The following is a 287,972-nucleotide window of genomic DNA, read 5'->3' on the forward strand; positions in this document are numbered from 1 at the left end:
CATGGCTTCATTAAATACATTACATTTATAGAGTAAAGTTTCCATGAGGGGCACAGGGGGAAACTTATTCCAGATTTGACTGATATTGTTAATTACAACCCGTGGTTTGACAGAGTATAATGGAAACGCACTAAAACTACAACTCTGTTCTTCTCTGTAAAGCTAAAATAGTCATTGTTTTCAGCCTGACTGAAGAATACAAACCTTCACATGACCGCAGTCTGTTATTAAATTCCGGCTGTCTCCATCTAGTGTACGAGTAATAGAAAAACAACGTCATCGCTGATTGGCTTAAATTGCGATGTGCTCGTTTCTGATTGGCTAGCAAAATCTTTACCGTCTACAAAAACCTTCCGTATGGGAACGCGGACAGCTTAACGTTTAATCTTCGTCATTATATTTTATTTTATCTCACCAATCAAAGCCTTTGTACCTGTGTGGTTTTATATTTAATGGGTGCAAATTTCAAAGGATGGAGAATGACGCCGAACACTCGTCGGGGTGATTATAAATGTGGCATTTTGTTGTTTCAGTCCGGATGAGAACAGCGGACGGACCAGTTTATGGAGTTTAGAGGAAGAAGCTTGGCGGTGAGAGTTTCTCTCGGTGCTGTTCGGGTAAAATGGGAGGCTGCAGAGCGTTTCGGGGCTCAGCGTTGCTCTTCGTGCTGCTGGAGCTCTCTCTGGTCTGCTGTGACATCACGGACGGAAACGCGGAGCACCTGAAGCGGGAGCACTCGTTAACGAAGCCGTACCAAGGTAGGGGCGTTAGCCCGGGAGCTAGCCCGCAGACTCGGGGACGTCTCCGCGGCTTCTCGGGCCCAGCGGAGGCTCCGAGCCGCCTGCATGTACACTCATCTTACACTGAATGTTTACGGGCTTTTAAAGACCGTGTGGCAGAGTGTCCTCCTGCGGGGTTAAAAGCCCCAAAACATTCGCTGGTGGGGAGCTGGAAGATCGATAGTTCCTGACAGGAAAACACACCAAATATGACTCACTTGTATCAGGAAGCTACACACAGATTATTAAATGATAGGCTGCAGTCAGCATGAACTAGTTTCTTCGCATCGCTAAGGTTAGAGATTTGCGCAAGTGAAGAAAATCAGTCCTACATATTTGTGTAATGGCGCACTGCGAGACATATCCTAGCATGTCTGCTTCATCGCATGGAAATATTAATATTCACAGAAACGGGAATAAATCGAAGATCGTCTCGGTGAATACTAAAATCGTTCTGCATGTCTGAGGCTGCTTTTAATCGAGTAATTCGGACTTCACGGAAGAAAGTCTGCTGATATGCTGATATTTACTGGATCTGAGCATGTTCACGTGTGTACAGTCTCTCTCTCACTCTCTCACACACACACACACACACACACACACACACCAGTCTGTGGTCACTCAGGTTCATGTGCAGATTTATTCTCAGGCAGGATCGATCTTCTAGTGGGCAGGTGTAAGCTGACAGGTGCTTTGAGTGCTCAGAGTAGCAGTGTCCTTTATAAGAAGCAGGAGACACCTAACTGCTTGTCAGAGCTGCTTCATGCTGATCTCCCTCCACATCTGAGTTTTTGCTTCAGCGGCTCTCCTGCAGCCACGCTTCATTTGGCCTGCCAGTATCTGTCAGCTGCCTCAGCAATCTACGTGAGGAACATGGTCCACTCAGACTCGCTGTCCTTCAGAATGCTGTTGAGGTTCTGCTGGCACTGGGAATTGTAGATCCCGAGGACCAGGACCTCTGCCAGATGCTCACAGCACACCCTGACTATGTATATGGGTATGAGCATCCTCCCCCACCACCTGAGCCAACTCAGCACCAGGCAGTGATCAGGTGACAGGTCAGCTCCTTCCTTCAGCCAAGTGTCCAGAACATACGCCCCAGATCTGATGATACGATTACAGAATCAATCACGGACCTGCAACGTAGGGCGCCCTGGTGCCACATGCACTTACGGACATGTTTAAACATGGTGTTCAGCACAGACACACCGTTTTAGCACACAGGTCCAGTGACAGATCGGGCTGTTCCTCCTGATCATACTGCTTCAGCGCACAGCTGCCCTTCAGGTGACCGATTCCAGAGCCCATGAAGTGCTCTAACATGAGTCAGACATGTTACAGCTGACCCCTACAGCGCCTCCTGCAGGCAGCGATGCTGCAACCAATTAAATAAATAATTCTGCATATCATCAGCAAACAGTTGATTTTCCTTTCCAAGTTTATCAGGCGCATGTTAGTTAGTTCTTCTACAAAATCAGCTCCACCCTCCCTGTTGAGCGTGTAAGGATGTCTGATTACAGAGTTCAACCAGGAGTCAAACCATGGGAGTCAAATTCACACATGGTGTAAGTGGCTCACAGAGTTCAAAGAAGCTTTAAAAGTGCCTCGGTGTAAGTCCTCCAGATTAGATTGAACACTCTTTAATGTCATTATGCAAGTTTAACAACATTATGATTACATCTTAATCCAGCAGTGTAGCCACGCTGGTATGTGTAGGGTTGCCACATTATTAGTGAGCTTTAGAAGGTGTGAATGTTTGCTGAGTGTGAAACGGGTGTGACGGTATTGACACAGCAGCGAGTCTGTGTGCTTAACCTGCTCATGTGTGTCTGAGCGTTTGCCTGTTTTTCCCGCAGGTGTCGGCAGCAGCCCATCCAGCCAGTGGGATTTCTCCGGAAGCACTTTGGTGACGAGCTCGTACGTCCGCCTGACTCCAGATGAGAGGAGCAAGCAGGGATCCATCTGGAACACCGTGGTGAGGCGAGGCGTGATCACAGAGAATCATTTAAAGTTAAAAATGTCCCCTCTCTGTGGCTGAAGCCTCCTCGCTGAGACGAGGAGTTGTAGGCTTCGGCTCAGTAGCGTCTAACCCTCGGCTCGTTTCTGTGTTAGCCTTGTTACCTGAAGGACTGGGAGATGCACGTGCAGTTTAAAATCCACGGCTCGGGGAAGAAGAATCTCCACGGTGACGGCATCGCTCTCTGGTACACGAAGGACAGGCTGCACTCAGGTAACACCGGGTCTTCGCTGCGAAGGTCCGGCTGGTGTGAAGGAACTTCATATAGAGTTTGGATTTACCCAGAATTCTCTGCTGCAACCAAACTGAGGCCTAAGAAGGCAAAGTGTAGATACTGAGCAGCCTGACCTCCCTGAAGGTGGAGCTCTTTCTCTTTGTATACGACATAACCCGGCATAGTCGTTCGAGTCGGGCTTTGCGGCGTGTTCACGGTGAGTAAACGTATCCCTACATGCAGCTCTGTGAGGCTGAGGTACTGCGAGCCCCTTCTCGCCAGTTAACCGCTTCATGGTCAGGAGGAAAAAGCATGTAAAGTGTTGCAGCTCAGAAGGACGGCTGTAAATCCAAACCTGTGTGTGTGTGTGTGTGTCACTCCATACGTGTCTGTCATCTCATCACTGCTGACCTCACATAGTGTCTCGCTCACGTCTCGCCTCATCTCTGCCTCCATCCTAGGCCCTGTGTTTGGAAACCAGGATCAGTTTCTTGGCCTGGCTATTTTTTTGGATACCTTCCGCAATGACCTCCATGGGATGGATGTAAGTGTGTGTGTGCGTGCATGTGTGCCGAAGTGACTGACCAGCTTGTTTCTTTGCAGGGCCTGTGTTTTCCAACAGCGCCGTCTTCCACGGGCTTGCCGTCTTTATAGATACTTACTCTAACGATGATGCGACAGATGTGAGTGGCTGCAGGTTTTCCCCGTCAGCATGCTGTCTCAGTGCACAGTCTGTCTCCTCGTTGTGAAACGCTGCAGGCCTGTTGAAGTAGACCTATTCGCCGTCCTTCTTTGATTGGCCGGGGTGGGGTGGGGCTATAATGACATCTCCCCTCTATGACATCACATGGGATTACTTGTGCATACACTGACCTTATCGTTAGGAACTCTGTTCATGTTTAATATTGAAAAGAAGATATGACAGGACATAAGGAGAAGCAGAAAAGGTCCACTTCAGCATCAGTGACAGAATATTTGTTTGTTGATGTGTCACCTTATCGCTGTTCTGTGTCACTCACATAGAAAAGGCCCCGGTTTAAATAGAAACAGTCTCAAACAGTTAACAGCCATAGCGAGTCTGCAAATGTCTGAAATACAGTAAATTACATTTTTAGAACTAAATGTCTTTGATATATCTTAAATTGGACTGGATTACGATGCTAATACTGATGTTTTAGACAGAGTGTGTGTGTGTGTGTGTGTGTGTGTGTGTGTGTGTGTGTGTGTGTGTGTGTGTGTGTGTGTGTGTGTGTGTGTGTGTGTGTGTGTATTGATCAGACCAAATCAATAACAATCTGAGCTTTCCAGCCCGGTCAGTGTTAGAAATCTTTCTCTGATTTTTAAAAAACAGTCACGAAATGCTTCACAGAGGGAGCAATAAAAAAGAAACGGCTTGTGTGGGGTCAAAATGAACGCAGAAGAAGCAGCAAGACGACACAGAACGCAACCCTAAATCTCAACAGCTTTCAGAGCTAATGTTGGGAATGCCCTTAGTGGGCAACTCCAGGCCTCGAGGGCCGGTGTCCCTGCAGGTTTTAGATGTGTCCTTGAACCAACACAGCTGATTCAAATGGCTCAATTAGCTCCTCAACATGTCCAGAGTCCTGGTAATGAACTAATCATGTGATTCAGGTGTGTTGAACCAAGGTGAGATCTAAAACCTGCAGGACACCGGCCCTCGAGGCCTGGAATTGCCCACCCCTGCCTTAGTCACATAGTGTCAGGGTATTATTGACCTGAAACCCCAATGCTCGCTCCAGCGTACGTGCCTCTCTGCAGCCCTTCTAGTGGCCGAGGTGCGGTCATTTTAAGTGCGTCTGAAAATGTCAGAGGATCCTCTCCACTCAAAGCATAAGACAGAGCTCTGTAATCAGAGTACTGTGACTGTATCGCCGTTGTTGGTGAGCAGTACAGAGGCTGGATGTGCTCGGCACCTTGTTCTGTCTCCTAAACAAAGACACTGCTCCCAGAAGAACAGCTGAGGTTTGTGACTTTGACCTGATACAGGCTTCAGTTCAGTTTTCCCTGTTTTCAGTCGGATCAGAGCAAGGAGAGAAAAAGCACTCGAGTGTTTAATGAGACCTTTACCCTCGTCAGAGCTCAAATGCTCAGCAGGAAGTGAACATCACTGTAACCGCAACCAACCGCCATCGCGATTTGTGCCGATTACCTCAAATTTGTCATGTGGACATGTTTTGTTTTTATGTGACGTATTTGTTGGTCCTGTCGAAGTGTGTAACGCCTGTGTAGGACTCGTGTACTGATCATTTCCTGTCCGCCGCCAGCGCTCTTTCCCGTACATTTCAGCCATGGTGAACAACGGCTCTGTGAGTTACGACCACGGGAAAGACGGCCGCTCGTCTGAGCTGGGAGGCTGCTCTGCCGAGATCAGGAACCGTGATCACGACACGTACCTCGCCATCCGCTACTCCAAAGGGCGACTGACGGTAAGTGGCCGCACCTTCGGTTTCTGTTGCGACTGCAGTTTGAGGTGGAGCGTTTGCAGTGTTTTTACCTTTGGTCCTGCCTCCCCTCTGTAACCCGGCAGGTGATGGTAGACGTGGACGACAAGAACGAGTGGAAGGAGTGCATCGACATCGGCGGAGTTCGTCTTCCCACGGGATATTTCTTTGGGGCTTCGGCAGCTACGGGCGACCTGTCAGGTAGGTCTGAGCTGCCGGTGAAGGAGGAATACTGATTGTTAAAATCGCATTCTTAAACCTCGAAGTGCTTTCACTGACTCTTCACAGATAACCATGACATCATCTCCATGAAGCTCTACCAGCTGATGGTGGAACACACGGCTGAAGAGGAGAACTTGGACTGGACGAAGATCGAGCCCAGCGTCAGCCTCCTCAAATCCCCTAAAGGTAGATTCAAATACCCAAAACTTTATTTAGAATAAAGTGCTTCAGAGTGTTACAGCAGGGCTACAAGTGGGAGGGATGTTTCTCAGACTTCTAAAACATTCCAGTTAAAAGCACAGTTAAAACCAGATGGAGTAAACTGATGGTGGATGTTCTTCCTCCTTCTCAGACAACATCGATGATCCCACCGGAAACTTCCGCGGCACGCCTCTCACCGGCTGGAAGGTGTTCCTGCTGCTGCTGTGCGCCCTGCTGGGGATCGTGGTGTGCGCCGTAGTGGGAGCTGTGGTTTTCCAGAGGAGACAGGAGAGGAACAAAAGGTTTTACTGAGGAGGAGGAGGAGGCAGAGGAGGACGAGACTGGTGTTCTTACTGGAGAGGAATAAACTGTTTCCTGATCATGGATTGAGCACTTAATGTGAATTTGTTTTCTACAGATGGTCTGAATGTTTGTATCTGTGAAGCACTGCGGGGGGGAGGTGATGATTGCAGGGTTCGATTTCCTTTCATTGACAAACTTTTGGGGGGGGTTTTCTTAAAGAGAGTTTTACGCCTGCTTTTTGTTGATCAGGTGTGTTCTGCTGCAGAGAACGTGAACGTGGCTTTGATCCATGAAGATGGTTTCTTATTACAGAGGAGAGCTGGTGCTGGTTTAGTGCCGACCTGTGAGGAACAAACTCGTGTAAAGAAGTCATCACAGCCAACGGGAAGGCTTCAGATTATAGTCGGAGCCTCAGGCTGCGGTCCAACAGTTCACAGACATCCCTCATTTGTTTGGTTTTGCTGGACGTTAAACGTGATGAGTCTGACGGCTCCCACTCAGCCGGCTTCACAGCGATGGTGGATGGTGTTAACGTGGGTCTGCCGTGGAGACGAGAGGATAATCTTACACACATCCACATCACGTCCGTTATGTTAGGGTCAGTTTCTCGTGTTATGTTCTGCCGCAGACACGTATCAGCCTTGTCGTCGCCTCCTAGGTCTCCTCTGCCGAAGGAGGTGATAAAGGATGCTTAGAAGCTCCTTTCCTTAGTGCTGGTGGGATTCAGCGGCTCAGGTTGTGTCTGCAGCCTTCAGGAAGTTAGAGACGCATGAGGGAATAGAAAGGACTCTTTGGCCGCGGCCTGATCAATTTGATTCGTCGTTGTTTTATCCATCCAATCAGAATCATTCAGTTCAATCCAGGATTTCCTGAAAGTGTTTTTATTTCAGAGAACAACTTTGTCTGTCTGTCTGTCTGTCTCTGCTCTGCTCTGATCAGTCTCCATCAGCCTGTCGACGCCCCCTGGTTTACTCGATGGCGTCTGTGAAGCTTCGTTCTGATGGTTAGCTGACGGTTTAGTTTAACGTCAGAGGAAACTGATAAGCTTTCCTCAGAATAAAATATTTACTGGACTCTGCTCATCGCTCAAGACATAAACACGTCAGGCTGTACAAACTTTAAGGGGACGGCGAGCAGCTCGGAGGGATAGTGCGGTCACTTCCTGTTTTAACTGAAGTAGACATCGTCCTGGAAACAGACGGTAAAGTTCACAGCGAGTTGAAACATTAAAGCTGTTTGTGTGTTTGTGGAGAGCAGCTATTGTCAGAGTTCACGTAGAGTACGGCCTTCTCTGTCTTCAGTTTATGTGACGGGGTGTTTGAATCATGCTCGGAGAACAAGTGTGAATAATAACTGATCATTTCTCATTTTCTCCTTTTTGTTCGTTTGGGTTTTTGCTTTTCCGTCATCTTTCATTCAAAGCGTTTTTATTGGTTTGGTTTGATTTGGTTTTTCTGCAGAGACAGGAAACTCTCCTCTCGTCACAAATAATATACTGAAATAAAAAAAATTAACCGTGAGACTGTTTGTGATTATTCCACGTCTATGACATCATTACTTTACACTCTGCTGATAGTAAAGCATCCTCCTGCCTGCAGCTCCACCCTCTCTCCTCCGCACATGCTCAGACCCTCTGATCCTGCTCACTAGAGTTGGATGTCTCCAGACCACTTTTACGTGGTCTTGGTCTCGGATCCCTCGGTCTTGTCTGTCTTGCTGTCTCAGATCGACATAGTGGAGATTTGGAGTCAACAGTATCCATGACACACAACGTAACGTTCGATGATGTGTCATGCGCATAAGCATCAGCTCTAAGAGCCGTGCTTAGAGAGTGCTTTGTAGTGAATCAGAAGAGTCGACTCCCATTGAGCGAGAGCCGGCTCCTCACTTGATTTCCTTTCACTGCTCAGCTCTCACACAGTGGCTCAGCTATGCTCCAATCCCTCCATATTGTGGCCAATCACATGCGAGGATATAGGATAATATCATTATGTGGAAAAACAGGGTGAGAGACACGACAGTCAAGTGGAGCGTGCGTTTGTCCTCTCAGTAAGTGAGTGAGACAGTAGACAGCGGTGAGGAGGGCTGTGCGAGTGCATCGCAAAAACATAAATATGCCTGACACCTGTAAACGAAGCAGCATCTGGCTGCAGTTTAAAGACTTTTGTCTTGGTCTCGATACCCTCTGGTCTTGGTTTAGACGGTCTTGACTACAAGTCTACTCCTCACTGAACATCTCAGCCTCCGCCATCTCCAACCCTCACAGCAGGTCTCACCTCCATATTTAACACTTCTCTTTCTGTCATAAATCACACCTGACACTCATCTCCTGCACTTTCTCCGCCTCTCTGTGGATGTGTTGACCCCGGGTATTTAAACTCCACCCACCGTCACTACCTCCACCTGCGCCCCTGCTCTCACAGCGGTTCAGTTTTGGGTTGTTTTGTTTATTCAGATTGAATTTAAAGAAATCAAAAGTTCAAACATTTTTGTCCGTGATTAGATATTTTCAGAATAAAAGCAAGTTCGTTACTAAAAAGTTTTTCATATAAATCCAGAAGCTTTGGTTTCCTGCACAGGAAAACTTTCTTGTGTTTAGACAAACCTCGGGATGGGCTCAGTTTAACCTTCAAAGAAGTTTAAATTAAACTTCTTTTATTTGCAGCACCGGCTTCTCTCCGTGCTTTCTTCAAAGATCGCCAGCTTTGTGCTGGAAATCTGAGGATTCGGGGAAATTGTTTTAGGTCAGCACTTCAGGCTGTGTTCATGATAACCACAGGAGACGTGGCTTAATGTGTTTGCCCCCTCCCTGACATGACGGTGAACGAGGTTGTTCCTCCTGTTAGCTCTGCTCTCCTCGTCCTTTACGTGAATCTTACACGAGGTCATATGAACACCATCAACGGGTCCAATGAAGAGCGCCGCTTTATCTTGTTTACTTTTAATAAATGCTGGAAACCAAAATTGTAACTGAAGTGAAATTGAATTGTTTCTATTATCTGTCTTCATGATGTTGAAGTCAAAAATGCAGTGAAACATCTTTCCAAATTATTTTTATATGAATAAAATCTTTTTGATAAATATGGCGGGGATAGACGCCCCCACAAGTGGAAGACTAAACTGTCGCATTAACAGCAGGTGGCAGCACACGCCAGGGGCGAGCAGGACTTACTGGGAATAAATGAGTAACGAAAGCTGTTCAGTCACGGCCTCAGGATCAGGAAGCACCAGCAGAGGACGTCTTTCCTCTGTTTGGGGCTCTGGGATGTGCTCAGAGCAGCAACGCCTAAAGCTGCGAGGCTCTGTGCTCGTCCATGCAGCCTCCAAACACCGTCTGACCATGAGCCTGGACTCGAACCCACACTGACTTTTGCACAGCTGCACAAAAGTCAGAGCCCCGCGGTGACATCAGCCAAACACAGGACATTTATATCAAAAATACAAACGACCATGAGTTTGTTTTAGTCAGTTTTATGGTCCTTTTCATATTGAAAGTGACCTTAAACTGCATACAGGGCCTCACAGCAGCACAGAGGGCTTTTATTCTGTGTAAATGAGGATTGTTTCCTCTGCAGGACTGAGCTTCATATTCTCTGCTTGTTTAAAACGGGACAAACCTACCTCTCCCCCCTCCCAGCCTTACATCAGCTGCAGTGACTCAAACTTCCAATAAACCTTCGTCTGTTGGATGAAATCGCTGCTGTGCTCACAGCTTTTTTCCCCCTGCGGCTCGGAGGCGGGGCTGGAATCTTTGTGGACGAGGCGAGGCTGTTGTTTCACATACTTGACGCTGGAGTCTGGATGAACGGGTGGAGACGGTAACCGGGTGCACCACCTCTCCCTCTCCGGTCTCCCGGGGGACCACGAGCAGCTTTGCAGACAGTCAGCAGGCACGCAGCTGCACTCCTGTGTTTTAATGAGTGCAGTCTAAAGAGAGGCCTGTAATCGTCTGCATTTTCACAGTGATTTCTCAATTTTAGTCTCATTTTCAGCTTTTATGTCAAATAATTGTTAATAAAGTTGTGGTCCTCATGTGGCTTTGATATGATACCAGCTGTAGGAAAAATACAACACAAACCCTGCAAATGTTAAATCAGAAGGTTTCCATCTGGAGATTCAATATCATTGGATCATTTCAGACGTTCACCTTGTCTAACAATAATATTTACAGCTGAAGAAGTCACACTTTCAAATAGGTTTTGTTTGTTTTTGAGAAAATAAGACAACTTTTGAGTGAAATCACAGTAAAAAGGCCTTCGGTGCACACGTAACCCACAGCTGGATTAAATAGGAGATACTGAATAAATATTGTAAAATCCAGCTGTTTCTGTGGTTCTCCAAAAATATCTACCTGATACTCGGCACCAACCTTTGATGCATGATGAAAGCCACCAGGGAGCGATAGCTGTGGTTTCAGCTTTGTGACCCCTGTAGACTGTTTTGGGTCCCACTGAATAAAAAAATGTAGCCTGTTTTGAAAATCCTAATCAGACTTTATTAGCTGTGACATCAAACCGCTCACTCACGACTTGTCAGTCACAGGTGAGTAGCCAATGAGCACGATGCACGATGTCATCACATCCAGGTCTTTCTGCCGCCAAGATGGAGATGGTGGAGACAGTGGAAACGGCGGTGTGGTCAAAGCGGTAATGCTCCCACTATAGCTGCTATAGCCATCTTTTATATACAGACTTTGCATGTGCCTAATCCTGGACCGTCTGTTCTTCTTCTTCTTCCACTTCACAGCTGGCAGCTCTGATTCTTAGGGCTTCAGGTCATTTGCATGATGCGCTGCAACGTTTTGGCTAAAAGTTGTTCATCGCCAGAGGGACTGGGGTCTGCTCCACTCTACTAATCCTCCACACTACTCATAGTGGTGGTGAAAAAGTTTAAACTATTTACTGCATCGGGGGCAAAGGGAAGACTGTAAAAAAAAAAAAAAAATTTTTAAAAAAGAGGGGGGTGTAATTGGGAATCAGAGTATTTAAAGCTGCTAAAGGCGGAGTTAGGAGACACCACAGAGGACGTCCTTCTCCCAAAAACGTGCCCATAAACAGATGGCTTTAGTAAAAGCTCCAGAGAACGGGAGAAAGAAATGCAGATACGAACGCATGCAGAGATGTTCAGATCTTTTCATAGTCTTTTATTCATGGATAAGAGATCGCTCCGGCTCTCAGCGTCAGTAGAAACATGAGAAAAACTCTCAGCCTGCGAGATTTTCCCCTCGTCATAACAATATATCCTCTTTATTGCTTTCAATGTACTGGTGTAGCAGTAGTCATAAGATCAAAAACCAAAATACATCAAATGACAAAAAAAAAAAAAAAAAAGAGAGTCCACCACCGAAAGAGTGCAAAAACTAAACAGCTCATTTTAGTAGGAAGCAAGCAGAGGGAGCATTTATTTCCAAACTTTATTGTCAATTTACAGCTTTGTCCGCTCACAACACTTCAAAGCCATCTCCAATTAAAGCCCCGAACACATGGCAGCATGAATACAACACTGGCAGCACGTAGATTTACATCAGAGGTCTTTTGTTTTTTACAGGAGCTTTTTGTTCCACACGTGGACGATCCAAAGATCCGTGAACACATCGGGTTAGTACAGGCTGTGCACATTTCTCTCTTCTAATTGATTTTAGTGGTATAGGTAGGAAAGACCGTTATTTGAGAAATAAAAAATAGAAATGCAATTAGCACCGTTACTGTCATTTGTTTGTTTAACTTAGGGATCAGCACCTTTTCCCGTTAGTAGCGACTAAGAGACATCATACTGCTGCTGCGGGTCAGAGCGACTCAGATGATGAGATCTTTGTCCACATCCTCTGCAAACACAAAGACGAAAAACACAGAGAGGACACGGTCAGAACAGTGAGCTCGTCGGGTCACGCCCTACCCACTCAGAGACCAGCACACTCATTCCAGTGGTTTGGAATGTGTGCGGTGGTACTAACCCCCCACCCGAGACTCAGAGACGCTGGAGCTGCATCCACACAGGAGCCGGGACCACAGGAAGTCACTCGGATGCTATGAGTGGTGAGCGAGAGATTCCCTGTGTGGACACAGACTCCTGTGATGGGCACCTTTACTCCAGGTAAACACGCTCGGTGCAGATGTGTTAAACACTCATGCGTTAAAACGCCGAAATGCTGATGAGCTGCTGAATGTCATCTCATAAGCGTTTTCTCTGTTTGTACAAAAACTCTGTCCCACAGTCCGAGGGATCGTATTAGATTTGTCAGGTGTTCGGTACTCACGGTCCTTGAGGCCAAAGCAGGTGGCCCACTCCTCCAGGGCGATGTATTTGTCAGCGTCAGCATCGCACTGCTCAAAGAAGCGGGTGGTGCAATGCTCCATGGGAATGAGAGGCGCGCGCAGAGGGGCGAGCTCTGTGTGGGTCAGATATCTGGAAGCACACAAACAGGACAGCAAGGATAAGTTTGGCCTTTAGTTGGTGAGACACAGCATCATCTCCCCCTCCCCATGACCCCTACATACCCGTCGACGGGGTGCTGGTCAAGCTGGCCGAACTGCCAGTGGACGGGGAAGATGTACATGTTGTAGTTCTTCTCGAAGTCGTGGGCGAGCAGGTCCAGGGAGTGATCACCGGCCTGAAGCCTCTTCTCGTTCTCGTAGATCTTCTTCACCTGAAACGTCGGACGGAGGAGTTCACGTCGGGTCATGTTGGAAGTGGCAGACGTGCAACAATAAAGAACCTAAAAGCTTTTTTCTGTTTTATCATGTTTGTAGGTTTACTACTTATTTCCTCAGGCTGAGGTTAAATCCTCAAACTGTTCGACCGCATTTCAAAGCACTCGAAGCACAAATGTGCTTAAAGACACTTCTTTAAACTTACGTTTCATCATGAAACCTGAAACATTTGTGTCTGTGACTGCCGTCTAAAATGATGACAGTTTATTGTGAACAGAATAAAGGACAGATCAACAAGCCGGTCTGTTCTCACCCTGAGCTTCTGCTTCTCGGTCAGCAGGTTGTTGTCCTCGTCGCGCTCGTACAGCGTCACCAGAACGTTCTTCAGCCAGTCCCTCATACGCAGCGGGAACTCTGTCAGCTCGCTGTCCAGACAGGGCTCGATGACTGCAAGACAAAAGCACCATCAGACACAGACTCACACTGACTGCTGGGCTCTACACCTGCACAAACGTCTGTGATGCTGGAAATCAAAGCATGAGTGTTTCAAACATTGATGATGCAGGGTTAGAAGTGACGGCTACACCCAGGTGTACTTTGGTGTACTGAACAGTGCCGTGATCTCCATTTAAACCCTGGAGCCCAAACACTTCTCCTTGCGCTGAGCTTGTGTATCGTGTTCTATAGCTCGCGTGTTGGGACACGTCTGAACGCCGCCGAGCCACAGCCACAGTCAGACCCACCCATCAATCACTAGCGTGCTCTGACACACCTGAGCTCAGCCTATTGGCACGCCGGGGAGGAGGCAGGGGAACTGACTGGGAACTAAACTTCAGATACGTCTGAACCATCAACACCGAACCAAAAAACAGAAACAGGAAGAAACCAAAACGCACTATGTCAAAATAAAAGATGGGAGCAGCGATACAAGAATATCCAAATTCATGAGCTGGAAATCCAGATGAGATAAAATTCCAGTCGAGTTGTCAGATAAATTTAGGAGAGGTTCTCCCTGAAATCTCAGAAAAGCTGCACTCCTTTTACTGCAGAGCCACTTCAAACTCCTCTTTGTCCTCATGCATCCACAGATATACTTCATATCTCAGTTTCATCTTTGTTTCTGTGCGTTATTGGAGGTTTGCAGCTCATCCTTCAGATCTTCTAGAATTTGTTTAAATGCTGCAAACAGGTTCAAATAATTAAGTGCTTTACACGTGATTAAAGAGGCTTTTTCCCCAAAGCCAATATTAACGTTTGGGTGTGACCAGGGTGGAGGCAGCACGCCCTCCATCCCGTCCTTTACTCAGTGACTCAGACTCACTCGAGACCACCCGAAGGCTCAGCGCTTCAATTCCTGCTGTACCCACTCAGATTAAAGGAGATAGCGTCCTCCTCAATTCAGTTTTATTTATATAGCGCCAAATCACAACAACAGTCGCCTCAAGGTGCTTTATATTGTAAGGTAGACCCTACATTAATACATACGGAGAAAAACCCAACAATCATATGACCCCCTATGAGCAAGCACTTTGGCGACAGTGGGAAGGAAAAACTCCCTTTTAACAGGAAGAAACCTCTGGCACTCCACTTAGCCGCGCTGTGAGCTTACTTAATGCTCACTGATACCATCTAAAATACTTACATGCTGATTCAGGACCATTTAAATCAGAAATGGAAACAAACAGTTTGTTTCCATTTCTGATTTAAAACTTTGTTTAACTGGACAAATCTGTGAAGCCAAGTTCAGACTGTGCTAAAGACCTGCATCCAGAGAACACAACGTGTTAGTCTGTTAATCTGAGTCCTCATGAATGGAGGAAAATCTCTGCATGGTCTGCAGATCATGTGTTTTTATACCCTGCCATAATGGATCATTGCCTGAATGGTTCCATGCAGAGTGTGAGAGCTCACGTTTGCAGGAGCCGATGTAGTCGAGGTGCAGCTTGTGGCCCTTCTTGGTTCCCTCCAGGGTGCACTTGGTGGCAAAGAAGTGGCAGGAGGACTCGTAGGTCTTGTTGTCAGTGCCGCAAATCTGCAGGAGAGAAAGCAGAGCTCGGTCTGCAACGCGGTGACATTGCAGGGACAGACGAGTCCTCACACGTGTGCTTCTGACCAAAAAAGCCCTTTAGTTTGAAAATGAGATTTTCCTGATTTCCTGAAACAAACTGAACTAAAAGCTCGGAATTCTTTTTTTTTTTCTACTCTTTGCTTTGCGTGATGTCACAGACACCAGATAGCCCTAATAGAGAAGCTCCGCCCACCGGTGGCTCCTCTGCTTTGCTTGCAGGCCAATCAGATTACAGTTGGCCTAACGCTAAAATTCTTCTTTCTGCTTGCACAGAGGACAAAAGCTCTTCATGCAGAAACACGCAGAGCTGCACAGCTTCAGCTCCTGCTGCAGATGCCAGTCACACTTCACTCAGGTCAGGAACACTCGGGCTGATTTTAAACTCACATGCTCAAAGTCTCCTTCCACCGGTGGGCAGGTAGAGGGGTCCTGGCACACACACATGGGAGTGTTGCTCTCATCCACCTCACACACTTTGCCCTTCTTGCAGTGGTAGTTCAGACAGGCATCTGTGGAGAAAACAGAAGTGAAACAGCAGGTTTTAGCTTCAAGGGACAAAACGTAGTTTTTATTTAAAGTGGACATAAAGAAGGCAGATCTGCATCATCTTTGCATTTCCATCTTTCCTTCTTTACGTCTCTTCTGTCCTTTTTGGTTTTCAGAATCAGAATCAGAATACTTTATTAAGGGAAATTATGAGAGTTACGGTTGCTCCAGTACAGTAACATTAATAGAAACAAAAACAAAAACAGACTAGACTATTAGCAATACAATATGTTAAGATATAAGGAGCAGCACAATATATACAAATCATCAAATAATCACCAAATTGCTGTCAGCTGTTGCAGTGAGAACACAGCGGCTCGTAGCTGACCTGCTGTGCATTATTAAGTGAGGGTGTGCAGCTCATAGGCTGAGCTGCCTCTTAAAGTGGGTGGAATGTGTAATTACAGAGCGAGGGAGTCTGTCATTACGGCCATTTGAGTTGCCAGTTTGAGGCTTTGCTAAACTCAGACAGCCACAAATGCAGTGAAATCAAATCCTTCATTCTAATGTTTACAGCAGGTTTGCAGGAACATCTGCTTTGACTTCAGCATCTCAACATCTTTCATGTCCACGTTACCACCCATCAGGGGACAGAAGGACATTAACTGTGACATTAAAGTTTTGATCGGGAGTGAGTGTGTTTGTGAACTTACTCTCAGTGACAACATCCTCAACAATGTCGATGGCCTCGTCAAACTCTCCGATCTCAACCTGCACTGGATTGGCCCCCACTTCGGTCTCCTGAAGGACACGAGAGGTCAGAGATCAGATCATAAAGCGCTCAGATTGAGGTCTGAGCTGTGTTCAGGTCTATTTCTGCCTGACGTCCACTTAAACCAAACCGCCTAAATACGTCTGGTTTCCTGAAGACGGGAAAAACAAGCTGAAGCATCACCGCTAAAGAAGGTTCCTCCCTGAAGGCCAAACAGAGTCTGGGAGCAGCCAGACCATAATATTCAACAATAACACACAGCTGGGGCCACATGTGGCAAAGCTATGGAAGGAGTAATGGCTTCCTGAGCAGCTAAAATTAACAGCTGTGGGATCTTTGGTCCCACTGGACCTCTGAAGCAGGAAACCATAAAACGTTCTCATGAAGACTCTATGCTCTGCTGCAGGAAAGTTTCTGGAATATCACGGAGAGAAACCTGAGCGGATGGAACTGAAAGAATAGGCGCTGCCGTGTGTGACATGGCGCTTTCCTGAAAAGGCAAAAGCACGGACGTTTCACGTCTTCAGTCGCTGCGTGTCGGTTTTGGGTGGAATTTGCTTTAAAACCTGAGACGCCTTCAAGGACGAAACAGAAGCTCCCAGGCTTTTTTTGAAAAGCTTTGATGAGGCAAGAAGGTCACGATCCAGAAACAAAAGCAGAAGCACAGATGACTGATTCATTAAGCTGATCTTAGTTATTTTCTGACATGTCTCAAACATGTGTCAGCTCTTTGTAAAAACACTGCGTTGTGTCCTTTGGGCTCATGTTTTTAGAAAGCAACCAAAAAACAACAAGTTTTTGTTGATGATTTTATTGCTGGACTGATTTCTTCACAGAAGCAGTCTCTCCTGCAGTCACAAGTGGAAAAACGCCTCGAACTTCGGCTACGCTGCGGATGAACCCTAAAGCTCCGCTGCAGATCGCATCATCTCCGAGCAGCTGCGTGGCTCAGAAAACACGTCGCAGAGGCCAAATCAGACATACGGGAGAGCAAATGTTTCCCACAGACGTCACGGTCACACAGACACTCGCTGCCAGAGGATTCTTCTGCAGACTTTCACCCAGGGTTTCTCACAGATCCACGAAGGCTACAGAGGAATCCTTATGGAGTGTTTCATGGAAACTGAAGCTTCCTGTTTGTGTGATGGACGATGATCACAGACGGCAAGAACATCAACATCTGGACTCACCTCAACAACTGGCTCCTCAGTCCCAGGCTCTTCCACGATGGGCTCCTCATCAGCCTGACAGACACACACACACACACACACACACACACACACACACACACACACACACACACACACACACACACACACACACACACACATTAAACATTATTATTAAATGCTTGTGGCTGCTCATAGAAGTCATGTGAGTGCGCCCACACAAACACACAGTAGAGAAACACTCACAGGGGAGGAACTGGCCATCAGGAAAACAAACACACACACACACACACACACACACACGTAGAAGGGAAACGCACACACGATAACTCACAGCAAAAGAAAGAAGAAAAGAGGTCACACAAAGAAAGGAAGATGCTATCGAGATGTAAACATCTACACACGCACACACACTCTTACAGGCATGTGTGACTTACAGGAGCAGCCATGGCGTGGCCAGCCAGGCAAAGGAGGAAGACGATCCACACCCTCATCTTCAAAGTCTGTGGAGACAAACAGAGATGATGAGCTGACAAAAAAGCACACAGACACTTGATTAAGTACGCAGCTTTGTGTGAGTGCTCACTCAAAGTAAAGCAGAGTTTTTGTTGCTTCTTCTTTCGCTTGTTAGAATCAGTGTAAACTATGGCGCCTCTGGCAGAGAGCCCTGCAGTTCTTCTCACGACCACAGAAGCCTGTGGGACGATTCTGACGCTGATGGAAGCGCTCCAGATTCCCAAACAGAAGCGTTCACTGTCTGCTTTGTTTCCCGACACGCTGGGTTCAGATGGTCTGTGACGCTCTGAGAACCATCTCTCCCGATGAGAGGCGTTTGCTCTGCTGCAGGAGTCTTACCGAATGCTAACCGGGGTCCCCGTACGAGGCCGGGTCGGCCTGTCATCATGTTCTTCGGGTGGAAACGGCTCCGGTCTTTGTGCGCTCTCTCACAGCAGCCTGAGGCAACGTTTGCACCAGCCAGTGTTTGGATCGACCAGCCTCAATTAAGCTCAGCTAAACACATATTTACACCCTAATGACAGATATGTGATAACAGGGCCCTGATATGTGACTTGGGGTCTTTTAAAGGGTGAGACAGGACTTGGCACCCGCCTGTGAAACACTTGAGAGTGACATGAGGTGACGTGGATGTCAGAGAGGCCTGCAGAAACAGATTCGCTGGAGTTTTAGGAGGACTCATTCAAATATCAGTTGACCAACTTATTTTGAAGGATCGGTGCTGAAACCTAAAGGTGTGTCTGCTGCTCGTGTCCTCACACCCGAGTGACAGAGAGGCTCGATTATGGAGCGACACGCTGGCGTCTGTGCGTTTGCGGTGGCAACGCCTTTGGTAAAGACAAAGTGTGTATTTAGAGGTGGAACCAAACACAACACCAGCTGGGAGCTTTATTAGGTGCTGGTGACGGTGCCACCACCTTCTGCCACCTTCACGAAGAGGGGTCATTGTGCAGTTACCAAAATTCGCTTGATACGCTGGCGTGTTAGGGCTGCACATGCTGCAGTAAGCTCTGTCACCCCGAGTGTGTCAAAAATAACAGACAGTGCATATTTCCTGTGAAAAGAGACTCTCTGTGTCTTCTCTAAGGAACCACTGTTGGAAACTCATCCCGGCTTCTGTCTCCTCTTTGTGTCACGTCTCGAGGACTGAATAAAGCCTCCTTTGTTTGCAACAGAGCGCAGCGCTGCTCAGTCTACTAGTTATCTCATCCTGCACCTCCATCAAGCTTCTCCCAGACATCAGGGGAAGAATCTGTGAGATCAAACATATGAGAAGGAGCAGACCATACAGATCAAAAGTTCCTCCCTCTGTTATTGTGTCTGGATTTTGAAAAGAAATGGAATTCGCCCCAAAACACAAGGCAGTATCTGCAGTTTTGAGCGGACACAGTTTAAAGGCTGCGTGAGATCAGCAAGGATAATAAGACTTAGCAAACAGAGCTGTGCATACTTGGAATTCCTGCGCCTTGGATAAGAGTGCAGCAGCTTGAAACCAACAACAGTTGAATAAAAACGAATGATCCCTCCTTCCTCTGCAGCTTTAATCCTCCCAGCATGTCAAAGATAGCTGCAGCTGAATGGCGTGACTGTGAAAACACTGAAGCTGACACCGTGCCCGGCTGATGAAAAGCACGAGGCCTGTAGACACGAAGAGGCTGAGTCGAGCGACGTTTTGCGACACATGCAGAAAAGAGTAAATCTGTTTGAAGAACCTTCAGGCTAAACACGAGTCCGGGGATTGGCGTTTGTCTGCGATCGGCTCCAAATGCTCACAGCAGTGCTCGTTAGGAAGGACGGACGTTGATTTTTGGTTAAATTTGCAGCTTTAAGGAACCAGATTTCCTTCTACTCCCACCGGTTTCTATCAGCTGATACAGGGTGGTAATGTATCAGCATATAAGTGCACACATTCATGTAAAGTCACAAAGTCCTGCTGCTGCCCCTCTGTAGGCTTCCTGAAGCTGACCAAGAGGGAAATGGACTTTTAGCAGGGCTTTCTTTATTTAGTTTAGTTTTTTATTATTACATGTTGGTCATGCAGAAGAAATATATATAATAAATAAATAAATCACAAAGAAAAAATGGTGCTAATTCTTATCGTTTTGCTTTCTTACTTGTCTGGAATCATAGCAACGACTTTCTTTTGTTCTTTAAACGTTTCCATGTGGTTCAAATTGATGCTGTCCTCTGGATTTATTTAAGGATCTGAGCTTGCTCTGATTATCACTGCTGATGATGGAGGCCTGAAAAACCTTTAAGTTGGTGGGTGAGTTAACAGATATCACTTCCTGTTTCTGTTTCAGAGGATGAAATCGGTTTCCTTTGGCCTGAAGTCTAACGGGGGTTAAGCACTGCATCCCTTAGGGTCAAATCCTGACATGGATTGGGTCGTATTAGGAAAAAGAGAATAATTCTGATGTGTAGAGTTGCTCGTTGCCTTTTGCAGCTGTAAAAGATCGTTTGCTCTAAGCTCAGAGTCCAGGCAGGACCGGCACAGAGGTGTCCTCTGTTTCAGAAGGCTAAGAAGTCATAAGCAGCTCAGATGTGGAAAATTACAGAAGAGCTGGCAGCAGTCGGAGAATGACCTGCACAAAGGCACTTCTCTGCACCTTTTGAAAAGAAAGAAAAAAGATGTTCTGCAGACGGGACATAAGTAAGGGCCTCTGACACATCGTAAGCAGAGTGTCTGGGCTGAGTGTCATCGCAGCAAGAAGAGAAAATAAGCAGGAAAGCGAGTGTTTGATTTGGAGGGACGTGGTGTTCCCATCGCTTTTACTTATTCTCGTTTGGCCAGAGAGCCACTGGGCTTGGCTCGGCGGGAAGGGGGAGGCCGGACATGCTGATGTAACAGCAAAACAAATTATTTTATTTGGAAAGCCGCTCACATAATCAAACACGGTGAGGCTAAAAGGGAAACTTGAGGCTCATAAAGGGGCCTTTCTCCCTCCCCACCAGTGGATTTCAGCTGGGTAAGCGAGCGTAAACAGCCCAAGCTGGATCTTCCAGTGATGCAGACATTTCCCTCTGCAGCTGCTCCTCTCCCAGCAGGCCTTCAAAGAGAGCAGATTCACACAGGTTCTTTCTTCTTCTCCTTGGTGTCATAACGGGCAGGTTGGCGGGCCTGGATAAACAACCTGTCGCAGTGCGTCTGCAGACAAACAGCTGTGCAAAGCAAACACTGAGAATGAACAGCGGTTTCCTCTGTGTGTGATGTGCTCTGCAGACACACACGCTGTTCAGAATGAGGAAGGTCAGCATTCATGATGCACGCAAAACACAGACGCATCCAAACTTTGACTCTCCTGCCTCGGCATGGCCCTCAGATCATCTCGCTTCTAAGGTCTTCGCTCAGTGTGAGCTACAGCGGTTTCCTTCAATCTGCTGGCTTCTCAATAACTTCTTCAACTCTACAAGAAGAACCTCTCTTCCATCGAGACGGACACCTCAAGGAAAGATTCCTCTGTGATGGCTTCCAGCGTTTGCCCTTTGACACCACTGTCTCCCACCCCCGCTCCAAAAGACCCGTCTATCAAACAGGTGGCAGAAATCCGAGTGTGCCGTAAAGCCTTGCTGAGCCGTCTGTGACGAGTGAACAGGATTGACAGGAAGTAAAAGATCAGTGCAGACCCTGAGTCAGGCTGTTAGAGGAAAGCTGGAGGGTCTCCTCTATGGGCTCAGATTTTTTTCTTGTAAATCACACTGATGAGTTACAAATTTTTTTGTTAAAGTTTGTCTACAAAAACCTACACATAAAACTCGAGTTCGCTCGCTGTGTGTGAGTTTCAACTTGCAAGTATGAATTTTCCTTCCTGTCAGCTGATTGATCAATGTCATGTCAATCACAAATGTAACAATCCAATCAGAGAGCAGATGGGTTTAACTGTAGGAGGGGCGCTTCACTGAGCTTCAGGTCCCAGAAGGGTAAAACATTTTGAAGATGGAGGACGACGACGGCGCTTCTGTAGCGCAGTGCGACTTTGTGTTAAAGTAATACTAAAGTAATAATGGTATTTCTGACCATTGGTATACCACAACTATACCCTTTCATATTTTATCGAACATGTGTTCGCTGTCCTCCATCTTCATAAAATTCATTCAACTCTATAAAGTTTTCAGATATTTTGGTTTACAAGGTCACAAAGCTCAGTTCACAACGATGCAGTCTGATTTACAAATACAAAATATTTATGACCACAATCTGAGCCCGTACTCCTCCTTTGTGTTTGGTTCAGAGAAGAAAGATTATGATTCTAACTTTAACGACTTTAAACAATCTGCTTTCTAAGTAGCTGAAATGAAAACAACAACACTACAGATTTAATTGAGGACAGAAGACGTGGCTGATGCTGCAAACCCAACAGAATCTGCAGCACCAGTCACTGAGTCACTGATGGTTTCCAGTTTTCGTCAGTGGAAATGAGCAGAACATGTCCTAGAGGGATATATGAGGTGACGTGGAGAGCATCCACTTTCCTGACCTCTTAAGATCCACCACGTCACCCCTGGCCCATAGCAGATGTTACTTTTCCATTAGGACCTTCAGAATCCCATAAAAAAGCGTTGATTTTTTAATTCATCACACACCTAATGTGAGATGGGCCTTTGGATGGATGAGGTAAGTAGTTTTTCCTGAATATGCATCAAATCTCACTGCAACCTGGACCAGTAGGACTGTTTCCTTACCAGAATCTCTCTAAATTAACCAAATCTTCACTTATTGAATATAAGCTGCTGACATCAACTCTTTGTGGATTGCTTCATTACAGATTCTTGCATTACTTCAGGTTTAATCTTCACAGCCTGCTGCAGCGGTTTCTTTCTTCAGTCCGAGCTCACACCTGATGAATCTGGTTTCCAGGGAGTACAGGGACCTCCCAGCGACCTGCCTGAACAAAGAGCAGTTTTCACAGCGTCCCATTCACCTGCACCGCTGAGCACAAAGAGAAGAATGACGGAGAACTCGAGTGAAAAAAGTCCGGATGTTTGTAACCCGAGTCCCTCGCCACATGACCTGTTTGACTCTATTTCATCCTTCTCTCCTTCCCTTCATAATTTTATCTTTGATATTCTTCTCTTTGATTGCTGTAATTTGAGGTAAAATAATATCACCAATCTTCATATCTACAGATCAGAGGGAGCACGCTGCTCCGTCACTGGGCAGGCCGGCTTTAAGCGCTCTTCGCTTTCATCTCGGCCTCTTTTGTAACACTGAACTACATTTGCTACCGCTTTCACTTCATCCAACGTCCTCGACTTTTTCCACAACTCTTTCTGTCTGCACGCACACAGCAGGAAACCAGGAGATCCTGACTTTATGTGCTCGGTATGGTGGTCACAGACCCTTTACTTCAATATTATTTATATTCCTTTTAAGGTTTTGGAAGATGATAAGAATAAAGCAGATATAATCACACACAAATGTAACTTTTAATAAACTTTTAATGATTTAATGTTCACTCTTACAGCTTTACTCTGATTGGATAAACCACCAGACAACAGAAAGTTGCTCGTAGCTTGACTTGAAGTCAGACATTGAAATACCTGATCCACTCATATCAGTTAGCTTTCTACATTAGCCTTAGATAACCGTGGAAGTAAGCTAACATTAACTCCGGTGAGGTGTCTTTCTGGCTGCCTTACCCTGGCTATAAAGCTAAATCTGAGCTAAAACCTCAGACAGCATAAAAGATGGTGGTAGCGTTCAGGTCTGACACCTGCTGTTTCTCTAATGTCCACCAGAGGGCGACTGCTCTGCTAATAAAAACTATTCCAAGAGATAGGGAGTGTACCGCTCACTGATGGCAGCGTCCCTCAGCCTGTCAGTCAGAGCAGCCCCTCTCAGTGTTGCCAACTTAGCGACTTTGTCGCTAGTTTTCAGACCCCTTAGCGACTTTTTTTCTAAAGAAAGTCGCTAAAAAAAGACGTGAAAGTGCCAATTTCAGGTCACTTTTGCCGGTCCAAGCCCAGGTAAAGGAGCAGGGTTGGAATTGTGACATTAAAAAACAATAATTGCTAAAATAAATTTAATTTGTAGTTCTAAATAAACTCTAAATGCATTTAGGACATTTTTTACTCACTTTATGTCTCTTCCACGATGTTATGTCTCTCTCCAACAGCGTAGGTTACAATTAGATTAGCATGACCAATTATGCAAATTAGGCGATGACATCATCTAGCGACTTTTAGGACAACCAATAGCGACTTTCCTTACTGAGGAGTTGGCAACACTGCCTCTCACACTTCCGGTCTTCCTTCCCTCACCCCAAGGCGGTCACAGCCCCTCCCTGAGCCTGTTTCTGCTAGAGGTTTCTTCCTGTTTAAAGGGAGTTTTTCCTTCCCACGCTCACCAAGCGTTTCCTCATTGGAGGTCGTGTGATTGCCGGGGTTTTCCCTGTATTGTTGTCTGGTCTTTACCTCACCATACTGAGCGCCTTGAGGTGACTGCTGTGGTGATTTAAGTTGTATAAATTCAACTGAGAAGTCAGCACGCCTCGACTGAAATGCTTCTTTAAACCAATGAATCAGTCACACCTCAGACTGAACTCTGAAGAGACTTTTCCCTCTAAGCAGCAGGACTTGTTAGTCTGTTGGTGTGTTCTCATATTTCTTTATTCTTTTACTTTTATGTCTCCTTCTCTGTCTCCTTCCTCACGTCCTTCTTCCTCACATTGAACTCCAGATTTTTCTTCTCCGCGCTGAGCACAGACAGTAGCACAATCCCTCCTTCCTTTCTGGGGATTAGTGTTTTTCTAGAGATTGCCAAGCTGGCTTTTCACAGCATCCTCAGCTCCAGCCCCTCCTCCACCTCCTCCTCCTCCACCTTCCACTCCGGTCCAGACCTGCCACCTCAACAATTAAGCAGCCAGAGACGCTGTGTCTGCACTTCTCTCATACTAATGCTGGCACATTGTGCTTCAGCCTTTCCACAGAAATCTCAGACAAATCTCCAACAGGTGTGACGAACACACAAAACGAGACTGGAGACATTTTACTGAGACACATGTAACCGAGTGTGACACAAGAAGAAAGGACTGAGCACATTTCCTTAGACAGCAGCGAGCACTGAAATAACCCAAGATTTTCTAAAGATATAAAAACTCAACTCAGTTTGAGTCAAAGTTTCATTTAATCTGTGCATATCTGAAAAGTATCGCCCAGTAAAGCTCAGGTGTGACTACACGAAGGTTCCTGTGGTTAAAGAGCTCCTGTAGATCTTCAGTTATTTTTTCAGTTTTCCTCATGCAACAAAAAACAAACTGCTGGGCGCAAAATTACATAAACGTCTCTTCTGTTGACCTTTTTTTTTTTTTTTTTCCCAGGAAATGTTGCCATCCACGAAAAGGGACCAAAGGCAGAGCCATCATCATTATGAGAGCTCACGTGCCACTAATGTTAAACTACTGATTTGTACTTTTACGTAAAATCACAGTATAAGTTTTGGATTCTTGAAGTCACGATGGTCATATGTGCTGTGCAGCTCTCTAGTTTATCCTCAGGCTGCTGGGTGGATCTGGGGTGGGGGTCACGGCTCTATGGGCCCAGTCAGGCTGTTCTAACCAAACTGTGAAAATCTTTATGGAGCTCCGTGACAATCCAGCTGCTGCACCATGGATCAGCACTAACTCAAAGAAACAGCTGGTAACTGATCACCATGGCAACCTGCATTCCTTTACATGAGAGTAATCAGGGAGGGGGTCACAGAGGGGGTCAGGAGGAAACTGTGGAGAAACTAGAATCTGTCACAGCTTCACCTCCTCCTCATCCGATTTTCTTTCTCTCTTTGTATCTCTTTCTTTTTGTATTTTCCCACATTTTTCCACATAATTGTTTTTTACAGAAACAATAATTCACCAAAGAGAGGAAAGCAGAAAATCGAGAATCAGAATAACAAAAGTGTCCAATTAAAAAGGGTCTGAATCCCTCCTCCCCCTCAGCCCCCCTCCTCTTATTGCCGATGTGGCACACAATAGCTTCACAGTCTGAATGCTCTCAGTTCGTTCACCTGCAGGCTGTGATTGAGCAGTAATGGCAGGGGAGCCGTGGCTGCTCTCAGACCACAGTCCTGCCTTTAAAAGCAAAATTCAACAAAGTGGAACAGAAAAAAAGTACCAGCTGTTGAATGTGCTGAAGTTAAAACGGACATCTGTGTTTGTGATAAGTGTGTGAGGAAAAGTGTCAAAGCAGAGTCCTTCTGCGTAAAGCCGTCACTCCAACTGACAGAGCTCTAACAGCAGAAACGTTTCACTGCATCTAAAAGTGTAAATGTGTCTGTACGAGTCGGAGGCAGAGCGCTTACCTTCAGCTTTCAGAGAAGAACACCAGAAGAGAAGTCAGCTGTGTGCGGGACCCCGACGATCTAACTCCAGTACCGCTTTACGCACAGCTCATTTCCAATGGGACGTCCCAGCCTGGATACAGCCCCCCCCCCCCCCTCCTTTGGTCCATCACAGCCTCCCCCACCGCCTGTGGGCGGGTCTGTGATGTTAACCCTTACGCAGTGGCTGGAGGATAAATGAAGACTGGAGAACAGCGATGACACGAGAAGAAGCACGTGACCTGTGTCGCTACTTATTACTGTTAGGAAGATCAAAGACATAAAAAAAACATTTTGGTAACTCTGAAGAAAATCATCAAATACAAAATACTTTAAACATCTGGATTGACGTAGTCCACCTACAGACTGTATATGGAAGATGGGCACACATGGATTAGCTGAGCATTTGCACTTTGTGCAGCAATAAGATCAGGATAACCCTCCCAGTCCCAGCAGCTGATTCATGATGGAGCCTATCCCTGTTACCATAGGGCGAGAGGCAACGTACACAATTTGACCAATCAGGGCTAACACAGAGAGACAGCCATTGGCACAGACAGCCACTGGTACGTGCATTCAGTCCTTTTGGCTGTGGTAGGAAACACAAACATGGAGAGAACATGCATGTGACATAGAACTCAGGCAACAGTGCTAACCATAGCTGTCCAGTATTTGGGTATATGGTATTTATTATTATTATAAGTGCGTGTCTGGTTGGTGATGGTCACTGATGGCTGCTGGCGTACACCTGCACCGGAAGCCTCTCTGTGTCCCGGGTTGTTTAAGCCAAAGCAGAATGGAGCAACAGCATAAAGACGGTCCAGAGGTCCAGTTCAGGGACTCCAGGTAGCTGAGGTGAAGCCTAGCAGGCAGCTAGCAGCTACAGCCACCTGTGTCACTGTTCACCTGTCAGTCAGAGAGGCCACGCCCATTAATAATGCAAACTGAAAACTAGGTGAGTATAAAAAACATTGTTCTAAAGTTTGTCTATGGCGAACCATGTGCATGCCTCATGCACTTCGGCTCGCCCTTCATTTTCTCTGTCTCATTGTTTGATGGACTGCTACTGTCTGTTCCCAGCATGCAGACCAGAGCTGATGTGAAGAACAGCTGGATCAGAGGGAGAGAGGGAAAATCCCTGCAATGCAACGTGGCGTTTTCCATTCTGCGAGGAAGCCACAGTCCAGCTGCAGATGGAGAGAAAAGAGGGGAGGAGGTGTTGTTACTCTTCAGTCTGCCCACCTTTTCTTCTTTTCTTCCCTCCCTTCTCTCTGCAAACGTGGCAGTCGTCTCTCTGTGTCTGATGAAACATGTCATTATTTTTTCCTCTGCTGCTAAATCATCCACGGGCAGCTCTGCAGGTCTGAAGATGTGAGGATTTAAACGCCCCTGTAATGTGGCAGCATTATTAAACAGGATTATGGAAACACACCCATCTGTGTGCCACGTAGTGAAACAAAGAAACACAGAAATATCTGAGGTCTGTGATTGGCTGAAAGCTGTGTTGTTTTTTTTTAATAATCCCTGTGATTTAATATCGGTGATGTTTTGGGGATGGCAGAATGAGCTCTGCTCTTCTGCTGTGCGATGTGTTCATCACACTGCAGGATAATTTATTTTGTCTGAGTAAAGTCTTTGCAGGGACGTAACTGCAAAAGCATACTGGCATTTACACGCGCACACATTTCTCACATTTTATGACAGAGTTACCTGATTGGTGGCCTGTGAGCAGCGTGTCCGCCACATTTGACCTGAAGGTCACACGGTGTGGTGGTCCTGGGGTTTTCTGAGCTCTAGATTCTTGTTGGTAGTTTTTGGTTCTCGTGTTTTTGCTTCCTGTCTTGTTGAGCTGAAGGCTTTTCTTTGTGTTCCTCTTCTGCTTTGTTTTTGGATTTGTGCCTCGTCTTCCTTTGGGTCAAAGTTCTGCTGTCATTCAGGTCCGAGTCCAGGTGGACCAGGACCAGGTGACCCTGAATCCTCCCTTAGTTATGCTGCAATAGACGTAGGCTGCCGGGGGATTCCCATGATGCATTTAGTTTTTCCTTTCCAGTCACCTTTCTCACTCACTATGTGTTAATAGACCTCTCTGCATTGAATCATACCTGCTATTAATCTCTGTCTCTCTTCCACAGCATGTCTTTATCCTGTCTTCCTTCTCTCACCCCAACTGGTCGCAGCAGATGGCCCCGCCCCTCCCTGGGCCTGGTTCTGCTGGAGGTTTCTTCCCTGTTAAAAGGGAGTTTTTTCTTCCCACTGTCACCAAAGTTCTTGCTCATAGGGGGTCATGTGATTGTTGGGTTTTCTCTGAATCTATTATTGTACGATCTACTGTACAACAGAAAGCACCTTGAGGCGACTGTTGTTGTGATTTGGCGCTATATAAATACAATTGAATTGAATCACAGGCTTTTCGGGGGGGGCAACAGCTGTCTGTGTTTAGGGCAACAGCACAGTGACAGTTACAGGTAAGAGATCCTGCTGCATTTGCATTTCCTCTCAAGGAGCAACAGGGAGGAGAATCTCTAAACTGCACAAACTGATTTACCAAAATTTGCAACATGTAGTTTACAGATGCTACATCAATATTAAAGGCTGAAAATTAAAATGAAATGAACAGCACGACTGTTGTAAAAGGCATGTATGGCTTCTTTGGAGATTGTGCTCATATTTAGTACCTTAAGGCATCCAGGAGACATGCTGGGCAGAGGCCAAACTTCATTGTTGGCTACTTTCGAGGAGTCCCTGCCGAATGACTGGGCAGCCCTCGTATCTCTGATGTTGTTCCTCTGGTCTCCGCCAACACCTGCACTCATAGGTGTGGACTGGAACACACCCCAATCAGGAAATCTGCAGCTTTCACGCTCAGCTTTCTCATCACCACAGCAGTGCCAATGTGCCTCTCCTGCTGCCTCTTCTGAGATACTTGATCTCCTCCACCCTTCTCCTGCCGAGAGCACAGCTTGAGACTTTGAAGTGTTCATTTTCATTCCAGCCTCTTCACATTTGACCCAGCAAACGACCTGCAGTGACACCCCGCCCTGTGCAGCTACACTTGGAACAACAGAATCCAACAGCCAGCAAGCCTCGGTCCGACCTACTACAGTCAAAGTGATGCGGCCTCCCACTGTGGTTCTACTGGGACCAGGACAGAGGGCCTGACAGGTTTAGGCTTTTCCACGTCCACAAAACACACACCGTCGAACATCCTCCAGAGGATAAAGCGCCAGTTAAAGGTCCACCACCAGGACAGAAACCACTTTGTTCCTTTTTGGATTTTTCATCAGTAAACCTTGCTCTGTGTTCAGCCTCTTCTGATCTTCTGCTGTAACTGAGGCAGTCTTCAGGTCCGGACTCCACCTGTGAAGTCGTTAGACTGCAGTGTACCTGCTGCAGGCTGCATCTCTTATTGGTTACAGCTTTGTTCAGTGCAAAATGTATGAAATGTATGATATGTATGATTTTTCCTGACTGTAAACACCAGAGCTGCAGCAGGTCCTGGTGTTTCTTCGAGTCTGATGAGGGGTTGGGGGGTCGGGGGTCAGTTTTTAAACTAAAAAAGAAAATTTTAAACCCAGAAACAAACATTAAAGCTTCTTCTTTGACCTCTTCCTGTGAAATCACAGGCTCTTAAAATGATTGCTGCTCTATGCCGGCCTTCAGGAGGCTTCTTCACTTTGATGGAGGTTCAGGCCTCCTCCTCCTCTTGCTGCTGTTCCATACCAACAGAAACATTGAGTGTAAACCCACACTCAGAATAAATTATAGGTCATTTTAGATTTTTTTTATTTTTTTTTTACTCATATGAACAAACTCTGAGGTGTAAATGACACGCTTACTGCTCGCTGCCGCGCCCTGAGCTAAAAAACAGAAACTCAGCTTGAAATAGAAAACGTGACAGCGCCCTGATCAATGGAAGAAATGTGGAGAAACACAATAAAACCCAAATAGATTTTTACAGGCTGCCTGATTCCTGAGACGCTGTTTGATTTTCATAAATGTGCCCTTGAAAGAAAACAACAGTGAGCCGGCTGGATGTTTGCTCCAGACTGAGCATGCTGACGGTCACAGCGGAATCATTAAGATGAAATGATTGTTTACGATGCCCGCTGTGGCAGTGATGCGTCCGCCTCGCTGTCCTGTAAACTCTGAGATGATGAAACTGCATTGCTTTAGGAAGAATAAGACTTTGAGAAGCACGGCGCTGTACTCTGTATCTTCATGTCATGTTACCATAGTGGTTTTTGTTGCATTTCAGCTGTAAAATAAGATTTTATGTTTGGTGATTTTTGTCTGTAACTAGCAGTGGGAGTAAAGTCTGAGCATGCCTGAAAGGTTCCTTCAAAGTGTAGTATCTCCTCAGTGATGGAAGAGCACCGACTCATCAAATGAATCTCCTCAGCAGTAAATGCATATTTATCTCATTCTGTAGGGTTAGGGAAACAGTCATGTTGTCATGGTAACGATGACTGTAACAGTCATGAAAATTTGTCTTCCATCCACTAAGGCCATCAAGGTCAGCTTCATGAAACTGATGAATAAGTCTTATAACTTAGAAACTGTGCTTCTTACACATGTGTTGTGTCGTTAGCATATAGAAAGCACCAAATAAAGATTTAAAATATTGTGTCACATTTGACCTCTGACCTCTCCTTCAAGGTCAATAAACTGATCTGAAGGTCGAAGTGATAATAATGCTGATAATGATGCTACACTGAGCTATTTAAATGTTTCTGTCTTGGTCCTCCGGTCCATTTCTCACTTTCTCTGGCAACAGTGGGAATGAAAAACTCCCTTTTAACAGGAAGAAACCTCCAGCAGAACCTGCCTCAGGGAGGGGCGGGGCCATCTGCACACACTGTGCTGCTCAGAGTGGAGTAGTTAACCCAAGCTCCCCGCTCTGACCCTGGAGGAGACGTGACTCCTGCGGTTTCATCAGGAAATCAGACATGCAAAGATGCTAACAAGAGCTGCTAACAGTAGCATGGCTCATGAGAAGATCGCTAACTGTCAGACAAGCTAATCACAGCTCTTTAAAGTGAAGTTTGAACTGCACCCATCACTCTTTCACAGTGTTATGTTTGTTTTTGCTGCAGTCTTCCTGCATTGCTTTTTAGTCTAAATCACCAATAAATTCATGTCTCATTATGTTGTAAAATCGATCAGTCTGCCGTCCCGAGTTCAGCTGTGAAAAGCCAGTTGAAGCAGATATTTTCACTCCTTTCTTCATCTAAATGCATGTGTGGACTGAGCATGTGTGCCTGGACCAGCATTCGCGTTTCCCCCTTCAGGTTATTTGGTTTGTGCCGGGTGGGGATGGTTGTGGACACCTTCAGTGGGCGACAGCGTATCCTGTAGAGGCCTGGGCTGTAGTCCCGGCGCTGAGGCACTGAGCTCATCGGCTGTCCTGTAATTACAGCCTGCAGCCCTCCATCATGGTTTTGGTTTGGCTTGGTGACGCAGTGGGACTGATTTGGTTTTTGAGGAAATCGTGATGCTCTGTCGCATTTCAAGCATCCATCCAGAACATCAAACTATAATAGTACTGCACATTTCATATAAACCGAGGATTTAAACCAGCTAAAACTCGCTGATCAAGTCTCAGAGCGTAGTTTAAGCTCAGATTTAGGAAATCCTCTGCAGGTATGATGGTGCACCATCCATTTTAATCTGTATTAAACTCATTTTAAATTCTTGTGAAGATCCCAAAAGAAGACGTCTGGGTTTGAATCCATCACAGACGATGTGAACGACACAGTCAGTGAGGAATGAGGTGATTTCTCCCTGCACAGCTGAGCCAGAGCTGAGGCTGCAGCAGACGGTTTGGTGATGTGTAAACCTCGGACACACACACACACACACACACACACATCAGAGGCTTGGATTTGAGGCGTGCAGTAAAATTTAAAGGCTTTCAAGTGTGAGCACACAGCAGTCTGCTACCTCATACTCTTCCTGCTATATGCTTTTGCTGCTTTAATTCATGGTTCAGATAGAGAGATTTTAATGCATAATTAAGATAATTAAATAACTAAGACTGTTTTCATTACTTTACTTTAGTTTCAATATGTCCTGGAAGCTCAGAGGGACAGAACGCTCAGATGAGTGCAGCAGAATTCTAACCTGGGCTCAGTTTGGTGTCCTGTCGACTTCGTGGGTGGTCACTTGTGCACATCTGTATCTCCTCAGAGTGAAGACACCGGCACACCTGACACTCAGACACTCAGACACAGGCATGAGCGTCAGTAAAAAGAACAAGTGGGCTTAGAGGCCACCTTTCCTAACTCCTCTGCGATCACAGGTTAAATTACTGACTACAGACTACAGGAGGATTTAGAATCAGTCTTTTAGCAAGCACAGACCTGGTTCTGTTTGTTCATTTTGTAAACCATTATAACGTCTTTGAGCCATTTTTATGCACATTAACAGTGTAACTGTGGCAGGAGGCTACCATGGACACTGGATGATGGTTGTAGCATATTTTATAAAGTGTTCTGACTTTATGTGATGAATCCTGAGATGCTTCAGATCAAATTCTACTAAAGTAAAGCAGCTTTTATGAGATGTGTTTGGTTGGGCTGAAGCAGCCAAACTGAGTGGTTGGCAGGTAAAATCACAGTCCTCTTTTTCAAAATAAAACACATGAAGGTGGATGCGTTTGAGTGTTTGAGCTATCTGAGCTTATATAATAACTGCAGAATGTTTCCGCAGAAGCATGAGGCCACAAAGAGCTGCTGCTGAATGTCTGTCCAAGTTATTCACATTTACGCCACTGAGCGTGCTCAGGCTTGTGTTCGTCATTTTGTGGCTACGATCAGCAGCCAAGGGCAAATCCTCCTCTGAAGACGTCGTCTGTGGTGGCTGCTCTCTGCTATCAGATCTAAGCTCACACACTTCATGCACACATGTCTGTTTCTCCTGCTTTTATCTGTCTTCCAGCTGTAATCTGCCACTTTCTGACTGTGTTTGTGTTTGCGTGAGCTTATTGGGATGATGACGGGAATTCTAGATAATCCACATTCTGATCGAGGTCCCTGATCCAGATTTGGGGACTATGTTAATTTTGGAATGCAGATAGGAGACTAGGACCCTCATCTTTGTCTTATCTGTGATCCAAAACACGGCAGACGCAAATATTGCACGACGTTGTATTGGCGGATTTTCTTGGAGACGGATGAGGCAGCACGTGCTCCTCCATGCTCCTCCACGCTGTGTTTTGTTTGATGGGTCTTACCCGGCCAGGGTGAGCCTGGTTTGAGTGGCATCGCTCACTGGTTTGTTAGTTTTGTTGTGTAACCGGTGTTTTCATCATTTGTTCACATTTCTTTTGTTGAATCTATGAAAAATCCAAAAATAACACAGTTTGACATGAAATGACAATTTTGTAGCAACAGCTGCAAAACAGACTCTTTCTTCTTTTTTTCATTTTTTTTTCAAAGCTTAAAGATGCAGGTGATGTTCCTAAGTGAAAATATTAAAGAGCTTTTCGTGTCAATCAATTTCTGATTGTCAATTTCTGACACTTTAAAATACTGGCTCTGTCTCACTTCATCACACACAAACCTCTGCAGATAACTCGCTGTCGCTACCTCCACCTGTTTCTGTTCCGCTGTGCTGTGGGAGGATGGTGTTAGCTCACATCCATGTACTTTACGTTTCCCGGCGTATGAATTCTGGGCAACGGTCCACATGAATTTCCACCAAACGTGGAGGAAATATACGGCAGGGACTCCCAGAGAGACGCGAAGCCACAGGCCGGACTGCCTGTTTGCTCTCGTCTGTCAAACTGCACATTTCCCTGACTGTCTGTAACCTCCTGCTGATGCTTCTGTTTGCTTTGGCGCCCGGGACAGGACGTGACAGCAATAACTACACCCAACCCCACCTCAGCCCAAACCATAGGACACACACACACACATAAATTACCTGTTAATGTTTACCTGCGGACAGGTGTGTATGTGTGTGTGTTTATGGCATACGCTGAGCTAAAGCTGACAGCATTATTCTGAGGCTACAGCCAATCATTTTCAAGTATATTTCACATTTCAGTTCAGTTTTATTTGCATAGCACTAATTAACATCAACCTCAAAGCTCCATCAGATTGATTCACTGTGAGCATCACCTGGTGATGGTGGGAAGAACTCCCTTACAACTGGCAAAGTTCAGTCAAGAGGCCTGAAACCAAGCAGTCAACAGAGTTTAAGAAGAAGAAGATAATAAAAAAGGATCCATGTTTAACATCCCCCTTCATTAAATAAAACTGGACGAGGTACGAGGCCTTCCTGTGTTCTCATACTGCTCCGCAGGTAAAGGTGAGCTGGGTTTGCTCTGGGCTCCGCCTGCTGGTGGGGCCTCCCAGCTCCCGCTCTTCAGCAGACTCACCTGTCTTCATCCAGGTCATCCCTCACCTGTACTTTAGGACCAGCAACACACAGCCGGACTGTCGTCTGTGGCCAAGTTTGCTGACATTTTGTTTTCCTGGCTTCTGAACAGCTCCCAGTCTTACCTGGTCAGAGATTCTTAGCTGTCTCCTTTGAGTTGCTCCAGCTGTCCTGGAGAGAACTGGTAAAGGCCTCACTGCTCACCTGGGTGCTGCCCAGGTAAGAACACTCTTCATCTTACTGGACTAATCTCTCTAACACACAGATATCCGGCAGCTTCAGTGAAGTGTGTGTGTGTGTGTTATATGTGTGTGTGTGTGTGTGTGTGGGAGGTTTGTATGAGTGAGTCTCTATGTGCTGGCAGCTCTGTTATCTGTGGAGTTGCACACAGTGAGACTGTGTTCACACTGAAGGGCCTCGCTGGGCTCCTCTGAGCTCCTCCCATTAACGATGATGTCATCGTCCATGTTTGTGGACATTATGATCCACAGACGTCATGCTTCAGTGAGAAAAGACTCAAATTAAATCTTCTGCTTGGTTTTTATAAAAAAAAAAAATAACATCAAACGCTCAGGGAGTGTTCGTGGTATCAGTGTACAGTCGTATCTGCCTCTGTGTCTGTTTTAATGCTTGTCTTCTGTTTTCTGGATCTTTGTCTTGTTGGGCTGAATAAATACGACTGACCTGACTGAGTACAGGAGGAGAGAATCTGTCTTTGATAGACACCGAGGCCACACAGAATCCAGAGTTAACCATCAGCTTTTCTCATTCAGCACTTTCTTTGACCTGCTCTGTGGTCTGAGGCAGTTTTTGTCTTCTGTCCCTGACACGGCCGGGAGCTCCTCAGGTGGAAGAGCGTGGCCACACTGCTCCCCCTGCTGGCTGAAGGGCTGAGTTGTAAGAACGGCTTCCCACCTTCAGTTTACAGCGAGTGCAAATATAACCGTGACTTCTGTGGTGACGTGTCAGCAAACCGACAAACCGTCTGCTTTCACACATGTCAAATTCTGTCTGTCTGTTGTTTTTATGTGACGCCTTAGGCCGTGGCTCTCGTTATGAACCAGTTTCCTTTCCTCTTAAACAATCGTGAATCATAAGAGGGTCCAGATTAAAGTTCTGATAAAGGTGGAGGTCTCTGAGCGGCGTTAAAAACAAGATGAAAGTCCTTCTGTGATGCTGCAGAGAACATCAAAGTCATGGAAGAGGAGATTGCTCACTCCTCAGTTCCCTGCTCAGAGACAAATACTGCAGAAACAACAGAATTATTGTTGTTGCTCCCTCCCCAATAACCGTTTGCAATACAATGGTTTTACCCACATGAGAGAACAAGCTGAGGTTAATCAGTCTCAGCAGACAGAGGTCTGCTCACTGGCCGGTCCACTTTTTGTCGACATTACAGGATTTGTGGAAGAACAAATCATTTCTTTGGTGCTTCAGTTAAATGTGTGTGATTACAGACCAGGCCACTGACAGGAGCCTTAACCTGTACCAGCTTCCACTATGTGAAGGCTTTCTATAAGGTTTCAGTGTCTGTTATTTTTGCCCAGCAAGAGGAGCCTTTGTGAGCTCAGACACTGACGCTGGATGAGAGCACCGAGTCACAATCTGTGTTCTAGTTCATCCTAAAGGTGTTTGATGGCATCTGTCAGTAAGGTTCCAGCAGACTGACAGCCTTCCACAGAAACTCCAGACTCACTGTATCCGAGTACACTCACTAATGATGAACAGCAGCCAGAGTGACCATACCAAGCCATGAAATACTGCAGTATGTTTAACTGACCATATCTGTCATTTTTTAGTGCTTTATTGTTCAGCTATGTTAAAATAAAACTTGTATAAAAATACTTTTACTTTACAGCAGGGGTAGGGGAACTCCAGGCCTCAAGGGACGCTGTCCTGCAGGTTTTAGATCTCACCCTGGGTGAAAACACACCTGAATCACGTGATTAGTTCATTACCAGGCCTCTGGAGAACTTCAAGACATGTTAAGGAGGTTATTCAGCCATTTAAATCAGCCGGACACAGGCCCTTTGAGGCCTGGAGTTCCCCACCCCTGCTTTATGGGTACAGACTAAATTTAATAATTTTGAGCTATTTGGTCACTAACACGTTTGTCCTACAGCAGCCACTCTAGCTAGGATCATGCAATGGAGAGGGAGGGGGAAGAAAACAGAATTCAGCTGACTGCAAGCAGGTGGTGAAATTTTACACTGTTCCTTTAAGATTTCCTCGCAGTGGGACAGAGCATATCTGAGGTCAAAGGTTAGTACAGACTATTACACAACCTACAGTTTAAAAAAAAAAAAAAAGATAATTTTAGGATATTTGTATGCTGAACAGAGACAATATTTTGTAGACAGTGTTTTTCTAAAAAGACTCAAGTGGAAATAAAGTCTGACGTACTGAAGACAGAAATGATTTATTTTCTCCAGCATTGAGACATTCGAGCATTATGGAGACAGCGGGCGAGGAGGAGAGCTCCTTACATTCCTAAAAATCACAAAAACAGCAGAGAATAGACTGTAGTGTCGAGGAGCAGAGGGGAGGTGCAGCAGGTGGTCCCACCCTCACCCCCACATGGTGCAGAGCTCCAAATATCCTCACACAGCAAAGCTTCAAATGGTCTTTTTATGAATAAAATCAACAAATTTAATAAAACAGGTTCAGCAAACACAGCCAACAGGTTTCATCATTTACACCCCAGGAAATGGAGTCATCATCATCGTCGTCATCATCATCACATAGCTGAAACTAAATCTAAGATGCTGCTTTTTCCTTTTTTCATTTAAAGCCTGAAGGTAAAGGTTTGGAGATGATTAAGTTCGGCAGGTTTGTGTGAGGACGATGTTGTAACTCAGGAGGTCAAAGGAGGCACACTTCCTGTCTGCATCAAGTGTGTGTGTGTGTGTGTGTGTGTGTGTGTGTGTGTGTGTGTGTGTGTGGGGTGGGGGGGGTGTTGTTTCTGCGTGACAGCTGAATGGGAGGGGGTGCAGACTCACTGAGGGTCTCTCAGACTTTAACTTGAATTTCATCTTAAATCTTCAGTTTGCAGCAGCAAGAATTATTTCCTAAAGCAAGACAAAAAAAGACATTTGCATTAAAAAAAAATATGAAAAAATAAAAGTGTAACTCTACTAATTGTGATGTGACTCTGAATGAAGTGTTGGGGGATCTGAGACAAGCAGAAGATAAACATCTTCTAAATGTGCACAAAGGTTAAAGTCAGCCGATGGAGCGCGCTCTCCTGTTAACGTTTCTGTGAGCTGCTGGAAGAAGATCGTGTCCCTGATATGTTCCTGCATGCAGTAAACTCAGCGCGAAGCTGCAGAGGAACTTTATGGCCGTCATAAACATCAATCTACAGAAAACACGAGGACTATAAACGCTCCGGGTCACCTGGTGCAGGTCCTTCACTTCGTGCCGTTGTATTTGACCTCCTTTCCGGACTTTTGCAGCGCCGTCATCAGAACATCCACGTCTTTGTCAGACTCGATCCAAACCAGCTTCTTCGGCAGATCAATTTCAAACTTCACATCTGGGAACAGGAACATAAAAACAAAATCAAATCGATGTCTCTGCCTCCCTAAAACAGTCAGCATTTCCACTGATGGGAGGACGTGCTGTAAAAACAGAAGTGATACTTGGATCATTGAGTCACACGAGGCTAAAAGGAAAACAGCAGCATCAGGGGACCTGTGGGCCGAACGTGAGGAACTGGATCCTCTGTAACAGACAGGACAAAACATGCTTCTGGTTTTTGCAATGGTTGCTGTACAGGCTGAGACCACCTTCACTAACTTCTGATGGGCACATGCAGTATGAAAAACTGCTCGGGTCAGCACAAAAAGGGTTGCTTTTGGGGAAAAGTTGGGAAAAAAAAAAAAAAGTTCTCTCTGCTGAGGTCAGGAAAGCGATTCCGCTCCCTGAAGACCAACACAGAGAGACTGAGGAGGAGCTTCTTCCCGCAGGCGATACGGTCTCTCAATCACACCACCACACAGTACTGACCCACACATATGGTTCTTACACACACACTGGACTTTCTGGACATTGTTTTTGCACACATTGTTTTTTTGCACAACACTGGTCACTATATTCTTCATTTCCGGTTAATACTTGTACAGCTGCTGTTATTGTGTATATATTTATTTATATTTAGATTTCTTCATACATTCTTATATAGTTCTATATTGTGTATTTTGTTGTACAGTTATTTTATTTTCAACTTTAATTTATATATTTTATCTTATTCCTTCCCAGTTAAATTTACCCTTCATTCTAATTTGTGTTGTACAGTTATTTCATTTTTAACCTTAATTTATATTTGATTCCTTCTTAGTTAAATTTACCCTTTTTAATTTTTCATATTTATTTCCTATCTTATTCATAGCCTTTTCCTTTTTTGTTTTCTTTAGGTCACGAGCAGTTGTCCAAGCATTTCACTGCATATCGTACTGTGTATGACTGTGTACGTGACAAATAAAATTTGAATTTGAATTTGATTTGAAAAGAGTTAAATGTCATCACTGCACGTAGCTGAGCTGCTCCCAGTTTGGATTCAGGAGACACACAAACTCTCTACTTTTAAGATTAGGCTTCAAACTTTCCTAGCATATAGTTAGGGCTGGACCAGGTGACCCTGAACGTTCCCTTCACATCTACCCCCCCAGCATATCCCTGACTCTGCTCAATACTTTAATCTCCTCATCGCTCCTGTGACAGCAGAGCTAACACTGTGAGGCGGTGATCCTCCAAATGCTGTAACTTTCTACAAAGCTCCAGGAAAAATGTAGATAATTACCCAATCCAATAATAATTGCAGAGAGTCAGGTGAAAATCATAACCGTCTGCATGAGCCTCACATGCCAAGTGTATGATTGCTCAGTTTATACTGGAGTCTCTCCACTCCAGTATAAACTAACTGCTGCTATGAGAGGACTCTGTATAAATAAAACTGAACTGCTGGGTTTTCCTGCGCTTTCGTGACAGACATGACGATCAGCCTCACCTCCCATCTTGTTCAGGATCCTGGTAACAGCTCCTGAGCATCCCTCACACGTCATGGCCACCTCAAACTCGTGCTTCTGTCAGACACACATCAAAGTCCGGTTAAAGTGAACCCCACACCTCATTTCCTAAAACATGTACCACATTCACAACAAAGTAAGCCGAGCAGAGCAGCTGCAAGAGCCCCCGGTTATGATTTAAAGTTACTTCAGAACAAGAACACTCCTGTACCCTGTGCACGGACATTTAGAAAGCAGCTACGGACTAACGTTAAACTTCACGCCGACAAAACTGCATAAATCTCCCCTAAAACCTTACAGTCATGTCTGAAGTGACGTGTCCTAACCCGGCGAACAGACCGATGTAGACTTTTGCCTCCACGTAACTACACGGCTCCAAATACTCCCAGGATGGGGCCGCTGTTTAGCCGCAAGCTAGCTGCAGTTAGCACAACAAACACCGGATATCCGGGTTAAGAATACCAGATTTTCAAGATTTTCAAGACCGTTTTCACAATGTTTATATCTAATATACATAAAATAACCCTTTAATCAAAATATTTTTATTTTAACATGAACGGTACACTTTTAGTTTCACTTGGCTAAATAGGTTGGTTGAGTAAGCTGAACAAGTTTAATAATAATTTAAAAAAATTAAAAACAAACTGCATTATTGTAATCCCAAAAAGTTGATGATTAATATGCAAACTGTCGTGACCAATGACTAACAACCACTGATTGATCAGAGGCCATGAGTACCATTTACAGAGAGTTGGAGAAGTCTGCAATCATAACGTAGTAAGACTGTGAAAGCTCCTCGATTCAGATAGTCTTTACCTTGTCCTAGCTACCCCGGTGCCCACAGCAAGCGAACCTAAATCCTTAAACGAGTTTCCAAAATAAAAGCCCAATGAACCCGAAAGCAGATTTGAGAATATGAGAACAGAGCTAACTGCATTATAGAGCGTTTTATAATAATAATAATAATGGATTGGATTTATATAGCGCTTTTCAAGGCACCCAAAGCGCTTTACAATACCACTATTCATTCACTCTCACATTCATACACTGGTGGAGGCAAGCTACAGTTGTAGCCACAGCTGCCCTGGGGCAGACTGACAGAAGCGAGGCTGCCATATCGCGCCATCGGCCCCTCTGGCCAACACCAGTAGGCAAAAGTGTCTTGCCCAGGGACACAACGACCAGGACAGAGAGCCCAGGGATCGAACCGACGACCTTCCGGTTACAGATGCGATTCCCAACCCCGTGAGCCACGGCAGCACCTTTTAGTCTACGTAATCGTATTCCTTTCGATAAGCTCACGTAAAACTCGTGATTTTATTCATTTCATTTCAGTTTCAGTTTTATTTGTCATATGCACGTTAGCACAGGGTCAACATTGCAATGAAATGTGTTTGACGAGCAGCAGTCACTCAGCAGCACGGTACAGTAGAAGAAAATATAATAAAATAATAATAATAAAAATAAATAGACTTTTAAAATATGAATATCAACAATAAAGTGGAGTGACCAGTGCAGATTAAACAGAGTACTTGTGAAGCTGCAGGGTAGCTTCTGAGTGCGTCCTGTGGACTGTGTTGTGTGTGTTTAAGTGTTGTGGTTGAGGTGTCGTATGGCTTAGTGGTCAAACTGTTTTTATGTCTTGTAGTCCGAGCAGACAGACTCCTGTAAAGTCTGCCAGATGGTAACAAGGAGAACAGCTGATGTGCTGGGTGGCTTATTTATTTATTTATTTTATTGTGTAGAAGTGAACATACAGGACTGCGCAAATGGTAACAGAAAACTGAGAAAAAAAGATTAAACCAATAAATAATAAAATAAAATAAAATGGTTTACCAACCGCCACGACATTATAATCCGTATCTATGGCAACGGGATCACGTCGAGACCGTCCCTCTCGACAATGTCATGTGACCACACCGCTGGCTGTCTGTTGGAGAGTCGAGCCCGACAGAGCACAGTCCCGCTTTGCCTTCAATCTGTGCTGCTTCGCCACCATGAGCACGATACGAAAATAAAGCGGCCTGCGGCGGACTGAGAGCTGATAACGAGGCCAGGAGGACCGAGTCCGCGCGGTGTCTGCGAGGTAAGGCTGGCCGCTGCTGCCGCGGCTCGTTGTTTACTCCGAAAATGGCACCGCAGCACACAGCTAACTATGGCTAACAGCTAACCCTCCGTCCACAGCCGGTTTTGCGGGACCGTGGGCTTGTTTATTGTGTTTATGGCGGGAATGCCCGCCGGGTCTGTGTCCATTGACAGTTTAAAATGATGCGATTATCGCGCTGACTGCCGTTAAAGCACCGGGGGGGGCTCGGGCTCGGGCTGGGGCTGTCACGGTTTACCTGCACAGTAAAACACACAGCAGCTTGTTTTAACGCGAGGCCCAGAGGACGAAAACAGAAGAAAAAGAAAATGCAAGAAAGTAAATAAACATGACAAATACGCTAACTCGGCTGGCGCGGTTTCTGAAGAGCAGCTGGGGTCAACATCTGCCTGCACAGGTACACTTTAAACCTCCTCCTGTTTGTAGGTAAATATATAAAGGAGTCTTCTCTGCAGAGGAGATAAACACGTGAGATAAGGAGCTCATTTTCATGTTGCTCAGCCATCAATGTACACAGTGTTCCACAGCAGCAGGCTCCGTGTCACATTTACCTGACAAACACACGCTGATGATGATCATTGGCCATTAGATTAAACCAGAGTGTAAGAGAGAGAGTATCGGGACACACCTAAGCATCAGGACGAGCTCGATCAGTAACGTCTAATCGTAGTTTCTGAGAATGGCTGAATGAATCTTTATAACTCTCAGCAGTGTTTCCTGCTCAGGTAAATCACTTCCTGCTCACCTGGGCGACATTTTAATTTATATACTTTCCAATTTGATTATTGGTGTGAAATAACACGCTCATTTGTCAGCTCAGCCGGCCGAGGAGGCTTTGAATCAGCTGTATGCACAGTGTTACAAATATCACCCAACAACAGCTGAATGTCACGCTGACTGCTTTTAGGACAGAGAGTTCAGTTATGAAGGTACTTGAAGATGAGCACCTTCGAAATGGGATATTTAATGACTGATTGCTTCGTTCTGCGGGTGAAGCCTGAAATATAAATCAGCTGTGTGGGAGCACAAAGGCGAGAAGCAATGCTGCAGGACTGAACCTTTCTGTTACATAGTGAAATAAAAGCCCACATTGAGCTGCTGATGCTGTTTTAAGTGCAGAAACTGCGCGCTGTGCTGTTCATGCCTCTCGTGTCATGACTCGCTGTAAAAAAAAAAAAAATGCTGAGTCGCTCCTGATGGCGACACTTTGGCCACGCTTGGTGAACCGCTGCTGGGAAACACGCTCCTCTGAAGAGGAAGTGCCAGGAGAAGTCAAGCCTCAGAATTGTCCCCTAAAAACCTCTTTCGGCTTTTCTTCCGAAAGCCATCAGACACAAACAACGAAGCGTGTGTTTGAAACCTTGTGCGAGTACGAAGGAGGTCATGAAGTCTGTTTAATGTTAGCATGATTAACCTCACAGCAGCTGTGTTATTGGTCATATAATGTCATTAAGAAGGCTCCAGCAGCGCAAACACGGTGCAGAGGTCCAGTTCAGGGACTCGTGCAGCAGCCTGTGAGCATGCTCAGTTTCTGACTCTGTTTTTGTTTTGCTGCTGCCAGATCTCATTCTCTTCTTATCTCTTATCTGTTTGCAGTGGACAGGCGTCCACGCTGGACTCCCTGATCTCGCTGCATTAGGATCCGTGAGGCTGGGAGAGACGACGCCCGGCTGTCTGCCAAACCTTCCCACCTAGCATGATGGCGTCCAGCGACGTAGACGGCCGAGGCGAAGGTAGTAAAGTCAGGACGATGGTTAAAAATGATACGGCGCACGAACGTGAGCCGGGGCCACAGTCACACAGGGATTATGTGCAATCCCAGCTGGCAGGTAGACGGTGAATCATCAAAGCAGCTTTCACTTCATCTACAGAATCCATCTGTTGGCTGGCTCGCGTCTGGTTTGGTGGGAGGTCACGGCCAGACACGACGTGCTCGTTATGAGCGGTCACGACATAGATCTGTGAGCGAGCATGTTCAGTTTGTAGATGTGGATTACAAGATTGTTGGCTGAAGTTTGATGTTGCTTATGTCGTGGTTTCATTGTTACACTCGTTCATGTTATTTAGCATGTAGGGAGGGAGCAAGGGAAGGCACGAGTGTAACTGTGCCTCTGGTACAAAGATTAAAGCAACACAGCGGAAACGAGTCCATCAGAGGGGCAGCTCAGAGTCAGAGAGGCTGAGATGGTCTGAGCATGTGCAGAGGAGTGAGGGTGGAGGATGAAGATGGAGTTGCCAAGCAGGAGGAGAACAAGAAGACATGCAGAGGGGTGGTGTGACAGAGGAGGAAGGAAGGATAGGAGGAGATGAAGGCAGATGATGCGCTGCGGCGACATGTACAATGTTTACCTCCAAAAATCAAACTTGCCTCCTTTAAAAAGCTGAAAGGTCAGCTGAGGTCGGAGAAGGTCACTTTATCATCATCAGCAAAGGAACGCGTCAGAGTCTGATTCAGTCTCTGCATTGCTGAGTAGTTCTTCATGTTCTTCAATGTTAATTTTGATTGGTCATCAGTTATTAGTGAATTCAAAGAATCAAGCTTTTTTCTTCCCATCAGTATTTTCAGATTAAAGGTCGTGTTTAAGGCTGAAGAAAGTGGGTTGCTCTACAGTTTGTTTTAATCCTTGAGTGTGATGGCAGTGACCGCCTGTCTGTTTGGTGTCTGTTGGTCGCTGATGTGCTGCCGTCAGTCGTTCTGAGTTCTTAGAAAAGTCAGAGATGGTTCCTCAGTGTAGGAGCACAAAGTGGTTTTACTTTCTAAAGACTTTAAACACATGCAGCCGCTGCAGCGTGTGTGTGTTTGTGTTCCTGTCTAGCTATCTTTGTGAGGACCGAAATCTTCATTCTGCTATAATTGTGAGAACCAACAGTCACTTGTGAGGACACACTCACCGGTCCTCACAAGTTTGAAGGCCTGTTTGAGGCTCAAAATGTGGTTTTAGTGTCAGGGTTACAATTAGGTTAGGCATTCATTTTTGATGGTTAGGGTAAGGGGCTAGGGAAAGCATTATGTTAATGAAGGTCCTCACTAAGATAGCTGAACGGGCTTGTGTGTGTGTTGTGTGAGTAATAGAGTTTTATGTGTGTGCTTAGCATTAATAAGCATGTATGTGTGGACTGCAGATACAGTGGGGGTGGGGTGATATAATGTCCACTTTCATTTATAATTGAAAACCTCCCTTTGAGGCTATTTTTAGTTTACCTGCTGGTCTGAGATCAAATAAAGAGCAAAGATGTTTTGGTGACAGGTTCATGAGTGCAAGGCTCGGGTTCCTCTGAACGTAGTTACGATGCTCTCAGATCTTTAAAGACGCTTTTATAACTGTTAGTTTTATAGCGCTGTGTCTCAGCTCAGTTCACAGCTTCCTGCTGTTCCGCTCTCACGTGGAAGTACTTCCAGTTTTTATCATGAAGGGATAATAAGAGTCATGAACAAGTACTAAAGCGCCACATTATTAAACACAGCACTGAGCCTAATGTGTGCCTTCAGGACTTCCTGCTTATTGCAGTCAGGTGATCTTCAGTTATCACCGTGTTTATAGTCATGTGCAGCGAGCCTCATGCACGGCCAGACCTGAAGAGTTTCTTCTCCAACTTCAAGTCTTTCAGGTCCTGTAGTTTGTCACTGAGAGTGTAGGTGTCAGGTCACATGACGAGGTGGATGACACCTGTGTGTGTATATAACCGGACTGTCACATCACTGTGAAAGGTGACGGTGCAGGAAAGCTTGCTTACACACTGCTGACTGACATAAGACAGGGCGGTAAACACATCAGAGGGTCACGTGATGTCAAACACATGGTTTTCGTCTTTGTCTCTCGTCTCAGCTTTGTTGTCCGACCAAAATCCGTCTGAGCTGGACGCTCTGTGTCCGTCTCCTCCAGGACCGTCCAGACCCCAACGCAACTACGAGAGGATAGGAGGACAGGCGGGGACCTCGTGAGTAAAATGCTTTCGGACTGTCCAATTGTTACGATCCAATGTTGTCAGTGTTTTGTGTTAGGCGTGACTGTTATGTGTTTCCTGTGGTACTTTGAAGGTCTGTCTTATCTCAGTGTGTTCAGTTTACGCTTCCTTGTCTCGTCAGTTCTGATTTGCCCCAGCTGTGTTTCCTTCCTGTTGTCCATTCCCTGATTGCTCCCTCTATGTATTTAAGCCCTGTGTTTCAGTTTGTCATGGGTTGTGATCACTGTGGTGTTGGTATCTTAGTTTTGTATATAGCTGTAAATAGATTTGTAAAGTAGCAATTGAGTATTTTTTTTCCCACCTTGTATATATTGTTCACTGCAGCAGCCTAGTAGGCGTGAGAAGCCATTTTTGTTTGTTACGTCTCCTCGAGGGCAGGAGGGGATAACACAACAACTCCGGAAACTCGGTACAGGTGTTATGAAAAAGGTTTAATGGCAGCGCTCTCACAGATTAAATAACCCAGATTCAAACAACAAATGTGGGGGAGAAAGGGACAGTTAGGTTGTACCAAAAAAAAAAAGACAAAACCAAAACTTAGCTGAGCTATTATCCTAGAAAAGCAAAAACAAGAGGGAAAGACCCTAAACCTCAACTCAAAACAAGCTCAAAATTACACGGGTGGCACCAACCTACTTACCTGGTGTTTCTAACAAAAAGACTCTACGTGAGTAAGTGTATGGGGTCCCCAAACTTACCTAGTCCACTTTACTCCCACCACAATTATCAAACAAAAGAAAGACAGCAGCGAACCGTCACACATGTGCCAAACAATTCAAAGGAGGGAAGAGAGCCGCGCCCAGCCACAGGTGAGTGTCTTTGTCAAGGTGTGCACTCCTGGATTGTCCAATCAGGGTCTCCCTCCTCTAATTAGTTGGATATCCCCAGATTGACATCAGCCTGCAGTCTGCGACCTAAGGGAACGGCAAACAAAAGGAGAGGGAAAGAAAACATACAGCCTGCAGACACGTAACATATTGATTAAGTTTTCTCCTGTTTGTCATGTAGCGAGTTAGGTAAGTGAATTGTCTTTTGTTTGGTTTTTCATTTTGGGTAGGAAAGCGTAGGGACCATTAGGGAGTTTTGTTTGTTATTTTTGGCACTGCTCACTGCTGAAGCAAATAAATGGCTGCTTAGAATTTTAAAAGATACTATTGTTTGGGTTCTTGTTTTGGGTGGAGTGTGGTGGGAAAATTTTTGTTGCGTTCAGGACACGCCTAGACTTAGAACGTAACATAAATGGGGGCTCGTCCGGGGGACCGCTTCAGCCTTCCGTCTGTCTCCGCTGGAGGGTCCGAGGGACCGCTTCAGCCTTCAGTCTTCGCTGGAGGGTCCATGGGGCCCGTCCGGCCTTCGTCTGTGTGAATCAAACATTTCACTTGGGGTTAAATGTTTGATTTTTGGGTGGGGGAAATGTTACGATCCAATGCTGTCAGTGTTTTGTGTTAGGCGTGACTGTTATGTGTTTCCTGTGGTACTTTGAAGGTCTGTCTTATCTCAGTGTGTTCAGTTTACGCTTCCTTGTCTCGTCAGTTCTGATTTGCCCCAGCTGTGTTTCCCTCCTGTTGTCCATTCCCTGATTGCTCCCTCTATGTATTTAAGCCCTGTGTTTCAGTTTGTCATGGGTTGTGATCACTGTGGTGTTGGTATCTTAGTTTTGTATATAGCTGTAAATAGATTTGTAAAGTAGCAATTGAGTATTTTTTTTTCCACCTTGTATATATTGTTCACTGCAGCAGCCTAGTAGGCGTGAGAAGCCATTTTTGTTGATTAAGTTTTCTCCTGTTTGTCATGTAGCGAGTTAGGTAAGTGAATTGTCTTTTGTTTGGTTTTTCATTTTGGGTAGGAAAGCGTAGGGACCATTAGGGAGTTTTGTTTGTTATTTTTGGCACTGCTCACTGCTGAAGCAAATAAATGGCTGCTTAGCATTTTAAAAGATACTATTGTTTGGGTTCTTGTTTTGGGTGGAGTGTGGTGGGCAAATTTTTGTTGCGTTCAGGACACGCCTAGACTTAAAACATAACAACAATGCAGGACGTGCAGATCTGGCTGGTCTGATTCTAACTTCATTTTTCATGCTGCAGTTTTTTCCAGACTCTGATCCACCTGCTCAAAGGGAATATTGGTACAGGCCTGCTGGGTCTGCCTCTGGCTGTCAAGAATGCAGGGCTGGTGGTAAGCATACCTGCAAAGGTCACATGACACAGAATTAGTCTGAGCCTTTAAACGGCACACAAACTCGGTCTGTTTGTGTGCAGCTCGGACCCATCAGTCTTCTGGTCATGGGCATCATCGCGGTCCACTGCATGAAGCTGCTGGTGATGTGTTCCCACCACCTCAGTGCAAAGTGAGTATCTCGATTCTCGCTCTTCAGCCCTCAAAAACACAATCATCTGGTTTGATTTCCTCACATCCCGTCGTCCTCCGTAATCCACACAGCCTCAGCCCACACACATTCAGATAAAAGCTAACTCCTGTTCTTCATCTAACGCAAACACTCGATACAGGGATCGGATGGGAACACATAATACACAGAATAAAAGCTTCTTTTTTTTTTTTTTTTTAAATGTTTCTCAAAATAATAATAATAATAATAATAATAATAATAATAATAATGGATTGGATTTATATAGCGCTTTTCAAGGCACCCAAAGCGCTTTACAATGCCACTATTCATTTACTCTCACATTCATACACTGGTGGAGGCAAGCTACAGTTGTAGCCACAGCTGCCCTGGGGCAGACTGACAGAAGCGAGGCTGCCATATCGCGCCATCGGCCCCTCTGGCCAACACCAGTAGGCAAGTAGGGTAAAGTGTCTTGCCCAAGGACACAACGACCAGGACAGAGAGCCCGGGGATCGAACCGGTGACCTTCCGGTGACAGATGCGATTCCCAACCCCCTGAGCCACGGTCGCAAGTAGCTGGAGGCTCAGCAGGAAGACTGTAAGGTCCCTGTGTTTGGACGTGGCTGAGAGGATAAGTGCGTCACTTCGGTATAACTTTACGTTGGAGCAGAGCGGCTCTTTGCTCTTTGTTCAAATGAGATGTAAAATGTCAGGAAAATGCTGTTTTTCTTTCACTACACACACGCCTGGAAGCAGCAGACTGTAAAATAACTACCAGCCCGATTGACGCACTCACCTGATGTTTGCAGCAGCTAATGTGTGACCGGCAGTGTGTCAAGACTTAAGAGATGAATCCTCATTGATTCTGAACAGATTTTAATGATCACTAAATCACTGATTTCTACTTTCCACAATAATGCAGTAAAACACACATTTCAGCTTTTATTTTGAAAGTTTTTTTTGGAGATACCTCATTTATAGATGAGGTAGCATGAGGCACAAGAGCAAATTAAACTGGGTTTGTGGGCCGGTGTCATGTGACGCTTGTATCATCAGATCATGAGAACAAAACAGTCTGAGTCTGTGGCTCTGCTGAGAAATCAGCTGTATGTTGATGCACAGATCCAGTGAATCCAGTGCTGATGATGAATCCTGTCTGTTTTACGATGTCTCTGAGCTGCACGTTTTATTTTATTATTTTTAACTAACTGGAGAGGTCAGGCTGCGTTTCTGTAAGCTGTGCTCGAGTCCTCGTTGCTTTGAGTCTTTCTGTTTGAACTGCGTCCTTCATGCCTTTGCAGCAGATCAAGCGCAGGTCTTTTTAATCTCCTTTGCACTAAAACCACACTCGTCCTCGCATGTTTGCTCTGCAGCGGCTTCGTTGTTTGCTGTTGTTCCTGCTTGACGCTCATCAGCTGTCACAGACATTACCAAACACTGTCAGCATGACCTGTGATCAGCCCCACCTCTCCGTGGCGATCGCCACATCGGTTCAGTTTTAGTGGGATTACGTAAGTGAAGCCATGTGGCCGAAAACCCAGAGTACCGGGGCTTATCTGTTTTACAGCTGGTGACACGTGGCAGCTCAGCAGATTAGTGCAGTCACTATTAGACTTTAATTAGTGTACTACCTGTGACTGTGAACCTGCCCACCCACCCCTCGCCCGCCCTTTGCCCAGTTCACACGGCGATCCATTAGCTGGGATTAAAAGGATCAAGGAGATCGCGAGCGTGAACGGACACCTCTGCACCGTCACGCATCAGCTGAGGAGACACGGAAGTGGTTGCGGCCCTTCCTGTTTTTAGAGGTTTCATTTTTGCCGAGTCAGTCGTCACTTCTCTGATTCTGTCATAGATATGGAAGAACCGCAGTTACCCAATAAGGGTTAAAACTAAACTTAATTTTCTTATTTCTTTGTCGACTCGTTGGGCATGTGCACCTGTGAACAAGCCTTACTAAGGATTTTATTGTTTTTAACTCTTCATATATAACGTTTATCTGTTTTTACTTCAGAGGGTTTCTGCAGGCTTTATCATTTTAGCTCATTTCGTGTGCTTCTGGGCTCCTGAAATGTCCCAAAGTCAGGGTATCTGTGAGCTGCTCTGTTAGTACAGTAACCTCGCAGAAGCCATGTTATGGGTCACATGATGTCATTAAAATGCTCCAAAAGCCTCCAACAGCACAAACTCGTCCAGAAGTCCAGTTCCGGTGACGCTAGCAGACAGCTAGCAGCTACAGCTGCCTGTGTCACCATCCACCTGTCAGTCAGAGAGGCCACGCTCCTGATCGTGCAAGCTTTAAGCCTTAATGCAATTTAAGCAGCTGAGTTATAAATGGTCTATAGAGACTAAACCAGTGTCTGTGTCGGCCTGTAAACATGTGGGAGCTGGCTCACTGCTGCCTCTGCTGGACACCAGATGAACTGCTTTGTTCACACAAGCTTTGGAGCTTAAGCTTGTGTTCAGGCGGTGGTTACTGCAGTGAACTTATAAACTGTATATTAAAGATGGACATGGCTTCTCCAGGCTTGAAGCCAGTACTTTAAACCTGGATACCTTTATGTCCAGCAGGGGGCGACTTTTCTGTGCTGGTTATTTTCAGTTTGGTTATTTAGCTTCATGTCAGCTGAAACTGACTGACACCTGGATGCCCCCCCCCCCCCCCCCCCCCCCAGGATGAACCGACCATCTCTGACCTACGGCGAGGCTGTGCAGTACGGGATGGAAAACGTGCCGTGGCTGAGGCGACATTCACAGTGGGGAAAGTAAGAAACATGCTCACCTGTTCTGCTCAGTGTTTCTTTAGACACGTCAAGAAAACAAATTAATTTTAATATGTAAAACATGTAAAGATGTCAGATTTAGTCCCACAGGCATAAGAAAAAAATAAATAACAAAAAAAAAACGTAAATTTTTTAAAGGAAAGGAAATTCTTTCAGACCTGTGAACCTCAAAGAATTAAAGATGTGATCAGAGAGACGTCGTTCTGTTTTAACTGTTTCATTGTCTCGCTCAGGCGGACCGTCAACCTGTTCCTCATCATCACACAGCTGGGCTTCTGCTGTGTCTACTTCGTCTTCCTCAGTGACAACGTCAAGCAGGTCAACACACTCACATAATCAGATGCACTCACAGACACACCGACATTCACAAACTCACACACGCACTCACAGACGCAGTTTAATTGTCCCTGTCAGCGTTACAGAGTGAAGTGTTTTTGTACCATGTGATTTTCACCTGTGGTGTTTATTGGGCTGATAACCACAGAGCTGGAGCCAGTGTGACCTCAGTGACCTCACAGATGTTTTAGTTTTGTTTAACTGATCTGAACTTCATAAATCAGTACGGATCATTTCTTCATAAAAAAAAAACAAGACTGACTCTGAAAGTTATAAAAACTAAAAGTAAAACTTTAAAAGTATCCTAGAAGCTAAACTAAAGTGAAAATGAAAGATTTAAAGATGCATTCAAATAAAAAAAAAAAATAAAAAAAATGGAAAGCTGTAATAACTCCAGATCAAACCCCTGCATGCAGGTCAGCCACCCAGAAGGCTGTGTCATGTTACAACAAATTTTTGCAAAGTTTTGCACTCATGGAAAACCTGAAAATGTTCTCCAGAAGTAATCTGTCCTATCGGGCCAAGCGTGAGGAGGCACACTGAGCTTCATCCACCTGCCTCAGTTTAAAGAAAGTGCAGACAGACTGACTGTAGAGTAAACACATGATCTAAAAATTGTATTGATGTTTGCATGAGTAAATATTTAATTATGTTCGGTTCATACTCCTGTGGTTTTGTCTTTACTGAGAGAACAGAATACCATGAAACGCACTGATATGGAGGAAAATCAGATGATTATCACTTATTTCAGCAGGGAGTGTGTGAGGTGATGGAAATGATGGCGATCAACAGGCTCAGTTTGTGTAGTTCAGTTTTTAGCCACTAGGGGGTGCCGCCTGCCTGCATGTATTTTGTGTCCGCTCATTTTTGCTGAAGCAGCAGTCAAACATCTGGTGGGCGGTGATTTTACTCAGAGATACAGACTGACTCGGCTCAGTAAATACAGAGCCGTGTGTTGAAGAGCTGAGCACAAACATGACACAAACACAGACCTGAAATATCCACAGTTTTCAACCTTCGGAGAACACAACACATTCCATTTCCAGGTGGACAAGCTCCATGCTCTTACTTTGAAAGACACATGATATTTGCTCTGTTATTTATTTTCACAGAGAGAATTTCGTATGATTTTATGTCTCAGAAAACCTGCACACACTGCCCGAGCTCCAGCTCTGATTGGTTTGAGCCTGCAGACGATCTCTATCCAGTCCTGGGTTGTAATCACTCCTTTGGTGTTTAAGACCTTTTCAGCAGAATGAGCATCATCCTCTCTTTATCTGACCTGCCTTCACCAGGTGGTAGAAGCTGCCAACGCCACCACCATCAGCTGCCAGACGAACTACACCAACCAGACCCAGGTCCTGGTCCCGAGCTTTGACTCCCGCCTATACATGCTCTGCTTCCTGCCTGCCATCATCCTGCTGGTCTTTATCCGCAACCTGAAGTGCCTGGCCCCGTTCTCTCTGGGGGCCAATGTGGCCATGACGGCCAGTTTGTTCCTGATCTACTACTACTCACTCACGGTGAGCCGCAGGTTTCTCTCTGATTCGATTGACCTTCAGTCAAGGTTGTAGCCTCGTTTTTCACTCTCTGTGGTCTCATTAAGTTGTGACATTGAGCAGAAGCTTGTTTGTTACCTGGCTAAGTAAGAGCTCCCTGCAGCAGCGCGTGGTGGAGAAGGTTGTGCGTGCAGCCTGTGAGATGACTGTGGCTGATGGATCATCTGAGCAGCACATTTGGGGATAAGCGGAGCATAAAGGCCACTAGCAGCTTTGAAAACAATCTGGATCTTCTGCTGCTCGGTGGGACTTTTTCCTCTCGGCATGAGCTCTGATTTGAACACCAGGAGGAGGAGGATGATGATGATGATGATGATGATGATGATGATAATAATAATGTACTTTTTTAATCACTTCAGATAGTTTTCAGGCTTCGGGCTCATCCTGCTGACCTTTTTTTTTTTAAATGAAATGCATCATCCAGTCAAAGTTTGCAGACAGAAGGTTAACTCGGTGCTCCTCTGCAGATACCTGCACACAGACACATGCTTTATAATAAATCATGCACATGTAGTACATTTAGTGCTTAGGTGACCCTCCATCTCGCAGTAGAAAAAGAATCATTCATGTCCCAGACCAGAGTTTGAATTTTCAAAATAAAAGCCAAAAGATAAAGAAATAATGGCATGTGTCTGACACAGCTGGCCGAGCTGCTTGCGTGGAGCTCTGTGAGTGGATGCTCTCTTATTTGTATTGTTGTGAAGAACAGGGCTGTCGTGCAGATAACATTTAACACCTCACTCCATCTGTAATTTTTAAGTCTGCAGCAGTTCATTTTCATTGTGCAGCTTTTTCTCGGCTAATCATGTTAAGAGTAGCGAGGATGCGATTAGTTGAAGAACAGCTCTAACTGGCTGTGGATCTATTTTGTTTTGTTTCTCTACAGAACATCTCAAACCCCACTGACCTCCCAAAAGTTGGCAGAGCTAAAGACTACCCTCTCTTCTTCGGAACGGCCATCTTTGCCTTCGAAGGCATTGGAGTGGTGAGTGAGCGGCTGATGGTAACACATTCACGCATGTGCTGCCGAAAACTTTATGACTGTATCAATGTGAAACACCTGTGTGCATCGATTACGTGGATTATAAACGGCACTGTTATCTCCCCCTGCATTACCGTTGGATTTCTTTATGCAAATGAGGCATCATGCATCACGCTGCTGTGGGTGGGGGGGGGGCTGGAGATAGGAGAGCAGCAGGGGTCCAGAAAGAGGGGGATTACACCAGCACGTCCCACTGACCATTTTTAATAACAGAGTGTGGAATGTAAAGTCTGTGAATGATTTTACTCTGTCAAAATCCCCGTGTTCACCTACGTCACGCTCAGATGTGATAATACTGTTGACTGTGCAATTAATGCAGGTGCAACTTTGACATCATTATAAATATTTTCAGATTTACAGGCCCATATAGCACACACAGACGGTGCTTTTTAATTATTTTTTTAATCGTGTCTTCATCAGTGCAGCAGATATCACGTGTCACAGATCTGGAATCTGTGCAGCTGCGAGTGTCAGTGTGAGTCACCTGTCAGAGTAATAAAGTGCATTCTGGGTAAACTTTGAGGGCTCGTGTCAACATATGAAAGGTCTCCTGTTAGCTACATAGGCCAGGCTCACCTTCAAGCTGTGACTCCTTCAGTCATTTTCTAATACTGTCATATTTGAATTAAAAAGTGACATATTTGGATGAGCAGGCGACCATATGCCACATGACTGAGAGCAGCCGGCTCGGGTTCGAGTCCAACCCGCGGCCCTTTGCCGCATGTTTCCCTCCGCTTTCCGGTCAGTCTTCTCTGTATCTGTCGAAGACAGAAAAAGGCCAAAAAATATATATTTTTTTTTTATAGTGCCAGATTTGCACCCACCCTTGTGTACGCTCAGAGCTGGAAGGTATTCACAGTATGAAGCGCAACGTGAGTCAAAATCAGTCCGATTTCAGAGCGTTTAAAGTCCACCGGTGACCATTGAAGCACACACGGTGTGTGACCCAGTGTTAATGTCACAAGTACTCATTACAGATACATTATTGATATGTTATTATTTCACTTTATTGATGTTTATTTAAGAACATTTGCCTCATTTTGACATTTTTCAAAGCATCGTATGACTCTCGCTAACATCTGCCCTACAGACACGTGTGTTTCAGAGTTGGCCTTTTTCCTGTCCATGCAGTGAAGCTTGTCTTTATAATGATGAAGTCTGGCTGATAAGCTACATTTTCCAAAAGCCCCATTTAATTCAGTTAAATCTGGTTTATAAAAAAGCAAAGCTTCCTGCAGACAATGGCGAGCTTTCAGGGCATCACAGTGTGAGCAGACACCGCTGAGCCTTCACGTGTCACTCAAATGTCCCGCTAACAGTGTTTCTCTCTGCAGGTTCTGCCCCTGGAGAACAAGATGCAGAGGCCTCAGAGGTTCACCCAGGTTCTCTATTTGGGCATGGGCATCGTCACCTTCCTCTACATCAGCCTGGGAACCATAGGATACATGTGCTTTGGAGAGCACATCGGCGGCAGCATCACACTGAACCTACCTAACTGCTGGTGAGATACCGCCACAACGCCCAGGATTAGAAATCGAGTCGAATCGGCATGTTTAAAAACATTTGTGCTGGTTAATGTCCTGCAGCACTCAGAGAATCACATAAGACACCACAGGATGGGTGGAGTCAGCTGTGCACTCACATGACTCCACCCAAGCACATCTCCTCCTGTTGTGTCACTGCCTCAAACCTCCATGAACACAAACTATTGTGTGTGTTTGTGGTGCAGGTGCATCTCAATACACAAGTCCAAACCTCCTAAACTAAACTGAAGCACAGTGTGGAACGTCCAGACTCAGCAGATGCGATGTGCCGAAGAGCAAAGAGACTTAAATCTTCATTGTTTAGAAGAAAGGTGGCAGGATTGGGACCCAGTGTCTCATTAAAATATTAAAACCTGTTTTACTGTGTTTTAGACCCATAGATAGTAGGGGTGCAACGATACTCGTATCGATATTGAACCGTTCGATACAGTGCTTTCGGTTCGGTACGCATATGTATCGAACAATACAAAATTTTTAATTTATTTTATCAACTTTCCTTCTGACGATGCTGTCTGTGTTGAGCGCTCAGTGGATCTGCGCTCGACAGTGCAGCCTAGGCGGAGTAGTCGAACGCAGATTCACTGAGCGCAGGGCAAGCTAGCGAGACAGAAGTTAAGCTCTCCTTGCAACATAGCAAATTGAACCTCCCCCACCCTCATTCAGATCTGATCAGATTCAGCGTTTGGAACTATTTTGGTTTTCATGTGACGTATGACCCTGAAGGTAAGCGCGTCATGGACTAAAGTAAAACAGTATGTTGGATGTGCCACGCAATGCTCAATTACATGGGTGGGAACTAGTGTGTTAGCGCAGTTAGCTCATTAACGTGTTGGCCGTGCACGGGGCGATCCGCAGTAGCTCGTTAACGGAGATTTGCCATGTTGTGGCGTTAACGTCATTTCAACGAGATTAATGCTGACAGCACTAGTGGGAACACAACGAATATGACTGCACGTTTACTCCGACAGCATCCTAGTACAAAGACAAGTGGAAGCAGACAAAAACAACAAGCACTCATGCTACAAACTTTACCCGAGTCATTTAGACAGCCGTTAGCACATGATTCTCCTTATGGGGACCTGATATGTTTAATATGCTGCTGAGAATATAGCCCAGAAGAAGCGTATAGTATAGCTTTTATTTTGGAAAGAGACATTTCTCTGTAATAAACTCTTTTCCAAAGATGAGTGATTCCTCAATCAGATAATTTATTTTTTTATTACTTTGTTGTTTCAGCAACATTAAATTTAAAAACTGTACTTTTGAGTTAAAATATATATTTATAATTTTAATAAATGACAAATTAAAAAGGCATGAACTTTTTTTTTTTTTTTTTTTTTTTGTATCGAAAAAATATCGAACCATGACACCAAAGTATCGAACCGAACTGTGAATTTTGTGTATCGTTGCACCCCTAATAGATAGATACTCAGAGCTGATGCTTCACATCCACAGCTTGTTGTATTTGCATCAGGAAACCTGCGGACACTGCATGATGAATGAATCAGGAAGCCATGGATCTGAATGTGTTTACATTACTTTAGTAAGTCCAGGTGAGAGCTGCTGTTACTGGTTTCTCCTTCAGTTTCCTGGCTCTGTGCTCACATGCTGCACAAGCTCTAGAGCAGGTTATATCTGAGAGTAGGGGGCCAGTGAGAATCCAGTAACATCGAAGGTGGGAACATGCAGACAGCAGCACTGTGCAAAAGTATGTGCCACCACTCATTTTCCCTCAGCGTTGAAATGACACATTTTGGCTTGTTGCCTCAATCGGGGTCATCAGGAGGACTCTGTCCTCTTGACCTCTGAATTTCACCTTGAAGGCGGAGACGTGCCAGTAGCCCCTACAAGCGTCATGCAGCAGCTCAATCAATCCACCACCGCTCACTTTCTACATCACTGAGTCTCCAAAAGTGCAAAGCATGCTGAGATCAGAGTGACAGCTGCATCAGGTTTTAAATCAGTTTTTATAGCTCTTATCTGGCTCAGGGGCACACAAGCTACCCCCTCTCTCCAGCGGGACACTGAGGAAATAAACACTCAACCTCAAAGAGTTTTTCTCTGCCTCGGTGAGAGTGGAAATCCTCTCCAGCTCCACCTACCTGCTCTTTAAACTGTCTGTAGGTGAGTGGCAGCCAATCAGAAGAAAGTTCACTCAAAGAGTGGGGAGGCGAAATGGCTTGTTTAAAACATAGCATTATTTTGAACTATGAGTCATGCAAAGCTACTCTAGGAGAATCTAGGAGTAAAAATAAGCAAATGAGTGGGATAGGTCACATTTTTCCACACATTACTTGACTCCTTCCACTCCTTCCTCCCCATTTTCCAGGATGTACCAGGTCGTGAAGCTCCTGTACTGCTTCGGGATCTTCATCACCTTCGCCCTGCAGTTCTATGTCCCAGCAGAAATCCTCATACCATCCATGGTGGCTTGCGTGCCAGATCAGTGGGGCACCGCCATCGACCTACTGCTGCGTGCTGTCATGGTCATCTTCACGTGTAAGTATGAGCGGGTCTGCGGTGTGTCGGGCGGCGGGCTGTTAAATCTGCACACGATGTCAGGCTCAACTGCAACGTGTTTCAGACCGAGAGCCGAGACTTCTTATGTATGAATATAAATGGCACGCGTGTCAGCACGCACGATCGACTTTATGCTGTCACGGGATTTACAAAGGAACTCGTCCTCTTACTGTTATTTATGCAATCAATTCTCAGACATGTGGGTTAAAGTGTCTGCTGTATGTTCGTGAAGGTTCTCACTCATCCAGGTCATCGTCATCCAAGGAGCTTGGAAAGAAAAGCATCTGGACAATTGGTGGAAACTCCCAGATTTGAGGTGTCCCCAAGAGGGTCATGGACCCCCTATGGACCCTTCCTCTACCTAATCACACGACCCACCACTATATCCGCTGTATGTTTATTCTGCACATTGAGTCACAGCATGGGCTGATTTCCACTCCTCTGCTCAGATTTTCCTTCATGCGTTTCTAATGTGAGCTCTCTGAGCAGAGTCGTGGTTTTTAAACACTGTCAGCATCATCTCAGCTACTGCTTGTGCGGGGAATCAATTTAAAGAAATCTAATTTCTGCCTTTGTTCTTTAGAGAACAAACCCAGACCAAAGACCCCGATCTGTTATAAGCAGTTTGGTACTTTCCTTTTCTCACCATTTAACTGTCATGACTGTCATCAAACCCCATCTGGGGTTGCGAGGTCTTCCTCTGAGCTCTTCCCCCAGGAGGTATCAGACCAGGATGACTCCGGGCGAGCCAATCCAGGCAGGAGGAGTATCCTGAGTCTGGTGTGGGAATGCTTGCTTGTTTCTGTGTTCAACCTCTTTGATTCTGTTCTCTGTAGTCTTGAGAATGCAGAGCTTCACAGAGCAGCACGGCTTTAGGTTGATGTGAAATTGTCGTGTATCTTTAACAGCAGATGAAAGGTCTGCTTTTGGAGTTGCCATCAGCTCCGGCCCGTGTTAGTGGTGTGTGCTGACGCAGGAGAGCAGAGTGAGCGGTGTGGCTGCTCCTGAGTGTACTTCTGTGAGGCGCCTCCTTTATTGTATTTTTATTAGGCTTATTTCTGCAAAGAAAACTGAGTCTGCACCACAGCCAAGGCCCCGCTGACAAATGAGGCTCTTTAACAAGCTGTAATGAGGCAAACAGCACGTGTACAATCTGCTCCTCTCTTGTCTTTGTGCTTTTATCTAGACCGGAGCTAAAAGGGGCAGCAGAGTAATTTACTCTTAGACATAGTAACAGAAGCGTCCCATTAGAAGGTCGCTGCTGCTGAGTTTTGTTCTTTAATCCCGTCAGTAACAGTCGTTTCAGCTGATTACCTGGACTTGGTTCTGGTTCCTGTGGAACTATTGACTCGAGCCCCTATGTGGCTAATCAGTTCCAGGCACTTCCACAGATGCAGAGAGTCCACAGTACCTGGAACATCCCTGTTTGTGTTTCTAATGAATTAGAGAGGATTAAAAAAACAGCAGACATACATGAAAAAGACTCATTTGTATTTGTTGTGTGAATGAACCTGCACACAAGGAGCTCACTGAGACTGTGAGCTCTGGATCTTTTGTGTTGTTGTTGTTTTAACTCCTGGACTAAATAAAAAATCTAAAAATGTCCACAAGGAAAAATTTGGCTGCAGTTCCTCTGGTGTCCAGCAGAGGCAGCAATGAGCCACTCCCATAGACTCCCGTGTTAAAAGAAACATGCTTACAGGCTGGTACAGACTGTTTTGGTCTCTGTAGATAATTTCACCCTCATAACAGCTGTACAGGGCCTCTTTGACTGACAGGTGGATGGCACCACAGGTGGCTGTAGCTGCTAGCTGTCTGCTAGGCTTCACCTCAGCTAACTGGAGTCCCTGGACTGGACATCTGGGACACGTGTTTGTGCTTTTAATGACATTATCTGACCAATAATATGGCTGCTCTAAGGTTACGGTACCGCCCAGGACATCTGAGTGCCTGTTTTAGGATTATGATTGGATGATTCTTAGCACTGACCAACTGTGGGTGCAGCTTTAGCTGATAAACACATCCTGTCTGGTCTCCCTCTGAGGTGGCGAGTGAAGGGACAACGAAGCCACGTGTCTCACATGCGTTCCCTCGCCTGATCCTCTCCCTCCTCCGGGTTTCCAGCAGTAGCCAACAGTTCCCCGTAATAGCCCCGCCAGGCTATTTATAGCTATAGTAGTCCTCCAATTGCAATCGATTCTCATCTGGCCATGACCACTCATTCTCTAACTGTGTTGCAGGCTCGTGCCTGATTGTGTGCACTGCTGCTGAGTCACGCTGAAGTCAGCAGGGGGCACACTTCCACCTATTGAGGGATCATTATATTTACATTAAAGGCAGAACAGTTCTTGAAAGTTGGGGTGTATTTATCCTTTCACAGACCTTACAGACTGGAAGCACAGAAACAGACTTTCTCTCCCTGCTGCTTAACTGGTAGTTAACGTCAACTACCAGCTGTTTATTGTTGGTCTCCTCCATCAGCTGCTCAACATCTGCCGGCTTCAAGGTTAGGATAAGGACACTGGATGATGATGATGAATCTTCACTGAAGTACAGACTGATCATTTTCATATTTAAAGTCTTTGTGTTTTTTTTTTTTTTTTATCATAACGGCCATTAAAGTAATCAATAAATACAGTTTCTGCATCCAACAATAAGACTGAGCCCTCTTGGGTCTGTTATGTTTAAAAAAAAAAGTGTGATGTTCAGGTGTGCTCTCCACACGGACTCTAAAGGTGACTCTAAAAGTACTGCAGAACTGTACCCAGGAGGAATCGGGGTAGAAGGTGATCCTGGTATCGGGTAAAAATGGACCTCTGACCTGTTGTATGATCATCTCCTGTAATGATGGGAGAGAATCATTAAAAGGCTCCATTATTTAAAAAATAATGAAAATGCATGACAGCTGAGATGAGCTTCCTGCTCGCTGTTAGAGAAGCTTAAACATCTGGAAGAACGGCACATGGAGAATCCATGAACATCACTGCTGTAGTGCAGCAGGTAACCCATAAATCCAGCAGGCTTCACTGTCTGTAGAGGCGTCACATGTGGAGATGTTAATTTGATGGAAACGCTGGTCATGGGAGGAGCCTCAGGTCTTTGTAACGTGGGCGCTTTATCGGATTGTTTAAGATGAATACCGTTTCCTGCTCTCAGGTCATCCTCGCTGCTCTCCACATGAATGACGCCTCACTGTTGATCTTCATTTACTTCATTTACTTCATTGCCTCTGATTGAATTATGCAGATGGAATTTGCCTCGCTCTGTCGGTTTCTGCACACACATCCCGATAAGCTAATAAAGGCGTGCGCGCGCACCGGCTGTCTGCAGGTCGTTTGTCCTATGAGTGTGGCCACGCTCAGCAACAGGAGGAGAAATCAAAACACCCGAGCGTCCGGTGGGATGCTCTGCTGGATGCTGTGATAAAGGAGGAGGGGCTGCAGCAGGGACGGTGCTGCTACTGCGTGCACATGTGTGAGCAGGAGATTACTTTAGCTTTTGAATGTAAATACGAGATGAGACTGGGGCAGCACGCTGTTGTCTGTAGATGCTCTGAGGATGCCTCTGAGACTGTCTCCTGCTGTATTCTGTATTTTAGTGACTGATGTGTGTAGTGTGTGATTATACAGAGGTGCTGCATTGCTCTTCTAAAGTGGTTTAAACGGTTTGAAAACAAAGAAAGTCGGCTTTAAATTTTGATACTCGAGGAGAGCAGAGATGAGTCACCTTCAGACTTGCGTCTCAGTCTTCGAAACGCTCGCTCTTTGCTGTTTTTACATTTGCAGTCATCTGTCTGCAGTGTGATCGGTCAAAGATGGAAAATGTCACAGGAAGTGATTTTGACTCATGTGCCAAATGTGTTTGGCGCTCTAAGAGCTGCTGGCCAGCCAAGTCTCGCGTGCTTCCGCGTGAGCTCTCGGGCAGATTAGAGTTAAAAGTGGACGGCCTTGAGCAAACTCTCCCTCTCACTCTGCTGAGCGTCACTCTGACTTGCACTCCTGCACGAAAGGTCAGTTCATTTCAGCGCAGGCAGATTTCTTTTGAAGTGAGCACTCTATTCTAATTTAGTAGAGAGATGGCGGGCAAGCGCAGGAACTCAGCGTAGCTGCGACTGCTGCTGGGGATCAGAGAGCCTCTGAGTGGCAGCGGTGGGAATGCTACACAACTTGGCCGTGTTCCTTACAGTCGATGCTGTTATGTTGCTGTGTCTCACATTGATTACCTGAAGGCCACATCTCGTTTGTTGCCGTTTGATCACATTAGAAATGCCAAAAAGCCACAAACATGAGAAGAAGAGCCTCTGCTTTGGGACTGGAGATGAAGATGTGCATCGGCACTCTGCTGCGTCACATACCACTGTAAGCTTCAGCTTCCACTTTTCATTCTTAAAACAGGTTTATAACATGTCTGAAGTCTGAGGAAGAAGCTGTGAGTGTTGTCTGCAAAGCAACAAAACATCTTCTTTAATAATACGAGGTTCTAAATAGTGTAGAAACGCTTCAGAGGTCGCGGGCTCTTTAAACGACTGCACCGAAGCTCAGTTTATTAACCTTGAGCAGGAACTTGTTTCCCACAATGAGCCATTAGAGCCCACTCTGATCCTCAATAAGCCAGACCGGCTCACTTCATTTTGACTGTAGCCTCGAGGAACGAGCGCTATAACCGCCCCTTCTGTCAGAGTCTCAGAAAAAGCACGACTTTCTACATGATGAAGAACCGCGGCTGCAGGAACTGCACAACTGTAAGAAATACGTATGCAGAAAACTTTATTTAAAAAGTAAAACACAAGATTTTTGTTTGTTTACATCTCATCTCCGTTCTTTTTAAAAACAAAAACTTTTTCGTACTCAGTTACTCCAGTGTAGTTTTTATTTCGGAGGCAAATAAAAGTCCAAAGTTTACGCCCTTTGTCATGTATTCCAAAGCCATGCTGTGAGCCAGATTGGACTCTTTTGCCTTGCCAGTTCTGGCCTCCGGGCCTTATGTTTGACAGCAGTCAGCAGTTCCTGGGTCTCAATCATGTCAGACTGGACCAGATGAATGGTTAAACTTGAGGTGTGTGTGTGTGTGTGTGGCTGTGACAGAAGCAGACGTTCCCTCTTCATTAACGGTCCCAGCTTCCTCGTTAACCCTCGCCGCGTGTGCCGAGACTCGCCGTGGCGCTGAGCGTGCTTCCTTTGTCTGAGTCACTTTGCCACAGGCTGCAGCTGAGCAGCTAGCATGTGCTGTTGAGCTGTTGATGGGAACGAGAGAGGACGTGTGGACGTCGCGTGAGCTTTCTCTTCTTCTTCTCTTTGTTGTTTCTTACAACGCTGTGGCACAGAGGTGGTGTGCCGCTGGGACTTTGTGCTGCGTGTTGCCGGCTGTCGTATTTTTACCCTTTCACAAACATGATGTGTGCACACGTTCACCTTTTACGGATTCCTCTGGCCTTTGCTTCCTGCGCCTGTTTCGGCTCACCTGTGCCACGCTGTGACTCTGACAAACTGAGTCAAAGATCTGACATGGAGCAGCGTGTATTTTTAGAGGAAGTAACGTAGTCACGTGGAGAGGAAAAGCAGTGAAAGTGTCTTCAGAGGTTAATTAACTGAATTTAAAATGAAATGGAAATGTCCTTTTTCATTACTTCCATGTGAAAAGAGAATTTTCTAACTCAATTAAATTCAGATAAATTGGAAATGAGGTGCAGTCCATGGCTGAGAGCCACACTGGCATTAAACTCGTCTGGCTCCGGGCTGTGCAGCAGATTTGGGGACCCGGCTGCAGGCATGTGTTCCCACGTGGCCTCAAGAGCATTACTCAGATCCTGATGCGGGACGATAAGGCCAGGAGGGTTCCAGCTTATCCCAAATGTGCTGGAAGGGGTTGTGTTCAGCGCTTTGGGCAGTCCAGTCAGCGTCTCTTTGCAGAGAGTGTTCACCCTCACATCCTCACCGATCTCTGAGACAGGACCCAATCTGTCTCTGGTGCTGCCGGGCCGAAGCATTTCAGACCACCGCAGGGAAAAAGACAAGCCGGGCTATAAATGAGAGGTCATGCTGGTTTATTCACAGCATGCAGGAAGTGGCATTAATACACATACAGTTTATGCAAAGATGAGAAACGGATAAATATTTAAACATCAGTGAAAAATCCACTTCACACTGCATGACTGAGTCACGCTCAACTCCAGCTATCAGGTGACCCCTCCCTCTCCTCCTCCTGTTGGCTGACATGAACGGTAAAACTGTTTTCATGTCACGGTGAACCGCGTCCGGTTGCTGCCAAAGGGAAGCACTTTGTTTTAGCGAGCGGCACAAGCGTTGAGTCTTTCCGCTTGTTTCTGGAAGTGTGGGGTGTAACTCTACCTGCTCACAGCACTTATCCACTAACCCAAACTATTCCTTACATTTGTTTTTCCAAATCATGAAAGCTGCATGTGGTCAGGCGTCCACATGCTTTTGACCATATAGAGCTGCATCACTGCATCACCGAGCTCCCACTGTGAGATCGGAGAATACAGGTTTCACCTGATAATCGACCCTAAAGGTCACACATGAGAAATGATTCTGCACGTCGCACATTTTAACCAAACCATCGGCTCTCTGAGCTAAAAGAGACACAGCAAGCAGAGCTGGGCTGCAAGTAGAGAGGTCAGCCTGAGGATTTCTGTCTTTAGCACAGACCTCCTGCTGGGTGGGGAAGGTCAGGCTTGCCCTGCAACTCCATCCTCCTACACTTCCACCCTCCTCTCCTCCACTTCTCATGCTTCTGTCCAGGGAGTTAGATTAAAATGCAGTGGATGTGTTTTTCCTGCAGATAAGCACGTCGACGGTCAGCCAGTCAGCGTCTCGGGCACCCCACACGTGTTGGTTGTTTTCCCTCCCAATCTCCTGTTGTACTCTGTATCAGGGGTGTCATACATGTGGCCCGGAGGCCTGCTAAAGGGTCCATTGCATGGCTTTGCAGAGTGTGAAGGCTGCAGTGAAACAAATGAAGTACTTGGGTTAGTCAGTAAAAATCTTTTCTGTTCCGGGTGTGTGAGGCAGGTGGAGGGATCCTATTGTATCCTTGAGCGATGGGAGGGTTTGCCCCAGCGTCTGCAATGATGCAGACACTTTATCTGTCTGCTGAGATGAACAGAGGCCTGATCCAATCGAGTCCACACCTGTGGGGATGGGGTTAGGGGTCTGGGTAGAGGCTGAAGAGTAAGACTGGGATTAGAATTGGCTGAAATGAATTTCCTCATTAGGGTGGCTCACTACAGCATCTGAGGCAGGGGAGGGACTCTGACGTGCAGGCGGTGCACAGCCATGTTTGATGGTTCAGCATCTGGTTTCTGGGAGCAGGCCTGTGGTAGACTCTCTGCTGGTCTGGGAACAGCTCAGGATCTCTGCGGTAGTTGATGGATGAAAGCATAAATTACTGACTGTGGAAGGTATGTTGTAAAACTTCCTTCTCACGTCTGTCAGTTTTACAGAGAGTGGGGTGATGAATCTGTTTCACTTGGTTTTATGTTTTCAGCCTTTTTAAAGGTCTTTGCTTGAATAGTAAATGCACTGGTAATTACATAGTGCTTTTCTACTCTATCTGAGCACTCAAAGCGCTTTTATACAACTAATTCATTCACCCAATCACACCCATTCACACAAGCACTTTTTCTAAACTGTGAAGTGCTTACTGTCTAACATTATACACATTCTCACTCCAATGGGTGCATCGGAGAGCAACATGGGGTTAGTATCTTGCCCAAGGATATTTGGGCCTTGGAGCCTGGGATCGAACCACCAACCTTCCGGTTAATAGCTGACCTGCTCTACCACCTGAGCTACAGTCAGGAAATACGAGCAAAATGTGGCATTTTTGCTGTTTGTTGTGGTGAATCTAAATGAGTTAGACACCATGATTTTTCCCCTGCTGTGTGTCAAAGCCAATCATGGTGGGCCTGGGAGAGAACCCCGGTGCTGCACGAAAAAGGAACATGAAAGGCCACTTTGATTAGCCAAGTGAACAGGAAGTCCACTTCAGTGTGATTACAGGTAGCTTTGGCAGGTTCCCCAGCTCTCTGCGTCTGTGTCAGGCGCCCTCTCACTCAAAACAGTTAACGGAGGGGTGTGTGTGTGTGTGTGTGTGTGTGAGAGAGAGAGTGAGAGAATTTCTTTCCTGTTTGTCATGCTTGTTTTCAGCTGTACGCTGCGGGATGAGACACGAGCTAAAAAAAAAAAAATTCACGACTTTTCCATGTCTGAAGCTGAAGTTTCAGTCCCGCCCTGAGGCTAGCACCTCGAGAAGGTGACGAGTTAATGGAGAAAAGGACTGAGCTGAAGAACTCGACTGTTGAAAGACGGGTGAATCAGGAGGGTCCTCAGTGTCTGTGATCAGATTGTAGGACACTGTGTATAAACTGCACTGTTGCTGAAGGTCTGCAATTGTGTCACATCTGGATTGTTAAGTTTAAAATCAGAGTTTCTGTGTTATGGAGCATGGACACATGGAGCCACATCCATCATCCCCTCCCTCACGGCTGCACGCCACAGAGCAGTGGTTTCCCACAACTGTCGTGTTTGCAGCTGCGGGCGAACGCCTCCGTGCACTCGCTGTAACCAGCCGGGTTGATGCTTATTAAACTGCTCTGGCAGGAAATCCAGCGGCTGCTCGAGGCCAACTCTGCGCTTAGAGCAAACACTCAGGTGTGTGTTTCCAACAAGTCTGTTTTAATCGGGCCGAGCTCTTCATCAAAGCTGCACAGAGCACCGCACACACCGCTGGACGTTTCTTCTTCACCTGTTCACTGTCACAGACGCCGATAACTGAAGTCGTCAGCAGCTGTTTGAGAGAAAGACGAGAGAGAAACACAAAGAGGAGCATGTGCGTGCAGCTTCCAGCGTCACGCTCGTTTGGGCTTTTCTTCTTCTGGCGTTTCCTGTAGTTGCAGCGATACTTTAATCACGGGTGTGGGTGCAATTGCCGGCATTAAGTCAGTAGAAAAAGGAGCAGAATGGAAAATATTGAGAGCATCATGGCAGGATAAATTAGGCAGTGAGTGTTTGCAGTGAGATTATTGCATTTAAAGAAGTAAACAAGTGTTTGTGATGACTTCAGGGAGCCCTGAGTGTCAGACGCAGGAAGAGCTGTCGCGCTGCCTTCATGTGGAGTCTGAGCCACGAGGGAGACAAAGTGCTCCTAAAACGTCCGACAGGGTCACGGACATTCACGTGGCGATGGTCTACCTGAGGACGGAGAGCACGGGGAAGGTGTTGTTTACCTCGAGAGCACGTTGTCTCGCTGCCGGTGCTTGTCTGAATCTCAGTGATTTCTAAACGGAGAGGGCTCTCTCTGTGACTCCTGCAGTTCTCTGTGATGCAGACACTGTAAAGCTTCTCATTAACAGGAAGTAATTGTAAAAGTGGCAGTGATGTAGCATGGCGGCAGAGAGACGGACAACTTTTACTTCATTTATCACATCGTGCTTTCTCCGTCTGTAACTCAGTCGTGGCTCAAAGAAGCTTTCCTGGTTGAATAAAAAGAAATAATCATGTCAGTCCAAATTGATTACAGCCCCTGCAGCTCCGAGAGCCCCCCCCCCCCCCCCGAAGATTAAATGAGTCCCCACTCGCCCACGGGGAGGAGGAGCTGCAGTGACGGCTTCTGTTACCTTCTACCTTTGTAATTTCAAACGACCATGAGCCACGGTAAATTGAACCAGTAACTGTGAGGTTGTGCATCCTTTCTCCACCTGGCCGACCAGTTTGATTGCTCTCACAGTGACTCCCAGAGGCTCAAATAATCCATTTATTTTCTGAGGAAATTCTAACCATTTCCTGTACAATCTAAAAGAGCAGTTTACCGAGGACACATCCACCCCCTCCGACAAAAGTTTGTAATTGAATCGCAAGGAGATGTTTAGACTTTTGCTCATCTCTGACCTGGATGGAGTCCCTCCTCAAGCAGACTTATGTTTCTTGAAGTGAAAACTCTTTTTATTCCTCACTGGAGTCGCAATTACTCAGATGGGCTTCGGGCATGTCCTAAAAAATTAAGGTACGCTGCCTCTTCCTGTGAAAAAGCATCAAAGAGAGTTTGCAAATGTGTCTTTGTGACTGTAACAGGTGTAAATATTTCAAGTTTTAATCATCATTTACTTTTGCAACACATGCTCATCAGAAAGATATAACAGGGCTGAAGTGAGCTTCCTCTGAAGGGTGTCTGAGCTCAGCCTCAAGGATTTTGGTCCGGGTTTTTATGACGTCATTGTGACATCATTACACAGCTGAGATCTGTGACTGTGAGGCCGTCTGGGTGCAGTGAACTCATGGTCATGTTATAGAAACCAGTCTGAGCTTTGAGACATGGAGCTTTGTTATCCTGCTAAAAACACTGAAGAAGCGGCAGCACTCAGGCAGGCTGTGGAGTTTAAATGATGCTCAGCTGGTACTGAGAGTCACACCAGCAGCAGCCTGAACACGGACACAGACAGGATGGATCCATGCTTTAAACTCGTCAGACCAGGAAACGATTCTCCAGCTTCTGTTGTCCTGGTTTGAGAGTCTGTGTGAGCCGTAGCCTCCTGTTCTTGCTGACAGCAGTGACACTGGTGACACCCATCTCCTTTGGAGTACAGAAGCTCCTCTGACGTTGTCCACGAGCAGAACTGAAGCAATCCTTTTCATATTCGAGGCACGCAGCCAGCTTTCCCATATTAAAGTTGGAAAACCCGTCGTCTGTGGAGCATCTTCCAGCGTGTGATACTAAAGGTCATTTCAAGGAGACAGGCAAAGGTGAAGTAACAGCAACGGGATGTACAGCCTGACTTTCCAGGATTCAAATGGCAGATAATGGAATATGGATAAACAGGGCAGAGTTATCATCTGGGAAAATCAGGAAGAGGAGGAGCGAGGCTCAGTCACGGGCCAGGTGTCACACTAAGGCCGGCCTCTGCTCCGGAAGAAGCCCAAAATAAGGTTTTCAACCCAAAGCAGGCAAACTGTGCAGCTGCTGCAGGAAGTTAGCGTGCAGAATATACAGTGGGGCAAAAAAGTATTTAGTCAGCCACCGATTGTGCAAGTTCCCCCACTTAAAATGATGACAGAGGTCAGTAATTTGCACCAGAGGTACACTTCAACTGTGAGAGACAGAATGTGAAAAAAAAAATCCATGAATTCACATGGTAGGATTTGTAAAGAATTTATTCGTAAATCAGGGTGGAAAATAAGTATTTGGTCACCTCAAACATGGAAAATCTCTGGCTCTCACAGACCTGTAACGTCTTCTGTAAGAAGCTTTTCTGTCCCCCACTCGTTACCTGTATGAATGGCACCTGTTTGAACTCATCATCTGTATAAAAGACACCTGTCCACAGCCTCAAACAGTCAGACTCCAAACTCCGCCATGGCCAAGACCAAAGAGCTTTCGAAGGACACCAGGAAAAGTATTGTAGACCTGCACCAGACTGGGAAGAGTGAATCTACAATAGGCAAGCAGCTTGGTGTGAAAAAATCAACTGTGGGAGCAATCATCAGAAAATGGAAGACATACAAGACCACTGATAATCTCCCTCGATCTGGGGCTCCACGCAAGATCTCATCCCGTGGGGTCAAAATGATCATGAGAACGGTGAGCAAAGATCCCAGAACCACACGGGGGGACCTGGTGAATGACCTGCAGAGAGCTGGGACCAAAGTAATAAAGGTCACCATCAGTAACACACTACAACGGCAGGGAATCAAATCCCGCAGTGCCAGACGTGTTCCGCTGCTGAAGCCAGTGCATGTCCAGGCCCGTCTGAAGTTTGCCAGAGAGCACATGGATGATACAGCAGAGGATTGGGAGAATGTCATGTGGTCAGATGAAACCAAAGTAGAACTTTTTGGTATAAACTCAACTCGTCGTGTTTGGAGGAAGAAGAATACGGAGTTGCATCCCAAGAACACCATACCTACTGTGAAGCATGGGGGTGGAAACATCATGCTATGGGGCTGTTTTTCTGCCAAGGGGACAGGACGACTGATCCGTGTTAAGGACAGAATGAATGGGGCCATGTATCGTGAGATTTTGAGCCAAGACCTCCTTCCATCAGTGAGAACTTTGAAGATGAAACGAGGCTGGGTCTTCCAACATGACAATGATCCAAAACACACCGCCCGGGCAACAAAGGAGTGGCTCCGTAAGAAGCATTTGAAAGTCCTGGAGTGGCCTAGCCAGTCTCCAGACCTCAACCCCATAGAAAATCTGTGGCGGGAGTTGAAAGTCCGTGTTGCTCGGCAGCAGCCCCAAAACATCACTGCTCTCGAGAAGATCTGCATGGAGGAATGGGCCAAAATACCAGCTACTGTGTGTGCAAACCTGGTAAAGACCTATAGTAAACGTTTGACCTCTGTTATTGCCAACAAAGGTTATGTTACAAAGTATTGAGTTGTATTTTTGTTATTGACCAAATACTTATTTTCCACCCTGATTTACGAATAAATTCTTTACAAATCCTACCATGTGGATTCATGGATTTTTTTTTTTTTTTTTTTTTTTTTTTTTTTTTCACATTCTGTCTCTCACAGTTGAAGTGTACCTCTGGTGCAAATTACTGACCTCTGTCATCATTTTAAGTGGGGGAACTTGCACAATCGGTGGCTGACTAAATACTTTTTTGCCCCACTGTATATAACTCTTTTTCTCTCCTCTCAGAATGAGATCCAGTAAGAGTGTTGCTAAAGTACCCACTGATGCAAAATAAAGTAGAGTAGAATAGCCCTTTATTGTCATTGTGCATTTACAATGAAATTATGGGTGCTCCACACCAACTGTGCAGGAATCAAATATAAACAGTAGACAGCTGGGATAAATGCCAGACCAGAGCAATGTATACAATGCAGTATAACCTGTGTTTTCCCTCCCAGAGGCCAAATCAATCTGAGCATGTGTGTCTGGAGTGGCGCTCATGGGCGGAGAGCTTTTTGGCTCTGGCTCGTTGATAACGCAGCACAGACTTCTTTAAGCCAATGACTGCTTTCACAGTTTGAGCCATTTTCTCTGTGGAGTTTAGTCTTCTGCCAAAAAAGCCAACTTTAACTTATGCAGACTTCGGTTATTCCCAGTGAAACGGCCCAGGAGTTACTGAGCACACTGTGCCCCCCCGACATCTTTAATGAGATGCGGTCCACCGAGCGACAGACAATCAGAGAGCCCGCCTGCCTGCCGCCACCACGGGCTTGCTTTCCTCTCTGGGAAGTGTTTGCCAGTGGCGCCGTTACCCTCTGACTCCCTGTGGAGAAAGTAGACCAAAGCCCTCCCCAAAAGTCTGATCCCACCTCGGAGCATCACCACTGCTGGACGCAGCTGAAGGTAGGGGGTCCATCTCTCATTTAAAAGCTTTTGGCTCAGTTCACAGGCTCCCGCTGACGGGCTAAAAGCCACCACACCCCCATTTTTCTTCTGGCTGTGAAACCAGCCTGGCCTTCCCAGTGTCTGTTGATGCTGGTGGGTTTAAATAGAAAGTTATACACATATTCCAAACTGACGCCGTCTGAACAGAGGGTAATGGCACTGAGATGCACTGATGCTGTACGCTCTGCAGCCCTACCTCTACACCTGAGGGGGTGTGGTTAAAGACATGACGAGGTCAGCACAGAAGGGAGAGACCTTGTCATGCTCTCTCGGCTGTTGTTGTTATTGAGTCATTTAAAATGAAAATTTTAGTTGGTATCTGTGACTCTGCTCTGTTTTTGGTTTTATGTGGAAGGATGTTCTCTGTGAGTCGGTTCTCTGACACTGCTTTTCTCACCTGTGGAGGGTTCCTGCAGGGTTCAGTGCTGGGTCCAGTTGTATTGTTTTTCTTTTTCTGGAATTTCTTTTAATGTCTATGCCATGACACTGTGCTGTGCATGTTTTTAAGCCTCAGCAGACGGGTAGGCTGCCCACTCTGGTTGAATGTTTGTTTTGGATTGATGATTAATAATTTCCTTGTTTTAAACTCTGTAAACTGAGCCCATGATTGTCGCTCCTCCTGATGTACTATGTAAGAATCAGTCAGGTGATTGCTTCCTTCCTGCACAGTGTTCATAAACATCATGTAGTATTTGATTCGTCTTTGAACTTTGACTCTGTAAACCTTATGTCACCTTCCTGTTTATTTACAGAATAAATGTAAGCTATAAGGGGTGTCCAAATTCATGGGCTGCATCCTCCTGAGGCCGCATTTGTAGGCCGATTTCGTCACAGCGACGCAACAAAGGCTGTATCCCAATTCAGGGTCTGCAGCCTTAAAGTACGCAGCCTTAACGGTCCACAAGGGCCGCGTACTTAAAGACCGCTAAGGCCGGAAGTGCGAGGCTTGTGAAATGGGATGGTCTAGCCTTCGTTGCGCTGCCCAGGTTGCCTAGCAACCATGATGCTAACAGCTGGAAATGTTTTATACAGCTTTGTTTGACAGAAATGAAGGAGAAAATCTTTTGTTCATTTGTTTGTTTGTTTCTACATGAGCTTTGATCATTCTCTGTAAGATTAAGCTCAGCTATTGAACGGCGTATATTTTAAAGCAGCGGTCCCCAACCCCCGGGCCTCGGACCGGTACCGGTCCGTGAGTCGTTTGGTACCGGGCCGCGAGAGTTGAGGCTCAGGTGTGAAATGTATAGTTTTCAGGGTTTTTATCGGTTTTCAGCGTTATTTTGTTATCGTTTTTATCATTTACTCGGTTTTCCTTGGTCTTTTCACCTGTGTTATGAATAAATATTCTTTTTTTCGGTACCGGTACTAGTTTTATTTTGTTGTATTTATCCACGACACCTTAAAGGCCGGTCTATGAAAATATTGTCGGGCATAAACCGGTCCGTGGCGCAAAAAAGGTTGGGGAGCGCTGTTTTAAAGTAAAGGCTTTAAAACCAAGTTAGTACAAATGTCACTAATGTCACATAACTTTGACCAACAGTAATGTTTAATGTTCTTCGTTATTAAACATTTGCACATAAATAAGTGACATAATATTCAGTACTTAAAGTTTACTCTTCGGGCGCCCCTCATCCGCCGTTTTTTTTTCGGCAAAATTATCCACACCCACCGCGCTGCTATGCATTCTGGGATATGTTGGGCCATGAAGTCTACACCGCCACATCCTTAAAATTCAGGGAAATGAAGGACGCATTTGAGGGCCGCATTTCGAGCAGCCTTTGAATTGGGACAGCCTTCGTCGCGTCGCTGTGATGTAATCGGCCTTAAAATGCGGCCTTTAAGGCTGCAGACCCTGAATTGGGATACAGCCAAAGGCTGTCCAAATTCGTAGACTCCGATCGGTACCACGCATGCGCAAATCTTACGTCACTTCCTCTCTTTGCCAACACTGCAACAGTTAATGTTTTTGAATGACACGGTTAGCTCCCAGTTAGCTCCTAGCATTTCTCAACAGCACTACCTCCTTTTTGACTGCCCGGGACATTTAAACAATGGACAATCCGTATACAATGATGTGATGCCCAGCCTTCCTAGTCTTCATCTTTCAGTGTGTAGCATGCTCTCTCTCTTTTTAAACCCAGGCAGAAAAAAATTTGTTTTGTCTCTGAACCCCTAAAAGTGCTACGACCAAATTAGCGTGCTCGGAGTGTTCTCTCCAGCACTTTGAAGATCCACGCCTCCTCTCCAGGGACCACGCCTCCTCCCCGGAGAGGCTCAGCATGTTCTCTAATAAGCCTCACTCGCCTCACAGCTCCTGCCTCATTTGATGACTCGGTAAACTGCAAAGCTTCAAATGGAGTTTGAAGAGCAGGCTTCAGGAGCCGTTCCCCAGAGGTGACGGGTTTCCGCTCTTGTTGTGTGAAAGCTCGACTTTGCCATTGCCCCAGAAGTTAATCTGACAGATCTGCGCACGATCGATTCTGGTTGAGAAAATCTTTTATCAGCTGATTTGTCCCTGTGCGCTCGCCACAGAGAGGAGCGTGACTTGAACCTGCTCATGTGCAAACATTTTCAGGCAAATGCTTTGACGTCTTGTCAGCGGGCCGCTTGTTTTGTACGAGCGCGGTCGGCCATCGCCCTTTATGCCCATCTCCACGGCAACAGGTGAAGGCACTTCAGGTCCCCGGTGACTTCAGTGTCACGGTCGGCGCTTCCACCAACACGTGAGAACAAACTCCACATGGTGGGAGGCTCTCCCGCCGCCGCCTCCTCGGTTTGCTGTCTTCCCCTCTGGCTATTGCTGCTCTCCGACCTCACTTCATCTCTCAGCTGTCACTTCTCCTTTTTCAGCGCCAACTTTACGTTGCCCATGATTTAAAAATTAATGGGCAACAGACTCGCTATCAGGAAAGATGAGGACACTCGTCTTTAATCATCGAAAACAAAAGGTCTGGCAGTCAAGCGTTCACTGAGATCCAACGCTCACCAGGTATGACAAATGTTCACCTGAGCGGCCACACCATGACCCAGCAGGTTTGAAACTGCTCATTAAACACACCTTCTCTTCTCATTTCCAGCTCTGTGGTAATAACCAGTCTGTTAGATAAGCTTTGCATGATTCACAGTTGAGAATAATCCTCCTTTGTCTGACATGTTTGCTGGTCCAGGTGTGTTAGGAACATCTCCTGTGTGACATCATCACTGCGCAGTCTGACCTTTGGCCTCACAGTCGTTCATGAATAAAAGTGTTTTGGAAATCCCACAGAGGGTTTGGTGTGCGCCCAGAGGAAAATTACCTTTTAGAGAACCGTGGATTGTTTCCTGTAGAAGCACTGAGCTCATTAGAAATGTTTGAGGTCACGTTCCACTTTAAAGATGGTGTTGTTCACTAGGGTTGCACGATTAATCGTTAGAAAATCGTGATCTCGATTCATACTTATGTGCGATCTCATTTCCAAATGACAACGATTTAAAAAAAACAAAACAAAAAAAAATAATGACGATTGTACCGCATTTTGATCCGGGACATAATCTGCATGAAAACAAGCGCTCACGCTTCCTGCTCAACAAATGACAAGGGCGGAGCCTTATACCACGTGATACAGAAGCCATCTGGCAGGGAAAAAAACAACGGAGAGCACGTGAAACTGCCAGAGGGGAGAAAACACAATGAGCGCAGAGGAAACGTTTCCTGATGGCGGTGAGAATGACAACCCCACTGTAAAATTACTTCCAAGAAAAGGTTCTCATTCCTCCGTGTGGAAGGTTTTTTTTTTTTTTTTTTTTTTTTTTTTTTTTGCCTTCAGAGAAGGCGATGAGAGTCAAAAAAATATCATTTGCAAGCTGTGTTTTGCCATAGTAGTAGCACCGCAAGGTAACACTACGAATCTGTATAACCACCTCAAACGTCACCATAAAGTGCAATATGACGAAGCTGTAAAGGCCAAGAAAGTGACAGGAGAAAATCCGTCCCCGTCAACCACCCAAACATTAATAACGGGAACGTTATACAGCGCTTCCCCATACCAGTCTACCTCCCGCAGGCACAAAGAAATTACGGAGGCCATCACTTATCACCTGACCAAAGATATGGCTCCCATCAACACTGTGCAAAACGAGGGATTTAGGAGAATGATCAACATCCTAGACAAACGCTACACAGTGCCGTCCCGCAACTATTTTAAAAATGTTGCACTACCTGCTCTATACACGCAGTGTCGAGCAACGGTGGAGACGGAATTACAAGCAGTACAACGTTTTGTGGCAACGATAAAATGTGAGACATTTATTGTTTTTATGTTCTGTCTCAACTGTTACGAAGTTGATGTGCAGTTAATAAGTGCAAGAAATATTTATATTGGAAAAGAAAATCGTGAGAGAATCGTGATCTCAATTCTAAGCAAAAAAATCGTGATTCTCATTTTATGCAAAATCGTGCAGCCCTATTGTTCACTGTGTCCTTCTTTCCTCCTCTCGTATCCCAGGTGCCCTCGCCATCCTGATCCCAGAGCTGGACCTCGTCATCTCGTTGGTGGGCTCGGTCAGCAGCAGCTTCCTGGCGCTCATCTTCCCACCCCTGCTGCAGCTCATTGTTTTCTACGGCGAGGGCCTGTCGCTGCCGGTGAAAGTCAAGAACCTCGTCATCAGCCTGGTGGGGCTGATCGGCTTCGTCGCGGGGACCTACATTGCCATCGTGGAGATCGTTGCCCGCAACGGACACAAGCGCGACGAGACGCCATCCACCTTCTTGGTTCAGTGATGAAGTGGCGTGACTCCCGGCGGGTGGATGGAGGCCTACTCGGGCCATTTGAAACCATTTTAGTGCACATTTGAACTTTTATCTCATTTTATCTGCTGCTGTTGGACATCACAGCTGTTTCAGGATAAATCTGTGACATGTCTACGATTAAGGACCATGGAGAACCTGTGGTGCTCGATGTTTCACTGCTGTGTCATGTTCTGTTTGTACCTGACAGTCACGTTTTATCAAGTCCATCCTTTTAGTGCAATCTAACAGATTAATGATGATGGAGAAGGTAGGAGATGGTACGGGGGTTAGAGGTAATTTATTCTTTTGACTGATTATTGTTTGTGGTGTTTTAGTCAAAAAATCAAACTACCTCAGTTTTTAACATCCAATTTGGAGCCTTGTAAAACACCTTCGCTTCACGCAGCCCCCAGTTTAGAAGTAAACATGTTTGTTTAGCACTTTGATTTCTGCCTTATTCACTTTGACTATAGTTTTAAAATCGCTTTAAAAAATTAAAAATCCGCTGTTGCTTGGGTCGAGGGTCATAGCGGTTCTGATGGGAACACCTCGAAGTGCCAGGAGATCGTTCGTATCTCATCACAGCAGACTCACCAGGATGACACAGCAGCTGTTAAACAGTACAGCTGCTCTCTTGCTCTCAGCTTTGGGTCAAAATGTGAGCGGTGACAAACAGAACAAGGTCACAGGTGCAAGAGGCAGAGCCTGTGAGGGTCTCGGGATCCTCTGGGAGGAGTGTGGCAGGTGTGCAGGGATTAAAACCCCCTAAAAATGTGCCAGATGTTCTTGTGAATATTACAGCTGCATTAGTGCCCGATGATAGGTCGCTACAAACAAACGCCATCAGGTTTTAGCTGCATGTATCTAATATAGCAAGTTTTAACTGCGGGCTTGTAGGTGTTGTCGACGCCTCACAGTGAAGTGTCTGTGCTGCCGTGTGTCTTTGTCCGTGTGGCATTAGATAACAGACTTCTGGTTTCCCTTCACCTGTGAAATCACCTCATGCAGGGCTGGAAGTTGTTCTGTGTGTGTATATATATCCATCCATCATAAATGTTTGCACATGTAAATACTCATCTAAACTATAATTTTCCTTTTTTGTCGTAAGTGTCAGGTTGCAGCTGATCAAATGAGTGCATTTCAGCATGAAAACAACAAGAAATGTAAAATATTCCAAACTTCATCCAGCTGACGGCCTTCATATGTGTGAGACCTTCATTTGCTAAATCACTCTCATTTCTTTACTCTTTACTCTTTACTTTCTCAGAATAAAGATGTTGAAAGTCCAAGTTCGTGCGTTTCAGTCTCTTCGTGTTAGCAGGATGACTCATAAGGATCTGAAAACTCGCCAACTCTTGGAGCCGATCCGGAACTGGGTTCGGAAATTTTTAGAGGGATTTGTTACTGGACGTTTGGCATCACATCCTGACAAATGAGGTAGAAAACGAAGTTGTTCGTAGCACACATGATTAAAACTCTGTTGATGACCCCAGAGTAAGAGCATCAGAGCAGTCTGTATGACTGAACATCAGCCCCTAAATATTACCAATGCATGAGTGTGTTTGGAGTTAGCTGTAACTGTAGTTGTCCAAAAAGGGCAGATTATCAGCCTCTGCTGCCTATCCACTCTGCAGAATTGAAGTTGAGGCCAGATGGAAACCTTGGAGCTGCCTGTGTGAGCGTTTCTGCCTGGTTCATGTGCTCCACTCCCCGAGGTGCAAATGCTTTTCAACATGCGCCACAGAAGCAGTCAAAGTAATCCTTCCACTGCCTAATTGACACAAAGGAGAGGGGAGGGTCCGCTGGTGCTCGTTTTCCCTGTGAAGCTTGGCCAGAGATGGAATTAAATTAACTGGACTGGGATATTTAGCATGAGCTGCTTCACGCTGCATTTAGCTCAGCGTGTAGACTGTTCATGGTCATGAACCTGAGCGCGTTCCTCCAATGAGTCCACGGCACTGGTTTCTGTTGGGCATGTTTCCTGCCATCAAAGCTACCATGGATGGACATGACTGTGCTTAAAGGGGGTTCTGATCCATTATTTTAAGTAAGGCTAATCAGACTATCTGTCGATGTTCTTGTTTTTGTGCTACTTGTTGTATAAAAATTTAAAAAGGCATTTTTATTTTAGGAATTATCGGAGTATCTTCATTGGCCAATAAGTCGTTAATCACATGTGAACTGGTGTAATCTGTTTGAATTACCCTCTGCTCGTCACACCAACATGGCGACAGCAAGCCTCAGCTCAGATATTCATGACATCAATTTGACGCTGCAAGATAAAAAGATAAAAACTTCCTTTTCAGTGACCTAAAACATGGTTTACACCTGGACAAAAGGCCAAACAGAAAAGTCTCTAATTACTAAAATCCCTGAAGAAAATGCCTTTTTCATATACACCATGTCATCATTGGAAACACGTTTTCCTCTTGGGGCCGTCCGAGGGCTGAGCCGCAGCTTCGGTGGAATACGTTTCACCTCATCAGCGCTCTGGTTAAAGGCATGAACCCCATATAGGAAATGTAATACTCACTTTATAAGTTTCAGGACTTTCTCTAGTAATTAGTGCCTGAATGACTGCAACCATCCATAAAAATACTATGTAATAGAAATACTAACATTTCTATGCTAACCACTGTCACCAGACTTCACTCTATGGAGCAGAAACTGGACATGTCTGGCTCTAAGGTTCTTACTGGTTAGGAGATTTCTATTAATCCTGAAAAGGAGCCACAATGGAGCCAATTAGCAGCCGGACTGAATGAAAAAAGACAATTAGGTGACTTTCTGCCACCATTTCAGCCCAAAGGGACCACGTTCCTTATTTCCTTTTGCAAACAGCTGGTAATTAAAAGCCACAACTGCTGACACAGCAACTTTCACCTCCCACTGCTTCACTTCGATTTGCAGAACTTGTCTTGTGTTTGTGTGCAGCAGTAAAGCTTAAAGCTGAACCTCGCCTAAGTGGCACGCAGACACTAACATGCAGTGTTGGTAAAACTCACAGCTTTTCTTCAACACTCTGGAGACTAAAGATATGCTTGTTTAACCAGAGTGTTTGAATGATCACAGGTAAGATGGCAGTCTGAGCCACCACTCTGTGTCAACATGTGTTATTAACACGAAGTAGAGATGTCTGTCTTCTTTCCCCTCACTTTCAGATACTGTTCTGTGTAGATAGTTTTTAGACCTCACACTTTGGTCCAGTTTTGTAAGATTTTTAAGGACACATTGCACCATGCTGAGATGTGCCAAAGTTTCAGCCAACAGCCGTTTGGTAATCACCTTGTTGGGCAAAAATACTATTCATGTCAAATCATGTTGGCTTTGGTATTTTTCATAGATTCATCTAGAGAACCGGGGACAAACAATTTAAAGTACAGTTTATTATTCAAAATAAAAACAAGATATTGTACATATACATTTATTACTGTGTAATTATATCTTTATTAATACATACTCATAAAGCTGCTATGTTTCCCCACCATATTTAAATATGATGGTCAGTGAGGACTTCTGCCTTTGCACTAATGGTGTTTCACAGATCAGCCACATACTTGAAACACCAAAGGTGGAGGAGAACAACTGCAAGCGGCCATTTGCCCTGGATGGACATTTAAAGTCATGTCTGCAGCTTCAGACTCAAGATGTGAACGATCATGCTTGTGTTTTAATATCTGACAAGGGCTCATCCCCCTTTTCAGATATTATGTGATCTCTCAAATGAAAGATATTATCACATCTTTCCTTCATCCTGGGGCATAACTGGTTTCCTAAACCTGACCGGACTCTCCTGGTGTGAATGCTTGGGGTTTTTTTTTGTTGTTTTTTTTCTCGTTTGGCTCTTGGCGAAGGCGGTCACACTTTTCGCCTCTCCTCCTCTCCCTTATCTTCCCTGCTTAGCCTCTTATGTCCTTGTCTAGTCTCGTGTTTTTTGTATTACTTTTCCCTGGAACACTCTCTCACAGTCTGTTCTCTAAAACCTAAAAGAGAATTATGGATTTGATCAACTGGTCCCTGAATGTTATTGACACCCTTTTCTTAACAAGAAGTCTTGGCTCGGGTGAGCCTGAGTGTCCGGGTGGCACTTTCCCTGCCGGATACACGATGGACGGGTGGCAGAAATGGAGAATCGTGTGCCTGCTGTTCAAACCCCCACAAGGCTGCCCGCTGGGATTGAAACAATGGCACGAGGCGTGACTTCTCAGAATGGGCTCATTGAGTGCAGCATGGATAAGATCTTGGAGAAGCTTACAGCTGCCGTGAATACTCAGAATAAGACCTCTGAGCGCAAATTGGATCACATCTTGGAGAAGTTCACTGTGGTCGTGAGTTCTCCGAATCTGCTCTTTGAGCACAAGAATGACAAGACCACGGAGCGTAAGTTTGATAACATCATGGAGAAGCTCGCGGCTCTCCAACGGGAGATTGAGAGTCCAGTGTTGGACTGTTAAGAACAGGTTTGAAATTCTCATGAGTTGTTCGCACTAAAGAAAACCACCATCATAATGCGGCTATCCCTTCGGCGCCAGCTGCGGGCTCAAGGCTGGAGCTGAACAACAACACCCTGATAACGACTGTGTTTAGACTGTTCTTCCCATTCCATGCAAGGCCACCTGGGTTGGCTGGAAGACTGTTTACTTAGCCTGGCAGGGCGAAGGATACTGTCTCAGCTGAACTCTGGACACACCCACACATACACATACACTGATAAGCACTCACTCATCCCCCCCTCCCTTTCCAAACGCCTTCGATGCTTGTTCCCTCCTCGAGAACACGGCGGGTCTGGGCCCGCGCTGGAATGGTGGCGCAGTGCAGGATGGCTGCTGTGTTTGCTTGGGATTACTCCTCACCCCTACCCAACCCTGTGGCTTGTCACGTGCTCCATAATGTTGTGCTGTGGACATTTATGTGCTTTCTGTGTAGAGGAGTTTTTTTGTTTCCTGTTCACATGCTGTCCTCCCAGGAGCCCAGCATGAGTAGAGGTCTCTTTTTTTCCTCTTTTACTTTCCCATTGTAGTGTATATTTCAGTGGTTTTCTGTAATGCTACCGATCTCCGACCTGTATCCCCATGTGATGTCTGTGTTGGGTGTAAGGTCGGGGGGCGGCGAATGGAGCTGATTGACTTGACTGATTCTCAACAGCTCCACTTCACCAACTGAGCAAAAACACACAAGGTGGCCGGCTAAGTTTGGCTCAGGTGTCCCAGAAATTCATTCATTACAGTTTATCCATGAAGAGTCCAACAAAGTTAGCTAACCCGGCTACTAGCAGCTAACAGTAGCTAACACTGTTAGCTACTGTTTGTTAGCTGCTAATAGAAACTAGCAGGGACAAAAAAGCCACACCAGCGACAGTTCAGCATGTCCTCAACAGCTCACCTGAGTATGACTGTGATCGGTCAGAGCTCTGACTCATATACTGGTGTGCTTGACTCCTTTCACAGAGTTTTACAGAGTAAATACAGGCAGTGGCTCCACAGCTGAGGTGAACAGCTGACTGACAGCCAGATTAAGCACTCTGGTCTGATGACATTGAGTGACTGTCCCAATGATGCCATGTTGACGTCCACCTCTGGCTGAGTTCTTCCTCCCACAGTCCACAAACATGCTCATTGTCTGTAGGCGTGAGTGTGATAGCTGTCTGTCTCTGTGACAGGTTGGTACCTGTCCAGGTATAGCTGCCTCTTGCCCTGTGACAGCTAACATGGGCTCCAGCCTAACCTTGACCCTGAAGTGTTTTAAGTGTAAGGAGATGCCTGGATGGATAAATTATGAAGGAATCACTGCTGTGTTTGTAATAAATAGATCTAAGAAATATTTCCTGTACAGGATGCGTTGTTTACAGGGTCACGTGTTCTCTGTGTGAGCTCAAGCCACCGGTCATACACGAGACCTTGATGAGGATCAGGTCCTCGTTACCCAGCCGTCATTCTGTTTTTGATTTATTCAAACCCAGTAAAACTGAACTTGGGCAACGTGGCCGTCAGCGAGGTCAGTTTTGATTCAGGGTGTGTGCTGACATGCAAGGATCCCTCAGCGTCTCGCTGTTCATCAGCAGGCGCCTCTCCTGAGTCCAATAATGATCTAACCTTGTGAAGCTGAGGAGCACTTTCTGTATCGGGGGGTCAGTGCATTAAAATTCAAGATCACAGCCGACGGCATCGTGAGAACTTGAATGCTCTATGAGGTAACATGAGAGCTTCGTTAGCCGGCTGAAGCAGGGATGGGGAGAGGGGTCTGATGAAACACGTCATCTCTGTTGTTGGAAACTCGAGTTTCGCTCACATTGCATCAGCTCCAGTTGTGCTCCAGGTGTTTTCAGGTTCTCAGTTTGCTGTGCTTCAGGTTTGAATCTTACAGGTGTGGCTGCTGTTTTCGACTCACCTGTGCTGCCGGCATTTATTTCCACTCACACCTCACCCTGTTACTTCCTCCTGCTTATCTCACTTCCTTTTATCTCTCCATCTTCTCTTTGATTTCTTTCCTTCACCTGTCCTCCTGGCGGGGAGGTGATGGCTGATTGCCGGCGTTGCTCACGGCGACAGCTCCTCCAAACTGACAGGTCACCCTTCTGATCTTCCTGTTGCCACAGCAACAGACTTGAGATTACACAGGGTGATGTGGTGATGGGCCGCGTGTTGAAGTGCAGAGAGACAGATAGCTGTCAGTGTGGCTCGACTGAAATCACACAAAGAAATGTGGAGGGAAGTGTTTCCTTTTGGTCTGTCACCACAGCAACAGCAACTTTTTAACTGCTGATGAGCGCTCAGTAACCTGTATGTATTTGACCGGCATCAGCTTTTAAATATTGACCGGTATTTTAAAGCAATTAAAGTTTGGAACCAGCAGATGGATCTGAGGTTGTTCAGACTGCGATCAGTTACTCGCACCAACTCATCGATCAATCACAGAGGTTGTTATCAACTCGATAACTTAGCTATGAGTTATCAGTTGAGCTATGATGTGTTCATTTGAAAGAGGCAGAACTTGTAATCAGTCACAAATGTGGACAGGTGTACCAGCAGGAGAGAGAGATTGACTTTATAAGAGAAGAAGAAATAATAAAATGAGTGCGGTGGCTGCAGACAGAGCAGCAGCGTGTGAGGAAACCAGAGTTAAACCTTCATGAACATAACGATAGACTGGATCAGTGTCTCTGTGAGCGTGTTGTTTCTGTGTGAAATAAAGCGAGGAGGCCAGCGGCTCACACTGAAAGTTCTTTTATTAAGACATGGATTTCAGGTGTTGCTTGGTTTCTTTTGTTTCATCGACATTACAAACATTCAGAGGAAACATTCTCCACGGCAATGTGCAAAACAGCGTGAGAAAGGAAAACCAGAACATTGTCATTCAGAGCGACCGGCTGCCGCTCGGCCTTCACATCCATTCTGTTTGTTTAAAACTGATCCAAACACACAAACAACAGCAAGCTTCATTGATTTTTAGCACAAAAAAATAAGAAATACGTCTTTAGATGTACACAGCTGCAGGTAATTCAGGTAAAAAAAAAAAGAAAGCCAATAACTGTGCTTCTTTAAACCCTCAGTGGGCCAATTAAACCTGCCGCTGTCCTCATCGAGCTGCGCTATCTTCCAAACATGAGTATTGATGAATTCCACTTTATTCATTTATGTCATCTGTGCTTCTTTCTTTTATTCACAGTCGTGTTGGAGTCTGTAACTGCAGATTCCTCAGATCCCAATCCGATCCAGCATCGATCCATGGGTGTCCTGCCAACAGCCAGCTGGTTGTCATTAGAAGGAATTTAGGTTTTTACATTAGCTTCACCTCTCAGACTCGCTGTAAGTGTCTGTGGAAGCTGGTTAGATTAGTCCAGCTTCATCTGAGAGTAACTGCTTCCCGTCATATTACTATTTATTATCTTAGATTCATCTTTGGAGGTTGATAAAGTAAATAAAACTAGCAACGCAGAGGCAGCAGAGATATGATCAATCCCACAGGTCCCAGATCTGCACCGAGGACGGGGAGGATGGCTTCTTTTTACGTGGTGTCAAAAAGAACAAGACGTTGTTATGTTAAACTAGTCTAAACTCCTGTTGGTCTTCAATTAATGTACTTAATTCTTGGTCAATTTATTTTCTCTGTTTCTTGGACAGATGTGAAGACTCACAGCAGCTCATTGAAGATTTCCTGTGAGTTCAGATTATTTGTCAGATGTCCTTGTTTTACCTGTAAATTACCTGCCTGCGCTTACAAGACGTGAACACAGGAACATTTGGCTTTAAACTTCAGACCTTGACTGACTTTGAACCGGCAACATCTTGGCACAAAAAACAAACAAAACACACACAAACACGCTGTCCCGCCAACAGCTGTCCCTGGTGCAATCGAAGGGTCCTCAGTGGACCCATAAACTGGTCCCAAAACATGCGCGCACGCACGCACACACACACACACACACACACACACACACACACACACACACACACACACACACACACACACACACACACACACACAGTGAGCTTATTAAAATAGGACCAAAGCACAGGCAGATTATCACAGCTTATTAATACATATGCAACATTCATCTTCAGCTCCCCAGCAGTATGAAGCACAGTGACGTGTTCAGAATACCGTTACCATGATTTAATCACTCGTGCCTGTTTCTCTGATGCTTGGCTTGTGTTCAGACTTGGTGTGTACAGCAGACGCACTCATGCGACTGTGAGGGAACACTGATAGTCTCAGGTTGCTGAGCTCAGACTGGCTGTGGTCATGTGGGAGGACACAGCGGTACACAGACACTGTGTTTTCATCCTTTTGTCTCCGTCTGTGTTTGCAGAGGGTTGCACACGGAGGCACCGTGCAGGCAGTGCAGAGAGGCTGTGGCACACCTGTGCCGCTCATTCTCAGGAAGAGGAAGGTGATGATGCAATGAAGGGAGACAGTCTCAGAGTCAGCCTCTCTGGAGCATATTGTACCCCCCGCCCCTCTCTATATACATCACACTGTCCGGTCAAACTAAATGTTTGAGTCCTGAAAGCATCATTGCAAAGTTACACTTAACATCAGAACGACAGAGAAAGAACCTTTTGCTGCTTTAAATTAAAAGTGGATTTTGATTAATGACACTTTTAACTTTCAGGCCTCACAAAGTCAAAAAAGCTTGTAGCCTCCTAAGTGCCCTGGCAGCAGGTGTGGGGATGTTTTGCACTCTTGCACATGTTTGTTTCACCATTTTCTGACACGTGTTTTTTGCAGGAATCTGGACACTAAGACTGTGGATGCACGACTCACACAGGTGAATGTGGTGAGGTGTGGCACTTCTCAGACTCCACCTTGCACTGAGTTTTTTGTTGGGATCTCAGAGCTTTAAGTGTGTGTTGGTCATCCATGCGTCATCTCCCAGCTTTTGGCCCGACAACTAGAACTGGAAGTCAGAGTAATTATTACTGTATCAGTATAAAAGCACAGCATAGTGTTTCCCCCACAAAGACTTTAATGGGTTACTAACAACCCCACGAATACACGGGGTACTTTATTTTAGTATTTTTTATTTGCATTTTTAAAGTATCGTTGTTCACTGCCTTGAACTGCAGCTGTCCATGGTAGTCTTTCTTCTTCTCTGTGAGATGTAGAGTCAGAAAATGCCGCAGGTGGAGAATTGAGCTGCTAAGCTGAGCAGAACCAGGACTGCCAGCTGCAGTCGAAGGCAGTGGAGCCAAGGTTCGGGGCTTGAGAAAAACGCACAGGTAGCTGCTTATAATGCTCCTTTCTAAAAGGACTTGGTGATTAAACCATTTGCAGGTGACCTGAGCACCTTCTAAGTGTTAAAAATTTGCATACACGTGATTCCATTGATGTCATGACGGCCACCAGCTGAGTGCAGGGAACTCTGTGATGCAGAAAACCATAAAGCAGAAACCCAAACCATGGCTGCTAGAAGTGATGGATTTTGTAAGTGATGCTGTTAATGTTTTATGATGAGCTACTTGAAAAAGTGTTCCTGTCTTTTAACCTGAACAGCAACTTTTCAGACTTCATGTAAATTTTGGGGCTCGTTATTAGAGCTGAATGACAATGAAGTCACTGAACAGCTGTTTTTATTGGATTACATTACACAACAGCTGGTTAGTAAAAACAGGTGAACTCTGCAACATTTCTATCACTCTGCAGTCATAGACGCATGGACACCTTAGTTAAGACTAGGTTTAAGTTGGGCTGGTCTTAACAAATATCAAGTTTTAGTTAGGACCAGTCTTGCAGGAACCAGACCCATATTATGGAGTACTTTTATGCTTCAGACTGGGACTCTTAGTCCAAAGCTGAAGTCACTGGACAAGTCCTCAATCGTCCCCCTCTGTCCTCAGTGAGAGTTTGCTACCTTCTTACATAGATTAGTAATATTACAAGTAAAATATCCCAATCGTTGTTGTGCACACACAGAGTCTCTCGCAGCCTTAATGTTCAAAAATGTGTCCCACCTTAAATGATTTTCAATTTTAAAAGTATATAATGCATCTTCATTCTCCTCAAAGCCGATTTGTCATCTTCGTCGTTATCTTCGTACTTCGTAGGAACAGGAACAACGTCGACCTCTTTAAAAAAAAATCACAGTGTCAGAGCTCTGCCTTGAATCTAATTCACAGAGGATGCTATTCAACTCAGTGACCCCACATTTAACTTAATTATGTTGCTAATTAAACACAATGAATTATGCTCTCATCTGAACATTAAGTCACGACTTCATTACCCAAGAAAGTCAGGATGAAACACATTCCCCAGTTAGGAGTGCTTCCCAAGTTCTGGCCTCTCCCTTGCTCTCTGCATTTTTAGTCTCCTTGTTTCCCTGAAGGCATCACTGATAACTCTCAGTGTGGCAACATTTATTTCACTTTGTCTGCTCTTCATCTCTCCTCCTGCAGCTATTAAAGCGCTCCTATTTTTCTCTCCCACTCAGTGCTCTTGTTGTCCTCCTTCCACTGTACCTTTATTTGCTTTCTTTCCATTTCATCAGTCCTGTTTTATTTTCCTGTCAGGGTAAAGTTCTTTCTATCTTTCATGTCATTAAAGATAAAAATCTCTGCATTTCCAAGTATTCCATCTCAGCAGTGGAACTTGAAGATGATGAGGACGATCCTCTTGTACTCCTTCCTGAAGTTATGGTTCAGGACACCGTAGACGACGGCATTGAGGCAGCTGTTAAAATACGCCATGAAGTAGCTGGCTGTGAACAGCCACTCTGGGATGGCACGGCCCAGTGTGGAGTCCACTGCCACCGCCAGGCCAATCAGGTTCAGCGGCGCCCAGCAAACAGCGAAGAGCACGAACACCACAAACATAGTGAGGAAGTTGCGGAGGTCGTGTGGCTTGATTTTAGGTCTCGAGTCTGGCTTGACCCGCCGCCTCACCTGGATGACCAGAATCCAGATACGCAGGTAGCAGTAGCTGACAATGCCAATGGGCAAGATGAAGTGCACCACCACCACGGCGATGGTGTACAGTGAACTGACGGACTGGGCGAAGGTGCAGGAGTAAACCCGCGGGTCGTACTGCAGCGACTCCACAAACCAGTTGGGGACGATGGCGAGGATGGTGAGCGCCCAGACGAGCACGACGTAGCACATGGTGTTGCTGTTGGAGAAGAGCTTGTCATACTTGAGGCTGTGGCAGATGTAGCAGTAGCGGTTGATGGCGATGCCCGTGATGTTAAAGATGGAGCCAATTACGCTGAGGCCCATAAGGAAGCCACTGATCTGACAGTGGATGTAGCCGGCGATCCAACCGTCGTTGAAAATGGCAGTGAGCACCAGCGGGTAGGGATAGATAGCAACCACCAAGTCAGCGAAGGCCAGGCTCACAACAAAGGCGTTTCCTGTAGAGCAAGAGGAGGATGACAAGCTGTCAGTATAAATGTGAGTTAGTCCAAAAATCTTTCAGGCAGGTCGTCAGCTAGATAAGTCAGATTGACGCATTCTCACTGCCAACTCATCACATGCTGATACCTGTAGGACTCGTCATCATATTTTACCCTTCATCACACTTGTGGACACACCTTAGTGTTACTTTTCAGACGCGGTGGCAGACACACGTGTCTTCACACAAGCATTTGAGTCTGGTCTGGGCATTACATTAGTAAGAAGTACTTAGACTGAGTTTGGGCTATACTAAGAGATTTACTACAAAGATTGAAACACAGGGTACTGCACTGCAGTGGTTTGAATCATATCGTAGGACTGCTTTCTTCCATTTTCGCAGTATCTCTAAAGTTAGAAATATCCTGTCTAAGAGTGACGCTGACAAACTAGTTAATGCATTTATTAATTCTAGGCTGGACTACTGTAATTCATTATTATCAGGATGTCCTAAAAACTCCCTGAAAAGCCTTCAGTTAATACAAAATGCTGCAGCAAGAGTACCGGCAGGGACTAGAAAGAATATTTATCCTATATTGGCTTCCCTTCATTGGCTCCCTGTTAAATCCAGAATTTAAAATCCTGCTCCTCACGTACAAGGTCTTATATAATTAGGCCCCATCTTATCTTAATGACCTTATAGTACCATATCACCCCATTAGAGCACTTTGCTCTCAGACTGCAAGTAGTCGTTGGAGTTTTCTTTGTATTAAAGTAAAACAAAGTTCATCCATCTACCACAAACTTCTCCAACATTTCCTTTGTTGCCCCTCCCCCTGCGACAGTGATGATACAGTGGTGTCTTTTCGACATGTTGTAGGGTTTCAGACCACTCTACTTTCTAGGCTGTGAAATAACTCCACTGTGTAAAAGACACTGGGGAATATCAGTTATGTACAAAATGTCCAATGGCAGTGGTGCACTACCTTATAGTACTAGTGCGACACTTGTCATTTTTCATTTTCAAAATTGTTTTAGGGGACAAACCAGAAACTGAGTAGTTTCATCATAAGGCTCTCCAAACCTCATCACTGCTGCTTTAATGGCTCCACCATCATTCAGGCAAATTAATACAGCTGTCCCGAGCTGCTCTTGCGCACTTCCATATAGAACTTGTCAAAAGAAATCTCCTAATAATGGGCTGTTGCTTCCAGCAGAGGCATAAACATCAGTTTTGAGGCACAGTTGCAACTGATAAATTTTATTTCAATTTATCAGCTCCTTGCTCGGCCGACTTCTCCGACAATAAGAAAGCTGGGGCTTGCTGATGTGCTGTAAAGGTCTTTCTCCCACACGAGGAAATGAAGTTTGAGGGCCTGATTTAAGAGTTTAACATTTACCTGCCGCCCCGAGTGAATCGTGCTGCATTTCAATTATATTTTCCCACGGCTGAAGCCATTGTACCAAGCTCCCTGCATTAAACTGTCCTGCCTCTGAGCAGCATTATTATTACTGCCAAGTTTCCTATCTCACATACAGACTGTTTACCCCCAAATGTAATGAAGCAGGGTTAGTCTGCACATCAGCCGACTTCTACTCTCCAAAGTTTTTCCCAAAGCCGTCCACCCAAAACCAGCTGCTGGTTGGGAGTAATTTAATACTTTTCCACATCCCGTCCCGGCTCATATGACCAAAAACAAACACATGGGAGTGCTACCTGTAGCTTCACTCACACAAGCAGCAATTTAGCTGAAGAAAATGCTGCCCAGTGCTATTTCTGTTCTGTTATTTATTCTGTTTATCGACGCTGATGAAGCGGTGGTTTGTTCAGTTTGGCAGAGTATCTGAAATGAGCTGTTTAAGCTCCTCGCTCCTTTAAGCGTACTTTTCTTCTGATTGGCTGCCCCATGCAAAGAGAAAGGTTGAACAGCGAGTGGGTTCGAGGTTACCGTCGTGCATCAAAGTTAAGCTAAAGAGATTTTCTGTTCCGGTTCAAATGTCATGTCAAGCTTTCTTTAAATGGACGTTCAGTTTGGTTATTTACAGTGAACGGTTTGACAAAGAAAGACGGCTGGGTTTTCTGATTGATAGTGGAAGCAGAAACTCCAAGCCGTGTCATCCTCAACCTCCCAGTTACAAAAGATGACTTGCAGGCTCGAAGCTTATATCGCAGAGCGTGCAGTGAGAGCGGGGCTGTCGATGGAGGTGGCTTTAATGACACCGTCTCCTCCCGTCATTCAGTATTTATCACCATCCTCATTACAGCGACGCTCTGTATTCTGGAAGGCGACTCTGTGTCTGTTGCAGGTCACAGAGGGAAAGTTAGCAAAGATCTGCAGCTGTGAGAACAGACACGGCCTCATTAATTGCCACTCAATAAGTATTAGTGTCACGGTACTGGGCCATGTGGCCCAGTGTTTGAGATCTAAAACCAAGATGGCGCCGGTGTACGTGGCTTGCCGTCCTCGGCTATATCTGCTTCGCTGCTTTTTACCCTCTCTACACTCTTTATGGACCTTGGCATTGTATTTTTTTATCCTTTTAGTTGTATGCTCATCTAAGGGCTGTGCACTGATTACATACGACAGGCAAACACTTTTAAATCTAAGACTCTCTCATTCCTCTCGGCCTGATCCTTGCTGGAATCTGGGTGACGCCACCGCGCCCCGACCGGACCCTCCGACCGGACCCCATGACCGGACCCTCCGACCGGCTTCCTCCACCTACCTATTCCGAATCTACACAAGAAACGCTATAGGAAACGTGGTAGAAGGAGCTGGCATGTGGGTAGCCTGGATATTTTGTCTTCTTTCCCTCCTTCCCAGGAGCGCTCTGATGCTAAGTTGCTCACCCACCGTTGGATCTGCTCGGCCGACAATGAAGTCTACCCTGCCATTCCTGTGGCACGTTTTCCTGCTCGGGTTTGGATAACATCGCTCCAATGCGGCGTTTGCCGAAGCAACCTAAGTGTCCTACGACGCACCACCCTAGGCGACTTAGCCCCTAGAATACGGATGGCATTGCTTAATGTCAGGTCGCTGGTCAATAAGACCTTTCTCTTAAATGACTTCCTCTCCACTAATGGGATTGATGCTTTATTTTCAAAACTAACATTTTAACTACTGATTTTATCTATTGTTCTGATTTTATCTGTTTTGATTTTATATAGTTTTGTTTGTTTGTTTGTTTGTTAATTAGTTAGTTAGTTTGTTTGTTTTAATCAATTTTAAATCATGCTTTTTATTTGTTTTTGTTTCTAATGTCTCTGTAAAGCACTTTGAATCACCTTGTTGTTGAATTGTGCTATACAAATAAACTTGCCTTGCCTTTATTCCTGACTGAAACCTGGATTCGTCCTGGTGAGTTTATCCCTTTTACCAAACTTCTTCCATCGGACTGTGTCGCTTTTAGCTCACCAAGGCTTACTGGTAGGGGTGGCGGCGTAGCCTCGGTCTTTAAAAATTTTTATGCAGTTCGGCAGCTACCCTCACCTACCTACTCTAGCTTTGAAGTCCAATTATTGGAGATGACTGCATCCACAACCACACTCTGCGTGGTGGTTTATCGACCACCTAAATATAGCAAATATTTTATCACGGACTTTGCTGATCTCCTAGGCTCCGTTCTTTTTAAATATGGTTGTGTTCTCATTGTCGGTGATTTTAACATACACACTTGCTGTAAGGATGACTCACAGCAACTATCAAGGATATAAGTGATTCTGGGATCTCGGATAATTTCCCAGTTATATTTGATACTGGCTTATGCACTAATGAACTACATCCTGCGGCTCCCCCTTCGCCCGCTACGTGTAATTAATGCTGAAGCGATGTCAAACTTCTCTGTCTTTCTTGGATTCTGCATCTGTCACTCTCGACTGTTGTTCTTTTCGCTCGGTTGATGACTGTGCTAATTCCTTGTTATCGCTATTTTCTTCAATCCTTGATACTGTTGCCCCCATTAAGATGAAGCGCCCTAGAACCGACTCTCAGTGTTGGCTTAACGACACTACGCGCGCTTTACGTCGCGTGTGTCGGCGCGCTGAGAGAAGGTGGAAAAAAGATAAACAGGTTTCTCATGACATGCTACGGACTAGCCGCTTAAAATTCCAAAGTGCTGCTAAAACGGCCAAAGCATCCTTCTTGTCCAAAATCATCCTGGTCAATGACCATAATCCCCGTACCTTATTTCAAATTTTTAACTCTGTGGTTAACCCTTCCCCGGACATGCCTTTAATTTATTCTCAGGCTCTTTGTGAGCGATTTCAAATTCACTTTTTAGATAAGATCACATCTCTTAAGTCCTCCCTTCCCCCTGTTTTATATCCTCTCCCCATTCCTAAGTGCATTTCAACTTTCCACCAGTTTGAGCCTGTGTCAGTTTTGACTCTTAAGCGGCTAGTTGTTCAAATGAATAACACCAATACTGTGCTTGACATTCTTCCATCTCGCTTAGCTAAGGACTGTTTTGATGTAATCGGACCTAGTATCCTATTTCTTATGAACTTTTCCTTGCTCTCAGGCTGTGTTCCTTTGGCCTTTAAGCATGCTGTAGTCCACCCGATTCCTAAAAAAAGAAACTCTGACTGTTATGACCTTTCAAACTACAGACCGATCTCTAAGCTTTCGTTCTTGTCCAAGATCCTGGAGAGACTAGTTCTCTCCCAGCTCCAGGCGTACTTGGACACGAACAATATTGCTGAGAAATTTCAATCTGCCTTTAAGCCATTGCATAGCACTGAAACAGCGTTGGTTAGAGTTCTTAATGATATTCTTGTAATCACTGATACTGGACGCTCTATGGTCCTAGTTTTACTAGACCTCTCTTCGGCCTTTGATATGGTGGACCATAACATTTTATTACTAAGACTTGAGCACACTGTGGGTATTAGAGGCACTGCCCTCGACTGGTTTAAATCATATCTTGCTGACAGGTCGTTTTCGGTTAACTTGGGCACCTTCTCCTCTTCCTCTGCTCCGGTCTGTTGTGGTGTGCCTCAAGGATCAGTTTTAGGCCCTATTCTCTTCTCATTGTATTTGCTCCCTCTAGGCGCAATCTTTGAAAAATACAATATCGCCTTCCACTGTTACGCCGATGATATACAGATCTATTTTGAACTTACTGACGACCTTGCTGTGTCCCTACACTACTTTCAAGAATGCATGCGGGAGGTCAAAGAATGGTTCCTGAGTAATTCTCTTGTTTTAAATGATAAGAAGACTGAGATTGTGGTGTTCAACAGTAAAATCCTTTGTGCCCAACTCTGTGCTGCCCTGGGTTCCTTTGCTAGCTTTTCTTGTGACTATATCAGTAACTTGGGTGTACTGCTGGATAGCTCGCTCAAACTCGATAAGCAAGTGTCTGCTGTAGTGAGATCTAGCTTCCACCAACTGCGCCTTATCGCTAAGGCGCGAATTATGTTCCGCATGAGGACCTGGAGAAGCTTATTCACGCTTTTGTGACCTCCAGGTTGGATTATTGTAACTCCTTGTACTACGGTTTTCCCCTCTTCTCTTCTTCTTAGACTGCAAACAGTCCAAAATGCAGCAGCCCACCTCTTGACTGGTACCAGGAAATTTTGCCCTATTACTCCTGTTCTAGCTAGCTTGCATTGGCTGCCCATAAAGTACCGTATTCAATTTAAAATATTACTCCTTACATTCAAAACTATTAATAAATTAGCGCCAAGTTATCTTAGTGAACTTCTCAAATCACATACTCCTGCTAGAACACTTAGATCTGCCACTCAACTACTTCTGACCCAACCCAGATCTCGGCTGAAGTCCCGGGGTGACCGTGCGTTTGCCCTGGCTGCCCCGGTACTGTGGAATACCCTTCCTCTCGACCTCCGCGCATCTGATTCCATTGCACTGTTCAAATCACAACTAAAAACCCACTTATTCAATCTTGCCTTTCCCACTAGTTAATATTTCTTTTATGATTTTATATCATGCACTTTTATGCTCATTTAAATTCTTGTTTGCTCTGTACCTGTTGCTTTCCTATGTATCAGTGACAGTTACCTGCTTGCATACTTAGTACTTGCTTTGGTCCTATTTCTATTATCTTCCTTCTATTCTCTATGTTACTTGTTAAGCACCTTGGCATACCCTTGGTTTTTAAGTGTGCTTTAAAAATAAAGTTTATTATTATTATTATTATTATTATTATTATAATGCATATTTTTTTATCCCCATGTTGTAGTGTAACACATCTAGTTGTTTTCTAGTTTGCAGTTTAGTCCTTGGTTTCTTAGTCCCTTTTGTCATCTCTCCCTGGTCCGTGTGTCTACTTGTCATGTTTCATGTCTGTATGGCTCTTGTTGTCAAGTTCATGCCATGTCTATGTCTCTGTGTTTCCTGTTTTATTTTGGAAGAGTCTGGTGTTCTTTGTTCATTGTAGTTAGTGTTACTCTCCCCTGTATTGTCATTATGTTTCATTCTAGCCAGCTGTGTTCTCGTGTGTCTCCACTTCCCCTGATCACCTCATGTGTGTATTTAAGTCCTCAGTCTTCCTTTGTTTGTCGCTGCGTCGTCTGTTCTACTTCCCCCATGTTACGCCAGGTTTCAGGACTCTGTGCTGGTCATGTCCATGTTACTTATGTGAGTCCTGTTCATAGTAGTCTCCGTCATGTGCATCGTTGTCACCCTGTCTTCGCTTTCCCTGCTGTCTGAGTTAAGTGTCAGTTCTTAGTTTTCCCAGTTCAGCTTCTAGTTTAGTTTTGCCTCTGTGCTTTCTGTTGTTTGCCACGTTAATCAGCCCAAATAAAGGCTCGCTTTTCGTTTCAAGTTCAGTACTGTCTCCTCGTCTATGTCTGCACCTGGAACCTCACACTCCCACACACGGTCCGCCCGCCGCAGACCATGACAATTAATAGTTGGCTCTGTCTTTATTACTGTGTTTGCCCTTTGCAATGCCCCTCCTGTTGTGTTACCTGGCTCTGTGTTGGTTGGTAATAGGTGAGGAGAAAAGGATGTCGGACGTCCTGTTGGAGATATTTTTAATTATCTCTCCAATAATGTGGCTGCTCTGCGGTATAATGAAACAAAGACAAGTACTCAAAGGAGCAGACTTGCAGATGTGTTTCTGCCTGCTGTCTAATATTTGGGATCCTTGTGCATGAATGCAAAACTGAAGAACACCTCAGAAACAGGTACTTGGTCTAAAGCGCAGAGTTAAACCTGTATTCTTTCTAATGACCAGCAGGGGGCGACACCTCCAGTTTCCAAAAGAAGCCTGGCTGTATGACCCTCTGGATGTGTGAACCTTCTGTCTGTGACCTCAGGAAACTATGATTACTTTAAAATTTATTGATCATGTGACACACCTTACCATCAAAAATTCTGGAGGACATTAAAGGTCATGGGCTTTTCTACCCATTTGATTAACCTCATAAGAACATTGTGTTAAAGACCAAGAAGCTGCTGTCAGGACTGAGTACGGATAATGAAGAAAGGTTTTTGATTGGAGGACAAAATACTGACAACCTATGATATGCAGAGAACACCACTTTGATAGCAAACAGCTCCCAAGACACGAAGAACCTACTCAGCACTGTTTAATGAGAAAGCCAGAACATGGGGATGCTACTCCATATGTCTTAAACCAAAATCCTGATGACTGAAAACTACAAAGATGGCAGCTTCCACATAGATAATGATGAAAAAGAACAGGTCAAGAACTTTAATCTGCCAGGATCAATAATTAATCATTTGAAATCAAAAGAAATATCGCAATGTTAGAGCAACGATGAAGTCACCGGATAAAGTCTTCAAATCTAAAGTACAGTTTTATTTTCTCTACGCTCACCTAGAGCTGTGAAAGCTGAAAAAAGAAAACAGGACAGTCAATGAATCCGTGTTTCTGAAATGTAGAACTCCTGACAGATTTTATCAGTACCATGGATGCCCAAAGACCGACAAATCAATGTTGGAAGAAATAAAGCCAACAATGCCTGTGGAGGGCAAATAATGAAGCTAGAACTCAGTTAATTTTCACAGGAAAACAACAGTTATTGGAAAAGGACATCATGGTTGGAAGACCAGAAGGAACAAGGTCCCGAGGAAGACCAGCAATGCTTTGGTTGGCCTCCATTATAACAACGACAAGAAGAACTCAATTAATCAACAGTGACCAATATCCAATAATGGATTGGGAACCAACCAATGACCTTAACTACCTAACACAGTTTAAGGCCCGCCTACTTCACTGAGTAGAGAGCCCCTCGGACATCATTTTGCTTTTTAAAAGTCCCCACGGTTTTAAGACACTGGACCTCTAACAGTGTAGTTGGTGATTTTTATCAGATAAAGACAAACACTGAGACTCTCCAACTCAGATGATAAATGAAGCACAGTCCACAATGCTAATCAGCCTGCTCATTAATACAAACGTGTCCTAATCAGCTCAGAGATTTCTATCAGTGTGGATTGATCTTTGCCTCCTGGACCTGCTGAGATGTTCTGATACTTTCAGAGATATTGGTTTTTCCACATTGAAATGCAAACATATGCAGCTGGTGGGACCAAAATCTAATCAGACCATCAGCTCTGCAGAGGGAGCAGAGTGGGAACTGCCCAGTGTTTGTCCATATGTCCCAGTGTTTGTAACTGAATGACCGAGACGAACGCCAGACGACCCCACGAGCGAGCTTCGTCCCTCAAAGAGCCCTCTGTGAAGTCATCAGGACTCCACCTGAGGGTTTTAATGCGCTGTATAGGAAGAAGCGCAGATCTGACTGTGCTGCTTCACAAACAGCATCTCTCTGCACCTCATTTACCACGTGATGTTTCCTTGAAGTAGCACATGCGACACGTGCTGTAAAAGTCACGCAGCAAATAAAACTCATATCTGATCAATCGTGCATACACCTGTTTGTTGATCCAGCAACCATCATATTGAACACAGGGAGGTGTCTGTCTCTTTTTGATCTCGGTTCACCTTGCTGAAATGAAACAGGAGACACTGCCTTGGGCTCCAGACAGAAACCAGGGTTCAGACTGTAAGTAAAAGATATTTTTCTGTCAATGGAATATTTAAAGAGCGGTGTTTGGAAACTGGATCATATTCAGGGGCAGATTATAAGAACAGTGCAGCCGTGTACAGCTTTGAAAAAGTTTTCCGTTTGTCTGTCCATCTGTTGTTTAACTCTTTACCCTTTGAAAGCCTGCTAACACTAACCGTTGTTTCTCTTTTCGGGCCTGAGAGGTGTCTGTCATATTTCAGGCCTGCTCATAGAACAAAACGACTGAGTGTGCATTGGAAGTTAGCAACGGTGGTCTGTGCCTGTGGAAAAACCCACAAACTATTCTGATGGTCGTCAAAACACGACTTTATTGATATTTAAAGAGGTGTCAAAACTTGTCAGTAAAGGGGAAAGAGTTAGAGTTTCTTCTATTCTTTAATGTCTTGATACATTTTTATTTTGTTGCCTCACTAAGCATCCATCCATCCATGTTGTGAACTGCTCAGAATCACCAGGCAGGCGAAGCCTATCCCAGCTGTCACTGGGCTAATATTCCAGCCACCTTGAACTCACCATTCACCCTAAAATGCATGTTTTATGACTGATGGAGTAAAAACTCATCAACCAGCACAAGATACCAATGCTGCTGTCAGAAAATACACACATTTTAAAGTGTCTGGTTATTTGATGATCTTTACCACAAAATTACACTGAATTTGTGGTGTAATGAGGCCAAATATCATCCAGCAGCTGACTGAGATCCTGAGCAGCCGGCCTGAAGGGCACGAGGCATGAAGGACCAGCGCTAGCTGGTTTGCAGTGAAAAAAATGTTCAAAATAAGATGATGATTTTGCGATTTCTTTGGCTAAAAGGAAAAAATAAAGGGCACATGGTGGAATAAAGGCAGGAAGCATCAGAACATCAGTGACTTCAGTACTGTATTCGAGTAACTGCACTCCAATATATTTTGCCACTGTCCTACATGCTGTCAAGAAATTAGCTCTCTAACATTCACAACATGCATCACCACTGGACATGCACTGTATATTTCACTAGTGCAGCTGAACAAACACTTCATTTTAATTACCTCAAGAAGGACTCAGAGTGAGGTGTTAATGAACTCCTCCTTTCTCTGAAATGAATTAATAAGAACTTGCTTTGGTGGAAAGTGGAGAGGAGCAATGTTTAGAGTGCTGTTTGAAGCTACATCGAGGCTGATGCTCGCTGCCTTGAAGCTTTGCATCAGCAGAGCATCCTTGGTGCTGCGAGCACGTGGACGCCAAAGTTTCTCAGCCTTTGATCATTGAATGGACTCAGCAATTAGTGAAGTGGCTGTTAGCGAGGATGCAGAGCACAGGAGGATAAACCAGCACAGCTAAAGTCAGTTGCTCAGCAAAACGTGCTGAACAACTCATTCATGTCCACACTGAGGTTAAAACTGAGAACAGTTTAAATTGATCAGTTTAAACTAATGGCTTTAACTAACTAACTGTTCTGATAGCCGCATCTGTTTGTGCCTATTCTGCAAAATGAAATTGCAAATCTCTACAAGTGGGTGGCAATAACAGAGCCAACATCTGGATGTAGAGGAAGAAGCCAGCCAGCATTCCTGCCACCTTCAGAACCACACAGGATCCAAACAGTGACCTCCCCGATCCACAGAAAGAGTCTCAGAGGTCTGTCCCCTTTAAACCTCCTCCCACGGTACAAACAAACACAGCGGGTATTTTTTATAAAACCAATTTATTTCCAGAGTCAGGCTCTGCTTCCAGCAGCAGCTGCCTCCTCTGCCTCACCGAGCGCACGAGCACACAGAATTACGCCCGATGAGAAAGTGTCGGAGCAGTTTACAGGAAATTACATCGAATAAATCATGAGTGCTGGCGGCTCAGCGAGCGTCTGAATCCTTGGGCAGGTGAGAGGTGGCAGCGGCGAGCTGAGATGGGGGAGGTAGCCAGGATCAGGTGAGCCTCGAGACACGATATAAGAGAGGAAGAGAGGCTAGTTAAGCTTCCTGCCACCTGCTGCTGCTGTCCTGACATCCACATCTGCTCTGACTCAATAAAGGCAATTACATTTATTAATAATACATTTAAAGTGTGATGTCTTTGCTCTAAAGCTGAACTTATATGGATGGCATTACAGATTAATACTGTGGCCCTGATGATCCTGTGAGCACTGTTGGCTGACTGCTGCCACACGTAAGTGTTCATTAGCCACATTAATCTCATCAGTCCTCTATTTGGATGTTGGAATTTGATTCAGTTTTATTTTGTACTTGGCAACAGTGGGAAGGAAAAATTTCCTTTTGACAGGAAGAAACCTGTGGCAGACTCGGGCTCAGAAAGAGGGGCCACGAGAAAGCTAGCACATCTGTAGCAATCCATACGTGGCCTGATTTATGCAGCTGGAACAAAAGTACTCGAGCTGACATCCTCAAGCGAATGCTGAGTGATTGAGGTCGGTTGTAGATGCGTTCAGTTTTGTTTCTGTTCAGCACAGAAAGCACAGCTGCAAACGCTCTGTCTGATCAACACAGCAGCTCTAAGCAAGGATTTGCTCCCAGATGATTTCAGAACAGTCACACTAAGCTATCGACGCTCTTAATCTCACCGATTCAGAACAATAATTAAATAATAAAATGCAATCTGAGCTGCAGCCTGACGAGGAGTGAAAACTGACTACTCTACATTAAGAATTAACTGTAACGGAGTTTCAAGTTAATTTCATGGCTTTACTGTAATGTGAATGACTCTGGGCCAAACTTCTTGAAAACATCTGTTTGATTTTTTTTTCTTTTAGTTTCTGCAGATTTGGTCTCAACACAAAAAGTTCATCACTGTCTTTTAACCCCAAACAACTCACAAGATGTGCTGAATTATTTTATTACAGTTTTTCTCCATTGGTTTGGCTCATTTCTTGAAACAGAAGTTACATTCTCAAAATAACATGGACAAACCTCCAAACCTCTTGGCAAATGTTCACAACAGAATGGCATTTCTCATTCATTTTATCAAATGGCAAATGCCTTAGTACATGTCTCAATTGTCTCAGTGCATCTTTGCAAATGATTAAGTACAAGTAGCCTACAATTATACAGTTAGCCCACATTTAGCACATTTTCCAAATGAATAGATCTTGTAGATCTAAACTGATTAGTTGATTCTCAGTCTAATGATCATTCTCTCCAAAACATGTCAGCATGATTTCATTGTATAAGTACTCGCATGCACAACTGTCTGTTCAATTGTCAAAATTGGTCAAGAACATAATACCATGAATACCATATATGAATTTCTTTGAATATTTGATAAATTGATGACAGTCATTGACAGTCAGGTGAAACTAGACTAACAAAGGGGGAGCGTCACACACAGGTGTGTTCCATGATTGTGTGCTGCCAAACACAGATATATAGAGCTTGACCAGAGCCAGTCCGATCTCTGAACATGGATAGACAAGGCCAAGCAAATGGACAAGGGGAAGTTCTTCCTCGAGGAGGAGGAGAAGGAGAAGAAGAAGACTGAGAAGACTGAGAATGCGTGGTGGAGGAATAGGGGGAAGAGGCCGAGGTGCGCGAAGACACTGTGCTGTCCCGAATGAAACTCGGGCCACAATTATAGACCATGTCATAAATCATGGCCTCACAATGGCAGAGGCAGGTCGTCGAGTGCAGCCTAATGTGCCTCGCTCTACAGTCTCCTCCATCATCCACACCTTTCGCAGTGAAGTTACTGTGAGTAAAACAATAATACAATTACACTGGTAACTTACTGTATTCTGTTCTTTGTGTAGGATTGGACGACAACCTCGCGTGAGTGGCAGAGGAAAACTGCTCAATGAACAACAGGAAAGAGAGATTTGTAACATGGTGATGGCAAATAATGCCATCACATTGAGACAGATCCGTGATTCCATCCTTCAGGACAATCATATATTCCAGAATATAAACACAATAAGCATCTCCGGGTTTGACACCACAGGTTTCGAAGAAGCATCAGATGACAATGAAACAAATCTACGGGGTACCATTTGAGAGGAACTCTGACAGAGTGAAGGAGCTGCGCTACCAGTATGTAAATGTAAGTCAGTTACTGGTTGTCTCTCATTATAACCTTACCTGTAATCACAGTAAGCAGTAGTTCACTTATTTGGTTTCAATACCTCCTTTACCTGATTTCAGAATCAGTATTTGCTTCATCTGACTTCAACAATTTCAACAGAAAACTGCAGTTTACTGTATGATACAATTCTCATTATAATCCTTATTTTGTTGTCTCCCAATCAAATCTATCTAATACTGTAGGTTTTACTGTAACATCTCAGTAAGTCATCAGTATTTCCCACTCCCCTTTCTATCAAATACCCCTGCAGTACTTCCTCATAGGCCTATCACTGGCCTGTAGTATATTGAACCTGTGGGGGAGAACATGTAATTGTCTAACTGTAGTATATGACTCTTCTGTATGACTGATTTTATGTTCTTTACTCTATTTTAGAGAATAATGGCATTGGAAGGACATGAGACCCCTCACATCCTGGTGTTCGTGGATGAAGCTGGCTTCAACCTGGCCAAGGGCCGAAGACGTGGCCATAATATTATTGGCCACCGGGGCACAGTGGATGTCCCAGGTCAGCGAGGGGGCAATATAACTATGTGTGCTGCCATTTCTGAAAATGGTGTGGCCACTCACATCCCCAGTCTTGGCCCATACAACACATACAAGCTCCTCATCTTCTTGGATCGCCTTTATACCGATTTTATCCCTGAAAATGAGAGAGGTCTCATAGGGCCTCACCTACCCATTTATGTAATTGTGTGGGACAATGTCAATTTCCACCATAGGCCACTCATTAGGGGCTGGTTTGCAACGCATCCAAGGATGGTCATGGGGTTCCTACCACCTTACTCTCCTTTCCTCAATCCGATAGAGGAGTTTTTTTTTTCTGCTTGGAGGTGGAGAGTGTATGAGCATCATGCTCAGGATCAGCCGTCCCTGCTCCATGCTATGGACGCAGCGTGTGACGACATTACAGGAGATCAATGCAGGGGATGGTTGCGGCATGCACGCCGTTTCTTCCCTCGTTGCATCGCAAGAGAAAGTATCCCTGTGATGTGGACGAGAATCTGTGGCCAGACGGACAACAGCGTGTAAATAATCAGGAGGGTGAAGACAGTGGACAAGAGCGGGAGAATGAGTACAGCGACCACTGAATAAGTCCTTGTTTTTTGATTTTGTGTTCATACAATTTACTACTGTAATGTACATTTTCTTTTTACATATGTATGAAACTTTCTTTGTGTGTGAATAAAAAATGGTTATAATTTCCTTGGTAGTGTGAGTGCAATCTGTGATGTCAAACCTTGGAGGCTACTCTTTTCTGTTGTATATTGTTGGTCCTCTGCCATAGTGACAAAACATCTAAACATTTTGTATGGCAGTACTCACACAATGCCATAGGGACGATGCATTTTGGGGGGCACTGACTATTCAGATTAGAAAGAAATGTAGTTTTGACACATGAGTGAACTGTTTCACTTCAGGTGAACCCTGATGCTGACGGTCACTGACCCTCCGAGCCTGGAACCACATTTTAACCCTTTCTATAGAACACCCAACAACACACAGCAGACAGTTTCACACATGAAATGTGAAGTACATTAATCTTACAGCTAGGATGGACAGTTGGATGAATGGACAGTTGAATGAATGGACAGTTGGATGAATGGTTGGATGGATGGTTGGATGAATGGTTGGATGGATGGACGGCTGGATGGACAGTTGGATGGATGGATGGACGGATGGTTGGATGAATGGATGGACAGTTGGATTGATGGATGGTTGGATGGATGGATGGAGAGTTGAACAGATGTTGGATGGATGTAGGGTTGGATAGTTGCATGGACGGTTGGATGAATGGATGGAAAGATGGATGGATGGACGGTTGGATGAATGTGCACAAAGAAACAGATCGACTTTCTGTGTCTAAAAATCAAAACAAGAGCAGTTATATAAGAAATGGTCATATGGTCATTGAAGACTTTTTTAAATACAAAAATTGCACATTATAGATGTCAAAAACTTTTACTGTGAAAGGAAAAAAACAGGAAAATGCCTATTTATCATATGCCCAGGGGTTCTGGTACAGATCAAAAGTTCCATTTCTGTTTTCTGTATGAAAGCCGATGACACGGTGAGTGATCTGACACCTGTCCACTGGTTAGGCTGTGATCTCAGTATGACCCTGGACTTTGTGAAGGCTCACCGGTGGGGTGCAGTTACAGTCTGCAGGTAACCAGAATCAGAACTCAGGCAAGGAAAGGAAAATATGGGAATTAACTATGCCTCCTCCCATTATGTTAGTGATGAGATTAAGAAGCTGAAGCTTTAAAGTCCATCAGTTTAAATACCCCCATGAGACTGTCCCATTATCGGGAACAGTCAATACAAGCTAATTATGCTTAATTTCATAAAGATTTCCTGTGAAAACATGTGCTTGTGTCTGCCAGTTTAAGACTGATTATTGGACAGCAGTCCTGCTGACAGCAGCACACAGTCACTCCTTTACATGCTGACAGATGGCCTCTGAATGCTCCATAATCGATTGATCACATCTAACCTCCTTTAACACACAGTACTGTATTTTCCACACTATAGACAGTGCGCTTTATAATCCTGTGTGCCTTATGTATGAATTCTGGTTGTGCTTACTGACCTCGAACCGATTTTATGTGGTACATGGCGCTCAAAAATATCTCAAAAAATGTTTTAGTACGACTTTCACTTCCAACATAAATGAAGACAGAAAATTAAACAGCATTGATTAAACAGCTGGAGGATGAATGCTAACTTTTTTCACTCAATAAAAGTTAATGCAAGATAATCCATCCACAATACGAGGTTAGTCATTAATATTGACCATTTTGTTTCGCTTAATGCGCCTTATAATCCAGTGCGCCTTATTCAATTCAATTTTATTTATATAGCGCCAAATCACAACAAAAGTCACCTCAAGGCGCTTCATAGATACAGAGAAAAACCCAACAATCATATGACCCCCTATGAGCAAGCACTTTGGCGACAGTGGGAAGGAAAAACTCCCTTTTAACAGGAAGAAACCTCTGGCAGAACCAGGCTCAGGGAGGGGCAGCCATCTGCTGCAACCAGTTGGGGTGAGAGAAGGAAGACAGGATAAAAGACATGCTGTGGAAGAGAGACAGAGGTTAATAACAGATATGATTCAATGCAGAGATGTCTATTAACACATAGTGAGTGAGAAAGGTGACTGTAAAGGAAAAACTAAATGCATCATGGGAATCCCCCGGCAGCCTACGTCTATTGCAGCATAACTAAGGGAGGATTCAGGGTCACCTGGTCCAGCCCTAACTATGCTTTAGCAAAAAGGAAAGTTTTAAGCCTAATCTTAAAAGTAGAGATAGTGTCTGTCTCCCAAATCCAAACTGGAAGCTGGTTCCACAGAAGAGGGGTCTGAAAACTGAAGGCTCTGCCTCCCATTCTACTTTTAAATACTCTAGGAACAACAAGTAGGCCTGCAGTGCGAGAGCGAAGTGCTCTAATAGGGTGATATGGTACTACAAGGTCATTAAGATAAGATGGGGCCTGATTATTTAAGACCTTGTATGTGAGGAGTAGGATTTTGAATTCAATTCTAGATTTAACAGGAAGCCAATGAAGGGAAGCCAAAACAGGAGAAATCTGCTCTCTCTTTCTAGTCCCTGTCAGGACTCTTGCTGCAGCATTTTGGATTAGCTGAAGGCTTTTCAGTGAGTTTTTTGGACATCCTGATAATAATGAATTACAGTAGTCCAGCCTGGAAGTAATAAATGCATAAACTAGTTTTTCAGCGTCACTCTGAGACAGGATATTTCTAACTTTAGAGATGTTGTGCAAATGGAAGAATGCAGTCTTACATATTTGTTTAATATGTGTGTTGAAGGACATATCCTGGTCAAAAATGACTCCAAGGTTCCTCACAGCGTTACTGGAGGCCAAGGTAATGCCATCCAGAGTAAGAATCTGCTTAGATACCTTATTTCTAAGATTTTCCGGGCCAAGTACAATAACCTCAGCTTTATTTGAATTAAGAAGCAGAAGGTTAGCGACCATCCAGGTCTTTATTTCTTTAAGACATTCCTGCAGTTTAACTAATTGGTGTGTGTTATCTGGCTTCATAGATAGATAGAGCTGGATGTCATCTGCATAGCAGTGAAAATTTATGCTATGTCTTCTAATGATGCTGCCTAAGGGAAGCATGTATAGTGTAAACAGAATTGGTCCTAGCACTGAACCCTGTGGAACTCCATAATTAACCTCAGTGTGTGAAGAGGACTCTCCATTTACATGTACAAACTGGAGTCTATTAGATAGATATGATACAAACCACTGCAGCACAGTACCTGTAATACCTACAGCATGTTCTAATCGCTCTAATAGGATATTATGGTCAACAGTATCGAATGCTGCACTGAGGTCTAGCAGGACAAGCACAGAGATGAGTCCACTGTCAGAGACCATAAGAAGATCATTTGTAACCTTCACTAAAGCTGTTTCTGTGCTGTGATGAGCTCTGAAACCTGACTGAAACTCTTCAAATAAACCATTCCTCTGCAAATGATCTGTTAGCTGTTTGACAACTACTCTTTCAAGGATTTTTGATATGAAAGGAAGGTTGGAGATTGGCCTATAATTAGCTAAGACTGCTGGGTCTAGAGATGGCTTTTTGAGTAAAGGTTTAACTACAGCCAACTTGAAGGCCTGTGGTACATAGCCGATTATTAGAGATAGGTTGATCATATTTAAGATCGAAGAATTAGTTAATGGCAGGACTCTTTGAGCAGTTTTGTAGGAATGGGGTCTAAAAGACACGTTGATGGTTTGGAGGAAGTAATTATTGAAGTTAACTCAGAAAGATCAATTGGAGAAAAAGAGTCTGACTTAATATCAATGGTACTAAGAGTAGCTGTAGATAATGTTACATCTGTGGGATGATTATTCTAATGATAAAAATGTTATTTGTGAAGAAGTTCATGAAGTCATTACTAGTTAACGTTAAAGGGATGGTTGGCTCAACAGAGCTCTGACTTTTTGTCAGCCTGGCTACAGTGCTGAAGAGAAACCTGGGGTTGTTCTTATTTTCTTCAGTGACGAATAGTAAGGTATTCTGGCTTTGCGGAGTACTTTTTTATAAAGCAACAAACTATTTCTCCAGGCTAAATGATGATTCTCTAAATGTGTGACACGCCATTTCCTCTCCAGCTTACAAGTCATCTGCTTTAGGGTACGTGTTTGAGAATTATACCACGGAGTCAGGCAGCCTTATGGTCCAAAAAATACGATAATTCCTCATGTTGTGTTTAATGATCATTTTCTGTAGAACTGAAGACTTGTGTGTCTGATAAACTCAGCAGAGCATAAATCACATTATTAATCTGAACTTTATTAAAATGCTTTCCGCTGATCTGCACTACCTCTTCCTCACTGTGACAAACACAAAAAAGACAACATAGTGAAGTACTTGAAATACTTTAGCCTCTAGTGTGCATGTATATCATCAGCATATATATATCTATACTGTATATATACATTTATATAAAAAGCCATCTGCTCAGTTTTGCTTGTCATGATTCAGAGGATCCTCCCACCATCCCAACTCTGAAAACTCTTAAAACTAGCCAAACTCCATCTGTGAGCACATGCTGACCATTAATGTTGTATATGTTTAAATATCTGAGTATTACAGACTTCAGGATGAAGTGTTGTGCTGTTGTTTCAGAGCAGATTTTTTTAAAGTAACTGTGGTCCTGTGCAGACAGTTCATGAGAAGATGGCATATTGATTACTCATTTATGAAATCATTTAAAATGCTAAAATTGTCAAAATATTAAGAGGACGCAAAAGAAATGTTGTTTGTTAGGTTTATATTGTTGGATTGTCATTTATGCTTTGTTTAGGTGGACCGCTGGGCTCCTAGCACCAGCTTTGGGGAGTCACAGGGTCATATCTTGACACACACACACACGCCCATATACATACACACACACACACACACACACACGCATATCTACACATACACACAAACGGTACTTTGTTCACATGCCTATGTAAGACGTCATATGTTAATGAGACTATGCATATTCATGTAATCACAATAAAGAGCAGTGCTACGGGGGAGCTAACTGAGAGTGACTGAGGTTCAAGCATCAGGAACAGCGCTCGTCACGGTTCTCTCCCTCGTGCATGAGCAACACAAAGAGCTCTAGTGACTTGCGTCTTGTTTTTGACATTGTAGTAGAATTGTCTTGGCGTTCCAGCAATAGGTATATGCTAGATGAACCTATCATTGTTTCTTACAAATTTAACAAATTTTTATTACACCAGCAAGTCTGGCTCCTGTGTCTCATGCACATCCAAGGTGATATGACACATGCATTTGAAATCCAGATCAGAAGCCAAAAACTAGCAACAAGAAAAAGCCCACCTCCACTCGGGTGATCAGAAATCGAGATGCAGGCAATGACTGGAAGCACAATAACTGGAGACACATCCAGCTCCTCCCAGCAGGACATGAAACACCTCACTAACCCACATAGAAAACAGGTCTTCCCTGGATCCGGCATCAAGCTGGCACTTCTGACTGACCAGTGTCATGGCAGGGTGTATTTCAACCAGATGTGGGCCAGGTCTGGCAATGATGGCACTATTTATGTTCCTATTTTCCTATTTTAGTTAGGAGACCCAAATGCCATGTTGCAATACTATACTGCTATAGTAGCTAACATTTCAAATGCAGGTTTGACAGGTTTGCCGCAGAGTGGCTGTAGCTCAGGAGGTAGAGCAGGTCACCTATTGATCAGAAGGTTAGTGGTTCGATCCCTGCCTCCTCCAGTTTGTATGTCAAGAGTGTGAATGTGTATGAATGCAGTTAGGAACCATGTAGTTTAGAGAAAGTGTGTGACTGCGGCATGTTGTATAGAGCTCTTTGAGTAATCTGACAGAGTGAAAAAGCGCTATAAAAGAATCAGTCCATTCACTGTCTGAACGGAGTTTTGTCATGTTACTTTTGCACTATTACGTTTGGGCACATGTTATTACATGGCTTGATTAAAGTACACATTAGGCTGACATGTGGGGCCAGAGCTGAAACTGTTCTGGGCCAGCACAGGGCCAGCAGTTTGTCTGCAACTGGCCCGTGGCTGCACACAACTTACACATGGCCCACATACCGCAAAGAATGACGGCCCTTTGGTAGCCCAGACCAGGTTTGCCAGAGGTGATCCGCAGATGGGCCAGCACAGGACCACCAGTATGTCTGCAACTGGCTTTGTGCTGGCCCATGTGTGGGCCACCTCTTACAAACCAGATCTGGGCCACCAAAGGGACGTCATTCTTTGTGAGCCATTTGTAAGCACGTTGTGTGGGCCAGATCCGGGCCATACCAATTTTGCTATCTGGGAAGGAGGTGTCCAGCAAGTCAGCCGGCTCTGACAGAGCTCCTCACCTGGCCTTTGAGGATGAGCCAGGACACCTTTTAGAGGATTCGTTTCTGGCCCTTGTATCCTCACAGCTGTATGACCACAGCTCATGGTCACATTAGAGGTCTGAAGGAAGCAGAAAACCTGGCATAGCCCTGACTCCATTCCAAATTTACTCTACTTAAGCGTTGCTAGCTTGAGCATAAAAAATAATATTTTATTTGCTGTGCAGTAAAGATCCTTGAACTGTGTTTTAGTGGAGAAAAGTAAAACTCCACAGGGCGCAATTCAATTCATTCATGCACACTCCACCCTGGATGAAGCTGGGCGATTTGAACCCCCACACTGTACATGGTCATGGTATTTGTGCGCATGTCTATTAAATACCGGACTTATAAAGGTTTTGCAGATCCCAGAGAGTAGGAGGCTTAATGAGATGAAACTTAGCATCATGGAAGTCATGTGACCACAGTCTAAAGTTAGCCTAATCTCCCTGAACAAACATATCCTGAAGATTTTTATCCACGGAGCATTTTTTAGCAATAATGCAAAATCCAATTGAGTTGTTTTTGCTAATGAATCCAGGGTGAGGCTAACCTCCAGGCTAGCCTATAAAAAAGCACGTCAGAGAGTTTCTTCTGAAACCTGTGAGTGAACTTGCAGATATGTCCACATGTTTTTCCTGCAGTAAGAGCATTTTGTACTGGAGCTGTTACTCGTGAATATTTGAGATGAGCATTTGCGTCTGCAGTGCTAATGAAGGGCAGATGTATGAGATTCATGAATGAAGCAGCTTTGTGTGGTTTGCTCCGGCCCAATGGGACTGTTCTCAGAAAAGTTTGAGCTCTGCTGATGTTCTGAACCTGAGATCAAACAGGACAGTCTGACTCAATCAAATTGATTGCTGGACACAGCGCACAGTTTCAGAGCCAGAAAATGAGCTGAACAGGTAGAGTTTGGGCAGTCAGCCAGTAACCCTTGACGCTGATACACTGCGCTTCCACCCATGTTTGAATAGTCCCTCTGAGACCTGAGCAGAGCAGCCCAACTCTGAAATTACTTTACATATAAAATCTCTGCTTCTTTTTCAGCACGAGCAGCTGAAAGAAGAGTTTGCAGGTTAGGAATGAAGGTAGTCTGTCGGGCTTGTGTAGATGTGATGAAGTGTAACACCAGTGATCAGGGTAGATGGAGAGGGAGAGCAGAAAAATGGAGAAAAGAGGTGAATCATTTACCCTCAGGAGAGAAGAGAAGGATGCAGTCGAGAGGAGAAAATCTGAGAGATAAGAGACCTGATGGGACAGGAGGAGGAAAGAAAAGAGCAATGAAGAGGAGAATCATTGAAAAGGAAGGAAAAAAGGACACTGTGGAGAGAGGGAGAAAAACGAAAAGTTGGAGAGGATGAATCAAGTGGAAAGGACAAGAAAGGCAGGAGAGAGGAGAAAAATGGACATGCAGGAGAAGAACCGTGAAGAAAATTAAGGAGATGAGGCTACTGAAGAGAAGGAAGGAAGGGGAGGAAGAGGAGGGATAGGAGAGGACAGGATGAGTGATCAGATATCTGAGGAGGCAGCGAGAAGAATAAATGACAGAGGTGAATAATTCGTCCAGATTTCCAACTTTTATCATTACAACCCCGGCTCAGGGATCAACAGAATGTGTTGGTTTAATAACTTTTCACCACAGCAAGGTGATGTTCTGGAGATCAAGTGTTATGGAATAACTGGAAGGTGACAAAGAATGATCTTGGATAATCATCCCAGTGCCTCACAACAAGAAGGTACTGAGTTTGATTCCACCATTAGGCCGGGGTCTTTCTGTGTGGAGTTTGCATGTTCTTCCTGTGCGTGGGTTCTCGGGCTTCCTCCCACAGTGCAAAGACATGCAGTTAGTGGGGGTAGGTTAACTGCAAACTCTAAATTGTCCATAGGTGGGAATGTTTGCCAGTTGTCAGAACATGCAAAACAGTGCAAAAATAACATGACAAAACTCTGTTCAGACAGTGAATGGACTGACTCTTATATAACACTTTCCTAGGTACCTAGATTACTCAAAGTACTCTATACAACATTCAGACACTTTCTCTAAACTGTGTGCTTCCCACACATTCACACTCTTGACATGCAGACTGGAGGAACCAGGGATCGAACCGCTAACCTTCCTGACCTACAGCAGACAAGAGCTTCTGGACATCTGGACTCACAACTCCAACAGTTTTATCGCCGATCTCCGACTCATCCCAGAGATCTCCAGAACACCGGAGGCTGCCCACTCTCCCCGGCCGGGCGGAAGTGCACGCAGACGGCGCCGAGATTGTAAACAAAGGCGAGGTAGGCGCGGAGGGCTACGGGCTAAGCTAAAGCTAACACCACACCGGCTGCCTTTACCCAGTATTTTTCTCGCCAATGTCCGTTCTCTGGCAAACAAAATGGATGAGATACGGCTCTCCATCACTAACAACAGACGGATTATGGACTCAAATGTCATGTTTTTCACCGAAACATGGCTGAACAACAGCTGCCCGGACAATGCTATCGAGTTAGCAGGACGCCACACACACCGAGCCGACAGGCTAGCAGATGACTCCGGCAAGACCAGAGGTGGAGGTTTGTGCATTTATATTAACAATGCTTGGTGCATGAACTCCACTACTACTGAGAGTCACTGCTCACCTAATGCGGAGTTTTTAATGGTCAAATGCAGACCTTATTATCTCCCCAGAGAACTCACTTCGATCATACTCACTGCCGTGTATATACCCCCCGACGCTAATGCTAGGTTGGCCATGAAAGAACTTTCTGCAGCCATTAACAAACACCAGAATAAACACCCCGAGGCTGCTTTTATTGTTGCTGGCGACTTCAACCACACCAACTTAAAGACAGTCCTCCCCAGATTCCACCAACATGTCTCCTGCCACACCAGAGGAGACAAGACTTTAGACCATGTGTATTCCAATCTGGCTGGAGCCTACAAAGCCACACCCCTCCCCCACATTGGACAATCGGACCATCTCTCCCTGTTCCTCACACCTCGGTATTCACCACTCATCTAACGTGTGAAACCTGCTGTGAGGACAATTAAAGTGTGGCCAGAGGGGACAGACGCAGTGCTCCAGGACAGATTTAAAAACACAGACTGGAATATGTTCACCCACACAGACCTGGATCAGTACGCCTCATCTGTACTGGATTACATCTCCGAAACCACAGACAGTGTCACCACCCAGAAACGGATCACCATGTACCCCAACCAGAAGCCTTGGATGAACCGGGATGTTCGTCTCCTCCTGAAGGCCCGCAACACCGCCTTTATGTCAGGAGATGCACACGCCTACAGCACAGCCAGGGCTAATCTAAAGAAGGGCATCAAAAAAGCCAAACACCATTACAAAAAGAAGGTAGAAGAACACTTCTCCAACTCCAACCCCCGACGCATGTGGCAAGGACTCCAGACCATTACAGACTACAGGACCACCAAACCCTCCCCCGCATCCTCTGATGTCTCCTTCCTCAACGAGCTCAACAACTTTTATGCTCGTTTTGAGCGACGGAACCCCACAACCACAACCAAAGCAGACATGACGCCAGACCACCAACCTCTGACTCTCTCCCCCACCGATGTAGGAGCGGTGCTGAGCAGGATCAATGTCCACAAGGCTGCAAGCCCTGATGGCATCCCCGGGCGTGTTCTCAGAGCGTGTTCTGGGGAGCTTGCAGGAGTGCTCACAGACATATTCAATCTGTCCTTGGCCCACGCTGTGGTACCGGCCTGCTTCAAATCCACCTCCATCGTCCCGATACCCAAAAACTCCAACCCATCTTGCCTCAATGATTACCGCCCAGTAGCACTCACCCCCATCATCACTAAGTGCTTAGAGCAGCTGGTCCTAGCACACTTCAAATCTTGTCTCCCCCCCACCCTGGACCCCCACCAATTCGCATACCGCCAGAACAGGAGCACAGAGGATGCAGTCTCCATCGCACTGCACTCTGTCCTCTCACACCTGGACAACAACAACACCTACGCCAGAATGCTGTTTATAGACTTCAGTTCAGCATTCAATACAATCCACCCCTCACAACTCATCAGGAAACTGACAGACCTGGGCATCAGTTCCCTCATCTGCAAATGGTTACTGGACTTCCTGACCAACCGCCCCCAACATGTCCGGCTGGATAACCGCTGCTCATCTACAATCACGATGAACACCGGTGTACCACAAGGCTGTGTGATGAGCCCTTTCCTCTACTCCCTCTTCACCCACGACTGCAGACCTGCTGATGGTTCCAACACCATCATTAAGTTTGCAGATGACACCACGGTGATTGGCCTCATCAGTGACAACGATGAGGCCGCCTACAGGGAGGAGGTGAATCGTCTGGCTGAGTGGTGCGACAGAAACAACCTGCTGCTTAACACCGAGAAGACCAAGGAGTTCATCGTGGACTACAGGAGGAATGCTGACCCACATCCACCCATCCACATTAAGGGGACGGCTGTGGAGCGTGTGAGCAGCTTCAAGTTCCTGGGAGTCCACATCTCCGAGGATCTCACCTGGACGACCAACTGCTCCAAGCTGGTCAAGAAGGCTCACCAGCGCCTCTTCTTCTTGAGGACTCTGAGGAAGAACCACCTGTCCTCAGACATCCTGGTGAACTTCTATCGTTGCACCATCGAGAGCATCCTGACCAACTGTATAACAGTCTGGTACGGGAACTGCTCTGCCTCGGACCGGAAGGCGTTACAGAGGGTCGTGAAAACTGCCCAGCGCATCGCCGGAGCACCACTTCCTGCCATAAAAGACATCTACAGGAAGCGGTGTCTGAAAAGGGCTGGGAAAATCATCAAAGACCCCAGTCACCCATCACATGGACTCTTCACCCTCCTGCCCTCTGGGAGGCGCCACAGGAGCCTCCGGACTAAGACCACCAGGTACCGGAACAGCTTCTTCCCCACAGCTGTCAGACTCCTGAACTCTGCCTCCTGACATCTGACCCACGTTAAACTCATGGACTGAACATACACACACCCACAATGGACAACTGTACCCTCAAACACACAATAATAACATGGACTGAACCACCACTCACAACCACTAGCACTTTATATAGCCTCTGTAGAAACTATCTACACCCTCACTTATCTTAACTGCACTACTGTATAGCGCTGTGTAAATAATCATTCTGTACATTCGATAATCTTTAACCCTACAACTGTTTACAACTTGCATAGTTCCCATTTCTGTATAGCTGTATATCTCAGATTCTGTAAAGTTATTTATTTCATATTCTGTATAGTTTTTCATATTTATATCCTGTTCATAGCCTGTACATAGCTTGTACTCACTACAGCCTGTACATACTTATAGTTATAGAATATTCACAACATACTTCATACCGTGTACATTATAACATACCATAATAGACCCATTTCTGTAATATACTCACATATCTATATTATTGCTAATATATATTGTAATATATCTATATCACTAAAGCACTTCTGGATGGATGCAAACTGCATTTCGTTGCCCTGTACCTGTGCATGTGCAATGACAACAAAGTTGAATTCTATTCTATTCTATTCTATTCGATTAGCACGTGACCTGCTCTACCTCCTGAGCTACAGCCACCCAGTGGTAAACAGTAAACCATCACTAGGTTTTGGATAAAGTATACATTCACAAACCTGTCAAACCTGCATTTGAAACGCTGGCTACCATAGCAGTATAGTATTGCAACATGGCATTTGGGTTTCCTAACTAAAATAGGAAAATAGGAACATAAATAGTGCCATCATTGCCAGACCTGGCCCACATCTGGTTGACATACACCCTGCCATGACACCGGTCAGTCAGAAGTGCCAGCTTGATGCCAGATCCAGGGAAGACCTGTTTTCTATGAGCCTCGGCCACATGACCCAAACCACAATCGAGCCAGATATGGCATGCCATCACATAGACAGTGTCATCTATGCCAGGCCTACCTGGGCCATATCAGGATGACACACGTCTTATCATGCCAGAAGTCAGCCAGCAGTGCTGGCTTGATACCAGATCCGGGCCAGACCTCCTTGCTATGTGGGAATGGGCGGTGAGGTCAGTTAGGGGCAGCTTCACAAAGTCTTACAATGCTTCTAAATAAGAATACTTTTCAAAAGGTGTTCGAATTCACTGAGAAGGCTCGTCTAGCACAGCGTGAAAAGTCTAAGGCTACATCCACATTAATGCGTTTTCGTTTGAAAACGCATTGTTTTCTCTCCATTTTGGCCTCCTGTCCACACTGAGACGACGCTTTCCCCAAGGAAAAACGCATGGTTTTGAAAATGCTCTTGAAAACGCATACATTTCAAAACAAAGCTGTCCCATCGCAGTGTGGACACTCGAAAACGCATACATTTCAAAACGGAGCTGTCCCGTCGCAGTGTGGACACTCGAAAACGCAGACTTTCTAAAACGATGATGCATTTCAGTCATGTGATGCGGTCATGTGACCAATTAACCCTCTCAAGGCAGGCGTTGCCGATTTGCAACAGTTAAAAATTAACAACCTGATTACCCCACATACATATTTTATGAGTTTTTTTTACTCAGAAGTACCACTGCAGGACTTGGTTGTGCATTAGCAACAAAAAGTTTAATTTGAGCCTGAGAGGGTTAAACAAAGATAGCGGAGGGTATTATACAGCAGTTGTTTTGTTTGCTTTCAATTTTGACAGCCCTATTAAAGATTAATATCAGTTTGTACATGTTCCTTTTCTTCAAATTATTTAATTCTCACGCGCTTTGGCAACTTTGTACTTTTGTGTTACTTGCAGCAACAACTCCACCTCATTGTTTTTCCATTTAAAAAACGGTGCTTTTCCCCAACCTTTTGCTGCGACGTTTCACGGCGTAAGTCAAAATGGCAGACAGAAATGAGGCAGGCCAAATCTTCCTGTTCTTCTTGTATGCGCAGTACTGGAACGTACCGTATTTCACGACCATAAGGCGCACTTAAATCTTAGTTTCCGTTTAAAAAAGTGCGGCGCGCCCAGAGCGGTGGCCCTAGTGTGTAAGGAGTGAGCGTATAGAACACCATGGAACGTTAAGCGGTAATGTGGGTGTTCGTATATACCGGGCAACGCACATACCTGTGTAAAAGACAGTATGTGCATTATGCAGGACCGTGTGTTTCACAGAAAATGGCAGAGACACGCGTGGCACAGTTTAAACTGAGGCAACTACGCGGAGGAACATGGAAATCGAGCAGCGGCGAGAGAATTTAAGATTAACGAATTGATGGTTCACAAATGGAGGAAGCTGGAAAACAAGCTCCGGCAGGTCAAGAAAACGCAGCTGAGTTTCCGCGGACATAAGGCGAGGTGGCTCGAGTTGGAGGAAAGACTCGAGCGGTGGATCATCGAGCAAAGAGCGAGCGGGAGAAGCGTTTCGACGGTCACCATTCGGCTAAAAGCAGTTTCACTAGCTGAAGAGATGAACATTGAACATTTCCAAGGAGGTCCGTCTTGGTGCTTTCGTTTTATGAAACGGTGCCATTTTTCCATCCGGACCAGGACTACGGTAGCGCAGCAACTTCCAGCGGATTATAAGGAAAAGCTGGCCATCTTCCACTCCTACTGCAGCAAACACATCGGCGACAAAAACATCCAGCCCAGCCACATCACAAACATGGACGAGGTCCCGCTCACTTTTGACATCCCGGTGAGTCACACTGTGGAGAAGAAGGGGACCAGCACGGTAGTGATACGCACAACGGGGTATGAAAAGTCTTCTTTTACTGTTGTGCTTGGCTGCCATGCTAATGGACAGAAACTGCCGCCTATGGTGATTTTTAAGCGAAAGACTTTGCCTAAAGAGAAGTTTCCAGCAGAAATCATCATTAAGGCAAATGAAAAGGGCTGGATGGATGAGGAAATGATGAAAGACTGGCTGAGGGAGGTGTATGTAAGGAGACCAGGTGGTTTTTTCCACGCATCACCATCGCTGTTGATCTGTGACTCTATGCGTGCCCATCTCACAGCCGATGTGAAAAAACTTGTGAAGCAAATGAACTGTGAGCTTGCTGTCATTCCGGGAGGCCTGACAAAGGAACTCCAACCGCTGGACATCGGTGTGAACCGCCCGTTCAAAGTAAGGCTGCGAGCGGCCTGGGAGCGATGGATGACCGGTGGAGACCACAGTTTCACTAAGAGTGGAAGGCAGCGCCGGGTGAGTTACGCCACAATTTGCCAATGGATTGTAGATGCTTGGGCTAACATGTCTGCTGGCACTGTTGTTCGAGCTTTCGCAAAAGCCGGCATCGTTTCCGAGGAGCCGCACGGCACGGAAAGTGACTCTGACGGTGAAGACAGTGAACCTGGCATGTTTGATGGAGATTTAGCGCAGCTGTTCAATTCAGACACAGAGGATGAGGACTTCGATGGGTTTGATTGATGATAAAAATGTGAGTACCAAACTTTGTTTTGCTCCTGCTTTATTTTTAAATACGCACACTTGTATGCTTGTGTGTTGTTGATGATGACGATTATTGGTAATAAAAATGTGAGTACCAAACTCAGTTTTGCTCCTGCTTTATTTTTAAATATGCACACTTGTATGCTTGTGTGTTGTTGATGATGACGATTACCGGCAATAGAAATGTGAGTAAGGTACCGAATTCAGGTTTGCTCCCGCTTTATTTTTAAATACGCATACGGTACTTGTATGCGCCCTATGGTCCAGTGCGCCTTATGTGTGTGTTAGAAGCATTTTCAGCCGTTTCAATGTGGACGGACAACTCTGTGAAAACGACTGAAAACGCTAGTGTGGACGCGGAGCATTTTCAGACGAAAACGCTGTTTTCAAACCTATCTATAGTGTGGACATAGTCTAAGACCAGGCAACAAAGAAAGTTTGACTTGCTGAGCATCAGAAACACAAGAAAAATACAGAGAGTGTTCTCAGCAGCCAGAAGAAAGATGGATGCCACACAGAGAAGTGTGGACAAGTGGGTGAAAAATATGTCTGACAGACAACTCACCCAAGCAGAGACAAATCCCGCTAGTGGACTGATCACAGCCACAGAAACATTAATTCGAAACAACATTGCAGACGTGGAAGCAGAGCAACTACGGACAAAGGTTTTGGCCTGTCTCAGCAATGCAAAGCCCCCAGTATCCAGCTTCAAGCATGGAGGAGAGGAAGGCGCTCACATCACTTAGTAATGACAACAACATTACCCTCCCTCTGGCAGACAAGGGTAGGTTCATGAGAAAATTTTGCTGCTCAGTGACAAAAATACTTATGGGGCCCTGAAAGGAGACCCAGGAAGTGGTTACAGGAAGAGGATGATAAATTGTCTGAAATAGTTAGAACAAGACAATGCCACTGACTGGACCTCATACCACAGGCTATACCCAGGGGAATCTACACTAAGTCTATATGGTTTACCAAAGTTACATAAACAGGGTGCACCTTAGGACCAATTGTCTGTATGATCAACTCGTTTCTGGCTTCGATGCTTAACCCATTGGTAGGCAGCTCTGAACACCACATCCAGAACACCTTGGATTTTGTTAAGAAGGTGAGAGATGTCATTGTGGAGGCAGATGAAACAATGGTCTCATACGATGTTACAGCTCTCTTCACTTGTGTTCCAGTCACTGAAGCGTTGGAGGTAGCTCGTAAGAGATGACAGGATGACCCCAACCTTAGCAACAAGACCACTCTCAGCACAGACCAAGTGTGTTTGCTTTTGGAACTGGGTCCTCATTCCACATATTTCTCATAAAAGGGTCAGTACTAGGGCTGGGTATCGTCACTGATTTCTAGAATCGATTCAATTCCGATTCACAAGGTCCCGAATCGATTCGATCCACGATTCGATTTAATTCGATTCGATTCGATTTGAATCTGGGAAATTTTGACAGTCAGAAATATTATAATTCAGATCAGTACATTTACATATTTTTGTATCTATTAAAAGGAAGCTGACACACGCAAGACTTTATCAAAAGTGTGAGCATCACAGCAGAGGCCTTTGTGTCAAAGTAGCTGAAGATAAAACACAGAAAAACATGAAGGTGATTTTCCTGGCCTGGGATTTTATAAAAATAATCTGCAGTACATCAAAAACGAAAGAAAACCATTAATCAACACATGAACATTACCTCTGAAGTTAAAGCGGTTTTATTAGAGACACGGCTAAGCGTTTTGCATTTTGCTTAATTTTAAAAAGTTTAAATTTGTTCAATATTGAACGGCAGAAATTAGGTTTTCTTTTCGGAAGTAAGTAAAAGGGGAAAAAAAACGTCGGCCGACAGCGCTGTAAACAACGGTAGACTTGTGCGTAACAAGCAAGCGAATAATGCAGAAAAGAGAGAGAGAGAGAGAGAGAAAGAGAGAGATGTGCATGAAGTGTGATTTTTATCCTGAAAAGTCAGCAAAAGTCAGAGGGAATTCAAGACGATGTTTATGTGAAGCGTAGTTTGGATCTTCTTTTGCTGCTGGTTCGGTCAATATTGTTTGGAGAGAGATAAAACTAACAGCCATATGATCAGCGCAAAAAGGGCGTAAACACACAGCGCGGACCCGCGGATCAGAATCAGCGAGCTGTCGGCTTTCAGCCCCGACCGTCAGCTGAGAAAGGCGACATCTCACTGATTCTGATCCGCGGGATCCGCGCTGTGTGTTTACGTCTTTGTGCAGAAGCCGTGTACCTGCTCTCATTTACTGTCTTAGCTGTTTGGTGGTTGTTGAAATTTTGTGATCTTTCACCTGAGATTCTGGCATTTCGGGCAAAATAAATTAATATTAAAAAATCGATTCAGGATTTTAATGAATCGATTTTACGTTATCCAAGCCAGAATCGATTTTAATCGATAAATCGATTATAAAAACCCACCCCTAGTCAGTACTACAGACGGAAACATGGGTTTCCCAGTTTCACCCACTGTGGCCAATTTGGAAGAAGTGGAAAAGAGGCCTCTGTTATCTTACCCAGGTATGTAGATGACATACATCAATGGTCTTTGATCAGTGGTCATCACAATTTGCATATTAATATCAGGGTACTTTTTGTTGAATACAGCTCCGCCTTCAATACAGTCATCCCACACAAACTCACTCACAAGCTGGCAACACTCAGCCTACACCCCACCCTTTGTGACTGGCTACAGGACTTTTTGACTGGCAGGCCCCAGTCCGTCAAGATCGGCAACAGGACTTCAGCCAGCATTATTACAAACACTGGCGTTCCACAGGGTTGGTCCTCAGTCCCATGTTCTACATCCTGTACACCCACGACTGTGTCGCCTCCAATAGGGATAACACCATACTGAAGTTCGCGGACAACACAGCAGGGATTGGTTGCATCACTGGAGGGGATGAAGTGGCTTATAGGAGAGAGGTGGCCGGTCTGGTGTCATGGTGTGAGGACAACAACCTCACCCTCAACACTGATAAGACAAAAGAGATGATAGTGGACACAAGACCTCACCAGCCGCTGTTTATCCGGGGCTTTGAGGTGGAGAGGGTGAGCAGCTTTAGATACCTGGGCGTCTACATCACTGAGGACCTCACCTGGACACTGAACACCACACAGCTGGTCAAGAAGGCTCAGCAGCGGCTGTATTTCTTGAGGAAGCTGAGGAAATTTGGTATGTTGACCAAGATCTTCAGCAGGTTCTACAGCTTCATTGTGGAGAGCACACTGACCAGCTGCATCAGTGCATGGTACGGCAGCACTACTGCTATGGACTGCAAACGCCTGCAGAGAGTGATAACAAACGCGGAGAAGATCACCCCGCTGCCCTCTCTGCAGAGCATATACCATCGCAGACTCCAGAGGAGAGCTGACTCTCACCCCAACCGGTCGCAGCAGATAGCCTCCCCTCCCTGAGCCTAGTTCTGCCGGAGGTTTCTTCCTGTTAAAAGGAAGTTTTTCCTTCCCACTGTCGCCAAAGTGCATATGATTGTTGGGTTTTTCTCTGTATCTATGAAGCGCCTTGAGGTGACTTTTGTTGTGATTTGGCACTATATAAATAAAATTGAATTGAATTGAATTGAACTCCATCCTCAAAGACCCCACACACCCCGAACACGGACTGTTCACACTTCTAAACCTTTGTCCTGAGGGCAGAAGTGTCCAGAACATCCCGACTGAACAACTCCTTCTTCGCCACTGCTATCAGACTCTTGAACAGCTGACCTATTTTAACAGTAAAAATAACCTTTGCACATCACATCATCTTACATATCAAACCAGCATATTAAGCTCATAGCTCTTTTGCATATAAATCTATTTATATGTTTCAATTTTTGTTGTATGTATTTATTCATACTGTTTATATTTTATTTGTTCTAGTTCTATTTGTACATATTAACAGGCATCTGTGTGTGGACAGCAGAGAAAGAATTTCATTGCATAGAGAAATGCTTTTCTTTGTACACATGACAATAAACGTTTTGAATTTTGAATCTATTAATATGCAAATGTACTGTTTATAAGGTTGGGGAAACCTGCAGAACTCACTTGGATGAGTGACTAAACGTTTCTCCCACTAAAAACGTCCAGATGAACAGAATCAACCTTTTGGGACTTCCTTACCTTGATGATTGAGCATGCATCAAAAGATCAGACAGAATATTTACAGACTACAGGTCACTTAAAATGAACATTTGGCACAAGCAGCTCACAGAGATAATTCCAGGTGGAGGAAACACCCAGTTTCAGTTTGAGTGCAAGTTTTAGGGATAGACAGAAGGAATAACTCTTGAGGTTAATGAAGCCAACTTTTGGGTTGGCACTTTTTGGATGTTGGTGTATGTGAAATGGGAGGGTCTTTCAATGAAAATTACTAACATTGACTTTTGAGAGAGAAAATAAAGCATTTTTTTTTATCATGCTGGTTGTTAAAAAAGCATAAAGTGGCCCAAGAATGGAGCAGCTACTGCTTTCTGTATTGCCTTTTACCTGTAAGTAAAAAAGAGGCCACACCCCTAATAATGCAAAAGGGGAATTTTAACAACATCCTTCCTCATACAGGTGTTATGAAAGGGGAAATTATCTATAGAAACTAAAACAGTTTGTGTATCAGGCTGTAAATACGTTTATTTTTACATGGGAGTCTATCCGTTTTTTAAGTGATGACGTATGAATCCTGCTTCCGAGTCCAGACTACTCTACGTTTATTAAGGCTGTTGTGTTTTTAACATGTTTTAATGATTTGTATCTTGAAGTCAGTAATCACTGTTTACCTTTCTCGGGTTTTATTACCACTATTCATTTTAAAGCTCAGTTTTTAAACCCTTACGATGTAACTACATCCCAGCCCATGCAGGAGTATATTAATGGCTAACCTCGTATTGTGGATGGATTATCTCAGTTGTTTCTCCTGACTGAAGTTTGGTCTCTTTACAGCATCCTGCCATGTGAATGCATTTGTCCCTAACCATTGGGAACACTCACGTTAACTTTTATCGAGTGGAAAAAAGTTAGCGTTCATCCTCCAGCTTCAGTCTGTTTATATTATGCTAACATAGCTGTGTAGCTAGCCACCGCATAGCACATCATTATATACCAGCTAGTGCAGCTTCAGTAACCCTACTAACGTCACTGCTGTTTAGTTTTCTGTCTTCATTTATGTCTGAAGTGATAACAGAGCTGTATGTTTTAATCTTACAGAAATCCCTCAGTCAGAACATGGTATATCATCTTTAGATGGAAACTAGTGAGCTAACGTCCTGCTAAATTCTAACTCCGTTAAATTTCAGAAATTCTGTTTTCATGGATGCTTGGATGTTAAACTTTACTGTTACACCTGGTAGAGCAGCCACACCGATCATTTAAACAGTCAAGAATTTATACAGTGATCTCACTCTCAGTGATGCTGCAGTGTTCGTTTGATTTAGGGACCTGAAGCAAAGTTTGGACCCAGAAACAGCTAATGACATCAGACTTAAACACCAGATGGGACTGACTCTCTGCTGCTGCCTCTGCTGGACACTAGAGGAACTGTAGCTCTTTGTTTTCATATTTGCTGCATAGCAGATACACTTGTTCTGTTGGAGGGTTAATGATGTTCATTAACAGGTGTGCTCACATCTGTAGACAACGCTCTCTTTTTCTGCATTTTGTCGCATTATTTTATCATAACCCTCTAAAAGAAGATGATCAGTGCAGAGGTCTTATTTGAAGTACAGAAAAACAAGATGAGGGTACAGAATGATCTTGTAATCAATTAGCTATACAGTATAAAGTGGATATTATAGATCTACCAGCTTCTATAAGGTATAATTTCTCAAATGTGCAATTATACCAACCTTCGTGTGAATTTTAAAAAGACTGGAAAAAGAAAGTCTTTCTGTTATCTGGAGTTTCTCAGCAGGATGTAAACCCACCACAGTGTCAGTGCTCACACTTTAAGCACTCTGATCCTTCAACAAAGAGAAAAAAACCTCAGATGCAGCAGGTTACTTCAACCATCTCAAACTAAACTCTTCATCTGTTCCAGTCTTCCTGTGTGATCGAGTAGTAATGATACGGTGTCCATGATAATACTAACAAAAAGGTAGTAATGCTCTCTCAGATCAGCTGACAGTTTAAACAGCACCATGAAAACTGCTAAACGAAATCATGAAATCGGCCGACTTGAGAGACGATGCAGATCGAAGGTTCAAAGACAGGTTTTGATTAGTTTAGATTACATTTTAAAGATTGAGGACGTCTACGTGGAGCCTCATCCATAGAAATGCTGCTGTGATAAATGCCTTTTAGTACCAGACATTAAGAAATGATGGTGGACATGATGAAGCGAGCTGTTTCATGCCACATTTCAGACAAAAACAATGCACATTTTTTAACTGGAGTGATGATTGCTTCTGGTTTTTTGCACCAAGGGAGAAAAATGTGACACTGGAGATTTAACTGAGCTCAGGCCTGAAAGAACAGTCCATCAACACGACATCAGAGCCGTACAAACGCAGTAGGATGTGTGGCCACAAGCAAAAAGTTCAGTGTTAGACTGTTACTGCAAAAGTAATCTAATTACTTTCTGCAATGACTAAGTAAAGTATGCATTACTTTCTTCATAATTTATTTTTCTGGAGGTTAAACAGCGGGGTGGCGCAGTTTGTGTAAAATGTGTTGATCTCCAGCACCCTGACCTGTGCTGCGTATCGCTGTGAGGAGAGACTACGAGCAGGTGCAGCAAGTCTGAAACCCCGATGAATTGATTTTCCTGCCTGGACTAATTCTCCTGAGGTCTTGCTGGACGTCATGCATCACCAGAATGTGAAAACTGCCAAATAACTCATGGGGAAATATGTGAGTATTGAAAAGTGCAGTGAAGGAGTGTGAGTGCTTTATCAGAACCTGTGATGATGATGTGTTTGATGAGCAGGAGGTGCTCAGGTGCTTCTGAAGTGTGTGTCGCTGTCAGAGTTTTACTCATCGATCACAGTGAGTCAGCTGTCAGGCTGCCAGCGCTTCGTTTTTCTCACACCTCAAACGTGTCGGGGAGTCCTCTGCACGAGCCAACAGCTCATCAGTGCCTGAGAGCCAAACTTCAGACTCTTCAAGACTTTCACAACAAAAGAGCCATTAAAAGAACTCATCAACCTCTCAGGCTGATGTTAGAGTGGCTTCTGTGAGGACTCCGGGGTACCACATGCTCTTTTTATTTCTCTAAATATTCTTGCAGGTATATTACAATAACCAAGTAACTGCACGATTATGACTGTTTTATGGTTTTTATAAGATTTCTCAGTTAGGATATCATCAAAATATCACGCAAACATACTGAACTACACAAACATGAAAGCATGTCGGAGCCATCGCCCTCAGAAAAATGGACCAATGGATCAATCCACTAATTTTTAACTCCCAAATGATTAAATTCCTATGTGCTCACAGACAAACACAGGAGCAAAGAGAAGTGCTTTCATCTCATCATTGGATCCATCAGTCAATTAAACTTTATTAGCTTTTCATGCTGGTTATAGGCGCTTCACAGGTGACTGAAATATCTAATAAAACAGAACAAATGACCCAAAAGATGATTTTAAATCAAAATAAATACATGCAAAATGCAAAGCTAGAGTTTATTTATCTTGGAAAACTTGGAAAATGCTTGCAGCACAAAAATATAAAACAACCAACCTGCAAAGAAAAGTAGTATTATTCAAGCAGAAAAGAGTTCAATAAGTGAAATCAATAAAATTGAACAGAAATAAAACGATTCATGCTGGGAACTCTTAGAGAGACATTCACTGATGTAACCGAACATCTGGTCACATCTGTTCTGGAATCACAAAGTTCCAAAAACTCAAAGAAATCCTGCTGACGAGCATCTACCGGGAGGTCAAGTGTACCTGCTTTCCTGAGCTTCCTGTTCCTGAACACGGAGACGATGACCAGCAGGTTCCCGATAACATCCACCACGATGGTCGCGATGAGGACGCCGGCCAGCAGGGTGGCCACCCAGGGCACGGCGTGGTGCTGCGGGGCCTCTCCTCCCGCGGCCGGCGTGGAGTTGCGGGGCCCCAGGGTGCCCGCCGCCACGGTGGGCTCCCGGTCCTCCAGGGGCATCAGTTGCGGGAGGTGCCGGGGGTCGACGAGTCGCATCGGGTCCATTCAGCGTCACGCGAGGGGGTCAGAGCTGCGCGCGACGCCGCCTTTGGGCGTGCGGTTGTCCGGGTGAAGCATGCCGACGCGTCTGCGCAGGACTTTTCCCGCCTCACGGTTCAGTCACAGTCACAGCTCCGCGCCGCTGTTGTCACACTCACGTGCGCACAGACGCCTCTGTCCGCGCGCAGCAACTCCGCGCGCTTATAGCGCCCAGCCTGCGCGCAGCCGCTCTACGTCTCCGTCTGAGGAGAGGAAGACACCTCCAGCACTGTCTCCTCTGCTCCTCCCTCCTCTCCTCCCTTTCCTCCTCTGCTCCTCCTCCCTCCCCTCTCTCTTCTTCTTTTACTATTTCTCATCTCTTCTTCCCCTCTTTCCTCCTTTCCTCCCTTTTCCCCTGCCTCCTCTCCTTCCTCTCCTGCTGCATCTCCATCTTCTCCTCTGTTGTGCTGTTTGAACCATTCTAATGGTTAATGTTCTAAATGATAATAAATGCCCATTCTATTATTTTCTATTGTACTGTATTGTGAGAAAGAGGAAATAAATCAGGAAGGTAGAAGAAGTGTGGTTAATGCTTTTGAAGTGGAATATTTGAACCCTGACCCCGTGATCTCTCTCCTTGCTAAACCCAGATGCTTCCAAAATCTCAAAGTTTGTGGCAGGAAGCCCCGAGGGCAAATTTCTCCCATTGGCACAAGAAAACATAAATCCCTTAACCCCCCCACCACCACCACCACCACCACAGATCCACGAAAAGGACTCATATAAGGAGGTGCTCCAACAGGTCATTTACAACAGCACTCATCTCTGATTCTGAGCACAACTTTTCGTATCTTAAATTCACAAAGTGACCCATTTTACTCTGAGCTGATTTTTAGGAACTGAGATGTTCTTCCAGGGAGTGTAGAGAGGTGAATATCCAGGCCACAGACAGGAGGAGAAAGAAGGCATGAGTAACATTAGTGGCCCACAGATGGGCGAAGGTTTTCACGATCTGCGGGACTAATGCAGTGTTTTACTTAATCACCCACAGATTTGACTGAACTAATCATCTTAGACATGGGAACAATGATGGAATCACCTCGCTTCACAGAGATGAGACCAAAAATGTAATCATGTTTTTTCAGATGAAGTGGAAGAAAAAAGATGGACTCGTTAAAAACACATCAGCTGCTGCCGTGCTGCACCTGCTCTGTGGCCAAATTCATTGTCATCGGCTTCTTACATGAGCAGGAAATGTGCTTCTCATCTTCAGTCATCTTTGTTTGTTTGGAAAGACGTCAGAGAAAAATTCCAGCGTCATGCGGTCGATTGCTCGTCTTTAGCGTCGTGCTGGTTTGTTTTTGTCTTTTCTGTGTTTGAGTCATCCACTTTCAGACAGTTGTGTCTCAAACACCGGTTCCTGCTCTGTCCCGTCTGTGTTTCCTTTGTTTCTACTACATTTTGTATTCTAAGCTATACTGATTGGAGTTTCTGTCCTGATGTTCTGACCTCTTACACCGTCTCCACGTAAGCTTCCTATTTTGGTTGCACTTGCTCCAAATTTGAGAAAAGTTGGCTGAGCGTGTGCTCTGTCAGGTTTCCTTCTGCAGACAGACTTATTTTGCATATTTAGATTTGTGCAGGTTTTGAAAAAGGTGAGTCCATCATTTTTTCTTGATATGGCAAATAGTGTGTCGTTCAGTAATGTAATAAAACATGTTTGGTGTGTTTAATGAGGCCAGGATGCTCGGCTGTTAAACACACATAGTTTGTGCCGTATCTGTCATATCTCCATATGCTGAATAAGAAGGGGAACGAATAGCAGAGGGGAGATGAACATGACTCCATTAAATGTGCTGAGTGATGTTTGATTTTTAAAAATCCTTTACCAAAGAATGCCCACATTATAAGTTAGAAATCTCACAAAGAAATGACAGAGTGGGTGAAGCTCCGTGTCATGGCGGTGCTTCACTTCCTGTAACTTCCTGTAAGCTGTCACAGTCGCCAAAATGAACAAAGAGTTCCAAATTTAACTTTGGAGTATAAAAGGAGATTTGGGGTGACAGCTGTTTGTGAAACATGTAGCTACAGGCCTCATTTCCTGATTTTGATGAAAAATCTGCTGCTGAGCTTCTGAAGTACCAAAATATTCTCTATATTTTTATCTTCATGCAGAAGATTAGAATGCATTCCCATCCATAATTATCCTGCGTTCACAAGATAAAAATAATTTGTCTTCCTTAGAGGGTTTGGTATGCTCACACATCATCCCGCTGCTGCTGCTGCTGCTAAGCCCAAACATGGATGAAAGCTGGATTACTCAGATCTATGTTCCATCCCTGGTCACTCCATCTAAAATCAGTACAACCTGACCACTTCAGAATCCGCTGATTTCTTTGTTATACAGTCTCTCCACCAAATCCTCCCGTTAACAATTAAAAAATTCAGAGACACAGGGAATCATGTCTGGACGATGTAAAAACTTTAACAGAGCGTAAATGTTTCTCACTCCCAAAGATTTCATGTAGATATCTTGTGAAATCCTCATGAAGATCAGATGTTATGAGCAGAGATGGGCAGTAACGTGTTACTTGTAATGCGTTACTGTAATCTGATTACTTTTTTCAAGTAACGAGTAAAGTAAGGGATTACTATTGCAAAAACGGTAATTAGATTACTGTTACTTTCCCGTAGGAACGCTGCGTTACTAAAACCGTGATTTTTTTGCGAGAATGTCTCATGACAGTGACGTAAGCAAGTGCGATGTTCGTGACAACAGCTGTGTGCAGATCAACAATGGATCATATATCGAGTGCAGGAGAGAGTATGAGCGTGCAGCGTTTAAAGCGTGGAAGTACTGACCTTACTTTGAGTTTGATTCCATAAAAAGTGACAAAAACATTAGTGTCCGTTGTGCGTGGGAAGAAAACATAGCACAGAGTGCGCTACCACGTAATGGGAAATTCACAGAGAAACTCATGGATTCTTCAACCCACCGCTGCGGCACATCTGCACCAGGATAAACCTCTGCCTACCCCACTCCTGCTTTACAGGTGAAAATAGAGCAACAGGACCGCTAGTCTTTGATTTTATTTATTTTCTGCTGTGGTTTATTTGCATCTATTTGAAAGAGTGAGTGTAAACCAGGGGTGATTCTAGGATCAGAGCTTTGGGGGTGCTGAGCACCCAGAGAGCTGCCCATCCAGGCAAGGTAAACTTTCCTCGTCACGATGAGACTTCTTCCCTGTCTCTGTCAGTCCCTGCATCCTTAAATGTCTCCAGTTGTCCCGAGTTCCCTCTGACTGTCCCCTTGGTGCATTTAAACCCCTGGTCCTCCCTGTCCTCGTCCTCTGTTGTCTTCATCTCCATTATCAGTCATCATAATTTTACCATCTCTGTGCAAGTCTGCAAATTTCTTTATTAAATCATAAGATTCTTAAATTCATCAAGTCTCTCTGTGCCTGGGTCCTCGTCACAAAACATGACATCACTGTTTTGTACATTTTAACACAATTTAATCCCCACATTTGTGAAAGAAAAGCAAAACACTTTTTTGAAAAGTCTGTAACAAAACCATCAAATCTGATCAAGGTTATTTAAATGCTGCAAAAGAAGAATGGATTGGAATTTTTAAAAAATACATATACTAATAATGGATTGCATTTATATAGCGCTTTCCGGGGCCCTCAAAGCGCTTTACAATTCCACTATTCATTCACTCACTGGTGGAGGCAGCTACACTTGGTGACAGAAGCGAGGCTGCCATATCGCGCCATCGGCCCCTCTGGCCATCACCAGTAGGCGGCAGGTGAAGTGTCTTGCCCAAGGACACAACGACCGAGACTGTCCGAGCCGGGGCTCGAACTGGCAAACTTCCGGTTACAAAACAAACTGCCAACTCTTTGAGCCACGATCGCAGTTTCCTAACATTAATTACTGCGGGAGAATAATGAATGATGCTCACTGTGAGTAAAAAGTAAGCTGGGTGCATTTTTTGGACAGAGATTCACTTTTAGTGTATGTATAATACAATACAGATACATAAAAATACACTCCAAAAATAGAAGAGTCCTTGAAATGTACAAAATATTATTAAAAAATTTAAAAAACGGAGACACCTTAGCCTCTGGTACAATGTATACAATGTATGAAAAGATCTTTACTGCAGATATTAATATGGCTCTGCAGATTTTTTCTTTTCTTTTATCCTATGTCGCCTCAGCTTGAGGTTGGTAAATCTGTCTATCACATTTTGGTGTTCAAGTCTCTCAAGCATCTCTTTCTCAACTGACATCACAACCAGGTGCTGGAGTCTGCTTTGACCCATGGTCCTTCTCAGCCAGGTATGGAGCTGACTCAAGACACTAAAAGACCTCTCACAGCTACAGCTGCTAACTGGGTTTGTTAGGGCAACCTGAATAACAGTGTTCAGTTTGGGGAAGATCTGATTATCCAGAAGATTGTACAATGTTAACATATCTGGGATGGCACCAGCCTCACTCTTGAGCTTCAAAAAGTCTCTGGCAACCGTGACTTCCTCTGACTGAAGCTCAATATGGTAATGCAGTGCCAGGGCTGACAACCCAGTTTGTTTTACAGACTGTGTATAGCAGCTTTACAGTTTTTTTTTTACAGCCGCTAGGACAGATTTCACAATACTTAGGTCACTTTTGCAAAACTCTGCACACAATTCCCCTAACTGACCTTCAGCTTGGCAAAGCAGCTCATTTCACATTCAAAATGCACTACAACTACCAAAACACTTTATTCAGGTCTCAAATAAACTCATTCTTCCAGAACACTAGCAAAGGTTGACAGCCGACAAACACACTTTGTCACCCACAAAACAATGACCTAAAAAACACTAACAACATGTAGCATTACACAGTGTTTTCTTGTGTAAAACAAGGACACATCTCTGTTTATAATTTCAATATATGTTACTGGAATGAATCAGACATCATGCAGAATTCGTTAATATTTGTTTATGTATTTTTATTTTTTTGCACTAAGTAATCCCAAAATACAAGAATTTGTATACACACCATCCACTGATACACATACAATAGTAATGCTAATCTACTCGGTCTTCTCCATTTGGCCACAGGTTCTCATCCACATCACATTTTATGTCATCTAGGGCAATACACCTAGGAAATAATCTTCTGGCATGCCAGAATTGAAGGAGTTGAAAAATTGAAGGAGTAACACCTGTGTAGATGTTCATCTACAATGAGAATAAGCTGTGGCTGGTTAAACTGCATTTTTAGATTTAAAATATGTTTCAATAAAATATTGCTGTTGGATTTTGCTGTCTTTTTACAGTTTTTTCTGATTGCTTAAGCACATTTTTTGTAACTATTGGCTAATTTTGCAAAACTCTTCACACAAATAAGAAAACCTGTCACCCAATAATCAAAACATTGTAGTTCTCTTGCAAACGCAAACACAGCTAGATTACAGTTTTTTACAGACGCTAGGACACATTTCTCAATACTTAGGTCACGTTTGCAAAACTCCTCACACAATTCTCCTAACTGACCTTCAGCTTGGCAAAGCAGTTCATTTCACATTCAAAATGCACTACAACTACCAAAACACTTTATTCAGGTCTCAAATAAACTCATTCTTCCAGAACACTAGCAAAGGTTGACAGCCGACAAACACACTTTGTCACCCACAAAACAATGACCTAAAAAACACTAGCAACATGTAGCATTACACAGTGTTTTCTTGTGTAAAACAAGGACACATCTCTGTTTATAATTTCAATATATGTTACTGGAATGAATCAGACATCATGCAGAATTCGTTAATATTTGTTTATGTATTTTTATTTTTTTGCACTAAGTAATCCCAAAATACAAGAATTTGTATACACACCATCCACTGATACACATACAATAGTAATGCTATTCTACTCGGTCTTCTCCATTTGGCCACAGGTTCTCATCCACATCACATCTTATGTCATCTAGGGCAACACAACTAGGAAAGAATCTTCTGGCATGCCAGAATTGAAGGAGTTGAAAAATTGAAGGAGTAACACCTGTGTAGATGTTCATCTACAATGAGAATCAGCTGTGGCTGGTTAAACTGCATTTTTAGATTTAAAATATGTTTCAATAAAATATTGCTGTTGCATTTTGCTGTCTTTTTAAGTTTTGCATAGTGTTATTGTTTTGGCCATAAGTTTAACAGTTTTGAAAACAGTATGTAAGTACATGCAAAATGTCCTGTCCGTACAAAGATTTTTGGCAGTTGTTGTGTCTGAGTGAGAAAATAATTCATGAAATTTGAGAGATGTAGTCATTGAATGCATTTTGTGCCAAAACAATGATAACTGATCCTCAGTTTAGCCCACATAGACTTCTGTTGTGCTCACTGTGTGAGGAGTTTTGCAAAAGTGACCTAAGTATTGAGAAATGTGTCCTAGCGTCTGTAAAAAACTGTAACTCTTCACACCTTCGTAAAAATGGTGTTTCCGTATCAAACAGTACACACAAGCCATCATCTACTAAGCACACAATGCGCCAACTGCACACTGATGGTATGAATACAAAACACATCTGGCTTTTGCTTTCTCTGTGCACAAGGTAGGCTATGTCAGTTTGAGCTCATACTTCTGTCATAGATCCATAAGCATAGAGGGATCCAAACTTCAAGTACTGGTGTTTATTCAAACACATCAAAACAAACACAAGTGTTTATTTCCAAGTATAGGATTATTTGCAATCGCCATAATGACTATATGGGTTACTTGGTCTGCAGTGAACATGCTTCCTCTGCCCCCAGCATCTGGTCATCTAGCAATTCTGTAAAGTAACAATTTCAGTATTTTTACATCAATGGTATTGGTGTGTTTCTCATTGGCATATGGCAGTGCTACAAATCTTTGTGCGAAGTGACTGTACTAACCGATTCTCATTTCAAGATGTCCTTATGGTACTTGCTACAGTGTAGCGGCTCGAGTTAGGCTGGACCCGTTGGCCAGCTACCCTCAGGGTCATTCCACGGCTGATTACATGGTCCACTATTGTAGCTCTGATGTCATCAGCAATTCTATTTCTTACTCTTCCTACCCTTCCTCTCCCCCCTCCTCATCTTCCTCTCCCCCCTCCTCGTCTTCCTCTTGCTCCTCCTTGTCCTTGTCGTCCTCTTCATCCTACTTCTTCACCTCCACGTCCTCTTCCTCGGCCTCCTCTACTTCTCACTCTTTCTGCTCCCTCCATTGTACTCCGCACACACAGCTTACCTGTATTATAGTGCTTAGGCTGATTGCAAAGTGAACTAATTATCTAAAAAAGTTTTCACATGTGAAAGTGTGCCAGACAGTTGGCAAATTAGTGTTAATGATAGCCATACATGTGTATACTTTTGCTAGGAGTGTGTTGGAAATTTGGTAATTGAGTGTTGTGCAGTGAATTGTGCCTACAGTTTTGCAAAGTGTGTGTTACAAAATTGCAAACTGAGTGCAAAGCAGTTTTTGTGCTTTTAGTTTTGCAAACTCAGTGAGTGGTTTTGCTATAAGTCTGAATAGTTTTAGAGATTGTGCTACAGGAATCACAGTTAGGGTTTAAGCATTCAGAAAAAAACTGTAAGTTTTGCATTGTGTTATTGTTTTGGCCATAAGTTTAACAGTTATGAAAACAGTATGTAAGTACATGCAAAATGTCCTGTCCGTACAAAGATTTTTGGCAGTTGTTGTGTCTGAGTGAGAAAATAATTCATGAAATTTGAGAGATGTAGTCATTGAATGCATTTTGTGCCAAAACAATGATAACTGATCCTCAGTTTAGCCCACATAGACTTCTGTTGTGCTCACTGTGTGAGGAGTTTTGCAAAAGTGACTTAATTATTGAGAAATGTGTCCCAGCGTCTGTAAAAAACTGTAATATAGGGAGAACACAACTTCCAGATTGTACGAGTAAAATTAGTTGTGTTTTTTTTTCTTTGCCAGTTTAACAGTTTCTGTTGTGCCTGTTAGTACTCCCTGTCTGTTTTCTTACCTGGTTCTTCCTGATCTTGTACTTTCTCCTCATGTTCTCCTCTTTCCTCTCTCCCTCTTTGGACTGACAATCATACACAAATAGATTGTATTCAATTAGATTAAAGAATACTATTAAGATCACTAATAAAAAAGTCCTCTCTCAGTTTACTTTTAACCAAAAGGCAAACATTATCGTTTATTGATGGATCATTTGATTTTACACTTTTACCTAAATGTGGCTCCTTTTTTTGAAAAAACTACCTCATATCCATTATGAACCTGGCTGTCTCTCTGTACAGAAACAAACAAACAAACACACACACACACACACACACACACACACACACACACACACAACAGGAGTTATAAGGTTAATGGGCATCCAGTCAGTTAGCTAGTTAGTACCTTGGGTTCAATATCGGCACATATGACAAAATAACCAGTTTCTCTCATTACATTTAAAACAGAACGGTGGTAACAACAGTAGGCTGCGGACAATGTTACGTTTTAGATTTTAAATAGGCTGCATACATTTAAATGGGAGCAACAGGACGGTCAAATGTCGCTGATTTTACTACAGAGCAGGACGGATTGTAGGGTAGCAAACATAGTCGGAAAACATAGTCAACACTGCAGGTTACCTGGTGTAATATTTTTCAGCTAAAAAGAAACATGGCCTGACTCCTACCTAACTATATAAAGAGTAACTGAAGGTTAAATGCAGCTAACATGTCCTGTTTTAAGCCAGACACTTCCACCTCTGCTCCGCTGCGTCTCAGCCACCTTCGCTCTGGCAGCAACAGCGCTAGAGCCAAAGCAGGGGAGAGCTGGAACAAACCACTTTGGGAGGGGGGAGGGGTTATCTATACTTTTGTTGTTAAAATGTTCCATCTCAATTACGTACTGTATGCTTTTTATATTTTTAGTAGTGTGTCCCACAAACAGCAAATATTGTCAAAAAAGTAAGAAATCTTTGGGGGTGCTTTGATTCTTTTTTTTTTTTTTAAAAATGGGCTAAAATCGCCCCTGGTGTAAACACAAAAAAATTATTTTATTTTATGTGCTGGAATGTGCAGAAAATAGGTTTAAATGTTAAACTAATTTCTTCCAGTCAGAGAATGTTGCATATTGTAACATTCACAAGAACCAGACGGTTGGGTCTCAGTTTGTCCGTTTATTCGGCACATAAGCAAGCGGGTTGCTAACTCCGGGGAGAGCGCCCTCGTACAACTCCTCTCTTCAGCCTGGCACACACACACAAACAGAACAACCAGGTCCCCCCTCCCCTTCCTGTACCACAACCAAACATGAATCTTAAAGGAACAACAACAGTGTGCAGAGATCACCAACATGTCACTGTACAATAACACTTAACCATCGTTACACTGCCCCCCCAGCAATAAGTTCCTCGTCCCCGAGGGAACGACACAGTCTCTGAGGCGGGGTGGTAGCCTACGTTCCCTCCTTGACCTCCTGAGCCCCTGAGGTGGATGCGGAGCTTCGGGGCTTTGGGGTGGAGAGTCCGAGGGAGGGGAAAGCAGCCCCGGTCGGGGGTCCCTCTGAGCAGGGTCACGGACGCTCTGTACACGTCCCTCTGGAAAGGAGGGGAGGGACTGCCCTCTGTAGGGGGCCATCCGGTCTCTGTGCAGCGCTACTATCCTCCCCCTAGGAGGCAACTGCACCCTGTAAACAACCTCCCCTACTCGCTCTAGGACGCTGCAAGGCCCCACCCAGCTGCTATCCAGTTTAGGACACCGTCCCTTCTTCCTCTTTGGGCTGTAGACCCACACCAGCTCCCCAGCACGGAAGTGCCTCCCCTTAGTGGTGATGTCGTAATTCCTCTTTTGGTGCAGGCCTGCCTTCGCCAGCTGCTCTCGGGCGTAGGAATGTGCAGAATCCAGCCGGTCCTGCAGCTTCCTTGCGTAGTCCCGGCCCGGTGGTGCCTCTGGCGCGTCCGGGGGCTTCCCAAAAGCCAACTCTGCAGGAGTTCTCAGCTCTCTCCCTAACATGAGCAGGGCAGGCGTACATTGGGTGGAGTCCTGTACTGCCGACCTGTAGGCCATGAGGGTAAGGGGAAGATGGTAATCCCAGTCCCGTTGGTGTTCTGAGGTAAGGATGGCTAGCTGCTGGGCCAGCGTCCTGTTAAACCTTTCCACCAGCCCATCGCTTTGGGGGTGAAGTGGGGTGGTGCGGGTCTTCATAATCCCAAGGCGTTCGCACATGGCAGCAAATACCTTTGACTCAAAGTTACGCCCCTGGTCACTGTGGAGGGTCTCTGCTGTTCCAAAGTGGCTGAACATCCCCTCCACTAATACATCAGCGACAGTCTCAGCCTCCTGATCTGGGATGGCGTATGCTTCCGGCCACTTGGTAAAATAGTCCATTGCCACAAGAACATAGCGGTTTCCTCTGTCTGTGCGAGGAAATGGGCCCATGACGTCCACAGCTACTCGCTCCATTGGGGCTCCTGCTGGTTGCTGCTGAAGCTGAGCCCGGGACTGGTCCTGTGGCCCTTTGTGTGAGGAACATGCATCACAGCTGCGGCAAAAGTCCTCCACGTCCCTCCACTGTTGACCCCAGTAATAGCCCTGGCGGAGGTGGCGGAGAGTCTTGGAGACCCCAAAGTGGCCGGAGCCAGTGCTCCCATGGCAGGCTTCCAGCACAGCTGACCTCAGCGACCTTGGCACCACAACCTGCCACCTCTCCTCCCCCGTGGCAGGATCCTTCCAGGCACGCTCCAACACCCCCTCCTTCAGCCTGAGAGCTGCAAACTTGGCCCATAGCCCCCTGGTACAGATGGAAAACCCAGTGACCTCATCCTAAAGGGGTTGCTCCCCCTTCTCCAGCCACTGCAGGACCGGCAGCAGGTCCATGTCTTGTTCCTGCCGTGCCCTCCACTCCACTGCGTCCACCACCAGAAGAGCCCTGCAGGCGAGCTGTGCTGCTCCGTCTATTGTCGTGAGTTCCCGCTCTATTTCCTCTCGCTTCTCACAGTAACGGCAGCCAGCTGCAGCACATGGGCGGCGAGAGAGGGCGTCTGCGTTAGAATGGTGCGTCCCTGCTCTGTGCTCCACAGTGAAATTGAAGGCTTGGAGCTCCTCCAGCCAGCGAGCCACCTGTCCCTCTGGCTCCCTGAAAGACATCAGCCACTGAAGGGCAGCATGATCAGTTCTGATAACAAATGCTGTGCCGCACAGGTAGTACTTAAAGTGTCTCACCCCCGCCACCACAGCCAACAGCTCTCGTCGTGTGACACAGTAGCGCCGCTCACTCCTGTTCAGGACCTGGCTGAAGTACGCCACCACCTTCTCCCCTTCCGGCCCAACCTGCGACAACACCGCTCCCAGCCCCACATTACTTGCGTCAGTGTCCAGGACAAAAGGCAGGGCGGGGTCAGGGGGGGCAAGGACTGGGGACTCTGTCAGCGATCTGCGGAGGGTGTCGAACGCCTGCTGACAGTCCCGGGTCCAGATGAAGTCACGGTCCTTCTGCAGCAGGTGGAAGAGTGGTGCGGCTATGGAGGAAAAGCCCTTCACAAACCTCCTGTAATAAGACGCCAGTCCTAGGAAGCTTTTGAGCTGTTTCTGGTCTGCTGGTGTGGGCCACTCGGTAATGGTGTGAATTTTTTCCTCCAGCGTGCTGATGCCCTCACGACCCAGCTTGTGGCCCAGAAACTCCACCTCCCTCCTCATGAAGTGGCACTTGTCGGGGTGCAGCTTCAGGCCTGCAGCCGCCACCCTCTCCAACACTTGTCTCAGGGCATCCAGGGCAGCATCAAAGGAGCTCCCGTGCACTAGAAGGTCATCCAGGTAAACCAGACACCGTTGCCGTGGGACGCCAGCCAGCACACTGTCCATAAGCCTCTCGAAGGTCGCAGGAGCGTTGCAAAGACCAAAGCTCAGGACTTTGAATTGCCATAGTCCCCTGTTAGTGCAGAAGGCTGTCTTCGGTCTGGATTCCAGGGACAGTGGCACCTGCCAGTAGCCACTCCGCAGGTCCAGGGTGGAGAACCAGGAGGACCCGGCTACTAAGTCGAGAGACTCATCAATCCTGGGAAGGGGGTAAGAGTCCTTCTTCGTCACTTTGTTGAGTGGTCTGTAGTCCACACAGAAACGCATCCTAGGACTTTTTTTCTTAGGCACCATCACCACCGCGGAGGCCCACGGGCTATCAGATGGCTCTATGATGCCCGCCTTCATCATTTCACACAACTCTCTGTCCGCAGCCTCCTGATGAGCCAGGGGCAGGCGGCGTGGGCGCACTTTAATAGGCTGGGCATCCCCGGTCTCAATGACGTGCTCTACCAAGTGTGTCAAGCCAACATCACTTTCTTTCTTTAGTACCTGCCATAGACTCTCTTGCTGCTGTGGAGTCAGCCCCTCACAGTTCTTTGACCAGATATTCCTCACTGCTAAGAGCCTCTCCTCCTCCTCCTGCGCTCGCTGTTCTGCTGGCGGGTCTGCAGTGGAGGTGGACGCCGCGGCAGATGCTGTGCAGACCGGGGGAGGAATAAGCGGCACCTTCTTCCCATCAGGGAGTACGAGGAAGCCTTTGCCTAAGTCCAGTACACCGCCAATGGCTCGTAAAAAATCCAGCCCAAGGACGCAGGCGTCCTGCACGTCAGCCACCCAGGCAGCATAAGACACACCGAGGTCCCCCACCTTGAACTGGAACACTCCCCTCCCTCTCATTGGGGCCAGATCACCGGTCACAGTCTTAAGTTGCACATTAGTCGGTTGCACAGCAGCTCCGGTTGGGACAATATCGGGTCGGACCAGCGTTGCATTGGACCCCGTGTCCAGCAGGGCCGTACAGGACACCCCCGCGATCGTCACTGGAACATGGCAAAAGCCGCCAACCTGGGTCCAGCCCACAGCGATGGCCGCACCGGGTGGAGGTGGCGGTGGTGTGGGGATGTCGTTCTCCCAGGCCCGTGTAATCCCGCCTACACGGGCCCGTGGGCGTTTCCCTGAACCGCTGCAAGCTTGGGGCACTGCCTGATGAGGTGTCCGGGTTGTCCACATCCCCAGCAGCTCTGTGGTCAGCGGTGTGGGCCAGCCCGAGGGGAAGGCGACTGCAGCGAAGCCGCCTGCACCAAACTGCACAAGCCCGCTGGCGTCTCCATCCGTTCCACAGGTGCTGACACAGCCCTCACCACGTGTGCATCATCAGCGCCCACAGAGGATCCTGCAAGCATCTCCCTCTCCAACGCTAGCTCCAGGGCTGCACTGAGTGTGGCCGGCCGAGCAAGCTGAGTTTGCATACGGAGCTCTTTAGGGCTCAGGGCCTGCAGGAACTGGTCCCGAGCTAACTCCGCTTGCACTGATGGTGGCATGCTGTCATACGCCCTCTGGCAAAGGCACTCGATTTCATGGGCCAAAATGCGGAGGGGCTCGCCTGGCAATCTGCGTCTGTTGTGGAACTCCGACCTCAGCAGCACTGGTTGGTTATACTGCCCGAAGCGCCTCTGAAGTGCTCCGACCAGAGCATTATAATCTCCCCTCTGCTCCTCGGTCAGCAGCAGCAGGCATGCAGCTGCATCCTCACACAGGCACAAAGCCAATTGGAGAGCTTTATGTTCCTCAGACCAGCCAGCTGCGACAGCTAACAGCTCGAACTGTGCGATAAACACTTCCCATGGCGTCTTGCCGCTGAACTTAGGCGTTTTTATATTCGCTGCAGCTTGCTGGGCGCCGCCATGTTTGTTTACATCACGTGACGGCGCGCCAAGCGAGGTCGACTCCTTCCCGCCGGAATCGCGGCCGCTGTGCGAACAGTTCCCGAGCCTAGTCAAACCTGGAGAAAATCCAGCCTCGGCAGACAGCCGCAGCGCCGTTTCCCTCACTCCAGGGCGGGCGAGCGCGGACGAACCTCACCCTCTCCTCCCTCTCCTCCGTCTCCTTCTTAATCTTGCCCGGCAACATCCTCGTCTCGTAACGGCAAGCATCGCCAGCAACAGGGTGTCGGGCGTTCTGGGGTTCTTTTTTCTTTCTTCACTTCTGACACCAATGTAACATTCACAAGAACCAGACGGTTGGGTCTCAGTTTGTCCGTTTATTCGGCACATAAGCAAGCGGGTTGCTAACTCCGGGGAGAGCGCCCTCGTACAACTCCTCTCTTCTGCCTGGCACACACACACAAACAGAACAACCAGGTCCCCCCTCCCCTTCCTGTACCACAACCAAACATGAATCTTAAAGGAACAACAACAGTGTGCAGAGATCACCAACATGTCACTGTACAATAACACTTAACCATCGTTACAATATAATTAAAATTTTGCTTGATGCATAAAATTAAAATATTAAAACTAATAAAACAAGTTTTAAAAAGAGACTTTTCCATTTGATTACATTTTGTATGATGGATTATGCAGAAAAAGTAGAATTGGGCTCTCAGATCTATTGCTTTATCACCTATTCAGGTTGTAAATCGTGTTTTTAAAAAGTAACTAAGTAACTAAGTAATTAATTACTTTTGAAAATAAGTAATCAGTAAAGTAACCGGATTACTTTTTTGGGGAAGTAATCAGTAATTAGTTACTGATTACTTTTTTCAAGTAACTTGACCAACACTGGTTATGAGTGATATAATTATTGTAGAGGTTGAGGGATTTATCATTGTTTCGCTGTTTATTTGCTCTGATTAGTTTGCCAAGCTCTGGACCATCTTCTGTAACTGCTAACTATTGTGTAACTAATAGTCAAATGGCTAATGCTAACATGTGCACTGACCAGCTTAGCATTTATGTAACTGTTTGATACTTCAGTGTCATTGATAAAGGACATTTGCTTCCTCCTAAAAGGTTGTTCGGTGTTATGAGTGTTAACGACTTCAGCTGTTAGTGAGGGGAGGAGCTGTGTGTCTGTGTGAAGCTTTGCCTGTCATGGTCCGGAGTTTGTGACTCAGTGTTTATGTTTCAGTTTATTATTATTCTGGGTTTTTGTGTTCCTTTTTCACGTTTCATGTTCCTATGTTCTGAGTCCCCCAGTCTGTGTTAAGTTTGTGTGTTGTGTCATTACGTGTATGTGTTTCCTGTTTTATTGTGAAGGTCTGGGTCTTATGTGAGTGTTTTCAGTTTGCCTCCCTGGTCTCGTCACGTTAATCACTCCCAGCTGTGTACCTGTGTAATCTCCCTGTGTTTCTCTGAGTGTATTTAAATTGTGTCTTCTGTCTTAGTAGTTGCTGGTTCGTCTGTGTTGTTCAGCTCAAAGAGACTGCTGTAATTAAAAGAACCCCTGGAAACAAGGTGCCTACCTGTGATAAGTGCAGTGTGATTTATCATAGATCCACATTCCTGAAACAAGAAAGCCTTTTGACTTGATATGGTCAATCAGACATGAGTCTGAACAAACTGATTGTTGGATGATATTTTGTTCCAAGGTTATATTTGTAGTTGTTTGCATATTGTTATGAATGTGTTACCCTGGAGAGATGTGATGGCACTTCTTATTTCTTCTTACCGAGCAGCTCTTACTTTGTGCAGACCAGTATTGGGTAAGTTACTTTAAAAAAGTAATTAATTACTATTACTCAGTAGCGGTTTTAGATACGGGCGACACGGGCGGTTGCACGGGGCGGCATCGTGGTGGGGGGCGGCATCACGGGCATCGGCTGCTTGCGGCGCAGGGAGGAGAGGGCGGGGCGGCGGGGAATTCTCTGACTGGCTGGAGCTACATCTAATAACCAACTCGCAAAATAAAACAAAATAAAAGCAAACCAACAAACACAAAAACACCAGACATTATAATACAGACTTATAATTTGCACCGATGGTTTTTTGAAATTCTATAAAGTGAGCGCGAGAGCCCTCGGTGCACCTGCTTGCTGCTGAAGTCAAAGTAAACTTTATTGTCATCTCCGCTACAGTCCAGTATATAGAGAGACAAGACGACGAGGCTCCAGTTACAGCAGTGCAAGTAAACAAACAATATATATAAGAAGAGTAAGAAAATAAATATACACTTTAGGGCTAGGGGTAAAGGGATCAATAACAATTTAAAATTTACAGTTTGATGATTTAAAGTCTCACACACAACCCGTCGAAAGGGGAGGGGGGCCATGCTGCTTCCAAATAGAGCACATTCCATTCATAATGTTGTAAATCCAAGTCTATTATGTATTCATGATTTGAATCCTGGGTTGTGTGAAATCTCAGAAATGCGCCCTAGACAAAGTGAATCTGTGAACTAAGGTGTAGGTCTATTAGGTTATGTTGTGGTGATCCTCGGGTTGAGGGATGGGTGTTCGTACTGGAGTGCAAAATTAAAACCAATGGAAAATGGACAAGAAAAGTTCACACCCATCAGGTGCTCAGTTTAGTAGTGATGGGATTTCCGGATCTTTTTAGAGAACCGGCTCTTTCGGCTCAGCTCACTAAAAACAGCCGGCTCTTTCGGCTCCGAACCGGCTCTTCAGGTTGTTTTGTTGCTTTAATTAATTCATTATTAACAATAATATAAAATTATGCACAAAAGGAATTACTAATGTAAAAAAAAAAGTGGTTTTATTTATATATGTTTATATATAAATATATGCGGTGGCCCCTAGAGACAAAACACGTACAAACTCCAAAAAGCACGTACAAACTCCAAAACACATTTTTCTAGCATGAACTGAACTTCCAAAACAGAGCTACCTAGATCACTTAAATTACACAATTCAAAGCATGAAAGCATATGTGTATTGTTTGTGTATTTATACACAAGCATTCATATATAGTCAAATAATTTAAAAAAATGTTCATTTACCTGTTATTACCACACACCAAATCCGGTCGTTGGTACTTGCTGGCTTGTGTAGCCACTAGGTAACAAAAGCTCAACACTGGGCCTATCATCCTGGAGCACTTCTGTTGTGTTTTGTACGTGTTTTGAGTTTTTATGTGCTTCTGAGTTTTTACGTGTTTTGGAGTTTGTACGTGCTTTGGAGTTTGTACGTGTTTTGGAGTTTTTACGTGTTTTGGAGTTTTTACGTGTTTTTACGTGTTTTGGAGTTTGTACGTGCTTCAGGGTTTGTACGTGATTTGAAGTTTGTATGTGCTTTGTCTGTAGGGGCCACCGTAAATATACTTTTATTTATTCACTCCACATAAAATGTAATAAATAAATCATATAATACAAAAACCAACTATTCACATTTCAACTTTTAACTACTTAAATTTTCAGCTTTTTCCTTTTACAAATTTAAAGTGAAACAACACAAAACACTGCAAACCACAACACAATTAAATATAAATTATAATATGAAAACAAAAAGAACATGCATATTCTCTGTCATGTGGGCCTGCATGAATAAACTTTCTGAATCCTTTATCATCTGCAACTGAAAATAGTTGTGGATGATTACTATACCTTTCTAATGTCACGTTGTTGTCCCTGGCTCTCTTTCTCTCTCTCTCCCTCCTGCTCTGTTCCTGTGCTACTGAGTGTAGCTACCGCCCCTCCCCCCTCTTCCCAGTGTAAAGCACAAGGCTCGCATGCGGAGTGAAGCGGAAAAAAAGTGCGAGAGAGAGGGTGAGAGAAAGAAAAAAAAAAACCACGGCTCGTGTCGTTCACGTCAAAGATTCGGCTCTAAGAGCCATTTCGTTCGCGACCGACCCATCACTACAGTTTAGAAAAAAGAGAAAAGAAGAGGAAGAGAAACGAGCAAAAGATACAGTAAAGTAAAGTAAAATTTTGTTTATATAGCACCTTTCAAGATAAAATCACAAAGTGCTTTACAGAGGCAGAAAACAGACATGACTGAGTCCACAGATCTCAAACTCAAAGGGAGCGAGTTCCAGAGTCTGGGAGCCACTGATACAAACGCTCTGTCACCTTTTGTTTTTAACCTTGTATGCGGGACAACCAGCAACCCCTGGTCACAAGACCTCAGAGACCTGCTGGGGTGATAAGAAAGAAGAAGATCACTTAAGTAAGTTGGAGCTACACAGTGCAGGGCCCTATAAGTCATGATTATGATCTTAAATTGGACCCTGAACTTGACAGGGAGCCAATGCAGCTGAATCAGCAGGGGAGTGGCATGGGAGTATTTGTGATGCTTTGTCAGAAGCCTAGCAGCAGCATTCTGAACACCCTGCAGTCGTTCCAGGGAGGCATTACTTAAGCAAGTAAACAAGGAATTACAATAGTCTAAGCGAGATGAAACAAAAACATGAATAATCATTTCCAATTCGGAACGTGACACAATGGGACTCAGCTTAGCGATATTTCTTAAATAGTACAAACAAGAGCGAACCAAAGATTTAACGTGTGTGTCCAGCGTCAGAGCTGGATCAAATCTAACACCAAGGTTCCTAATGGATGATTTAATATAAGAAGCAAGAGGGCCTAGATTTTTAACCACGAGGGGAACAAATTTCTCAGGGGCAAAAATAATGACTTCCGTTTTATCAGCATTTAGTTGAAGGTAATTACCAGCCAGCCAATCTCTAACGGAATCTAAGCAGAACTGCAGGATTTGGAGCTTAGAAACATCAGGTGGCCTAAAAGGGATATATAACCGAATATCATCTGCATAACAATGATATGAAATATCAGAGTAAGAGCTAAGAAGTTGCAGAAGAGGGAGTAAATACAACAAAAACAATACTGGTCCCAAGACAGAGCCCTGAGGCACCCCATAGGCAAGAGAGCTGACGGAGGATCTGAAATTAGAGGTAGCCACAGAAAAAGATCAATTTGACAAATAGGATTTAAACCATTCCAATGCGGTACCCGATACACCCACCCAGTGGTTTAATCTATCTAACAAAATAAGATGATCAACAGTGTCAAAAGCAGAGGTCAGATCCAGCAACATCAAAACAGTGCACTCTCCAGCATCATAATTCATCAAAATATCATTAGACACTCTAAGAAGTGCAGTTTCGGTAGAGTGAGCCTTACGAAAGCCAGATTGAAATTTATCAAGAATGTTATGTTCACCTAGAACAACTGTGAGTTGCTTGGCCACAACCTTTTCTAAAATCTTGGCAATAAAAGGCAATTTTGAGATGGGTCTGTAGCTGGAAAGCAAAGAAGGATCAAGTTTAGGTTTTTTAAAAGTGGGTGAATGACAGCACTTTTACAGTAAACAGGGACCTGACCAGAGAGTAGAGATGCATTAAGAATTTTAAGAACACTAGGACCAATAGACTTAAAAACATTTTTAAGTAAAGACCCAGATAAAATATCAAGGATCTCATTGAAGTGACCAGCTTCAACAACTCAGGTAAAGACAGTGGTGAAAATCTTTCAAATCTGACAGGCTTAATAATAATAATGGATTGGATTTATATAGCGCTTTTCAAGGCACCCAAAGCGCTTTACAATACCACTATTCATTCCCTCTCACATTCACACACTGGTGGAGGCAGCTACAGTTGTACCTAGACTTGTAGTCAAGACCGCCTAATCCGAGACCAAGACAAGACCAAGACCAGGGGGTATCGAGACCAAGACAAGACCAAGACCAGAGGGTATCGAGACCAAGACAAGACCAAGAACAAGTTGAGACGAGACCAAGACCGAGACCGAGTCAAGACGAGACCAAGACCGAGACCAAGACAAAAAAAGTCTTTAAACTGCAGCCAGATGCTATTCTATGCAGGACACCTTAAACTAGTTTTTTAATTAAGCAGCAAGGCAGAACAAAGTTGGGCCTGTATCAAGACACAGGGACTAAACCCCAATTCAACCAGACCCAGAACTGATCCAGAATTAAAACAGGACTACAACAGTTCAAAATCAGGACTACTGAGGACTTAACCAAGACAGAACCAGAATCAGAACTAGATGATAGTAGCACTAAAAAAATCATCATAGAAATGCACTACACTTATTTTTTAATTCTACCAAAGTACAATATTTAGATTGAGAAAAGTTTATATAATTATTTAGCCTTGTTGTGCAAACAAGCCTGCATAACTTAATAAATATAGAATTTGAAAAGTAACAAATGGTATCTAAAAAGAAACACTAGGTACTAGGTACATGTTCTTTTGAGTTTTGGCAAACAACCATTTGACTAACATATGTGTCTCACCTGCTCTTGTTCCATCTCTGTTCTGTCATCATTCTCTCTCTCTCTCTCTGCTCCTCTCTCTCCCTCTTTGTGCTGACAATCAAGCCAAACACCAACATCATCAAATATACAGTTGAAACCAGATATTCATGTACTCTTCAGATAAAAACACAAACACTTTTTTAATTGTAACATCAAATCAGACTAAATGTTTATTTTTTTAGATTGATAAATATAAAAAACATATTTGTTAAATTTAAGAGTAAAGAGAGAAACTATCTGTATTTCTTAATTGCAAATGGCACCAAATTGTATTCAAAATTGAGCCACACTTATGGAGCTCCACAATTCTTTTTCCTGGTGTTTTGATTGACATCTCTTGATTTTCCCATGTCAAAGAAACAGGCTCTGTGTTTTGCCTTATATGCATCCACAGGTGTGCCACCAATTTACTCACATGGACTCTACTAACCTATCAGAAGCTTCTTCAGCTCAGAATGGAATCGTCTGGAGTTTTCTTATTAATTAACAATAAACTTAGTGTATATGTACTCCTAAATTTGATGAAAGTGATTAAAATAGACAGCTCCCTCTTTTTATTCTGACATTTAACTAATTCAAAAGATATTTCAACATTTATTTATCTAAAACAAAAGTTTACTCTAAATTGATGTTTAACAGTAAAAAACAGTTTTTATGTTTTCTCCATAAAGTGTATGTAAATATCTGGTTTCAAGTGTGAATATACTGCTGTGTATTGAAATTCCTCTTGTTTTGCATAGATATACTAAACAACATCCAAAGCATAATATATAAAATAACATCTACCTGAGTTTTTTCTTTGAAAGAAGCTCCTTATGTCCATTGTTGTGTACATCAGTACACAATTGAAACCGATTTAGAGAGTTTGTTTAGCCGTGGAGGGTAACAACTGAAAATATGAAATGTAAGCTAAGACTCTCTAAAAAGTCAGCATTGCTGTTCGGCTTTTTATTTATCCATTTGTTGATTCACTCGAAGAGCAAGTAACGCAACCAAGTGATCAGTTTGATATCAATCTTTTGTGATACACCGTCATATATACATTATTAGTTCAGTACGAATGATTTGCTTTGGTACCTGGTCAAACTTAAGCTCTCCTCTGTCTGCAGCAAACTCGCAGGCAGCAGCTTCTCCCCCCTCGCTCACATGGGTGCTGTGCTCAGTCGCCCAGTGCCTGAGCTCGGATCATACCAAAATTAGGGGGAATTTACGACGGTGCGCTCTGTGCTTCGTGTGTTGTTTTTGTTTTATACAGTTGTCAGTCAGGCATCTAACTAAAAAATTACACTCCAAAAGACCCCATGCTTCTGAAAAAATGACCCGGGCTTAAGCCCAGTAAGCCACCTCCCCCCCGCTCCGCTGATGGTTGACTCCAAATCTTCCAAACACTATGTCGATTTGAGAACGCAAGACCGAAACAGCGAGACCAAGACCGAGACCAAGACAAAAGTCCGTCGAGACCAAGACCACGTAAAAGTGGTCTCGAGACCGGTCTCAAGACCAAGACCGGTCTCGAGACATCCAACTCTAGTTGTACCCACAGCTGCCCTGGGGCAGACTGACAGAAGCGAGGCTGCCATATCGCGCCATCGGCCAACACCAGTAGGTGGTAAGTGTCTTGCCCAAGGACACAACGACAGGACAGAGAGCCCGGGGATCGAACCAGCAACCTTCCAGTTACAGATGCGCTTCCCAACCCCCTTAGCCACAGTCGCTCACTGAAGTAAAATCAGAACAGGCAAATGGTACATGGAGGGAGAGATGTTGCTCCTTACATTGCTAACCTTTTCAACAAAAAGGGAAAGAAAATTTTCACAGTCTTCATTCAAAGAAATGGGGACAGCAGCAGAAGCCGGAGCAACAATATCCCTAATTGTATCAAATAAAACCTTAGGGTTACCTCTGCTTCTAGAGACTAGGGGCATGTTCAGGAACAGCTCCGACGATGACGTCAACGTGTTTACGGAAGCGGTTGTGGGATTCATCGGGAAACTAGCGGATGATACCGTGGAGACAAAGACTATCACAACGTTTCCCAACCAGAAGCCGTGGGTGGATAAAACCATCCGCGACGCTCTGAGATCCCGCACCGCTGCCTACAACACGGGACTCATGACGGGGGACATGGACCCGTACAAAGCCGCGTCATATAACGTGCGGAGGGCGGTGAAAGAGGCGAAGCAGCGCTACGGGAGGAAACTAGAGTCACAACTCCAACAGAGTGACTCTAGGAGCCTGTGGCGGGGACTAAGGACAATAACGGACTATAAAGCACCAACAACCGGTATGACGAACGCGGCCGTGACTCTGGCAGACGAGCTGAACAGTTTCTATGCTCGCTTCGAGGCTGCAGCTAAGGTCTCCAACAATGCTAGTGTTAGCGGCGCTAACGGCTGCAGACAGGAAGATACTGCCAGCACCGGAAACGTGCTCGTCATCTCCAAGCATGAAGTAAGGAGAGCCTTCAAGAGAGTGAACACCAGGAAAGCAGCAGGACCAGACGGCATCCCAGGTCGTATCCTAAGAGACTGCGCATACCAGCTAGCTCCTGTGTTCACTGAGATATTCAACATCTCTTTATCTCAGTCGGTGATCCCCACATGCTTCAAAGAGTCCATCATTGTTCCTGTCCCGAAGAAACCCCACCCTGCTTCTCTCAATGACTATCGCCCTGTAGCCCTCACCTCAGTAGTGATGAAGTGCTTTGAACGCCTGGTCAGAGACTTCATCATTTCTTCACTACCAGACACACTGGACCCACTACAGTTCGCTTACCGTCCAAATCGTTCCACAGACGATGCCATCTCTCATCTCCTCCACACATCACTCACTCACTTGGACACTAGAAGGGGGAATTATGTTAAAATGCTCTTCATAGACTACAGCTCTGCATTTAACACCATAATTCCCTCCACACTCACCACCAAGCTGGAGCATCTGGGACTCAGCTCATCTATGTGTCAGTGGATCTCCAACTTCCTAACTGGCAGACCACAGGCAGTAAGGATGGGCGGACATGTCTCAGCCTCCACCACTCTCAGCACTGGAGCCCCCCAGGGGTGTGTTCTGAGCCCCCTGCTGTACTCTTTGTACACATATGACTGTGTGGCCACTACCAGCTCCACCACCATCATCAAGTTTGCTGACGACACCGTCGTGGTGGGCCTGATCTCTGATAACAACGAGACGGCCTACCTGAAGGAGATTAGGAATCTGGAGAACTGGTGCCAGAGGAACAACCTCCTTCTAAACGTCAGTAAGACAAAGGAGCTGATAGTGGACTTCAGCACTAAGCAGGAGAGGAACTACCAGACCCCCGTCATCAACGAGTGCCCAGTGGAGAGAGTGGACAGCTTCAAATACCTCGGAGTTCACATCACGCAGGACCTGTCATGGTCCTGTCACATCAACACCGGTGGTGAAAAAGGCCCGACAGCGTCTCTACCACCTCAGACGCTTGAGAGACTTCCAACTGCCCTCCAAGGTGCTCAGGAACTTTTACTCGTGCACCATAGAGAGCATCCTGGCGGGAAACATCTTAACCTGGTTCGGGAACAGCACCATGCAGGACAGACGAGCTCTACAGAGGGTTGTGCGGTCAGCTGAGCGCACCATCCGCTCCGAGCTCCCTGACCTGCACTCAATCTACAGCAGGCGGTGCTGGACCAAGGCCAGGAAGATCGTGAAGGACCTCAGCCATCCCAACAACGGACTGTTCTCTCTGTTGAGGTCAGGAAAGCGATTCCGCTCCCTGAAGACCAACACAGAGAGACTGAGGAGGAGCTTCTTCCCGCAGGCGATACGGTCTCTCAATCACACCACCACACAGTACTGACCCACACATATAGTTCTTACACACACTGGACATTCTGGACTTTGTTTTTGCACAACACTGGTCACTATATTCTTCATTTCCGGTTAATACTTGTACAGCTGCTGTTATTGTGTATATATTTATTTATATTTAGATTTCTTCATACATTCTTATATAGTTCTATATTGTGTATTGTGTATTTTGTTGTACAGTTATTTTATTTTCAACTTTAATTTATATATTTATCTTATTCTTCCCAGTTAAATTTACCCTTCATTCTAATTTGTGTTGTACAGTTATTTCATTTTTAACCTTAATTTATATTTTATTCCTTCCTAGTTAAATTTACCCCTTTTAATTTTTCATATTTATTTCCTATCTTATTCATAGCCTTTTCCTTTTTGTTTTCTTTAGGTCACGAGCAGTTGTCCAAGCATTTCACTACATATCGTACTGTGTATGACTGTGTACGTGACAAATAAAATTTGAATTTGAATTTGAATTTGAATTTGACTAGGTTTGAAAAATAAGCAGCCCTTGCATCACAAATTGAAGCGTTAAAAGAAACTACAAGGTATTTTAAATGAAAGAGATGAACCTGTAAACGAGTCTTTCTCCACAAACACTCAGCTTTACGACAGACACGCTTTAAACAGCGAATGCTGTCGTTTATCAGGTAAGCAGATGTGTCATTGGATAATGGCATATATCCTGAAACAATCAGAATCAGAATACTTTATTAATCCCTAAGGAAATTATGTGTGTTACAGTTGCTCCAAGAAGAAAAGGTAAAAATAGCAACAGTAACAGACTAAACTGCAAAGAATACATTATGTTACAGATTTTAATATTAATTAGTCATTGTCAATTGTTGATTTGTCCTGTTCTCATTGTATGACGAATTATGATGGCTGTTTGTTAGCCGTTTGCATACTATGCATACTCTCTCTCTCTTCATATGTGTGTGTGTGTACAACAGTGTTATGTTAATGTACAATCCTTAATATGTTTTGTTTGTGTGTGTGTGTGTGTGTGTGTGTGTGTGTGTGTGTGTGTGTGTGTTGGGGGGGGGGGGGGGCCAGAGGGAGTGTTCGCCCAGGGCGCCAAACAGGCTAGGACCGCCACTGCTATTACTAATTACTTAATCAATATTGTATTTAAAATACTTATCTAATTACTGTGTCTGAAAAGTAACTTAATTACTCAATAAGTAATTTAACTAAATACTTATTAAAATCCCCATAAACCTTGAGTGGACTAACAATAGAAATTAAACTCTTTAAATAATAAATAATTAAAAAAAAATACGAGTCAACATGAAATAGTTTAGCCTTTTTGCTTCCTGAATCATCTTTATTACATTCTATAAAAAAACATTCTTTAATAATTACATTTTTTTAGTAAGGAATGTAACTTTCTTTAGCTAGGAAACACAATTCCAGAATAACAAATATATTTTTCTGCAACATATCTGAATAACAAAAAAGCTTAACTTAAAAAATGTTAAACATGACATATTTCACGCAATGAACATTAAAATTTTTACATTTTCAAAGCAATGAGTAACATATTCATACATACATTCATAATGTATGTAATCATGTCATGTGATTCAACAAAGTGAAGTTAACTCTGAACTTTGGTTAACAAACAGAATTCCTCTGAAACTTCCTCAAACCAATGAGCACCATATTTCCTGCATGCTGTATCCACTCATGTTTTCCAAAACATTTTTTGTACTACTTAGCTGTGTTGTTTTTGAAAAAGTTGTTGTATCTCATTAATGTAAGTCTCTCAAAGCGTTCACTTGACAGTCTGTTCCTTCTGGGTGTAAGCACAAGATTGCCGAGGCTAAAAAGCCTTTCGACTGGTGCGCTTGATGGTGTGGCTGTGTTGTACCGCAGTGAAATGGCCTTAATCCTGGGAAACTGGCTAAGACCACCCAGCTCAGACCCAGCAGATTTCAAATATTCCATCACCTCTGTTTCAGCAGAGAAGGTACAGTCGTCCTCCTCAAATGAAAAAAAGTCATAAGTGGAGTTAGAAGGGTTCTTGTGATCTTGAGCAGGTTGTTGGTCTTCAAGAGACAACCCACGGCACTCTGTAGTAAGCATTGTCCTAACCATGTCTTTTTTCTCTTCTTCTCCGATCCAGCGTAACTTAAATTTAGGCAAAGTGATTGCAGCCAGGAGAGCTTCTTTATTGTCCATCATTGAGGAAAAGCGCACCTTGATCGCCTATGAGAAAAAAATACATCAGACACTTCACATAAGAGCATGATAAATAAAACAAAAAAATATTTTAGGGTAAGGCTATATATAGATTACCATAACAATGATATCAGGGAGGGATGCTGTCAGCTTAAGCTCGTCCTGTAGTGCCAGCGTCCTGGACATTAGAATCTCCAGAGTTGGAAGAAGGATTCCAAAATAGCAGTTCTCTTCTCCTTGCAATATGTCTAGTGCAACAGTGAGTGGCTTCAACACGATACAATACTCCTTTAGGAACAGATACTCCCGATCAGTGAAGCATTTGATTCCAAACTGAGTGCAGACAGTATTTAATTCAGCAAGGGGAATGTCAGTGATCCTGGACAGAGCGTCGTGAAATGAATTCCATCGTGTTGAAACAGGTACTACGAGTTTTTTCTTGAAAAAATTATATACCAACTCTGAAGCAACAGAAGAACGGTTTGCTTTTGTCCACATTGCAGAACACTTTGAAGTTGCACTTCTGTAGATGAATTTTGCCTCATTTGCTTGAGGCCATTTCTCAACATCATGAAAAATTAAGTTCAGTGTGTGTGATGCACACCTTAAGTGTGGAGGGAGAGAAAACTGTCCTTCAGATTCTGTGGAGAGGGTCTGCTCAACAGCTCAACATCAGTAAATGTCACCTCTTCATCTTCTTCCGATTCCTCATCAGAGTCTGATTTTTGGAACATTCTAAAAGCTTTGATAAAATTGGACCCGTTGTCTGTCATGGTGGCTGTCACTTTAGAGTTCAGTCCATAAGCCGAATGTACTTGCTCGATTTCATTGCCGATGACATCATATGTGTGTCTCCCTCGAACTCTTTTACATGCTAGCGCTGCATGTCCTTGTACAAAAGTAGAAGGATCAATCCAGTGTGCCGTCATTCCGAGAAAACTTTTGTTATGGCTGGTCCAAATGTCAGCAGTCGTGGAAATATATTCCAAACTCTCGAATGTCTCTTTAAGCTCCATTTCCATGTCAGCATAACACTTATCTAAGTAAGTAGAAAACGTTTTTCGATCATGCGGTGCTGCTTTTTTGCCACACACAGGTATTTTGTTTAATATGCACCTAAAAGACGGAGACTCTACAGTACGCAGCGGTAGCATCTCTTCCACAATGTAGCCTGCAATCATTTTCTTAAGCTCACCTTCAGACACTTTCTGTGTTGCTGAAGTGAAATCAAGTTTCGTCTGCTTAGCAGGAGTTGCCGCGGTGTTGTCCATGGATGATGAAGATGGCTCACTCAGAAGGCTTTGTCTGTGCTGCCGTGTCAGGTGCTTCAGCAGATTACTCGTGTTATTGACAGCGGCCAATAATTTTTTCTCCCCAGGACATAGCTTACATATTACCGTAATGTTCTTGTCTGCTTGTTTTAGAAAAGTGAAGTGACAGGAATATTTCCATTTCATAAAACAGCCACACGCTTCAGCCGAGTCCGACATCTTCCGCTGTAGAATACGCCTATGCAGCAAACTGGCACGAAATGACGTACAGCTGCACTACAGCGATGTTAAAGCGGCAGAGTTTATTTTTACCTTTAGAAGATAAATTATTGAAATTAAATAATGATTTTCAGTGAGTTTAGTTATTTTACAATGTAACGCAAGTACATTGTAAGTAACTGTATTTAAAATACCTAAAAATGAACAGTAATTAGTTACTCTACTTTTTCAGTGGAAAAGTAATTTAAATACAGTAACGCGTTACTAAGTAACGCGTAACACCCAACACTGGTGCAGACTGAATATAAAGGACCAGAAGCAAAAACAGAAGCTCACCTGTTTTGAATGAAGTACAGTACGGACTGAATGAGGAGACAGATCTAGATCATGCGCCTTGCCCCAAAACAAGAGCAGAGGAAGAAGAGGGTGGAGGCTGAGGTGTGAGAAGACAAGATGGCGCCCTGAGAATCTGAATCTTTCATTTCCACATCAAACATAACGCTCACTAAGTCTTTGGATTTTCATCCAAACAGGCCAAATACTCGTCTGCCTCATCTCACATGCACTTTGTTGGTGCCCGAGTCTCCACTGTGAATAATGTGATTCAGTGCTTTTGATGCACACACACGCGCTATGTATGCAAATACACCTGCATCTTTGAAATGATAGCTGAAGCATGCTTTATACTGTACATTATTATTGATGAGCGAGAGTCACTCTGCTGTACGAGGCACAGAAAGCCTCATATGTCAAGAAAAACACAGAGAAAGAGATACAAACAGGGACCGGTTGCTTCTTATTTACATCTTCTATGCATCAGTGCATCACGCACAAATTCCTGTCAGTGATTTCAGGGCGCATTTATTCAGACCCCGAGGCATCCGCTCGCCAAATTCAATCAAGAAGAAGCACAGAAGCACACCTGGAAATAAGGAATTTATGCATGATAACCAGCAGGCGGGGGAAAAAGCAACAAATGTCTGGGCCAATTGTAAAGTCTACTCTCAGGTCAAGGAATGAAAAAAATGAATCTGCTGAGTCACTCTGAGTGCCTGCAGAGCAGAGAAATTTCTCATGAATGCCCACTCAGGTCAGAAAAACAACTCGCACAGATCATACAGAACTGGTTTCATCTGCGTGATGAAAGCAAATATTTAGCTGCAAACAAGCATCAGCAGCCACGGCTGAAGCCTGAGGCACCCAAACCTCCTGCAGAGGCAGCACTGAGCCAGTCCCATAGACTCCCAGGAGGGAGCATGTTCACAGCCTGATATAAAAACTGCTCTGGTCTCCAAATATCGTTCATTATATTAAGGCTTAAAGTTTGCATTATTAGGGGTGTGGCCTCTTTGACTGGCAGATGGATGGTGACAATTTACTTTTTATTCGTTAAAAATGTTTGACTTGAGTTTAGGTTTTAGAGTTGCTGTGTCAGTCATAAGCGCTCATCCGAGAGGCTCTTTAATCCGTCACCATGGAGGAGGTCACTCACTGACCCACCCTGTCACCGTGTGGATTGGAAAAGGTTGCCTGAGCTGAATCCTCACACCCTGGCATCAGCAGGTAATCACTGTATTTGTGAGTACCATATGCTCTTTCTCAGTCCCAACTCCTCATCTCCATATCAAACCTGCAGCAGCTGTCGTAAAGACACTTTTAAATACACAATGATCTTTCTGGCATTAAAATGAAATGTGTAGCTCTCAAATGGTTTGTTCTCTATATTCCGATGTGGGCTTTCCGAGCCTTTTCTTGCTGAACAGTCCCCTGCTGTGGTTGAAAATTACAACACCAAGTAAACAACAAAGGGCTGAAACTTACTGTAAAACTCCATAAAGCCTCAGGAGGTGGAAGATTAAGGCAATCATTTATTTTCTGTACTAACAGCAATGAACGATTAATGAAGCAGTTCCACAAACATTCAGTAAAATTACTTCTGTGGCTTATTATATGTGAGTTGTGCAGGGTTGAAGCTTTGCTCACAACTGAGTGGAATCTTGGAGTCATTTTGGGGTCCATCTCTAAGGTCAGATGTCTGAGTGGAGACGTTTCAGTGAAAGTCTGCTGACTCCAGCGCTGACTTGTTCTTCATTGCCATCAATGTTTTTCTGCATCACGTGCTCCATAAAGCAGCACAGGTGTGTGTATCTCTGGGACCTTTGTGTTACTCCTCAGCTGTTCAACTCGCTGCTCATGAAAACACACCCACACACACCCTCTCACACTGGTCGTAGATAATGAGAATGACACCCGAGGTGCTGAAATAATTGAAGATGTTTGATGTCTTTCCAAACACACAAGACGTGTCCAAATTCATGGGCTGCATCCTCCTGAGGCCGCATTTGTAGACCGATTACGTCACAGCGACGCGCCGAAGGCTGTCCAAATTCGTAGACTCCTCCGAATGCAGCTGACAAATGCGTCCTCCTTTTCCCCGAATTTGAAGGATGGGTCGGGTGTGTCCTTCGTGGCCCAACCATATCCCAGAATTCATAGCGCGGCCCAGCCAAACTCCAGTTTCCAACAATGGTGGCCGCTACTAAGTTTTTAATTTACTCATACTAATCTTTCTGGGTCACAAAATAAACTTTTAACATATTTTCAGGTGAAAAAGTAGCTGTGTAAACATCAAATATCTGCTCGGTTTATCAAGATATCGCATATTTGCAAAAGTGCTTCGACGTTTTCGGAGACGTCTGCTACCCACCAGCTCGATAGCTAGCCGGGAGCTCGAGGGTTACTGATGTGGCCGAGAACGGCACAACTCCCGGCACATCATTTTCAGATCACCGCGGACTTTCGCTGCTCGGGTTAAACGTAATATATAAGTCACTTAGACAACCTAAAAATGTTATTGTTGGGCTTTTTTCAGTGTTTTGTTTGTTCGTGAGTAAATCGGTTTGGCTGAGATTAAAGTTATTAGATCAGATTAGATAAAATAAAACTTTATTAATCCCCCGGGTGGGTTCCTCCTTGGTTTTTACACAGCTGACTAAACGTCAAACAGAAAACTGATTAAACAGAAGTATGAGATAGTCGAGAATTTATGCCAGTGTCCTGTTATATTTTAGATAGCAAGGAGCAGACGGCTGAGTTTATTAAACTCCACCGAAACAGCGGTGACGCTAATCAGAAGGCTAGACCGTCCAATTTCACGGCCGTTTACTTCCGGACTACCCGACCTTCTGAGGACCCAGCCCACGTAGACCGCGAAGGCCGGGTCCTCAGGAGGATGCAGCCCATGAATTTGGACACGACCACACACACACACACACACACAAAAACACGCACACCTGTGCACACAAATATGAACTCCCTATATGTTTGAACCTTGATTCTAAAATCGAGCAGGCCACCGTCTAATATGGTTTGAGTGTGTGTGTGTGTGTGTGTGTGTGTGTGTGTGTGTGTGTGTGTGTGTGTGTGTGTGTGTGCAGACTATGGCAGGTTTTCTGCTGGGGTTTACACCTTTGCCCTGTTTGCAGTGATTCACCGTAAACTGAATCACTGCAAGAGTGTGTGTGAGCCGTAGCCTCAGTTTCCTGTTCTTACTAACAGCAGTGACACCGACGTGGTCTTCTGCTGTTGTAACCAGTAGTTGTTGACACACAGCGGTCTCCACTGGATGTTTTTTCATTTTCAGACGTTCTTTTGAACTTCAGCAGGTTGCCTTCATCACATCTTCAAAGCAAGTCATCTGTCTCCATTCATCTTATCCCAGCCTCCTCTGCATGTCCTGCTTCACTAAATCCAGAGGCTGGACTGATCTAATCTGTATTTTTATAATGACAGGCCCTGCAGTGCACACTCCAAACACAGGAACCTGCAGTGTTGTTTCTCCCCTCTGTGACCTTCTCATCTGTCTAACATCCATCTGACAGCACAGGCAGCTTCACAGCTGAGGTCTAAAGGCGGGAAGTAGCACTGCACACTTCCTGTGTGTGAGTGGTGGTCCCTTCCTATTCCAACATGACTTCACACCAGTGAACAAAGCATGGGCCATAAAGACTGTAAGTGAAGGTAGACAAGCAAATACTCTTATTATAATATAATATATAATACATAAAATAATAAAATACTTTTGGCAGTATAGTGTATATGATTTTGTTTCCACACACATGCTCATACAGTCATGTGACAGAGAGTTTGTACCTCACTCCGGGCAGAGAAGACTCCACCCCATGATAAGTTCAGTGATGTTTCCAGTCTGTTGCTTCACTTTGGAGGAACTTTGGTCACTGTTCTTTACATTACTTCGATTCATTGAGGTTTTTAGGTGTTGATCCATTGGTAATACCTCAAGTCTCCAGTAGAGGGATTCAATACAGACGAGTGAAAGCGAAAGCTGTGTGTCAAGTATGTTCATTTATCCCCCCACTACTATTTCTCCTGTTTAAGGTTATTACAATGCACAAAACTCGTGTTACTTTTAGTCCGTCATCATTGTTCACTGTAAGAGGTGAACTGTGCGCTGTTTATTTTGCTGTGTAAGCTAGCTTTCGCTATTGTCCCGCCATATTGCATGATGGTTATTTTGTCAGTATTTGTATTTCAGTTAACCACTGAAAGCTATACAGTACTCAAAGTATTATTTCAGTACTGTGAAAAGTGTCAGCCAAAATACATACGTTAGGAAGATGTGTTTCATGTTGCTGTAGGAGAGTTCTCGTCAGTTAAAACAGAAAAGAAGAATAACTTAGTTTGGAAACTTCAGTCCAGACACTGAGTGTATCCATGCAGAGAGGGCACATCTCCTCCTCACGGTGAGTTAGCGGGACATCACTCTTTTGTCTGGTCATTTAAAAAAAAAAATTGGATAAAAAATTAAAAACTCAGTGACTACAGTAGAAACTGATGGGACCAAATGTAAGAACGTATCGACACAAAGTTATCACCGATTGTGTCTGTGCTCTTTTCCAGTGCTGTCGGTCCAGCTCAGAGGAAGATTCAGAGCTGTTGCTGGTCCTTTAATAATGCTCTAATAATGCTTCTTATGAGTTATTGATCACCGCAGCTCAAATATGTGAATTTCTTTCCAACTTAACCATGAAAAGTGAAGTGATGTGGATCGTTGACAAAATCCCATCTTTCTTCTCTCTACATGTTACCTCCCCTTGCCCGGGCCCGTCACACTTCCACAGTCAGTGTATTTCACCAGCTCAAAGCTGTGATTCGTAGCTGAGAAACTAGAGAAGCAGCTGGCTAACCTACCTGGCTGACATATTTTTACTGGCTCTGGGTCATATGTCCACCGGTTATGTCTTTCTACAAGACATTTAATATAAAATTTTAACCAGCAGATTTTCAGCATTTTTACCTCCTCTCACATTGCTGCACTGTTCAGGAACAATCAGCCTATTCCCAGGTTTCCTGCAGTGTCCTGTGCAGGAAGGGTGTGACCTTCCTCACCACACAGCAAAATCTCCAGTGTTAAATTAACACTGGAGAGTGTCTATATGGGTCCACACCTCTGAGTGTTAAATACAACACTGTTGAGTGTTAAATTAACACTTTTGACAGTGTTATATGTTTAAAAGTAACCTAGTCAGTTTTGAAGATTAACAATGGCTAACACTGAGCAGTGCTGATTTTCTAACACTGGAAAATAACTCAAAATGTTAGAAATATTCCAGTGTTAGAAAATCAGCACTGCTCAGTGTTAGCCATTGTTAATCTTCAAAACTGACTAGGTTACTTTTAAACATATAACACTGTCAAAAGTGTTAATTTAACACTCAACAGTGTTGTATTTAACACTCAGAGGTGTGGACCCATATAGACATTCTCCAGTGTTAATTTAACACTGGAGATTTTGCTGTGCAGGAATAATGACAGTCATATTCTTATATGAAGTATTATATCGCACTCATTATGCTAAGGAAGCAGGGTAAATTGTTGGCTGAGGAGATGCTTAGTCATTAGCAAGTGTTTCAGGGACTGTGTGATTTGGCGCTGAAACATCATCATTGTAATCAGTCAGATCATGTCAGGCTGTCAGGATGATGACATAATCAGGAAACTGTGGGCATCAAACAGCTGGTGGGAAAGCCTCTGCTGCACTGCAGACGGAGCAGCTTGATGTGTGGAGGTTAAATGTAAGATTACTCTTTGTAGAAAGAATTAACCACGGAAATAAAACCTTCCACAGAATGTAGCTGCTGTGATTTGTGCAGTCTGCCCTGAGTATGGAGGGATGGATGGACAGATGGACAGATGGACTGACTGACGGGTGGAAGGACTTAATAACAGATGGATGGACGGATGGACTGATTGAATGATTGATGGATGGATGGGCGGACGGACGGATAGAAGAATTGACAGATGAATGGATGGGTGGATTGACGAATGGATGGATGGATGGACAGATTGAATGATGGATGGACAGACAGATAGACGATAGATGGACAGCTGGATGGATGGACAGACAGATGGATTAAATGATGGATAGACGGACGGGCAGATGGATGATGGACAGACTGATGGACGGATAAATGGATGGACGGATAAATGGACGGACGGATAGACGGATTGACAGATGGATGGATGGATGGATGGGTGGACAGACTGAATGATGAATGGATGGAGAGACAGATAGACGATAGATGGACAGTTGGATGGATGGACGAACATTGGATGAATGAATGGAAGGTTGGATTGATGGATGGACGGTTGGATGAATGGGTGAACAGATGGATTAAATGATGGATGGACGGACGGGCAGATGGATGATGGACAGACTGATGGACGGATAGATGGATGGACGGATAAATGGACGGACGGATAGACGGATTGACAGATGGATGGAAAGTTGGATAGATGGACGGCTGGAAGGATGGTTGGATGAATGGACACTGGATGGATGGACGGACATTGGATAAATGGATGGACGGTTGGATTGATGGATGGACGGACTGATGGATGGATGGATGGACAGACAGATTAAATGATGAATGGACGGATGGACAGACAGACAGATGGATGGACAGATGGACAGACATAGATGGATAATGAGTGCACACAATATCAGCTGAAGTTTCACCTGTAGTTTTAGAAAACAGGAGTCACTAACTTGAAGTGGAAGTAGCTGAAAGCAGGTTCACCCAAAACAGACACACCTTATCAGGTAATGTCCAGACTTGGCCAGATAAGAGCATTTCTTTTAAAAGGGGAGTTTAAAACATGCACACGCTGTCTTGCATTTATCTCTCAACGTGCTGTCGTCCCATCACACTCTCACAGCCTCAGTCTGCAGACGAAGGTGCTCGTATCTCGTTTGCTCTTCACTACGTGTCTTTAATCATTTCAGGAACATGACTGAGTCTGTGGGGAATCATTCATCATCATCATATTGCAGCTTCTGCTTGTTTTTGCAGTGTTTCATGTCTTTAAACACGCTCCATTAACAATCTAGATGAATGCACTTTTCATTCCGGGAAACTGCTCTAATTCTTCACAAAGCGAGCCTTGTTGCATTTTCTTCTTTGGTGTGTGACGCCTCCACGAGGAATATGATTGGATGTGCTGGGCGATGGTTCCTGTAGGTGAACCTGTGAAGAGCACCTTCTTCTAAGCAAACTGCAGGCAGTCCATAATCCCTCCACAGGTTCAACTAGAGAAACTGACAGTTCTGCTTCCTGTGCAGTGATCTTGTTTATCTAAAGCTGGGCCTACACTGCAATTTTTTTAGTCACGTTATTCAGCTCCTGCTCAAACTGTACGACTGAATCGCAGGGGTTAGAAGTTCATAGGTCACAATGCATAGTCTCATACTATACGGCCTGATGCTCTGACGTGACCTGATTGCTCACTCTGTGCGTCCATAATAACATGAAGTGGTAACATGAAGTGTTACAAAATCTTATAACACAAAATCTGTCTCTCGTTCTCCCTCTCTCTCTCTCTCTGTCTTTCACTCACACAGACACACACACTCACACCACCTGTGAGTGTGCTAAGGAAAAACATTGACCAGGCAGCTGCAATCGAGCAGCAATTATGCGGCGGGGTGTGAACAGCGGTGCCGCTGCAGGGTAGACGCTGGGTTAAAAGGCTGAACTGAGTCCTATCATGTTGTTGTTATTGATGTGTGTGGCTGGCAGCGGGAGAACTGCAGCCGAGTGTGCACAGCATCCATGAGAAAAGTGTAAATAGTGTGTGTCTGTGAAGGTTCTCAGTCATCCAGGTCATCGTACCTCTCTGAGAGGTGAAACGTCTTCAAGCAACTTAAAGAAGTCCAGACGCTTTTCTTTGCAAGCTCCTTTGACTAAATAGTGTGTGCAATAAAGTGATGCTTAAAAGCATGTTCATGTTGTTGGGTCTGCCGTGGTCATTACAATCATCCATCCAAGTCTTTTCACGGTTGTTGCAGTCGTGATAATTTTGTGAGACCACATCAAAAAGGCACGGATGAGCTTGCCAAAGTTCTACAAGTTGGGCCTCCATCGCTTGTGTCCAGATCACACGCTGCACTGCTGTGCTACTCCATCTTTTTCACTTCCATTTCTGTTTGCGCATGCACAGTGTGAGAGGTTGCGTTAAATCGGCTCATGGCACTGCTTCAACAGTGCGATACCCTCACGAGGGGCACCCAGGATTTCAAACAGGTTTGATTTTCTTATGACCGTACAATTGCTGATCGGGAGCTGGTCGTGAGGTGTTAATCGCTTCTCATTACCCCATGTATACTACACAATGCACGACACACGATTAAGGCAAAACTCAGGCTGATCCCCAAAATGGTCGCATGACTGAAAAATGTCTCAAAATGGGCCACAAATCGCACAGTGTATGCCCAGCTTTAGTCATCTTGGCTCAAGCTGAACTGAACAGGTATTTCACAAACTGCTGAGAGACAATTAGGTTTTCGCACTGATCAAAGCCCGTTGATCAATGTCCATGAGTTACATTCACAGAGAGTTGGGGAATGGCTGCAATCACAGCATTGTGACAGATGGTGACAGATGTACCCTTAGGCCTCCTCCTCAATTCAGTCTTTCCCTTTTCCCGTAAATGACCTTGACTGCCCGCTCAAACCAGCGTTCCTCAGCGTTGGTCTTTGATCAGTGGTTGTTGATCAATGGTCATGACAATTTGCATATTAATGATCATGGAAATGACCTCCCAGCCCATTGTTCATTCAGTGGTGCTAGTTTAGTCATTGTGCAAAAGCACTGTTTATAAGGTTGGGGAAAACTGCAGTCAGCTGAGACTGAAGAAGTCACCTGGACGAGTGACGAAATGTTTCTCCCACTGAAAACATCCGGATGAACAGAATCATCCTTACCTGGATGATTGAGCATGCATCAGGATATTATTGAGACTTTACCCTACATTATAAAGTTATTATTAAGACAACTGGTGTTGCAATTTGCTGCTATTTAAACAAAATATAATTGAACTGATAACTTGACTACAGGTTTAAGGTCCTAAAACAGACCTCTGGGGGACACCACTTGCCCTGTTAAAGAGGAATGGGGAGATTTTAGTAGTTTTAACAGTAAAAGTTTATCATCGTGCTGCATTCCAGATGTGAAGATCAAATTCCTGTGATAACACTAATCCTGTCTGATGAGGGCTGTTTTTCCACCTGGCCTGTTCTGACTGGAACAGAGCGTGATATGGTCGGTGTTTACAGAAGATAATATCTTTATTCATATTCTCTTTACAATATTGGAAAACAAATGGACAGACAGCATCTTAATAAAATCTCTCAGAGAAAAACATCAGGGCAAAACATGGGGATGCCCACATTGGTACAAAAATAAACTTTATGGATGAAATGAATACAAACAACACATGTCAATACATTCAAGTGATTCATATTCAGCACAGCAACACACAGGCACAGACTGTACAGCACGACACGAGCGGATTATGGGATCTCTTTTGTACAAAGGACTCAAAACAAAGGGAAAGAGCTCACAGTGGAACCACCAGTGAGAGAAGGATCGTGTCCATAACACATCTACACACACATCCTCAGCCTTAGTCACGGCTGGCCCTTAGGTTGCCCCTGGTTTTTGTGCGTAACATAAACAAAAGTATGAGACAATCACACTGTGGTAGCCATGTCTCTGTTTCAACCCGAATTCTTCCAAAAGCCAAAGCTCAGCAGGAGTAATATGTAATCATATGTGGAGTGTGCGTGCTTTGATTTGGCAATTTGACATTATGGTGCCAGATGGGACAGGTTGGACAGTCAGGACATTAAGAACCAGCCCTGCCCGAATCACCGTCTGCTAACGCCTTCACGTTACTACACGTGTTCCAGATACAAGTGCTGCTCTCGTGCACTGTTTATCTCCCCAGCCTCCGAGAGCTCACCACATACGCCGCTTATGCAGGCTTTGATTTTTACATCTGCAGCCTTGGCACGTTTTGGAGGCAGCTGTAAACACAGCGCTCATATTCAGCCGGCACTTCATCGTTTACAGAAACATGAACTGACCAAACAGCAGCCAGATCGACTCAGTGTCCCAGATCTGATCTTCTGTCCTGGAATCCACAAACCGCCTGGAGGAGCTCATTGAAAAAAACTTCAGGCTTGGACATCGTTTAACCTGCTCTACTCTGTCCTTCCATCCCTGAAATCAAACAAAAGATCCAGATTCTTTCAGCTCCAATAAAATGATCCATGAGGATCTTCTTCCAGCTGTCGCAACAAAGTAAGCTCGCCTTTTCTGAAGCCTTCAAATATTTGGTCTCTGGGACACCATGAGCTCCCCGTGTGCTGTAGGTACACTGAGTTTTTAAAACCTGAGCTTACAGACACACTGCACACAGCTGAGAGGAGAGGCTGAGGATGACCACTTAGGAGTTTTGGGGATCAAAGAACTGGTCGGTGCACCAGCAGGTAGCAGGAGGACAGTGCGAATCCTGAGAGTTTTATCTTCACAAAGTGCCACGGCTACCACAGAGTTGAAAAATAAGCAGAAACACTGAAACAACCAGTCTGTGAGTCACAATTAACAATTATTTCAGCTTTTAACTGAAGCTGCTCACATCCAAATATTCCTCTGTAATTTCCTGCAGTTCAGATCATAACCTTCTTCACACGTAATTTGGCAGGAGGGAGTTTGACAATGAACTGACCAACTCTATGTGTTATTAGAAACAAGTCGTCTCTGCTCAGTTCTTTGGGAAAAAGAAAAGGTCAAACTGTTGATTTGACAAAACGAAACTAAACATCAACTCTTCACTATCTAACAGTCACTTATAAAAACGCTGCATCCTGCACTCCGAGCTTCTCTGCTCATTCAATCCATTTAAAATGGCTGCATGGACGATTCTCTCCTGCTGCACTTTAAGAGTTCCCTTTATCATGCAGGGCAGCGATACACAAACACGGAAAATACTGTCATCAAATTCACTCATTGAAATCCACAAAGAGATGTTTACAGAGTTCTTACAGCTAAAAATACAAAGTCCACTTCACAATAACGTCACTTTTTTAATCGCTTTCATGTTTCTAACGAGGATCCAGCCCTCTGAATGCTAACAACAAACACCGACACCTTTCTCCTGTATGAAATGTGCTTTAATACGCTGAGATGTGAAATCCTTAGACATACCATAAACCTGTTTCTGCACTTTTAGGAGCAGATATGAGCGAACACACCCAGCAGGATGTGCTGTCCGTGTTCAGCACAGCTCCAGCTGTGTGGCTGATCAGACGAGTGTGTGTGAACGGTGAAATGTGGGAGGTGTGTTCGGAGTGCAGAGAGGCAGACTTTTCCGCTTTGAAGCTTTCAAAAGTCTGAGCAGTTCACAGCCCGCTGGGTAATATTGTCCATGATTTCACAGCCCTGTCGAGACAGCGAACACCCTGGGTGGTGTCCCAACAACAGAAGATGAACTTGTGCTGAACTTGTTCTGCGGAGGTGAGCGAGCCATCCTGAGATGCTCTGTCTAATCTGGCGCAGCAAGACTGCAACACTTTAAAGAGTCTAACAAATCAGAGGTGTGCGAAGAATCATTCCACATGCTGTGATCATCTCCCACAGAGCGACAAAGAGATCTGATCTCTTCTGATTGCTGTGTGAGGACCACGCCCACACGTCACCACCTTAAAACATCACCTCCTCGCAGCTCCCGTAGTCACTCTCCACCATGCTTGACCCGTCGCAGCTGCGTGGGTTCTGTCGTGCTTTTCGGGTTTGAGGCTGGGCCTGGTTCAGGTTCGGTGCCGGTGGCGGGCTGGCCTGCTCAGCGTATGAGGGCATGGCGACGCTGAGGCGCATGCTGAGTCTCTTGTAGCCCGTGACGTTGTCGAGGCTGCGGGTGTGCTGGGTCGGGTAGTAGCTGATGGCGGTGTACTCGTTGGGGCACTGAGAGCTCGGAAGAGGAAGACCGTCTGGACCCAGGAAGTCATCCAGGTTCTGGTTGCTGTAGCACGGTGGCAGGGGTGCACGGCGGTCGCAGCGGTCCAGCGGGAACGGGAAGCCACCAAACCTAGAGTTCCTGCGGGAGTCCATGGTGGAGGTGGAGTAAGTGTCTTCTACGATGTCAAACTGAGGGAAATCCTGGACCGCCGGACGGCCGTAATAGTCTGGGTCTGCGGGGTAGACTGAGGACAGGAAGCAGAGGAAGAGCACTGGTTACTGTTGGTTTCGCACTCAAACAATCAGCTCAGAAATTCATCACTTACTTCCAACTTTCACCTAAAATGTCCCAGGCAAACACTACCCAGGCCACTCCTGCTCTTACATTTGATTTACTGCAATGTCGTCTATCATCAGCGACAGCAACTCGCTGGAAACGAGGGATGGAAAATCCCCACCCACCGGGATGGAGTCAGAACTTTACTACGCTGAAATCAAAGTGAAACTTCTCCACATCTACTGACACTGAACACAGGGCTGAAAGTGGGTTTCAAAAGCTTTAACAATCTGCATATTAAACACTCAGTGGGTGTGTGTGAGAATAGCTCGGCGTCCCCAGGTCACCGTATTTCACTTAGAGGCAGGCGACTGATCCAGAAACATGTCTAATGACTTCCTTAGTAGAATAATCCTCCTTCCTTCTCTATGGCCAAGATTAAAACAATTCAAGGGCAACCTTAAAGATTAGCTCCTCCATCTTTCTGCGCTGTAATCTCGAGCTACGTCTCAACATTGAAATACTAATTTGGTGATTTCAGGTTGCTCATCCCAAGCAAAAGTGACCGTCAGGAGGATTTTTAATCACGTGCAGCAGCTGCTTCAGACTTTAGTTATTAAACAAGCAGGAAGTCGGTGAGGAGAGAGGAAAACGTGCCGCTTACGTAACCTTAGCGGTGACTCGGTGACGTTTAATCTGTCATGTCAGAGGTCACCGCTCTGAACACACATCTGGTTATGAGCACACACACGGCGTCACTTCCACAAAGAGGAGTTCACTCATCAGAGCATCACAGACATAGTCATATGTGTAAAAAGCATTCTATAATTCAGCTACGAAACACCGCCCTCAAACCTCATATTTATTATTAATTATAATATTATCACATAATTATCATTTTTAATATTAAATATCAATAATAATAATTACCGTAAAAACTAAAAGTCTGTAAAATCCATAAAAATCTGTTGTAGCTCTGGATGTGCTCTGCGTTTTTACAGTAATCACTGATAAGTTTTTAAAAGTTGTAACTTGAATTTGATCATTAATTCAAAAATAAATAATAAAGAAATGTTATTATTACTTTTAATAAAAAAGTTCATTAAGGTTAACATTTTACAAGAAAGAGCTCAACTCATTAGAAAAAATAAAATAATAAGTAAATAGCCATAAAATGGGACACTAAAAATACAAAAAAAATAAAAATCAATAAGATGCAATAATTATTTTCTTGTGTCCTTACTCACATACGGACACACAATGAAATAGACTACAGAGTACATATTAATTAAATTTGCTTACACATAATAATAGTATAAATGTATCATATAATGAATTAAAGAGTTGCAGCTCTTATTTACTTTTTTTGCCTGACCTTTGACCTTTACCCCTAAACATGACTGACATTTTACAGCTGCCGTGACAACATCACAGCTGCCGTGATATCATCCCGACACCAGTGACATCAGCAAAGCCGCCGTGACATCACGTTTATTGATTTGAAAGCTGATTGATGACAGCTAAAGTAGCCCACACTGTCAGATGTGACAGTGCTGCCATCAAACGGGCTCTTGATCCCGGGTTCCTGAGCCTCGCTGGACGAAGCCTTCAGCAGATGCTTGGGCCCATACTGTCATACAATACGAAAAATGAGAAAATATCAAAGAACACAAACTCAACAGGGCTGCCTTTGTGCTTTCTAATTAGCTTAAAACAGTTCAGATTGATCTGAGCCACCTTTGAAATCCTTGTTTCGTGATCTGTGAATCTAAGCTATGGATTTAAAATTGTTCCCAGAAGCTTAAACTCACTCGCCTCCATATGAACTGGATCTTAAAAACTTAAGATAACTCAAAAAATTCAGCAAGACAGAATAAAACTGGCTTACTCATCATTCAGTGTTATTTAGCCCATTATTTGAAGAAATCAGAACGTGTCCGATTATCTGCTAATTAAATCAAATTGCATTCAGCTAAGAGCAGAGAATTCAGAATCCTTACTCAGGAGTTACAGTCATGAAAACAGGTAGAAAATCATCCCTTGCAGTCAAGTGGAAACCTGTAAAGCCAGTCTGTGCCTAAAACCTCTGAACAGTGATACCAACACACTAATAATAATAATAATCATCATCATCATCATCATCATCATCATCATCATCACGAGGAAATGGTCCCAAAACGTCCCAGACCAGACCCCCGCAGACTCGAGGGCTCAGCAGAAAACAAAGTTGCTTCCCGAGGATTATCACTTCATATTCCTGCCCTTCATCCCCAAATCTCAAAGTAACAGAGCAGACGTGTTCGGCACTTTGCTCAGACAAACTTTAGAGGATTTCCTGCTGTTAGTTTGGTCTCTGAGAATACCAAGCAGACTCCCGGCTGCTTGACATGTAGACACAGAGACAAAATGAGACAAAAGAGGAGCGAGGGAAATGCAAAGGAGACAAAAGGGAAACGCTGGAGAGAAGCCGAGGAGATGAGGGGGAAAGGGGGCGGAAGATGAAATGAAAAGGACAGATGGAAGGAGAGAGAGGAGAGACGTGACTGATGAGAGGATGAAGTAAACACAGCTCGGCGATGAAAGCCTGACAGCATCTTTAACGGTTCACCCACACCAACAGCCTTTGTTCAGTAACTCCGATCGGTGGCTCAGGCTAACAGCACGAGCTGCTCCGAAGGGCCTGGGATTTGTAGAAACTGAAACAATGTCTGTATGTATAAAGATAAACAGGATGGTTCACACGAATGACTTTCTGAATTTTAGGATGCTTACTGACAAATTAATAAATGATGTTGTATTTAGACGGCAGGTCACTTTAAAGCTCCCTCTTTGTCTTTCTGTTTCCTACTGAGGTAGAATTAGAGGAAGCTTTCTATCTGAAAATGTTTTCAGACTAAAGTCCTGTTGGGGAGTTGCATCATTTTTCTTTACACATGTGTGATGAAAGTCCAGAGCCTCTGGGCCTTATTTATAATCAGTGAAATGACGTGTAAAAGCAAAAATTGTAATTGGTGTTAGAATTCACCGCCATGGGTATTTGTGCCTGAAGTGGGCAGATCATGTTGGTTTAGGGTTAGCTGCTGCTGAGCTGGAAAGATTCGAGAACTGGGGACAAAAAGTTTCCCTGTAGCTGTTTTTGTAAAGTCTGATATTCAAACAGCCTTGAAAAGACCATTAAAAGTAATGAAATTCCCCTTTGGAGGCTTTCTGTGAGGCTTCCAAATCACACAAATGTTTAAGAAAGGCTGACCAAGGGCAAGGCGGTAATCCCATCTCAGGGCTGAATGGGCTGCCATCTACCACTGTGTGCATGATTTAACTACAGATCAGTGTTGCTGGAAACTTTCACTGATAGATTTTATCCAGAAACACAGAAAACAAATGAAAACATCAAATATCAGCAGCGAGCTCATGATGTTTGGAAGATTACGGCGCTGTGTTCACACCAGCAGTGGTGGCTTTAATCCTCATTCAAGCATAAAATCTTGATGGAGAATTAAAATGAAGTATCAACTCAAACATTAGTGCTGCTTAAACCTGAAGCAGTCCTCGCGAACACATGCTGACCATCTTTAGGACCAGACTGGACTCTTACCCCTTAAAGACAACATTCGATGACCTCTCCAGCACCCTGATGAGCTCTGACACCTCAGTATATGCCCATAGAGTCGTGGTTTGATGATCATTAGAACAATTTCCAGGTTTTTCCAAGGGTGAGGCAGAGACCTCCCTCACGGATGCACAGCCAGTCCTTTTGTTCTAAAGCCAGGCCTGACTCAGTTCAGAAATCATGTTATCATCCTGTGAAGAGTTTGATATGGAGGTCACTCGGCAGCCTCGGGTGGCGTCACCATTAACAATAAGTCTTACAACAAATGAAGCGGCTCACACAGAAACGTGTCCTTTCTTGTGCTCGTAAGGTTGAACAGACGAACGACCTGCCAGCCGGGTGCTGCCTGAGGAGCGATGGCATGACAAACACCCAATCTGCCTCTTCATCTGTCTGAGCAACACGACCACGGACGCAGGACTCACAGCTCGGTGGTATGGATCGCTTACAGACAGATGAGCACGACAGCAGGAGAGGGAGACAAAGATGGAAGCAGACGTTGGCCTCACACAGGAGCGTTATCTTATCGACCAGCCTCACGGCGACAAAGCAGGAAAATAAAGACCCGCACTAAAGGCCACCTGTTTGAGCTGTTCACAGGCTGAATTACTCAAACTGCTTCATGAAAAAGTTCAGAAGAGGACAACGACAGCTCCACACCTGAGCTCAGGTGTGCAAATGGGACAGAACCAACGCGGACTCTCTGAACTGAGACCAGGCGCAGATTAAACATCATCGAATATCAGTCTGTGTGACACTGATGGTGGGGTTAAGTTGGCACATCACATCTTCATGTGATTTCCACTTAGACTGGTCGTCAAACATCACTCAGAAACAAATACCTGCTAATCAATAACATCCATCCATCCATCCATTCGCTTCCGCTTATCCTTTTCAGGGTCGCGGGGGGCGCTGGAGCCTATCCCAGCTGTCATAGGGCGAGAGGCAGGGTACACCCTGGACAGGTCGCCAGTCTGTCGCAGGGCCAACACACAGGGACAGACAACCATTCGCACTCACATTCATTCGCACATTCACACCTAGTGACAATTTGGATTATCCAATTAACCTATCCCCACAAGCTGCATGTCTTTGGACGGTGGGAGGAAGCCGGAGTACCCGGAGGGAACCCACGCAAACACGGGGAGAACATGCAAACTCCACACAGAAACACCCCGGCCTGATGGTGGAATTGAACTCAGGACCTTCTTGCTGTGCGGCAACGGTGCTAACCACCGTGCACCGTGCAATCAATAACATCCAAATAAAATCCTGAAACTGGAGCTGCTCGGACCACACAGCAGCTATTTTATATGATTATTTATATTCCATATAAAGCAGTAAGCAGAATAACGTGCAGGGGTTACATTTAACTGTTGTTGAGGAATTTAATGTTAAGTTCTTTTTTTATGATTGTTAATAGAATTTATTTCCGGGGAAACACCACTTTTGGGTTCATGCTGTGTCGCTAAAGTTGAACCACAACTGCAGCTCATCAGTGTTGTCAGTGACAGCAGCTGATTGGACGAGGAGAGAACGTCCTTCATTTTGCTTGAGCTCATAAATGTTGCTGCCTGCGAGCTCCAGGTTGCCGATGAAACGCTGTTCAGTGTTTGCTAGCAGTAGATAGCATTTAACATGGCAGTCTATTGTGGATGCTTTTTGTTACTTCGTTTTTCAGCAGCTTGGTGGAAACACAGCTCCGTGTTTAATGTGCACGTATAACGTTTGCTCGGAGAAACCCCCGGGACAGCTGTAGAGATTTAGGGAGCCTGAGAGGTGCTAACTGAAGGAAGAGTACTAACGAGAACGAGGCGTGGAGACAATGAGGAGGCAGATGTGACGTGATCACAGCAGTGAAACAGAAAAATCGCTTCCCGATGTTATCACTTCCTGTCGCCTCATTGAATGTTTCATCTCCCAGAGTTTAATCAGTGCCGTGTACTGACAGACAGTGCACGTTTCACATGATGCAGCACTGCACATCACAATTAACTGCGTGTTTACGGCGACATCGAGTGACTACAGCGTCTCTTCTGACCTTCTATATGTCAGGACTGAAAATGCTGCTGTGACTTAGATGGCATCTCTCCAAACAATTTTCCAGTCGGATTATTTGAAACTCCAACGCCGTCTTATTAAACAGTCAGAGCTTTAATTATTGCCCTGAGGTCAAGTCTTCCTTAAAACAGACTCCATGCTTCCCTGGATTGATCACAGCAAGGATGCCGGTGTTATCTGCATGCCTGTCCAAACGCCTTCTCTCGTACACTTATGTTGTCTTTTTGTTTCCTCTATCAACAAAATCCAACACACCTTCAGACCAAAGATGCATGATGTCCATGCTGCATGATGTAAAGTGCAGCACTGTTAAAATCCCCAAAGTGTATTGTGGGTAAACGTTCATGGATCACATCAGTTGGCGGGACAGGTGGCTGCTCAAAAAGACCTTTTGCTTCCATCTGATACCAGGATCATCTCATAGCCCTGCTTCCTCCTTTTTTTAATGTTTGGCTGTCTGAATGCGGCTCACAGCTGTGAAACACAGAACAGTTCACCTGTTCGGCGGAAGAGTTTGCAAACATCGCACACTTTAGGTCCTGAAGGAGTTTTTGAAAATGTTTGAAGGGTCTGGATCACAGACGAAACTGAATTTTAGTGGAATCATCCTTCTGTCTATTCGTGTTGAGCTAGACGAATCACTGCGATAAACCCCAGGAGCGTCGGATCTAATGACATTCTGCGCTGCATGAGTGCTGCTGATTGTCCTGCTTTATTCTCATTATTAATGCTCACAATCAGATGTCCAAGAGCATGCTGAGGTTTCATCAGAAAGTCTCCCAGCCCCCCAATTCAAACCAACACTCACCCTCATAGTCCAGGTCCCAGTGGTTTTTCCTGATGGAGTCGTTATCAGAGCTCGATGGCGGCCTGACAGGAAGGTTGGGAGCAACGCTGCACACGACCGGCCCCTGCGTCTTTGGAGACCCACCCACCGACGAACCGATCTGGCTGCGTGGCCGTAGCGATCTGAACGGTGTGTGGTCGAGGTCATTGGTTGGACCAACCAGCAAGCTCATCTCAATGGGGTTGACTTCCTGGGAGTTTGCTTTGAGGGCTCTTGGCCAGACTGGACTGTAAGTACCTGCAGGTGAAGCAGCTGACGTTAGAGATTTAATAAGATCTGATGGAATATGTTGACGAATAACTTCAGAAATAAAAACTCTTACCCGTTGGAGTCCTGGACGCAGACGGGTTTTTTCTTCTTCTGTTGAACATGTCGTTTCCTGATGCAAACAAAGACGCCGACCAAGAAGACTAATCCGAGCACACCGGCACCAATCTGTATGATCTCCATGTATCCAAACGATGGATTGACCTGAAGGACGGGAAAATGATTAAAGTTTGATCTGCTGCCACTGAAGAAGAAAGAACATTAAGGTCATGTGTGTCTGTCGTCATGACTGACCAGAGGCAGTGGCTCGCAGTAGATGGCACCATTAGTGACTTTACAGCCGAACCCTTGAGGACACTCGTTGGGTGAACAGCCTGTGTCTTGGCACCTAAAAGGTTAAAGGGAGGAACATTAAAGCACTTTCAGAGGATGGAAAACTAAAATATTCCAAAAAACAGCAAACTGTGAGTGAAAAGAACCAAAACTGTCATTTAAACTTTGCACACCTCACATTCAGTTTCGTCTCCTCGGGCACCTCTGGACTGATTTTCAGTCCCGTTCTGATCTTTTACATCCCAAAAGCTCACAGAGCAAATATCAGCTTTAGTTTCAGAAGGACCTGAATTTCATGTGACTGTGTCCACAGTTTTTAACTTTGTAAAAAGAATTTATGTTGGAAATGAAATGAAAAAATGATAAAAGATTCCGGTGATAGTCGCACACACAGCAGCTCCTGTCCCTCCTCAGTTGGACTTCTCTGCTGATGAGACTGCCCAAACTCCAGAGGTTACTCTTTGGTCCTGAAGCCTGTCTGAACAAGCGCTCGTTAGCGGAGAGGAGCACAGAGGTGGAGGTTAAATCAGTGATGATCCTATAAGCTTCAAAGCTGGCATGGGCACGAAACCCCACCCTGAGACCCTGCTGGCACAGATCTGATTGCTGAGTGCTGGAGCGGAAGCACTCACACAAAGCCGGCACTCTGTTTTCCATAAATGTGCCTGCAGCTCAGTTTATTTCCCCGTTGCTCAGGTCCCCCGCTTTACTTCACTCAGAGTGTATCCCGGCAGCGCTTTGCAGAGAAAAACATGTTTCCTGTTATTATCTGAAGGAAGACTTTGCTTTGGAGACCAGAGGAACGTTTCTGAATGTCTTTGGACACTCTAAATAAAATGTCCTGTTGTGTGCTGCTGTCCACCACACACGCTGGTGACAGCTTGATAAAATATCTCTGCATGTTTTCCTAAAGCAAAAGTACGCCGCCTGCAACTACCATCCGGCAGTAGCCATTTTTCATTCAGCGAATTAAACCAAACCCACCTGGAAGAGGGATGGTGGCTCAGAGCCGCGGGGATCGAAGCAGCTTTAATGAAAGGAAGGAGATGCAAATATGGGGGGGGGGTGTGAGCTTGTGTGCGCGTCAGACTTGGTTTTTTGGTTCGTGTTTATATCTTTAGTTTCAGTTTTCCCTCAAAATGTCAATTTTAGTTTTTTTTTTTATTAGTTTCACTGCTCTATAAAAAAAAAAAAAAAAATAGCCCAGAAGTAGATCACTTGCAGTGTGACTGCAGTCGCTCTCAGACAGATTGGCAAATTTGAAGGTTTGCAAATCTAACTTATAAATGCAGACATTTACCAACATGTTGCAGTCAGTCTGCACCCCGTCGCAATGCAATCAGGGGTTCGACTCAGCGGGTTGCAGACTGGGTGTAACCTGATTGAACTCGAGGGTAAAAATGAAGGTCTCGATGCACCGAAGTCACTTTGAAGACGGCGGCTGACTGTGAGTGGTTGCAGACCTGGTCTCCAACTCTGAAGTGACCATTCCAAAGGTTTAGTTTTCAGTTTAGTTTCAGTGACTTGCTGTGTGACAACATTGGTTTGTTATCACTGGAGCATATATCACCCAAAATACAATGCTTTTTGCACAGTGGCACATGTGCAGCAGCTGCTCTCTAAAGCAAATATCTAATCAGCCAATCACATTTTAATGCTCAAAGAGCTTGTCGCCATGGTCTCAGGACCTTGATGTTGAATTTTCTCTTTCCTCTTCTGGATTATTGTTGCAGGATCTTAGTTCATGCACTTGAGTCTTGGTCTCTCTTTTTGGTTTCCACCCTTTGTCTGAGTTAAGTAGTTATCACTTTTGCCTGTTTGTTTGGTCTTTGAGGACATTTTTAGTTTGGTCAGTCCTTAAAAGTCAAGTAGATGATCACAAACCTGCACACTATAAAGAGGATGATGCGACAGGAATGGATCTCCATCACTCAGGGCTAGGGCCAGATGAAGAAGTTATGAAGAATAAGGATACACTCTGTGCTTACATAGATTTGAACGGCAAAGGCAGGCTCCACTGTACCTAATAAAGTGGCTGTGATGGTTAAAAGCATCGGTGAATGAGGTGTGTGTGTGGACATGTGCCTACCTTGCCTCAGGGTTCTCACGTGAGCAGTTGCACAGGTAACCTTGATCCATGGGCATGCACACCCTGCCGTGGATGCACGGCTGGGAGGCGCATGGGTTGTCGGTCAGCTCGCATCGGGCGCCGTGGAAGAGTCCTGCACACCTGCAGCGCGGCTCTGCAGAGCAAATAAAACACACCCAGACATCTGAGACAAGAGCAACTGATCAAAGCCACAGTGAGTCTCCCCTACAGGCACGAAATAATCAAAGCAAAGGTCAGCAAGGTCCGGCCGGAGAGTGCAGCACCTTGTTGATGTTTAAAGGGAAAAATCGTGCAAGCTTTATTCTCCCACGGATAACTGGCAGAAAATAGCACGTGGAATTGAGAAGGCAGCAAAAATCATGTTTCATCAGCCAGAATCAGAGAGGGAAGCCACCAGGATGAGGAAGCAGGGATCAAGGACATAGGCTGAGATCACGACTCTTCCATTATCATGTCACTAATCTACAATCTAAACTGACTTCTGCACATACACCTGTATTTGTCTTAATCTGCGAGTCATAAAAATAAAGCTTTCCTGATTTGTAAACGACAGGAAGCAGGGGAGGATTTAGGGTGGGGCTATGCTATGATTGACATGTTGATACACTCATTTTTACCCAACCGGTCTCTCAGATGGGGTCACCTGATTGTTGGGGTTTTCTCCTTAATGTTGTGTTTACCTTACAATATAAAGTGCCTTGAGACGACTGTTGCTACAACGCTGTGAGATGGGGACAGAAAAAAAATCATATTTGTTTCAACAGTTTCATAAAATATTGCAAACTGAACGTTGCCCTGCAGCTGTACTGAGGCTGATTCTTCATTAAAAGCTTAACTTCCACCACCTGCAGGCACTAAATTTTAGTTTTTTCTTCCTAGTAATGAGATAAAAATGACTGCAGGGGCAAAAACAGCAACTTTTTTAAGTTTAATTTTTTAAATTTGAGATTTTGCCTTCGGTCGTTCGAATCCTCCTCAGAGGAGGAGCAGAGGAGGACACATGGAGCTGAACCTCCTGAGGAGGACCTCAGCTCCAATGGGTGTGGGTTCCTGCTGACTCCGCACGTCGGTCCATCTCCTCCTCCTGTGGTACTTCCCTTGTTCTCCTTTAGTACTTTAGTTACTGAGCTCACATTGTTTGTTTGTTTTAATCTAATTTTATTAAGTCATCATAACAAAAACACTAATTAAACTATGAGTTTTTCTGGCTCTCATACTTGGTTATGTGCTACCAGGTACTCATAAAAATAAAGGAACACACACTGTGTGGTATTTCCTTATGTTTTGGCACATTTTTCCTGCTTTTATTTTGGCGGGCTAAACTGGAGGCTGAGAGGAAACTAAATGATGTAAGAGCCCTGAGCTGGACTCGGGACTTTGGCCCTGAAGTGTGGACATTTGTCTGTTTCAGGAAGTTCTGTGCACAATCTCGAAATCTCGGTTTTATTTTTTTACTTTCAATAAAATCTAGTTTTTGGCGACTCACCCCCCGTGGTGTCCTCCTCACAGACACCTCCGTTCTTGCAAGGGCTGCTGTCGCAGGCTCCTCCCCCGCTGCAGCACTGGTACACCCCAAACACCCTCCTGCTCCCTGACCCCCTCCATTCCGCTGAGTCGCCTGTTCTGATTGGCTCCCCATTGAGCTCCAGGCCCTCAAGGCAGCCGCTGAAATTATGCGGCTGTTGGAGGAGCTCTGGAGGAGAACCAAAGAGCAACGCTCCATGGGAGCGCAGCATCCGGCACGGCTCAACCGAGGAGGCGGACACCGGATGCTGCCCGTCCAGGGTCAGCCTCAGCGAGGAGGAGTTGACCTCCAGCAGGACGCTGTGCCAGCGACCGTCCGACACCATATGAGAGCCAATCGGCAGTGAGGCAGGGGTGGTGGTTCCACATCTGTACCTGAAGAGCAGGTCTCCACCGGCCAACTGAGGGAGGAAGACAAAGGTCAGTGAGACACATGCACGAAAACCAGAGAAGAATACGTCCGACTCCGTTTTTGAGTGTAAGCCTTTGACTTATTATTTTCTTTCTTTCTGGGGAGAAGAAACTGTTAAATGAACAAACAATATTATTTAACATTATTTAACCACCGACATCCTGCTTAGAAGTAGCTCTGACATTTAATGCTCCTTTCAGATTCGTTTCAGTGGTTCCATCACTTAGTGTTTTGTAGTTTGTTAGAAAAAAGTCTCAAAATGCTTTAAATTCATCTTCATTCGTTTAGGCGCTCGTGCTGTGACTTATGTTTCAGATTTTGAATGGATGCCAAAAATGTGGGGTCAAAGGTCCTTCACTGTGTCATGCTGTGCACTCAGCGTCCTCTCAGAGTTTCTGCACGCTCAGCGTTCCCAAAGCCAGGTCATGTTTTCTACATGTAACACCACGCTACTCTAACTTCCAAGGAGCATGGATGTTTTGGCCTCGCTGGTCACCAGAGGCATTATTGATAGCTGCTGTGTCTGTTTCGGCGTGCTCCTGTCTTTATTTGCAGCCCTCTAGAGCGTTCAGGCCGTCCTCTGGGTGATGCTGCACTGCTCTCTATCACTGCCACATGTTCTCTCTGCTTTCTTGTGGCAGTAAAAAGCTTCAGCAGTGATTCATATCGGAGGGGCCGGACCTGCAAGACTCTTCTCATGGATTAATGACAGCCCACGGGGCTGAAGGAGGGAGCTGAGGGCTGAATTGTGCTGCTCGTCTTTATTCTGTATCATGTACGTTCCTGTGACTCTGGGTGTGATTTATGGCAGCCGTGTGAGGGAGATGATGCACTCGGGCTTTTACAGCATCAGCGCAGCACAAGTCGAATCCCGTTCCTCAGAGACTTCAGCTCTGCAGCATCAGTGCTTCACGCCTCTATAAATCACATCCTGTCAGTGCTGCTGGTAAACTGGAGAGTGCCCACAGCGTGTGATGTGTGTTGCGACTGCACGCAGGCAAACTACAGCGCTGGTGTCAAACCGAGACAGAGAGGGAGAAGGCCGAGCTCAGGCCAAAGAAGGAAAACTCAGCAATCTGACGCGCTTCAAACATTAAAATAGAAGTTTCCAATTTAAAAAAAAAAAGGAAAAACCCTTGGACACGCCCCTTTCCCTGTATGGTTCTTCCTTCCCACAGTCGCCAAGTGCTTGCTGAAAGGGGGTGGTCTGATTGTGGAGGTTTTGTGTAGTATTGTGGAGTCTTTAACTTATAATACAAAGTGCCTTGAGATGACTGCTGTTGTGATTTGGTGCTATGTTAATTAAAGTGAGTGAATTGGGGCTGGATTTCAGCTTTGCTCACACTTGTGATCCTGCGTGTCTTCACTTGGACGGGGACAACAGAGGTATGTAAGAAACTCAAAGAGGCTCCTTGCATCAGGACTGACTCTGGGCTTTGAGAAGAGCTGCACAGCCAGGAAACTGCATACCTGTCCAATTGAGCTACTTGACAGAGAGTGTGCATCCTCAGATCCTGGATATAAATCCAGTGTTTTTAAGGAACGCTGGTCTTTAACAGTCTGCAGATTGCAGGTGATGTTTCAGCACTTGGGAGAGAAATTTGGGAGGATGGAAGGCAGCAGTTCAGACTGCTCAGCATCAGGCTGGCTAAACGGGCCAAGAGTCTGAGAGGCTAAAAGCTGATGTCACTAAAGCGATGTTTATCAGGAGCAATGCTCTCACATTTAGCATAAAAGCGCATTAACTTTTGTTTACTCTCTTTGGGGATAAATAGTGACTCAACCTGGGAGACATGTAATTACATTTTCACTCATGTCGTCCTCAGAGTATTGGACATATTCATCACTGTCTGCCCTGCACCTGATCAAAATTCAGCAGCACTGAGAAAAAGCTACAAACTCCTCCTGAGGGAGACGCGACTGTTTTCCAAATATGAAAATTAATAATCATCCATTCAGTGTTCGTGAGCATTTGCTCAAACACTAAAACACACGAAGACCATCCAAGCAAGAGCTCCCACCGACTGTTAAAATAAACACGTTTACAGCATGACAGAGAAACTGTTCTGGTCCCTGTTAATAGTTTCCCCCTTCATAACAGTTCCCTCTTTGCCTGACAGCTGGGTGGCGGCACCTCCATCCAGCTCCTCTGGGCAGCTGTCCCTACACCTACTTACTCACGCATGTGTGTGTGAGTCTTTGTGATGAAATGGACAAAGACACACACAAACCAGGACACCCCACGGATGTTTTCTGTGGCCTGCCTTTCCTCCTCCCATGCACTGATGTTGATCTTCCTTAAAGAAGGATTTTCAGTCCCGTTGCTTCCTCACCATATGAAGTCCTTAGTCTTCAGTGTGAAGGTCCTCCTTCTAAACCAAGCCTCCTCAATGTTGGGTTTGGGTTTTATGGGGTAGGTTTGGGTTTTATGGGGTAGGCTTGCTAACCCTACATCACAGCCTTCTCAATTCTCAGTTGTTCCTAAATAAATATAATCTCCCCAGAGTTTCCTGGGCATGGCCCAGGCTCCTCCCAGCTGGACAGAAAACACCTCGTCTAAGAGGCTCCAGAGTGATCAAATGCCGCCTTTCACCTGTGTTTAAAGCTGAGCCCAGCTGCCCGTCAGGGAATTCCATGTCTGCCACCACCAGCTCATTCTGCAGGTTGGAACGCAGACAGCTTAGCTCTCCTTTGCTTCAGTTCTGTCAATCGCCTCCTCCGCTCTGATTGTGGAGCAAAGTGAGCAACAGAAACCCCAGAGCCTCGCCCGCCGCAGACCCACACTGGTGGAATTTAATAAAACAAAGGGACGACTGCTGAATGAGACTGTGAGCAGGATTCCCTGCTGCTCTCTCACTGCGATAAAAGCCTAAACTGACATTTCAGGCATTTTGTGTCACTGCAGAAACACCAACTGTGTATGGAGTGCGTTCACTGACACTTCTCATCACACAGGAGTGACAAATCACCTCTTCCTGTTCTACACTTCTCACCCTGGCAGCTTTTCATCCACACGCTCACACATTTTCATTTGAAAGGAGCCAATTCCAAGCGCATGCATGCAGAAGCAAAGAAATTAATGGCAGCAAACAGGTCTGAAGGTGAGCACGTGTTTCCTGTCCCACAGGTGTGAAAGCTGACAGAGAATACTGATGAGGTGTGGAAGAGTACACTCATACAGTCCGCTCAGTCCTCCCGGGTAATCAGGTGTATGAATAGCGCCTCGTATGTTCAGGAAGTTTCTCTGAACCAAACCCAGGTGAGGGAGCTCTCGCTGCTCAGAAATTCCTTTTGAAGCCATTTCTGCTCATAATGAAGCGGGCAGGGGCCGAGATCCAAAGCCCAGGAGGGAGAACCCTGGGAAAGGCTGAATGGTGCTTTTGAAATTTCCTGAGAATGAGAGCGAGTGAATATTGAGCCGGAGAGCTCATAGAGGAGGAGAGCCCAGGAGGGGAAACGTCATCAAACCAGGTTTGGGTCATGAGTTATCTGTTCAGGTCTCATTGTTTTCAGTCAGCTTAATAAAGCTTCCTGTACTGCTCCACGAAACGAGGCAATAAATGTTGGAGATTTTTCTTTTTTTTAAGTTCAGAAACTTACAGCCTGTGAAACTCTGCAGGTTTATGGTGTTATTTTTGTGCCACTATTCTGAGCGCATGTAAAAAAAATTTGAGCGCATGTAAAAAAAAAGTTTGCAGGTGCAAGTGTTGCATTTTGAGGAGAAATTTAGCAAAGAAAAGCTATATTTGAGTGAACAAAATTCATTCCTGCGTGCAAAAATGTATTTCAGTGTTTGCTATTATCCACACACACACACACACACACAATAGCAGCCCCTCTCGCTCAGTTTTTGCATTTGCGCTCGCTCACAATGTGCTGCTTGCGCTCTCAACATTTCTGCCTGTGCGTGCTCAACTCTTTCTGTACACCGTTATATTTGTGCCACAAAACCAGCCAATCACAGACTTTGTTGCAAAAAAATCTCATTGGCTGTTTTGGTCTCCAATCAGCTCGAAATGACGAAATGCAATATCCCAGAATCCATTTCGTCCAAAACTCAAACGAGGCAGTGGCGGAGGAACACAGAGTGGCGGCGTTTGAAATATTACTCTTTCTGGGTCACAAAATAAACTTTTAAGATATTTTCATGCGAGAATGGTGCTGTGTAAACTTCAAATATCTGCTCAATTTATCAAGACATCACATATTTGCATAAGTGCTCTGACGTTTTCGGAGATGCCTGTTACCCACCAGCTGACCGGTTGGTCACTCGGGTTAAACATAATATATAAGGCTGAACTGACAAAACCAGCACCAGGTATTTCAGGAAAAACCATAAAGCCTTTGAACTAAAACAAACGCTGTTGTGACAGTGATGTACACTGTCTTGTTGGTATATATGTATGATTTGTATCACCTTCATGTTTCCCTCTCACCACCAGTGTTGGTCAAGTTACTTGAAAAAAGTAATCAGTAACTAATTACTGATTACTTCCCCCAAAAAGTAATCCTGTTACTTTACTGATTACTTATTTTCAAAAGTAATTAATTACTTAGTTACTTAGTTACTTTTAAAAACACGATTTACAACCTGAATAGGTGATAAAGTGATAGATCTTTCAGCCCAATTCTACTTTTTCTGCATAATCCATCATACAAAATGGAAAAGTCTCTTTTTTTTAAACTTGTTTTATTAGTTTTAATCTTTTAACTTTATGCATCAGGCAAAAATTTAATTATCTGCAACATTCTCTGACTGGAAGAAATTAGTTTAACATTTAAACCTATTTTCTACACATTCCAGCACATAAAATAAAATATTTTTTTGTGTTTACACTCAGTCTTTCAAATAGATGCAAGTAAAACACAGCAGAAAATAAATAAAATCAAAGACTAGCGGTCCTGTTGCTCTATTTTCACCTGTAAAGCAGGAGTGAGGTAGGCGGAGGTGTGCTCTGGTGCAGGTGTGCCGCAGCGGTCAGTGGAAGGATACGGCAGTTTCTCTGTGAATTTCCCATTACGTGGTAGCGCACTCGGTGCTTGTTTAGGGGTTTTTTCCGCTGTTAAAAGAAGTTTTCTTCCCACGCACAACGGATGTTAATGTTTTTGTCACTTTTTATGGAATCAAACTCAAAGTAAGGTCAGTACTTCCACGCTTTAAACGCTGCACGCTCATACTCTCTCCCACACTCGATATATTATCCATTGTTAATCTGCACACAGCTGTTGTCACGAACGTCGCACTCGCTTACGTCATTGTCATGAGACATTCTCGCAAAAAAAAAATCACGGTTTTAGTAAAGCAGTAACGCAGCATTCCTACAGGAAAGTAACGGTAATCTAATTACCGTTTTTGCAATAGTAATCCCTTACTTTACTCGTTACTTGAAAAAAGTAATCAGATTACAGTAACGCGTAACACGTTACTGCCCATCTCTGCTCACCACATATCCAAACCGATATCATGACCAGCAGGTTTACAGCTGTGGCTCCAGCAAACATCAGCTGATACTAGAAAGTAATATTAAATAAATTCTAACAACAGCTGATCAAGCTTGAACGTGCTGCTGTTGTTTAGCGCGACCACCGCTGGTTTCCTCTTTCTGGCGCAAAGTGGGCGATAAACAAACAAGAGAGATGATCAGCTGATCATTGATCAGTTTCATGATTGAAGTAGCAACAGGAGAGGGAGGGGGAGAGAATTAGAGAAGAAGCAGCAGCTGTGCAGCAAAGACACAGAATAACTCCAGCTTTGTGTCTTTTTTTCATTCTAGCTAACGAATCGCGTTTCTTTCCCCCTCAATACGGTTGTATTGTAATTGGTCCAGCCCAGAGTTGATCATGACCAATTGGGTAATCCACCACCTTTCATTGTAATTACATTTACAAAAACAAAGAAACATAAAAATGAAAAATCACCATTGGCCCACCGGGCAAATGTCCAGTATGCCCAATGGACAGTCCAGCTATGCGGTCAGCTGGTGGGTAACAGACATCTCTGAAAACGTTAGAGCACTTTTGCAAATATGTGATGTCTTGATGAATCGAGCAGCTATTTGAAGTTTACACAGCTAACCATTCTCGCATGAAAATATCTTAAAAGTTTATTTTGTGACCCAGAAAGAGTAATATTTCAAACGCCGCCACTCTGTGTTCCTCCGCCACTGCCTCGTTTGAGTTTTGGACGAAATGGATTCTGGGAAATTGCATTTCGTCATTTCAAGCTGACTGGAGACCAGAACAGCCAATGAGATTTTTTTGCATCCAAGACTGTGATTGGCTGGCTTTGCGGCACAAATATAACGGTGTACAGAAAGAGTTGAGGGCGCACAGGCAGAAATGTTGAGAGCGCAAGCAGCACATTGCGAGCGAGCGCAAATGCAAAAACTGAGCGACAGGGGCTGCTATCGTGTGTGTGTGTGTGTGTGTGTGTGTGTGTGTGTGTGTGTGTGGATAATAGCAAACACTGAAATACATTTTTTGCACGCAGGAATGAATTTTGTTCACTCAAATTTAGCTTTTCTTTGCTCAAAATAAATGTCTCCTCAAAATGCAACACTTGCACCTGCAAACGTTTTTTTTACATGCGCTGAAATTTTTTTTACATGCGCTCAGAATAGTGGCACAAAAATAACGCCATACTGGTCGGAGGACAAAATATCACCTTACTCCATCCTCTTATCCTTGTCAGGGTCAATCCTGGCTACCAAATAGGACTGGGCGATATATCGAGTTTTTTAAAAATATCGATATATTTTTATATGAGATATAAGAAGTGACAATATCGTTTATATCCATATAGTATATGCTACGTTATAATTATACTTGTGGAGCCGCAAGTTTGCCTCTCTTTCGTTCACTTTTGTCTCTACGCAACGTTACTCGGCCTCGCCTCTCCTTCACTGAACACAACTCCCCCTCCCCCATCGCTTCACCTGAAGGCAACGACAAGATGGACACGGCAAATCTCCGTTAACGAGTTACCGCGGATCGCCCCGTGCGTGGGGCTGGACGGTGTCAACGTGTTAACGAGCTAATTGCGCTAACGAGCTAACCGCGCTAACGATATGCAGCCCCTGATTTTAGGCCATGCAGCGCCTAAAATCCTTTCATTTTCTCAAAAATCGACAGTGCGCCTTATGTATGAATTCTGGTTGTGCTTACTGACTGCAAACCGTTTTTATGTGGTACACGGCCTGCAGCAATCTGTCAAAAAATGTTTTAGTACGACTTTGCAGCTGCACCGCTTGATGGATTGTCGGAGCATTACGGCTACCGTAGTCTGGAGCCTCGCGGAGTGATACGTACTGTGCTTCAACGTAATATTACCATATTGTGTGTATATGGACCACAAATGGCACCTGTAAGAGACATGGTTGCAAAGAGGATTTCAAACTCCAGCCTGTCAGTCACGCAGTAGAACTTTTGGGAACAGAGCAGCTGTGAAATCTGCCTTTGTTATTATGCTCAGCGTCTGTTAGTTTACATTTTGACTGCACAGTTGTGAGCTTTTTGTTATGCACAAAAACAACGTTGTTTTATTTTATTTATGCAGCATTATTATTTAATAAATGATGATAATTTATTTTTTTGAGTAATTTCTTCATGTACATCTACGCTGTATGTTAATAAAAGTGCCTGTGTGACATCTGGAACACAGCTTTGACTAAGAACTCTCTTTTTGTTCTTACTTTATGGCTTTAAAACAAATATCGAGATATATATCGTGTATCGCCATCCAGCTAAAAAATATCGAGATTTTGGTTCATATCGCCCAGCCCTACCACCAAAGGTCTAGGGTACACCCTGGACAGGTCACTAGTCTGTCACAGAGACAGACAACCACTCGCACCTATCCTATCCTCACTAACTGTATGTCTTTGGACTGTGAGAATGAAGCCTGAGTACCTGGAGAGAACCCATGAATAGCTTCCGGGATTTTCCAAACTAAAGACTCCAAAGGGTCAAAACATACATTTTTTCTCCCCACTGTCACCAAGCGCCAGCTCATAGGGGCTGATTGTTACTTTACAGTGTAGAGTTACCCAAGGTGAGTGTTGTTGTGATCTGGATGTGAACTGGATCCACGTTTGGACCATGGTTCCTGCTCCACACTCACACATCGAGATGAAATACAGTTCCTACACAGACGTGCACGATAAGCAGCGTGCTCGCATTTTCCTCTTTTACACAGTCAAGCAGGTAAGAAGACATGTGTGTCTCTGTTGCTGCTGTCCTGAGACACAAAGAAAGAAAACTGCAGCATTTGGCGGAACAAGGATTTCTGATTCCTTCATTCACAGGAAGTTTCCCCTGAGCTGGGCATCTCAACTGGCAAATGTTTAATAACGTTGTTTGACACTAATTTAGCAGCAGATTTACAAAAAGGGAGAGCCGCTGAGTTGATTTAAGGTGGGTCTCTGTCGGGACCGTCGAGTGAGGCTTTTCATCCCAAAATGTTTCTGTCATGGTCCGACAGCCCTCGCCTGGATGCCTGCCCATGTGTTATTGTGTGCATGTCGCTCCCTTCCCCTCTCTCCCACTCTCTCTCTCTCTCTCGTAACGGGATTGTTTACCTCCGAGCTGTGACGAGCATTCCCGTGCAGAGACTGGCCGCACCTGTTGTTGATCGGAGCCGACCAGCTGTAGCCAATTATCCGCCATCTCCCGGGCTGCCTTCTTAACAGGGCGATTGAGCTTCGGTCAGCGCTGGATCATTGTGTGAAGCACGGTAGAGCAGCGCAGATGGTTTTTGTGGCAGTTTACGTTGATCTGAGGATTGTTTAGTTACTCCGTGTGTGTTTGTGTGTTTGCCACCAGGAGGGAAACGGAGAGAGAGATCACGGGAGCGGGACCGCCACTCGGGATTACTGTTTGGAAGGAGTCACTACGTGTGTTTTCACTTCACGGCCACGAGCACTGCTAGGAGGAAAAGGAGGAGACCACACCCGGGCACCCATCACTAATATATATATATATATATATATATATATATATATATATATATATATATATATATATATATATATATATATATGTACTGTTGCACCTTTACCGCACTGTAAATACATCCACTGGAGTCCTCTTTTCTACACCTACCCTGACAGTTTCCAGCTATGATTCACAGATATGACCTGGTGCTTCACTTCATCCCCACTCACATCATCGTAAATACCGATATTTGATTTTCTCCTGTTTGCCGGCCGCTGTGTGTGTGTGTGAAGTATCTGATACCCGCCGAGCTGCTGGTCTGTGTTCTTCTCACTGTGGTGAATCTGGGTCAGTCCGCCTGTTTTTAGACGACGTTGCCTTCTTCGGTGTGAAATTCCAGCGATGTCCCGGACCTCTGTGAGCTGACGAGGCAGGCCAGCGTGAGAGTGGAGTTTGTTGTAGAGATGTTCAGCTTTCTTTAGTCACTGCTTTGAAATAAAACTCCTCACCATCATGCTGGTTCTCCCGACAAATCGAGAGCATATCGGGTATTCCTTTCTTGTATCTCTGCGTGACAGGTACTTTCACGTGCTCATGTCCTAAATGCCTGATTGAATTTCAGAAGCGGTTCTGAATCGCAGACCTGCATGAAGCTTCTACGCTGGCTGAGGAGGCGCGTGACGCAGGTCCCGGTTTGATCCGGTCATGTGACCCCTCTAATCCGCAGCAATGACTTTAGTGTATTTAATGAAGCCACTCAAGCCTTTCTGAGAGCTTCTCTCAGAGTCGGAATAAACTGGAACGAAGTGCATTCTGGGTAACCTCTCACACAAACCCCTACACTGCAACAGTATTCAACAGGATCAGGCAGACATAGTTCATTGCACACTTCTGAAACAGTGAGAGCTCTGATGTGTTCTCAGGAAAACTACATCAGTTGTAAAACCAAAGATGTCCTCTCTGATGACAGCACCGCAGACGCATCCATACCTGTAAAGCTCCCCAGCCGGTGCTGCTGTTGGTGGACACAATGACGCCCTGCTTCTCGATCGTCTTGAACCTCAGTGACAGTTTGAAGTCCTGGTTGTCCTCGTCCTTACGGTGAAGGTACCTCAGGTAGGACCTACTGTCGAACCTCAGCGCCGACTCTGAGACACAAACAGAGGAAACACAAGCAGAGGTCACACACAGAAGAATGAGCTGGCCAGGCGTTTGCCTGGTTTATCCTCTCCTGAGTAAATGTGCTAATCATCTGATTTTTATTTTTGGATGACTTCTACGTCTTCTGTCTTTCGGACTTTAACCGCGTCAACCATGAGGGTGCCACCGCGGCGAGCTTCTGAGATCAGGAATCTTATGTTTGTCTCACTAAATACCTGCAGAGCAGTTCTCACCAGATCAGCTAGGCATCCACTTATCTTTAATAATCCTGTGTTAAAAGGCGCGGCTCTTTTGATGTTTTTACACCTTCAGATGAAACGAGGTGGTAACCTGTAATGTGTGATCTCTGATCTGAGAGAAAATTTATTTGATGTTGTTACTGGAAAAGGAAAAAAACGGAGCAAAGAGTCAGGCACAGACGGCAACCACGAGTCCAGCGGCAGCAACCCAGAGCAAATAAGAGCCATGAGCAAATTTCTCTTCCGCTTTTGTTTTTTAGTTGTTCTAAGATTAAACTTTGATGATGCCTGTGGGGAGGTTTACTAACAACACCAAAGTCGATCAGAGCCCAGGAACTCTGATTTTTACCTTTTTTCTAAACTGAACTTGTGAACTTTGAGCTGCAGAAGAAACACGTGGCAGCAGTTTCATTTGGACCTGCAGTGTGGCACATCTGGCACAAAACTCAGCCTTTACTGGTTTTAAGAGCAGAGGGTTAAAAAGTAAAGTAGAGTCAGACATGTTGGTGATAAGAAGAGCCAGAGGAAAACCCCCACTGAAGCATGAAAAGATCATTTTCTCTGCAGCTCTTTGAATATGGAGTGACATCAGGGGTTAGGAGGTCAGTGTACTCGTCATCATAACACAGCATGTAAGCATGCAGTATATATCGTTTTCCAGGTAGAGACCTTACAACGATGTTCACTTTAAAGCCACCAGCCTCCACGAACAGAAAGCTCGCTTAGAAGCCTAGTCCTACACGTGTGACAGAGGACTCGATAAAGAGCTGAACCGGCCTCATGTCAGGTTCGCTCAGTTACACCACAGCTGAATAACCCAGGAGGACGCTGTGCTCTCTGTGGATGTTCAGTCACATGACCCTACTGCAGCACACTTATCCTGCAAACCTGCAGGCCCGAACTTTACGATTCAAACATGCTGCTCTTCAGAAGATGTCAGAAACAGCTGCTGCACCCTGTCAGCTCACTCATACACACATACGCTCTGAGTACAGACAGACAGGTGGACGTACGGTTGCAGGGGCAGGCGCTCTCCCAGGTGTGCTGCGGGGTGATGTAAGTAGCTCTGGCGGTGGTGAAATGGCCCAGCCTCTCTCCCGACAGCCGCACGGAGTTCCTGCAGCCTCGCGGTGGGCATCCACTGCCCAGACAGCCGTTGTGACTCACTCTGAGGATGCTGAGGCCCAGAGAGTCCTCGATGTCCGATATAATTCCTGTACCAAAGAGTCCAACATGTCAGATGGCACACATACTGAACACTGACCTCACTGACCACGTGTGATCATGCAGCACTTTCACCTGCGAGCCTGCTGGTGGGCAGGGGCCGAACGGGGCCGCCCTGAGGCCTCCAGATGAGCAGGGCCTCCAGGGCCCGGGGGTCAGGCCGCTGCTGTAGGCTGGCCAGGTGGAGCTCCTGCCGGGGGAGATCCAGCTCTTGTCCCAGGCTGCGCTGGAGGCCTCTCCAGTGATCGCCCAGGAACTCCTCCGGCGACATCCCGACCAGCTGCAGCGTCAGTCCAGAGTCCAACGCTTGCTGAGTGGCCACCCACACGTGAACTTTGACCCCGGTCCAGACGGTGAACTTCCCGTCGCTCACGCTGACATTGAGCGCGTACGAGCCCTCCTCCAGGTGTTCGTCTGCCCAGATTTTGCCATCAGCCTGGTCTACGGAGAAGCTCCTGTCGTCGGGACTCTGCGAGACCAGGCTGTAGGTCAGGACGTCCTGCACATCCTGGTCTGAGGCGTGGAGCCTGCCGACAACCCGGTTTGCAAACAGCCCTCCGGAGGTGGTGATGGAGACCTCAAGCGGCACCACAGACGGAGGATACTTGCTCTCCTCGGTGACATTGATGTTGACCACGCAGATGGAGGACAGGGGAGGGTGGCCGCTGTCTGTCACCTGGGCAAAGGTGGAGCACAAAAAATTAAATGATTAGATTTGTTCTTATGAAATATCATTGAAATGTAAAAGCTGGGACAGGTAACATGTCTGTTTCTCCTTATGCATTTACAGGTGTGCAGGTGCGTGTCTCCCTCCTCTCTGATGCTTTCTAATAAACTTTTTTCTCACTTGCAATCAAAGCAAAAACATTTGTATTTCACATTTCATATTCATCTTTTTGTTTCTTTGTTGTGATCAACCAAACACTGTCCAACCACTGTGATTTATTTTTTTTCTCCCTCTGACAGCAGAGAACAAAATGAAAAATGGAGCATTTTGGACTAAAGTATCATCTCTCAGCATCCCAAAATATATTTGTTCCAGCCAACAAAATCCATACAGTGCAGGACACGAATATGCACCATCAGCTGCAACCTGAAACAGCCTGAACCCTCAGAATAACCCCTTCTGTAAATGGATTATAGTGAAGAGTTGAAGCAGGGTCATTCTTCTGACTTTCATTTTTCCAGCTTAAATAATTCCTGTATTCAAACTCAGTCATCGTTACTGGGTGTGCAGGGTCAGTCTCGACAGTTCAGAACCACAGAAAACCATAAAGACGACTTTGTTCTAACTTTTCTTCACCTCTCTGGACAGCACAGCGGCTGAGGCCAGGAGCGACGCTCAGCACTTCCAAAGCTGAGACAAACTTTCTAAGATGTCTTTCCTGCAGTGAGAGTTTGTGAGAGAAAGACAAGAGCTTCTCACCTGTATCTTGAGCTGATGGTGAGCTTTCACCTTCTTCCTGAGCGGAGCAGAGAGCGACAGCAGGCCGCCCTGGTCCACATGGAAACGGCGGTCCTCGTTCCCGCTGACAATGTGGAAGGAGAAAGGCGGGCCGTTCCTTGGGGTGTCTTTGTCCGTCACCACCAGCTGGAGGATGCTGCTGCCAACCGCCTCGCCCTCCTGTGGGACACATTTTTATTCAGTTTTGTGCTTCTAAGGATGTTCTCGTTATCCCAGCACCACGGAGCTCCAACACCGACCTCAGAGCTCCCATTAACCAGAGATTTAGTATGTTCTACCTCATGTTAAATCATTCACATGCAACACTGCCTGTATAGTTGCTCTGCCTATTTCATGACATCAAGCATGTGATGGGAGATACACTGCAACGTCATCCAGCTCATTTTGCAGGATTTAATCTGAGAGTTAGAAATGTTCTGTCGGCAGGAACATGTGAAGCATTGATTATACTCAAACACACTCGGCTCACATCCACTTCACTCACACTGGCCTGTTTAGGCTCAGTGACTGGTGGGTGAATGGATGGATAGATGGATGGATAAATGAATGATTGAATGAATTGGTGGATTGATAGCGTGGTGGGTGGATGGATGTCAAATATCTTATGTGTGCTGCACAGAGCCACACTGATCACACTCTTCCTGTTTAGCACTCCATCCGTGTTTACTGGTCATTTAAAGAACAGCTGGCATGTCTGTACAGCTCAGAGACACTTCGGCGTCGTTTCATGGAAGCTGTTTGTAGAGTGACTCCCTCCTGTTTCCACTGACTGTGCCAGAAAATAATGAAGACCTTCAGCTGTTTGCTGTGATGGATTACCTACTATCTCAACTAATTTAAGAGGCTTTGCATGCTGATTTTCATATTGTAGGGAATTAATAGAAACCAGAGCTTCCTGGAAAAATAGGTTATCAATCTAAAAACATGCAGCGTGCTTTGGGAGAGGATGCCTCAGAGTTAATGGACTAAAATCTGCAACACCTCCGGGAGAGGACTTTTAAACTTCCAACTACAGCACGCCTCACAGGACGCAGGAGAGACGAAGCTCAGCTTCATGATAGCGAGACCAATGTGCAGGTGGAACGTGCAATTATCTTAAAGCTGCATTCTTTCTGAGTTTCTTCATCAGGCAGAGCTGGCTGCGGAGCTGTTGGCAGATGGGACGATAACCCAGAGTCCGGATTTGTCCTCACACTGGGTTTGGCAGTGTTTCGGTCCTGGATCAGTGACTCGATGGAAGTTTGCGAGCTGGCGGGGGAAACAGTAACTGTCAGTGAGGCGCTGCGATGGGACTGCCAGCAGCGTGAATTCATGTCCACGCACGCAGGCATGTGGGCATCCACATCCCAATGAAGCATCCAAAAATACACACTGGAGCGAAAGCTTTGACTTTGAAACGTAATTAGGAGTTTCAGGTGAGAGCGAAACGCTGACGTCTTTCTGCCGCTTTGATCCCTGAAAGCTCAGATACCGCTCTGATGACGAGCAGCATATATCCACCTGTCACAGAGAGTGCTGACAGGTGGATAAACGGTCACCTGTAGCGAGCTCTCTTTAATTACCTGCAGCCATCAGGTCATCTGTCTCCATTATCACCTTGTTAGGCTGAGCAGCTGCTTTACGGGGACACCTTAACCGCTTGTCTCTGTCTGTGTTTATCCACAGGTGTCAAAAGTCACACAGGACTGTAACTGTGGCGTCCTCCCTGAGGACAGCCGAGCTTATTAATGACAGGTGATTCATTCTGGCCGGTTCTGGGTACACACACGTATTTCTTCCCCTCGACATAACTCTCTTTTTCCTGACGCAGGCGTGTGGTGCAGTCATGATTGTGTCTTTTTAAAGCTGCAGAGGCACAAACCTAATCTCCCTGCCTTACCTGTGATGTGCTCAGCTATCAAATCCGTTTATGATCTAGGATTCATTAGGACAGAAACTATCCTAAAGCCCACATTACATATCTGCAGGGTGACAGAGTGATTAGAAACCTGGGCATGAGGCGGGGGAATATATGGACCACTGAGCTTGGATCAAAAAACAGCAAATGTACAAAAAAAATGGGGATGTTTTTCTTAGAAAGTTACACATAAGGGATAAAACAGCGGAGAACTTCTCCAAGATTAAAATCACTACTTAAGAAGCAAACCTTTGACCTGAGAATATAAAGTCTGAATATTTACATGGTGAGACTCTCTCATTACCCCTCAAATGTGGTGTGTTGGGCTCATTGCAGCTCATTTTAAAGCTTGTTTTCTAGGTCAACTCGAACAGCAGCAGGAACACGAGCTGGAATCTGGGGAATATCTGTCAGCATAATAATAACATTAATATTTTAAACGAATAAAGGCTTCCAGCCTGCGTGGGTGACGCTCGGGTCGTTGTACCTGCAGCAGCAGACTGTGGTTGACCTGAGAGAAGACGGGCGGGTTGTCGTTGACGTCGTTGACGGTGACGGCGACGAGGACGGCCGAGGACAGAGGTGGGCTGCCTTCGTCTGCTGCCTGCACCGTTAGGGAGTAGTGAGGGATCTGCAGATGAGGAGAGAGTTTTCACGTGACCTGCTGCTTCTTTAGTGCGACGCAGCTCACATTGCTCCTGGGCACGCTCACCTCCTCTCTGTCCAGCGCAGTGCGGACAGTGATGTCACCGCTGCGAGCGTCGACGGAGAACTGCTGCAGAAGGTCGCCGCTCACAATCGAGTAGCGCAGCAGGTTATTGACTGGGCCATCCTCATCTGTGGCAGTTACCTGGACATGGAGAAAAAGGAAGGATGAAAATCGGGAGAGGAATAACTGCGCCTACCTCTTTGGAGGTCAGGGGTCACACAAAACATCCCCACGACACACCGACAAGTTGAGTTGCGAGCGGGTCAAAGGTCACGGAGAGCTGAGCTCTGTGCGAAGGTCTGAATGTGGCTCCTTGGCTGGAGGACTCTTCACATCCAGCCTCTCAAGCTTTCAGCAGCTGCGTCCGCACAGCGTGCATCTTCCTCACAACAGCGCACTCGTTCTCACCTTCATTTAAATGCAGCATTAGATTGGACTTGGATTTTTGCCTCTTCAGCTTCAGTATCATTATCATGCTTTTGTTCTCTTTAACATAATAACTTCAATGAGTCATCCAGTTAATCTGGGTTGGTTCGACTGTAACATTATTATTAGAAGTCAAAACTTGATAATAGATTAAAAAAAGACTGAAAATGAATAATGCCGTGTTTTGAAGTTGTCCCGCCCGACTTCTCCTCCTCTGTGACTGCAACTAACGAATCCTTTCATTCCGCTAACAGAACCTCTGTCTCGTTATTTAAAGGTGAGCCTGACGACGTGGGAACAAATGACAAGAAAAACGAGGAGGAGAGAATCACGCAGCCCAGCTGTGACCATCAGGAGGCGGTGAGCTGTGTCATTGCTGTGTTATCTCTGCTGCTGGCCTGAAAGGATGACGCTGACGTGCTGCTGAACAACTGCATGTGTGTGCGTGCTCCTCCCGTGCTGTTATTAATGTGTGTGAATGATGTTTTTCATCACTTGTTTTCTTTACATTAGCACGTGTTATGAGATCATCAGCTTGCATGAGCACTAAATACATGCAGATTGCCCCTCAGCTGTGAAGCTGTCAGTGCGTCTCTGTGTACGACCTGGGGAACATTGTTAATTAAAAGTCTGAGCATGTGCTACATAAACCCAGCATGCGGACTCCATACAGAACAACGACCGACCTCGTGTGAGTCACACCTCTCACCTTCATCACTAGGCGCCCAGGTGACAGATCCTCCGACACCTCGGCACTGTAGTCACTGCGCCCAAACACCGGCGGGTTGTCGTTCACGTCTGTCACGTTAATGATGACCGTGGCGATGTCACTGAGTGGCGACTTCCCACGGCTCCCCTCCACAGACAGGTAGTACTCCCGGGAAACCTCAAAATCCAGCGGGGCCACGAGGGTCACGAGGCCTGCATGAAGGGAAACGGCTGGTTTGATCACGTGCTCCGACACTGGTGCTAAATTTGCTCAAAATTCCATCCTCGCCTCGAGAAGCAGGAGACACGGGACAGAAGAGAAGAGTTGAGCTTAGTAAATCAGAGTGCCCTCACTTCCTTCCTCTTTCCCTGCAGTACAAACTTCCCTCCTTCTGTGTATGGTATCATGTGACACGCCTCTGTGCATTCTCACCTGGACAGTAAGTCCACTGCACAGCTTTTATCACCACTCAGCAGCTCTGTAGCCAATGTGTTAAAGCAATAAGCTGAATGCCTTGCTTAAGAGCGCTGATCGTAGCTGATAGTGGAGAAGTGAACACCTCGTACATTAGATCAAACACTGCTCATATTTCTGAGGGTTTGCGGTGGCACGCACACTGTGCAGTTACAAACACATTACAGGGAAACGCTCACAAGTGGGTACAAGACCGAAACCGGCACATGAATTCTTTCATAATTACTGTTTTGATGAAGCCCTTCAGCCAATCAGAAACTGGGGATGATAGGCATTTTTAATGGCGCTGCCAAAAGGCAGATAAAGTAAACTGGACTCAACCTTTTTACATCTCTTTAAATTTTAATTAAGTGGTGCAGATAACTGGGTCACATCACCTGGATGGAGCCCTCACTCTCCTCACTGTTGATCTGTTGTATCTGGTGGCTCAGAGCAGGCGGCCTGCTAATCAGAAGGTTGCTTTGTGAGCTCGACTTCCCACGATTCAGTGTGCACCATGAGCCACAAGTGGCCCCACAAAGTCTATATGTATTTAGTCCCTGTGTGACCACCCGACTCCAGGAGTTTGGACACATTTTTAACGCTCCTCACACCCACTCTGCTCCTACACCACATCCTTTATCTCGGACCTCACTTCCTGTTTTATTTTGAAAGCTGTTCCTTGTGCTTTGCGTCTGTTTTTGTTTCCCTCGTGTCGTGTTCGGTGTCTCATTCTGCCCAGCTGCTTACACTTCCCTGATAACCTTTTTAGTGTTTCTCAGCCTCACTGTGGGTTTCTTATAATTCCAGTTAGTCTCCCAGTGGGTCATAGTTTTGCCCTCTTTGGACTCAACCCTAAATGAAGAGCTCATTTTCAGTTCAACCCTCCATCCACACTGACCCTCCACGGGACCAAAGCTGCACCTCTCAGGGGCCGGCACTGGTCCCCGGGACAAATGTTTGACACCCGTGATTTAAAAGCTTAAACTGATGACTTTAATAAAATAAACCAAGCTTCTTTGTGAAAAATGAAATCTTTACAATTATGAATTTTGTTCACAGCAAAAAGCAGAAAAACCATGAAGAATGTGAGAGCGTGACAGCAGCTCCTGACGGGTTGATTCACATCTGCGCTAATGTGCGCTGGTGTGTGTGGGCTCAAAGAAAATAATCAGAGAGCCAAGACATCAAGTCCAGGCTAGCTTGCTTTTGACGAGTCCTGTCATTCACGACTCGTTTCACTGGAAGCTGCCACGGTGCGTCTCCCTCTTCATTAACATCTCTGATCTCACCCACATGATTTGGTGACACAAATGACCTCTGGGCGTAATGGCGCATTACCGGCAAATGTCAAAGGAGGGATTTTGGAGCGTTTTCAGCTCACACATTCCTCAAGTTCGCAGCCTGTGAAAGATCAGTAACGTTCAGTGAAGTAACAGAAACACATTTTACAAACTTGGCAGGAAGTCCGCGATTTCACTTTTTACTCTGCAGATTTACTATTTTTTTCCTCCCTTTGTGTCACTGCTGCAATTCTGTGCCATTAACTAAGTTTCAGTGCATGGTAATGTTTCCCAACAACTACTAAAAAAGACATAAAGTCTAAGAGGAAATGTGCGGAACACTAACAGAGCAGCCCGCCTCGAAGCCTTGGTTTCAGATCTCCACCCACATTACTGAGCACAGCCCTGAAAGACAAACGCTGCTAAACATTAAAGCCTCTGGAAAATTCTTGGATCATCCGGAATCAGGTTAAAGGCAGCTTGGATCATCTGAGCTTTCTACAGCAGCTTTTCTCGCACTGTTGGAAGCAGCAAGCTCAGCTTCAAGCTCAGTAGAGTCTTCATTCTGGTCCCAGACTGGACAATGAAGAAAACCCCCAACAACTCGGCCACGAAGCATCAAGAGATGCTGATCACGAGCGTCTCCATGGAGGGCAGAGTCAACTCATATATTTATCAGAAGGTGGAGGAGGCCCTCGAAATCCTAAAAGTCAGGCAAACAAGACAAAAGTACAAGAAAATAAAGAAAATAAAATAAAGAAAATAAAGACCAATAGATCCATTCATCCATTTTCTTTCACTTATCATCTGGGCCCTGAGCAGTGAAGCCCTCCCTCTCCCCCATCACCTCCCCATACTGCCAGGGAAGCCTGAGTGCTCTAAACACTCTTTAGATTAGGATTACATCACAGAGAGGAAGCTGTTAGACTGTCTGTTTATAATGGTCAGCCAATCAGAACAAAGCCAGCTTCAAGGGCTTAAACAGCTTGTTTCAGACAGAGGATGAACTGAGGTCCAGTGTGAGAAAAAGAAGGATTATTTTGAACTGTGACTCATGTGAAGCTGCTCTAATCCAGAAGAATCAAACTGTGATGCTATAAACTGTTAATCTCAAATCCTATAACTGAAACGATGATGCATGGAAGACTTTTGTTTCCAGCTTGACGTTGTGTTTTTGCGCCTGAGCAGAAGCGTGAAGTGACACGTCACTGAGGTTTTCCTCATTTGTGTGATGGCGCTGTCTTTTGGTTCTGGAGCTTACACAGCTCGCAGAGATTTGTGCGCTCTGGCTCACAGTACAAAGCTGCAGTAAGAGAGACAAAGTGCTGCGTGTCCGGTGTGTGAAAAACAGCATTTGATCCATTTGATTGTAGGATCAGAGCTTTGGGGGTGCTGAGCACCCAGAGAGCTGCCCATCCAGGCAAGGTAAACTTTCCTCGTCACAATGAGACTTCTTCCCTGTCTCTGTCAGTCCCTGCATCCTTAAATGTCTCCCGTTGTCCCGAGTTCCCTCTGACTGTCCCCTTGGTGCATTTAAACCCCTGGTCCTCCCTGTCCTCGTCCTCTGTTGTCTTCATCTCCATTATCAGTCATCATAATTTTACCATCTCTGTGCAAGTCTGCAAATTTCTTTATTAAATCATAAGATTCTTAAATTCTTCAAGTCTCTCTGTGCCTGGGTCCTCGTCACAAAACATGACATCACTGTTTTGTACATTTTAACACAATTTAATCCCCACATTTGTGAAAGAAAAGCAAAACACTTTTTTGAAAAGTCTGTAACAAAACCATCAAATCTGATCAAGGTTATTTAAATGCTGCCAAAGAAGAATGGATTGGAATTTAAAAAAATACATATACTAATAATGGATTGCATTTATATAGCGCTTTCCGGGGCCCTCAAAGCGCTTTACAATTCCACTATTCATTCACTCACTGGTGGAGGCAGCTACACTTGGTGACAGAAGCGAGGCTGCCATATCGCGCCATCGGCCCCTCTGGCCATCACCAGTAGGCGGCAGGTGAAGTGTCTTGCCCAAGGACACAACGACCGAGACTGTCCGAGCCGGGGCTCGAACTGGCAACCTTACGGTTACAAAACAAACTGCCAACTCTTTGAGCCACGATCGCAGTTTCCTAACATTAATTACTGGGGAGAATAATGAATGATGCTCACTGTGAGTAAAAAGTAAGCTGGGTGCATTTTTTGGACAGAGATTCACTTTTAGTGTATGTATAATACAATACAGATACATAAAAATACACTCCAAAATAGAAGAGTCCTTGAAATGTACAAAATATTATTAAAAAATTTAAAAAACTGAGACACCTTAGCCTCTGGTACAATGTATGAAAAGATCTTTACTGCAGATACTAATATGGCTCTGCAGATTTTTTCTTTTCTTTTATCCTATGTCAGCTCACCTTGATGTTGGCAAATCTGTCTATCACATTTTGGTGTTCAAGTCTCTCAAGCATCTCTTTCTCAACTGACATCACAGCCAGGTGCTGGAGTCTGCTTTGACCCATGGTCCTTCTCAGCCAGGTATGGAGCTGACTCAAGACACTAAAAGACCTCTCACAGCTCCAGCTGCTAACTGGGTTTGTTAGGGCAACCTGAATAACAGTGTTCAGTTTGGGGAAGATCTGATTATCCAGAAGATTGTACAATGTTAACATATCTGGGATGGCACCAGCCTCACTCTTGAGCTTCAAAAAGTCTCTGGCAACCGTGACTTCCTCTGACTGAAGCTCAATATGGTAATGCAGTGCCAGGGCTGACAACCCAGTTTGTTTTGCAGACTGTGTATAGCAGCTTTAATATAGGGAGAACACAACTTCCAGATTGTACGAGTAAAATTAATTGGGTTTTTTTTTCTTTGCCAGTTTAACAGTTTCTGTTGTGCCTGTTAGTACTCCCTGTCTGTTTTCTTACCTGGTTCTTCCTGACCTTGTACTTTCTCCTCATGTTCTCCTCTTTCCTCTCTCCCTCTTTGGACTGACAATCATGCACAAATAGATTGTATTCAATTAGATTAAAAAATACTATTAAGATCACTAATAAAAAAAGTCCTCTCTCAGTTTACTTTTAACCAAAAGGCAAATAACCAAACCACATGTACATCTAATAAAGGATATAAATATTGAAGCACTGATCCAACATTATCCTTTATTGATGGATCATTTGATTTTACACTTTTACCTGAATGTGGCTCCTGTTTTTGAAAAAACTACCTCATATCCATTATGAACCTGGCTGTCTCTCTGTACACACACACACACACACACACACACACACACACACACACACACACACACACACACACACACACACACACACACACACACAACAGGAGTTATAAGGTTAATGGGCATCCAGTCAGTTAGCTAGTTAGTACTTTGGGTTCAATATCGGCACATATGACAAAATAACCAGTTTCTCTCATTACATTTAAAACAGAACGGTGGTAACAACAGTAGGCTGCGGACAATGTTACGTTTTAGATTTTAAATAGGCTGCATACATTTCAATGGGAGCAACAGGACGGTCAAATGTTGCTGATTTTACTACAGAGCAGGACGGATTGTAGGGTAGCAAACACAGTCGGAAAACACGTTTTCAACACTGCAGGTTACCTGGTGTAATATTTTTCAGCTAAAAAGAAACATGACCTGACTCCTACCTAACTATATAAAGAGTAACTGAAGGTTAAATGCAGCTAACATGTCCTGTTTTAAGCCAGACACTTCCACGTCTGCTCCGCTGCATCGCCCTGGCAGCAACGGCGCTAGAGCCAGAGCAGGCGAGAGCTGGAACAAACCACTTTGGGAGGGGGGAGGGGTCATCTATACTTTTGTTGTTAAAATGTTCCATCTCAATTACGTACTGTATGCTGAAGTACCCCCAAAAATGGGCTTAAAAAATAGGCTAAAATCGCCCCTGATTTGATCAGAGGCCGGAGGGAGATTTACTATTTACAACCGCCTACTCCACAGTATGCTCGGAGATGTTTACGGATGATGCACAGGATCAATAATTGATTCAATTCTGAATCATTCTGCAGACATCAAAAAACTCAAATCATAAATTATCCACAAGCCAGTGAGTCACTCATCTCTAATCGTGCCGTGAATGGACGAGTATTGACTGGAAATTAACTTTGAGAAAAACAGGAGAAACTGGAGCTTCTGCTGTTTGTGAATCATCTCAGACAGAAAGCTGAACTTTTCCTGTTGGCGAGTCCCGCCGGAGGCGTGCGAGCTTCCAACACACAAACAGCACTCCCTCTTCTGCAGGGGGAAGGATCCATTCATAAAACACACGATTCAGGTCAAACACAACCCGCTCGCCTGGAATTCTTCACTGACATAGCATCGACCAGCTCAAAGTTCACCAAACTAAAAAAAAACTACGCTGACCAATCATATTCTCACATCCTGTATGCTGGGTAAATATGAAACTAGTGTCAGCCGGCTGTTAAAAAAAAACAACAATCCTAACAGGACGACACACAGAACTATTTCTGCTGTCCAGAGAGCAGCTGCATGAAGGACCGTCACACACTCATGCAAGCGTGAGTGTGTGCTGCAGGCTGACAGCGCTTCAAACTGAGAATAAGTAAAGACATGTGAGTTAGTGACCAGCGTTGTTGCAGAGGCTGCATCGATCAGTGAAATCGCTAAACTGCTGGAACTGTGGTGCTGCTCACTGGTCTCTTTGCTCTGGTGTTAAGGCCGAGCCAACAGTTTCACACTTTTCCATTTCAGCTTTAAAGTGTCATACGAACCAAACATAACCTGCAATCTCAGTGAATCCCATCTAGTTGAGATTCTGATCGTCTTGTCTTGGCTTTTCAAAATAAACAGATGAGTGCACCTCTTCTGGCCTTTAATGATTTATTGGCAACGAGCTGTGAGATAGTCCCACACTGCAGTTCAGTCCGACTGTTAAACCCAGCAGAGGGTGAAGCTCGCGAGCGCTCGCTGCTCCATCTGCAGCATTAATAAAGCCTCTCTGCACCAAGGCAACAGTCTTAATCCTTTTTAAAAACATCTGCAGGTAGAAAAACTTAAACCTTGTGATTATTTGTCCAAAATGATTAAACTGTTTAAATTCAGACTGAGCCCAAAGCATTTCCTTTACCTGAATATTAATGCAGAGGAAATATTACCGTTGTCATGAATTTAAATACTCAGCTAATTAGTGAGCCTCTAGTCACCCTTAGCAATAAAAGTTGTATATCGTTTTGTTGTAAAGTAACAAAAGTGGAGAAAACTCTTTGTCACAATAAATTAATCTCAACCAACAGTCCCATTTTCTCTTTGTGCTTTTATTCTGAAATCCTTTTTGTGTCTGTGTTTACTGTTAGTGAGTGGTCACCTGATATTTGGTTTAGCATCTTTCAGTTCTTTGTTTTGGCTTGTCTGTTTTCAGCTGATTAACCCTCACTCATTATTTCTGCTGCTGTTTTCTTTTCTCCAGCTGAAAGGACCTATATAATAAGAATAATAACAATTATTATTATTATTATTATTATTATTATTGTTGTTGTTGTTGTTGTTGTTGTTGTTGTTATTATTATTTGATATGTGGCTTGTTTCTGGGGGGCCGGGTAAATGCCGCTCAGGTGTAAAGCTCACCTGTACCTGTACGCCTAATAATAATAATAATAATAATAATAATGGATTGCATTTATATGGTGCTTTTCGATACCCTCAAAGCGCTTTACAATTCCACTATTCACTATTGCCTAAGCGCAATAATGAAACGCCGAGTGTTTCGTGTAATCAGCTGTTCTGACCTGTTCGTGAGTCCAGCTGGAAGCGGCCGTCCTCGTTCCCAGAGATGATACGGTACACGATGGGATCCGGGGAGCTGCTGTCTCTGGTGAGCGCAGACACGCTCAGCACCTCTGACCCGACCGCCGAGGACTCTGGGAGCTGGGCGGTGTACTCGGAGCTCATGAAGACGGGCTGGTAGTCGTCCAGAGAGACCACATCCACTGTCACCGTGGCAACAGAGTGGAGGTGACGAGGCAGGCCGCGGTCGGTGGCCTTCACCTTTAGCTCGAATGTGGTCGGAGTTTCAGGGTTCAGAGGTCGTTCCAGCCGCAGGATCCCCGAAAACTCGTCCAGAGAGAAGTAGCCGTCATCGCCGGACAGGAGGGAGTACTTCACCTCGGAGTTTATACCTGAGCACAGGAACACGGACAGGTAAGGTGTGTGAGGATGTCTCACCTGCTTCTCTGTATCAGGTCATCACTTTTAATAGCGACCTTATCCTGCTCAGGTTAGAATCATAAAGACTAAAGCAGTGAAATCTCTTCTAGAGACAGACTGTATAAGCAGACGGCTTTAATCAATATGTTAATATAAATAAATGTAACTACATAAATAAATATACTCAGGTCATCAAGAAACAAATACGTCTCCATTTTACTGTCAGCCGATCCCAGCTGTGATTGGCTGACAGTAAATGAGGCTGTGAGCCAATGAACAGAAGCTGTTCTCCCCTTGAGTTCAGGTGTTTTGGATCCACTGAAGGTGTTTCAGGAACTTTGTGAAACCCCAGATGACGGGACTTTGATTTTGCAGAGATGAAAGTCCAACATGTTTGTTTTGAGTTATCCAAAATTGTTTCGAGAGTGTAACTGGAGGCCATCCAGAGTCAGGTTATTACTTTGGTTTGTTGGGTGTGACTGATCCTTTTATCCAAACAGAAAAATATGAATTAGCCAAGAAACTGTTATCTAAGCCACATCTGGATTTCCACATAGCACCAATTAAAAGAATCAAAAGAAAGAATAATCACTGCACGCTTTAAACTCTCCGGGCTGTAAACATGAAAAAACACGAAGCATCCAGGAGATCCCACTGTTTCTGCACAGTTACACATTTACAGTGGGAGTGTGTGGGTGAAAAGCCCAGCGTGTGTGTTTCTAATGAAAACCACTGATGATAAAAACGACCCTCCCCACGAGGAGGCTCGTTAACCACTAACCCCAGAGCAATAAGAAGAACATTCAGATTCTCGCAGAGCTCGTGAAATAACGCCTCTATTTTTCTCACTTTTTTTATTCGTTGTCTGATCTCCTGCTGAACAGACTAAGCAGCCTAAAGATGTCACTACGGGTAAAGGTCAAACACTTTGTGTTGGTTTTTCAGAGGATTAGCACTTCAACTACGGTTATTTTCTGTCTGCTGCTCGAGCTCTGCTGCACAGTTTCACCGTCACATGTGACTCCACATCTCTGTTTTGATGCCTGCAGTTTTTTCTCTGCGTGGTGAAGTGGTTTTATCCATTTATCTGGCAAATAAAGCATTAAAAAATGGAAACATGAGTGTGAGCCACTGGCATCTGTGAGAAAGTCGTCAGCACTGAGAAAGAGGACATGCCGCTGCACATCTGAAGGCGTGGCCAGCCTGTTGGGGCTGTGTGTGTCCTACCTGTCTGAATCTGTCCACCTTTGTACAAACTAATGTGTGTGTGCAGTCCCACTGTGATCCACCATTTGAATGACACATCAAAAACCACACACACCTGCACAAACCGAGCTCTTTCCTTTAATGTGACTTCACCCATGCAGCACTCAAACTAATTAATAAGGTGTTTACAACTGCACTGGCAATCTGCAGCAAAGTGTGGCCGCTCGCCTCAGTAAGAGAGGGCTGGGGTACATCAGCGATACGTGTGCTGATTACAAAACCCCGGGCTTTACATGAATCACAGGAAGGAGGAGCAGCACAAAGGAAACCACAAAGACAGAAGTGAACACGCAGCTCCACCTCTGCACAAATAATACCAACCAATGTGAAACACTGGCTGCTTCTTACTCTTCTTATCGGGATTTAGAGCAAGCGGCCTACAAGTGTAGCATTAACAGATTTTTGAAATGAATAATATTTAAAAACAGTTTGACAAAAATAAATCATCATGAAGAAGACCAAATTTGTGGTATTTGGGAAAAACAATACAAATAGAAGGTTTAACAAAGAAAGAGTCTTTACTCGTGTTCAAGATAAACTCTGTAACTCTTTGATTTTGTAGAGCTGGAAAAAGCACAGCTGATGTCTGAAGTTCATTCATTTGTTGCCAGAAAGTATTCTGAATATTGTGTGAGACGGACACCAGTGGGCCTACAGTTTAAGGCTGCGATGAATTTAAAGATGCAAAAAGTGTTTCTGTATTCATACGTGTGTAACTGTTCACACAGAGGTATTACTAATGTTACTATGTTATTTTGTATTTTTTTTATATTTACGTGTTGGAAATAAAAAGCAGTGAAACTTTTGTGACAAACTTTTGCGTGCGACTCGTAAACAGCAGCGTCAGTGCAGAAATGCCATTAAAGTTTCAAGTGATGCATGAATATGCGTTCACACTTTAAATGTTTCAGAAACTCTGATGACGTCACCGAGCCATCAGCCTGCAGCTGGTTCTGAAAAATAAGCGTCTTTCGTTTCATGTCCAACCTTTTCCCGCTACACTCACAAATTACACATCAAAGCAGAGGCGTGTTTGCCCTCCATCCCCCGAAACCCCCCACCCCACAGACACTGATCAGAGCTCTCACACAGACGTTGGCTGTCCTTAAAATAACTACAAAAACTGCATATAAAACTACTTTTTATCATTAAAGTGTCTTATTAAAGTTTTCTCTAGATTTAATTGTCATTTTAAAAAGGTAAAGCAACAGCTGTACATAAAAAAGGCAGTGTTTACAGTAATTCAGGACTACCCACACTGCATGAAATAATAACAGACGTCCAAATGTGACACCAAAGCCAAGTTAAACGGCTTTTATGGCTGACATTATTTTTAGCTGCTTTTGTAGTGGCCTTTGGTTTTGCTTTGTCATTAAGGCACACCCACATATTTTCACACATTAACGAGGACACGCAGACACGCGACCGACTGCAGGAAGCGCGGCAGCTCTGATGTCATGTTTAAAAGCAGAAATGTGGCAGTAAAAATCTAAAGGGTGAAAGTTCAGGTTTGAAATGCAGACTCTAATGAAAACAGATTAATTAGGATTCTTTGTTTTAGAGCGCAATGTTTTTAGAAAGAGTCAGCTATAACTGAAGCTAAAAATGTAAAATGAGTGAGGTGCTCATGCTGCAGGGGTCAAAGGTTAAAAGCTACGTGATGCAGATAATTCCCATCACAGCTGGAACAACACAGCAAAGGTGAACTTCAGGTGGGTGTTTCATGGACGGCTTTGCCTTTATTATGTTTGGGATCAGTCAAACCACACATACACACACACACAAAAAACACACACACACACACACACACAGGCACGCCTGAGCATCAGGCTTTAAGGTGTAAAAAGGGCCGATGATACCAGAATGAAGGGTTTGTCCCAACATGTTCGGACCTGACATAAACAACTCCGTGTTCACTTTGTCTAGTTACTCCACCTTCGCTGCACCCACAGCGACACGTCAAACTCAGCAGCAGCAGCTCACCTGTGTCAGGGTCCTTGGCATACACCACAGCGACCGGCGTGCGGACCGTAGTGTTGTCGAAAACGGTGACCTCATAGTGGCTGGACGAGAAGCGGGGCGGGTTGTCGTTCATGTCCTGGACCATCAGCAGGATGTCGGCCTGACAGGATCGACCCCCGCCATCCGTCGCCTTCGCCACCAGGTTGAACTCCACGTTCCTCTCACGGTCCAGCACGGCCAGCGTGAAGAGCTCACCTGGGACAGGTGTACGACACACAACCATCAAACCGCGGAACACAAACATCCCCAAAACAAGGCCAACACATCTCCACACGTTGGTGATGCACATGCAGATGATGACGTATGTCTTATAATTAAAGTATCAGCAGTCATCTTCAGGTCAGATGTAGCGTGTTGAGGTGAATATTGTGAGGTGTTATTTTAATATTTGAGGTGTGAGCAGGTGAGCATGGTGTTTCCTGCTTAAAACTGATAGTCACTCCCTCCAAAAAGACAAAGTCCAACTGGTCTGCATGGAGTCAGATAAGTCACACTGCTTTGCCTCACTAAACAAAAATGTCTGCATTTCCTGTTCTTTATGAACATTTGATAAGCGATTAAAATATTCAGGAAATACCCCAGCCACTAAGGACAGGCCTCCGCTAACGAGCAGCTTAAAGAGGCCGCACACGTTATTCATCGCCATGACACAAACATCGTGTGACTGTGGTGCTGCTCATTTACAGGTGACAGTTTTAGGCCCGAGTATTATAAACTTATATTACTCAGTCAAATGTTAAAACTTTTTGGTGTTTTGTCGCGTGAACGGCAGGATGCTAAACTCCAGCGGAACCTAAACACATCACCAGCTTGTCCCCGTCGGTGTTTCAGTGTTTCATGCACACCTTGCTGAAGTTTGGCTCCCGTGAAGGTGTGAGCATGTCTCTTTGATTATTTTGGATTCTATTTTGCTGCAGGTATCACAGCTTGTAAAGACTTTACAGGGAACGGAGAGTCTTTGAATTCCTGCTTTAGGATTTTTGGGCACATTGTCATCTTCATGGGCTTTACGGCGTTATGGTGCGCCTCTTTTGAAGTCTAGGTTTTCAATGCTAATGCCTTCAGCTTGGCCTCGGGTTGAGCCCGTTGTGTTTTTTTAGTCTGCAGTGGATGCTAAGGTGTGTTTAGGATCACTGTGCTCTGCTATGAGCCATCCTCTTATGGAGGCTTTCCATTTCTTCCTGATGCACCCCCACAGAGAGGAGTTCTTTTCATAGATCCTGTACTCTTTGTTCTCCAAACATCTTTCTAACAAAAACTTTTTTTTGAAAATGTTTCACGAAGGCACCGGGATCCTTCTGATGTTCAGACTTCCAGAGGAAAGCTTTTCTTCTAATGACTCTTCCATGAAGTTTAGGAGCTTTGATTTGCCTTCAAGCCCAACCAAGAACTTTCTGTGGTAGTGTTCTTGCTTTTCTGAACTTTAAAAGCCCCACTTAGAACATTCATTTCTTTATTACATTATATATATTTTTTAAATGATCTAAGTATCTACACGAGGTGGACACTTAGAGGAGGATTGTTTGGACAAGATTTGAACAGTCTGTACAGTCTGGGGCTGTAAGTGCCCAAATTTCACATCATGATACAATCAACTTTCAATCTAAAGCAGCTTTGAACTTTTGGAAATCCATGTACGTGTTACTTTTCTATATTAAAGTATAAAATCAGCCTCTAGTTTTACACACAATATGACAAGAGCGGCTTTTGACCTGTGAGTGGGTCAAAAGATTGACTGATGTCTCAGCAGGTGGTGAAGATATCAGGTGATGGATATTCATGCTATTGCACCCTCAAACTCGCGCTGACAGGGATGCCGTGCACTGACGTCAAACAGACACCATCATACCTGTCCTGTGTTCCAGGTGGAACTTGTCGGCATCTGGCCCGTGGAGTGTGTAGGAAATCTGGCCATTAGTGCCCACGTCTGGATCGGAAGCTGAAACCTTGAGCACAAACACGCTGGAGGGCGAGTTTTCCATCACCACCTCTTTGTACACGAGCTGCAGCAGGAGGATAATAACAATAATCAGGCCTGCATTTACTGGGTGGGTTTCAGTTAAGCTACTCAGCGTTGGATTAAAGAGAAAAAACAGGAAGCAGCAGAAACACACCTACAGAGCTGAGAAAAAGGTCACGTTAAGTAAGTTGTTACTTACATCTGAACTTTGACACCATAACGTATGGCACAAGGAGGAAGGGAGGGACAGACGGACTGACGGATGTATCGATGGATGGATGTATCGATAGATGGATGGATGTATACATGGATAAGTGGATGAATGGATGTATGTATAAGTGGATGTATGCATGATGGATGGGTGGATGCATGGATGGGTGGATGGATGTATACATGGATGGATGGATGGATGTATACATGGACGAAATGATCGATGGATGGATGGATGGATGGATAGGTGGATGGATGGATGGATGGATAAGTGGATGGATGGATGGATGGATAGGTGGATGGATGGATGGATGGATGGGTGGATGGATGGATGGATGTATACATGGATGGGTGGATGCATGGATGGATGGATGGATGTATACATGGAGGGGTGGATGGATGGATTTATGTCACAATTAACTGTTTAATATACATGTTACAAACCTACCACAAACCTTCCAAGTGTAATAAATAAATTATTTTTCACTTATTAACTGCTTATGATGCAATACTCCATAAAGTCTTGTTTTAAGAAGACTTTGTGTCAAAGCCAGTTTTATAACTGGCTTATAAAGACTTAAAAGGACTTTATTAACTGTTAAGTAAAGATTATTCATGCAAATGTTATTTACCTGGTTTCAGTTAAACAATATGTTATTATGATAGAGATATTTCTCCTGGCTGCTGGATGATAAGTGATCTATGATGGTGAACATTTCATGCATCTGTCTCCATTAAACTCTAGTAATGACTGTGAGGAAACAGACAGGGAGAAATACTGGCTTTATACTGAAACCGTCTTTAATATTAAATGTTACATGAAGTCAAGACTAATCTTTTTTTTAACAGCTCAGTTTCATAAATTAGCCTCGGGGGCTTTACAGCCTGTACAGGAAGCAGCAGCTTTTGTCTTTACTCTTAATGTGGAGATATTCCCAGAAGCACCTTTAAAGGAAAAACAAACGCTTTAAAAAATAAAGGTTCAAAAACAGCCCAGCGTCCACTTCCCCTTACCATTTTCACTCTGAGTGGCTTCCATGCATCTAACTGCAGAGCTGAAGTAACCTGTACTCACCTGCTCACACAGCGGGCTGTTGTCATTGATGTCCAGCACATGGACGTCCACGCTGATGGGAGCCTCAAACTTGCCATCGGTGGCCGTGACTCTCAAGGCGTATCTGTCTCTGGCCTCTCGGTCCAGACTCTCCTTCACAATCAAACCCCACTGGCCCTCGTCCACCTGCACGATGGCGAACTGGCCCAGCGGGTCTCCGGCTGCGGGAGCAAGAAGGACGTGAGTGACAGCAGAGAGGCCTGGCGTCATGCTCTCAGAGGTAGAAAGCCGTGGGCACTGTTGCTTTAAGCTTCTACCAGAAAAGCTTGCTTTGTCCTTCAATCTGCTGAAGCATCAGACGTGTGATCCCGTTAATGAGCGTGAATTCAGCTTTTCTCTTCTGATCTTTTCTTTTGTGACTCAAACTTTAGGATAAATGTTCATCGGTTCACTCTGGAAGGGGTTGACATGGTCAGCATGGATGAATTTTGACTAACCTGTCCCATTTTGAACCTTATCAGATCAGTCAGACCCTCCTGTGTATCCCTGTTTACAGTTTGGTGTGAAGGAAAATCAACTTTTAATTCTTTCCTGACTCCCTGTAGCTGAAGTTTGAATATTTATTTAATTTCTGATTTGATTCCTTTTATTTCTTTTCCAGTCTTTTTATTTTAATCGTGTTTTTATGCTGTTTGACCGCAGTCTTCACTCTTACTTCAGTCTAATACGTCCTGCTGCATTTTTAATCTGTTGTTCTCATTTAAGTTTAACTTTTTAATATATTTTATCCGAGTTCTGTTTATTTTTATACCCTCTGCTGTGACTTGAAGGCACCTCGAGTCAGCTTGTTGTTTTTAAATGTTCTGCATTAATATTAAGTATCTATAACTCAGCCAAAAAAAAAAAATCCCCTCCACTCACGCATCAAATACTCAGAGCAATCCCCCAAAATATTAAATACATGATAATGTGAGAGTAGCAACACTTTTACAGACAGAACCTAAAAACACAGACACACTCTGCTCTGAAAACTTTTTCCTGATGTTTATGGGTCAGCGTTTCAATCTGAAGATAAAAGACTTCATGTTATGGATTTGAGAAACAACCGCCTTGCTCTGTCTCCACCAGTGTTGGGACTAACGCGTTATTAGGTAACGCGTTACAGTAACTACGTTATTATTGTGGTAACGAGCACGGTAACTAGTTATTATGCCAAAATCAGGAACGCATTAATCGTTACTGGAATTTAGATAGGCTCGTTATTTGTTACTTCATGTGGTGGCTATCGTGGAGCTTCCACAGATTCAGTAACATTAGCAAGTGTTGGAGGCCAGCAGGTGGATGAGGGAAAGGGGAGGCAAGAGGAGTCTGCAGTCTATCTGGGTCAGATATAAACCAAGTTTAGGTGGAGATTATTTTCGTTATGCTGACTTTTTCGTACTGGGTACTCGCTAGCATGACGGAGTTTCTAATTGCCAACCGTCCCGTAAAAAACGGAATCGTCTGGTATTCAGAGAAAATATTACGCGTTTCTTATTGAGGTGAAAAGGAACACAGTTTGTCCCGTACTTCAGCTACAATGGAAAAGACACAAAGCTGGAGTTATTCTGTGACTTTGCTGCACAGCTGCCTCTTCTCCTCTCATTCTCCCTGCTCTCTCTCCTGTTCCTACTTCAATCATGAAACTGATCAGTGATCAGCTGATCGGCTTTTCTCTCTCGTTTGTTTATCGCCCACTTTGTGCCAGAAAGAGGAAACCAGCGGATGTCGCGCTAAACAACAGCAGCACGTTTAAGCTTGATCAGCTGTTGTTAGAATTTATTTAATATTACTTTCTAGTATCAGCTGATGTTTGCTGGAGCCACAGCTGTAAAGCTGCTGTTCATGATATCGGTTTGTATATCTGGTGAGAGGGAAACATGAAGATGAAACCAGGAGATGTCCTTACTGAAACATCACACCTGAACAGGTGATGGAGAAACAGGTTTACCTTTTAGGTGACATGAATGAGTTGAAGGGAAGTTATGAACTGTTTCTGAGAGACAAATAACACCAGGATCCTTTTTTGTGTAGCTGACAGCTGGTAACTGTGCAGGTGCGGATCTAGCAAAGTTTTGCCAGGGGGGCCAGGTAGAGCATTAACAGGGAAAGGGGGGCACAAAGAAATACTTTTCTTTCTTATTCTCATTTAAAATGTCTCGCTTTTAAAAAATAATTATCTGAATCTTACAACAAACGATTGATAGATTGACACATATATACCATCAGAAGAGTGAACATCACTGTCACAACAGCGTTTGTTTTCATTCAGTCAAAATGCCCGGGCCGATTTTTTGTCACAGTCCAGCCCTGTATGCAGCTCATCTGCAGTTTGGCGTTACCTACATCTTCCTATTCAGAAGGCAGAATTCCCGAGTTCTGAGTACAATCGAAAGCACCACAACTGCAGTTTTTGTGTTGGATGTAAAAAGTGCACATGACACTGTGATGTAGGCTAGAATCATGGCGGCGGACAACGACGGTCCAGGCGTGGGATTTCTCTCGTGGAAATATGCACATTATTTTTTCCTTTCTTTTGGTAGGTGGCACAGTGCACTTGTGGCAAGTAAGCAAGCTAGAAGACTGGCAGTCTTGCTGGGTATCCAGTTACGGAAGCAACACATTAACAAGAGAATTCTGAGTAAAACCAAAGTTACTTTTTCCTAGTAACTAGTTACTTTGAAAGTAATGAGTAACTTGAAGTAACTGAGTTACTTTTGATAGAAGTAACTAGTAATGTAACTAAGTTACTAATTTAAAGTAACTTACCCAACACTGGTCTCCACACAGCTGACTAATAAAGAGTTTAAATTAATCTTCTGATGTTTTTGTTTCTGTATTTGGAAAATAATCTGTGCACTATTTTGGCAGGAATTCAGCACTACCTCATATTTTTGTCACTTTTTTTTTAAAGAAACAGAAGTGAAGAAAGGTTTGCTCTATATCGTTCTTCTTTTCATTATATATTTTTTATTTTTATTATTTAGTACTGGTAAAACTCTTTGGACAGATGAAAACAGGATGAAGATGAAGCAGAATGATGGAGAGAAAAGTGCATGCATCCAAATCCTCTGTCTAACATGGCGGAGGCGGTGTTATGGCATGGGCCTGTATGGTTGCAGTGGAGCTGGCTCTCTGGTGATTTATGATGATCTCACTGCTGATAGAAACAGCAGGATGAAGTGTGACGTGTACAGACTTCTGCACAGCTTCACAGCAGAACAGATGATAATTACCCAAAGTAAACTGCAAAAGCAACCTGAGAGCATCTCAACACAGAGGAATGGGGTATTCTTCGAGGTGTTCATGAGAGAGACTGCAGGGGGAAAAAACTCCTAACATTTAAAATGATTTTACAATAAAGAGGGAGGAACTCTGTCACTCCTGAACAGTTAGTATTTAGTTAACCTGCTTGAACTAAAGCTGAGAGTCTGCACTGCTGCTGAGGACGCTGAAGTCATGTCCTCATTACACAGGACGTTCTTTATGGCTTTTGCTGCCTTCACTGGGAGCCAGATTAGCATTTTTACAGCGTGAAGCGTCTCAAACAGCCCCCAGAACAACAATGTGAATGTTTGTGTAATTGCAAAGTTAAAGGAATTAAATATAGGAGGAAAAAAACAAACAGAATAGAAAATCGTCTTATGGTGATGGGAGTAAAATCCTCCCATCAATCACAGCAGAGGTGGGCAGGCTTTGTTTCTGTTTTCGCTTCTTAGAGCAGAGCAAATGTCAGCATCAGACAAACCTTCTATTATAAATTATTCCAAAGCAAATACTCGTCTGTTAGGAAAACCGCAGTGTGACAGAGAGCTCCTTTAGAACGGTTTAACTGTCTGGGGGAAAACAGGATTTGCATTAATTCGAGGCTTTGTTTTGTTGTTAGCTGCAGGGCAACCTGTTGGTATTCTCCCCTCGTTAGCTGGCAGTGCAGTGCGATTAATCTGAGGCTCAATAATATTGACTCTCTGCTGGGGATGATTAACACATAACTCATTTCACCTCATTAACGTCTTCGTAACAGAGCGGCCACTCTTTCGACGGGACGCTGATAAACACGCAAACACGGACAAAACAACACTGCTGACACACGCACACAAACGTAATGCCCAGACACGCAAGAGCAAAACAAACAGGCTCAAATCTACGAACACACACACCCATGAACACACCTGTGATGTAACACGTGATGAGGCGGTTCTCCAACGACACATCAGCGTCCGTGGTCGTCATGTAGACAATGGGTTCGTAAGGAGTGCTGTTCTCCACCACCGAGCCGCGGTACACTTCCTCTGTGAACTTTGGCGGGTTGTCGTTCTCGTCCGTCACCATCACCTCCACCAGGACGCTGGATGACAGTTTTGCGTTGCCGCCATGGTCAGTGGCGACAACGTTGAACCTGTACACCCTGGTCGCCTCGCAGTCGGTCTCCCACAGCGTGGTGATCCAGCCGCTCTCCCCGTCGATGGAGAACACCTCAGTAATGTCCAACACAGTGTCATCGGGCAGCGGCTCCAAGGTGTAGGTCACCACACCGTTGGTGTCTGTGTCCGGGTCGTTGGCCGTTACCTAAAGGTGGATACGTGCAGAGAGTTGTGCTGAGACTGTATCTGAACATGGGATGCTGTTGCAGAATCCAGGTGTTTCTTTAGCTCACGCACTGCTGCAGGATTTCACTAAGCAAAGCTAATGCTTAAATAAACAGAAAACCAGGGAAACATCCATAATTCAGCATTTTCAGAGGTATGCACTGAGTTTACCTGTCATCACAGCTTCTGTAAACTCCAAATCAGTTTCTTTTGATGTTACTGAAAAAAACTGACACCCGAAGTGCCAAAACCTGCAGTTTTTCTGGCATCCAGCAGATGATCCAGCAGAGAGTCAGTCCCACAGACTCCCATGTTGGAATAAACACGTTTACAGTCTGATGCTCAAACTATAATGGTCTCTATAGATAATTTCTCCTACCACAACACGGGGGGAAAATTATTCTATAACTGACCTGATTAAATTAGATTAAGGCTTACTGTCTGCATTATTAGGGGCCCGGCCTCTTTAGTCGTGTCCAAATTCATAGGCTGCATCCTCCTGAGGACCCAGCCTCAGGAGGATGCAGTCTATGTGGGCTGGGTCCTCCGAAGGCCGGGTAGCCCAGAAGTGAGCAGCTGTGAAATTGTACGGTGTAGCCTTCAGATTTGTGTCACGAGCTGTCTCGGTGTAGTTTAATAAACTCAGCTGTCTGCTCCTTGCTATCTAAAATATAACAGGACACTGGCGTAAATTCTCAACCATCTCACACTTCTGTTTAATCCGTTTTGTGTTTGATGTTTATTCAGCTGTGTGAAAACTATAACGTTAATCTCAGCCAAACCGATTTACTCAGAAACAAATAAAACACGGAAAATACCCAAACAATAACATTTTTAAGTTATCTAAGTGACCTGTATATCATGGTTAACCTGAGTAGCGAAAGACTGTGGGGGTTTGAAAACGATGTGCCGGGAGTCCGCTGTTTTCAACGGCTCTAGTGAGCCGGCTAGCTATCAATCTGGTGGGTAACAGACATTTCTGAAAACGTCATAGCACAGGGATAGGTTGGGCCACGAAGGATCCATCCTCAAATCTGGGGAAAAGGAGGACGCATTTGTCGACCGCATTTGTCGGAGTCTACAAATTTGGACAGCCTTTGTCGCGTCACTGTGAGGTAATCGGCGTACAAATGCGGCTTCATGCAACCTATGAATTTGGACACCCCCTTTGACTGACAGGTGACACACGCAGTTGTAACAGCTAGCTGTCTGCCTGAACTAGACCTCTGGACCATGTTTTTGTGCTGTTGGAGCCTTTTCAATGACATTATCTGACCAATGGTATGTCTGTGGGGAGGTTACTGTACTCTGTCTGAGCTCCAGGCTTGGTGCACAGTGAAATTCTAGCATTTTATTTGGATGTAATGAACACTGATTAGCAGGTATCTGAATCTATGCTAATGTGCATTTTTTGGCACTGCCAGTAGAAAAATACTCCATGTTTACTGTGTTGTATGTGTTATATTTGAAGCACCAACTGCTTTTCTCTGAACTTATGAACCAGCCTAAACACATCATGGATTCATTTGTGTGTTGAACAGTTTAAGGAACTTTGATTCTCACAAACTCCTGTCCTGGTTGTTTCTTAGAGGGGGCAGTTGCTCCAGCACATGGTGTATTATTTGGATTTCCACACTGTAGAAGTCCTGGGAAAGTAAGCTAACCCAAGGTATCCAAAGTGTGATAGTCTTGCATCCGTGCCTAAATGTCATCCTCTGTAAAAATTGAGAACAAAGCCTCGGCTTTGTCTTGACTCCAGTGGCTTTAAAATCTCTTGGGCTGCTCAACTCTATTATTGAAAGAGCAAACCAATAATGACACCATTTCTACTCAGTCTGCTCTACGCCCAAAAATCACAGGTGATGTTTCCCTTACATTTTTCAATAATGTATTGAAAGGGCTAGTTTAAAAAGATGAATAGTATGAAATCTGAAAATGATCTGCTGTGAGAGCAGCTGGAAGAATAGTATTAAATTTTAATTGCTACATGTGTGGAATATATTTATACATGCATTGATGCAGTTGTTGCACTGAAAGCAGAGTCTAACTTTCCTGAACCTTCGGTAAATATTTCCGCTTAAAGCAGCTTCGTTGGGTGTAAGACCATCCTCAGCAACCTAATGTTGATCTGCTACAAAAACAGGTAAGGAAAATCCCTGCTGGAAACTCCCTGTTTACCCAAGGATATCAGAGGAAACAGTCCTTTCTCAGACAGAACATATAATACACTGCAGTCTGGTAACTAGAGTGGATGGGCGAGTTTATAGTGCATTTTTCAGTGTGTATAACAGTTCAGACTTTTATACACACTTTGCTTAAACCATGACGGGTATCAAATGAAGCTTCCTGTGTCTCACCTGAATAACAGTGGTTCCAGCAGGCATGTTTTCAGCCAGGAAAGCTCTGTATGGACTTGCATCAAACACTGGCTGGTTGTCGTTGACATCCTGGACTTGGATGCTGACAGAAACCAAAGATGCCACGTCCGTCCCGTTGTGATTTCCCTGGGCAATCACATCTATCTGGTACCACTTTGTCTTTTCGTGGTCAATGCTCTTCTGCAACAACAAAGTTCCACTTTCCTGGTCCAAGCTGAACACTTTGTCTTTGTTGCTTTCAACGGTGTTCCCATTCACCAGGCTGTAAATGAGGGGCATGTCGGAGTCCGCCCTCACAGCGCCGATTTCCGTCCCTATGGGAATGTCCTCTGCAGCCGAGAAGGTGTAAAGTGGCTCGGAGAACTTCGGAAGAGGAACCTCTGGCGGAACAACCTTCACCTGGACGGGGACTGTGGAGTTATAAAAAGGAAGGCTGCCATCACGAGCCTTGACTTTGAAGTTGAAGATCTTGTTCTCCATGCCCACAAGGCTCTCTTTGACACTCACAACTCCGGTGAAAGGGTTTATCTCAATAATGTCTTCGGTCACTTCTTCCGCTTCATCCACCAGGTAGGTGACGTCTGCATTTTTGCCATCATCTGCGTCATAAGCCATGATTTGAATGACTGGGGAGCCTTTATTAACTGTCGACTGGATTGAAACCTGGTATTCAGATGCTTTGAACTGCGGTATATTATCATTCTCATCTGTAAGGATAATCTTGACAGTGCAAAACGCCACTTTACCACCTCCATCTTTAGCCATGACTTTGATTGCTATGACCCTCTGGGAGGGGTTTTCTCTGTCCAGTGGCTGAGTTGTGACAATCTGCCCATCTTTGCTGATTGCAAATTTCTCATCAGCAAGTTTGTTTATGATGGTGTAGTCAACGCTACCATACGGCCCATCATCTGGGTCGATGGCAGCTAGCCGGATCACGCGAGTTCCCGCCTCTGCATTTTCGGCCAGCTCAGCTTCATAGACGCTCTGCTTGAAGTATGGATTGTGCCTGTTGCTGTTTATCATATCGATACTGACGGGGGCAGTTTTCTGAAACACGCCATCAGAAACCGCCACAGTCAGGTTATAGTGAGGATCGAGATTCCTCCTGCAGACATTAGAAAAGGAGATGATACCCGAGGATTCGTTTATATTGAAGTACCGGCCTTCATTCCCTGAGAGAATTTTGTACTTGAGGTTATTCAGGTCACCAGTGTCGGGGTCTGAAGCCTGGATTTTGATGACAATGTGGCCACACTTTGCCATTTCATCAAGTGTGGCTTTATACCGGGAGCTGTCAAAGTCCGGAGGGTTATCGTTGACATCGGTGACATTTATAGTCACAAAAGTCTCGCTGCTGAGAGGGATGGTCCCATTGTCTGTGGCTTTGATTTTTAAATTAAAATGTTTCCTGCTTTCATAATCCAGCACCTGTTTTGTAACAATCAACCCAGTCTGAGAGTTTATTTTAAAGAAATCACTCTCATCTCCGTGTGTTTTCACCATGTGGAAGGTCAAATCTTTATTTCTACCAGAGTCTTTATCAGAGGCAGACAGCTTGATCACAGAGGTGTCAACTGGGAGCCCCTCCGCGATATTCACATTGTGCATTAGCTTAGAGAAAACCGGGGCATTATCATTGACATCCTCCACTTCTATTTCAATCGAGGCCTCTGAGAAAGCTCCGGTCACTGAGTCAGTAGCTCTGACTGTCAGCACATGCATGGTCTGGCTCTCATAGTCGAGGGGGTTGGTGACTGTCAGCACACCAGTTTTGAAATCAATGTGAAAGTGTTTTGAAGCGTTTTCCTCTTCAAGATTGTAGATGAGCCTGTAACCCTCGGGGTTCCTCGCCTGGACGTGCAGGATGGTGGTGAATGGAGGCACATCTTCAGGGACTTTTAGCGGATACAGAAGAGTCTGGAAGACTGGATTGGTTCGATTCCTCACCTGAATGCTGAGCTGAGCCATGATGCTGTGACTGGGCTCGCCCTCATCTATAGCTGACACCGTTAGTACGTACTTATTCAGGGCATTAAAATCCAGAGGTCTTTGAAGGGACACGTCGCCGATGTCTGGATCTATTCTGAAGAGGCCATAGTCTTCCTCCAGATTGTACACGATGGCTCCGTTTTCTCCCAGATCTCTGTCGATGGCGGTCACTTGATACAAAACATCTCCTGGTTCCGCGTCTTCGGAAATCATCATTGAAAAAGGCAAGTTTAAAAACTGTGGCAAGTTGTCATTGACATCATCTATGAAAACCTTGACCTTGGTGATGGCTGTTCTCGGTGGGGTTCTCATGTCCTGCACTTTAACCACAACGTCATAAACGTCTTGTTCTTCCCGGTCAAAAGGGACTCCTGTGGTTTCAAGTAGGCCTGCTGTTGGGCAGATTGTGAACCTGCCTGCTGGGTTTAGGACAGAGTATAAAAGAGGTTCGTTTAAAAAGCATCCTGTGACTTTGAGCGCTGCTAAAGTTTTGACAGTCTTTATGTTTTCAGAAACGCTCGCTGAATAGACTTTGTGCTCAAATCTGAGGTCACTCTCCGTTAGGTTTGTTACGCTTACGTTGACAATAGCTAAATCTCTGTAGAGGCCGTCAAAGGCTTTGACACGTAGCTGATAAAACGGCCTGAAGTCAGACACGTTGTTCACAGTGATGAGTCCGGTATTGGGGTGAATTGAAAAGGCATTATGAAGATTTCCCTCGGTGATGCTGTATGACACTGCTGAGTCAGCATCATGAGCTGTGATGCACACCACCTCTGCATCTCTGACAGCTGGGAGGATGATGGATGACTCATACACAGAGGCAGTGAATTGTGGTGGGCAGTCATTCAGGTCCAGGATGCGAACAGTGACCTTGGCCGGCTCTGCCGCATACAGCAATGGCTCCCCTGAGTCCTTCACCTGTACCGTGAAGTGATACTCAGCTTTGGTTTCAAAGTCCAGCAGTGAAATTAAGGAGATGGTCCCCATACTCGAGTCTATTCTAAAGACTTTCAGGGCCTCTGGTTCAAGGATTTGATAAGTCAGCAAGGAATTTGAATCTCGATCTGAATCCGAAGCCCGAATGACCAGGGGGGTGTTTCTTTCTCCCATCACCATGCTGTTTATGTGAGCGGACTCACCTATTTGCCCCTGGTACTCCCTCTGCTCAAACACAGGAGCGTTATCATTCTCATCGACCACGTAGATGTGAACGACCGTCCTGGACACGGCTCCAGCTGTGGTGGAAGCTGTAACTCTCAGCGTGTACGAATCGCAGGTCTCATAATCGAGGTGCCCCTGTGTGGAAATCAACCCCGTGTAGGAGTTGATGTAAAATGTTCCGTTCCGGTTACCGCTTTCTATCTCATAATGCACCGCAGCTGGGCTCGAGGCTGACACGGTGACAACGGGTGTACCAATGGCGCTCAGCTCGCTGATCTCCGTCAGGTAATCATCTGAGAGGAAAGTGGGTGGGGTTTGTTCAGAGACCCGGACGTGGATGTGGACAGAGCAGAGGTCGCTGCGCTGAGGAAAACCCTGATCTGTGGCCTTCACAGTCAGGTGGAACAGGTCCTGAGGCTGCAGATCCAAAGATTTGGAGACGCTTATGGATCCCAAGTTTGGATCTATGTTGAAAACGTTGTCGATGTTACCTGCAGGGACACAGAAAAGGAAGTTTGACACAAATAAAATATCCCACTGGTAAAATACCTCAAAAATACCTTTCATTGTTGGCAATCCAAGAAATCAAATCAGCTCCATGCCTTTTATTACTGAGCTTTCAAAATGATGCTTCTTTATCTGAAACAGTTCATCCTCTGTCTGAAACAAGATCTTTTAGCCCCTTCCTCTTTAAGAAAGTTTTCTTCTGATTGGCTGTTCCTCTTAAATGGAGCAGTTTGCCTGAGACGACCATGATGTACTCAGATCCAAATGATCATTATTAGAAACTCAGGAAAAAAGGAAAAGCCATTCAGGTTTGACAAATTTAAGACTGTTATCAATCTAGATATCAAGATATTGAACACACTTCTCTCATATAAACTCCTCTGTTTGAAAAGCAGGTGGGCGAACAAAAGCTAAAGTATTCAATGTGAAATTACCTTTGTTTGTTTCCACGATCTACTTTTAGGAAGATTTTCAAAGAATTTGAATTAAAGAGGGATTTTCTTGGATCTGCTCTGGGAGACATTTATCTTGCCCACTGCCCATTTTTTTAAAGACAAAAGAAGTGTTGAAAGCTGAATCTGAGACAGAATACTTGTAAAGATGGATGTTCTCTGCTGTCTGAAACACAGCGAGCAGGCATAAAGGATTCCACTGCGGCAACTCGGGTCGAGCGCCATGCTCCGTCACGCATTTTCATAACCGCTCTGAACACACACGATAAGCATCAGGAAAAAACCTACAGAGCAGGCCGAAAGCAGGCTTCAGCTGTGAGGTAAGAAAAGATCGAAGAGGAGGAATTGCAGCTGTGAATACACAGAGACGATCTCTCGGATATCATCGCTGTGCCCTTAAACCTTTCGCTTCAAGTGCCTGACACTCAGAGGCTTCCAGCTTTCAAAATGAGAAAAGGGAGCACCATGAATAAAAAGAGAGGCCTGCTCACCAGAGTGCAGCGAGTAGCTGATGTGGGCGTTGCTTCCCACGTCCTTGTCTAGGGCCTTGACCCGGAGGACCTCGGTGCCCGCGTGGGCCAGGTTAGAGACACCGACCTCATAGCGAGGGCTGAGGAAAGCCGGTGAGTGGTCGTTGCAGTCCTCCACGTGAACCACCACCTTTGCAAAGTTCCTCTTCACTGGTATTCCCTGGTCACGCACCTGCGGACGAGCGAGGAGATAATGAACTGCTGGAGGAACAAAGAAACTGAAGGGTTGAATAAAGACAAATAAAAGTCTTACTTTACTGTTCTGATCAGACGAAGAGATTATTTTTCATCTTATTATTCTAATTAACATCAGCATTCAAAGTTCACGCTGTTGGACATTATGGAAAAAAACAATCTGAGTTTCTTCTTCCATAAACACGTTTGTGGTAATAAATCAGCAGTTTTCAATACCATGACGGTGAGCGTATGAACGGCGATCTTCTCGTAGTCCAGCTCCTCCGTCATCACCAGCACTCCGCTCTTCGGGTCCAGGTGGAAGAGCTTGGTGCTGTCCGGGTGGAGGCTGCTGTGGATGGAGTAAACCAGCTTGCTGTTGGTGTCACCATCCTGAGCGCTGATCTGTAGGATGTCCTTCCATGGGGAGGTGTCCTCAGGAACCCTCACCTTAAACCCACAGAGAACATTTGGAGGCTGATTACTGCGACCAACAAACAACTGAGAGAAAGAGGACTTCCAAAACATTTTACTGTGAGACTTCATAACCAGCTATTATCGAGTGAATCCAGAGAAGCCTGACATTTTAGTCAGTAGGAACAAATATTCAGCGCAGTGAGAGTTTTTTAAACACACTAAAATAAAATGTAAAGTAAATGCAAGTTGGGCCATCACTGTTGGGCCAAAACCACAGTTTGGATGAAATCATCCAAACTGTGGTTTGGATGAAATTTGGATGAAATTTCATCCAAACTCACAGAATAAGTATTTTAAACACATTTCAAAATGTTCACGTCACTTTCTGACGTCATCATCAGGACTCCAAACGCTAACTGGTTCCAGTATGCTTGAATCTATTCTCATTAAGGCTGGGCCATATTATACTGTTCATGGTAATACCGGTACAATGTTAGGCATCGATAAGAAAATGAAATATCGCGATAGAAGATGGGTAAAACGCGCATATGCAGTGCCTTTGTTTTCATACGCACATGGCCAAAAAAGCATGGCGGCAACGGAGAATGAGAAGGGAGAAAGCGGAAAGCAGTGATGTGAAACTGGTTTGGTGTTTGTCCGTCAGATACACAACAAAGCACAGTTTTTTGTAGAACATGCAAGTGGGCTGTCGTTTCTCTCACCTCGTACAGCGGCTCCAGGAAGACGGGCCGATGCTCATTGATGTTCAGCACCTGGACGTAGACCTGCAGTTGGGACACACAGGGTTTGAGAAAATGGATTCTCAGCATGAACAGTATCAAATGTGAAAGGTCAAGCTTCAAAACGGCTGATCTGTGACAGCCCGCAGGATCTTGAGTTAGATTCTACAGCAACCCTGAGACTGAAAATGAAGGCACAAATGGAGTTGTAGGATGTTTGTATGTGTTGCTGCCACAGCGTGCTGCCATCAGACACGCCGTTTGTTTCCTCTGATGTCAGAAACAGGGAGAAAATGACGTTTGGACGCTTTGATGTATTTGTTTAAGTTCGACTAAACAAGTGGTTTAAACTGTGGTTTCACAAACACAGAAATCTATAAATTCACATGAAAAGTGGCTCGTTGTCTCAGTCCTTTATTTGTCTCATTAAATGAAAAACAGCTGTGAGTTACTGTCACTGTGAGTCAGCCCAGACTCCATTTGTGTGAAGTGCCTCCTTAACAGACAAGGATTATTTTTAGAAGACTAAATGAGACAAACTGGCCCTTTAAATAAACGGCAGACCCAAACTGTTAATTCAGTATCAGCCAAAAGTGTCATGTTCCTCACAAAGTACAGCATCAGGTATCAGAGGGGGCTGTTAAACTGGGTGTTAATGAAATTAAGACCAGGAGTAACAAGGAGACAACCCCCAAAAACACCCACATATGATGTTGGGGTGAATTCTGTAAGCTGATCAATGTGGCTCCTTTGGTTCCTCAGTACAGATATTCAGCAGAAGTTGTTGAGATCTGATGTGTTTCGAAGTGTAACTTTTTAACAGTATACTTTTATAATTATAATGAAACTAAAAACTTTGCAGGCCTAACTGAGCCTAATAATTAGCTGGCCTCATTATCTCTTTCTCGCAAACAGCTTCCAAATGTGTGATGTGAGTGCGATGAGGCAGATTTAGTCTCAGGATTTCCTGACGCTAAACATCAAAATATATAAATATCTAATAGCAGTAAACAGAAAAGACAAAGCTCGTCACTTGTTTCAAACACAGGCAGGTAAAAACAATCGAATTCTCCCCTCCAGCCGTTGGTAATGAGTGGAACAACCTTTATTTTATTCACCATCTCATCTCCTCTGTCCACACACCAACACTAAGTACTGCTGTTATCTGCGCGCTGAAACATCTGTTTATTAGTGAAGAAGAAGACACTTGTGTTCCTAACCTGTGTGATGGCGCTGTGGTGCCCGTCTGTGACCCGCACCGTCAGGTTGTAGATGGAGCGCCGGGCCGCATCGAGCTGGCGGGCGATGGAGAGCCTCCCAGTGTTCTTCTGGATGTCAAAGTCTTTTTCCTCATCCCCACCTGAGAGACGAGAGGGGGACAGGTTTGAGTTATTACCAGTTAGGCTGATTGTGACGGGTTGCCACGGGGATGCTGATTGGCATCGTTAACACAGATTCACTTTGCAATCTGTGTTAACGATGATTTCTGGGGGGGCATTCAGGGTCGGTGCTGCTGCTTTTCATTTACATGTAATTACACATACAGCCAGTTATGAACCATTATGATATCACCATTATGATGACATCATGTGACCCACACTGAGGCAGCGTGCAGAGCGGGTCACTTTCTACTTGAAACAAATGTGTGTCAGACACTCTTGCGCTGGTAAGGCGGGACACACAGACTCATACCAGAGTCCACAGCACAACTCTGTGACGGCTTCTTATTGGCCCACTGAGCCACTCACCTGTCTGCACCACTTGTCCGAGATCTCTGTTTGTTTCCTGTCAACAGCAGCGGTAGATGTTGGATTTGTGGAGGAGCATGCAGTTCGATACTAAACATGTGAACCTCTCCGATGCATCGCTCCCCTTTGATGGTGACCTTTGGTTTGCTTAAACTGAAGCTTGTTTCAAGTTCAAACAGAGCAGAAACTGGTTCGTCTGCTCTCGCGTCCACGCAGGAAAACAGCTGGATGTGCTGCAGTGGCTCATGGTCTGAGGCATGAAATATGATCCACAGAGTTCAGTCTCACTTACAGATAAAGGATTAGAGGCTGAAACACTGTGTGTCTGTTTATAACAAAGATAGGATTGTGAAACCATTTCCTCATCATAATCACGAAGCTAGAAGGATAATGTGTTGCTCAAATAACACCATTCCAAGTATTCCCAGTTGATTACTTTGTAGTATCACCTCTGGTTCGGTAAACAGTAAAAGGAGGGTTCTTATGTGCTTCTCTACTCCACCGCAGCACTCCAAGCTTGCCTCATTCACAGAAGCACTTTGTTCTTTCTATCTAACACTCACATACAACTCAGGGTTCACAATCTCTCCCCAGGATACTTTGGCAGGCAAACTGAAGCAGCCAGGGTTGGAAGCACCAATGAACTAATGCATTGCTGCACCTAATGAGCTGCAGCCAAATCTGAAAACACTAGGTCACCTATTTCTTGAGATATCGTGTCCACAAGACTTTCAGAAAACTTGTCCGAAAACTTTAAACCCATCAAAAAGACTTTTAGTAGGTGTACCTCCACCCATCCACCCTGCGGGCAATGGCAGCACCCTCCCAGGGTAAAAAGGACACAATCAGCTGATTATTGCTGGAACATGACATGGATATATGGCACACTACAGCTGTGACCAATCACAGCTTTCCATCTTTTCATGCACCACGAGAACAGTAAGGGGGCGTCTGTAATTAACCTTCATCTCGCTTCCTCCTGGTGTTCGATGTCACAGATGCATAGCCGATGACAATAGGCTGAAGGGAATAAAATTCCTCTCAGACTGGACTGCTTTCACACCAACACCGTTCAGTTTGAGTATCTCCAGGAGTTATATTTTGCCATTTTTCAGCCTAAGTTCTTCACTGGTATTAATGTCTTTTGGGGCCTCATTCTGTGAGTTGGAGTGAAAAGCTACTAAACTGCACTTCAGTCCCATCTTTATCTTTTGATTTTACAGAGGAACACAGACCAGATATTTAAGGTTTTAACTCTGTATGAACCTTATGAGCTGTAGCATCGATGGTTACTCTGCGGTGAAGAGGAAACTTTAGCGTGTTTGTCCTTCTAATCTGTGCACCTGAATCCCATTGTCCGTGGTTATCCAATGAGTTTTCTTGACTTTTTTTGTCACAAATCACTGAACTATGACACATACAGTGATGTACCTGTGCATTTGCTCACTGAGCCCCTCCCACCATCTGTTTATTGCTCTTTTCATACACTTCCTCCCTTTTATCCTTCCTTCCTTCTCTGTCTCTCTTTCTCAGCAGGTTCTGTGGATGTACGTGAGAAAGGTAAGCCTCATGCCTGCTCAGCCAGATGGTGTTTATTAAGATATCCTCGTTTCACATGCATGCACGCACACACACACACACACACACTGATATTACTGTGTAACATGATGACTGAGGCAGTGCAGTGTTATTTTTGCACTAAGCCTTCGATGTCCTCTTGTTCTTTTTTACTTCTTCATCGCACACACACAGTCTCTCATTGGCGTTTGTTCCTGATCGATAGATAATCGGGTCAAGCAATTCACTTTACTGGTCGTCTCCAGGGAAAAAAAATGATATGATCCCTGCGGACACTGGAGGCTTCTTTAAGAAAAGAAGGACCCACAGAAGAAAAAGAGCTTCATCTCAGGAATTTATCTCCGTCCACATAACCTGTGAATGTCGACCAGGGCAAGGTGCCAGTGGCCAGAAGGCCAAGCTTTTTTTCTAGGATTTTGAGCCCTTATATCTCATTAGTACTGCAGACCTCCCAAATCCCACCCCAGCCCTCCAAGACCAAACTAAAGACTAACTCTGCTCTTGTTCAGACCGATGGATCCATCGGTCTAAACGAATTGAAGCAGTTTCATGTCTGTGACGTAGAGGAGACAAACCAGCGCTGAAACTTCACACGTGCATTCTGGGTAGCATGTCAGACAGGTGAGTAACACCTGAGCTTCTTACATCTGAGCCCTGCCTCTCTGTTCAGAAAGCAAAGATTTAACACCTGACATGCGAATGTCTCTGCGTGTCTTCCTTTCCTGTGTTTCAGGTGTGAAGTGTTGGACAGGTAAGCCTGCTTCTGAACGTCCTGCAGGGCCTCAGTGGTAGTTGATATGTCATCCCTACATCACCATATAAATGTCTGAGTAATGACTGCCTGTGGGCACTGCGGCAGAGCTGCAGGGCGAATCGAGGAGGAAGAGTTAACATGACCGGCAACAGAGGTCCTGCTGCGCTTTCCCCGTCTAACTGTTCCCAGGCACAAATCTGGAAGTTTTCATTTCTCAACTCGGCCGCCAGCTTCCTTGTTCTCCTGATCTGGCCGAGCCGCCGCAGAGGGGGTCAGGTCAGCTACCCCACCAGGAAAAGCTCATTTTCTCACATCTCCTGCTGCACGCCTCGAGTCACTGGCCGAGGGTCAGAAAACGAGGATGGACTGTCTTCACTCCTGCGGCGCCGCAGACATACAGCAAATCAGATTCATGACTTACAGGAGCGCGCAAACACACAGCGAGAGAAGCATCGTTATCGGCACAGTTAAAGCTCAACAGCTCACCAATACGTGACTGTGAGCAGCAGAAGCAAAGGCATCAGTGAGGAGTTCCTCCATTCATGAACATCAACACGCATTAAAATCAGGTGTTTTAAGACCAGAACGAGCTGCGTGTTGCCGATGTTACTGTCACTAAATGAAGCTGTCGCTCTGCCGGCTGTACGTCTTTATTAACGTTCATATTCAGACTTTAAACTAACGTAATCTCACTGCTGCAAACGTCTCAGTTTGTGTACCTGACGTGATCCTGCAGAGAACTGCTGAGCTGTTTGTGCTCTACAGTTTCCTTCATCTCTGCGCACAGCGCTCTGCTTGCTGTAAAACAACCTCCTGCAGACACGTCCTCCCGCCCACACTGTACATCAACTTCAGCCCAAATTATCAGCTGTGCTCAGAAACATGTGGGGCTCAGGGTGAAGACCTGCAGGACAGAGCAAGACCTGAGCTTGTTCTGATGACGTCTGTCACTCCAAAAACAATGAACACTCGTAGCTTAAAGCTTAAAACCACATCAGGAGCAAAGTAGTAAATCACATGTGCAAGATTTATTTCAGACTTAAATCCTGCAAAAGCATCGACAATAAGCCGCTAACAGCTGTGTGAGCACACCTTTAACCTCTAACATGACATGACTGGATTTTTACTGCATATGTGGTTTTCATTCCTCCTAAGCCTGATCAGTGAAACATGTCTTGGGTTAAATGTCACCTTTCGGGATAAACATTTTATAAACTGCTCTGTCTGAACAGAAGCTCGAGCCTCATCCTAACGCACCCGGCTGGGACCCGATCCAGGACCCAGATCTCAGATCAGTGCCCAGTGAACCTGCAGGGTGCCACATCCATCCGCAAACAGCCGGGTTGCATTCCTCGCCTGCTATCCAACATCCCACTGCTGCCGTTTCCACTTGGCCCTTAACACAGCGCGGCGATAGACATCTGATGGGGGGAGGGCAAATCAGAGGAATAAATACCTGATGATATCTGTCTGAGAGAGTCCCATCACATATCAGCACCCATGTGCCAAACAGTAAAATAAGAGAAGAAGATGGAACCCTGCAAACACAGGAGGAGGAGGAGGCACAGGGTGAAGATTATAAAGATGATCAGTTTTTTTTTCAGACAAAATGACTCTTACAATTTGAATTTGTGCGTACAAGCTCCTCCATCACAATAAATGTGAGAATGAGCAGACCCGAGCGCCTCCTCTGGGACGCACAGGGTCACGCCCGGGCTCTGGCTCAGACCGAGCTCGGCGCAGCCAGTCGAGCAGGAGGAAGCTCGGTCTTTCTCTGCACGCGTCGCCCCGCCTGGCAGGAAGCACTTGGCAAAACCCTGATGTGTTTTCCTGCAAGCCTCAAGGGGAACAGCCAGCGATGACTTCCACTTGAATGTGATGTCATGCCTCTCATGGATTTCTGTAAAGCTGTCCGTGGCGGCCTCCTGAGAGGAGGGAGGAGGCAGAGGAGGAAAGGCCAGTTGTCCCTGCAGTGGGGATCTGGCAGGTGATGAGAGGAGCTCTGCTGTGTCCTGCTCACAGAGAGAAACATCCTGCTGATACCGCTGACACCAAGACCTTTTTTTCCTCTCCTTCATCCTTTCCCCCTCTTCAGGCAGCGCCAGCCTTTTGCATTATTTATCCGCTGCTAGTTTTTCTACCTGTTTTCTGAAAGCACTGCAGATTTTTCACTTGTGCACAGACAGAAGCCTGAGATGCCGCCAGGCAAATGTCAGTATGTAACAGCATAATTTCACATGTTTATTCACTGATTACATGACTGACGAATCAGAAAAGGGAGGATGAATCTGTCCTACTGAGTCACATCTAACTCCTGGGATTTTTTAAACAGAAAACACACAGGTTGAATTGAAAGTAAGCTGCTGATTGGTGGAAGTCCAGCACAAAAGGAGGGGGAAAACTGAGAAGCACAGACTTTGTTTGATTTAATCACCAGGAACGTCTTTCTACATTCTGACTTCTGTCCTCACTGCAGCAGCTCATCTGAAGGACCGACGACGTAAACCTGACCCCACACCATCTCTAACACTGGCCCCTGGTGATGACATCCAGCTGCAGTGTCATCACAAACATCTGACAAACACACACACGAGATAAAAGCCATGCCAACACCTCGCCATCTGCTGGAATCATTCATGCAATCTTTGTATTGATCAATGAAATAAACCCTGAACATCGGCGATCAAGAGAAGAGGGAGAAGCTGAAAACATTATCCCACAGATGCCTCGCTCCGGGGTCTCTCATCTCGCTGAGCGAACACAGTTCACGGCTCTGGGACCAGTTCACCATGCCTCAGTTATCAATCAAATGTTTTCACGTAAAAAAAAACACCTGCATCAATTTTCTTTAATTCAATAACGTGACTGTAGTAATAAATGTCGTGACTGGATCTCTTGAGTCAGGTTCGGTTCGACTGTCACTCTGAGTTTTTCAAGCGATGAGCCCGTTTGCTCACTTTTCTGCTCATGCGGGTCGAGTTATGTCGCGTGGGAATGTCGGCCTTTCAGTGAAGCCGACACACTTCTGGGGCACTTCTGGCTGAAGCCGAGCAGGCACATTTAGGAAAATTATATAAATCACCAACATCTAAACATTTCCCTCCTCCGGTGCTCTCGTCCTGCGCGGGCTGCATTATCGTTGGTTGAGCTTAAGAAAATCACACTACTTCAGCTCATCTGGAAACTCATGAGGATTGATTGCAAAATGATGAGACCCTGTTAGCTGTGAGCCACCCTCTCCGAGTCAGCACTCTGGGCTAAGTGGAAATATGGCGAACGTCAAATATCATTTCCTTGGCCGCAGAGTTTAGCGGGAGGAGCGGAGACAGAGAAACTCTGAATCATTACTATGAGCTCAGCCAGCTCTGATGCAGGTGATTCCTCTAATTTGTTTTCTTTGTGGAAGTGGGCATGCTGCAGGCGTGAATGCAAGCAGCACTTCTCCCCATCATTTGTCTTACTTTTGAGGTCATTACAGCCATTTGTGTGACGCTCGGCTTCCATCAAAGGTCAAACCTCAGAGTGTGTGTGTGTGTGTGTGTGTGTGTGTGTGTGTGTGTGTGTGGTTCCACTCACCCACGATATTGAACCACTTCTCCCGATGCGGCTCCGTCAAGATGACGCCCACCATCTGAGCGACGCGGTCTGTTTCTATGACAGCAAAGTTGATGTGTGGCTCGACGAACACGATTGGTTCCGCAGAGGCAGGCGGGAGGGCGATCCACTCGATGTTGAGTCGAGCAGGTGGATGAATAGGACGGGCTGCCCTGGTCTGTAGCTTTAATCTGGAATAAACAGAGAAACTAAACAGGAAGCTGTGACACACCTGCACATCCAGTCCAGCAGGTAACTGCAAACACTTCCAGCTCACGTCCAGATGTTTTCTTCAGATTCACCAAAAATGACGATTACACCGTCACTCATGTCGCCGCGTCAGATGAACTAACAGCTGAAGGCCTGGACTCACTGGTTACCTATGGTAACTATGGTAACAGTCGTGCCACATACAATAACAATCGCATACTGCTTATGTCATTTTGACTCTAGGGGGCGCTCTGACTGAGTCAGGATCAACACATAGATGCTGACAGACTGAAGGTGTTGCACAACGAGCGCATTCTGAAAAATAAAAAAGACATGAAATTCCTAATTTTTGGGACACAAATCGCAAGCGTGTGTAAAAAAAATCCTTAAATAACGACGGTGAAAAAAAGCGATGATGAGATCCTGACATCCTGATTTAAGGATGTCAGAGGTGGAAGCACATCTGAGGAAACGGAATAATCCGTTCAGAGAGCCGACTGAGCCGGAGCAGAGGTAACCTACGATTATTTTACTATTTCCGTATTGTGAGTGCACTTATTGCCAAATGCAGTGGTCTGATTGGTCAGATCTGTTTGCATCACAAAACATCGGAAAAATTGAGCTTGATAAAATAATCATAAACGCAGTAAATTCATCCAATGAGTAAACACTGCGTTAACAACAGGTTTGTAACAGCTTCAGATTCATCAGCCGTATGAAACGTTGACGGGACAAGTAAACTTGCTGTGGTGAAAATTTCTGCAGCACCTACTATGAGAATATTGTAGCTTTCGGGCAAGAAGTCGCCGTGCGATGTGACCTCGCCCGTCACTGGGTCGATTTCAAACTGCTCGTCCACGTTTTCCTGCAGACTGTAGGTTACTGCCGCATTTGGGCCCTCGTCGTTATCCTGAGCGAGTATCCTGCAGACTTCCTGTTTGCCACCGTCGTGACGCCGTTCAGGCAGCTTGACGTCAAAACGTTTTTCCATGAACTTGGGAGGGTTGTCGTTGGCATCTAGAACCTGGATCACAACGGTGGCGGTGGAGCTCAGAGCCGGAGATCCGTTATCTGACACGATAACCTGAAGGTGAAAAAGAGTTGGAGGGTCAACATCAGAATAATAAAAGCACGATTGATCTTTATATTTACTTTGACTTAATTTTAAAGCACTAAATGAATTTCTTGGGGTTTTAAAGCTACGGCAAAGATTGCTGGAGGCGGGGGTATTTTTGTGTTGCTGCTAAGAGTTTTCCTTTATTAGGAGTGGGAGAGGTTGGGGGTGGAGATGTTCTCCATGTGGTCATGCACCTGTCTGTATTTAATCATTAGTTATTATTCATCTCTGGCTCTGTTCCTCAGCTTGTCTTTGTCCCACCTTCCTCCCCTCACACCCAACCCGTCTGACCCTCCCTGAGCCTGGTTCTGTTGGAGGTTTCTTCCTGTTAAAAGGGAGTTTTTCCTTCCTGCTGTCGACAAAGCGCTTGCTCATAGGGGGGTTATCTGCCTGTTGTTGTTTTCTCTGTAGTATCATTACAAAAAAATGGAGAAGCCTGAGAAGGCCGTTGTTCTAATTTGGAGCTCTATACATAAAACTGATTTGAATAGATGATATCAGAAAAAATAAAAATGGTCTCAGATGGAAGGCTCAAATCTCTGAAACTTTGGGTCTGTCCTGAAATGTCACACCAGTTAAGGAAGATTAATTTCCAAGCAGCTGAGATACATTTCTTTTAGTCGGTAGCCAGAAATGTGGTTTGATTTTCTGATGTCGAAATATCTGAACCAGCATCTAAATGTTACCAGTCACATGCCTTTTCTTTCTGCTTTTATCTCATTACACACCTCCGATTGTCCACATAACAACAACATAATTAAATGTAATGACTGTGCACTGATTCCCATTTCTGTGGAAGTTTTAAAGTGGAGCTTCCAACTGAAGTAAAGCTTGTTTCCCTGAGGAAGAATTCCAGTTTTCATGCTCTCAGCCTCATGCACTCTTAGTTACACGGTTCATTTATGCCATGCATTATTTTTTTTAACCATATATATCTTAAATATTTAACATGAGCCAACAACACAAACCAACAGAGACACACTAAAAGATGAACTATTGGCCTTTAAAAAAAATATTGGAAATAAATAAATAATAATGATCACAACACATTCGGACGGGGCAAAAAAACCTTTTTCGCTTTTATTTGTTCATCTGAAAACTTCCTCGAAAAAATCGTTATGTGTGGGGGGTTGTGCTATTTCCTGACTCACAGGTCAGCGATCGACTGAACGATCACTAAAATTATAGCATTAAAAAAAGAGCAGCTTCCACACTGACGTCACGTTTGGTGCTCGTTACCCGTGTCAGTAAAGCAGCGAGCACTGCTGTGTATTCTGGATTTATGGGAACGTCGGCGATTCACAGCAGAGCCGGATTTGTGTTCCTGTTTCTGCATCGATCTGATGGGAAGAGAAAATGTTGTTTATCAGAGTCTCACCTCAATACTGTGCTCCGGTTTATCCTCTCGATCCAAAGCTGAGACAGTGCTGATAACACCTGCAAACACAAACACACACACCAAACACAGGTGCTGTTAGCAGGAAGTGAGAGTGCAGGTTACACATAAACAAACAGAGTTGGGAGTTTTTGTGTGTGTGTGTGTGTGTGTTGTGGCGGTTGGGAATGGAGGCGGGTGTCCCTGAGTAGTAACAGAAGAAAACACATTGTATTTTACAGCTCTTGATGTTGTTTCTGTTGTTTTTGTTTTTGAGGGTCACTCAATGTTTGTTTATGTCGCTATAAAAAATTACAACAAACAGCTAAAAAAAAGATGATGATGATGATGATGGCAGTGTGATGCAGTGCTGAGGTGAAGTCGACCTGAATAAAGACTGATACAGATATCAAACAGGGACAGAGCGAGCGATGAATCGCGTGATAAACTTCTGAAGCAGAGAACGAGCCGCCTTCAACACGACAGAGATCGCATCGAGGAGCTTTGCAAAGGTCGCCTCCTACATGGAGGTCAGGACTTTCTTCTGTTTGTCTAAAAAAAAAAATGCCATCCATTTTTGTTGCATTGTTTAACATCAAGAATAAACTTTCAGAAGACATTAAAAAAACCTCCATTTCCTTCCGCTCTCCACTTCAATGTCGTGGGGGCGGGGGCTGGAGCCCATCCCGCTGCCACCAGGCAAAGGCTGGGGCGTCCGGACCCGATCGTTTTCTCACAGAAACTGGAGCTGTCGGTACTGATGCTGACAGAACAGGAAAAAACTGGAGGCCCATAAACTCAAAATAACCAACAGGAGACAGAAGCATAGAGGGGCTGCTCATAAGGGGAGGGCATCACCTTCAGCATGGCTGGGAGATACGGGAAGCACCTGTGTCACATTACAGGACCAGTGGAATTTACTGTTGAAAGACAAAACCACTATTTTGTCATCCAAAGCCGCTCTACAGTTGGAAATTAGCAATTTGGGTCACCTTACACTCAGAGCACAACACTGACTCATCACTGGGAGGAGGGGTCACTCACAGCCAATCAGATGCTTCTGCCGCATCCGCCTGAGCTCAGTCGGCCTCTGAACTGTGTGACAGGTGATTATCAGACACGGCGAGGGAAACCGCGGCTGACAGTTTGCTGAATCAGCGTGTTTAAGTGTCTGCAGCTGCTGGGAGAAGCGTCCTAGACACACAGCAACAGGCTGTGAAAATACAAGTCTCTGTGTCTCCAACCAAAAGAGGTGTGGGAGCTGCAGACAGAGGAGGGGGTCGTAAGTGCTGCAAAAGAGGCCCCACTGAGCGTCATCGAGTCCTTTTATGACAGAGCAAACAAGTCCTGCTGGGAGGGACAGGTGGGAACGTTAGAAAGTGTGTTCCTGTCATTAGTGCAGACGTGGGAATCACGGCTAAAGCCTCGTCCCTCCCCACCGCCTGTTTTCACTCAGCCATCCAGGACGCCTGTCAAAACCACACGAGGACAAACAGCTGTTTCTGCGTCAGGGGCCGTTCATTCCTTTTTCGCAGGATTCACATCACATTTTTACGTCTCTTCTTTTTTGAATGTGGACTAGTTTCACTTGCTTTTTAATTCAGACATCGCAAATTTCTGAGAACTATTTCAGAAATGCCAATGAGAAAAAAGTTTGAGAATTTTTGTTTGTATGCTACTGAGGGGTAATTAGCAGGTATCTGTGTCTGTGTGATATTCCCACTGAGTCTGTGGATTCAGCTTGATAACAAGGTCGGTGGAGCCTTGGCACTCCAACCTCTCATCCACATACAGTCACTCCTGCCTCCAAAAAGCCAACATGGCAACGGCCAAAACACATTAAGGCTTCAAAGCTCGGCTTTTGGCTACATCCTTCCTTTACACCGTGTATCATTCCCGTCTCGATAGACGTAATAATTCAGTCTCAGGCTCTGAGACTGAGAATGTGCTACCCGAGACAGATTTCATATAAAAGTTGGTCTCAGGGTTTGGACTCTTTTTCATGTAAATTTGTTAAGAGAAAGAAAAATATCATACATCTTGGTGAGTGCTTTGTGTATATCAAGAATATAAAAGACACAATCGCATCATATCACTTTTTGAATCATCAACAGCCTGCAGCCATTTGAGGAATTTGCTGTTGCAAAATGCTAATGAAGTGGGCACATTCCTGACTTGCCTAGCCTTGTCAACAAACAAACACATAATGAAGTGTTCCACAACGAGATGCTTTTTCTCAAAACACGCACGACAATGTTTCATTTGCATTTCTGCATTAAAGCACGAAGCTTCCTCGATTCTTCTCGCCTGAAACGGACACAGCGCTGTGGTCATGAGTCACTTTCATCCTGTCAAGGCACGAGTGGTTTCACCCTCATATTACTAATAGGAGGTTCATTTGTTAACAGTAAGACAAGGTGGGTCATGTTCCAAAGAGGAACAGGTTCCAGGTAACATGATCTCCCTCTGCTTACGCCGTTTTTCTAATCTATATAAGCTAGTACACGATATTTCTTTGATTCTTTGTTGTCAAAGGATTTTAAGGACAGCTCAGTTTGCTGTCTACAAGTAAAAGTCAGAGAGGATGTCAGCACATCCTAAAAGTCTGTTTGATTTAAGCTATGACAGCCTGTGCTCCCACATGGCTCCAGGAGTGTTAGTGAGCACTGAAGGCAGAAGATGAGGTCCCAGTTCGAGTCCAGTTCATCCCGTATGAGCTGAAAGAAGCTGAGGTCAGAGCTCTAGAGGCCACAAACTGGCAACTAGGTTTCCTGTTGATTTGGACTTCAGTGAACCACAAAAACCAGTTGCAGACCTCAAAGTCAAAAAGCATAAAGCCTGTTTAGCTTTTGTTCTGATGTTTACTGGACCTGTGGAAGCTGCGATTTAATGTAAAAACTATTAGCAAGAGCTCCAACAGCACAAATGTGGTCCACAGTAGGGGTGGGTTTTTATAATCGATTTATTGATTAAAATCGATTCTGGCTTGGATAACGTGAAATCGATTCATTAAAATCCTGAATCGATTTTTTAATATAAATTTATTTTGCCCGAAATGCCAGAATCTCAGGTGAAACCTCACAAAATTTCAACAACCACCAAACAGCTAAGACAGTAAATGAGAGCAGGAACACGGATTCTGCACAAAGACTTAAACACACAGCGCGGACCCGCGGATCAGAATCAGTTAGATGTCGCCTTTCTCACAGTCGGGGCTGAAAGCCGACAGCTCGCTGATTCTGATCTGTTGGCGGGTCCGCGCTTTGTGTTCACGCCCTTTATGCGCTGTTTCTAAAGCTGTTAGTTTGATGTCTCTCCAAACAATATTGACCGAACCAGCAGCAAAAGAAGATCCAAACTACGCTTCACATAAACATCGTCATGAATTCACTCTTACTTTTACTGTTTTGCTTCGACCACGATGCACAGCTCTCTCTCTCTGTACTTCAAGAACAGTTTTTCTTCATTATTCGCTTGCTTGTTACGCACAAGTCTGCCGTTGTTTACGGCGCTGTCGGCCGACATTTTTTTTCTTTCCCTTTTACATTCTTCCAAAAAGAAAACCTAATTTCTGCCGTTCAATACTGAACAAATTTAAACTTTTTAAAATTATGCAAAATGCAAAACACTTAGCCGTGTCTCTAATAAAACCGCTGTAACGTCAGAGGTAATGTTCATTTGTTGATTAATGGTTTTCTTTCGTTTTTGATGTACTGCAGAATATTTTTATAAAATCCCAGGCCAGGAAAATCACCTTCATGTTTTTCTGTGTTTTATCCTCAGCTACTTTGACACAAAGGCATCTGCTGTGATGCACAGACTTTTGATAAAGTCTTGCGTGTGTCAGCTTCCTTTTTATAGATACAAAAATATGTAAATGTACTGATCTGAATTATAATATTTCTGACTGTCAAAATTTCCCAGATTCAAATCGAATTGAATCGAATCGAATTAAATCGAATCGTGGATCGAATCGATTTGGGACCTTGTGAATCGGAATTGAATCTATTCTAGAAATCAGTGACGATACCCAGCCCTAGTCCACAGGTCCAGTTCAGGAACTCCAGCTAGCTGAGGAGAAGCCTAGCAGGCAGCTAGCAGCTACAGCCACTTGTGTCACCAGCCACCCGTCAGTCAAAGAGACCACAGCCCTAATAATGCACGTTTATTTTTGCACGTTTATTATCACTGCTGGAGCCTCTGCTAGATGTTAGAGGAACTTCAGGTTTTAGGAGTTTTTTTTACTTTAATTTTTTTTTAGTTTGCAGCACAAGGATAAAAAAAATAAAACTTCGGTCAGTTCTGCAAGAATTTGGGTCAGTGTCAGTCAGCTGTCCTCAGCCTGCAGCCTCAGAATACAAAAAGGTTCACAGAGATTTAATAACCCCTTTTCAGCAAAACACTATTCATCCTGTGCTTCTATGCATGAGTAAATGGATACCAAATACACCTGCATTTATAGAAAAATACTTGTTTGAATGTGACACACTTCCCCGTCTCTGAGCGACATCTCTGTAATCCCTCGGTACACTGGCCTCGGGGCGTGGACAAATAGCATGTTAGAGGACGAGGACAGGGCTTGTAGCGGCTGGTAGCATCACAGCTAATGCTGCGCTCAATAGCTTTAACTTCAAAGTCCTCGCCAGGTGATTCAGCTTCAACTGTCAGCGAGGAAGGCAGAGATGTTTAGGCTTCCTCATTGTTCCCGTCATGCTAACTCAGTTTTTATTTCAGGTCGCACGTGACTGACTCTGTGAGTGACTCTCAGGGAGCTCCCTGTTGTATAGGTATAGGCAGACCTAGCTTCTGCAGCACATACTGCACTCATGCTTGCAACACTGCATTTGCAAGCATGCATATGCTTGTTAGCTTTTCACCCATGAATCAAAATGTAACACGTACAGATATACCAAAACACTCTGCAACAGAGGCCTGCCAGATGTCCTGCACACACAAAGGGAGTTTGAATCAAGATGTAAATCAATTGCAATGAGAGCATGAAGTCTCTTTTTCTGCTTGAGCTGCTCGTGAAATGCTAGAATGACACTGAGCAACTTGATCCAATTACATCCCAGAGTTCCTGTATTTTTGCCTGCACATATGCTGCTCACTGAATGCTTCAATACCATGATTCAGGGGTGAGAAATGTTTAAGTGGGAGGGAGGAGACGTGAGCCAAAGCTGGAAAACTGGAAAATTGCAAGCTCTTTTGTACTATATTCTAATAATAAATTCAATAACAAAATAATTATAGCTGCAATTAAAAACACAATGTCTACCTGTTGGATGGAATAAGTGCTAGGTCTGGAAATTATTTTTCAATCTTATGAAGGTTTAGGAACTTTAAGGGCAGAGTTCAGAGTACTGACCATGTTTTTATTGGTAAGTACTCATAATTAAGGTTAAACACTCTTTGTACAGCTGGGGGCAGTTTGGCCTTTCTCCATGTACTCACGCTTTCTTTCACAGTCCAAAGACATACACCAGGGGTGTCCAACTCCAGTCTTTGTTCTGACACACCTGAATCACATGAATTTGCCAAAATTGATGGCATACTGAAGAGGTAATCCAACCATTTTATTCAGCTGTGTTGGAGTAGGAATGCATCTAAAAGCTGCAGGACAGTAGCTCTCGAGTTGGACACCCCTGACGTTAAATAAACTGTTGAGGTTAAATTGACTGTAGGTGTGAATGTGACTGTGAGAGGGTGTGTGTGTCTCTCTGTGGGACAGACTAGCAAAGTGTCCAGAGTGTATTCTGCCGCTCGCCCTGTGACGCTGCAGCCTTGAATTGGACAAGTTAAAGAAAAAGTCTGGATGGATAAGAAATTTTCCAGGTTAGCTTGCTATTCAAAACTTGGTGTTAAAATGTTGTGCCTCAGTTTGCGACTGAGATAACTCACATGATATCACCTTGTTTTACCTTTCTGAACCAGGAAAACTTTCTGTGACATGTTGAAATTCATCAAGGTCTCCTTTGATTATATTTTTCATTGAAGAGTATTCACCTGTCTTAGGATCGATGTCAAAGTGCAATCGGTGAGATTCCAGCATCTGGAAAGAAAGCTTCCCCTCAGAGGACGTGTCCACATCTGTGGCCGACACCTGGATGATGGATTCGACCGTGTCCACGTTCTCTGGGACAGATGCAAAATACATCGGCTGGGAAAGTTCGGGAGCATTGTCATTAATGTCCAGGACCTCGATGAAGACGTGAGTCCAGGTGATCAGAGGCTCAGTCCCCAGATCGGTGGCGTAGACGGAGAGCCAGTAATGAGGCGCCGTCTCGCGGTCCAGCATCTCTGTCATACGAATCACACCTAAACACACCAACGGTACAGTTAAATCATTGTTGTCTACACTGGTATTCACATGTTTCAAACATGCTGCCCTGCCTCAGGAATGAATCACTTATCCATATAATTTGTTCATGCTTAATAACTGTACAGCCCGGGAGGAACTAGCAGCCACTTGGGCCGTCACTGAGCTTAAGGTGTCTCTTTGCATTCAAAAAAAAATCTGGAAAGGAGCCCAGACGTGGGTTGTGAAATTTTAAGTAATTCCCTGCTCAGCAAAATGTGTGACATATTTGTGTTAGCTTAATATGCTAGAAAAGAGGCCCGCACAGAGACGCTGCAGGGCCTGAACACAATGGAAATGTACTCCTCTGCACAGTGGTCTGAAGAGGCTGTTTAAATGTTGGTGCCCCAAGTGAGAGATAATGAAGCAGCAACGTGGAGATAAAGACATATTTCAGCATAACTCTATTGTCACAGTGAACGCCATTCAGTCTGATTTTATTTGAGTCTTAAGTGCAGCAGCAGGCCAATGGAATACATTGTGATACGCTGCAAGGTCACAGGGTATCCTCTGCAAAGGATATGCTGATGGAAAAATATACAAACTACTTTAACAACCCCAGACGAAGAACTGCTTCTTCAAGCAAGTACACGTCCCGTTCTATCAGAGTGAGCACATGAGCATACAACTGTAAATTCAATGCAGCACGAGGCGTGTCAGAGAGGTGGAACAGACAAATGTTACCAGGCAACACTTGTGTCGTTTAATTTATGCTGCAGTGCTAATTACTGTTTACAGAGCACAACAGTTCTGACCTTTGACCTTTCTACTGGGAACTAGTCTATAATCTTTACCCTTCACTGAAGACACACTCTGCTAAACAGTGCTTCATTTAGCAGGTGGTTAGCTTTGGCTTTCAGTCAGATTGGTTCTTAGCTCCTAAACTTTGTTTCTATATGGAAACCTAGTGTGTTACCAGGTGAGATTTAATGGTGCAACCTTTGGAGAGGACAAAGGCTTTTTCCCAGTCTTTCTGCTAAGCTAAACTATGAGAGCGAGATCAGGCTTCACATCTGACTAAAAATTGCTAACATTGCTTTTCTACTTTTTAGATAAAAACATCACAACAACAAAAATTGAATCACCAAGTGTTAGTTACCTGTTTCCTCATCAATGGTGAACACTCCTAAGCCAGAGCCATCATGGATGTGGTACCTGACAACCCCGTCTCTGCCCAGGTCTTTGTCTGAAGCCGTGAGAGTTACCACAGATGTCCCTACGGCTGAGTCCTCCTTTACCAGAGCTTCATAGACGAACTCTGAGAACACCGGCCGGTGGAGGTTCTCATTGACATCCAGAACCTCGATCTCCACGAAGCATGACGATGACAAGGAGCGAGGGAGGCCGTGGTCGACTGCCCAGACTGTGAGATTGTAAGATGGCCGCCTCTCAAAGTCCAGCTCTCTCTCGAGGGTGAGGGCGCCGGTGGAGGAGTCGAGATGGAAGATCCCACTCTCTGTGTTTTTGAGGTTATAGGTGACAAGGCCTCCACTGCCCAGATCCAAGTCAATGCTGTCCACCCAGACAAGCAGCGTGCCCACAGGAACATCTTCTGGAACTTTTATTTTATGCACTTTGGGCACAAATTTGGGTGGGTTGTCATTTATATCCTGCAAAATCACCACCAGGTTGACAGTGGAGAACAGCTGAGGGCCGACTGTAGCCTGGTCTCTTGCTTCAATCAGGAGATCATGCTTGGGTGAGCTTTCTCGATCCAGTCTACCCGTCACAATCAGCTCTCCGGTGAATTCATCCATCCTGAACATGTCGGTCATTGTCAGGAGGGAATACTGGACTTTACCACTCATATCTGAGTCCAGGTCTGCTGCGCGACATGTAAAAATAACCGAATTCACCTCTTTGTTTTCAGGCACATGGATCACGTACCTGGGCTGATCGAAAACAGGAGGATTGTCATTGACATCCATGACGTTAACGGCAATGAATTTCCACGCAGAAGTTTGCGGTATTCCCAAGTCATAAACAGTGATGTTCAAAATGTAGAACCCCTTTCTCTCTCTGTCAAGTGGACAAACTAGCCAAAGATCACCAGAGAACGTATCAATGGAGAAACAGCCATCTTCATTCCCACTCGAGATGGCGTACACAAGCTTACTATTAAACCCAGAGTCGTTGTCTGTTGCTTTGAACTGAACAATGGTTGAATTTAAAGGATGGTTCTCGACGAGATCAATCGAACTGGGAATGCTTGTGTCAAACTTGGGAGAATGTCGATTGGTGATGTGGATATCTGAGAATGTGTCCTCCTCCTGATTGATTAAAATGGGTTTGATTGACTTGATTAGTTTATCTGTGACCTGTTTGGCAATGCCAGTTTCCTTGCAGTGCAGCGTTCGATCTTCACCTCGGTTAGTAATGGTTATCCTGACAACCGATGCTTCAGAGTGATGCTTCCCATCGGTGGCTACAACTCTCAGAGTGAATGAACCCTGCAGCAGAGGGATAGGTTGTTTCAGGGCAATGACTCCAGTCACAGAGTTGATCCCGAACACTTGGAGCTCGTTCCCTGACTCGATGACATACCTCAGCTGCTGCAGCTCATCTAAATCAATAGCTGACAGCTTGGCGACTTCGTGTCCCACAGGTAAATCCAGAGGTACAGTAACATTGCAGCCCAACTGCTCGAACAGAGGGATGTTATCGTTGATGTTGTTCAGAGTTATTGTCACAGGGCTTTCGCTGACCTGACTGAAGGGGCCGCCGCTGTCCGACGCCCAAACTCTCAGGTGATACCGCCGTTTCATCAGTTCGTAGTCCAAGTGTTCGGAGGTAGAGATGATGCCCGTGAATGGATCTATTGTAAAAGGCAAAGGGCCTGAATTTGCAATCGCGTAAGTGACAAAGCCGTTTTTGCCTTTGTCTTTGTCTGAAGCTGCTACTTTCAACACGCTGCTGCCAACAGGGCTATTTTCATCTAGCGTGGCCTGATAGGATGTCTGTGTGAACTCTGGGCTGTTGTCGTTTTCATCCGTTATCTCCACCACGATGTGAGTTTCAGCTTCACCGTGATTGGCCATTACATCAAACTCATACCGCTCTTTCCTCTCATAATCAAATTTCCCTGTAGTTATGATAATCCCAGTTTTAGGATTGATCTTAAAGTTAGAGGTGTCTGGATTGTTCTTGATACTAAAGGTAACGTTAAAGGGAACTGAGGTGACAGAAACCTTAAGTACATGAGTCTGTGGGGGTGAAAACTCACTCAGAGTCACAATGTAGGTGTCCTCCAAAAATGCCAGTGGGCTGTAATGATAGGCTGGAATGTGGATTTGTGTGATTGGAGAGAGGAAACTTGGCAAGCTCCTGTCTTTAGCTTGCAGTGAAAGATTCAACCCAAAACGAGTCTGAGACCAGATAATCCTCTTTGTAGAGATCACTTGGAAGTCACTGCCCTGCACACCTGAGGGGATTACCTCAAACCACTTGTGGGGATCCCCTCCAATGATATTGAGGGATTCCACTGGCTTAACTCCTTCCTCCACATGGACATTGATATTTATTTTTCCATCTGCAGACACTGTAGCTTCAGGGGGCGGTGTGATAACTGGAGATGCCATGGTCATTTTTTGTATGTTTACAGTGACCCTGGCGACATTCCCAAATTTCTGAACACCGGATATCTTTTTTGTCCTGTCCTCTGCTAATACGGTGAGGTCGTAGTGCTGTGCGCGAGTGTGATTGAGCCTCTTGATGAGGCTCACCGTGCCCGTGAAAGGGTCAACAACAAACGGATGAGCTCTGCTGGTGAACGAATAATAAAACTCAGCATTGCTCCCAATGTCGGCGTCTGTAGCGCTGACTTTGGTGACACTTGACTTTAGAGGAGTGTCCTCCCTGATGGCCACATTGTACGATGCCGGGTAGAAGAGAGGCTTTAAGTCGTTGGTGTCAAGCACCTGGACGAAGACCTTCGTCATTGCCTCAAAGCCAAAAGTGCTTTCCTTTGCCTCCACAGTGAGAGTGTACGAGTCTCGGACCTCCCTGTTGAGGAGAGCCGAGTTGCTGCTGCGCGTCTTGATCCTGAGAAAGCAGAAATTTCCGACTTTGACTGCCTCTGCTTTGAAGAAGCTGTCATCGTCACCTGAGACGATGTTGTACTTGATGTCCCACAGCGGATCTGTCACTTCAATGCCCATCTTCACCTGTGTCTCAACGTACATCCGCGGGGCTGAGTTCTCGTTGATGGCAGCGTTGTAGAGGTGGTGTGTAAACAGCAGAGGAGAACTGCCTTTTCCCAGTCTATAACTACCTTCACATCTTGTCACACATGTGAGGACTGAGGCAAAAACAAGAAGGATTGCTCCTGAAGCTGCCATCATAATCCCCTTTTTGAACATTTTCACATCTGTAAAAAAGACAGAAAAGAGAAGAATAAAAGTCATGTAAGAAAAGCCTTTAGGGAGAGACAACAGCTGCCTGTATCACACGACAAGACATGAAATGTACACTCCAAGCTATTTTGTAAATAGACCAATCACTTCCCTGAAGCTCGAGCACAAAGAGTATAACAGAGAAAGCATATTGACACAACAGCCGAGGGGAGGCTGCGGAGAGGCGTCTCACTCTTGTCCTAACTTGTCTTGACAAAACATAAAACCAGTAAAACGCTGGATTGTTTCAGGCCAACAAGCTTTTTCAGAGAGTTGGCAGCCCAAACGCCCCCTAATCATTTCTCTGAGGCTGAATATCAGCAGCGCAGAGTTGTCCCAATAATCGCCTTCAGTCATTGCAACGATGTGTGGAGGAGTCTACAGTTGTATGACCTGGTAGGTGATGGTGGGTGGCTCAGAGACTGAGAGCACTTATCCGTGGAGGCATGAGTCATTAAACTGCTACACCCATAACCTTTTACAGGGAAGACCTGATCAAAAAGTTAAACAGATAAAACCAACAATCACTACCTGCAGCCCACATTCATGTCCAACTCTACAAAGCTCACATGTGTGTTTTGTCTTTTTTTCTTCCAGTTTAACAGCATCTTTTATTATAAGTTGTTCTGAAAGACAATGCTTTTTAATCAGATTCAATTCATGCGCCAGCTGCAGCAAGAAATAACGGACCTGAGTAACAGACCTACAGTGTCTGTTGGGAGGTTGGAGGCATATGGTGCAGTTATAATTCCTTTTTTTACTTTCTCTTTGACTTCCTGGGAAACTTCAGACTCTAAACCGGGTTAGCCTTAGGGAAAGACAGTGGTTTTAACCTGTTTACACTTTCTGCATAAATGAGTCACAGCAGCAGCAGCTGAACATGTTCTGAAAAGATGGACTTGGACCAAACCTGATGATGATGACAATGATCATGCAAAAAAAAAAATCAAAAGATTTTTACCATTTTTGCTACATTCAGCATTTTGTCCAATGTATTGCTCACAATTTGTTTATACAAACGAAATCATTTAAGGGGGTTAGGATGAAAACATCCCCCTGATGATGTAGAGGCCTAAAACTCAAATCTGATGAAGACATGCATCAAAAATTATTGCTCGGTTAAGGATGTCACTGCCAGTGTTGTCTTACACTTTAAAATTTCTCTTTCAAAATCATAACCCACAATATCCTTCTGAACCTAATCCATGTCTCCATACATCAGCATTGTAGCATAACTCTTCAGCATCTCTGGAATCGCCATATCTACCTATGCTAATGTTTTCCTGTGGTTCATCATGTCCATGTGGTCCAAGCCTCTGATTGATGGCGTGTACACGGCGTGCTGGCAGAAAGATCAACCCCATCAGGACACAAAAAGCTAAAAGTAACTCACAAATGACCTAAAGCCATGAATCACACAACTGCTTTAAAAGTGAAGGTCCCTTTATTCAGAGGAGTGCAAAGAGTCTGATGTGCCCAAGGAATCTGGAAAATAATGAGGATGCCCACATCATGCTAGCTGGAATTGAGAGCAGCTGGAGGTCGAAACACTTGGGTCCTCACTGCATCTCTGACAGTTCATCCAATCATAGGAATCTGGAAGGAACAAACTCCTTTTCCCAAGATCAGAGGTATGAAAAGTTCTCCCTCCTACCTCCGGTTCCTCCACAAAAATAAGCTATTTCAAATAAATATCTTCGCACCTTCACACCAACCATTCGGTTTCAGTTGTCTAAACAAATCTGAACACACAAAAGGGCAAGACAAAAGATGCTTTATTGTGGCAGAAAGTTATGAATACCAGTATCTCACACGATCTCACGCTCATGTGGGTTTAGGAAAACAGCACTCCCGGACGCACTGATGGTTTGGTCCCGAGTCTCCAGGTAGGCTGGCGCTGGAGCTTTCACTGGACGGTGACAGGTATGAGGGGTGTTATCTCCACTCACATGGTGACAGTTGATCAGATTACAAACGCCAACGTCACAGCTTGGATTTCAAAAGAGAGGCAAGGTGTTTTGTAATTTAGCCAGGCTTTCTGCACCATCATTTTTTTCTGGTGCTCACGTCTATTTTGTGACCGGCACATTTTAGATGCACTGCTTCAGGGTTTGACTTGACTTTTTTAGGACACAGATCGATGATCTCTCCACCGAGAATATTTATGCTGCCTGGAAATGTGGACATTTTTACATCTTTATTTTTATAATCACAGTCCAAATGTCTCTTTTCCTGTAAAAGCGTGCTTATAATGTAAAACTGGGAAATATTGTTACGCAAGCGCTAAAACTTACTTACTTAAAACCTGACTTTTTACCTCCTTATTTAAATGGTCTTACCCAGGGGCGATTTTAGCCCATTTTTGGGGGTGCTTCAGCAACCCCAAAATGAATCAAAGCACCCCCAAAGATTTCTTACTTTTTTTGACAATATTTGCTGTTTGTGGGACACACTACTAAAAATATAAAAAGCATACAGTTCGTAATTGAGATGGAACATTTTAACAACAAAAGTATAGATGACCCCTCCCCCCTCCCAAAGTGGTTTGTTCCAGCTCTCCCCTGCTCTGGCTCTAGCGCCGTTGCTGCCAGGGCGATGGTGGCTGAGACGCAGCGGAGCAGACGTGGAAGTGTCTGGCTTAAAACAGGACATGTTAGCTGCCTTTAACCTTCAGTTACTCTTTATATAGTTCGGTAGGAGTCACACCATGTTTCTTTTTAGCTGAAAAACATTACACCAGGTAACCTGCAGTGTTGAAAACGTGTTTTCCGACGATGTTTGCTACCCTACAATCCGTCCTGCTCTGTAGTAAAATCAGCGACATTTGACCGTCCTGTTGCTCCCATTGAAATTTATACAGCCTTTTTAAAATCTAAAACGTAACATTGTCCGCAGCCTACTGTTGTTACCACCGTCCTGTTTTGAATGTAATGAGAGAAACTGGTTATTTTGTCATATGTGCCAATATTGAACCCAAGGTACTAACTAGCTAACTGACTGGATGCCCATTAACCTTATAACTCCTGTTGTGTGTGTGTGTGTGTGTTTGTTTGTGTACAGAGAGACAGCCAGGTTCATAATGGATATGAGGTAGTTTTTTCAAAAACAGGAGCCACATTCAGGTAAAAGTGTAAAATCAAATGATCCATCAATAAAGGATAATGTTGGATCAGTGCTTCAATATTTATATCCTTTATTAGATGTACATGTGGTTTGGTTATTTGCCTTTTGGTTAAAAGTAAACTGAGAGAGGACTTTTTTTTTATTAGTGATCTTAATAGTATTTTTTAATCTAATTGAATACAATCTATTTGTGCATGATTGTCAGTCCAAAGAGGGAGAGAGGAAAGAGGAGAACATGAGGAGAAAGTACAAGGTCAGGAAGAACCAGGTAAGAAAACAGACAGGGAGTACTAACAGGCACAACAGAAACTGTTAAACTGGCAAAGAAAAAAAACACAACTAATTTTACTCGTACAATCTGGAAGTTGTGTTCTCCCTATATTAAAGCTGCTATACACAGTCTGCAAAACAAACTGGGTTGTCAGCCCTGGCACTGCATTACCATATTGAGCTTCAGTCAGAGGAAGTCACGGTTGCCAGAGACTTTTTGAAGCTCAAGAGTGAGGCTGGTGCCATCCCAGATATGTTAACATTGTACAATCTTCTGGATAATCAGATCTTCCTCAAACTGAACACTGTTATTCAGGTTGCCCTAACAAACCCAGTTAGCAGCTGGAGCTGTGAGAGGTCTTTTAGTGTCTTGAGTCAGCTCCATACCTGGCTGAGAAGGACCATGGGTCAAAGCAGACTCCAGCACCTGGTGATGCTTGAGAGACTTGAACACCAAAATGTGATAGACAGATTTGCCAGCCTCAAGGTGAGCTGACATAGGATAAAAGAAAAGAAAAAATCTGCAGAGCCATAGTAGTATCTGCAGTAAAGATCTTTTCATACATTGTATACATTGTACCAGAGGCTAAGGTGTCTCAGTTTTTTAATAATAATTTTTTAATAATATTTTGTACATTTCAAGGACTCTTCTATTTTGGAGTGTATTTTTATGTATCTGTATTGTATTATACATACACTTTAAAAGTGAATCTCTGTCCAAAAAATGCACCCAGCTTACTTTTTACTCACAGTGAGCATCATTTATTATTCTCCCCAGTAATTAATGTTAGGAAACTGCGATCGTGGCTCAAAGAGTTGGCAGTTCATCTTGTAACCGTAAGGTTGCCAGTTCGAGCCCCGGCTCGGACAGTCTCGGTCGTTGTGTCCCAGGCACAGAGAGACTTGATGAATTTAAGAATCTTATGATTTAATAAAGAAATTTGCAGACAAGCACAGAGATGGTAAAATTGTGATGACTGATAATGGAGATGACGAGGACAGGGAGGACCAGGGGTTTAAATGCACCAAGGGGACAGTCAGAGGGAACTCGGGACAACTGGAGACATTTAAGGATGCAGGGACTGACAGAGACAGGGAAGAAGTCTCATCGTGACGAGGAAAGTTTACCTTGCCTGGATGGGCAGCTCTCTGGGTGCTCAGCACCCCCAAAGCTCTGATCCTAGAATCGCCCCTGGTCTTACCTTTAACTATTTTTAAGTAAATATAATTACATAAATTACAGGAGAATTAAGCCCTTAGTCGGAGCAGTATTATAAAGTGTTACCTGCTCAGCTGAGGTGAAAGCAGACGTGCCCGTTTCACTGCTTTAGTTTCTAAGATAAGTTTTAAGGAGAAGCCTGAATCTGATTTCCTGTCATGTGCCTGACTCTTCTTCAGTGTTTGTTTTTTCTATTTAATTTCTCCTTTATTATTAAAAGGCCCTTGAACATCTCACTATACACACGCATAATGTCTTTATATATATTATTATTTTTTATCTTCACATCAAAGCAAAGCGTTGTGTTCTCAGACAAAGCTGTTTGATTCAGCCTCATGTCAGTCAAATCTAAACATTTACATGTTCATTTAGTCCAGTTTGAATATTTCAAGGTTAAAGCAATCTTATCAAATAAATATATAATATAATTTTTTAGTATAAGATAAAACAAGATTAGTCTTATATTTACCATTTGTACAGCAGCACTTAGAGACAGTCAAATACAAATAGATATACAAATGTAAACCACGTGCACGGGGACGTAGAGTAACGTGTTTTTTAAAGAGGAATTTTGAGCATAAAACAGGAATTCCCTGATCATGCAGATTTAGGTTCAAGCATGTCCTCTAATAGGATTTGATTTTTAACATTTTTTTGGAGAAACTAGCAGGCCAGGTATTCTATTAAAAATTAGTTATTAAAGAGTGATTAATAAACACGTCTTGTTGAAGGAGTTTACGTACGACTGTAGTCTGCTCTGTGCCAGTCTGCACCTGCATATTGATATTACTGCATATTAGAGTATTGAACACAGTTTGGGAACATTAAAAGTCACAGGAGGAATCTAATGCTTCTTCATCTAGTGGTGAAATAAAAAGGACCAAAGCAGGGAGACGAAGATGGATTCGACCTTCGCTGGGAAACTGGAAAACATTATGAAATCCATTTGAATCTAATGAACTTTGAGCCGGCCTGTAATGAACCTCACAAATCAGGATGATTTGTTTCATCAGCACGCGTTCATACAAACTGCTCAGAGGGCTGCAGTGGCGCTGGTGCTCTGTTTTATCAAACGCTGGATAAAAGGACCACCGTGTGGACCTTAGGATGCCATAAACTGTAAATGTTTAACGTACATTTTGACCTGCGAAGGATAGCGTGCACGCTGGATCTGCAGTGCATTCTGGGCTGATGATTTAAGCTGTCTTATTTCTAACAGACTAAGGTTTAAAAAACACACGGAGTGCTTTTGGTTGAAATTTACAGGCAAAGGAAATGAAGGAATACATGTCATCCTTCACAGAAGCGCAGATCAGGGAGAAGGGCAAATGCATGAGGAGGACCACAAGTTCTCAGCTCTTTGATCAGTAAGAACACCTCAGGTACAATTTAATTCCATGTGGAGTCAAAATCCTAGCAGAACTTGAGCGAAAATCACTTAAAGGAATGTGAGAGATGATCTGCTCTGAAAGCAAACGGCCCCATTGCACAGGAAATAGCAAACTGTCCGTTCAGTGAGCTCAGCGCTTCCCCCTCAGAGCTCATTTTGGGGCACAAACCTCCACTGCCGCTGAGGTCTGTCACACACAGGTGGAAACCTGCAGCTAAATGCATGGCTTACATTTCCACATCACCCATATGGCTCAGGGCTCAAACAGAGCAGCATCTGCATCCTGGTCCCGCCCCGTCAGTCAGTGCGAGCTGGATGGGGTCAAAGACAGCTTCCTGTCTTTAATGGTCACCGCCTCTGTTCAGCACTTTTAGCACAGAGGCCTGATGTGCATCTTATCTGCAGTGTCTAAGTTCAACACAGGTGTGCATGCTGGTACATTTTTTCAGCAATCTTTAAGATCTTTGTTATTTTTTCCCGACTTTGCTGTGTCTCGGTTTTTATTTTTAGCATAATCTTTTCATTTCATCTTAAATTTCCTCGCATTTTATCAGGTGTAAACTTCCTGGCAACACAGTATAAAACAAAAAAAAAAAATCAATTGATCAACAACGTTTGCTCAGTTAAACTGACACAAACACTTCTTAAAACTCAAGCTGGGCAACCTTTCAACACGCCGATTTAAAATCGGAATAATTTGCATTCATGTAAAAAACTCTGAGTCCCAGTGGTTCATGCTGACGTTAACATGTTTCTGATGATGTGCTGTAATACAAACACTCATTTTATCACTCCAAGCTCTGGATGATGTCACATAGAGCAGGTTTCTCTAATGTGGTCTCGTCACCTACCTGCTGTTTAAAACTTCTGTTAGCAGGGGGCAGCCAATCAGAGCTGAAAGAGCTTTATTAATAATGAGGAGGAGCTGTGGGGCACAAAGAAGGATTATTTTGAACTATTAATCATGCAAAGCTGCTTTGGAAAAGTCATAGAAAGAAATAAGAGATCCACTTTGAGGGCATTTTGTAGAAAACTCAGTTAAAGGTTTCAGCTGCATGTCAGAGTGAACAGTTCCTGAAACCAGATGACTTCCTCCACACCATCAGACACAAGGAAGCTGGCGGGTCTTATCACTGAATCTGGATTCATAGAACTGCCACAGGCCTCTGGAAAAAATCCAGATATACTCGGCAGAGGGAGCATGAGAGGAATAAAGTGTCATCACATGGAGATTATCTCCTCGTGAACTGATCGTGACTGATCTCAGACTCATTCAAAATTAAAAATGAAATGAAAAATTAAATCTGACTCATCTGTTCAAGGAAAGAAAAAAACTACATGAGGCCTCATCCTTGAAATACGTCACACTTTTCTCTTTTTCAGGCCTCGTTTTGCTTTGAAAAGTGATACGTTTCTAAAAATGGTTTATTCTTATAGTCTGACTTCCTGTATAAAGTGGAACCCTCCTCCAGCCTGCTCTGTCTAGTTCAGTTTTATTATAAATTAAGCCTTTTGCTCTTATGTTCTTACTCATCCATGCTACGAGGAGCTGAACATGAGTCACTTCACTGAGCGTGAAGGTAGTAGTTTGTTTCCTGTGTGACGACTCCTGCAACAAGTTGAATCATGGATCCGCAGAGCTGCCAGTCTGGCTGTGAAACCTGGGGGTATTTTATAAAAGGAGGGCAGGGCAGCCTGAAGAGCACAATAATTACGGCCATATGTTTGTACAAAAGCTTCTTCTCCAGGAAACTGCAGTGAAACGCAGAGCGAGTGAAAGGATCTCAGGGTTTTCCTTTTGTCACTGGAAACTATCTGGCATTATTCTTCCTCCTGCTCCCTCTGTGAGTGTATTAATCCCACCAACCCACTTCCTGCTTTTTGTCAGTGATTACACCCCCATTCTGAAAAAAGCGAGCAGAGACGAGGGCCCTGAAATTTAATATCCCAGTCTTCACATAAAGGAGTTCCTGAGGTGTAGGTGTTTCACAGAGCTGAGGTTCACTTCCATAAATGAAAACAGTGTTTTATTTATTTCTCTAACAGCTAAATCATCCATTTATACTACAAACCCAGGTACACATAGAGCTTTAGTCTCACTGCATGCACAGCACAGGAGCCTTTTTAGCTGACTTTAGGTCCATAATAAGCAGACCTACGATCATTTCTAGTGTTCAATTAACATAAGTAAAGTTAGATATTAGAGCTCCCGTGGAGATTTGTTAATTCATGCAGGAAGTTTAAACAGACACAAAGTTCAGACAAACCTATCGCTGCCATCCCATATCTAAAAGCTGGATCCAGTGTTAGTTATGGTGAGTCGACCTGTTCGGTCCAGGTGTGCGACATCTGCTAATGGCGCACGGAGGAAACGGACAGAGAGGCTCAGCAGGTCGGAGGTTTGTCCTGCTGAGACCCCGACAGGATGCAGGTTCAGAAATATACACAAAACCGTGTATTTAAGTCTGGGAACAGTTCCCATCAGCAGTTTTTACCTGATTTATGTTGTACCTGTTTACATATAAATACGAGGCCATGACAAGTGCACAAATTCAGGATGAGAAATCAGCGAAAGCTTCACAAAGCAACCGCTGTGTTAAAGCTAAAAATGATCGTTCTTATTATTGACAAACAGCTGAGCTCTGTGCAGAGCAAACTCGGCACAGCCGAAAGCTCAGGCAGGAAGCTTGAGACAGTTCAAACTGAAGCTTAAGCCTGATTGGCTCACGTTATTTCACCTGTGCCACCAATCAGTAATTAGCTGAGTACAAATCACTTACTGACACTAATCACCCAGTGTCCCAGCATGCCCACAGCTGCACATCAGTGAGCCGGTAACGTGGCGGCCTTTTTCTTCTGAAGTCACACAAACACTAAGAATGCGGTTTGAAGTTTTTATCCTTTAATGCGCTCAGTCATCTGGGCCGAGGCACGGCGGCATGTTTTCCTCTGCCAGAAACTCAACTTACTTTCAGACTTTCATCTTCATTTGCATAATTGCAGAGTTCAATTTCCTTGGTAGCCATTAAAAAGAACAACAGAGGGTCGTTACACTGGGACAATCTCACACAGTAATGAGTCTGGGCTGCAGCGCCGGACCGTGATGGATGGGGAGGCTTCGCCCGCTGCCACTTTATTAAGTACTCATTTTTGTTTTAAGGTGAAAAAAACACCTAAGATCTGATGACTGCAAAGCGTGAAGAATGTCTTCCTCCTCCTTTAAGAGCAAAATCAGCCCCAAATGTCAAATTTGACAATGAGGTGCTCCAGCAGCTGCTCGCCTTCAGACGAAAGGTCGCTTTATGCTCTGTGACACGTGCAGCTCTGCAGCACATCGTTGCAGCTTAATGCTGGAAAGAGTTTTAAAAATGATGAAGAACAGCAATCAGAGCGCACCACATGAAACAAGAAGATGTCTCACGAATCATAAGTTACATTTAAAATAACATCGACACCAGGTCCAGTTTCCTCAGAGGGGATTCAAGGTCTTCTTATTAATCCTGAAGAGTTGCCCATTATAATCCCCGCTAATCCCTGTATTGGTGCACTGTTTGCAAATTGTCAGCAGCCATTTGAAATGCCTGCTGTTTGCAGAACATCTATGCACAGTATGTGTGTCCCTCACACAATCATTTCATAGTTTCTGATGTGAAAACACCGACAGGCTCATCTCAGACAGATTAGTGAGGTGATTTCAGAGGAATCGTCCAGGTATGGATCTGTCACAGTTCACAGGCTACTGCTGTAAAAATGACGAACGCCATCTCGAACATGACCATCGCCGAGAGTGATTGTTGTTAGTCGTGGATGGACGGATGACGGGAAAGGCTCTCGCCGGCTGGCAGTTTCAGTTCAATTCAGTTTTATTTCAATCACAACAGCAGTTGCACCAAAGCACGTTATTCTGTGGGTAAAGACCTAGAGTAATACAGAGAGAACCCCAACAATCAGGGAAAAACCATAGGTTATTAATGATTAACTGTTCCGAAAAGTGAAAACGTGCAGCTTGGTTCACGTTTACATTCATGGAGCAGCAGACAGCAGAGCGACCACTGGCTCATGACTTTAAATAAACCTCCAGAAGCTTGGACCGTGGCCCAGAATGAGGCCGACACTCAGACGCTGCAAAGCTAGTCCTAACTGTAATGTTGGATTCAATGAAGCCAAACCTGTTGGAACTTGAAACTGACTATGAAGAAGAGCGAATACCAGCCAACCCCACAGTGATCAGTGATTATCAACAAGGCAGAACTTCCACAGCCACCCTGTCGGCCACGTGCAGCTGCAGTTTATCTGTTTGCCGTCTCAGTAACGTGCAGCATTATTGCTGCTTTCATGCATACGCTGTGTTTTCTCATGAAGTCATGCCCCGTCTTTACACGCGATTCTGTCTTTCACCTGCATCCTCTCTGCTATTCAGACATCTCAGTTTCCTGAAACAGTCCGACTGATCGAGACTCTACCAGCACACAGTGCAGACTCTGTCAGTGTGACACATTTGGTCAACTGGATTTATTCCTCAGAGGACAAAACCAGAACAGAGATCCCTCCATCACGTAGATCTGTAAAGACCTCGGGTTAAGTTCAGGGACCAACCAGGTGCAGGATGGCTCCACGTTTCAGGTTAGGAGGGCTTTAAACTCTACATGGTGTTAAGTGTCAGTCAGCTTTTTTCTTTTACAGCCAGAGGTCTGCAGAGTGTTTTTGGACCTTCACAGGAGAAGTGAAACGTGCTCCGCTGTTTGAGGGCTGTTGAGGTATGAAGTGAAAAAATACTCAAATAAGAACAGACAGCTGCTCTTGTATGCGCTCCTACTTCCAGGTACCAATTAAAATCGGGCTCTTGGGCATCTGCCAGTCGGAGGTATGACTGACTGACTCCCCACCCCCATGACTTCTTCTTTTTGATGGAAGCTGCCTCACAGCTCTGCTCTCGCTTTATAGCTTTTTTCCTGCGTGATCGTCAGCAGAGCTCAATGACTGTGACCCCTGACCCCTGCACGGTCAGCTCCAGTCACCATCCCAAATTATTCACCTGTTCTCATATATAAATTAGTGCTTCGGGGCTTTATTAGGGGGACTTTATAATGAAGCTGAGAGTAACATTACTCTGTGAGCTTCGTGGCAGGGCAGTTTGTTTTTTTATTTGAGCTGAAAGTCCATTTTCCTCACAGTAATCTGATGAAAATCAGCAGTCTGGGCCTTTCTGGGGTGTGTTTAACTTAAAAAGCAGATGTTAAGCCCTTTAAGCAGCTTTCACAGCTGAAATTCAGATGCTGGATTTTGTCAGGGTGAGGTTACAATGGTGACCTCTGTCTGGAAAGGTCATGGCCTCCAAACTAACCCCATTCACACCCAGAGTGAAGCTGGAGCGTGGAGGCCTTTAGCTGAACGGTTATATCTGAGTGAGTTACAGTGTGGTAGGACTTAACCCGGCCTCGATGACCGACATCTGTGATTGAAACCTCAAACGGAGAGTCCGTCAGAAATAAGGAGTTGAGGAAAGAGTGAGTGAAATGATTTAATGTTCTGAGTTTGATCAGAAATGACAGGGGGTTTCAAAGAGAAACGTCCAATCTTCCCCGGTTCAGCGTACACGTGGGACTCCTCACCGTTCTGAGTCATAGGTGATCGTGAACGAAGGCAAATGAGAGCTGCGGTCCGGACATCAGCCTCGGCCTGCCATACCGGGCAAAGTAAGGTGGCCTGGCCCGCTGCGCGGAGACAGTTCTCTGTGAGAGAGACACTAAACAGGCTGAATGTGGAAAATCTGAGCTCTACTGTTCAGTTTTATAACTGGTGGTTTATTAAATGTTAACATTTTCAGAGGTTTTTCTGGTTTTAGTGGTCAGGATCATGCAACGTCAAACTGGGCTGTGTGTGTCCACCAAATCAAATGAGCTTCATTCAAGTAAACACACACACACGTGTGGTCACAGTGCGCTGACACGGCCAGAGAAGTTCAAAGATCGATCAATCAACCAGAGCTTCCCCACACTACACCATCTTTAACATATTTAATGAAGCCATGCAAACTTTTACCTCCAAATCTTTTTACTGTTTGGAGCCTATGAAGGTTTTATTTTTATTTTTGAGCCTTCGCAACTTAATGAGGGTTCATGGATAACAGCTGCTATCATGTGTAGGTAAAAACGAACCTTTTTCAGACACCTATCCCACTGAACATGACCTCTCAAAGTTTACCCAGAATGCATTATTTTGCCTTAAGAAAACAATCAAAAGGCAGGCTGTCCAGGATGTACACATCTGTACATCTGTCCAGGAGAGTCAAGGAGGCCATTTACGTGAAAAGGGAAAGACCATCTCTGAATCGAGGAGGGGGCCTAAGGGTACACCTTTCACCATCTTACAATGCTGTGATTGCAGCCATTCCCCAACTCTCTGTGAATGGTACTCATGGTCATTGATCAGTGGTTGTTGATCAATGACCATGAGAATTTGCATAATTATGATGAAGGTGACCTCCCAGCCCATTGTTCCTTCAGTGGGCTGGTTTCAGTCATTATGCACATGTACTGTTTTGGGGATTGGGGAAACCTGCAGTCAGCTGAGACTGAAGAAGTCACTTGGATGAGTGACGAAACATTTCTCCCACTGAAAACGCTACGTCCAGATGAACAGAATGAACCTTTGGAGAAAAGGCAGTCTGACTAAACTATAGCAGTACCTGCAATTTTCAGAGTTTTTTTCAGCTATCTGCTGTCCTGATGACTCAAAAATCATGTGATTGACACTCCACCAGCCCCCACGACTGTGTGCACTTTTATTTAATTTGCCAAAAATCTGCCCCAAGTACACTAACCTGTTTTTTTTCCTTTAAACTGAACGTTACTGCAGCGTTGCACAATCACACGTTTTTCCTTCATGTCCTTTTCTGTGTGCAGACTTACGACATCTGTGATCAAAATAAGACATTTTTCCTTGTTTAGGAGCAGCTCCCCTCCCACCCACGCCCGACAGCCACAGCTTTTACATGCTGCTGTGAAACTCTGTTCGAGCTCTGTTTTACAATCAAAGCTTTTACTGTTGGAGCATCTGTGAGAGTGGCGCTGCACCACTGAAGGCCCTCATAAAAACTCTCACGTCACAGATATGTGTGTGTGTGTGTGTGTGTGTGTGTTACAGTGGCTGTGAGAGACATTTTTAACCCCTTTACACCCAGCGTTTACCAAAACAGATCACCTGAACAGGTACAAAGCCACTGTGTGCAGGTATGAGTCATGTGATGTGAGGTTGCAGGACTGTTTAAATCACACAGGGTCACTCTGGCCTCACAGCACTGTATTTACAGAAGTTCCACAGGATGCTAACAGGCAGCAGCTATCAGTCAATCAGGCTCATTTGGACTCGGTGAGGAAGAGGAGGAGAAGTGTGTCGCTGCTCTGGTAGGCATGTGTGTGTTTGAATCAGGGTGCATGTAACCTCATTTTGCCCTCTCAGCACTGGTTTTTGATCCTGTGTAATCTTCTGTGAGACATTAGCTCAGTCCCATCAAGAGCCCAGCAGGCTGGACTAATAGCTCCCAGCTAACCATCCATCTCTCATTTATGGCGGGTAGTTTCAGCCACCCTTCCAGCTACGTCTTTATCTCAACAAGTCATTACAACCGTGTTATCAACGCTGTCATTAAATGGCCCTGGAAAAATGACCCATTGGTCCAGACGGAGCGCTTGGCTTTGAAATACCAGCAGAACATCCACCCTTAAAAAACACGAAACTCCATTTACTAGATTTCTAGTAAATCTATTACATCCCATCAGAGATGTGGCATCTGGTTACTCCACCTCTGACGGGATCACCAGCTAACATACACCATGTGCCGGCCTGGCTCCAGGTGTATCCAGGGTAAAATCCTTACCAAGTCAAACATGCCGACCAGAGAACGGGCAGACAAGCTGCTGTTACAACTCTGCTAAGGCATCAAACAAAAGAAGAAGAAGAACAAGAAGGAGATACGGCTGTTCTCCAGGGTCACGGCAGCCAAATTACAACTGGACACAACACAGACTCTGTGAGGTCAAGCCAGGTTCAGGGCAAAAGGGAAAGCGTGCTTTTAGAGAAGTTATGTGTTTTTGTCCTTAAAGGTTATCTCGCCTCCATCGGTTTCAAACACCATGACTCAGTTTGCAGGCAGACCCTGCAGGCGGACACGGGAGCACCTCAGCGCCTTCTAACCCTTATTTCAAAACCATCAAATTATTAGCGCACTGCAGAGGCTGATTTAACTGCTCATACAGTAAATCAGCTTGAGGACAAATATGAAGACAAGGCCGAGAAACTTTGGCTGAAGCTCAGGACGTCAGGCTGCATGCGCTGACATGTGCTCCTTCACTCTCCTCCCATACAAACGCTCGGAGCGAAACCTGTCAGATCACACACTTCACACACTCACACTTTCATCTCTTTTCTAAAACGTGTCATTTATTCTCTGTGTTAAACCTCAGACATCCTCCCGAGGAGAGATGCTGCCCTCGGAGAAAACCTACATGTGCTTTAAAACTGAAGCAAAAACTGAACTTTTCTCACATGTGAGCTTCATGTAGTTTTCAGCTCCTCTGTCCTGTTTAAAGCTCCTCCTGGCTACTGTTTTGTGACACTGAGGTGCTAAATAGTGGTATTATTCTTCACAATAAACAGCAAGCAGTGTGGAAACCTTACCTGACGTCCAGTTAGACGTCTTTTCCAGGAATTCCTCTTTCTCCTCTCCCGTCACGCTTCGGAAACTTTAAAAGAAATCCTTTGCTCGCACGGCGACAGCCGCCGTCCTCCCATCACAGTTTGGTGCAAAGTTCATGAGAAAAAGAAGACGAGTGTACAAACATGCAGAGTTACAGGAGTGAGTCTCAGCCTGAGCGCCTTCAGAGGATCTGCACCAGACACACACCTCAGCACTCCCTCAGGATCTCATCTCCACCCACTTCTTGCACTGTCCCTCCTCTCTGTCAGTGCAACACACACACACACACCCTCCATGTGCCCAGATCGTGGGCTGCCCCCCCTTTCTTTGCCTGTGGGTTCAGGCCTTTGGGCCTCAGCCAGCACTGAGCCTCTGTGGTGAGTGCATATGTGTGTGTTTCTGATCCTGTACATCCAGTCTCTTCATTTTGAACATTTCTCTTATTGCAAACATGATTTTTCCTGAAGGGTAAAAACAAATCTGAGGACAGAGCTCACAGCCCTTCAGCCAAACCCAGAATTCAGTAAAACATTCCGATAACACTTTCTGTTTAATCCACAGATCTGAGACACTGATCACGTGACCTCCGTGACCTGCTGAGGAGGTTTGGATGTAAAAGCTCATTGATGTACTCTGGTGATTGTCCATGCAGAGGTCTGAAAGTTGATAGCAGAATCTTAAAGTGGGCTTGATGGGTTGATGGGCAGCAAGTCTGAATGTGAGCACTCTGAACAACCTGGGAGGTTGGTAAAGACAACACAATGATTAACTATAATCCAGATGTGATGAAATAAAGGCACCAATAATAATCTCCACCTCAGAGCCTGACACAGAGGAACTCAGCTTGGTAAAAAGTGATAAAACAAGAGTGAACCAGAGATCTAATGTGAGCAGAGTCAAAGAGTCCTTTGTTGCCTAAACCATCATTGTTTGTGATAAATAACAGTAATAACAGTGGGTGACCGTGGCTCAGGGGGTTGGGAATCGCATCTGTAACCGGAAGGTCGCCGGTTCAATCCCTGGGCTCTCTGTCCTGGTCGTTGTGTCCTTGGGCAAGACACTTTACCCTACTTGCCTACTGGTGTTGGCCAGAGGGGCCGATGGCAGCCTCGCTTCTGTCAGTCTGCCCCAGGGCAGCTGTAGCTTGCCTCCACCAGTGTGTGAATGAATAGTGGTATTGTAAAGCGCTTTGGGTGCCTTGAAAAGCGCTATATAAATCCAATCCATTATTATTATAGTTCAAGCTGCCCAGCAATACATGGGTAATAAAAATCCAATAATGTGTTTGATTTTTACATAATGAGAACATTTTACAGGTGCTTTTTCCTTCAGTGGAACAATGGAGCTTCAGGAGGTGCAGGGGAATCAAACGGCCCCTGGCTATGTCCAGATGTTGCAGAGAGCATGTCCTCATGACCCTCACCTGTGTGGTAACCTCTGGGTTTTTCAGCAGGACAACGCTACAGTACACGTTGTCTTTACGCTGTCTAGACTCTACTGACTCCTTTAAAAAGCAGCTGAAGACATTTTTATACAAACGGGCTTTTAATTAATTTTAACTTGTATGTCTGATCTTATTGTAAAGCACTTTGTGATTTTTATCTGTGAAATGTGCTATATAAATAAATTTTACTTACTTACTTACTTACAATGCCCGCAGGACAAAAGACTTCTTCCATGTCAATAATATCACTCTTTTGGACCATCCTGCTTGTTCCCCTGACTAAATTCAATTGAGAACATTTGGGGATGGATGGCAAGGGACGTTTACAAAAATGGACAACAGTTCCAAACAGTAGATGCCCTTCATGCGGCCGTCTTCACCATTTAAAGAAATGTTCCCACTCACCTCATGAAAATGCTTGCATCAACAACTTTGTGAACAGTAACGGTGGAGCTACTCATTACTGAGTTCATGTTTGGAACTTTGATTTCTGTTTTGGGGGGTTTACAGGGTTTTTTTTGGCAGTGTGGTCCTAAACTTTTGATCAGCTGTAAAATCTGTTGTAGTTTAAGTGTTGTTTTCATTAAACTGCATGCTCAAAAAATGTTCTGTGTCACTCCCATTTCTTCTTGTTGCATATTGAAGCTCTACTTTGAACCTTGTTAAGATCCAACCATGCAAATTATGTTTTTTGCCATTTTTCAAGTGGTCTTAAACTTTCAATCGGAACTGTATAAGCAGGATTACATATTTTACTTTAGTACAATATTTTTGCAAAACACAAAATTATGTTTAAACTGTTGTGCAGCTCCACTCCTTCCACATGATAAAGCTGTAATGCGACACGGGGCTGCACGTGAGCCTGACAATCATAACCAAATATTCTGATATCCTGATGAATAGTTAGCTGCTCAGCAAATTTCACTGAATTATGACAGATTCGTACTACAGCTGTTATTAGTTGTCTGATTGACTGTAAGCAGAAGTCCTCTGCATCCCTCTTGTTGCACTGTAAAGTACATAGACTGCAATTGTGTAAATAGGCTTTTAGAATGTTTATAACATCTAATTATTTTCTTTTTCATGGCTCAGAATTTAATTTAGTTTTACCACCGATTCCTTCTTGTTACTACAAAACTAACAAAGTTGACTGTGACTCTGTTGCCTTGCTGATAGTGGTGGGTGAGACTAACAGTTGAGTCATTGTGGTCTTCAGTTGGAGCAGAGAATCGGCGGGCTTTGTGTTACTGCTGTGCAAACACTACAAATAATCTGAGTGCATACAGATTCAAACGTCTGGCCCCGGGCCATTAATGGCTGGAAATGAAACAGAGAACAATCAGGGCTGTGGGGGTGGTATCTGCTCTGTGCTACATGACTGAATAAAGACGTATTAAGTCTCTCCTGTCATATAAACTCTGAAAAATGGAAAAGGGCTTACCGTGGCCTGTGAGGGACACAAATCACACTTATCTGTCAGCACAGGTCGACTCCAGTACAACTTATTACAGAGAGGTATAATACACTAATGATAACACTATCAGCAATAATGATCCTCTGTAGTTTTCTTTTTGAAGTCAAAATAGTTGGAAGGAGAAGTCACAAAGAGGGATCATTGTGTGAGCCAAATAAACCTGTGCTTTATGCAGTTTGTTTGCTATAATTCGTCTCTCCGAAGGAAAAGATGTGACTGTGACAGAAATCATTTCAGGTAAGCAGAACAAACAGCTACCATATGGCAGATTGCATGGGCTCCACGACCCTTAAGCAGGAGAGAATGGGTGGATGGAGAGCAAACAGAAGTACTGAGCCATTCTGAGACCAGAATAAAACATTGCTGCATGCTTTGGCGCCTGAGCGCCCGGCGTGTACAGCTACAATGATGAGAAAGTTCATGTGACAACGCCATCTACACAGGCGGTGTAGCTAAGCTAGCTGGCTCTCTGTTAAATGCAGAATCAAATTTAAAATCCTTCTCTTCACATTCAAGCTCTTATAATAATCCCATTTTGACCATGACCTCATAATCACTGTATCACCCCAACAGAGCACTTCACTCTCAGCCTGCTGGTTTAGATCCAATTTATTGTTGTGTTCTATTTATTAATGTCCCACATAGTAAAATTGGTATGGCCCACACAATGTGCTTACACATGGCCCACATACCGCAAAGAATGATGGCCCTTTGGTGGCCCAGATCTGGTTTGCCAAATGTGGCCCAGACATGGGCCAGCACAAGGCCAGTTGCAGCCACAATGGTGGTCCTGTGCTGGCCCATGTGTGGATTACCTCTGGCAAACCAGATCTGGACCACCAAAAGGCCGTCATTCTTTGCGGTATGTGGGCTATGTGTAAGTTGTGTGCAACCACGGGTCAGTTGCAGACACACTGCTGGCCGAGAACAGTTTCAGCTCTGGCCCCAGATGTCAGCCTAATGTGTACCTTAATTAAGCCATGTGATAACAACATGTGCGTAATAGTGCAAAAGTAACATGACAAAACTCTGTTTAGTCAGTGAATGGACTGATTCTTATAAAGCATTTTTCAACTCTCCCAGATTACTCAAAGTACTCTATAGAACATGCCACATTCACACACTTTCTCTTAACTGAGTGCTTCCTAACTACATTCACACACACGACATGCAGACTGGAGAAGCCAGGGATCGAACCACTAACCTTCCGACCAGTAGGTGACCTGCTCTACCGCCTGAGCTACAGCCACCCGCTGTCACAGATGAGTAAACCCTCACTAGGTATTGGATAAAGTGTACACTCACAAACCTGTCAAACATGCATTTGAAACGTTGGCTACCATAGCAGTATAGTATTGCAACATGGCATTTGGGTCTTCTAACTAAAATAGTTAAATAGGAGCATAAATAATGCATCATTGCCAGACCTGGCCCACATCTGGTTGACAATACACTCTGCCATGACACCAGTCAGTCAGAAGTGCCAGCTTGATGCCAGATCCGGGCCAGGCCTGTTTTCTATGAGCCTCGGCCACATAAACCAAACCACAATCAAGCCAGATGTGGCATGCCACGAGATAGACAGTGCCATCTATGCCAGGCCTGGCTCATATCTGGATGACATACGTCTTATCGTGCCAGAAGTCAGCCAGCAGTGCCGGCTTGATACCAGATCCGGGCCAGGCCAGCTTGCTATGTGGGGTAGATCTTCACAATATGTTGATGTTGCTGAAAAACTAGTTCATGCATTTATTACTTCCAGGCTGGACTACTGCAATTCATTATTATCAGGAAGTCCAAAAAATTTGCTAAAAAGCCTTCAGCTAATCCAAAATGCTGCAGCAAGAGTCCTGACAGGGACTAGAAAGAGAGAGCATATTTCTCCTGTTTTGGCTTCCCTTCATTGGCTTCCTGTTAAATCCAGAATTGAATTCAAAATCCTGCTCCTCACATACAAGGTCTTAAATAATCAGGCCCCATCTTATCTTAATGACCTTGTAGTACCATATCACCCTATTAGAGCACTTCTCTCTCGCACTGCAGGCCTACTTGTTGTTCCTAGAGTATTTAAAAGTAGAATGGGAGGGAGAGCCTTCAGTTTTCAGGCCCCTCTTCTGTGGAACAGCTTCCAGTTTGGATTCGGGAGACAGACACTATCTCTACTTTTAAGCTTAGGCTTAAAACTCCCCTTTTTGCTAAAGCATATAGTTAGGGCTGGCCCAGGTGACCCTGAATCCTCCCTTAGTTATGCTGCAATAGACGTAGGCTGCCGGGGGATTCCCATGATGCATTGAGTTTTTCCTTTCCAGTCACCTTTCTCACTCACTATGTGTTAATAGACCTCTCTGCATTGAATCATATCTGTTATTAATCTCTGTCTCTCTTCCACAGCATGTCTTTATCCTGTTTTCCTTCTCTCACCCCAACCAGTGGCAGCAGATGGCCCCGCCCCTCCCTGAGCCTGGTTCTGCCAGAGGTTTCTTCCTGTTAAAAGGGAGTTTTTCCTTCCCACTGTCGCCAAAGTGCTTGCTCATAGGGGGTCTTATGATTGTTAGGTTTTTCTCTGTATCTACTGTACAATATAAAGTACCTTGAGGCAACTTTTGTTGTGATTTGGCGCTATATAAATAAAACAAATTTTAACTGAAGTCTGTGTTCCAGTCTGTGCTGTGCCGGTTCTATGCTGATATTAGTGATTAATAGACTAAATTGTTTGGGCTAATTTAAGTTAGTGTTGCTCACTATTGGTGCGCATATACATGTATATGTATATACAGAGCTTTGTACTACTGTCCTCGCTTTAGTGCTGCATCAGAAGGTGAGCAGAAGTTTCCCCGGGGCCATGTCCAGGATTTCCAGGCCAAGGTTGGACAGACTGAAGAAACACAGAAGCAATGAGGTAACAGAGGATAAAGTTGGAGAAGGAGAAAAAAGAGCGTCAAAGGTGAGATAGAGAAATGAAAAAAAAGATGGCAGCAGGAGGAGGAAGGTAAACAATGTGTGGAACAAATGCCAATGAGGAAAGAGTGACAGTGAGAAATGTGAGCAGGGAGTTAGAAAGCAAAGAGAGAATGGAAAACAGGTCACAGAGGGGAGAAAGGGCTGGTGACAGAGGGACAAAATGAATGAGATCGAAAATGTGAACTACGAAGAGGTGAAGGTGGAGATGGAGGGGGCGACGAGGGGGAGGAAAGGCAAGGAAGACAGATGAACAGAGGAGAAAAGGAGGGAGGAGGTCTGAGCTAGAAATAAACACCAACAGAAGGTGGGCAGGAAGCCACTGGCAGCAGGTGAAGCTGGACAGAGGGCAGGAGAGCCTGGAGGAAATGAAAGCTCAGATCCACCTTATGCATCCCGCTGCCATCTCATGCTGTTCAGTCCACCACTTTAACATTTACATATTCATCCCAACACAAGTATGGCCATCATTCGTGGCCACATTTAAGACACCATCTCCAGTTCTGTTTGGTGCACTGATGGAAAACCCACTCGGCCTTTACAACAGCCCATCCCTGAGCCTGCCCTGTAACAGTGTAGCGCGGGCGTCTGCTCTGGCTCGCTGCACATCTCTTTGAAGCTGGTCACTTGTACCTGTTGCCTGGGTAACATCTAATGTATTTCCTACCATATTTCATCAACAGCATCCTGGCAGTTTAGAGGAGTTTATCTCAGGTCCCACCAATGTTCCCTCTAAGCTGCGCACGTGCGCAATTGCGCACTGCTGGCACGGTCTCTGCACAGAAAATCTGCGTTGCGCACAAAAAAAAAATCAAACCTGAATTGAAATTAAAATTAATACGTTAACAATTCTGTTTTGCAGATTTGCGACGCTTAGCACAGATCTTGTGTAGTTAGTGTGTGTATATCTATCTATCTATCTATCTTTAAATATATATATGTATTTTACTGATTACTTATTTTCAAATGTAATTACTTAATTACTTAGTTAATTTTTAAAAACACGATTTACAACCTGAATAGGTGATAAAGTGATAGATCTTTCAGCCCAATTCTACTTTTTCTGTATAATCCATCATATAAAATGTAATCAAATGGAAAAGTCTCTTTTTAAAACTTGTTTATATTAGTTTTAATCTTTTAACTTTATGCATCAAGCAAAGATTTAATTATATGCAACATTCTCTGACTGGAAGAAATTTGTTTAACATTTAAACCTATTTTCTGCACATTCCAGCACATAAAATAAAATATTTTTTTGTGTTTACACTCACTCTTTCAAATAGATGCAAGTAAAACACAGCAGAAAATAAATAAAGTCAAAGACTAGCGGTGCTGTTGCTCTATTTTCACCTGTAAAGCAGTAGTAGGGTAGGCGGAGGTTTACCCTGGTGCAGGTGTGCCGCAGCGGTCAGTGGAAGAATCTGCGAGTTTCTCTGTGAGTTTCCCATTACGTCGTTGCGCACTCGGTGCTTGCTTGGAAGTTTAGGGTTTTTTTTTTCGCTGTAAAAAGAAGTTTTCTTCCCACGCACGATGGACGCAAATGTTTTTGTCACTTTTTATGGAATCAAACTCAAAGTAAGGTCAGTACTTCCACGCTTTAAACGCTGCACGCTCATACTATCTGCCGCACTTGATATATTATCCATTGTTGATCTGCACACAGCTGTTGTCACGAACGTCGCACTCGCTTACGTCACTGTCATGAGACACTGTCGCAAAAAAATCACGGCTTTAGTAACGCAGTAACGCAGCGTGCTTACGGGAAAGTAACGGTAATCTAATTACCGTTTTTGCAATAGTAATCCCTTACTTTACTCGTTACTTGAAAAAAGTAATCGGATTACAGTAACGCGTTACTGCCCATCTCTGGTCCCACCCATTTTTTGTCATGTTTTGTCAAGTATTAAGTTCATTGATGCAGTATATCGAAGTCATATGTAATCATAAAGTCAATGTCCTGTAGGTGGAACATGAATCTTGTGTTAAACTGTAACTGTAATGTAACATTTTAATGTAAACTAAACCGTCAGACATTAGACAGCAGGAATGTCTCATTTACAGATGCAGATGTTTTCAGCCATATTTATCAAGGATATCAGACCAAACTGGGCCAGAAATGTTTTTAACTTTTACATGAACAAAGCATTTTTTATCACCTTTTTATTAAACTCATCTGCTGTCTGTACCATTGGTACCTGATTGAAAATAAACCCAGAGGAAAAAAAAACTCACCTGAAGAGTCACCTTTACTATTTTGTCCCTGTTTACGTTCCACCAGTGTGACAGATCGAGTCATTTGAGGTTAAGCAGACACATTTTGGTGGAGTTCACACTTCTGCAGGCTGTTGGTGTAGAACATGCGTCATTTGCCTTTCCTCCAATATTTACCATATCAACGTGTCTGCCAGGAGTGGAGTGACATTCGTTTTCAGAGCTATTGTATTTACCCGTGCATACTGAGGCCTCTGCACAGAAAAACGCATTCACTCAATCACACAGCACTGTCAACATGTCTGAAGTTTCATGTTTCAGGCTGGAGTTTAGGTTGTAATTTTGCAACCATGACTAAAATATGTGTAAAAATATAAACATATTTAACAGAGACTCACGTCTCTGCACTCCAGCATGTTAACATCCACACATTAATTTTAAAATAAGCCTGTGCCCTAGCCCCAAACACCAAAACTTTAATGTGTTACTGTGAGTCTTAGTGGCTTTTATTTTGAAAAAAAAGTGAAATTTACATGAAAAAAAGGCTAAATTATTATTATTTTTTAAAACAACAGATTATTGAGAAAAAAGACACTTTCATGAAAAAAACAAGCAAGCTTACAAGAAAAAAATCATCATGGCTTCTTTTTTTGGGAATAAATGCACAAATTTAAAATTCTGGGGTGAAAACTCATACCCCGTCCTCTCATATCCACTAACACCTCTGGACTGTTTGCAGGGAGCGTCTACAAAGTGCAGCACTGAATGTTCAGCTGTCCCTGTGACTGTTTTCTTACAGCAGGCCCTGGTTTGTGTCGTTTGTATTTCAGCTTCTGCTCCTGGTTTCAGTCTGGTTTGTGGCTTTTTTCCCGCCTCCCTCATTTCTGTCTTTTCAGTCTTCACCTTTGGCATCTTTGTCTTTTTGTCTTTTTGTGTTCCGTTGTGTCTCTTCCTGTTTCATTTTGGTAAGCGTTTCTTCTTGTGTCTGTAGCTGTGTTCCCCACCTGTTCCCACGTCCCTCATTATCTTTGGGATATATGGTCTCCCGTTGTTGACTCGTCCCACTAAGCTGTGTGCCTGTGACTTTTCCCATCCTGACTGTTTTGGACTTTTGTGGCTTCACAGTATTAAAGCTGTTTCTCAGTTGAGTCCCGTTTCTCGAATCCTGCATTTGGGTCCACATCGCTCCTCCTGAGATCAGCTTCGCTCACACAGAGTCACCAGGCAGCACTTTCATTGACACACTTAAGGAAGTTTCTGTTAGCTGGAGCTGAATCTAACCACAGTTGGTTGATGAGCTACTACGCTGAGCTGAACGAGGCTAAAAAATACTCAAAGTCTGTGTGTGCTCATAGTATGAAGGTAAATGAAACATTTAAAGCTGTATATGAAAACCAGCTGATTCTGGGGAGCTCAGGCTAATTTTTCATGGAGTGACACTTTTGCTTATTGACTATTCTTTATTTGGTTTTGCATGCTTTGCTTTTTTTCTATACATTCGACATTATTTTTAACTGCCCGTTTAAAATAGAAGATTAGGTCCACATTAAGGGAAAATGAAGGAATTCTTCTAAAAAAAATAACAAAGATGAAATGCTGGGAATGAGGAAGAGGTCCTTTTTCTCACATCTAAAGAAAACGTTTCAGAGAAAAGTCAAAGAGACTAAAATTGAAGTTGTTTCCTCCTCATGTGTTCTCCTTAATGTGGCCCCAACACTGTCGTAACGTTTAGTCCCAGCTTTGCTGCACTGCAATTACTCGGATTCACTTTAATCTGTGAAAGATTTTCTGAGTGCAGTTTGACTCTAAACCTTTGATCCTCTGGAAACGCACTGAAAAAACACAGCTGAGCCTGTGTGTGTGTGTGTGTGTGTGTGTGTGTGTGTGTGTGTGTGTTCATCCACAGAATGAGCTCAGTGTCTCAGGCTTGTCTCAGTCATTTGTTGTTTAGTAGCAACAATACACACACTCGATGTAATGTGTGTGTGTGTGACCATACTCCATCACCATGTCCAGTGTAAGGCAAGGCAAGGCAAGGCAAGGCAAGTTTATTTGTATAGCACAATTCAACAACAAGGTGATTCAAAGTGCTTTACAGAGACATTAGAAACAAGAACAAATAAAAAGCATGATTTAAAATTGATTAAAACAAGCAAATAAACTAACTAACTAATTAACAAACAAACAAACAAACAAACAACAGTATATAAAATCAAAACAGATAAAATCAGAACAGTAGATAAAATCAGTAGTTAAATGTAAGTTTTGAAATTTAAGCTTAAAGTGTGGATTTGGTGCTTTATTCAAATGCAGCTGAGAATAGGTGAGTCTTCAACCTGGATTTAAATAAACTGAGTGTTTCAGCTGATCTGAGGCTTTCTGGGAGTTTGTTCCAGATATAAGGAGCATAAAAGCTGAATGCAGCTTCTCCGTGTCTGGTTCTGACTCTGGGAACTGATAAAAGACCGGATCCAGATGACCTGAGGGATCTGGATGGTTCATACTGGGTCAGGAGGTCATTGATGTATTTTGGTCCTAAACCATTCAGAGCTTTATAGGCCAGCATCAGAACTTTAAAGTCTATCCTCTGACGGACAGGCAGCCAGTGTAAGGACCTCAGAGCTGGACTGATGTGGTCCACTTTTTTGGTCTTAGTGAGGACTCGAGCAGCAGAGTTCTGAATGAGCTGTAGTTGTCTGACTGATTTTTTAGGTAGACCTGTAAAGATGCTGTTACAGTAATCAAGCCTACTAAAGATGAATGCATGGACTAGTTTTTCCAGGTCCTGTTGAGACATCAGATCTTTTATCCTTGATATATTCTTGAGGTGATAGTAAGCTGACTTTGTTATTGTCTTAATGTGTTTTTCTAAGTTTAGGTCTGCATCCATCACTACACCCAAATTTCTCGCCTGGTTTGTGGTTTTTAGATGTATAGATTGAAGTTCTCTGGTGACCTGTAATCGTTTTTCTTTGGCGCCAAAGACTATTACCTCAGTTTTGTTTTTGTTTAGCTGGAGAAAATTGTGGCACAACCAGTCATTGATTTCCTCAATGCATTTGCCAAGAGCCTGTACAGGGCCTCGGTCTCCTGGTGACATTGTGATATATATTTGTGTGTCATCTGCATAGCTGTGATAGTTTATTTTGTTGTTGTTTATAATCTGTGCCAGTGGGAGCATGTAGATGTTAAACAGAAGGGGTCCCAAGATGGAACCTTGGGGAACTCCACATGTGATACTTGTCTGCTCAGATGTGAAGTTAACTATTGATACAAAGTATTTCCTGTTTTCTAAGTATGTTTTGAACCAGTTTAGTACAGTTCCTGAAAGACCTGTCCAGTTCTCCAGTCGTTTGAGTAATATGTTGTGGTCAACTGTATCAAATGCTGCACTGAGATCCAGTAAAACTAGGACTGACATTTTTCCACTGTCTGTATTCAGACATATGTCATTAAACACTTTGGTCAGAGCGGTTTCAGTGCTGTGGTTCTGTCTAAAACCTGACTGGAAGGCATCGTAGCAGTTATTCTGTTTTAAGAAGTAATTGAGCTGTTGAGAAACTGCTTTTTCAATGATCTTACTTAAAAACTGGGAGATTTGAGATCGGCCTGTAGTTGTTCATTTGTGTCTTGTCAAGATTGTCCTTTTTCAGTATAGGTTTGATTACAGCAGTTTTTAGTGGTTCTGGAAACACACCTGATAATAAAGAAAAGTTGACGATCTGTAACAGGTCTGACTCTATAGTCTTTGAGACCTTTTTGAAAAAACTTGTTGGCAGGACATCTAAACAGCAGGAGGAGGAGTTCAGTTGACCTAAGATGTCCTCCAGGTCTTTGCTGTTAATAGGTTGAAACTGTTTCATGGTGTTTAAACAGTTTTTCGGTGGACACAGTACATATCCTGGATCTGCTGTTGATGTACCAATTGCTTGTCTAATTTTTTGGATTTTTTCAGTGAAGAATTTGGCAAAGTCATTGCAGGCCATGGTCGAATGAAGTTCAGCTGCCACTGACACAGGAGGGTTTGTTAGCCTGTCAACTGTAGAAAATAAGACCCGAGCATTATGACTGTTTTTAGTGATGATGTCAGAGAAGTAGGACCTCCTTGCATTCCTCAGTTGTAAATTATAATTGTGAAGTTTCTCTTTATAAATGCCATAATGAACCTGGAGGTTTGTTTTTCTCCATCTACGCTCAGCTTTCCTACACTCTCTTTTTTCATTTTTCACCAGTGTGGAGTTTCTCCATGGAGACTTTTTCCTTCCAGAGATAACCTTCACCTTAATGGGAGCAATAGTGTCCATTACATTTAACATGTTAGCATTGAAGCTATTGACGAGCTCATTGACTGACCCTCTGGGCAGGTCAGGTGTTAATGGGAAGACCTGGTTAAAAATTGCACATATTTTAATGTTAACCTATGAATTTATCAGAGTAGATGAGCAGATGAATGAATAAAATTGGTTTGTAAATTACTTCAGTGAATCTCGTGCTGCAGCCGTGGGTTAAACTGTCGTGTTATGAAAGACTCATCGGCGTGATCTCTGGGACAGCTCCGAGTTCATAGGTTCAGTTCCTCGCTGTTGCCTCCAGATCGGTGAGTAGTGAAAGGAAACCCGTTGCCACAAACACATTGGCCAAAACCGGCCTGCAGGTGCAGGGATGGAGCGAGGCTGCAGGGCCTCCAACTGTCCTCAGCTGACCCCACCCGAAACCTGTCAACGCATCTGTCAACAAGCTCACTCCGGCTCTCTCTCTCCTCACACAGGTGACAGGAAATCCAGGGTCGGGAGAAGGACAGGAGCTGGGAGGAGGGGTGTCAGTCTAACTTGTATATCTCTCTCACACACACCCTCACATGGACGCACACAGTGTTTGCTCAGTCAAACACAGGGACAAGCTTCGAGGCCGCCCTGACCGGTTGACATCGAGTCCACGTTTCTCCTCTGGAGCTCTGCCGCTGGGTGCACTGATGCTTCAGTGTGTTTGAGTTCCTGAGGTATTCATCTGTGAACTCTCATGAGACACAGCGATCAGAGTGATACCAGCATTCCTGCCATCAGCCTTGTCTTTCAATCTCCTGGAGGTTTTTTTCACTGTGGAAATCAGTGTGTGGGTGTGTGTGAACTCCTTACACACACCCACACACACACACACACACACACACACAGAGAGGAAAAGCTTTCAGCGACCCTGACGTGTGTCTCAGGTTTCCATTGCCTCCCCCACTCTCTCATGTTGTGAAACAGTAACCCCCCCCCCCCGCACCCTGCACCCCCGTTTGTTCCCACCTTGCTGGGCTGCCTGATGAGGCTCACACATGCTCACAGCATTTGTTAGAAATCTCAGTGTTAAACATGAAACTTGACTTTTAGATCAGAGTGTGTTTGCCTTTACTGGTGAGCTTAACCAGAACATCACCAGCACCATCAGCTTTTTACCAGCAGTCAGCTGTGCCACCAGAGGAAACAGAGCAAACGCTGCTAATGCATACACCCCACCACCACCGTCCCCCTCCCCCGAGCAGATCTGATGATAATCTACTCCCACTGACACTGAAGTATTTACCTCTTGTTAAATGACAGCCTTTATCCAGATGAGGCTGAGGCCCACGGTTGATCTGATATCCTCGTGTTGGTGTTGTTCCCAGATCATCATACTAAATGTTGTTCCAGGATCAACATTGCAAGTGACCAATCAGAATGTTGTGACGTAATACTTTTGCGACTTCGGGAAAAAACTGTACTAAAGCTGCGTGAAACCGCCTCTGTCCACCGATCAACGGACCCTGACCCTAACCCTAACCGTAACCCTTTAATAAACAGTAAGCAGAATTGATATTGTCCTTGCAACATTGGAATTTCATAAATGCACGAATGGCTTGGCGCGCAAAAGAATAACGTCACAACAATGTGATTGGTCACTTGCAGTGTTGAACCTTGAACAACATTTTCATGATGGTCTGGGAACAACACCAACACGAGGATATCAGATCATCCGAGGCCCACATGGGGAGGACATGTGGTAACAGTTCGATTGTATCACACATCAAATCCTGTGAACACAACATTGCACCAGCCGTGGGAATGTGTCCTGCTTTGAGAACAGTAAAATCGGATTGTAAGGCTACGTTCACACTGCAGGTCTTAATGCTCAATTCCGATTTTTTGATCAAATCTGATTTTTTTGTCTGCTTGTTCACACTACAAATAAAATGTGACAGCAAACGTGCTCTAGTGTGAACGCTCAAAGCGGCCCGCATGTGCAAAAGATGTCACACACAACGTGCTCTGTTTAGACCCAGACCAAACAATATTATTTGACTGATGGCCCTTAATATAAAGACTTCGGACTTTACGTTTAAGTTATTTTGTTATTTACATAATAATGTAGATAACCTAATAATTATCCTTATTGCTGTTTTAGAGAGGAGTGGTGCTTCAAAAGGATAGTTGCAGATTTCTGTCAGAATCTGCAGATTATACAGTACAAATAAAATGTTCACATTTCTCCAACGTTGTCTTCCCAACAGTTTCACTAACATCTACACTGGATGGCCAGGAAGCGTTCGCGATGTCTTCTCAGGCGCTTCTCCGGCGCTGATAATTGGCGCCTGTCTTGTGTCAGTGACGTAAAAGACGGATTTAATGCGACAAAAAGAAGAATGTCTTCAGGTCTGGAGATGGGAACAACCTGAGGAGCACAGCTTAAGGATGAAGGTGAAGGACTGCAAGGACTGCAAGGACTGGTACAGGAGGCAGCGAGCAGCCTGGAGAGGGTTGGAGATCAAAGGGGCTGAATGATTTCAACAGGTTTAGTTCACAGACCTCTGCTGCCTCCACACTTTCACTGGTTTTTGTCCTCCCATGTGAACTCTGTGGATCACACCCCTGCTTGGCTGTGGGCAGGCAACAGCTGGAGAAACTACACCAAAGCAGGGCAGGAGGTCCTAACGGCATCAGCCCCAGGTTCTGAGGACCTGTGCTGCGTGTCGAGGAGGTTACTGAACAAACTGTTCTCCATCATAGATCATCCTATGATCTGAAACCTTAGCTGGTTTAAATCCTATCTCTCAGAAAGGTCCTTTTCTGTCACCATGGGTGCCTACGCCTCCTCCATTGCCCCTGTTACCTCTGGTGTCCCCCAGGGGTCTGTGCTGGGTCCCATGCTGTTCTCTTTATACTTGTTACCCTTGGGCCGAAACTTTGATAAATACAACTTTTCTTTTCACTTTTATGCGGATGACATTCAAATCTATTTTGAACTAGCTGAGGATGTCACATCGTCATTGCAACACTTCTTTGATTGTATGGATGAAGTTAAAAACTGGCTACTGAGCAATTCTCTCATTCTAAATGATAAGAAGACTGAAATTGTAATCTTTGATACTCCCTTCTCTCCGGCTGAACTAACTGGTATTTTTGGGCCCTTTGCTGACTCCCTTTCTGACACTGTGAGGAACCTGGGTGTTGTCTTGGACAGTTCCTTCAAGTTGGACAAACATGTGTCCTCTGTAGTTAAATCGAGTTTCAATCAACTACGTCTAATCTCTAAGGCCAAGCCCTACATACCACGTAAGGACCTGGAGAAACTTATCCATGCCTTTGTTACATCAAGGTTAGATTATTGTAATTCCCTTTATACTGGTCTCCATTCTGCCCTTGTTCACAAACTGCAGCTCGTTCAAAATGCGGCTGCGCGTCTCTTACCTGGACCTGGCAAGTTTGAGTCTATTACTTCATTTCTTTCCGACCTGCACTGGTTCCCTATTAAATTTCGTATTGATTTTAAAATCTTATTGCTCAGTTTTAAAATCATAAATAACACTGTGCCCAGCTATCTTACGGATCTCCTCAGCTTTTATATCCCTGGGAGAGCGCTTAGATCAGCAGGCCAAATGCTCCTGGTGCGACCTAGATCTCGGCTCAAGACCAGAGGTGACCGCGCATTCGCCGCTGTCGCACCCTACCTCTGGAATAACCTCCCCCTAGCTATTTGGGCGTCTGATTCAATTCAATCTTTTAAATCTCGATTAAAAACTTATTTGTTTAGCCTTGCTTTCCCCGCCTCCTAGAGCCCACATTTTTAGTGTACTGGAACTTATCTTTATCACTTTGTTAATGTTTATAATGTTTTAACCTTCAGCATTGTGTGTGGACTTCACTGGTGCCTACTATGCCTGGTGTATTATTGGTTAGTTATGTCACCCGCCTGTTAGTATATTTTATTTGTATTTTATATTTGTATTTATTACTGCTCTTAACTCATTCTGTGAAGCACTTTGGCATACCTGTGGTTTTTTAAATGTGCTATATAAATAAAATTGTATTGTATTGTATCCTGACCGCCCTCTGAGCCGCTCACTGCACAGACAGAGAGACTAGAGCTCCTTCTCCAACAGACTGATACATGAGGTCTGCATGTTATCCCGCTCTATAATAATAGTATAATATTTGTTTGCAAAGAAGCATCTAAAAGAATATTATTTGTGTTTCTCATTCATAATTTGATCTTTCTTTGGTCTTACCGATGTCAATTTTGTCGTATAAAAGGAGCAACATCTGCAGCCTCCAGGGCTCAAACACGAATCATTAAAACCTGCAGTTCTTCTAATATTCAGCAGAGGCAGCAGTGATGCAGTCCCTATAGACTCCCATAGTAAAACTTTACAGCAGCCTCTGTAAGTATTTTCCACCTTCATCACAACTGCAAATGTTTTTATAACTCACCTGTTTTCATTATTAGGGGCGTGGCCTCTTTGACATGTGGATAGCGGCACAGGAGTACAGACATCTTTTATATTCAGTCTGATAATCCAATCAGAAGTGATAATAGCAAATTTTCAGTGATTAATGATCTCTCCAAGTGCAGCTCAGCCAGTACAGCAGACTAATCTTACTGTCAGCAGTTTGACTTTTTTTTTTTTTTTTTTAATCATCGTTTCTACTTTTGGTCTTTCAGATGGATCCTTGACTCATCGCGTCATCGAGTCCTTAGCTTGTAAAGCTTCGTGTTTGTTAGCTCGTAACGGAGAGATAACCAAATAAGCATAAGGTCAAAGATTTCAACTGCCTGTGTCATCTCACTGCCTGCACAGATGTCAGAGGATTTTCCCACATTAGGAACATCTCTTTTTCATTCCAATAACACAGAGTTTGGAAAAAAATCCTCTTCTCCTTCAGCGTATGAGCCCTTTCTCCTCTGCTCTCTCCATCTTTTGGTTCTTCCCTCTTTCCAAGCATAACTCGCTTTGTGCTGAGAGACTGGGGGAATAACTCAAGGAATAAGTGGAAGCCAATGAGCGGATGGAGAGAAATAAAAACCACCCCTTGAGTATAGAGGAGAAATTTTACAGATCAAATAGGAAGCAAATCATTTATTCAGCTGTGAAATCACAGTTTTCTCCCTACTAATATTACCATACATATGGGCGTGCTGTTTATTTGTGGAGTTTGTGGACGTGTTGTTGTGAACACGGCATCTCTCTGGGTGTTTGTGTTGTGCAGGGAGGCAGCGCACTGTGTCTCTGAGGTTGTTAAACATGTCACTGTGGTGTATAATCATCGGCACCACGCTAGGATGTTATGCGAACAACAACGCCGACAGCAGCCAGAACCCTAAACATCAATATTTATACATGCCATCATCTCAAGGATTTGGCACAGGGAAATATGAGATTCATACAAACTAAAGGTAATCTGATGGAGGAACGTACTTAATATTCATACGATTGACCCCATGCCTCCTGAGTGACACTTTACAACCATGAGTGAAATGGGAAAAGTTGAAAAACAAACCGTTAAAACATGAAAATGCACGAGAACAAGTTCTCATCTTGAAATCATAAATAAATAACGAGAGAAGGAAATGAAAAGCAAAAGGTAGGAGACAGAGAGGACAAAGTTGAGCTAAAACCTGGCTTGCTTTGTGGAGTATTTTTAAACCTCTGCTTCTGATTGGTTGATCACTGTTGTGTGTTTCAGAGAACAACATTGCACGTGCCCAGCGGCTCCTCACCATGCGTTCTGTTTACGGTGTGCACGCTGCCACATACAGCAGCTGATTTTACACTCATGATAATCTCACCATTACTAATATGTCTGACACCTCATTACAGATCGAATAAGGTGAAGGTATTTATCGCTAGAATGACGCCTGCACAAGCACAGGCATCGTACTAGATGACCTCCAGGATGCTGCACACTGATGGAGAAAAAGTAGCAGTGATGATGCTGTGAGATCATCATGGGGGAGACGATTCAGGGAAATGATGTCGCCGCAGGATTTCAAGCTGTGCTCAGAAAAGTCATTGTGGATCAAATCATCGTGGATTTATCAAGTGTAAGATTTTGTACCCTCCACTAACTATCCCAGCTGTGGTGAGTGCTCTGCAGGGTATAGACACATCCTTCATGTTCTTTTCCTTTTTCCTCTTTTTTGATTGTTCTACTTCTTGAATATCGAGTCTTTAATAAAGATGCCTTGATTCTCCACGGGGCTCAACTCCAGGACTTGTTTTCTGTTTTCATAAATGCCTTATGGAGGGCGTTCCAGGGAAAATACTTTTCAACGCCGATGATGTTGTCATTATCACACACATTGTTATACACATGCTCTGTAGACCTGGCAGTGCTTCAGATTGAACACTCATTACAAACAACTCCCCTAACTTAAAAATTTAATTGTGCCTCTTCCAAAGGAGCGGATGATTGTTTTACATCAGCGCCACAACACACTTGTGTTATGAACACAAGTGTCTTCTTCTTCACAAACAAACAGACGTTTCACTGCACAGGTAACAGCAGCACTTAGTGTTGGTGTGTAGACACAGGAGATGAGACAGTGAATAAAATAAAAGTTGTTCCACTCATTACCAACGGCTGGAGGGCAGAATTCGATTGTTTTTACCTGCCCTTGGTTGAAACAAGTGACGAGCTTTGTCTTTTCTGTTTACTAGTCTTTGATATTTATATATTTTGATGTTTAAAGTAAGGAAATCCTGAGACTATATCTGCCCTCACCGCGCTCACATCACATATTTGGAAGCTGTTTTTGAGAAACAGATAACGATGCCAGCTAATTATTAGGCTCAGTTAGGCCTACATAGTTTTTAGTTTCATCTTAATTATAAAAGTATACTGTTAAAAAGTTACAGGAACACTGAAACAGATCAGATCTCAATGAGAAACAACTCCTGCTGAATATCTTTACCGAGGAACCAAAGGAGCCACATCGACTGATGGAGCGCAGAGAGAATAGTGAAGGAGGACGGTGGTGATGACAGGACACTGGTGATACTTCAGTCTCTCTTTTGGTCTCAGTGGAAAAATAAAGTTAAATGAATAAATAATAATAGATAAAAGGTTCCCAATAAGCACACTCTTGTGTCTGGCTGTAACTGTGATCAGTGTTGTAAAAATGTGCATTTTAACCAAAACCATTTTCTTTGGTTCGACACAAAAACTGTCTGGTTAGAATTGAGTAAGCACTGAGTCCACCCGAAATGCAAAAACGTTCCAGGATGAGATGTGAAATCCAGCCTTCTGGTCAAATGTCAGGGGTACTGTTGCACTCTTTCCCCTGACCTTATGCATAACGAGGAAACTTTTATGTATGTCAGACATGGATGTCTGACAGCCTCCAAACTAAGACACAAACCAATAAAAGTGAATATACAGCCTCCTTAGCAGAGCCAGCAGCACAAAATGAAAATCTTACTAAAAACACAGTTGTGTGTGTGTGCCTGCTCCTGACAGCTCAAAGCTTTCAAGGTTTCAGCACACAAAAGTCTTGTTTCTCTGTAGGTTCATCACTTTGATACTCCGCTCCACTATCAGACAAAGACGCTCTTTCAGGAGTTATCATGTCCTCGCCCGGGCCCCTCTGTAACATAAGAAATACTGTCGTGTTTCTGCTTATCACCTGCCCACGCTCCAGCTGCCTGGACAAACACAGTTAACTTTTGTGAATACACAATGTTCTCCACTGGTTACAAAGCATGCAAACTCTGCAAACTGTGCAAACTTAAAGGACTGAATCTCACTTTCTTAACAGCATTTTTCATATAGTTTTCATTCACTGAAGCAGGATTCAGGCAGTCGTCAAACAACACCAAATGGCACCAGGTTTCATCATCATTTGCATAAATCAGATTTTGACTGATATGAAAGAAGAAGCCTGAGGCACACTGAACAAAACACTGCTGCCGGCAGGGGGTCCGACATTAATGTGAAGCATTGCACAGCCCCACAGTTTAGGCCTTCGTACTCTGTGCCGTGCCTCGGTGATGGTTTGTACTCTCGATTAGACACAAGTTTCTACATTCAGCCTGCTGGACCAAACTCTGCAGCACAGCTTCCAAAACTTAAAGTCTGACAGCATGAGATATGAAGAGAAGCATTCAGAACAACGCATCTCCTGTGGCTTGAGATAGCAGAGCGTCTCACATTTCCACCTCGTGATAAAAAGGGAACAAATTTAAACAAAGTGCATGCTGTTTGATCCTCTCCTCTCTCTGCTGCTTTACTGTCACCACGCCGGCTCTGTGCTGATTAAATTAGCTGCACTCGTCGTTTGAAAAGCTCACACAACAAACATCAGACTGTTTTTCTTCCTTTTCTCCATGCATGACCACAATCAACATACTCTAGGCTGTGTGTGCACTTAGACCCAGATGTATTCACTTTATGCTGCTCACTGCTGAATAACAGCTCTAAATTTGTGCTTCTGAACTCTGCAAGTCCAGCAGGACCCAGAACAGGAACCTTAACAACAGAGCAACAGTCGGGAAATAAGGCAGGCGGGGTTTATTCTGAAACAAACCCAGGTAGCAACAAGACGACCTTCGTGTTGGATAAGCAATAAATGCTTTAAAGATCATCATTTCAAACTATCAACAAAAGTTACGCAAATGTGTGCCTGCTGTGCTGAGGTCTGGAAGAAGATCCTTACTGTCATTCTGCTGTTTCACGATAACCCAGGAACCACCAAGGCTCTAACCTGACATGAGCTGGAAACTGCTGGAACACCAGGATCACTATCCACAGTGTAGGTGTCACAGTCCAGGTGAGCTGCTGGAAAATTCCACCAAGTCCACGTTCTCCTGTGCACAGGACCTGAACCCTGAACAATTAACCAAATATGTAAGTGTGTATGCTTTGTGTGGACCAGAGAAAATTCAGCATAAAACCAAACTTATAAAACCAATTCTTCTTTTTTAATGTAATTAAAGATGTCTGCTGTTTCAATCATTCCACTCTGGGAAAAGAACAGTTCAAAGATGACCCTGACATTCATGACCCTGATGAGTGCATCAATACTTCTTAACACAACTTTGTTTTTACTTTAAATATCCACATATTTAAGGTAACAATAGTAATATTGGCTGTAATTCTACTGCAGACACATTGATCTTTATTTCACTGCTGTTTCATCAGAGTTCAGCTCTGATTCAGCCGACAGCAGAAAGTTGATTTAATGTGATTTCACATCATTTCAGTTATTTCATGCTTTTGATCATCATTAACGCTGCGCGCACACACACACACACACACACACACACACACACAGAAGACAGACGGACAGTGTGTTGTACATGTTAGAGGAGCAGATTAGCTGGGAGTGTGCTTCTTGTTTCCTGGGCCCTGCTGTGCCCAAACACACACACACATGCGTTGTGGGCAGGGTCTTGTACCTCCTGCTTCAGCACCATCTGCCTCTTTGATATATTGGCACATTTGGCGCGCACACACACACACACACACACCTACACACGCACACACACACACACACACACACACACACACACACACACACACACACACACACACACACACACACACACAGCATGCCTCTGAGGCCTGACCAGGCATCAGCTGTTCACAGTCGGATCAAAGGATTTAGAGATGACGTAATGATGGTGAAGCGTGACCTCGCCACACACACACACCTGCAGCACAGGTAGAAGAACACCTCCTGACAGTTTTATTGGGATCTTTGTCTCTTGGATGAGGGCATTAGCTCGTATTTTTTCCCGCCTGCTAAATCCCCAGCGGCGTGTCGGTGAGCAGAAATGGGCTCTTCCATGCAAACGAGGCTTTTATGAGACTCCTGAACCTTTTATGTCGTTTACTGCAGCTTTACATCCCTGTTTACTGCAGAACTTCACAACGCTGAACCCATGAAGATCTTTCAGAACTTTCTAACACTGCACAGTTCCAGTGAGAAATAAATTCAGCTAAGAAAACCCTTTAGCTCGCAGGTTGGTACGTAGCGTGAGCTCAAACTTCCTGCTGAGAGACGTGGCAACGTCTCGGCTTCTCAATTAGCCGCGGTGTGGAGCGAGCACCATGTCCGCTGGCAGCACAATAAAGTTTATTCAAACAAGACGACTCTGTCTTCAATAACCATAGACTGCTGCTGATTTTTGGACCAAGAAGTGATGATACGTGACACTTTATGGGAGCATCACACAGACACAAATAAAAGTGCTCAGTAACATCCAATTACAAATGAAAGGATTTTAGAATAGAATAGAATAGAATAGAATAGAATAGAATAGAATAGAATAGAATTCAACTTTATTAGAATTCAACTGAAAACTGCCCAGCGATGTGCTGGGCAGTTTTCACGACCCTCTGCAACGCCTTCCGGTCCGAGGCAGAGCAGTTCCCGTACCAGACTGTTATACAGTTGGTCAGGATGCTCTCGATGGTGCAACGATAGAAGTTCACCAGGATGTCTGAGGACAGGTGGTTCTTCCTCAGAGTCCTCAAGAAGAAGAGGCGCTGGTGAGCCTTCTTGACCAGCTTGGAGCAGTTGGTTGTCCAGATGAGATCCTCGGAGATGTGGACTCCCAGGAACTTGAAGCTGCTCACACGCTCCACAGCCGTCACCTTAATGTGGATGGGTGGATGTGGGTCAGCATTCCTCCTGTAGTCCACGATGAGCTCCTTGGTCTTCTCGGTGTTAAGCAGCAGGTTGTTTCTGTCGCACCACTCAGCCAGACGATCCACCTCCTCCCTGTAGGCGGCCTCATCGTTGTCACTGATGAGGCCAATCACCGTGGTGTCATCTGCAAACTTAATGATGGTGTTGGAACCATCAGCAGGTCTGCAGTCGTGGGTTTTACTCTGTAACCTCACAGCAGCTGTGTCATTGGTCAGGGAATGTCATTAAACCAGAACAGTTTGGTGTCAGGTTGTAAACATGTTTATTTGTAATAGTAACAATAGTAGCAGTAGTAATTGTAAACACGTTTATTTATGCTGTAAAGTTGGACATTTTAAAATGAAACTTTATGGGGACCGACTCACTGCTGCCTCCGCTGGACGGAAGAGGAACTGCAGGCTTTCATTTAAATAATTGCATTGTTCTACACGAGTTTCTACACGAGCTTGTATAAAGGCTGTTTAAGTCTTGAGCTCTTTTATTTTGATGTACTAGAATAAATTATTTAGTGCACACACTCCAAACAAGGAGAGAAGTTTTCACATATCTGTGTTATAAACAAAGGCTGATTGCCTTCCGACTCTCCAGCATGCAGTTCCAGCTGTAACAAGAACTACAAAGACCAATTTGTACCAAACGTCACATGGTCGATTGTGTGTGGCGCTCAGATAATGCAGCAGAGATAAAATTTGAAACTTCTGCTTTGACGTCAACAGAAATTAGTGGAATGACCAAACACGTGTGCTGCAGATGGGACTTTCACAGAGTCGACACACCGACGTGTTTTTGTAAAAGTCCACTTCCAGGAAATTTTTCTGACCCACTCTGCTCCATCAAAGGCTGTCTTCCTATTTTCCTGCCTTTATTAAGCTCCTGCATTAAAGAAGAAATGTGGCTCTGTTGGAAGCAGAAAAGTCACTTCTTAAAAGCACTCTTAGTCGTCTGAATAACACCCACCTCAGCCACATTTGCTTTTGTGCTCGGAGTTGCTGTCATTAAACCAGCCAAAAGAAAAACTCATTTCCATCTCTCTTATTGCCTTTCATATGACTTTCATCAAATCCAGCAGTCGAGATTTCTTTGTCAACAAGGAGCTAAAACGCCCGAGCACTGACAGAAAAATTATTCAGTCATTATACATGAGCCAAGCTGAGACATGCCAGGAGAAGAAAAGCCCATGAAATGGTATTATCTGCTTCAAAATGACTGTTTTATTGGTTTCACAATTAATTTTCCTGCCTGTTTATTTTTCGAGTCGTGTGTTTTTAAATTGCTTTGCTTTTCATATTTGACCTGTCTTGTCATCGTCCTGTCGCCCTTTTGTGGAGCACTCTGAAGTCTCCCAACTCTAATTGAGAAATAATAAAACAACATTAAAGCGACGAATAAAAGATTGTAATAAGGTTACTTATTTCACTATAAATGCGTATTTTACACCAGCTGCTGATGCATTTATGAAACCACTGTGACAACATTTTTATTAGATTTTTAAGCATTCACTTTCTTTTTATTTACAAGCCGAATCATGAGCGACACACCTCTTTGCACAGTTAATACTGAGCCTGCCGAGCATGCCACTGTAGGACTTTAATATGAGCCCCAAACACGACACGAGACAAAAGTGATAAAACAATTAAACTCAGACCTGAGTGCCAGCGATGGGAGAGGATTACGAGCCTTGGATGCATCAGCCACTTCTGGGCTCAGGAAACAGGCCGATGGGTTTCCCTCTGACAGTCTGACATCCCGTGTGCAAAACCAGGATTCTTAAAAAACCCAAATGTCAGAAACTCACACTTCAGTCTGTGGTTTCTGAATAGTTTGCTGAATTATGATCAAACATGTAAAACATGAAGCACTTCCCCAGGACCGCTCATTCTCTGGGTCATGTTTACTTTCAATGTTTTGCATTTTCTATATCTTATTTGTTTTCTTTGTTCTTAAAGTTGTAGTGCAGTAAAAATCAGATAAAGGTCACAACCTCGATGGAAGCCAAATTTCTAACATGACCCCGGCTCTACACTTCTAAAGAGTTTATCAGAATTCGCAGACAGAATGACACACTAACGCAGCCAAAGAAATCACAGTCACATCACTGGTGACATGCAGGGACATTAATTTAGCATATTTTAAAAATACACAATGACAAAGCTTTCAACTGTCCACAGGCTACATGGAGCTAAAGTCCTTTGAAAGTCTCCTAGCGTCCTCCAACTCTTCTGTATTCTGGGGGGGCACAAGGAGGCATCCCATACCAGATGAGAGACCTCACCAAGGACGTGTCCAGGGGGCTCGCTGTGATGTGAAGGAGCTGTGGCTCTGCTCTTCAGCCTCTCTGGAGCTGCGTCCGCTCTGAAAGCAACATGGTGACCAGATGGCGACATTCTGCGTCTTCACGCTAGTCACAAAAAGTAGTTGGGACCAGAGACAAACTTTTCTCAACTCCCAGAGAAGAGACTGAAGCAACTACCAATGTAAAGAATAACATATTTGCCACACTAACATGCGTCTCAGATCATCAAACACATTTTAATATTAGACAAATGTAACCTGAATAATAAGTTCAGTTTTTAAAGTGAAGCAGGCTAAAAGACTTCAAAGCAGCACGATCTAAAGGAAGAGCTGAGAAACAAACAGTCTGAAAGGTTACAGAGACGTGTAAGGCTGTGAGACTGCAGTGAGAGCCACACATGGAGGAAACCTGGAACAGTGCTGAAGATTCCCGGGAGTGACTGACCGGTTGTTAGATTTGTATTGTTGATTGTCATTTATGCTTAGAAATATGTCTTCAATGTTCCAGCGGATGGGTTCAAGCTACAAACCTATCACCGGTCTACCAAAATTACTCCAAGAGTCCATCGACAACTCATCCATGAGGTCAAAGAAGAATGCAGAACAACATCTAAAGACCTGCAGGCCTCACTCAGCTCAGTTAAGGTCAGAGGTCATGATTCAACCATAAGAAAGAGGCGAGGCAAAAATGACCTCCATGAGAGAGTCCCAGGAGAACACAAATGCTGGTCTCACATCTGCCAACAAACATCTGGATAATACTCAGAGACAGAAGCAGAACTTTCTGGAAGGTCTTCCATCAAACATGATGGAATATCACAGCAGTCAAACATGGCGTTGGCACGATGGTCTGAGACTCATTTCCTCATGAGCCATCGTGCAAAATCCTATCTGGGATGGAAGAACTCGGATAGTTGATCCAAAGTCATGCAGCTGAAACTTTAAAAAGACTGGACTCACATCAGTCTGGGTGTTTCTATCAGCAGTCTACGAAGACATGGGGAACAAAAGGATCTGAGTGCAAAGTGATTATTGAGAATCATACCTGCAGGAACACCATTAAACTCCTTTATACAAGAAAGAAGGTAAGCTCCTACCCTGTGCTTCCATTCTGCCTATTTCACTGTACAGTGGCCATTATCTCTGTGATTGCTTAATGTTAGTTGAGCAGTATGAACAGAGTACTCGGTAATTACCAGCCGAGAACGTCTCGTCTCTAATTTCCCTGCTCCATTTGATTCATTAAAGTCTTGCAGTTATGTTTTGTAAGGAGAACATGAAGAGTTTAACTCTGAGAGCGAAAAAAAACAGGCAGGGTGAGTGTTAGACAAGAATTTCACAATAAAAGCACAGCTTTAACCCTTGAACAGCTTTTACAGCTTCTCAGAACAATTCAGCACATTTCACCTCAGCCAGCATATTTTTCCTGAATCCCTAATTACAGCCTTTCATCAAACATGAAGAATCAGCGTTTATGACTGAAACAAGGCTCATTGTTCTTTGTTGCCGCTTTGCAGAAAAGAGTTTAGACGTCGACATGTCGGTTCTGATCCTCGCAGCTCGCAGACAATATCGCCGGGCGGTATTTTGGCAGCTTTTCCTTTTCCAGGCATGACGGGTTTTGTCCAAACCTGCAAGGCCATGGGAGCTGACTGCCTAACACAATGAAAGAAGAAAGTAATTTAACAAGTGGTCCCTTGATCTCTTCTCAGTCTGCTTCCTCGTGTTTCTATTTGTTCATATCCAAACTGATCCCTCCTGTTGCTGTTTTCTTTGGCTGCCTCATTTTAATCTTTCTGCATCTCCTCTCTCTGATCCATTGTACACTGCAGCTGTACCACAATTACCTCAACAGAAAAGGAAAAATCCACATAGAAACTCACAGCTTTATGCTTCTTAATCAATTTCTGATATTTCCGTATAAACAATTGGACATAATTCTGTAAGCATCTGTTTTAAAGGTATTAAAAAAGGTACAGCTAGTTGTTATACCGGGTATGCTCTTTTAAAAAACACTGCGTCCTTGATACCGTGACTGATATTGTAGACTTTACAATCAGCTCTCAGCCTGACATGAACAAACTCACTGCCAAAGGAGAAAAAAACAGATAGTTGTTTTGAACAGGATCGTCAGCTCTCCCTGCTCATATTCAGAACACACATATTTCATTTTTAGGATCTCTGTGGTGCTGATGACCCAGTTTGATCCAAGCTTTGGCCGTGGGACAGATGGCCTCTCTGTGCTGACAGCTGGTTTATGAGTATGAGCGTTTGCGTTGATATATCAAGTCTGATTTTCACCAAATGTGTAAAAAACATTTGGTGAAAATCCCCACCACCAACCTGTGGGCTGCACTCTGCACGGTGTGCTCATTTAGGTTTTATACTTCCTGTGTTCGTGAGGCCATCAGAGTCCCAGCCATGTAAATTTGGTCAATGGACAGTGAGCGAGAGCGTCTTTTTACATTTACATTACAATGCACCGATGATCTGCCCAGGCAGTGGACTTCAAAGAGTCTCTAGCTGTTTGTGTCCATCCAAAGAATAATCCATACTTGTTTATTTATAAAAAGAGGATTCACCCCTACTAAAAAAGAAGCCTACATGTTGGACTTGGTTTCACTTTCATCTGAAGAAGCTCCCAGTTGTTGATGATCAGTATGTTTCAAAAAATGACACCGATAACTATCAACTATAGTTTCACGACTTATCTGAAATCCAAGGTAGGGCTTGAATCAGTTCTTCAGGCAATTCCCATAATCCGTTCACATGGCTGGCCACACAATTTCACCATCATTCAGGTTCTTATTTGGCCTGGGCTTGCCGTCACTGGTTCCTCCAGGATCCTTTGTAGCAGTTGAAAAAACAGTCTACACAAACAGTGCAGGACAATGAATTTCTATTCTATACTGGGTTCTTAACATGAGCCCATTAACTTCTTTTCCTCCAAAATGGATCTTAACAAATATTATACATCATGTATAACCAAATACTTAAGAGTGTATTTTGATTACCAATGTATTAATAACAAATATTTCTCTTAGCTTTTCCAAGTTGCCATAGTTACAGTAACTTGTTTTTAGCTGTAACAAATTATTTTATCACAATTATGTCAAAATAAAGAACATAAGCAACTTAAACAGTAACAATCACTGTTTACAATGAAAGTGACGTTTATCAGTCTTACCTCTTAATTACTTAATTTACGGTACAAATAGTTTTAAACCTGAGATGCGCTGTTTCTATTAAGACTGAACCATTTTAATATAAACACAGCGAGTACTTATATTTGAATGATATGGCTTGTGGTGTGGTTGGCTAACCGCACATAGCAGCTAGCATCACACCTAGCATCGGCAGTAACATATGTAGCTTAGAACACTCAACACTTACACCACACCGTAAGGAACAACAAGATAATGTGTGCCCTGGCTCATGTGTGCCCAGCCCAATTTTACTCTTTAAGTGTGTGTGTGTGTGTGTGTGTGTGTGCGTGGGTGTGTGTGTATGTATCCATGATCGTTTATGTTAATGAGAGTGTGGGGAGTGAGTTGGAGGGCGGGGTGGGCTGCTTTTAACCATGTAAAGCACTTTGTGCTACATCTTTGTATGAAAAGTGCTTTATAAATAAAGATTGATTGATTGATTGAAGTACAACAACACACTACATTCTCATAGCTCCCGATTGTTTTTTTTTTTTTAATTGTTTCTGAGCTAAATCGGCTAGTAAAAGACATTATCTAAACTTAACAGTTAGCTAACGAAAACATGTGACTGACCGGGATTTTCCAACACAATAACTGAATAGATGTTATTCCCTTTGTGGCCAGAGTTCATGGCCTAATAAATTAGCAGCTTATTAGCATTGCTATGTAAAAACTATTTGGTCTCATTAACTGGTTTGCAGGACTGCATGTCGAGATACTTTGTGCCGTGCTCCGACACACACTTGACGGCCATTAGAGGGAGGATCTCACAGGTAGAGACAGACAATGCTTCCCTTGCACGAGATGCAAGGTCAATGTAGCTGCCTCAAAGCACCCCCATGTGACAATAATAGGCAATAGCCCTCGATGACAAAAGGGGATTTATTAGCCCTGTATTTCGCATGGGTTACATATTAAAGCTATAAATCATCTTTCTTTCCAGCTGCCTTCAAATATACAGAAAGTCGAGCTAATATAAATTAAGAAAACCCAGATTAGTCGGTAATAATAAACTAAATGTTATTAAAGTAATAAAAGTAGTCATCCGCCGCTATTAGTGCTTCATTTAGACCTTTGGTGACAGCCTCATATTGTATTGACAGAATTAAAAAGCAGTGATACTTTTTTTTTTGAGTTTTATGAAACTTTCTTTGGAAGACAATCAAGAGATAAAATAAGATCTAAATGTTTGACCCTCTCCCAGCCATTCTAGTCCTTATGCAGACCACCAGGGTGGGGGTTTTCCTTTGGTAGATTTGCACTTTGTGGGTTTGATTATCCTCCTGCTACCTGCTGACGTATCAGCCGTTTCCAGTAGTGATGTGTGACATTGCATATTTTGGTATCGATCCGATACCAAGTAAATACAGGCCAGTATCGCCGATACCAATACCGATACTTTTCAATAAATAAGGTCGATGCCTCATTGAATTGCTAAATCGAAATTAATTTTCATGACCTTAAGTGTTTTTTGTGATTTTTCCTTTTGTATTATTAATTACTTAAAACCCAGGACATAATTAGGAGAAATAATTTATTTATAATTAAATAAAAAATGCTTTATTATTGTGGCGGGCCGTGGTCTGCGATGCTGCTGCAGATGAGATGGACTCACAATCATGCCTCACCAGCTTAAAACCTGTGCGCTGCTTGTGCTGTTGTTGTTTTTGGTGTTGTGTACAGCTGGCAGCAGGAGGGCTGCAGCCGTTGAATGTAGGCTACTGTTACAGCAACCGAGTTGTCGTGCCAAACTAGGTATCCCCGACAGAATTTGTTTCCCCTGCGTTGGGAGCACACGCTGGACTGTCCAAATCACGGACAAACAGTATCCCACATTGCTGATTTTTAGTTCACAAACACTTCTTATTATGACGCATTACTGCTGAAACTTTGGAGGATTTAGCTCTTTATATAGTAAAGTTACAGGAGAATAAAAATAGTTATCAGCCAAAATGTTAATGGTTTGTTAAAATAATCCCATCTGATACCCCGTGAGCAATAAATATATAATTTTCTGTTGTAACCCTCAAACTGAATGGTAATGTAACGATACAAATTTTTCACTTTTTCACAAAATGAAAACATCAGTACTTCCTGCGTGCTCCCAGCACAGGGGAAACAAATTCTGTTGGGGATACCTACTTTGGCACGACACCGGGCCGATTCCAGTCTGAGCGTCTCCTGCGTTGGGCGACACTTTCTTCTTTTTAATGTGACATTAACTTTGGTGTCAGGGCTTTTTCACAGCGAGTAATGCTGTGGATGTTCTCTCAGCTGAAATTCACTTTCAGTGTCTTCATTCCGGCATGGCGTTTGTCTTTGCCCATTGGCGACTGTTGGGTCTGTGTTTCCACAAGCCCCGCTAGTTCTAGAGACTTATTCATCATGAAGAAAACAAGACAGTCGATCGATCAATCACTTGCGCAAGGGAGGCCTGTGTCCACCACGAAAATGACCCCAACTCTGACCTCCTCCTGCTGCCTTTTTATTGAGAGACAGTTCACACAAAACACGTCATAGCAAAGCAACGCCCACTTGGTTCTAAGACAAGGCATTATATGTATATGTGTGAACTTCTGTAAGAATGTGTGTGTGTGTGTGTGTGTGTGTTATGTGAGAATGTGTGTGTCTGTGTGTGTGTGTCAGACCTCCTGCTGACCAAAGGGTCGTAAACGCAGGAAGCTTACATCAAAAAGAAGCAGATCTTCCAAATAGGATGTATCTGCAATAAAACATTACAGTCCCCCAACCAGAACCTCGAGAATCTGGGGGGAAGGACAGTGGAATCCCTTTCATCGGAGTTGGCAAGCATAGAAATTACAACATTTAACAATTCACCCTAACAGCGACCTTCAACATTAACCTTTACTGCTAATGTGTTAGCCTAACCAACTGTGGCTAGCTACCAGGTACTAATGCAGTTAGAAGCACCATTAAAGCAACTAATTTTATTAATTGCTTTTTTTGTTGATTTTTGTTGACTAATGTTGATATTTTGGGGTGTGTGTAAAGCACCAAAAATCATTTTTTAAATGTAAAATCAACATTAGGAAAAGCCTCCATGCTGCGGTTTGAGACCCCGCTAGTAAAGAATGTTCTGATGTCTGCGATGTTTTCAGCAGCTCCCACTACGTTCTGTCTGGAAATAAAAGGCAGCAAAAACCAATTTCAGTCCTCTGTGTCGTATGTTTGCGGCAGGTTTTTGTTTGCTGAAAGTGGAAGATGTGTCTCGCCTTTTCTGTTTCACCAAATGAGCGCAACAATCATCCTTTGGAGGAGAGCTTTAGAGATATGAGAAATGTCAAAGGGAGG

General features: G+C 44.4%; 7 protein-coding genes and 2 long non-coding RNA genes across 15 annotated transcripts; 4 read left to right on the forward strand and 5 right to left on the reverse strand.

The window, feature by feature from the left end:
* The first annotated feature begins 416 nt into the window (after window positions 1–416).
* On the forward strand, window positions 417–7,718 carry lman2 (lectin, mannose-binding 2). 4 transcript variants are annotated; one of them, XM_040043192.1, is made up of 8 exons: window positions 417–501; window positions 2,636–2,754; window positions 2,892–3,009; window positions 3,472–3,554; window positions 5,296–5,457; window positions 5,559–5,673; window positions 5,761–5,880; window positions 6,047–7,718. In XM_040043192.1, exons 1-8 carry the CDS (start codon window positions 453–455, stop codon window positions 6,205–6,207), a joined length of 927 nt encoding a protein of 308 aa, XP_039899126.1. In that variant the 5' UTR covers window positions 417–452; the 3' UTR covers window positions 6,208–7,718. The 4 variants fall into 4 exon arrangements, with proteins under 4 accessions (XP_039899126.1, XP_039899125.1, XP_039899124.1 ...); XM_040043191.1 differs by lacking the exons at window positions 417–501; window positions 3,472–3,554 and adding exons at window positions 547–758; window positions 3,614–3,693; XM_040043190.1 differs by lacking the exon at window positions 417–501 and adding an exon at window positions 549–758.
* A 3,608-nt stretch (window positions 7,719–11,326) lies between these two features.
* On the reverse strand, window positions 11,327–26,282 carry sparc (secreted protein, acidic, cysteine-rich (osteonectin)). Its single transcript, XM_040043195.1, has 10 exons — window positions 26,156–26,282; window positions 17,781–17,846; window positions 17,365–17,418; window positions 16,116–16,203; window positions 15,304–15,425; window positions 14,760–14,880; window positions 13,162–13,295; window positions 12,696–12,844; window positions 12,455–12,603; window positions 11,327–12,022 (listed from the first exon to the last, which is right to left on the reverse strand). Exons 2-10 carry the CDS (start codon window positions 17,835–17,837, stop codon window positions 11,994–11,996), a joined length of 903 nt encoding a protein of 300 aa, XP_039899129.1. The 5' UTR covers window positions 17,838–17,846; window positions 26,156–26,282; the 3' UTR covers window positions 11,327–11,993.
* Window positions 26,283–29,949: 3,667 nt separating this feature from the next.
* LOC120740707 lies at window positions 29,950–34,304 on the reverse strand. Its single transcript, XR_005697451.1, has 2 exons — window positions 33,734–34,304; window positions 29,950–33,506 (listed from the first exon to the last, which is right to left on the reverse strand). It is a non-coding gene; the product is annotated as an uncharacterized LOC120740707 (long non-coding RNA).
* Window positions 34,305–36,947: 2,643 nt separating this feature from the next.
* On the reverse strand, window positions 36,948–40,022 carry atox1 (antioxidant 1 copper chaperone). Its single transcript, XM_040043198.1, has 4 exons — window positions 39,878–40,022; window positions 39,561–39,636; window positions 37,949–38,087; window positions 36,948–37,620 (listed from the first exon to the last, which is right to left on the reverse strand). Exons 1-3 carry the CDS (start codon window positions 39,881–39,883, stop codon window positions 37,963–37,965), a joined length of 207 nt encoding a protein of 68 aa, XP_039899132.1. The 5' UTR covers window positions 39,884–40,022; the 3' UTR covers window positions 36,948–37,620; window positions 37,949–37,962.
* Window positions 40,023–41,474: 1,452 nt separating this feature from the next.
* On the forward strand, window positions 41,475–77,193 carry slc36a1 (solute carrier family 36 member 1). Of its 4 annotated transcripts, none has more exons than XM_040043184.1 (12): window positions 41,475–41,665; window positions 43,280–43,416; window positions 45,511–45,622; window positions 47,734–47,824; window positions 47,908–47,996; window positions 50,672–50,761; window positions 51,013–51,097; window positions 52,411–52,638; window positions 53,561–53,659; window positions 55,051–55,217; window positions 57,590–57,759; window positions 75,621–77,193. In XM_040043184.1, the coding sequence occupies exons 2-12, from the start codon at window positions 43,380–43,382 to the stop codon at window positions 75,893–75,895; spliced, it is 1,443 nt and encodes a 480-aa protein (XP_039899118.1). In that variant the 5' UTR covers window positions 41,475–41,665; window positions 43,280–43,379; the 3' UTR covers window positions 75,896–77,193. The 4 variants fall into 4 exon arrangements, with proteins under 4 accessions (XP_039899118.1, XP_039899119.1, XP_039899117.1 ...); XM_040043185.1 differs by lacking the exon at window positions 41,475–41,665 and adding an exon at window positions 42,385–42,408; XM_040043183.1 differs by lacking the exons at window positions 41,475–41,665; window positions 43,280–43,416 and having other exon boundaries at window positions 44,675–45,622.
* A 7,759-nt stretch (window positions 77,194–84,952) lies between these two features.
* On the reverse strand, window positions 84,953–125,483 carry mtnr1al (melatonin receptor type 1A like). The gene is made up of 2 exons (XM_040043194.1): window positions 124,541–125,483; window positions 84,953–87,746 (listed from the first exon to the last, which is right to left on the reverse strand). The coding sequence occupies exons 1-2, from the start codon at window positions 124,800–124,802 to the stop codon at window positions 86,977–86,979; spliced, it is 1,032 nt and encodes a 343-aa protein (XP_039899128.1). The 5' UTR covers window positions 124,803–125,483; the 3' UTR covers window positions 84,953–86,976.
* On the forward strand, window positions 99,795–102,145 carry LOC120740701. Its single transcript, XM_040043196.1, has 2 exons — window positions 99,795–100,774; window positions 101,192–102,145. The coding sequence occupies exons 1-2, from the start codon at window positions 100,694–100,696 to the stop codon at window positions 101,846–101,848; spliced, it is 738 nt and encodes a 245-aa protein (XP_039899130.1). The 5' UTR covers window positions 99,795–100,693; the 3' UTR covers window positions 101,849–102,145.
* Window positions 109,767–127,917, forward strand: LOC120740705. The gene is made up of 3 exons (XR_005697450.1): window positions 109,767–110,124; window positions 110,512–110,516; window positions 127,907–127,917. It is a non-coding gene; the product is annotated as an uncharacterized LOC120740705 (long non-coding RNA).
* Window positions 127,918–171,487: 43,570 nt separating this feature from the next.
* Window positions 171,488–256,351, reverse strand: fat2 (FAT atypical cadherin 2). The gene is given in 29 exon segments (XM_040043180.1): window positions 171,488–171,679; window positions 171,765–171,913; window positions 172,004–172,097; window positions 174,132–174,285; window positions 175,639–176,077; window positions 186,010–186,167; window positions 187,433–187,633; window positions 187,719–188,319; window positions 189,070–189,267; window positions 191,493–191,636; window positions 191,718–191,855; window positions 192,850–193,061; window positions 200,387–200,776; window positions 204,054–204,287; window positions 205,942–206,095; window positions 207,338–207,537; window positions 211,528–211,924; window positions 214,302–217,969; window positions 218,929–219,139; window positions 219,379–219,591; window positions 220,281–220,343; window positions 221,519–221,658; window positions 227,955–228,135; window positions 228,137–228,163; window positions 228,955–229,266; window positions 230,678–230,736; window positions 236,681–236,992; window positions 238,132–241,398; window positions 256,105–256,351. Coding segments are annotated over 28 exon segments (12,372 nt in total). The 5' UTR covers window positions 241,391–241,398; window positions 256,105–256,351; the 3' UTR covers window positions 171,488–171,615.
* Between the last annotated feature and the right edge of the window lie 31,621 nt (window positions 256,352–287,972).

This window comes from Simochromis diagramma, unplaced genomic scaffold (assembly GCF_900408965.1).
Source record: "Simochromis diagramma unplaced genomic scaffold, fSimDia1.1 OVJJ01000433.1, whole genome shotgun sequence".
In the NCBI taxonomy this organism is placed as follows: domain Eukaryota; kingdom Metazoa; phylum Chordata; class Actinopteri; order Cichliformes; family Cichlidae; genus Simochromis; species Simochromis diagramma.

Bases quoted from the DNA above. Each gene is read 5' to 3' on its own strand.
- lman2 (XM_040043189.1), top strand. From the start codon at position 564: ATGGAGTTTAGAGGAAGAAGCTTGGCGGTGAGAGTTTCTCTCGGTGCT. The intron at 3,010-3,471 runs GTAACACCGGGT...CCTCCATCCTAG, and splicing joins GAAGGACAGGCTGCACTCAG to GCCCTGTGTTTGGAAACCAG. The intron at 3,555-5,295 runs GTAAGTGTGTGT...GTCCGCCGCCAG, and splicing joins ATGACCTCCATGGGATGGAT to CGCTCTTTCCCGTACATTTC.
- sparc (XM_040043195.1), bottom strand. From the start codon at position 17,837: ATGAGGGTGTGGATCGTCTTCCTCCTTTGCCTGGCTGGCCACGCCATG. The intron at 13,296-14,759 runs GTGAGCTCTCAC...TTTGTCTTGCAG, and splicing joins CTACATCGGCTCCTGCAAAC to TCATCGAGCCCTGTCTGGAC. The intron at 12,604-12,695 runs GTATGTAGGGGT...GTGTGCTTCCAG, and splicing joins GACCAGCACCCCGTCGACGG to ATATCTGACCCACACAGAGC.
- atox1 (XM_040043198.1), bottom strand. The intron at 38,088-39,560 runs GTGAGGCTGATC...TCCTGTTCCCAG, and splicing joins GATCCTGAACAAGATGGGAG to ATGTGAAGTTTGAAATTGAT.
- slc36a1 (XM_040043183.1), top strand. From the start codon at position 45,471: ATGTCAAACACATGGTTTTCGTCTTTGTCTCTCGTCTCAGCTTTGTTG. The intron at 47,997-50,671 runs GTGAGTATCTCG...CCCCCCCCCCAG, and splicing joins TCCCACCACCTCAGTGCAAA to GATGAACCGACCATCTCTGA. The intron at 50,762-51,012 runs GTAAGAAACATG...TGTCTCGCTCAG, and splicing joins CGACATTCACAGTGGGGAAA to GCGGACCGTCAACCTGTTCC.
- LOC120740701 (XM_040043196.1), top strand. From the start codon at position 100,694: ATGACAATGAAACAAATCTACGGGGTACCATTTGAGAGGAACTCTGAC. The intron at 100,775-101,191 runs GTAAGTCAGTTA...ACTCTATTTTAG, and splicing joins TGCGCTACCAGTATGTAAAT to AGAATAATGGCATTGGAAGG.
- mtnr1al (XM_040043194.1), bottom strand. From the start codon at position 124,802: ATGGACCCGATGCGACTCGTCGACCCCCGGCACCTCCCGCAACTGATG. The intron at 87,747-124,540 runs GTACACTTGACC...CTTGCTCTACAG, and splicing joins CAGGAAGCTCAGGAAAGCAG to GAAACGCCTTTGTTGTGAGC.